At 42.4% G+C, this 288,358-nt stretch overlaps 3 protein-coding genes across 9 annotated transcripts; 1 reads left to right on the forward strand and 2 right to left on the reverse strand.

Moving 5' to 3' along the window:
- Positions 1-15,096: 15,096 nt before the first annotated feature.
- On the reverse strand, positions 15,097-140,023 carry TAF4B (TATA-box binding protein associated factor 4b). The gene is made up of 15 exons (XM_073331341.2): positions 139,325-140,023; positions 112,223-112,371; positions 109,082-109,189; positions 105,457-105,624; positions 105,233-105,355; positions 102,486-102,575; positions 93,897-94,406; positions 90,860-90,995; positions 90,073-90,178; positions 86,099-86,268; positions 81,689-81,819; positions 73,314-73,439; positions 72,059-72,115; positions 46,692-46,811; positions 15,097-16,894 (listed from the first exon to the last, which is right to left on the reverse strand). Exons 1-15 carry the CDS (start codon positions 139,746-139,748, stop codon positions 16,727-16,729), a joined length of 2,586 nt encoding a protein of 861 aa, XP_073187442.1. The 5' UTR covers positions 139,749-140,023; the 3' UTR covers positions 15,097-16,726.
- A 5,787-nt stretch (positions 140,024-145,810) lies between these two features.
- PSMA8 (proteasome 20S subunit alpha 8) lies at positions 145,811-160,050 on the reverse strand. 2 transcript variants are annotated; one of them, XM_073331342.2, is made up of 7 exons: positions 159,654-160,046; positions 153,933-154,059; positions 152,057-152,181; positions 151,031-151,153; positions 149,574-149,693; positions 149,411-149,473; positions 145,811-146,250 (listed from the first exon to the last, which is right to left on the reverse strand). In XM_073331342.2, the coding sequence occupies exons 1-7, from the start codon at positions 159,753-159,755 to the stop codon at positions 146,161-146,163; spliced, it is 750 nt and encodes a 249-aa protein (XP_073187443.1). In that variant the 5' UTR covers positions 159,756-160,046; the 3' UTR covers positions 145,811-146,160. The 2 variants fall into 2 exon arrangements, with proteins under 2 accessions (XP_073187443.1, XP_073187444.1); XM_073331343.2 differs by lacking the exon at positions 149,574-149,693 and having other exon boundaries at positions 159,654-160,050.
- Positions 160,051-174,925: 14,875 nt separating this feature from the next.
- Positions 174,926-238,428, forward strand: SS18 (SS18 subunit of BAF chromatin remodeling complex). 6 transcript variants are annotated; one of them, XM_073331344.2, is made up of 11 exons: positions 174,926-175,121; positions 177,137-177,213; positions 181,086-181,170; positions 198,137-198,290; positions 213,065-213,286; positions 226,973-227,143; positions 228,142-228,246; positions 230,566-230,658; positions 231,403-231,525; positions 233,467-233,600; positions 236,717-238,428. In XM_073331344.2, the coding sequence occupies exons 1-11, from the start codon at positions 175,053-175,055 to the stop codon at positions 236,741-236,743; spliced, it is 1,260 nt and encodes a 419-aa protein (XP_073187445.1). In that variant the 5' UTR covers positions 174,926-175,052; the 3' UTR covers positions 236,744-238,428. The 6 variants fall into 6 exon arrangements, with proteins under 6 accessions (XP_073187445.1, XP_073187446.1, XP_073187447.1 ...); XM_073331349.1 differs by lacking the exon at positions 174,926-175,121 and adding an exon at positions 175,144-175,219; XM_073331345.2 differs by lacking the exon at positions 230,566-230,658 and having other exon boundaries at positions 174,927-175,121.
- The last annotated feature ends 49,930 nt before the right edge of the window (positions 238,429-288,358 follow it).

The raw sequence follows: 288,358 nt of genomic DNA on the forward strand, positions 1-288,358 counted from the left end.
CCAGGGTAGGGAGCAAGTGCCCAAAGTTAAAGGCTGCTCATGGAGAATCTCCTCTCTTCCAGCAGCTCCCAGTTTTAATTGTAAGAAATATAAAGCATTATGGCTATAGTTCCTCTGCCCCCGTATCCAGCTTGGAGATTAACAATTAACTCTTGCGATTAACTAAAAAAAGTTAATTGTGATTTAATTGCAGTTTTAATCACACTGGTAAACAGAATACCAATTGAAATTTATTAAATATTTTTGGATGTTTGCCTACATTTTCAAACATATTGATTTCAGTTACAACACCGACTACAGAGTGTCGGGGTGAAAGTAGGCCGATACGGCGTACTGGTACGATGTGGCTGCCGGTACCCGCCCATACGCAGCCGACGTTAAAGCACTGCCACAGCAGTGTTTTAACGTTGCTGCCCCTTCCTCCCCCACCCCCCGTCTCCCCCGTTAGCAGCCCTGCCAGTAGGGACCCTACCAGCAGGGCCACCGACGGGGGGGTGGGGTAAAAGGGGCAGCCGCCCCAGGGCCCAGCGATTTAAGAGGGCCTGGGGCTCCTGGCCACCGCTACTGCAACACTCATGGCGAAAGAAGGACCTGCTGAGACAATCCACCAGCATGTTCCGGACGCTGTGGAGATGCGAAGCTTCCAGGTGTATCACGTGCTGGATACAAAAGTCGGACAGGCGGAGTGCTTCCTGACAGAAAGCCGATGAATGCGCTTCCCTGTGCCTGTTGACATAGAACATTAACGTGGTATTGTCTGTCAACACCTGCACTAATCGACCGGACAATTATGGCAGGAAGACCCGGAAAGCTAGGCAGATGGCCCTATGCTCCCTGATGTTTATATGTATTGCTAGCTCCTCTGTCGATCATGTCCCCTGAGTCCACAGCGTACCGAGATGTGCTCCCCAACCGAAGTTGGAAGTATCCAACAACAGGGAAACCATGGGCCGTGGACCCTCGAACAACACTCCTTCCAGCACCAACCTTGGGTCGGTAAGTACCTTCGGCGGGATCGTGATGATCTTGTCCAGGTGATCCCTGGACAGGGAATAGACTGTCGCTATCCACAATTGGAAGAGCCGCATTCGGAGCCTTACATGGTGGACAACGTAAGTGCACGCTGCCATGTGACCCAATAGTCTGAGGCAGACCCAGGCTGTAGAGAGTGGATGTACAGAGATTCAGGGCAATGTCAGATCTCATTGCCAGAATCTGTCCTGCAGTAAAAATGCCCCGGCTCGGGTAGAGTCGGTACCACTCCGATAAACTCTATTCTTTGGACCAGGATTAACATTGATTTTTGTTCATTTATCAACAGGCCCAGAGCATGACACATGGCTTGCAGCACGGTGACGCTTTGCTAGATTTGGGTCCTGAAGGCCAGTCGTCAAGGTGCGGGTAAATCTGGATACCCTGACATCTGAGGTAAGCCGCTGCTACCGAAATGCACTTGGTAAACACCCTTGGAGCTGTTGCTAGGCCAAAAGGGAGCACTGCAAACTAGTAGTGGGCAGTACTCAAAAATAAAACAGGAAACACCTGGGTCCATGGAATGTTGATATATGAAAGTAAGCATCCTTCAAATCATGGGCTGCGTACCAGCCTCCCAAATCCAGAGAAGGAATGATGGAGGCCAGGGAGACCATGTGAAACTTCAACTTCTTGAGATATCTGTTGAGGCCTCGCATGGGCTGCAGACCCACTTTGGCTTTTGGGATTAAAAAATAGTGGGAGTAAAACGCCTTGCTCCTTACATGCAGCGGGACTTCTTCCACAGCTCCCACCTGCAGAAGGCATTGCACCTCCTGTGCTACCAGATGCTCGTGAGAAGGGTCCCTGAAGAGGGACAGGGAGGGGGAATAGAAATAAACTGGTGGGTATATCCCCCTGCTACTGTGCTGAAGACCCACCAGTCTGATGTTATAGAGGCCCAGGCAGGAAGGAAGGGGGACAGCCAGTTGGAAAATAACAGGGGAGCAGGATCCAGGCTGGAAGGTTGCCCTCAAGGACCTCCTAAGAATGCCCGCTTACCACCCTGTTGGCTATGGATGGAGCTGGAATGAGCAGAGGATGCCGGCTGGTGACCTTGCCGGTGCTTATACCTCTTGCCCTTCTTATGGAAGGGTTCCGACCAAGGTTGGCTTCCAAACCTCTGGGTCTGTTGCGGCTTAAATCGCTTCCTCGCTGACCCTGGGGTGTACAGGCCCAGGGTGCACAGGGTTGCCCTGGAGTCTTTCAGATCATGCAGTTTTGTGTCTGTTTGCTCAGAAAACAGCACCAGGCCATCAAATGGGAGGCCCTGGATGGACTGCTGAACCTCCGTTGAAAGGCCCGACGACTGTAACCAAGACGCCAGCCTCATGGAGATGGCAAAGACCACAGTTCGGGCCGCAGAGTCCACTGCATCTGAGGCCGCTTGGAGGGCTGCCCTTGCCACCACTTTGCTCTCCTCAAGAATAGCCAGGAATTCTTTCCTGGGCTCCTCTGGCAGCGAGTCTGAGAACTTGGCCATGGACTGCCAGATGTTAACATCATAGCGGTCAAGCAAGGCCTGGTGGTTGGCCGCTCGCAGTTGGAGGCTGGAAGCTGAATAAACTTTACTTCCAAAGAGAGGAAGCCTCTTTGTTTTTGTGTGTCGCACCACAAAACTTGGGGCAGGATACACGTACAAATATTCGTGCCCCTTAGCGGGGACATAGTATTTACACTTTGCCCACTTGAAGATGGGGGGCAGCGATGAAGGCATCTGCCACAGAGTTTTTGTGATCTTTGCCACCCCCTTGTGTACCAGCAATGCCTCCCTGGCTGGGGCTGCTGAGCTTAAAACGTCAAAGAGGGAGTCCGAGGGGTCCTCCAACTCCTCAGCCTTCAGCCCCAGGTTTGAGGCAACCCTCTTTAAGAGCTCTTGGTAAGCCTTGGCATCATCCTGGGGGACTGGATGAGAGGACCCCCGTTATCGCTTCATCAGGCAAAAATGATGATGAGGTAGGTATCAGCGGGTCTGTCACCTCTGCTGCCTTCACTATGGTAGCCTCAGCTGAGGCTGGGGGACCCCGAGGAGCCTGCTGTACTCCTGCAACCGATTCAGGGGGTGGGCAGGAAGCCATCGCTGACCACTTGCTGGATGCTTCCAAGGCTGACCTATGTCCTTGTGATGATCAGGGAAACACCCAGGGGTTCCAGAGATGCCATGCAGCTAGCCAACAGCCCTGAGCCATGCTACCCCCTATGGTCCTGCAGGCAATGCCAGTGCCCCTGGCCCATGGGCAGACTTTGCTCCTTGCTGTCAGAGCCTGAGGAGGGGGATACATGTCTGGGGGACCAGGCTGGTGTTGAGACCTTCTGCCCACCCCGGTTGCTCCATGCATCAAGGCTGTGGGGACAGTGCCGTTCTTCTGCGGGTCTGCACCCACTCACTGGTGATCGCCACCTCGAGCCTAGGGACTGTTGCCTGGAGTCTGGGAACTGATACTGGGAACTCTGGCTGGTAGGCCGATCCGTGTCCAGGGTCTGGTAGGTCTGGGCAGGAGAGCGCTGTTAGGATACTCCCTGAGGTGAGGAGTGGTGCTCTAATGATGGTGACCATTGGAAGGGTCCCAAGGCAGGTTTACCCCTGGATCAGGGAACCTCCATAGCTGGCGTGGGCGGTACTGGTAAAGACAAAATATCCTTTGTGGCCTGAAAGGCCGCCGGTGTGGACAGCATCATCAGCTGTTGGGTGCCTCTGCCATTTCCCAGGGTGGTGGGCAGGTCTTGGAGTGGGCTAGCCCACTCAACAGGAGCTGGGGCCTGACCTCTGTCCGGAGGGGAAGAGCTGACCCTCAAGGGTCTTTGCTCTCCTCCAGTCCTCTTCTGCACTTTGTGGGATGTAGGAGAACATCCCCTCCCGGCCTTTCTTTGCTTTCCAGCTGGGATGGGAATAGATGCCGGACCGAGGCCAGTGCTGGTGGCACACACCACACCGAGGCCATGGCGCTGGGGACAGCTGATCTGGACAGCTCTGGGGCTGATGTAAGTGCCAACTCCATAAGGAGCACTCGGAGGCGAATGTCCCACTCCTTTTTTGGTTCGCAGTTTGAAACTTTTACAGATGCAACACAAGTTGCTAATGTGGGTTTCCTCCAAGCACTTTAAGCAGCTACTGTGGGGGTCACTGACTGGCATGGGCTTCTTGCAACAGACACAAAGTTTGAAGCCTGGGGATCAGGGCATGCCCCATTCCTAGGCTAAGTCCCATCCGGGACTACCACTAATACTAAACTACACTAAGGGAACTGAAGAACTAACAACTATGAACAGCGAAGTTTGCAATTAACAGTTGAGAAGAGTAAGCTTGCCGAGGCAAGGAGATGTTCCAGCACCGTCACTGAGGTAAGAAGGAACTGAGGGTGGGGGGGACCAGCAGTGCCCCTTATACCGTGGCATACACACACCACTCCAGAGGCTGCCAGAGCTGGTCCCCTACAGATACCACTGTGGGAAAAACTTCAGGCACCAGTCCATGGGACGAGCACACACACCTACAATGGAATGGACACGAGCAAGCACTCGAAGAACCACCTCTCCTTCCGCACATAGTCCCCATGACTTCTGTTGTCCCACAACTCCTCTGATTTGCCCCATGCCAGTCAGACTGCCAGGAGAACTGAATGGGTTCTGCTTTAGCTGGGGGTTCTGGTCTGTTCTCATTGCTCCTCTGCATTTGGGGAAAGAGGCAGATCTAAACCACGTAGGTATTTTTGGTCAACAGCAATATCTTAAATGTTATGTAGAAGTCCAATGAGCAAGCAGTGCAGATGTGCTTCCTGGGGGAAATAATACTTAATAAGCAACATGCTATCTTCTGCACTTGCTGAACTTCTCAAGGGGCATCTCAGCCTAGACTATGTTACTGCAATTTAACTTTCAGGCGTCAAAGCTAGGATAGTCATAGCAATGGGCACATGGTACAGCCTACTCTAGTTGTATTTCCCCTCTCCTTGCAAATTACAAATCTGTGCACTCCTCCAACCATTCTCCTTTGCACGTGCCTTGAGTGTAGTGCTAAAACCAGTTGTCCCTCATTCCAAATCCCAAAAGGTTAGAAAGGAGAACTGGAACTGGAAGTGAATCTTCCAGTTGTGTGAGCATTTTGTCACAGAGCCACCCACTCGCACACCATTTGGCTGAGTTGGATGGTGGCTACAAAGGAGGAGCAAAAGTTTTCAGATACAGAATTTTACAGTTTTGTTGCAGAATATAGTGGTCAAGTTTGTACAATAAGTCTTCCCTGATTAGCAGAGCCTAGCTAAAATGATTGGAGAGAAAGCCATGTCGCTACCAGTTGAGGTGGTGTGTGGGAGAGCTAAGTTTTTTCCAGTGTTCCCATCTACCACAAAGTAAACTGAAATTAAAATGTACTCCTAAGTTTTTTACACTCGCACACAGAATCATTAACTTTGTGTAGTTAAAGACTAGAGGGATGGAGTAAAGGTTTGTTTTGGTTTTGGCCACTGGCAAAATTTCCACCATTAGCTAATGAATGTTCAGAAAGCACATTGCATATATAGTACCTTTTATCAAAGGAGCTCAAAGTATTACATTATATTATCTGCAGGGCCTCAGGCTGGTGCACACACAGTACTAGACCTGTAAAGTTTAATGGGGGGGGGGGTGTCCAGGAAGCTGCTGCTGCTGGCAGTTGTTCTGTGCCACGTGGTGCTGATTAATGGAGGGGCAGCAATAGAGAACACTTAGTCATGAGAATCTGTTCGAGATGAAAGATTGGCTACAAGGATCAGGTGCAACATGCTTATACCTTGCCATGGGGTGGCAGTTTCCTGTTCCATTTTGTGGTACAACCAGCTACTAGTGCTGGCAGAAAGAGGTTGGCGGGAGGATTGGTAGCAGAGAACTAAAGAGGGGCCTGAGAAGGCCCAGAGCTAGTCCTGCACTGGTGCCTGGAGGTGGTAGCTGTCCCTTTGCTATATGGAAGCAGGAGGCAATGCACATCCAAAGCTGTAGCAGCTGTGGTGAATCCTCTGTGTCAAAGCCAAAAAAGCTGGGTGTGGGCTCGGCTGATGATGCAAACTATCCCTTAACAATGGCTTGTTACGGGTGTTGGCAAAGCCTCCGAGGTTCGCCATGGAAAAAATGTGTGGGCACCTATGCTACAGCTGACCAGGTGGTGCAGACACGCTGCTGCATGCAGGAACTTGCAGCAGAGAAAGCAGGGCCTTGGGGACAGGGCCGGCTCTAGGCACCAGCAAAGCAAGCACGTGCTTGGGGTGGCACAGGGGCAACATTCTGGTCACCCCCCCACCACCCCTTTTCTTTTTGCTTGGGCCGTTGTGCTCGCGGAGCTTGGGGAGGCAAATTTTTTGCTTGGGGTGGCAAAAAACGTAGAGCTGGCCCTGCTTGGGGAGCGTGTTACAGTCGGAGGGAAGCCACTTTCCCACAGTAGAATAAGGGCTCCTGGTAAAATGACTGAAGCCCTAGCAGCAAATGCTCCTGCATGAAGGGCCAGGGTGCAAAACCACCCATGACTGAATGCTATAGTAGGCAGGGGGAGTTGCTTTCCTGGCCCTTTCCTGTGGAGCAAAGGAGGCATCAGAAAGTAGGTGGCAAATGCAACTTCCACCAGGGAAAGGCCTGGGCAGACACTGCCACCTAAAAGTATCCTGCCAGTTGGTGCAAACTCACAACGCCCTGAAGAGCTTGCTGGAGTGCTCAGCAGGGAAGACAATGCTCTTGCCACTGATGGAACACAACGCAGGTGCTGTGAGTAGCCCAACACTGCTTTTCAAAGGGGCTTAGGTAAATATGGAGGTTGCCAAGTGGCTTGAGGCGGGTGGGGGTAACAGCTGGCCCCACCCTACACAGGCAACTGCAGGAAAGCTCAAGTAGTGCCAAACCTATTGCAGAAACGGACAGCTATGAGTCAGCTGCTACAACCCTGGAAACGGCTAAGCCTTGTATAAGGGTGAGGTACTGCAGGTACCTTGTTTTGCATGTTCTTAGCAAGCATGAGGCCAGTACGATGACCAACCAAAGCTGTGACCACATCAGCCTTGTTGATTCAGCCCATCATGTTGATTCAGCCTCAACAAGTGCTGCAGGCGCGGGCTGTGCTGTGGAAATGCCCCATTAGTTATCGCTAGGGTGACCAGATGTCCCAATTTTATAGGGACAGCCCCAATATTGGGGCCTTTGTCTCATATAGGCTATTACCCCTGACACCCTGTCCTGATTTTTTCACACTTGCTGTCTGGTCACCCTAGTCACTGCCACAGCCAGAGCGTTCTACACGTGGCCAAAAGTGCCTCTTTAACCCTACATAGACTGTATAGCCCCTGCTGGCTAATAGTCGAGAGAAGGGAGCAGAGTCTTGTGCCTAAGCTCCTGCATGGGGCGGGTGCAGAGCTGGTTTTAATTCCTGGCTCTGGCACAGCCATTCTGTGTGACTGTGGGTAAGAGATTTAATCTTGCTGTGAACCTTGAGGATGAGTAATGTGCTTCCCATCCCCAGCAGGTAGGGGTGGTTTGAGAACAAGGATGGAGGAATGAGACTCAAAGGGTTCTTTTGGGGTGGGGCACTGCCTGCCAACATCTCCGGGCGAGGAGCTGCTGGCTGAGGACTCTGGCTGCAGTAGTTGTGTTGGGCAATGTGGTCTCACCTCATCCCTTCGGCTGCCTCAGTGCTACAGAATGTTAGTCTTCTGCTCTTTAATAGCAAAGCTAAATAGTTTCTTATGTATGGTTTTGCAAATGAGACTGGCTTCCCCTTCAAGCCCTCCCCTCCTTTCGGCAGAGGCAAGCAGGCATGTTTATGGGCTACTGCTGCCTCTGGCTGTGGGCGTATGTAATTACTTAGGTTACATCAAAGAGGCCAACTATTTACTTACAGGCCTGGTTGATGCTTGCTCCCTGAGGCCAGGCGATACCCACACCCATTTTTTATTGCAAAGGAGTAGGTGTTTAATGTCAGTCTGCCACTAACACCTCCTACCTGGAACAGCAGTGCATCAGTCACCCATATCAGCAGAGAGCCCCCATAACACAACAATCGTGTATACTTGCAGAGCCAAGGAGCCCTGCTCATGGCTCAGCATCTCCTGAGCCTGGTGCTGTACAAACACAATACAAAAGCCAGTCACTGCCCCCTAAACCTCACACTCTAAATAAAAGCCAAGTCTGGGCTACAGCCACTCTGATTGGCGTGTACAAGCAGCTGCAGCCTTTCCTCTGACCACCAAGTACTCCTTTTCCTTTTACAGAAGTTATAATGTGCCTCAGCTAGACTTGACATGGACATACTCACAGGACTAGAAGGAAGCTCATCTAGTCCAGTCCCTTGCACTCGTGGCAGGACTAAGTATCTAGCATCAGACCATTCCTGACAGGTGTTTGTCTAACCTGCTCTTAAAAAATCTCTCTGATGGAGATTCCACCACCTCCCTGGGCAATTTATTCCAGGGCTTAACCACCCTGACAGTTAGGAAGTTTTTCCTAATGGCCAACCTAAATCAAAGCCCACTGCCTCTTATTCTCCTTAACTTCTGGGTATAGGACAATTTTTCTCCCTACTCCTTGGAACAACCTTTTATATACTTGAAAACTGTTATGCCCCCCCCCGCCCCCCCCTTCTCTTTGCCGGATAAAACAAACCCAAACTTCCCCCATAGGTCATGTTTTCTAGACCATTAATCATTTTTGTTGCGCTTCCCAGGCCTCTCTTCAGTTTGTCCACATTTGTCCTGCAATGTGGCACCCAGACCTGGACACAATACTCCAGCTGAGGACTAATCAGCATGGAATAAAGCAGAATTACTACTTCTCATGTCTTGTTTCCTACACAACTGCTAATACATCCCAAAATGTTGCTTGCTTTTTTATGCAACACTGTTGACTCATGTTTAGTTTATGATCCCCTCCCCCACAATCCATTTCTGCAATACTCCTGCCCAGGCATGCATCTCCCATTTTGCATTTGTGTACCTGATTGGGTATATCTACACTGCAACAACAACAGTGAGGCTCAAATCTTGGGGCTTGTGGGGCTCACTATAGATGTTTGAGCTTGGGCTGGTGCCTGGGCTCTGAACTCCCATGAGGGGTCAGGGGCTCAGAGCCCATAATCCAGCCCAAACAGCTGCACTGCTAGTTTTAGCCCTGCATCCTTTGCCCCATCAGCAGAAGCCTCTTGAGCCAACACTCTTAAGATGGCGTGCCCGGGATTTTTTATTATTTCAGTATAGGTATAGCCACCAAGCTCTGCCCAGTCTTAGTCTCCCAGTGCAGCCTGACCAACACACACTTGAGCCTGAGTGGCTGCAAGGGCAGTCATGCTGCAGACAGACATCAGTCTCACCCCTTGCTCCACCTGGCTGCTGGCAACATAGCTCTGAGTATGGGGCTGGGGTGTGACCTGTATTTTTTTCCCCCCTGCAGAAGGATGGTATAAATGCATTGATCCAAGAACAGCTGCTGGTGCTGATCTTCCTCTTGCTTTAGCCTAGTGCATGCCAGGAGGTTTTTCCAATTCTACATCTGCCTTTTCCTCATTAGGTGCTGGCTCCACTCCCCACAGTTGAGTTATCAACATTGCAGGTCTCACTGCAGGCTTGTCGGAACAGGAGCTTACTGGCTTCCTCTTTTAGGAGGAGGAGGGGGGGGAATTAAGGGACCATTCCAACATGGGGCTGAGAGTGTTTGCATACCTTACTCTCTTACTCCATACTCTCCCTGTGGGTGAATGGGGACACTGAGAGGAGATCTACCTGTGTCAGGTAATTTGCCTATAGCTGTTAAATGCCCACAGCTGTAGAGTCTGGGGTTGCTCTTTATTCCATATGGACAATAACTGCATGTATATGCAAGGGGGTGAGCAACTGGGGATGTTACACACTGCAGAAAGTGGGTCATGCTCATCAAGAAAGCAGTGGGGCACTAGTCAGCAATTGAGAGGAGTTCAGAAGAATTTCTTATAGCATTACCGGGGGGGGAGGAGAAGAGTACAGGGCTGCCTTTTGGAGGCCTCACCCTTGGAGAAGAGGGATTTTTTTGGAATCCTCGCGTATGGACAGGGACAGTTCCCATGAAGCACCTTAACCTGTACTCAAGCTACAATAGGTGCTCCTGGGGTGGCAGGGTAGCACCACTGCTCCCATGCCCTTATCACCTTCAGGCCCAGGGATTAGAGCACTCACATTTCCACCCCCTCTGCAGGGAGAGAAGAGAGGATTTGAACAGATCTTCCATCTGGTCAGAGTGCTTAACCCCTAACCTCTGGGACAGTGCGAAGTAGAGCTTCTCCTCTTGAAGCTGGTCCATGTTGTACGAGCAACTGGCCCAGGTGCACTGAGCTCCAGCTGTCCCACCTCCCCCAGGCATGCAGATCCATGTCCTACTCACTCAACTACAGCATCACAAGAGAGCACCCAGCATAAATATTTAAGTAGTCAGGCTGTAGTGAAAAGGAGTGAGACCTCGCGCTTGTAACCTTTAGCCCAGGGGCTAGAGCATGCCCCTGTGGTATCAGAGATCTGGGTTTCACCTTTCTTCAGTCAGGGTCCTGGCCCCTCTCACTCTTCACTTAGGGCTGTTCCACTATATATAAATTATTAATGCATGCAGGGTCTCTCACCTCCTAGGGGAGGGCTCTCACCCACTAGCCCACTCCCTCTTTAGTTGTCTATACAGAATGGACAAACTGCAACCCTACTCCATTGCTCCACCCTGACAGCATTTAAGGTCCTGCTCTTCATTAGGCAAAGAGGGGACTTGAGCCCCCTAAACCATTCCCCACCCTCCTTGAAGCAGCCCACTTGAGATCAGGCCAGGTGGGTCTTCTCCTCCCTTAGAGTGCAGAGGAAAGGGAGACAAGTTTTAAGCCATTCAGCTAGGAATAAATCAGCTGCATACAGGCCTGGATGTAGTATTGTCAAACCCACATTTGATTGAGTAACATGATTTTTAACTCCTGCTATAACCACTCTCACCCTGGAGAAGCTATAACCCTCACATGAATTTCAGCCCTGCCTAGGGGAACACCCAGCTGTCTGCTCTTCCCTAAGAAGTGGGGAAGGCAGCCAGTCAATCAGGGCTGCTGCAGGAAGCAAGCAGCACTCCCTCATGCCTCGAGCAGAAAGGAGAGGAGGAAAGAGCCCAGCACTGCTGCTGTTGCTGCCACCTCACCCTGCAACCCCAGGCCTGGGAAAAGGGGGGTGGGGTGGAGCTTCCGTCTGCACTAGGCCAGGGAAGGGGCAAGGAAACTGGTGTAGCTGTCCTCTCAGGCCTGGGAGAGGCATGAAGATTGCCCAGGGCTGCAGTGGAGAAGAGGTGGGGTTAGAGGTGGCACAGAAATAGTTAATCAGAATTTTGGGAGTGGGGAAGAAGCAGGCAGCATTTTACACAAATCTACTCTGCTCACATTTAGATTCCAGCCAGAGCCCCTGCTGCAAGAGCCAAAGTTATCTTACTCCATAAACTCAGGAGAGTTGGCCACACCAATTGACAGGCAGGGATGCAAAAGGGAAATTTAAAAATAAAATAAAAAAACTTACCCCACACTGGAGTCTTTAAAAAAACTCATGCATACTGGGACATGGTTTTTTGGGGTTAGGCTTTTTGAACATTTGGGGTTGGTAACACTGCAGTTCAGGGGTCTCCCTCTATCCTCCCAAAAGCCAAAATGTCCTTTCAACCCTTTCACAGCTGCTAGGTAACAGGGCCATCCTTACACATCAAAAGCAAAGTTAGGCAAGAGTATCTTAACTGGCCCCAGTAGGTACCCCTTGACAGAGAACTCCCACTGCCCTTATCCCAGCCTCTGGAGTGTTGCCATCAACCAGGAGTTCTAATGACTGACAGATCTCCGAGCTGGAGGTTATGAATCTGAAACACCAGTCATGCCATGAGCAGATATAGATAAGCAGTTTCCAAGTCAGTGGAAACCAGAAAGTGTCCTTATCACTGGCTGCTACAGGAAATGGCACTATCAGTTTTCGATGCGATACTATATGACTGGGTCAGCCAGTTTAGACCTACACAAGACCGTAGCTCCCTTCCTTGCTTTCTCAGTGGGAACAGTAGTGTCCAACCCTTTCAGTTGAAGGACCGAATATATTTTTTTCAGAAAGGAGATGGGGCTAGATGCTACGGTCAGGGTAGAGGCTGTGCTCTGCTTGCCCATTTGCACCACTCAGATGACACAAAGGAAGGGGAAACCTGCTGCACATCCCCAATGAGCCTTCACCTACCTATGCCCAGGGCATTTTCTCTGCTTTGGAAAGGGTTGCAAAACTCAAACTGGCCCTGCAGCTATTTTAGGCTAATTACATCCTACTCATACTGGGTATCCTGGTTTCATACAAGGACCTGAGTGGCTGGAGAAAAATTAGAAATTCTGATTGGACTTCAGCAGCTGCAAAAATGCTCTGGAGTGGACTGGTCAAACACTCAAGAAGATTCCTTTCAGAACATCCTCCCCAACTCCTCCCCTCTACAGAGCAGGGGTTTACACTGCTTTTAGGTTAGTATACAACTAAAGTTCAAAGGAAGCTAAATATGGACATGTTGCAGCTACAGATCTTCTGCCTACCCTCCTTCCTCTGCATTAGAGAGCTATAGTCACTCTGCCTGGATCAAACACTGAGCCACAGGAAAAAAAGAAAAAAAAAGGGGATGGGGGAAGGAGAGCTCAGCCTTGCTCCTGACACTGAAAACACAGGAGAACCTCAGAGTTATGAACACCTGAGGAATGGAGGTTGTTCGTAACTCTGAACAAAACATTATGGTGGTTCTTTCAAAAGTTGACAGCTGAACATTGGCTTAATACAGCTTGGAAACTTTACTATGCAGAAGAAAAATGCTGCTTTTAACCATCTCAATTTAAACGAAACAAGCACAAAAAGTTTCCTGACCTTGTCAAATCTTTTATTTAAACTTTCCCTTTTTTTTTTAGTAGATTACATTTAATACAGTATTGTGCTGTATTTGCTGCTTTTTTTTTTTGGTCTCTGCTGCTGCCTGATTGTGTTCTGGTTCCAAATGAGATGTATGGCTGACTGGTCAGTTCGTAATTGAGGTTCTACTGCTAATTTCAACTGATGCACTGGGACATGGAAGAGTGTCACCAAGATGCAGCCCAAGCAGATTCACACTTTTGGTGTTCCTCAGGCACTAATTTAGGATGGGACAAAGGAGAGGGTGAAGAACAACAGGTTTTTCAAAACATTAAAGAATCATGTAGGAAAGATCTGAGGTGGACAAAGTGAAGTTTTCATACATTTCTTCCTCTGATGGACAATTAAATTGAGTCTGTTCAATTAAACACCTAACCTGCAAATTAGCCTGAAAGAATTCTAGAAGACGCATAGTGGTGCGAGAATGCAAGAGAACATACTTCAATAAAATCAAAGTGACTTAAGACAGAGCAAAGAGCAGCTCTAGCGAACTATTTTCCTTCCTTAGAATTATGCCTTTACTTTTACTATTGTCCTTCTTGACAATTCCAAAATGATCAACTGTTTTTCAAAAGAATCTCTTCCCTGCACAATTCAGCACACTGTGTAGAAGTAACAACTCAGCTGAATTGCTTTTATAAGTTACCCCATCCCCAACCAATCACTATTCACAAGATGTCAAAAGATTTAATGTATTAAAACACAATCTCACACAGCTCTACGGGAATTCCTCCCCTTTCTCTATCTTCTCCCTATTCTTATTGGCAAGATTATTAGTTTCCACACTTGGGAATGGCTATAATTCAGTAATTGCACCAGAGATTTTTCTTTTCAAAAGGTACTCACTCCACATTATTCAGGTCTGAGCCGTCTCTCTCTCTCTCGCGCGCGCACACACACACAGTATCTATTCATTTATAAAATACACAGCCCTTTCCAACTTGTGGGAGTACAAGTAAGGAACCTATACAAACAACTTTAATTATTAAAGCTGTCACACCAAACAACTCAAAACATAACTGACAGATTTTGGAAGTAAACCAATATGAATTGGCTTTCAAGTTACTGAGAAACAGATGAGGTGTCAGATTCACTCCAAACAGATTTAACTATTGTGTAAGTCAATGTGCAAGAACTGTAACTGTGTAGGAACTTAACTGTTTAGAGAAGTACGTGAACAGTTTGTAACGTACATCTTTGTAGGTGACGAATCTAAGTACTAGAAATGAATGGCACTGTACTCTGTAAGTGTTGCAATCATACCATGACCTGGACAATGTTTAAGGGGTCCATTATATGGACATACAATTCACTTAAAGATATTATAACCTATGCATATTCTAGACAATTATATTGTCGTCGTATGTTCCCAGCATTAAGTTAGTAAACTGGTCATCCATAAGTATCAACATCCTTCATAATAATAAACTGCCAAAGATTAGAGAAAATTACCCTGAGTTGCATCTCTTTCAGATATAAAAGGAAGTCTTAAAAATCAAAGTAAAGGTTACTGATATAGGCCAAGGTAAGGATGTTGAGCTCCCTGGCCCAAAATGCATATATTTAAATCATTTAAGGCCCTATCTAAAACCAACTGAAGACAATGGAGAGAGACCCATTGACTCCAATGGGTTTTATATCAGGACCTTAAGCTCCCATGTGTTCTACTTTATGAAGGAAATATACAGACACACCAACAATAAAAAAATTAAAGCCTGTTCAGATTTAAAAAAAGCTTTTGCTCTTGATTAAATACTACATTAACCTAGCACAGCTATGGGTTTATATTCTGAAGGTCAACAAATATTTTACATTTCAATTGTAATATTTTGGGCTATTTCTATTAAGGAGTTCCTTGCTGATTTTGTTCTTAATTTTTGTATAAATACAGACTTCAATGGGCATGTGTTTAACCAATCAAAATATTTAAAATAAAGCAAACCACAGCTTCCTGTACATATAACTCTGGTGTGATTACCATGATTAAGAGATAACTGCATCTCTTCTCATTCATTTCTGAAGCATCAATTTTCAAAAACACTGAAGATTGCGTATTTCCTAGCATGAGATGGAGTAAAGTTACCCACTATTATTTTTAATAAAATAATTGCTTTAATGCAGTATTTAAAATAATTTTAAACATCTGGTCAATAAGATACAGTACACAAATATGGAAAAATGCTGCACTTTACGTAAAAAGTAAAGCTAAGCATTTAATTATACAAAACAATTTTGCCTGATGCCACCAATATCTTGCAAACTACAGCTTCATTGTCAAAAGTACTGCTTTTTATATATACGCTATATGTACACAAATAATTTACAGCAATTTACTAACTGTTTACTATTGTCCCAACACAAAAACATGACTGATTCGAAACATACTGTATTTGGTAAGGGTCTGCAGTGGTCCTAGTGATCGAGCATATGGTTAAGTGTCATTTTTTTTCACTTGAGCATGCCAAATAACTGTAGGAAGCCTTTTCCTTAAATTTCAGCAGGAAGGCATTCAATACACAGCCCCTGCCTTCCCTGCTAGTTGTGTCAGACAGCCATGCTATACAGTGCTGTGTCATGGGGTATGTGATGCAGTAGGAGGAAGGGATTTTCCCTTCTCCAACAAGGCAGCTTTCACTGGATCATCAAATGCAGAAAAGAAACTATTCCAACAGTACTAAGAAACTGGAGTCACCTTCACTGAATGGGAATTACACAACCGGTTAAACCATTTAGTTTACATTTTTGAGACAATCCCCTGATCACTAATATATTCTGCACATCTTTGCTGTAGCATCTGCACATCAGTTAAATTTACATTCTCAATAAAGCAATGAAAGCGTTGCACCTTGCAGATGCTACCCTCCCTCTTAAAAAAGGAACTATTTTCTGACTGTATAGTCTAAGAATATTTAACATTTTAAATAGCCTTTTCTGCAGAAAGCCAGTGCAGGCTGCTTTTGACTGTTCAATTTTTCTGTTCAAGGTTTAATTGAACTTACTGCTAGTTTAGATGACTAGCCAAGGAAAATCTACCAGATCTAGTTTCCCCATTCCTTTTTAGGCTCCTTTTCTCATTCTGGTCTTTCACTAGCTAGGTCCAGGTTTCCTCCACACTGAAGCTCACACTATCCAAACCATAGGCTGTGAACCTCGTGGCAGGAGCTTGTGCATTTATACTCACATTCCTCTTGGCTGAGTCTTCCTTTGGAGGCAATAAGGAAAAGTGAGCTTGCTTCATACATCCCTTTGCTTGCTCCGTCATTCCTTGAAAACTGGCTTTTAGAAATAGTTACAGCAACTAATTCCAAAACTAGGAAATGTAAAGAGATGCCGAGTCAGGTAGGCGATACACTAGTATGTTGATTGATTGCTGGCTCATGATTAGATACATTCACCAGGCTATGTAGTGCCTTGAAATTTGTTTTCCTAAATAAGGGTGGATTGGAGGAAGGCTTTGGAGTACTGAAGCAAGTGACGTAGATAACTTGGTATACATCTTAAGTCTTTAGTCTGCAAGAGTTAAATGCATGCAGGTGGGCTGAGTACTTGTGTGCTCGGTGTCTTCACTGTTTTACAGATTGGTTTAACTCGAATTTGATTAATTTTTAAAAAACCCTCCAGGTGCTAAATTAGGTATTTAATACAAATGTGTATCTGTAAACAAAAGATATCCTTATAACGGATTATTTCCCACAAATTGAATTTCAGGACAGTGCAACAATGCTTCAGTGTTTTCTTTGGCAGTAGACAGCAAGAAATGAAATGCAAGATTTGAATCATCACTTGAGAAGAGCACGGTACAAGGCTAGAGAACGCTTCATCTCCCTCTCTTGTTCCATGCAGAATATCAAGTCCCTGAGACAGACACGTGTTATTCTTGGACGAAACAACTGTTTTGTAAGACTAACACCAGATGATCCAGAAGCAACTGCACTGCCATTCAAGCCCTAAACAGGGTTGGGGAGAAGAGAGAAAAGAGAAAGTTAAAATGAATTATTTTTCAAAATACATGTCACTTTATTCTGAATGGGCTAGACTGCTGAAGTCATGTAAAGGCAGACAAAATCTAGCATGTTGATATTCAGCTTTATGTATGTTTTTGTAAGCGAGAAACCTGCAATCCATAAATCCCATTTCTACATAACCTATGACAATTTATCTTTTGCAATTTAATTACTGTCTGCCATTTTAATTGGCTATTTCAACAATTGGAAGAAAATATATCACTCTAAACACTACGATTAATTGCATTTTCACTACAGATACAGATCAGTGAGTGCTTTTACAGACAAAAACCATGCTGAAAGCCACCTAATTACACAATAGCAGAGTTGAGGAAAACTCTGAAATTTTGGTTTGCAAGAAACTGACATTTTAAAATTTGGTTTTGGTCTAATCAGGACCAAAACTAAGTTTCTTTAACATCTGCTATAAACCAAACATTCCAAATTTCTTTTATTTTGGACAAGCTGAAACATGGTGTTTCCAAAAACAAGACCCCCACCCACCCATCCACACAGTTCCTTGACAGCTGGAGTGAAATTAAGATGTTTGTCAGTTTCACGGTTGATCACCACTGAATAGCAGCTGATTTCCAGGGCAGGGAACAACAGGTCCCCTTAAGCTTCAGGCTCCCCCAATCTATCAGCATAACTGGCCTGCCAAAGACCATGGAAGCCCAGGCTTCCTAGCATCCCTGCCAGCCAGAGTTCTGTCAGAATGAACCTTGCCTGTGATTCAACAAAATTCCACAACCTGAACCATGTTTGCAAAACATTTTGGGTTCACTGAACCAACATTTTCTGTTTTGTCAGAAAATTTCCAAGCTGCTGTACACAAAAGAATGGGTATGTATGGCAGAGAATACCATAGGAATACACTATTTTGGGTAAAGACACAGTGAAGCCCTCATTCCCACCCACAACCACTCTTCTGCTTCAGATTTGGTCTTCTCACAAAGACAGCTGTGTCTGAGAATGGACTCAAGTATTAACACATGGTAAACACAGCAAAGAGGAACTGGAACAGTATAACCATTCATGTACAGTCATTTGTCAAAAAGTGTTTAAAATAATCCCGGAGATCCTATCATTCAAGACACAAAAAACCACACAGCCAGAGTATCTAAATGCTGGGAAGACATTCCTTGAATATGCAGTCTATCCATCTCCCAATCAGCAGGTTTATCTGGATATGAAAATCAAATTAAGAGGGGAAATTATGATTAGCTGTCGTACATTCAGGATGTTAGCAAGAACATATGTACGCAGCCAGCCCCCATTTTGAAACGAACAGAGATTAATTAATAGAAAAAAAAAGGAAGATTACTATGAGCTACACAATTGACTGGCTACTTATCTTGGAGCCAATCTATACTATACAGCCAGTCTCTTATCACTACTGCAGGCTTCTTGGTAATGAATGCAATTTGTACAAATACAAGTGCTCAGACTTTAACTTCAACCAGGCGATGCCCACCAGCATCAATTCCACTTGGAGGTGGTGTTACTTGGATGCAATCTTAAGTATTGTCAATCCTTATCCTAACAGTCTCTGTGAAACTTCCCCAAAATGGGGCTTTATCACCTTGGCTTAAAAATAACTGATTAAAAACAAGCCAGTGAAGGACAGTCCACAGCAATGAATTAGATATTTATGCCATAAGGAGAGACTTTACATTAAAGAACATTTAAATTTATAAGCTAAAATACATTAAAAGGTACTTTCACTAGATATTAGACAATGATTTGCAGAAAATTAAGCAGTATTTCTTACTAGCAACATGCACAGAATTAAGCATGGTTTCATTTGTTTTACAGTCATTACTATTAAAAACTATGAAATGCCATCATTTGAAACTGTCACGTTGTTAAATGGCTTGGAACAAACGTGTGTGTGGGGAAGACTGCTGGCCACGTAGCATAAAGAGGGCATTGCTGGCCTGGTAAGACACAAAAGGGTCACAGTTCAAGTTTGTCATATGACAACCCTGAAGGATCCAGGGAAAAGATAGCTCTGCAGTGCAGCTGCCAGCACAGAGTTGAAAAGGAGGTCAATCCAACAGGATGCAGCAGAAGGCTCAAGGCAATGTTATAAATGAAACAAACCCCCGGGGATTTTCAGTAACCCAACAGCAATGTCCTTTATAATTCAAAGAACTTCATGGAGGTGAAAACATTCTCTCTAGATGTGAAGTCTTACCTTTAAAAAATAAACACATACATCCTCTCTATCTTATTCATTCCCTTGGAAAAACGGGGCATACATCTCAAATCGCCAACCTCTGTTTGAGAGCTGTCAATATTGCAAGCTGTTATAAGGAAGCGGGAGAGCTAACCTGTCTGGGTTCAAGGAGTTTTGTTTTTCATCTTTTTGAAAAGAGTTATAAATTTAGTTTATTCTTAAAGTCTGGAGTCCTTGGAAATCATATCTAGTGCACCCTGCAACTGGGAAATTGCATTACAAAAGAATGTAATCAGACAAAAACAAGCTCATAATAGACTGTAGTCTATTAAGACAGTAAATTCACACTTCCAACTTCATAAGACAGCTGTCATCTATTATACAAATCTTTATCAATAAGCTACTTGAGTACAAAATTCTTGTGGCCTTTCAAATGGCTACTGAACATATCCAAAGGAACAGCCACTAGGTTCCCCAAATTCACTTCCAGGAAAGTTCAGGCCACTGCATGTTTATTTGAAAAGAAACAGATCAAAGCCCAGATTTTTAAAAGGTAATTAGGCATTGCTGCACTCAACACTGCAGCGCTTAACTGATTTAGGAGCCTAAATCTCATTTTCAAATGGGATTTAGGCACTTAGTTTAAATTATGTTGATTGCCAATGAGATTTTGGGTCTTAAGAGATTAAATACCTTTACAAATATGGGCTTAAGTCATATTTAGTCTGTTACTGTGCTTTAACAGGCAATTTGGGTCAGGCCACTCACATCTCTGAAGAGGTAACTGTTGGTTCTGCAAAAGGAATGAATCTGTTTGGAATGACACCTACCATGGAATGCGGTGTTGCTTTGAGGCTACAGCAGATAGAAACCTCCTTTAAAGTACAAGTTAGCTGCAGAGCACATACTAGCAAAACCTCAGATACGCAGCACTCCAGTTCCCTCTTGGTTTGCCCTTCCCCACCCGCAGCAACTTTTTGTGCTTTCATATTTTGATTTAAACCGGGGAGCAAGTGAGGAAAAAAGGGAAGTGTCTGTACTGACACTTTTTACCTCTAAGAGTATTGCTTTCAAAGCAAAACATCTGTGTTTTTGGTACCTCAGAAAAACTGGTATTCTGCGCCTACAAGTTCGTGCTCAAATTGTGCACCGAGAATAGCTAATTGCAGCAATGTGTCTGCATCTGTCAAGAACAAAAGAAAACTGGCACAATTCACTGCTAATGCCAAAGACCTGGAGTCAAGACTACGTGGATTTTTGATACTTAGAGCCATATCTGTAGGTGACACTCTACAGAAAGTGCTCTCTGCAGAGTAACTGCCAGAAGAATCCTCTACTGCTGCTCTGTGAGGGAGAAGATTAAGATGCCTCTTGTCAGGATTGGTGCGAGCCCTATTTGGACATTGGCTGGCAGTTACTGACCCACCCTCCTTCCTGGTCTTTCCCCTCCCAACCCTAGATGCCTGCACACCTGCTCCCGCCTCTGCTTTGCAGAGCTTACCTGCAAACAGGTAAGACATATCAGCCCTGCAGGCACCAGCCTGAACTCTGTCTTGGAGTCTGCATTAGTGGTAGTTTTCAAACAGGAAGGATGTGTCCTCTTCCATCTCGTACTTCCTCCACTCACTCTAGAAATGGTATGTATGCCATGCTAAGAAACTTAACCAAACAGAACAGTTTAAAAAGAGGATATAAATCCCTTCTATAGGGAATTCCCACCTATCTTCTGTCTTACAGCAACAGATCTAACTAAGATCAGGGCGCCATTCTACTAGGCCCCAAACATGGACCGTGGAAGACTAACCTCTCCGGGGTGGGGTCTATGACAACAACAAGGTGGGAGAGGAAGCAGAGGTATGTACAAGTGAAATGACTGCCCAAAGTCAAAGCAGGTCAGTGGCAGAATACGTAACAGAACCCAAGATTTCTGACTCCCAGGCCAGTGCCCTAACCAGCGAACCCAGCCTCTCTCTTTTCTGAGAAAATGTTTAAGATGACATGTTATTGGAAGAATTATATCAATGCAAATCAAAAATGGCTCAGCAGTATCCACAGAGGAGACCGAACTCCCCTGGATGGTGGGAAATACAAGCACCTTTCCCTTCAAAAGAGCTTTTAATCAATGCAAATGTGATTTCATAAAAAATATAAAGCGATATGTACCCACTGCATATGGACAAGTTTTTGAACAATTACGATTTCACCTAAATCTATTGACAATTTCTCTCCTCAACATAGTAAAAAGGTGGGATGCTTAAAGTGAATGAGAGTCACAAGCAAGGCCAGCTGAATAACTGCCCTTCCCTCCCACTCCAAGTATTTGCATTTTTACCAATGCGAAGCACAAATGGAGAGTTATCTAGTCAAAGGTGTAATCTCAAGTGAAGAGAGGTTTGAGACAGAATGACGAAGCACCAGGCAGTTTGAACAGATGAGGAAGTCGGCTTTGAAATCAGTTAGTGGAATAGTTAAGAAACCCCATTAAATGAATTTTTCTTAAAAAAGCGCAAAACAAACTCACTCCCTCCTCTAACTTGAAGATCGAGCCTAACAGAGTAAGATCCCTGCTGTGGGCAGCAGCAGATCTATTGAGGGTAAAGGATAACCAGTTCCTTATACAGACGGCCTGATCGCCAGACAGGCCAGAGTCATTTTCTCAAAGCCCCAAACCTCTCTCTCACCTCCACTCCTGTGGTGGAATTAACACTTGAAGAAATAGCTGGTAGACTGCAACTATGGAGAACTTGCTAACACAGAGACACATTCTGGCTTTTCCCATAGCTGCTCCCTGATGTTCTCTACACTGGGGTGGCAGAGGGGGAAAGGGGCCCAGGGCTGTCCAGCTTCATAGCTTTTGAAGATTTCACAAGAATCTGGAAATCCTCAAGCTACTGCCTTAGGGCAGCTTTGATGTCACCTTACAGGAACTCTCCAATTGCTAATCTGAAAATTGCAGGAGAGGGAGACACCCCCCATCAAAATACCTACTGGGGTACGCAAAGGACAGACATGTGGCCATATCCATATGTTGGGAACAATTATAGCATGAGGTATTGAAACCAGAGGAAGATAGACATAAGCTAGCAGATCCAAGAGAGTGTGCATTAGTCTCCACAAGGCAGTTATAATTAGAGAATTACCACACTACATCTACTACCATATCCTATATGTAATAGTTTGTTAAAGAATTATGACTCTTTACGGAATTTATCTGAAATGAAAACTGGAGCAGCACTGCTTGTATCCAGATAGAAGGAAACCACACAGTCAGTGACCAGCTGAGTCTTTGTGACTATAGTCACAGAGAATTGTAGGACTGAAAGGGACCACAATAGGTCATATAGTCCAGTCCTCTGCATTCAAGACAGGACTAAGTAATAACTAGCCCATTACTGAAGGTGTTTGTCTAACCTGTTCTTAAAACCCTTCAGTGACGGAGATTTCACAACTTCCCTAGGCAATTTGTTCTAGTGCTTAACTACCCTGACAGTTGGGAAGTTTTTCCTAACATTAACTTAAATCTCCTTTGCTGCAATTTTAAGCCATTGCTTCTTGTCCTATCCTCAGAGGCTGAGTACAATTTTTCACCCTCCTCCTCCCTGTAACAACCTTTTATGTACTTGAAAACTTATGGCCCCCCTCAGTCTTCTGATCTCCAGACCAAACAAACCCATTTTTTTCAATCTTTCCTCATAAGTCATGTTTTCTAAATTTTTAATAATTTTTGTTGCTCCTCTTGACTTTCTCCAATTTGTCCACATCTTTCCTGAAATACGGTGCTCAGAACTAGACAATACTCCAATTGAGGCCTTACCACCACAGAGTGGAAGAATTACTTCTTGTGTCTTGCTGACCACACTCCTCCTGATACATCCCAGAATGATTTTTGCTTTTTTGGCAACACTGAGACACTGGTGACTCATTTAGCTTGTGATCCACTATAACCCCCATATCCCTTTCTGCAGTACTCCTTCCTAGACAGTCATTTCCTATTTTGTATGTGTTCCATTGATTATTCCTTTCTAAGTAGAATAATTTGCATTTACTTCAGACTATTTCTCCAGATCATTTTGAATTTTAATCCTATCTTCCAAAGCGCTTGCAATCCTTCCAGCTCTGTATCATCTGCAAATTATCTAAAATTATTTGTGAAGATATTGAACAGAACGGGACCCAGGACCAATCTCTGCAGGAACCCACTTGATTATGCACTTTCAGTTTGACAGTGAACCACTGATAACTACTCTCTGGGAACGTTTTTCCAACCAGTTATGCACACACCTTCTAGTGGAGCCATCTAGATTATACTTCCCTAGTTTATGAGAAGGTCATGTGAGACCATATCAAAAGCCTTAATAAATCAAAGATACACCACATCTACCGCTCCCCCTATCCACAAGGCTAGATACCCTCTCAAAGAAGGATATAAGGTTGGTTTGACATGATTTATTCTTGACAAACCCAGGCTGTTGCTTATCTTCTAGGTGTTTGCAAATTGATTGCTCGATTATTTGCTCCATTATCCTTCCGGGTATTGAAGTTAAGATGACTGGTCTGTAATTCCCTGGGTTGTCCTTATTCCCCTTTTTCTAGATGGGTACTATATTTGCCCTTTTCCAGTCCTCTGGAATCTCTCCTATCTTCCATAAATCTGGCTGCAGGCACCGGCTGAAAGTTTTATATTTAAGGTATCAAGTAGACAACCCTTCATCTTGCCTTCTTTCTGTAAGAATAAGAATCCTTTATGTACCAGTGAACTTATCGTAAGACACCATGTGATAAGTCAGAAAGCATATAATTACTACTGCCAGGATGATTTTGGTACAGAGTGAAGAGAACAAACTGTTCCATAAGATTTTAGGGTTCCAAATAAAAACTTTTACTGACCTATAAATCAGTCACATCTACCACTCGTTAGATTTTTCTTAAGAACTATTGGTTTGAAAGTCTCCAGTGAACCCAGAGCTTTCTCTGGCATTTGTTATGAGCCAACAGTTCAGTACTTGAATTGTACCTCAAAAGGCATGAGTGAAGAGTTTGACACTACAGTGGTGGCGATTATGAAGTAAGAATACCAAAGTTTGTACTGTAATTATCTCCATTTTAAGCGATTCAGTCTCCAAGATCTTAAGTGAAAGTAAGTGTAACCAATTTAAATGGTAAGACTACAGACTTCTGGAATATGTGGCTCCAAAGTACTGTTAATAGTGTTAGTGTTCAGAGCTACCTGCTCAGGACCTGATCAAACGCTCACTTACCTCAGTGACCCTTTCCACACAGAATTCCAGCTCAGGTTTAAAAATAACTAGTTGATAAGATTTAAAAATTTAACCATTCGTAGCTATTTATGTATGTGCAGGTTTCAAAAGATTCTTTAGAACTTTTCTATATGTTCACAGTAACTCTACTGTGTAGGAGCAGCAGAGACATAAGACAGTTAAGTTACAAGAGCTACACAAATACAGATCTGATATAGCTGCTGTTCATAATACATCCTATATAGATAGTTAGGATAGGGCACTGGACTGGGATTTCAATCTGGGTGCAATTCCCAGTACAGTCACAGACTTCATATGTGACCACAGGCAAGTCATTTATAATGGACACTGTGTCTAAGATCCCTATCTGTAAAATGCAGATAGCACTTCTCTAACCTGCCAGGCTGTTGAGAGGATACAATCCATTAATGATTGTTAGGTGCTCAGATACTACAGGGATGAAGGCCATATAAAAAGACAGGTTGGTTGAACTGTTGGTTAAATAGTTCATTATCTAAATGTAAAGGAGAAACACTACCAAAAGTCAGCCACTTTTACATTAAAAAAATAATCAAATAAAGCTTGCACAATCTAGCCCATTGTAAGTCATTGGGACTATTCCTGCCAGTCCTCTCCAAAATGACAAAGGATCACAGTGTAGCCCATAGAAAGTGAAACAAATCCATGCTTCTCAGTGACACCAAAGTCAATTACAGCAATTCTGCTTCATTGTGCCCTACTCTGATAAATCTTGGTTTGCTAATAGTCCTTGTGTCCACAAAACTGGCTAGAATGCTCTCTCAAACTGTATTTAATGTATTAAAAACTGATTTTTTTAAAATATAAACTTGTTTAAAAAGGAGACAGTTATAGACCTTGAGTGTAGATCAAGTTGAAGTCAAGCTTAGATCTCTATTTCCAGGCTGTTTCTCATGCAGCTAAAAACAACCATGTATATTTATGATGTTATCTTTTGTTTAAAAAGGAGCTTCACTACACTGTCAAAGATCTACAGAACAGAACAAAATATTGAGCTACATTTTCCCTCTCAGATTTCATTGTGACACTTTTACAAGTCCTTTCAAGTACAGGCAACAACATGTTTTACATATTGAAACAAAATTACTGCAAATGTAATGTCAGTTTATTCACTGTTATGCTCAAGATTCATGTACGCATGTCCCTTTCTATGGCTACATCAGATGCCTAATCTGTACCTGGAGGTAATGAATACTGTACAAATGTGTCATGTTAGTTAATAGACAATTATTAAGATGAAGTTTTCTGGCTCTTTGCCACATCATTTTAAGCAATATATTGTCAACTACATTATAAATCTCTTGACCCGTCACATGTCATCAACATTTATGTGTTACCAATAAGTTCAGCCTAAAGCTACAGTGCAATTAGTCATTTAAATTGCAGATATATTTCACACATAAGAAAAGAATTAAGTTAATCTCTATACACAGAGAACACACTATGGGCCAATGAGCTGCATTCCTTAAATATATAAATGGCAGCCTCGAATATCTTTGTCTACTTGCATGGTAAAATATTATGTCAAGAGTATGGCCTAAACTGACAACTGTTAGGAAATTCAGAGCTGAAACTGAAACTACAGTCTTAACTGACAGCGGTGTGCTTGGGTCTTGCAGCAAAGTATAATATTCTTTGTTTCACGGTCTCCTTTTTATGACTGCAATATACTGCACCTCAGCTGGACAGGTGAGTTAAGACTAGGGCATGAAATCTTGAGTTGTCTGGTGGTTTTAAGGGTCTGTATATGCGAAATGCATGTGTGTTAAAAAACCATTCAAGTTTAAAGGACAACAGTAGTTAGAGTTTACAGCTACTGACGTTTAAGACCAGCTCATCTAGTCTGACCCCCGGCACAACTCAGGCCACCAACACCACCTAGCACCTGCATGCTAAACGCAAAAACTAAAATCAGTCACAAGTATTACATCCCGCATTAGACCAATTACTGTGTGCCACAGGTAGAGAATAGGTGGGACCGAGGTGCACGAGTGCTCAACACCCCTGCAATGTCAGGGAAATGATTAAGTGAGATAGTTCCAGATAAACCTGGCAAATGACTTCTGCCCACATACTGCAGAGGAGGGCAACACCTTCCCCTCCACCCCTCAATCTCTGCTAATTCGACCTCGAAGAAAATTCCTTCCCAAGCTCACATACGGAAATCAGTTAGACTCTGAGCAGGAGAGCCCCAACCAGCCAAGAACAAGAGAGAATGCTCAGTGCCGCCTCAGCACACTGGCCCACCCCTCCCGATGTCCCATCTCCATGCATGGCCCATTTCTGATGCTTTAGAGGAAGGAGATGAAACTTTCCTAGAATACGTCATGAGGGGGAATCCCTTCCTGACCTCTGCAGGTGGCCAACTGAAAACCTGAAGCATGAGTTTTGGGGAACATCAGATATAATCCATAATACAAGGAAGCGGAGAAACACCCTTAACATGCACTTCTGTAATAACAGTATCTGCATACTGGCTCAGTTCTCCAGAACATCTACTTGCACGTGTTAGAAGTCCACACCCAACTTAAAGTGACCGCTTTCAAAGTCACATGCTCAGCAGTTTTTAAGAAACTGTTTCAGCTGCATTAATGTGTACTAATGAATGGCATCAAGCAGCTGGCAGACTGATAGCTTGGAAACTGGGTACATCACATGATATACAAAGCAGCAGCAACCCAGTTCTCATCTCCTATTAAACCAGTGATCTGAATTTAGTTCAGATTTAAATATAGTTGCATCTTAATCCAATATTTGAGTTGATGAACTATGTATACCCACACAAGAATACTTCACTAAGAGCTTGTCTAAACTACCAAGTTTTGTTGACAAAACTTATGTCGACACCCAAAAGTCGACAAAACAAAAATTGCCAAAGGGTGAACACACTTGCTCCCTCTGTCCACAGATCATGTCCACATTGGGGACACCATCATCGACAGGATGAGCAATGCATCGTGGGTATGTAGCCCACAGTGCCGCATTGTGGGAAGGAAGAGCTGATCCCTGTGCATCTTGGATTCTCTCAGAGTTCTCCCACAGCCCCCGCAGCTGCAGAGAGCCGCATCATGAGCAGCTCTGTGAGCTCTCCTTGCTGGGGAACAGCAAAGCAGCACAGCCGTCTGTCCTCCTCCCCCTGCAGCGGCCATCTGCCTGCTGCCCTGCACTAGGAACAGCAGCAGAGCAGGAGCCTTCCAATTATTTGCTCTGTTTGTTCTCCAAAGGGAGCAGCAGACAGATACTTCCTGGAGCTTTGAAAGGGGAGGGACGCATGCCTGCAGGGCAGCAGAGAACACTGAGCAGAGCAATCAGGACAGGCATTGTGGGATACTGGCAGAAGCCAGTTCTGTCGACAAAATAATCAGCAGTGTCTACACTGGCTCTGTCGACAATAAAGGGAGGAAAAAAGACAAAAGTCTCTCATAGGGGTGGAAGTTTTTTGTCGCCAAAACTGGGCGTTTTTCATGACAAAAGTCCCATTGCATTGTGTACGCTCTTGCTGTTTCGTCACCAAAAGGCAGTTTTGGCGACAAAACTTGCCAGTGTAGACAAGCCCTAAGGGAAAATTAAGACTGAAAAGGTTCTTACACCTACTACAGCTAACACCCAAACATTAAAAAACCTATGATACACATTAAACTCTGAAAAATAGGAAGTCCTACTTAATTATTTCCCTTCTATGCTAGGCCATTTCCACGATCACCTCCCTAAGGGGTAGGGGTCTCTTTTGGCAGTGATGTGGGGCAGGAAAGACTTGTTGCTCAGGTGCTTATCCCTGCTCCTTCCAGTGCCCCTATGTGAGCACTTCCAAAGCTGTAGATACATTTGAATATTTAGTACTGCTGATAGTTGTATCAAATTAAAATGCTGCTAGAAATCCTGTCAAAAATGGTGCTCGTAAGATAGACAGGAGAACTCACTCAATCAGCCTGATCAGACTAGAAGGGATTCCAGTTCTAGAACAGAAAAATATCTGGTAACCATTTACCTTCCTAGATCCTGACTTTGCCCTCAATTTGTGACAAATGGGACAGTATGCAGTATGGAGAAATGAAATACACTCCCCCCACCTACCTGTACTTGGAAGGAACTGCTGGCTTATTTAGGGACCATTCTGTTCCGTACTTTGTCCAAAGGATTCATCTCTGGGGGAACAAGATCTAGCTTACAGTGTTTTATAAACATCTAAACGGATAACTGAGTTGAAGCCCTGCATACATCTGTGGTGACCAATGCCATTTCTACTCAAGAAGGTGCCACAGAACAGGCTTTGTGAACCCTGATTCTTTCTGGTACAGGGATTTTGAATTAGATAAACAAAGATCTTAATCCATCCATCTGTATGTTTCAGGTTTTGTCTCCTCACCCTCTAATGTTGTGGGTCTGGGTGCTGGTGTTGAAAAAGCAGCCGCTCACAGGGATTTGAATATGAGGGGAAGATCTTCCAAGGACTTAGAGGTATCTGCAGAGATGATATTTAGGGTCTAGACCACGCTGGAGAAAGTCCAGCAGTTTGGGAATACTGGATTTTTGGTATGGATTCTTCACTCTTTAGAAATGAAGGAGACTCATGCCCATAATTTAGCATGAGCTGGATAATGGAAGCCATGTGATTTATTACAAGTGCTGTTGTTACCTTGGATCCTAAATCCCTTCCTGTGTCTCATCTTGCTTACTAGCCATGTTGTCAAACTTCTATGGGCTGGAGTTGGGGTCCTGCAGAAGTCAAGGTATTTGCAAGGCTGTGCACTATGATCTCACCACACAAGCTACAGCATTTGTTATTTACAAAGCACCATCAGAGTGCTCTGTGCTATACAAATCATGGAGGAGATAAATGGAAATATCTGAAAAAGATCAAAGTGCCATTTAACAAAGTGATTTAGACACCTAGGCTCTTAAGTCTCATTTAAAATCAGTGGAATTTAGGTCCCAAGACACTTGAAAACAGAACACTGCCTTGGAGTGAGAATTTTTTGGCAGAGATTTTGGGTAACGTTTTGCAAAGCACTTAAGTCCCATTTTCAAAAAGTGTCTTGACCTAAATTCCATTGACTTTCAATGAGACAGACCCTAAAATACCTAAAATTATTTTTGAGAATAGGTCTTAAGTGTTTTTCAAAGTGTTATCCAGAATCTCTGCCAAAGAATTCTCAATCTAAGACAGACAACAGATCAGGAAACACTGAATAGCCAGAATATCATTTTACCTCAGTGGTGCTGCATCTTTTAAAATTGAATAGCCATCCAGTGTAGGGTAGAGACAAGAATATCCAAGGGGTGAAAGACAGGGAGCAGTCAATTTAGTTTTTGGCTTCAGTAATGCAACCACAAGCACTGATGATGCAATATACTATATAGGGGCTCACAGAATGAGATACATTTAGCATGTAGTGCAAGCACACATAAAATAGACAGTAGACATACCGCTTCCATGTTAACGCCGATGTTCCACTTCTGCACATGCAGACTTAAGAAATACTCAGCTTTCCTAGAGCAGAGTATCTACGCAGCTAAGTTAGTGGATCTGCGTGACTGTCAAGAACCTATCTACAGACAATACTGGTGGGAGTCTACATTTCCAGTTTTACTGTAAGCCAAGGCACCTGTTATTTACTACTAAAACGGTACACTACTACTGCAGACAGAACAACTATTCTCCAAGCCATACCTAGAATCCTGGTGTTTCTTCAATCCATTGCAAAAGCCAAGAACTATTAACAAAAACTTGATACTACAATGAGAACAGCAAGTCAGTCAATACAAATGTCACTAACATAAAAGCAAGTGTATGAAAAGATAACACCTACAGCACTCCTGGGCTAGCATATGTGGCTTTATTTCTAAATTGCTAATGTAGTAATGTGGGTCAGAAAGTAAGAATGGTTAGACATATCAATTTTATTTCTTACGTTCCCCAAAACTACATTAATGTAAATTTCTGATCAATCTTTCCTGCACATAGTACAATAGTCTGAAATTCTCTTCAGAAGTTGAAGACTAAGAAATTGCTATGAATGCATATTTAGTTTCAAATGTAATGCACACATTATATTCCAAATTTTTATATTATACTGCATATAGGTACGGTGCTATTAATTTCTAAAACTGCAATAGGTTTCAGAGTAGCAGCCATGTTAGTCTGTATTCGCAAAAAGAAAAGGAGTACTAGTGGCACCTTAGAGACAAACCAATTTGAGCATAAGCTTTCGTGAGCTACAGCTCACTTCATCAGATGCATCCAATGAAGTGAGCTGTAGCTCACGCAAGCTTATGCTCAAATAAATTGGTTAGTCTCTAAGGTGCCACTAGTCCTCCTTTTCTTTTTGTAAAACTGCAATAGATTTGCAAGAGCTAGAATTTTGTACAATGGAAACAAATTTTATAAGCACTTATTTAGAAGCTGTGGTTTTGTACTTCTCTGCATTTGATTTGGGAACTTTTAAGAACTATGTTTTGAAAAAGGATACTTTTCACTACAACTGTTTCACCCCCATATGAGAGCGCCTCCATTTTAGATGATGGTGACACTTGAGTGTGTCATCATAGGTAACAGTTTATATGGCTCATCATGCAGCAATACAAAACCATGATACATAATCAGAAGAATTAGGGAGAGAATTTGTGGCTCAAAGTGTTCTTCCTCACAAAAGTTAGCATTCTCTCCTTTTAGCGAGAATTTCAAAAACATCCTTGTCAAATACATTTTTTAAAGTGTCCCCATCTTACAATTCTTTAACATTTGTCCCCCCTTTTTTTGGAAATGCAGCAAAAAAAAATCTACAGAATTAAAGTCTCAAGGCCTCCCCTGCACAATGTCCATGCAAAGTGTACTGAGTGACTAGACTCTACAGAAATTAATGAAGATATAAAAGCGTACAACTGAAAAGAATTTCTGATGATCCTTGGAATGCAACTTGCAACTGGCATGTATTATCATAACCAGATTCTTTTACAAAGGCTTAAACCCAAATTCATTTTGAATGCTGATGTTTGATCCTGGTAAAGAGAATATAACAAGCGTCTCAAACAAGAACAAAAGATAATTCTTCTTTATATTGACATCTATGTAGATGCTAGACCTGGAAATGTTAGCCTTAACAGTCAGCTTGACAATCTCCATTGATTTTTCCATAGCCATAACCCTGTGAAAAGTAGTGGCATGTATCCATCATCAATAGCCATTATAGCACGCAGTTTACTGTATACTGTGGCACAGATGTCCATGGTGCTTTAGAGAACAAAGGAAGGGGTATGTCGTTGCCTAGAGGAGTTTACAATTTAATTCAGACATAAAAGCTGGGGATGACAAAGGGTAATGGGGCTTTAACAGAGACAAAGGTTCTAACAGTAGATCATATATACTTGTGTCAGTATCTTAGTCCCCAGCTGATTTGTCCAATTTTGTTCCCTGAAATTTTAATATTTCTTTAAAATAATTCACAATATTATTTTGTCTTTAAAATATTTAGAGCGCAAAACTGACCAGCACACAGGAGTGAGTAACTAGTACTGGAATGAGAGTCTTGAGGAGGAATCAGATGAGAGATTATCGGCATAGAGGATGAGGAAGAATATTCTCAGGTGAGGAGCCATCATGATCAAAGGTGCAGACCCACTTGTGGGAAGCAGAGTAAGGAAGGGACACACTGCACACGTTATAAGATAGATTTTAGCCTTTCACTTATTGTGATTTTGGAGGAGTGACTGGAACCGTTACAGTCTATTGTGTTAAGTTGCCCTCTGCCAGTGCTTGTTAGGTTTCTTTGGCCAGTGAAGGTAGATTTGAATGAAAAACATTAATTTATGTACGTGAAACATTTCACTTCAACACATTTGAAAACTAATAATTTCTCTCCTCCTTCCCTAAATACCCTGGAGCTTTAGTTTACATTACTGACTAATGGCCTGAAACACTTCCATTTATTTTTTAAATACTGAATTATAATATGAGGAACCAGAAAAATTAAACATACCAACATCTCATTCTCTTATTTTAAGCTATGCTGGAGCACAGCTGAATGCCCCAAATGTTGTGTACAAAATGTTACCTGATGCAACTTGAACATTCATGGTAAAAGTGACTTTAAAGAAAACCTAACACTACAATTAACACTATATATCTAACTGAATTGCACAAAGGGTAACTAGAATGCAAGAAAAATCCTTCCATCACACAACTCAGGTATTGAAAATGGATACAGGAGTATTGGGGACAGACTTATTTCTAGCTGCTATAAACCAGGAAATTCTGGCATTTAAGATGGACTATAACACTTCCTATATTTGCAATACAAAATGAATAATTATACTATATGAGTTTAAATTAAATTACTCGGACAAGTTGCCCAAAAAGATGATTTTAAAGATGCCAAATGTGTATGGGCCTAAAGCCACATTTGTACTTGCTTTCATCAATTTGAATTCATTGCACAATTTCATCACCAGCGTGTGCTCATTCCATGATGGCATGCTAAGTATATAGTGCTAGAAAATGGTGCTTCAGAGCCTCCCTGCCACAAATGGTGTTAAACAGGGCTGTGTTCGCATCTACACTATTTACTATTCTCTTTGAGATTATGCTGCTAGAGATTCTTTCAGAGACTGAGTGGGGGTATTTATATGCAATTCTATACAGCATCTTCAATCTCCATCTTCATGCTCATACTAAGCTGATTGATTTGCTCATTACGGAGTTCCTCTTGGCTGATGACTGTGCACTCGTACCGCATATCTGTGAAGATGCAATATCTAATCGACTGCTTTTCTAGATCAGCCAAGCGATTTGAACACTATCCGCCTCAAGGAAACCAAAGTGCTTTACTAGCCTGCTCCAGAAAAAAAAAGAAAAATATTCTGTCCCCGAAATCACAATTGATGACAATGCTTAAAGCAGTAGAAAAATATAGCTATCTTGGCAGCACTTGATCTAATAATGCCGTGATCAATGATGAAATCACAGTGCATTTCTAAATGCCTTTGGTTGACTTCACACCAAAATCAGCGTCTATTGAGCAACGTATTCAGCACTCTTTTCTACAGCTGTGAAACATGGACACTATCACATGCACTTGATAGAACTAGAGCGTTTTCAAATGCCCTGTCTGCATCTCATCTGTACCACCAAGTGGTCGGACAGGAGACCAAAACATGGAAGTCCTGGAGTGGTGCTGAATGACTAATGGTGAATCCCTAGTCATACAGGCTGGGTGGTCATCTCTTATGTATGGATGGTTCACAACTTCCCAAAGCATATTTTATGGACTGTTGAAAATGAGAGCATGTATGCTGGGAGGCTGACAAAAACGACATTAGGACACTCTCAAAGCTCACCTAAAAGCTGGCCAAGTCTAACTGAATACATGGGAAGTTGCTGCCGCGATAGATCGGGATGGAGGCAGACCTGTTGGTCTGCGGTTAAGACATTGAGAATAACAGAACAGAAAAAGCTGAAGAGAAGTGTGAGCGAAGAAATCAGGCTGTGGCAAAAACACGTGGCCATATCTGCCCTTCGGGCGGACACATCTGTGGATTCCTCATTGGTTTACAGTTGCACAAGATGCACTGAAACAAGCTGACTCATATGTCGACTATGATTGAGACTCCAGTGACAACAGCCTCTGAAGAAAGGCTATTTATTGCTTAGCATGTTTTGTCACGTTATCAATGAATTATGGGTATTCTACTTCTAGCAATATTAAATGGGACTCAGACCAATTTTTAATTTTTTCAATACCAAATATTACATTCTATACAGTCACTAAATTTTGTTCAGACATCTTAGAAAAAACGGTTACTAACCTCTCGTAACTGTTGTTCTTCAAGATGTGTTGCTCATGTCCATTCCAATAGGTGCGTGCACTGCAGTTGCCGGAAGCTTTTCCCTAGCGGTACCTGTCGGGTTGGCCGCGGAGACCCCTAGAGTGGTGCCTTCATGGCGGTGTATATATGTCCCTGCCGACATGCTGCCTGCTCAGTTCCTTCTTGCCGGAATACTCCGACAGTGGGAAGGCGGGTGGGATTTGGAATGGACATGAGCAACACATCTCGAAGAGCCACAGTTGCAAGAGGTATGTAACCATTTTTTTTCTTCAAGTGATTGCTCATGTGCATTCCAATAGGTGACTTCCAAGCAGTTACCCTGGGGGAGGGCTCGGAGTTCACCTAACTGCTGAGTGCAGGACTGCCCTGCCAAACCCAGCATCATCCCTCGCCTGCCAGGTAATTGCATAGTGGGAAATGAAGGTGTGGACTGAAGACCAGGTTGCCACTTTGCAGATGTCCTGAATAGGGACCTGCGCCAGGAAAGCTGCGGATGCCGCCTGCGCTCTGGTAGAGTGCGCCGTTATCGGCGGGGCTGGAACTTTCACCAGGTCATAGCAAGTCCTGATGCAGGACGTGATACATGACTAGATGTGCTGTGATGAGATCGGGAGCCCCCTCATTCTTTCTGCAATAGCGTGTTGTGGTGACTTACGAAACGGCTGTGTGTTTTCAATGTAAACTGCTAAGGCCCGTCTAACGTCCAATGAACAGAACATGCGCTCCCTGTAAGTGGCATGGGGTTTAGGGAAGAACACAGGTAAAAATATGTCCTCGTTCGCATGAAACGGAGACAATCTTAGGCAGGAACGCAGGGTGGGGGCGTAGCTGCACCTTGTCTTTACAAAATACTGTGTGAGGTGGTTCAAAGGTCAGTGTTCTGAGTTCGCATACCCTTCTAGCGGAGGTTATAGCCACCAGGAAAGCCACCTTCTAGGAAACGTAGGAGAGGGGGCAGATAGCCATGGGTTCAAAGGGGGGCCCCATGACTGAGGACAGGACCAGGCTGAGGTCCCGGGGGGGATGGGCCGACATATTGGAGGATAAAGCCTGTCGAGGCCCTTAAGAAACCTGCTCACCATGGGATTATCAAACACTGATCCCCTCGCTGTTCCCGGGTGAAAGGCCGAAATGGCTGCGAAGTGTACCCTTAGGGATGATATTGCTAACGCTTGGTGCTTGAGATCTAAAAGATAGTCCAAAATAAGGGGAATTGGGGCTGATTGTGGCTCAGTTCCCTTTTGTCTAGGCCAAATGGAGAAATGCTTTCACTTAGCCAGGTATGTGGCTCAAGTGGAGGTTTCCTACTCCCCAACAGGACCTCCCTAACCGAACGGGAGCACTGAAGCTCAAGAGGATTCAGCCATGGAGCTTCCACGCCATGAGGTGGAATGACTCCAGGTCGGGTGCAATAGATGGCTGTGGTTCTGTGAGATTAGGGTTGCACAGAGAGGAAGCGCTATTGGTCTGTCCACTGAGAGGTTCAGTAACATGGTGAACCAGTGCTGGCGGGGCCATGCTGGTGCTATGAGGATTAAGGAAGCCCTGTCTTGAAGAGTCTTGAGGAGCACCCTGTGTATGAGGGGGAATGGCGGGAACGCGTACAGCAGGTGACCCGTCCATGACAGGTGAAAGGTGTCCATGGTGGAGCCTGGGCTGTGGTTCAGGAAGGAGCAGAATCCCTAACACTTCCTGTTGCTCCGCGTCACAAACAGGTCCATGTGGGGAGAGCCCCACCTCTGGAAAATTGAGTGAGCGATGTCCAGTCTGAGGGACCACTCATGTCCATGGAACGAGCGACTGAGGCGGTCTGCCAGCTCGTTCTGTACCCCCGGAAGGTGCGATGCCTGCAGGTGTATGGAGTGGGCAATACAAAAGTCCCACAGAGTGAGAGCTTCCCGACAGAGGGGAGAGGAATGAGCACTACCCTGTTTGTTTATATAGAACATTGCTGAAGTATTGTCTGTGAGCACTGTTATGCACATGCCCTGAAGACAGGCCTGAAACGCTTGGCATGCCAGGCGAACCACCCTCAGTTCCCTCAAGTTGATGAGCAGCGATAGCTCTGCATGGGACCAGAGGCCCTGCGTTCTGACATTGTCCAGATGTGCTCCCCAACCGAGCACCAAGGCGTCTGAGACAAGGGAAAGCGTGGGTTGGGATTTTGCGAAGGGTACTCCCGCACAAACCAGCTGTGGTTGCAGCCACCATTGGAGAGAGTGGAGAATTTGAGGTGGGAGGGTCACTATTGAGTCCAATGGGTCCCTACCTGGTCTGTACATCTGTGCTAACCACATCTGGAGGGACTGAAGGTGCAGCCTGGCATGCTGTACCATGTATGTACAGGCCACGATGTGCCCCAGTAGTCTCATACAATTCCTGTCCGTAGTTGTGGGGAAGCGGAGGAGGGTCTGGATAATGTCCGTGAGCGCTCTGAAATGCAGTTCCGGAAGGAATGCCCTCGTGTGCTTGGAGTCCAAGAGAGTGCCGACGTACTCTATTCTTTGTGTGGGGGTCAATGTGGACTTGAGCTCATTCAATACAAGTCCCAACCTGTGAAACGTAGCCGGGGCCAGGAATACATGCTTCACCACCTCTGCTTGGGACTCTGCCTTGATGAGCCAATCCTGTAAATATGGGAACACCTGCACCTGGTGCCTGTGGAGGAAGGCTGCTACTACTGGCATACACTTGGTGAACTCCCGTGAGGCCGCTGAAAGGCCAAATGGGAGCACCCTGAACTGGTAGTGCTGGCCACTGACCACAAATCTGCGAAAGTGTCTGTGGGTTGGAATAATAGCAATGTGAAAGTATGCGTCCTTCAAGTCGAGGGTGGCGTACCAGTCTCCCGGATCCAGGGAGGCAATGATGGCAGCCAGAGAGACCATGCGAAGCTTCACCTTTTTTATATGTGTTGAGGTCTCATAGGTCCAGGATAGGCCAAAGCCGGCCCTTGGCCTTGGGGATGAGGAAATAGCAGGAGTAGAACTTCTTGCCCCTGAATTCTTGAGGAACCTCCTCTCTTGCCCCTAAAGCTAGGAGTGATTGTACCTCTTGTAAAAGGAGTTGCTCGTGAGAGGGGTCTCTGAAGAGGTACGGGGAAGGGGAGTGGGAGGGTGGGAGGGAACAGAACTGGATAGAATATCCCGCCTCCACCGTGCAGAGGACCCAGAGGTCTGACATGATCTGAGACCAAGCACAGTAGAAGTGGGAGAGCTGATTCACAAAGGGGGACGGGGGGGGAGGATCCAAGAAGGTGACTGGTGTACTGTCCTCATGTGCATCTTCAAAAGTTGGGTTTGGGGCCGGGGTGCTATTTGGTTTCCTTGGCCCGAGGAGGATTGTGGTGGGCGCCTCCTGTTATTTCTGCCTCTCCTCCTAGGTGGATCCCGCCTCGGGGGCCCCGGGTAAAAACAGGACAGGGGCTGAGGTATAAAGGGATTTCTTTGAGGCACTGGGGTGTGCAGCCGAGAGACTTCAGAGTTGCCTGCGAGTCCTTCAGGCTATGCAGGCGCGTGTTCGTATTTCGAGTAAACAGGCCCTCACAGTCAAAGGGGAGATCCTGTATTGTGTTTTGGACCTCAGGTGGGATTCTCAAAATCTGAAGCTACGCACTGCACCTCATAGCGATGGCGGTGACCATGGTTCTAGCCGCAGAGTCCGCTGTGTCCAGGGCTGCCTGGAGGGTGGTCCTAGAGACAATTCTGCCCTCCTCAAGGAGAGCGCCAAACTCCCTGCAAGAATCAGCCACGATTAATTTCTGGAATTTAGCCAACGAGCTCCAGGAATTAAAAGCGTATCGGCTAAGCACTGCCTGCTGATTCGCTACCCGAAGCTGGAGCCCCCCAGTCGAATAGACTTTACGGCCAAAGAGATCCAGCTTCTTGGCGTCAGGTGACTTAGGTGCGGGGCCTGGTTCACCCTGCCGCTCCTTGTGTTTTGCCGCATCAACCACCAGAGTCCCCAGTTGGGGGTGGGTAAACAGGTGCTCATAGCCCTTTTGCAGCACAAAGTAGCGTCTCTCGACCCCTTTAGCCATTGGTGATATAGAGGCTGGGGTTTGCCAGAGCACCTTTGTGGTGTGCCGAATTGTCCTTATGAGGGGCAAAGCTACTCTGGAAGGACCCTCGGGGGTGAGGATGTCCACCATCGGATCTGAGTCCTCCATAACCTCCTCTGCCTGGAGGTTGAGGGTAACTGCTACCCTCATAAGCAGGTCCTGGTGGCCTTTGATATCCACTGGTGGTAGAGTGGTGGAGGTGCCTGCCACCGCCTCGTCTGGCGAAGAGGTCCCCGGGACAAGGTCTTTCTGCCCCTCGGGTTCTTGGAAGGCCAGGTCAGGTACCTTGGAGCACCCCGAGACCAGAGTTTCAGGTGCTACCGACGTCAGCGGAGGAGGAGCCGTGCTGGTCTGCAGCCACTCAACAGCCCTGTCCCATAAAGGATCCTCAGGGGCCCTAGGGGCGTAGTGTGCCATCAACGTCGCCGATGTAGGTGCACCAGGGGCCGATACCACCGATACCAGCCTAGATCCCTGATCTTGAGCCTGGTGATAGGCCTAGGGGGTCCAAAAAGGCCATTGCACTGGGCCCTGCCACTGGGGTGGCCAAGTGGCGACTGGTGCCGGTTGTCCCGCTGGCCTACGGTGCCGGGATCGGTGCTGGAACCGGTAGTGGTTGCGTCGGGACACAGACTATTCTGTGACTGACTGACTAGTATTCTGTACCTGACCATGGGGGAGCGGAGCCCAATGGTGCCGGGGAGCAGTACTGGGGAGACTGAGACCGGCGCCACAACATCATGGGCTTCCCCTGATGACGAATCAATGGCACTGCCGCCATTGGAGCCAGCGCTGCTGCCATCAGCGTCGTGACTGGTGTCGTAATCGCCGTGGGCACAACATCACAGTCAGTGCCATCACCAGCGCGTGAGTTTGCGAAGCTGGGTACTGTGCCATCATATCAATGAGGTCTCGAGCTGCCTCATATGTGTTTGGAGTGGAGGGGAGGTCAAGCTCTTCCTCCAAATTTTCACGGGTAGGAGAGTCCGTTCTTGCTGGACTCAATGGCTCTGCGCCTGGGGCAGGAGTCAACGGCGCCAGTTCTTGGGGACCAGACCGAGGGTGTCCCACCGGAGGACGCACCCCACTGGAATCCCCACTCGGCTTCCTGACAGGGGAATATCTCCTCTCTGGTTTCTTGTTCTTATGCAGTACCAGGGACTGTGAACTGGCCTTGCGGGCCGGGAAGTGGTGCCAGTGCTCCCTGGCAGAGTCCTTCCTCAGTGCTGGGACATCCCATACTGAGGATGCTGGTGTCGGCTCAGACTGTGGCTGAAGGGCCAACTCCATCAAGAGGAGCTTCAGGCAATAGTCCCACACCCTCTTAGTCCTGGGTCTGAAGCTCCTGCAAATAGCGCACTTATCTGTCTGGTGGCCCTCCCCGAGGCACTTGAGACAGGTGGCTAGCGGATCACTTGTTGGCATAGGTTTTGCACACCTTTTGCACACTTTAAACCCCTGTGACCAAGGCATGCCCCGGCGCCGGGGAGAGCAGAACAGGGGGGAAACCCCCCAAAGTAAGCTAAACTAATCTACAACTATTTACACAGAAACAAGGGAACCACTAGGTAAGGCACTTGCAAAAGCAAGAGACTAAGCTGTTCCAACGACCGTCACAGGCGGTAAGAAGGAACCGAGCAGGTGGCAAGTCGGCAGGGACATATATACACCGCCATGAAGGCGCCATTCTAGGGGTCTCCACAGCTGACCCGATGGGTATCGCTAGGGAAAAGCTTCCAGCGATCGTGCATGCGACGTGCGTACACACCTACTGGAATGCTCATGAGAAATCACTTGAAGAACATCGGTTCAGAAGTTCCCAGAGAAAAACAAAGAAGAGGTTACATTCACAACATATCTACTGTGAAATGGAACAAAGCATCAAAAAAGGTTTTACAAAGAATTAGGTATTCTTAGACAACTCCTCTGTTCCCAAGACAACAACAATACCACACATGGAAATGCAGAGTTGCATTCAAGAACTTTTTTACATGTGAAATTACCTTCATGACATCCTTTACTAATCAGCATGCTAGGATTTAGATGCTGGTCCAACTAGAGATGACCTGAGATCAATACAACACACACCAAAAGTTAAATTTATGAATGTGCATTTCCAATGGAACTTACGATAAATGCTACCAGGTTTGTGTCAGTTTAAGTTCACAGCCAAACTCCTTTTTTAAAAAGTACTACACACTGCAATATCACACTATTCTCTGCTGTACTTATTTGCCACAGAGCTACAGAATTTTTAATAAAGGAAATAATGGACATGCCACAGAATGAGTGACAGCTGAAGTATGTAACAGGAAGCCATTACACAGCCTCTTATGCCAAAAGAGGGTTAGCAACTGCAGTCTTGTGTTATATATCCTTTCCTTATCAAAGGCACTGTTAAAAAAACAAGAATGATTAACCAAAAAAAGCTTGGTGGGAAGGGAAGGAGAGATGAGGAAAGTTATTCTAATGCCAGGCTCATGTTTTCAAGTTTTCCAGTGTTGTTACATAAAAACGGCAGATAACAAGCTCATTTCTACATGCAGAATAAAGGTCCCTATTGATGTATTGAAGATTCCAAGGAACATAAAATGTACCCACTCAAAAGGATGATAGTTCTTAATACATATCCTGTGGCCAGGTTGAGTTGGGTTCCTCCACCTCACTTGCTCTGAGGGGCAGTATGGCAAACGAGGATCATAGAGGAGTCTCCTATTTGCTAGGTCTCCCTCCTTTGCTTCTCCAATTTGATTCTTTCTGACCTAGGAGACTGTTCACCTGCTTTACTTCCCCAAGGACAGTCTCTTGTCAAAAGCTGGACTAAGAAAGGCCTAAGGGATGGGAGTCGCCACAGCACTGACCCAGCTGCAGAAATTAGGCCGGTAAGTGGAAAGATATAGGCTCTTTCCATGTATGTCTCAGTTTGGAATCACAGAATTGTAGGAAGGGAAGGGACTTCAATAGGTCATCTAGTCCCGTCCCCTGCACTCAGGGCAGAAATATGTAATAACCAGACCATTCCTGACATGTTAGTCTAACCTATTCTTAAAAATCTCCAGTGAGATTCCACAACCTCCTAGGCAACTTGTTTCACTGCTTAACTATCCTGACAGTTAGGAAGTTTTTCCTAATGTCCAACCTAAACCTCCCTGCTGCAATTTAAGCTCATTGATTCTTGTCCTATGCTCAGAGGCTGAGTAGAATTTTTCACCCTCCTCCTCGTGACAACCTTTTATGTACTTGAAAACTCATGTTCCCCCTCAGTGTTCTCGTCTCTAGACTAAACAAACCCATTTTTTTCAATCTTTCCTCATAAGTCATGTTTTCTAGACCTTTAATCATTTTTGTGCTGTCCTATTGACTCTCTCTAGTTTGTTCACATCTTTCCTGCAATGTGGCTCCCAAAACTGGACACAATACTCCGGTTGAGGCCTTATCAGCACAGAGCAGAGTGGAAGAATTACTTCTGTCTTGCTTACCACACTCTTGCTAACGCATCCCAGAATGAGGTTTGCTTTTTTGTGCAACAGTGTTACACTGTTGACTCATATGTAGCTTGTAATCCATATAAGCCCCAGATCCCTTTCTGTACTGCAAATCCACAGATATTTACTTTATATCCCCATCCATGGATGTAGATATCTGCAAACCATTTTTGTGGATCATAGCTCAGATGCAGATACAAATTTTGTATCCACACAGGGCTCTGCAACACACTCACCGGAATGAAGTGACTGTTACCCAGGCTTCAGCTCCGCTCTCTGAATCAAGCAGCAGCAGCTTGCTGGGCATTCTGGGAGTTGTAGTCCGCAGCTTGCTCAGATAGTGAAGGTAAATTGCAACTCCCAGAAGAGTGTGTGACTCTGTGCTCCTATGCAGTGAGCCAAATGCAGCATGTTTTAGAACCACTGCAGCTGCGTAGGAGTGTCCGAGCCCCCACATTGGGGGGGCGGTGCTGCACACGAGGACCCAGGATGTAGCCTCCACCCAGAGAGGGGAAGGAAGTATGATGGGGGCAGAGCGGGTTATGGGAGGTCTCTGGGGAGAAGTGGGAGGCAGTTGGGGGTTTGGCACAGCCCTGCGTCACTGGTGTGAGGTGACCTGTGGAGGTGTTAGCCGAGCCCTGCAAATCCATTGATATCTGCAGATATCAGAGGACAATTTATGCAGATCAGATGTGGATAAAAAGTTTTGTATCTGCAGAATGCTTTACTTGCAACCCTTCCCAGCTTGGTATCGTCTGCAAAATTTATAAGTGTACTCTCTATACCGGGGTAGTCAATAGGCAGACCATGGGCCAAATCTGGACTGCTAGACACTTTTGAACAGCCCCCGAAATCTTTTTATTTATTTATCTATCTATCATCATTGTTATTTTTTACTTTCTTCTTCTCTGGAGTCTGGACCTTGAGTATACATTGACTGAAAAATTGGGACCTTGACAAAAAAGAATTTCCTATGCTCTAACATTCTACTCAAAGGTTTGTCTGCAGATGTCTGCATGTTCAACCAATGTTGGGGCCTAGTGAGCAAGTGCAAGGAATTCCAAGTGACATATTTGCAAATTTCATCTGATGGTTCTTCCCATGTCCAGACTAAGAGGTGGCCACATCTCTAGTGTAGTGGCTTTAAGTCTTCCTGGAGAGAAGTTTGGCAGCCTCGTAAGTCTTAGATATCCAACACAATTCATATGGCCAGGGTGCATCCTGCCACCTTGAGCTCTTTCCCTGAACTGTGGAAGAGAATGAAAAAAGGAATCTCTTCTGCTCAATGTTTCTAATCCAAGAGCACCTCAAAGGTCCTGTGAGATGACAGGTGTTACAGGAAGGAAAAACTTGAACAAGACTGGAGTAGAAGCTTGGATGGGGGGGAGGGAAGGGTAGAATATCATGGTTAGGAAAGGAGTGGGATGTCAGGATTTTTGATAAAAACTAGGACAGAAGCCAAGGATCATGTTATTATGGGAAAGTCAACAACACAAGACTATAGGACCACTCACACACTACTCTCTTTGCCAAAGAGATAGCTACTCAAGCCACCTCAGGGAGAGGAACAGACGGTGTGTTAAAGAGAGACTCATACTAGGTACATCTAAACTGCAGCTGGGAGCTAGCCTTGTTTGTGCTAGCGGGTCTTGAGCAATCACGCTAAAAATCGCAGCAGGGACTGAGAGGCTTTGGGTGGAGCTTTAGCTCTCAAGCCTCGGGGTTAGGAGGGGTGAAAGCCTGAGCCGTAAGCGCCACACTGATATTTTTAGTGTCATAGCTTGAGCCCCACTGGCGTGAGTCTGACTACCTGTTCTGGGAGACTCGCTCCCACTGAGATTTATACAAGCCATGTTCCGACTCCCTTTGAAGACACTGTGGAACTCAGGGCAGAGGAAGTGGCTTTAGATAACGTGACACTGCGGAGAGGATCCCACGTTGTCTCACCCCTCTACTAGGCAACCAAGGGCTCTAGTGCAGAGATTAGGCTTTTGATGAAAGCCAGCTGCTCGAAGTTTAAGAAAGCAGATTCTGGTGTAGCTGAAAGAATCTCTATGCCCTATGTAAGGGGAACAATCCACACTCTAAAACAAAAGTATTCCTCTTTCAAGGGGTTAGCATGGTCAAGACCACCTTACTGGAGATTCTAGACTCCTTCAGGAGCACCCTGCCACAAACCATGTTAAAGGACTAAAGGGGAAGAGATGGCCAGCCCTCTGTGGAGATAGAGGTGGTTAGGGACTATTTAGAAAAGCTGGACGTGCACAAGTCCATGGGGCCGGATGAGCTGCATCCGAGAGTGCTGAAGGAATTGGCGGCTGTGATTGCAGAGCCATTGGCCATTATCTTTGAAAACTCGTGGCGAACCGGGGAAGTCCCGGATGACTGGAAAAAGGCTAATGTAGTGCCAATCTTTAAAAAAGGGAAGAAGGAGGATCATGGGAACTACAGGCCAGTCAGCCTCACTTCAGTCCCTGGAAAAATCATGGAGCAGGTCCTCAAAGAATCAATCCTGAAGCACTTGCATGAGAGGAAAGTGATCAGGAACAGCCAGCATGGATTCACCAAGGGAAGATCATGCCTGACTAATCTAATCGCCTTTTATGATGAGATTACTGGTTCTGTGGATGAAGGGAAAGCAGTGGATGCATTGTTTCTTGACTTTAGCAAAGCTTTTGACACGGTCTCCCACAGTATTCTTGTCAGCAAGTTAAGGAAGTATGGGCTGGATGAATGCACTACAAGGTGGGTAGAAAGCTGGCTAGATTGTCGGGCTCAACGGGTAGTGATCAATGGCTCCATATCTAGTTGGCAGCCGGTATCAAGTGGAGTGCCCCAAGGGTCGGTCCTGGGGCCGGTTTTGTTCAATATCTTCATAAATGATCTGGAGGATGGTGTGGATTGCACTCTCAGCAAATTTGAGGATGATACTAAACTGGGAGGAGTGGTAGATACGCTGGAGGGGAGGGATAGGATACAGAAGGACCTAGACAAATTGGAGGATTGGGCCGAAAGAAATCTGATGAGGTTCAATAAGGATAAGTGCAGGGTCCTGCACTTAGGATGGAAGAACCCAATGCACAGCTACAGACTAGGGACCGAATGGCTAGGCAGCAGTTCTGCAGAAAAGGACCTAGGGGTGACAGTGGACGAGAAGCTGGATATGAGTCAGCAGTGTGCCCTTGTTGCCAAGAAGGCCAATGGCATTTTGGGATGTATAAGTAGGGGCATAGCGAGCAGATCGAGGGACGTGATCGTTCCCCTCTATTCGACATTGGTGAGGCCTCATCTGGAGTACTGTGTCCAGTTTTGGGCCCCACACTTCAAGAAGGATGTGGATAAATTGGAGAGAGTCCAGCGAAGGGCAACAAAAATGATTAGGGGACTGGAACACGAGTTATGAGGAGAGGCTGAGGGAGCTGGGATTGTTTAGCCTGCAGAAGAGAAGAATGAGGGGGGATTTGATAGCTGCTTTCAACTACCTGAAAGGGGGTTCCAAAGAGGATGGCTCTAGACTGTTCTCAATGGTAGCAGATGACAGAACGAGGAGTAATGGTCTCAAGTTGCAGTGGGGGAGGTTTAGATTGGATATTAGGAAAAACTTTTTCACTAAGAGGGTGGTGAAACACTGGAATGCGTTACCTAGGGAGGTGGTAGAATCTCCTTCCTTAGAGGTTTTTAAGGTCAGGCTTGACAAAGCCCTGGCTGGGATGATTTAACTGGGAATTGGTCCTGCTTTGAGCAGGGGGTTGGACTAGATGACCTTCTGGGGTCCCTTCCAACCCTGATATTCTATGATTCTATGACTTTGGCCTGGTCTACACAGATTTTGTATAGGTATAACTACATTGGTATGGGGTGTGATTTTGTAATGAAACAGTTAGCAGTACAACACCTAGTATGGATGCAGATGCCTTATACGGGTTTTGCTTAACCCCCTTTCTGTACTTCTGTGAGAGTTAAAGTGGTACAACTTGTGTGTTTAGACAAGGGCACCTGGGTCAGGAGGACATTACTTGAACCCTCTGTCCTGACCCACTGGGGAGCATAGCTTGCGTACCAAGGACCCTCGGTTATTCTAGGACAACTAGGATTAAAAGTAGATGCCTCAACTACTTTTTGTGGGCAGTGGAGGCTAGTTTTGTCTTCCAAAGACCACCTCAACAGCTGTTTATCCCTCTGGGTCAGATTCTCTTCCCCTTTAGGGAAGCTAGGCAACTAGTCGTCTGTCTCAGCCACAGAAACAGTTACGCTGCTGTAACACACCACTGAGGTTGTGGAGGTTTCCTCTCAAAGATTAAGTAGAGACTTTCATCATTCTTTTGATTATGTCTTGTAAATACAGCACTCCTTTTATACAGCATGCTCATCAATAGGGCTCTGTGTCGGTCACGGAAGTCACGGATTCCGTGACTTCTGCAGCAGCCAGTGTGGCTGACCCCAGGGCTGCCCAAGGAGCTGGCCCCGGCCCGTGGCCCCCGGCTGGCCGTCTGGAGCCGCCGCTGGCCATGGCCCCCGGTTGTGCCTCCCCCAGCAGCGCACCCCGTATTTGCCCACCCCCCCTTAAGATTTATACTAAAAATACCTGTGATTAAGTCATGGACAGGTCACGGGCCGTGAATTTTTGTTTATTGCCTGTGACCTGTCCATGGCTTTTACTAAAAATACCCATGACTAAATCATAGCATCACTCATCAATACACATTATTAGTAACCAGATTCAACTAATTTCAGTTCACCAAAACTAAAGCTTTTAGTATTTCTTTAGTCATTAAATATTTGTTTTCCCTACAATATTCAACAAGCCTCAGGGAGGGCTTCCCTCCTTTTGTTCCAAAAGGTAAAGAAGATAATTCAATATTAAAATGGAACAAACGCATGCAAGACAATTCAATACCTCAAGCCCAGATCCAAGGTTTGGTGAATCCAGTGGTCTTTTCTTCCTTGGCCCAATCGCTGCCAAAGCTGTGAGATTGGCTTCTCTTTGTTGCATCTGTGCCAGCTCCAACTGTTGCATCTAATTTAAAAAACAAAAGCATATGATATATGGTATACTGAAGGGCCAGTTCTGTTCATTCAGCTTCAATCATCTGATCTTGTCTTTTACGTAGATTATAAAATCTGCATCATACAAGAGACTATGGCTTTTCAGAACTTACAATTCCGGTAGTTAGGCCCACCGCCACATTAGTCATTTTAGGAGCCCAGCAAATGCTAACCCCACCACATATGCCATGGCATTGTCCTTAGGTTCATGTGTTTTGGGAAGACAGCACCTAGGATCAACAATACTACCAGAGATATCTCTGTTGATCTTCAACTTTAGTGAATTTTGCTATTTATTGATTAGTGAGACAAGAAAAGTTTTGGCTCAGAACCAGTTTAAATGGCGAAAAATTAAAATTTTGAGAGTTGAAGGTTCTCGATATTGAGAACTGGTCACACTGTACTCAGTTTCACAGGTTGTTTCCATTTAGGGTGACCAGATGTCCTGATTTTATAGGGACAGTCCCGATATTCAGGGTTTTTTTTGTTTTGTTTTTTGTTTTCCTCCCCTTCATATAAGCACCTAATACCCCACACCCTCTGTCCTGATTTTTTACACTTGCTATCTGGTCATCCTATTTCCATATGAACAAGTGAGAAATTCTGAAACATGATCTGTATTTGACTATATTCATCTTGACGTCAATTATCTGAAGCTTAATTTTGTGAACCAAGGCCTTGTGCCCTGACTACTCTGAATGTCATGGGGACAGAATACTTGGATCACAGGAATTTTCAGGCTACTGAGGTTTAATAGCATGCAGGTAGCACTTCAATTCTCTATTAGTTAACTTTTTTAAAAATGTCTGGGGTTTTTTAGAATTTGTATTTGAGACGTCTAACACTCCAGATACTTATTTTCAGTTGTTCATTAAGAAAAGAATTCCTTCAAAATAAGTCAAGACTTAGAGAACTGATTCCATGATTAGCTGGTTGGATTAGTTTAGTCAAAATGAGGACTAATAAGGTTTTTAAATACACTGTCATGCTACCACTAAAAATCACCAGCAGTTTCTAAAAATAAAACAAAGTTTCATACAGCAGGGCAACTACAGCTGCTTTCCAAGTATGTTGAAATATTCTTATGTTGTCTATAGGATGGTGGAATGACTCAAGAAAACAGAGGGGGAGTCTGTAAGTATCCCCCACACCCTTGGCGAAGGAATACCGTTTATAGCAAAAAGGCAAAGCAGAAAGGAAATTATTCTCCATCTCAGTGTTCAAAATGTTCCCTGAATGTGAAGCCCATGCATTTGATGTTCTAGTCATCAGCTACAGCTACAGTTTTTTATATTAAAATGGTAACACTTTCTTTCAAAGCATAAGAAATTTTCAGCCGAAGTTGAATTCCTCACAGAATTTTTGACGGCTCAGTTCAACCACAGCATGCAAGGAAAGCAGCTACACTTTTTCCTCATCTCACAAAATTTCACTGAAACTTTTTGCAGTCTGCTCACATTTTGCTGTCTAACTACAAAAAGAGCATTTATTGCGCTTGCAGCACAGTTGAACACTTTTGCTTTCTCCCACTTCTTTAACTTTAATATCTTGTTAAAAAGAAGGAGGCTCCTTAAAATGGGAGCTTAGTATGCCAGCAAAAACTCTGACATCTGAATTGGCAGCAAAATTCTGCTCTCTTATTGGTCATTTAGTCCTACTTGAAAGGTATGAAGTGATCTGCAACGAAATAAAAAGGAAATATTACTCACCCTGTGCAGTAACTGTAGTTCCAGCTGTGCTCCCTTATGGGTATGCCATTTCAAGGGCTCACGAGGTGCACATGATTAGAGATTTCTAGCTAGCAGTACCTGTTTGATCTGCGCCTGCACCTTATGCCTCCTCATGGCAGACAGTGAGGCGATATTGGGGTGCACGGACAAACTGCCCTCAGTTCCTTCTCTACTCAGTCATTCCCTAAGGAACATCTGAAGCAGAAAGGAAGAAGGGTGGGTAGTGGAGCACCCATAGGAACACACATCTTACAGAACTACAGATGCTGCACAGGGTAAGTAACATTTCCTTCATCTTTGAATAGTGTCCCTTTGGGGTGCTCCACTTCAGATGACTTCCAAGCAGTATCCCAAGGAGAAGGGAGCTTCGGATCAGGGTCCAGAATTGAAGACAATACTGCAGAGCCAAGTGCCACAGCAGATCTGATGGAATGACGCAGGGCATAATGCTTTGAAAACGTATGGACTGAAGTGGCGCTATGTATCTCCGATATGGGAACATCCTTCAAAAATGCCCTAGATGTTGCCTGCAAACTGGCTGAATGCGCTTTCACATCTGGGGAGGTGGCAGGGGAAAAGGAGGGCTGAGCACCCACAGACTTCTAACAGGTAGAGAGACTTTCAAAAGGATATCAGGTGTCTTTGAGCAGAAATAGGAGCCCATTTGATCTATCTGCGAAAGATATGAAGTGTAGGCGATTTCCTAAACCACTTAGTCCTATCCAGATAGAAGGGCTTTGACTTTCTAACACCCAGGTTACGGAAATAGGATTCCAACTGAGAACTATTAGGTTGTGGAAAAATATACTGGTAGATACCTTGGATTTTCATCTTGCTCCTCTTGCTGATTTAAAAACATGCCGGACATGATGTCCGATATGACCCTGATCGTTCTGTCCTGATGGAGGGCAGCGTTCCTAATGGCCCTGTGCTCCAAAAAGTTGATTTGGAGATAGCTTTCATGGACTGTCCATCTGCCCTGAACCAGGGGGTGTCAAAGTGGGCTCCCTACCCTAATAGGGTTGGGGTGGGTTGGCAGAAAAGGATGCCTGCAGAGACATGGAGTTGCTCCTTCCACCAGTTTAGGGAGTTATTCACGTGCAAGCGGACCATCACCTATCCAAGGTGGTCTGGTCAGAGAATAGGCAGTTCTCAACCAACCTTGGAAGCAGTGGAAGCGTAGCCTTACATGATGGGTCACAAAGGTGCACACTATCATCTGGCCAAGGAGTTGAAGACAGTTGCTTACTGAGGTCCAAAGGCTGCCCTGAATTGTTCCTACCATTCTTGACAGGATCACAAATCTGTCTAAAGGGAGATATGCTCTGGCTGTCACAGAGTCCAAGTATGCCCCTATAAAACGTTATCCTTTGCACCAATACTAACATGGATTTCTTTGATTTCAGCTGTAGGCCCAACTCTTGGAACACACCAACGGCCTTCTGAGTGGGTGATAACCCTGCCTCAAAAGAGCACCCTTGGAGCAGCCAGAGGTCAAGGTACAGGAAGACAAGAATCACTGCCTGTCAAAGGTAAGTCACCATCTACTGCTAGAACCTTCAAAAACACCTTTGGAGCTGAAGACAGGCTGAAGGGAAGCACTTGATACTGGAAGTAATCTTGGACTATAGTGAATCATAGGTATTTCCTGTACAATAGGTGTATAGTTATATGGAAGTAGGTATTGTGTAGGTCAAGGGATGAAATCCAATCCCCTTCCTGTGGCAAAGGAATTATAGTTGCTAGAGTCACCATCCTAAACTTTTGACGTTTCACCAACTTGTTCAGCGGTCTTAGATTTAAGATCAGTCTCCAATCTTCATCCTCCTTTGGTACTAGGAAAAGTAGAACTACTTCCCTACTAGGAAGGGACAGATTGTATTACTCCTAGCTGGAGAAGAGAGTCCCCCTCTTGCCTTAGTAGATGCTCATGAGGCACAGGGCAGGGGAGTGGTTTATGAGATGCCTGGGTGGCCATGGAGGGTGGCTGGGCCACCTTCTTCCTCTGAAACCTGTCTCTTTCGGGGGGAGGAGGGAGGGAGGGAGGGAGGGAGAGGTTCTCCATGGATCTGCAATACCCCAAGAACTGAACAGGGTGTGACCTCTGGGCAGTCTCTGACCTACTGAAACATTTCATGTGCATGCCTATGGAACATAGGGCAGTCCTGTAGTCCTTCAGCATATGCAGGGAGTCATTCATGGTCCCAGATAAAAGCTTACGACCATCAAAGGGGAATCCGCTATAGGATTCTGAACCTCTCAGAAACTCCGAAAGTTGGAGCCAAAACACTCTGCACATAGCTACCACTGTGGAGATCCATCTGGCAGCAATGTCCACAGCATCTACGGATGCTTGAAGAGCTGTTCAGGCCAATAGCTGAGCCTCCACAACAGTGGACCAGAACTGCTTCCTGCAGTCATGTGGCAGCTGTTCAATAAAGGCCATGAGCTTGTTATAATTAGTCAAGTTGTATTTGGCCATGATTGCCTGACAGTTCACAATCCAGAACTGCATGGTCACAGACAATAGGACTTTTCAAAAAGACCCAGTTGCTTTTGGTGTTTGTCATCAGGGTAGGTCTCAAAATGTGGCTTACACCATTCGTTCACTGCATCCACCACTAGGGAGTTAGGTGGAGACGAGAAAATAAGTAGTCAGAATCCTTAGAAGGCATGTACTAATACTTATCCACCCTTTTGCATGTTGGTGGTCACTGGCAGAAGACAGGCTACTGGGCTAGATGGAGCTTTAGTCTGACCCAGTATTGCCATTCTTACGTTCTTAGTGGCCAGTATCTGCCATATCATCTTAGCCGGATCCAGAAGAGCCTCATTAATAGATGGCAACACCTTCCAGAGGGATGCTAACTACAAAACATCCAGGAGCTTGTGCTGCTGATCTTTGACCTCCTCCAGAGGGATCTGCAGAGCATCAGCTACTCTTCTAATGAGGCCCTGGAACAGCATGAAGTTGTTGGCAATGGAAAGTGGGGGAGGCATAACAGCCTCATCCAGCAACTACGATGAAATTGTGGTCTCATGGGTGACTTCCTCATCTGCCCTAGCCTCCTGCTCCTCAAATGCCTCCTCCTGTCATGCAAGGGGAGAGAGAAACCCTGGCCTCCTGGAGGGACAGTACCAGTAGTCCGTTGAATTGTTGCCAACAGGCAGCCCATGTGTCTCAATATGGGTATTGTGTGTGTGTGTGTATGGGGCGGGAACAAGGTTGGTTCCACCATCCTTGGTGAGCTGCAAAGTCCTCCCTGAGCGAGGGTGGGTTCCTGAAGGGGTATGTAGGAGAACATCCCCCCCCCCCCCGCAAGACACTCAAGGAGACCAATTGGAAGTCCTCTTCTTCCTCTACATCTTCCCATAAGGAGGCAGTCATTGAGGATGGATGAGAGTTGTGTTCCATGGAGTGGCCACTCAGAGACCAAGGTCTCTGCACTGAGACATGCTTGGTACCTGGACAGCAATGGAAACTCCAGTTCATCCAACACCGAGAGGTCCCTCGAGTATCAGAACTCCTGCAGTAACAGAAAGGACCCCAGTAGTTTCACCATAGCTGAGATTGCCATGGCTGGACACAACTGTACCCATGATGATAAGCATACTTCAGGTGTTATATATGTCAGACACTGAGGACAGTTCACATATGCACCCCTGTATAGACTCAGTGTCTGCCATGAGGAAGCAGAGGGTGCTTGCTCAGGGCACAGGCACTGCTAGCTAGAAATCACCATCAAGGGCTTGAGAGGTGCATAAGCACTGGAAGTGGAGCACGCATAGAGAGACACTACTCAAAGAAGAAATTAGGCTTATGGTTCTTTATGTACAAAGGCAGAAAGCTGTGTTTAAAATGCAATCCCTGGTTGGTTGGAGTTTTTGTTTTTGTTTTTTTAAATACATTAAAAAACTTAAATTTTGTTTACCCTAAAAGCCTTTGGCAGCTTATCACTTTCATTTTGAAAAAAGTGATGTGTCACAAATTCAATGTTCCTGCCCTAGCACTTAAGGCGGAAGATCAATATGCTTAGACCCCTTTTCCCCAGCAAAACACAGACTTGACATTCCTAATGTTACTAAGGTTACAGTTTAAAACCCCAAGTCATTCACACAATGTACGAAGAGACTAATCCAAATTTTAAAAAGATTTTTTGCAGCTCACCTTATCTGCTCAGAGAAGTTAAACAATGTTTCTACAGCATTAGCTACCATTATCACACTTACATATTTTTTATTTCTATTTTCTTGTTAAATGTAATAGTTTGTTCTTCAGAACTTGCATTTTGCATGCTTTGTTTCCATTTTTTAGTAGTGTAGACTAACTTTTCAAGTGTTTAAGGAAGTGGGTAACCTATGTTAGCAGCAAAGTTTTTCAATTTCTTAAGTTACCTACAGCTGCCTTATATAAAAACTTAATATTTGTGATGTGTGTTTTGGAAAGAACAATTTTTAAAAATAAAGAGGTAGATGTAGAAAATACTTTCTGAAGTCAAGAATAACTTACTCTAAGCTGGAGAGGAAAAAAACAATTTAGATCAAAGTAACTAAATTGGACCTTCACTTAGAAGTTCAGCCAAACCTCAAGGTTTAAAAATATTCAATAATTTTCATTTTTATTTGAAGTTTAACCACTTCCTGGATTCATTAGAAGCAATTAAAAGCCAAGGTTCTTTGACAGTCAGCTGTTGGATTTTCAAGCCCAAGTTTCTAGACCTAGGGTGTTCCAAAAACATCCAAATTTGTGGGCAATAATCTGAGCTGAATTTCACAGAATTGTATATCCCTTGTTTTAACCACATTCCTATCAATACATTTTTGTACCAGTGTTTTTCATACCGAGGTGCCACACTGTACTTCACAAACTCCAAGAGCATGGTTTTTAGTTTTATGGCTGTTACAATACAGCAAAAAGACAGGTAAGTGCAGATAGACCAGTATATAGTTGCTTTCATCAACAGATAGCCAGTTAAAAGCAATGGACCTTATTTCCAAAGATGGTGCCTAAAGTCAGGGAGTCCAAGATGCTGATCCTAATTGAGATTTGTGTGGGTGCACCTCTGCACAGCTCATTGCAGGATCAAAGCCTTAGTTTATAGTTCGGCCCTCCAATAAGTGGCCAGATTTTCAAAGGTGTTTCTGTTTTAAAGTCAAATAATAGTGGACATAAGCTGATGACCACAAGACAAGCAGGAACTGAGTCTCACAGCAACAGAAAAATGTATTGACCCTTCTCACAGATTTAAAATTATTAAATTTGGACAAAATAAGTGGGCTGCCAACTTTTACCTTGATAGGCAGCCATGGTAATGATAAAACAAGAGCCAGTGACACAAAGTATGACTGAAACTGATACTGATTTAACTGAGAGCCAGTCAAAGGTGATGTGATCACCCAACTGGCTACTGGTGAAAACAGAGGCTGCTGAATTCTGTACAGTGCATTAACTCTTTAGTGGAATTTACTCCATGGAGTTGAGAAGAGACATTTATCAATTATCCCAAGAGACAGATACACCTTTTGCCAGCTTGGCCGATAGTCACACCTCCCTACACCAGCTAATCTCCCTTCACTTTGGCTGGAGGGATTGGGAATTCCCTGAGAGGGAGGGCAGGTGCTGCTATTATTGCCCCGTTACTGTTGGGAAAGCAGGTTCAGCAGAAGGTGAATTTCTTTAACATGGTGAATTGATGCATCCTTGGCTACCCAACCTCTCCCAGCACCACTTTCTAAAGCCAATTGTTGCGGGGCCCACCCATATATGAAAAGGGGAGTTGAGATGCTTTCTGCCACTTCATCCATCTACACTCGGTCCACAACACATCTTCCACCATGGGACCAACAAAACCAGGCCAGGATTTGAAGAACAAGTCTCATTCTGGCTATTTTCTGGAAGTGACAAAGTTGTGTTCTAGTACAAAGAAACACCAATTGTGAAATACAATGCCAAATGTGAACTTCCAGTATAAACACCCATAATCCTTGTAAGGGACTGAAGGAAATATTAATGAAGAGCACCATGCTAGCAGCCCAGCTTAACATACTGGTGAGTCAATTAAAAAGATCTGATTGAAATGTATTTAGTTTTTATAAATGTACAATACTTGTGACAGCAGTGAAAGCAGAATGGGAACAGGAGGTCTCATGAGACATTAGGCAGGAAGATGGTATCGAGACATGCCAGTGAACAATCGCTAGTTTATTATTCCTGTGATACAGTGGTCAGGAACAATGTCAGAAAAACATCTGAGTTAGATTTTTCTTTTCAAACAGATATTTTTGTAGTATATCCTTGAGTTATCAGAAAAGTGAAGGAAGGGGAGAAATGGAACAGGGTTTACAGTGCAGCATAAAGCAGAGTAAGAACTCCTCTTGGGTAGTGAAGACTCAGAAGTAGTGTATGTGGAAGCTACAGAAGGAGCTGGTGCTTGGCTGAAGGATTTCTTAGACTACCAGACTTTCACAAGGAATGGTTAGAAGTCAACAGCTCTGAATGAGGAAGAGGCAGTGTCTCAACTAACCCACTCCTCCCAAATCCACTTCTTAAGAGATGCCCTCTAATCTCATTCTCCACTACCTTCCCTGTCCTCCTGCCTCTTCTAAATACATCCCAGACCCCTCTCAAAATACAGACATCATGCCATGCTAATCTTTTGAAGTGTCTTTAAATCTTTTAAAAGGCAGGAAGTTGCATTTAGTATTTCAAATATTTTCCACGGACCCTCTATTTTTCTATCAATAGAACCTCTTCCTATCCCATTTAAATTAAAATGAGGGCTTGTGCCCTTACTCAGTGCCACACCCTGAACACTTATACATTGTTTTCTAGGCTATGGAGGATATGAACTCCTTTCAAATTATCTCTTCATCTTGTTGTATCCCATTACCAGGAAATGGATAATGCACCACCACAATAATGTCCACAACAGCCACCAAAACTAGCAAGCTCCCTCTCCTATCCTGACCTACGCTTCAGCCACTGACATAGAAGATGCTGCTGCCATTATGCCACTCCACGAAGAATGAGGATTTTGTAAATGCTACTCAAAATTTATGTCTCAAAACAGCATAAAGGGAGCAGCCTTTGGACCAGAAGCAAACCACAGCGTTCATGCACATTTTCCTCCCTTGGAGCTTTACTTTCACTCTAAGAATTACAGTACAAAGATTTCTAAAATCCTGTACACAAAGATCAAATTGCTGTGAAAGCATCTCACAAGTTGCAAAATAGTCTTTGTTGCTGCTGGCCTTTTTAATAATAAAACTGGGTTTTAAAGTCTGGTCTTGCAGCAGTCAGGAACTTCTAGGGTGACAATAACCATTTTAGTTAATCTGACCTGCAGCACAAATAAAAAAAGGTACTTTTTTTAGTCCTTCCTTATAGTGAAATGGCATTTGCAGTATAGCTGTAATCACATAAAATGAAAGCTTTTAAAATTGACCTCTCTCTTCTCCACTCAGTTTCTCTACTAATAAAAATATTACCTTTCCAGCTCATGGAAATTATTTTTCTCACTCTTGTGAAGTCTTATTCTCCACTTTTCAGTAAAATATGCAAAACCTCTATCCAATATTAAACTGACTACATTTCTATTGACAATACCTTTTAAAAATAAAGTTTAACGTATGAAAAGACCAGCAATATTTCAGCTATGAGACTCCAGACTGGTGAAAAAGCAATTTAGGTTGCTAAGCAAAGCATTCCCAAGATTGAGATCTTTGGTCACAGTGGTGATTAGAGCAGGTTGCTTACCAGTGGTCTCCCATCAGTCCTAGATCTGCTAGCCACAGTTAGATGCCTGACCAAGGAGACAATTTTTTCTCTTTGTTATTACCCAACAGGTTGGTTTGTTGGTTTTGGCAATTACAGAAAGCAAAAAGGAAATATATTACTCATCTCATAAGCAAAAAAGCAGGGCCATTGGTTTCCAGAGGCAGATACCATCATTGTCCCATTGGGCAGGATAACCAGAGTAGTATGAAGTCATTTCCTTAAACCTGACAAAAGGAAATGGCTCTTCATGAAGCTTCCAGCCTGCACCCACTAAACAGAACTCAGTAACTGCTTCAAGTCACACTGCCTTCCAAGCAACATATCCAGGGTCTTATGAGCATGAGTTTAATTGTTTAATAATTCAGACAAGATGGTCTGAGGTGAACAGTTGCCTTTGAAGTACTTCATAATGGGACTAATCAGAGCCCTATTTCACACTGGGTGAACGTGGATAGTTATGTGCTAAGGAAAAACAGTTTGTTGTAGTGTTCATGAAAATCTATCTGGGAAACTGGAAGGGAAAGAAACTCCGTGTACTGTTAGTGGACTGTACTTTTAACTAACTCACAGATTGGTGTGTCATGTCTCTAGTACGTGATTTATTTTATTGAACTAGGTCATGTTGCCTCAACTGTATAAGAAAAGGAGCTATTTAACTCAATATTTATTGTGTTTACAATTACTTTGGTAGGAAGAGAACTTGCATTTTGATAATACACACACAGGTGTGACGTTATCTTGGGAAAGTGACAGGGGAAGAGGAAGACGATGTGTTTTGAGGATCCAGAGAGCAATTTTACTTTTCTCAGGAGCCCGGTTTTTCCTATGCTATCCAACATTTAGGACAGTTTTGCAGAAGAGGCAAAGTATATAAGAGGAGCAGGTGGGAAGAGCATAGGGTAGACCAGGGATTCTCAACCTTTTTTCTTTCTGAGGGCCCCCCAACCAACATGCTATAAAACATCACAGCCCACCTGTGCCACAACTGGTTTTCTACATACAAATGACAGGGCCGGAGTTAAGGGGTACGAAGCATGGCAATTGCCTGGTGCCCCATGACACAGATGCCCCCGCAAAACTACGTTGGTCAGGCTTCATGTGGTGGGGCTCTGGCTTTCTGCTCTGGGCCCAGCAAGTCTAATGCTGGCCCTGCTTGACGACCCTCTGAAACCTGCTCGTGGCCCCCCAGGGGCCCCAGATCCCTGGTTGAGAACCACTGGGGTAGACAGCAGGGTAGCAAATAGGCTTCGGTTATGGGAAGAAAAGAGGCAGCACTTTGGCAGATGGCAGGTATCCTAGCAGAAAGGTCAATCCAAATGCTCAACTCTGCATGAGTACAGCATGACAAAGTACATACAGAAAATGTGACACCCACATACCATGAAAAATACCCTTATACACAACTATGGAAGAAGAAATAGAAATGGAAAAATCAAGTGCTAAGGAACACTATGGCCACGTCTACACTACCCACCGTATCGGCAGGTCGTGATCGATCTATCGGGGATCGATTTATCTCATCTAGAGTAGACCAGATAAATCGATCCACGATCGGTCTGCTGTCGACTCCGGAACTCCACCAGGGTGAGAGGCGGAAGCGGAGTCGACGAGGGAGCGGCGGCCGTCGATCCTGCGCCGCGAGGACGCGAAGTAACTGATTCTAAGTCGATCTAAGATACGTCGACTTCAGCTACGCTATTCTCGTAGCTGAAGTTGCATATCTTAGATCGATCCCCCCCATAGTGTAGACCATGCCTATGATGTGGACTGAATAGAAGGAGCAATATAAAGAAATTAAATCTTTGAGACTAGGTAGTAAGGAGTATGCAACTGTTTGGATGCAAACAGAACAGTATGGAAAGGAAGCTATACAAGGAACAACTCTGGGCTTGGTTTGGAGTGATTTAAGAAAAATGACTGGAAATGTACAGGTGTGGGATCGACCAAGAGTGGCCCTTACATAGATGGGTTTAGTAATTAGCAAAAGAGGGATAACTTCAGCACACCAAGTTTAGAAGAACATGGGGAAAAGATAAGCTATATCAAACGATTTAAAGCATCAGAGGGAAACTGGCAGCAAAGGAAACTGGGGAGGGCTGAAAGACAAGTTAATGTATGCCCAAGGGTTATGCATGCTATTCAGCAATAAAAATACGTTCAGAGTAATAAAAGCAGTAACGTGGATGAACAAAAATACGTAGAAGGCTTGAGGAAAAAGGAGATGGCAGACAAAGGCATATGAAAGAGACAGAACAAGGTGGAGAGGACTGTTTCAGTTTACAGAATAAAGAGAAATTATAACAAAACAGGTAATCACAAAAGAGTTTACTTAAAAGATCATTTAGTTTTTCTACTAATTTAAAAAGGATTCAGTTCTCCTTTTAAGTCTTTTCCATCGCTGTACATTGGCTGTACATCTTGAAATTCTAAATTTTAACTGTCATTTTTTTTAACCTGTACTGTTTATTCTAGATACTGAAATTACTTGCATCTCTCTTTCTCTCATTCTCATTTCTTTTTATCTATATATTCTAACTTGCTTCACATAAAAGCTGAGGGATGTAAGGTGTTTAATCTCCTTTTACCTTTCATGCATCAAGTTTTCAGAAGCTTTTTACCCCTTCTCTTGAATGCTCTTCTTTATTGCCTTCTGCTCTAAGATATCTACCTACCTTCTCCATTCCCTTTTGCTGCATACCAAGCATGTTCCTATTTTAAATTTTCGTTTTACTCTGCCTCCTCATGACCTTACACCAGCTCTCAGCAAACCTAACCCATTGAGCATTGGAGTCTTTACATTTCGTTTGTTTTATAGGCAGTTTTCTGACCTGCAGGGTGAATGCCATATTTTTTCCAGCAGGAGAGGTGGAATTTTAAGATTTTGAGACTAATGTATTTGCCTATGATGCAATTTCTCCCTCTACCCCCTTACATCCTTTCTAACTGAAAGCTTTAATTAGCCATACAATTTGTTTCTACTGGCTTTTAAAATGTATTTTAAAGTTAAATACAAGAGAGCAGGCAGTATAGGGTCTGAAGAGGCTTGGTGTGTAGCTCTTTAAAAAACTATTACATAAAGTTGCATTAGATTATATTGTGGATTTTAAAAAAAAATATTTCACAGGCATAGGTTCAGTGGCAAAGAAGTCTAAAGTAAATACTATCTAAGATTTGCCCTACCAGGCCACATGTCTAATCCACTATCCTGACAGTGGCTATAACCAGATGTTTCAAAACAAAGTGTGAGACAGTTACACAAAAACCTGTACAGAGGGATTTTCTTGCCAAATCAGTGGTTGGCTTATGCCCCAACGTCTGAGGATTTAGATCCCTTACAGAAAAGAACTTGTCTAATCCTTTTCTGAATCCTACTAAACTCTTGGCCTCAAATATCTTTTTGTATTGAGTTCCACAGGTTGATTAGGTGTTGTGCATAAGAGTATTTCTTTATCAACTTTAATGTTGTATTTCAAAGTTACGGATGTGCCATTGTTTCCGAGTGTAAATCGGAGCACATAATTTACCTTTGCCATACTATTCATACTGTAAACTTCTATCATGTCATCGCTATACAATTTGTCGGTGTCTTCTCACACAAGTTTCTCACTAGCTATTTGTAGCATCCATCCCTGAACTCTTATTTGTGCTATACATTTTGAGAGACGGGTGGCCAGACTGAAAACTGCATTCCATATGATGGCGTATTATAGAATGCCATAATATATTCAATACTTCTCATTCTTTTTACATTGAATATTGTTTGCTTTTGACTGCTGTTGAGTAGTCAGCAGTAGCTTGCGTTTAGCTGCCTGCAAGCCTGCAATAATGGGGAGGTCCTGTTCTTGAGAGTCTAGTTAACTTAAAAGCCAGCAATGAGTATCAGTAGTTCCTTCCAATGTGCATTACACCTTGTATGATTTTCATCTGCCATCATGCTGCCCAGTTACTTACCCTGGTTAAGTCCCTCAAGTCTTATCACATCTTGAGATAGCTAAACTGTGCTCTGCAAGTTTTGCCATCTCACTTTTTACTTCCTTTCACCAATTAAATACATTAAACATTGGTCCTAATATAGAATTTTGGGTATTTCCATTTTTAAACCTTTTGCTATGTTGAAATCTATCTATTCTTACTAATTTCTCACTCTTCACAAGTTTATAATCTACAGCAGTACACTTTACCTCCTAGCCTGTAATTACTTAGGGTATAGCTACAATGCAACAACACGCTTGTGGATGACTTGGGCTCAGGCTAAGGGGCTGTTTAATTGTGGTGTAGACATTTGGGTTCAGGCCCAAGCCCAAGGATACTCCCCCCTTATGGAGTCCCAGAACCCAGACTCCAAACTGATCCCAAACATCTACACTGCAATTAAACGGCCCCGAGCCTGCATCAGCTGACATGGGTCAATCGTGGGTGTTTAATTGCAGTGTAGACATGCCCAGAAGAGCCTGTTAAGGAAACTAAGGGTGACTTCTTGATAACCCAAAAAGACCCTAAACGATTCCCCTTCAGGCTTTTAAAAAAGGTAGGTACAACATTTGCTACCTTTCAGTCCTTCAGGAGAGCTGATTTTCATACGGTATTCCACATAGTGGCTCAGCAGCTTCATTCCTAAGCTGCTGCAGAACACTAGGATGTACACCCCCCATGTGGTTATCACTCTGTGCCAGCACCTCAGTATTTTACTGTACCTCGTCTTTATTACCTGAAATAATAGCTCTCCAACATCCTCTGTCGTACGTGCCCTGCACTGCCCTCTTATAAGAGCTTTCATTTGTTTCAAAATTAAAGTGTGAGCACTTTAATTTTTGTTTAACAGTCAAATTTGCTTCAACACGCAGATATCCGACTTCTTGGGGGGGTGGAAGAAATGCTGAAGTCCAGATCACATAACCAAATGACTAAAGCAATGGTTCAAATGACTAATGCCATAGACCAGCTGCTACTGGAAGATCAGACAGCTGGTTGACGACACAAGGAAGAAAGGAGAGCAGCAGAATACGGACCCTGGACTTCAGAAAAGCAGACTTTGAAAACCTCAGGGAAATGATGGGCAGGATCCCCTGGGAGAACAATATGAGGGGGAAAGGAGTCCAGGAGAGATGGCTGTATTTTAAAGAATCCTTATTGAGGTTACAGGGACAAACCATCCTGATGTGTAGAAAGAACAGTAAATATGGCAGGCAACCAGCTTGGCTTAACAGTGAAATCTTGTGGATCTTAAACACAAAAAAGAAGCTTACAAGAAGTGGAAGATTGGACAAATGACCATGAAGGAGTATAAAAATATTGCTCAGGGATGCTGGAGTGAAATCAGGAAGGCCAAATCACACTTGGAGTTGCAGCTAGCAAGAGATGTTAAGAGTAAAAAGAAGGGTTTCTTCAGGTATGTTAGCTACAAGAAGAAAGTCAAGGAAAGCGTGGGCCCCTTACTGAATGAGGGAGGCAACCTAGTGACAGAGGATGTGGAAAAAGCTAATGTACTCAATGATTTTTTTGCCTTTGTCTTCACGAACAAGGGCACTCCCAGACTACTGCACTGGGCAGCACAGCATGGGAAGGAGGTGACCAACCCTCTGTGGAGAAAGAAGTGGTTCGGGACTATTTAGAAAAGCTGGACATGCACAAGCCCACGGGGCCGGATGCACTGCGCCCGAGAGTGCTAAAGGAGTTGGCGGATGTGATTGCAGAGCCATTGGCTATCACCTTTGAAAACTCATGCCGATTGGGGGAGGTCCCAGATGACTGGAAAAAGGCTAATGTAGTGCCAATCTTTAAAAAAGGGAAGGAGGAGGATCTGGAGAACTACAGGCCAGTCAGCCTCACCTCAGTCCCTGAAAAAATCATGGAGCAGGTCCTCAAGCAATCAATTCTGAAGGACTTGGAGGAGAGGAAAGTGATCAGGAACAGTCAGCATGGATTCACCAAAGGCAAGTCATGTCTGACTAATCTAATTGCCTTCTATGAAGAGATAAATGGCTTTGTGGATGAGGGGAAAGCAGTGAACGTGTTGTTCCTTGACTTTAGCAAAGCTTTTGACATGGTCTCCCACAGTATTCTTGCCAGCAAGTTAAAGAAGTATGGGCTGGATGAATGGACTATAAGGTGGATAGAAAGCTGGCTAGATCATTGGGCTGAACGGGTGGTGATCAATGGCTCCATGCCTAGTTGGCAGTTGGTATCAAGCGGAGTGCCCCAAGGGTCAGTCCTGGGGCCAGTTTTGTTCAGCATCTTCCTTAATGTTCTGGAGGATGGTGTGGATTGCACCTTCGGCAAGTCTGCAGATGACACTAAACTGGAGGAGAGGTAGATATGCTGGAGGGTAGGGATAGGATACAGAGGGACCTAGACAAATTAGAGGATTGGGCCAAAAGAAATCTAATGAGGTTCAACAAGGACAAGTGCAGAGTCCTGCACTTAGGACGGAAGAATCCCATGCACGCTACAGACTAGGGACCGAATGGCTAGGCAGCAGTTCTGCAGAAAAGGACCTTGGGGTTACAGTGGATGAGAAGCTGGATAGGAGTCAACAGTGTGCAGCTGTTGCCAAGAAGGCCAATGGCATTTTGGGATATATAAGTAGGGGCACTGCCAGCAGATCGAGGGACGTGATGGTTCCCCTCTATTTCAGATTGGTGAGGCCTCATCTGGAGTACTGTGTCTAGTTTTGGGCCCCACATTACAAGAAGGATGTGGAAAAACTGGAAAATGTCCAGGGGAAGGCAACAAAAATGATTAGGGGACTGGAACACATGACTTATGAGGAGAGGCTGAGGGAACTGGGATTGTTTAGTCTGCAGAAGAGAAGAATGAGGCGGGATTTGATAGCTGCTTTCAACTACCTGAAAGGGGGTTCCAAAGAGGATGGCTCTAGACTGTTCTCAGTGGTAGCAGATGACAGAACGAGGAGTAATGGTCTCAAGTTGCAGTGGGGGAGGTTTTGGTTGGATATTAAGAAAGATTTTCACTAGGAGGGTGGTGAAGCACTGGAATGCATTACCTAGGGAGGTGGTGGAATCTCCTTCTTTGAGGTTTTTAAGGTCAGGCTTGACAAAGCCCTGGGTGGGATGATTTAGTTGGGGATTGGTCCTGCTTTGAGCAGGGGGTGGGACTAGGTGACCTCCTGACGTCCCTTCCAACTCTGATATTCTATGATTGTGATGTCTTCAACTTGTTTCCAGCTCCTATCTGCCTCTTCCACAGGTTACTACTACATAAGAGGTGGCAGTGAAGAGGAAATATGAGCTACCTTGAGGACTAGAGTCACCACTGGGAAAAGGAATGCATGGAAGAACAGAGAACTAAAAAACAGGGCAATACGTGCATGGGAAGAGGAAAACCATGGAGCAGGGAAGATAATCAGGAAACTGGGAAACCTTTTTTTTAAATGGGAGGAATGAATCTGTAGAAGGGGAACAGATAACCAGAGTATCTGTAGAGCAAGGGGTGGGGTGAGGATAAAAGGAACAGAGCTCCAGAAGGGAAGTGGAAATACAGTGAGACTAGTTTTGAAACTATGACACATGCAAATATTAGTAACTGCTAAAATAAATTAGATCTTCTCCTACCACCATTTCTCTGAAAAAGGTGCAGTAGCTGCCACAGTGATTTTAGGTTGAACCAAACAGGGTGAGGAGACAGTCCATGCAAACACAAATGCCGGAGAGATGGCCCCCGAGACACTAAAATGTGGGACATACTATTAAAAGCAGAACCCCTGAATTAAAAAAATACAGTTTCCAAGGTCCCATGGCGCACACACAAGATTTCAGAAAAGAGGTGAGAGAAAGGGAAGCTTGAAAGATGCTATTTTAGATTCAGATGCACAATGAGCACCACATACGACAAATCCGCTGGAATTTTCCGTTCACGTGCAGCTCATGCTTGCTCATCCCATATTATATTCCTACTCCTAGTACATCTATTTAAGTCATACTGGAATAGAAGGCGTTAGCGGACTAGAGACAAGTCAGCACACTGATATTTAAGAACATACGCTATCTGGGGAAGATACAAAGTTACTTGCACATAAACTTTTTTCCCCCCCCTAAAGTGAAAACTAAATAGTTAAACTAAAAAATTAAACTAGAATAGAATGGGGAGTGCCAGAAAATAACTAGAATGTTAAGGTTCAAAGAACAAGCATCACAGATTCACAAAAAGGAGGTTTATATCCCATAAGCCTGAAATAACAGATGAGAGGGAAAGCCATGAACAATTTACCCAAGCTTTGGGAATGCTATTACACAAAATACTAACATAGAAGGTTAGTAAGTATAGTAGAAAGCACAAAATTCTTGAATGGATAAAGGAATAGCTTGAGGCGTGCCCAATAGCAGTCTAGAAAGGAATGCGTACTTTCTGTAGGTGATAATTTGCTGACAGATTTGAGTGAAGCAGGGAAGTAAATAAAGATTCAAATTTAGTGTGGACTAGGTAGACAGAACAGGGGCAAATAGGTGGCTGTTAATGTACAGAAGATTGAGGAGTGAGGTTAGACCGAAAAGATCAGGGAAATTATTTATAATCTCTTTACAAAAGCATATGTCCATTGCCCAAGTCTCTGGATGCACTTACAATAAAACAGTTTTACAAAAATGTTGCAGCCAGCTGTTGGATGAGCGCTAACCCTGAATTTATATGTCTTGTGACAGGGTCGGGCCGCTTGGCTACAGGAGAGTAATAGAAGGCAGATATATTAGCCCCAGGCTAAGTAGGTCCCTTTTCCCTGTGTAAGGTAACAGGGAAGGTTCAAGAACAAACAGGAACTTTCTGGAGATGATTAAGACAGACAGGCTGATTAGAACACCTGCAGCAAATCAAGAAGCTGCTAGAATCAATTAAGGCAGGCTAATCACGGCACCTGGGTTTAAAAAGTTTGTGGTGCACGTGTAAAGAGCTGGGAGCAAGCGGTGCTAGGAGCTCAGAGTGAGAACGCATATTGTTGGAGGACTGAAGAGTCCAAGCATTATCAGACACCAGGAGGAAGGTCCTATGATGAGGATAAAGAAGGTGTTGGGAGGAGGCCATGGGGAAGTAGCCCAGGGAGTTGTAGCTGTCGCACAGCTGTTCCAGGAGGCACTCTAGACAGCCGCATTCCACAGGGTCCTGGGCTGGAACCCGGAGTAGAGGGCGGGCCCGGGATCCCCCAAACCTCCCAACTCCTGGTCAGACACTGGGTTGACGAAAATGGCCAAACTGAGGGCTGCCATGAAGCTCTAAGGTGAGCAAATCCGCCAATAAGTGCAAGACCACTGTGACAAAAAAGTTAAGACACACCCCCTCCCTCCACAATTAGCAATCCCTAGAATAATGGGCAGATGGCAGGTATAAGTTTACAGAAAGGCAGCAGGTTGGTATTATATAAAACAAAGAGGAGGCTGCAATGCAACTGTCTAGAAGGGGAGGACAGAATTGAGGGTGGTAAGAGGAGAAAAAATGGGAGGGGTAGCGTTTAATGAATGAAGAGTGCAAAGCAGAAGTATGATACATTGTTAGGGCTCTGTGATGTGTGGCTGACCCAGGGCCACCCAAGCAGCTGGCCCCGGGGACAACCACACCAACCGCTACTGGAGTGGCCGCCAGAGCAGCACCCCTCCACCCCAGCTAAGATTTAGTCAGGGGTATATAGTACAAGTCATGGACTGGTCACAGGGCCATAAATTTGTTTATGGCCCATGACCCGTCCATGACTTACTAAAAATACCCATCACTAAACTGTAGACTTATACATTGTTTATAACAGGAGACATGTCATTTATGAAATACAGACACTGTGGCCAAGATGGTCAAAAGTGACTAGCTATTTTGGAAAAAGAAAAGGAGTACTTGTGACACCTTAGAGACTAACCAATTTATTTGAGCATAAGCTTTCGTGAGCTACAGCTTACTTCATCGGATGCATAAAGTGGAAAATACAGTGAGGAGATTTATATACACAGACCACGAAAAAATGGGTGTTTATCATACACACTGTAAGGAGAGTGATCACTTAAGATAAGCTATTACCAGCAGGAAAGTGGGGTGGGGGGAGAGAAAACCTTTTGAAGTGATAATCAAGGTGGGCCATTTCTAGCATATTTCCAGGAGTTAACAAGAACGTCTGAGGAACGGGAGGTGGGGGTGGAGGGGGGGGGATATGATCCTCTGATAGTGTGGCTGGTGTGATTAGGCCTTATGATGGTGTCCCCTGAATAGATATATGTGGGCACAGCTGGCAAAACGGCTTTGTTGCAAGGATAGGTTCCTGGGTTAGTGGTTCTGTTGTGTGGCTGCTGGTGAGTATTTGCTTCAGGTTGGGGGGCTGTCTGTAGGCAAGGACTGGCCTGTCTCCCAAGATTTGAGAGAGCGATGGGCCGTCCTTCAGGATAGGTTGTAGATCCTTGCTAATGCGTTGGAGAGATTTTAGTTGGGCGCTGAAGGTGACGGCTAGTGGCATTCTGCTATTTTCTTTGTTGGGCCTGTCCTGTAGTAGGTGACTTCTGGGTACTCTTCTGGCTCTGTCAATCTGTTTCTTCACTTCAGCAGGTGGGTATTGTAGTTGTAAGAATGCTTGATAGAGATCTTGTAGGTGTTTGTCTCTGTCTGAGGGGTTGGAGCAAATGCATTTGTATCGTAGAGCTTGGCTGTAGACAATGGATCGTGTGGTGTGGTCAGGGTGAAAGCTGGAGGCATGTAGGTAGGAATAGCGGTCAGTAGGTTTCCGATATAGAGTGGTGTTTATGTGACCATCGCTTATTAGCACAATAGTGTCCAGGAAGTGGTCTCTTGTGTGGACTGGTCCAGGCTGAGGTTGATGGTGGGATGGAAATTGTTGAAATCATGGTGGAATTCCTCAAGGGCTTCTTTTCCATGGGTCCAAATGATGAAGATGTCATCAATATAGCGCAAGTAGAGTAGGGGCATTAGAGGACGAGAGCTGAGGAAGCGTTGTTCTAAGTCAGCCATAAAAATGTTGGCATACTGTGGGGCCATGCCATGCCCACATATCTATTCAGGGGACAGCCTCACAGGGCCTAATAACATCAGCCACACTATCAGAGGCTCGTTCACCTGCACATCTACCAATGTGATATATGCCATCGTGTGCCAGCAATGCCCCTCTGCCATGTACATTGGTCAAACTGGACAGTCTCTACGTAAAAGAATAAATGGACACAAATCAGATGTCAAGAATTATAACATTTATAAACCAGTCGGAGAACACTTCAATCTCTCTGGTCACTCGATTTCTGATCTAAAAGTGACTATTCTTCAACAAAAAAACTTTGAAAACAGACTCCAACGAGAGACTGCTAAATTGGAATTAATTTGTAAATTGGATACAATTAACTTAGGCTTGAATAGAGACTGGGAGTGGTTGAGTCATTATACAAAGTAAAACTATTTCCCCTTGTTTATTCCTCTTTCCCTCCCCCTTTCCTCAGACATTCTTGTTAACTCCTGGAAACGTGCTGGAAATGGCCCACCTTGATTATCACTTCAAAAGGTTTTCTCTCCCCCCACCCCACTCTCCTGCTGGTAATAGCTCATCTTAAGTGATCACTCTCCTTACAGTGTGTATGATAAACACTCATTTTTTCATGGTCTGTGTGTATATAAATCTCCTCACTGTATTTTCCACTTTATGCATCCGATGAAGTGAGCTGTAGCTCACGAAACCTTATGCTCAAATAAATTGGTTACTCTCTAAGGTGCCACAAGTACTCCTTTTCTTTTTGCGAATACAGACTAACACGGCTGCTACTCTGAAACCTAGCTATTTTGGGTACCCAACTTCTGTCACATTAAAAAGAGTGTGATTTTTCAGTTGGACTGGTGCTGAGTACTTCCTTAAAAAAATAGGGCTCCTTAAGGTGCCTCAAGTTAAGCATCAAAAACTGAAGTACCCAAAGTGACTGGCCATTTTGAAAGTCTTGGCCCATGTGTCTAAATTGTTTGACAAAGTCTTTTATTATGTCTCCATTTCTAAGGCTTCCAAAATCAAAGTTCTTAAGTCCAGTCCTCTACAAATGGTTTACCAACCTTTGGGAAAACTGAACCCCCCTTCAGGATGGGTTGCATGGCTAGTCTCATTTTCAAATCCCTCGTGTGTTAGAGGCTTACCACCCACGGTTTAGACCTTTAATGGAAGGAAATTGAGCTGTATTTTTTACGCCCTTCCATTTTTATTTTGTAGCTCTTCATGGTTTGATCCTTCCTCCTTTCTTCCATGCTTGGATGAGCAGTAAATAGTTAAAACACTTGACATTTAAAGAATCACTGACATCCAAGTTAGCATTCCCCTTTGAAATTTAGGGCAGTACACATCTCAGTGCTACTGTTTCAGGTTCTCTGGAAACATTGGCAAGAGCTCCCAATTTAAAAGATGTCTCTGCCTCCACAACAGTTTAAAAAAAAAAAAGGTGCCCTAACTGAAAGCTGAAACTCTGGAGAACAATTGAAAGGTCTGTCTGTTCCCTGCCCCTCCTCACCCTGCTGGTCTTTTGCACCCCACTCTTCAGGAAACACTGCTTAAAAGGTTTCAGAGTAGCAGCTGTGTTAGCCTGTATCCGCAAAAAGAAAAGGAGTACTTGTGGCACCTTAGAGACTAACAAATTTATCTGAGCATAAGCTTTCGTGGGCTACAGCCCACTTCATCGGATGCATAGAATGGCACATATAGTAAGAAGATATATATATACACACACACACACAGAGAATATGAAAAGGTGGAGTAAGAGGCTAATTAAGATAAGCTATTATCAGCAGGAGAAAAAACTTTTGTAGTGATAATCAAGATGGCCCATTTAGACAGCTGAGAAGGTGGTGTGAGGATACTTAACATGGGGAAATAGTTTCAAACCCAAGTTAATGGTATCTAGTTTGTATATGAATTCAAGCTCAGAAGTTTCTCATTGGAGTCTGTTTCTGAAGCTTTTCTGTTGCAAAATTGCCACCTTTAAATCTTTTACTGAGTGGCCAGAGAGGTTGAAGTGTTCTCCTAATGGTTTTTGAGTGTTATAATTCCTGATGTCAGATTTGTGTCCATTTATTCTTTTGCATACAGACTGTCTGGTTTGGCCAATGTACATGGCAGAGGGGCATTGCTCTTCTTACTGCTTAAAAGGAATGTTGAAGGCTTCCAATGCTGCAGGGTTTTTTCCTGCAGGACACCTTCTATTACAAACTTCAGCTTTTTAATGGTTATCTGTGATCCAGAGACCTAGGAATTGCTCCTGCTGTGAACAGTTCTGGGTAGCCACCATGACTTCTCCTTATTGGAAAGACTGACCTGGAAACAACAGTATCCTTGCCCACAGCCCCACAGATGCTCATGTGTTTGGGGTCAGGCTTCACTCAGGGTTTGACAGGCAAAAAGGCTGTCTTGGAGATAATGAGCCTTTTCAAATTTTAATCCTGAATTACCACAAAAAAAACCTGTCAGTACCATAGGATATTTGTTGATTTCTCCCTGCTCTTAGATTCCATTTGTGTTTGCATAAAAAAAAAAAATATATATGCAAACATTCAGCCCTCTTCAAGCTTTCAGTGAAGAAGTGTCAGAACGGACCAGTTGGATTTGGGCTCAATGCAACTCTCAGCCCCAGAATGGAACTGTTAAGAGAAAAATATCCTACCTCATTAGGTTGCATTAGCAAGCTACATTTGGAATCTTATGAAGCTCTACTTAACTCATTCTTTAAAAGGACATTGAAATGATAGAGCAGCAGGCAAAGAGAATCACATACTGATGCAAAGATCTCTATTATTCAAAGGCAAACCTATCCCTGGATTCTTTTGATGGAGAGGTAATTAGAAGGAGCATTCAGTGGGGTGTACAAATTTGATGGAAATATGGGACAGATGGTACAAAGGCTGTTTAAACTAATACAAAGGAGAGGTCTAAAGGACATGAACTCAAATTAAGGAAGGGCTGAACACTAAATTCAGGTGGAGTGTCTTCTCCACCAACGTGCCTTCTTGCTGGTTTACTGATCAGTTCTCTCTCTAAAATGACTTAACAAAATATTTAGGACTAATAATGCAATCTAATTTCTTAGATTCCAATTTCCTATTGTAGTTTAGGATTTACAGGTTCTTGTACAACATTGTTTGAAGGAAAGGAGGCCAGGAACTATATAAATTTCTTACATACAGGGTACTTTAGGTTGCAATGCTGCATTAAAGTCTCCCTAAAAACCAATAAAGCACTATGTGCTAGAAGTTATCTACAAAAGATAGATAATGGAAATCAGGATGCAACCACACAAACATTTGAAGAGGTACATTTGCTGCAATCTCAGTGACATGAGAATCAATTTGGAGAGAGTATTTAGGCAACACTCCCACTTGCAAATTGTAAGCTTGACAATATTTTTAGCACAAGATGAAAAAAACCCACATAATAAAAGCAAGTTCTCCCTTCTGCCCTTCCTCCCTTCTCTCATTTTATATATTTCTCTTTCTACTTTGGTGGAAATCCAGAACATTGATTTTAGGACTATTTTACTGGATTTCCATTTGTTTTGCCTCAGCTCCTACATGAATCCAAACAATAAGGACCTTTAAAGCGTTCATAAATAACCTGCTAGTGCTGCTGGCACCTAGGAGCCAAGTGCAGCAATGTTAAGCAACAACAAATTTCATAGTTCAAAAGGCACAGTTAAAGAAAAAGGTTGCTCAGAAAAATCACTCTCATTTAGCACAAAGATCCTTAAAAATTGCATGAAATCAGTCATGTAACTATAGAAACCAATTTCTTCAGCTCTGTATCACACGTCTCACACCTCAATTGTCTTTATTATCATCTGCTGTCAGATCCTTAATCAGAAATGTGAACAGGCTTGATGATTTATTCAGCAGGGAAAAGAATCTGTAGGTCAAGTGAAAAATTTCACACACACACACACACACACACACACGCTCCCTCCCCTCCCCCCAACCTTAGGTACTTTCATTTCATTCTGTTCCCAGTAGCTCTGGGGGCAACTCCAGTGAGATCCAATATTAAGGCTCAATTAAAATAAGCTCCAATTAGTGGAGCTTTTTTCTCTCAGGCTAGAAGAGTCAGGAAATGGATATTGGGAAATGTAAAAAGTCAGCTACTGAGAGGAGGCTGCAGACATAAATGAACTTATTTGTTGATTTCTACAGTTGCTATGCAGAGGCCTCTGGGAGTAAAAGCTTAACCAGTCTAAGCTATAAACTAAAACCCCTGCAGCGAAACATGAACTGTGTGAAACAAGGGCTCCATTCCAGAACAGAAAACTGCTGGGCCCAGAAAATTAAAAGCCAGAGGCGTTTTCCATTTAAAACTAAATCCCAGTACCGCCTCCCAGCCAAAGAATTATAAGCAGTATCAGATTTACAAAACGAACAATTACCCTGGAAAAATGTAGCCTATTGTACAGTCCCAGATGCTAAATCTCAAAGTTTCTTTTTTTTCCCCCTCTAATCCCACATTATATTCCTACTAAGTGTATGGCTGTAGTTTACAAAGAACCATTTCTAGACAGGCCTAAACTATGAAAATTAAATGGTAAAAAGAGCTCATAATTCATTGACCTCATTTAAAGTACTGCCCTTGCCTGCAGCAGTTCCTGTCCTTCCCCAAGGCCCCTGCAAATGCTATGCAACAGCAAAATAAACCCTGACCTAATTGCCAGGGGAGGGCTGCCAACCTTTCCTCAAAACACAAAGGCAAACATGGTAACTTGAAAGTCCTACCTCTTTAGCTTTCTGCTTTAATCGCAGCTGTTCTGGATCTTCTTTATTGGAACGACTCTATTAAAGGAAGAGAAAAATTTAACAAATTACTAGCATCTAAACACCGCAGCATCCGTTAAATATTTAATAAGTGACAATTTTCTCTTGTGATTGAATGTCTTAGCTCCAGGGGTGAACGCCTCAATCCAGATTGGCTTCTCCCTCCTCCCCCAAGCCTCCCTCCTCTTCATCTGGGCCTGGCTGCCTCTGTTCTAGCCTGGAGGAAGCTTAAACTGAAAATGATGCTAACGCTGTCAGTCAGGTCCAGTCTAGGCATGATGTTGTTCATGTCAGCAGCAGACACTTAAAAGGACAGGAAGTAGAGAAGAAGCAATTGTTCTTGTTTAAGTACAGTGAGATCCTTGTAAATCAAGATTCCATACCCACCCAAGTGATTCTAGAATATGGGCCCCAGACTTTTATCAGTTCTTAAAAAACAAACACACACACTTAATCAAACTGAGCCAAGACCATACAGTCACACTCAGTAGTGCAGCATTTACATGTTTTGTTTATGCTCAGCCAACAATTTTAACCAATAGAGCAGAGGCCAGAAGTGGGTCACATATTGGACTGACTGGATTGCAACACACACAGCTTGCCAAGCATCACACCTCTAGAGCACCAGCAGAAACAGTGGGGACAAACATTTTGACGAGGCACCATGTAGAATATTGACAAAGGCAAGCAAATTGGATCCAGAAACAAAGACAGAAGGTCAGATTAAGAATACAGAATAAATATGGTTTTATGTTTACCAGCAGGACTGAATGCACCAAAACATGGCCTTTAAGTAACAAGCTTTCAACTTTAAGGAATAAAGATTTATTTTTATTTCTGTATCAACAATCATCATACTATGTTTGATGAGCATATTTTGGTTTTGCATTTATTTCTGGAAGATTAGGACTCCTCACTTTTAGCGCCAAAAAAACAAATGGAGACCTAGTGGACTGGACAGTAGATATGCAGGGAGATGGCAACAGAGATTTACCCCATGGCTTGCACGTGAGCTAAACATCCATCTCTAAGAGAAGCAAAAACCCAATAAGAACACCTTTTCTGCATGGCATAGGCCATGCTAACATATACTTACATGTTATAATAGCAAAATCAGAGATTGAGAAGTTTAATATAATGAGACAGGCATCACTGAATGTCTGGTGTTCAAAAGACAGTTATTTTTTTGGGTGGCCAACAATAAGATGTTTCTTACCTTGGCTGCTCGTAAAAGCATTTCTCGTTCCTCTTCATCCTTTCTCTGTTTTTCCATGTGATCCAGTTTCTCAAGAAATCTAAGTTGTGCTCTGGTGTCACTAGATATGATATATTTATTACTCTCCTGCAAAGAAATTATTAGAGGTGGTCAAGTTTTTATACATTGCTAAAAACCTATCCTAGGTCAAATAAAAACTTATTGGAAAGAAGCTGCATTGTACAAAATTCTCTTTTTCAAAGCTGATCATTGTAAGTACTTTCCATACAATTCTGCTTACAAGAGAATCTATTTGCATGTCTCCTCTCCAATTATAGTATCTTCCTTGAGGTCTGTCTATTCATCTACTTAACAGCCATCTGCCATTAGCATCCAGTACCTCCATTTGACTCCCTATTCACTGTCTGACAAACTTAGGTTTTAGATATATGTGATTTGAAACTGCCAGTTTACACCTAAGGGGGAAAAACCACACATACAAAACATTTTCTTACTGAGCAAACTTTTTTTTTAAAAAAAGTCAAAATGTTATACAACTAGGATACATGAGATCCATTTTTACCACCTACTTAAGAAAACCATCATAGAAATAGGAACTATATTTCACGCTGCTGGCAAAATATAATAATTTAAATGTTGCAGCATTGTTTCAGCTAGTCATTCCAGAATGTGAATTAAGCCTTACTGGTATTTCCAAAGGGGATGGAAGAGGGGACTAAATTTTTTCCAGAACCAGCTAAAAGATACTTAGATTGAGAATGAGTGCACATTAGCACTGTTCATTATAGTTTTAGGAATATATTTTCACCTTGGTGGATTAACAGTTCCCATTAATGCGAACGGTAACTAGGGTACATTTGTGCGTGAAAGGGAGTATAGGTAGAGTCTGCAAATACATGGATATCTGCTTTATATCCATATGTATCTTCACAGGCAGATATCTGCAGATCATTTTTGTGGATTGCGGCTAGGATGTGGATACAAATTTCTATCCGCGCAGGGCTCTAAGTAAGGGACCTTAGTGACAGGTTTCAGAGTAGCAGCCGTGTTAGTCACAAGTACTCCTTTTCTTTTTGAGGACCCTTAGTGTACACTAATGGTAAACACCATCATTGCTCCTCTCCTTGAGTTCTTTGAATGGAACATACTTTTATCCTTTCTAGATATAAAAAGGTAAAACCTAATTTAAATATGCAGGGTATGGAAGGCTATTTTCATTATATTTTTGCTCTAATTCTTTAAATTTTATATTTAATATGCCATGTACGATCCAGAAAATATGTAGACAAGACCAAAGTGGACTTTTTCATTTGTTCTAGGTAAGTTACTTGAGTGTCTCCTCTTACTGGTGGTACACTTTTTCCTCTTATCTCAGAGAAACTGAAACCTTGGGACCTATGTCATCCTTTTCTCCTCCCTCACCACTTTAAGTTGCCACTAGCCCAGCCCAGCCCAACCCATTCCCATGTTCTTTTTTTAAAAATACTCCTACTACAGATCTGTTCTTGTCTTTTTGTCCTTTTCTCACATGGTTCCTGGAACATTCACCCCTTCTTTCCGCAGGCTGCCCCTGCCCCTAATGTTATCCCCTGTGGTGTGTTTATGATGTAGTCTTGTTAGGCAAATATTTTGGGATTGGCTTTGTATTTTAATCATCATTGTTGAGCTACAAAATCACTTGGGGCAGGATGAAGCTATACCACCATACCACATTCTTTTGTATATGGTGTCTTTCAAAAGAGTACCCCCAAATACTTTACAGCATACACAATAAGTTTATGGGGCAAGGATAAACTCAAACATGTGAGCAGTAACTGGTTTAAGTTCCATCTTTAGCATTTTAGTTTACACATTCCACAGAAAGAATCCAGTGCCAAACAACAACTTAAAATGGAAAAAGTATAGAACTAGTGGGCACAAAGATATCTTAAAATCTGCATGACTCAACCCTCTACTAATGCAGAATTCTTAACCAATAGTTTTCTCTTCCCCTTATATGCAGCTTGAGCCCCCTTCTAAGAGTTCTTTATATTATGGTATTGCCCCAGGAGCCCAATCAGAGACCAGGCTCCCACTGTGTGAGGCATCCTAGAAACACAAGGTAACAGTTCCTGCCCCCCAAAGAGCTTGCAATCAAAGTCAGAAATCCTAAGGTACACCCTTGAATCCCTTTCTCCTCTGCCCTATTCAGTTTTGCTATGGTTCTAGGTCTTGTACCATTCCCCACAGGACGTGCACTATCCTGAAAGTAAGTATTGGTATATTAGTAGAATTTGTTTTGAAGTAGCAACCTAGAATCCACCATGTTGCAGTATTGCTTTGAATGGCAGGTAAAGAGGCTGTGTGAAGTTAAAATACTTAAGACCTTTTACCAGTCTGGAATGTCAGACATGCAATCTGAAGTTCCCAAATGCAAGATTTAAAGCGTTAGTGGTGCAGGGAATAGAGATTTCTTACACCACTTCAATAGGTAACAGCATCATCCTCAACTTTCACAGAGGAAACAGGACTCCAAAATTAGGTCTTTGAAGTAAGGCAGGAACTATTTTTTCAATTGTTTAGTTTTAAATTTCAGTTAAATATGGAATATGTAAAAACTGAACATGTTAACTCAACAGATCTGCTCCCTGTGAACATTTGGCATCATATACACTTGTTTTACAGTGATAAAACTATATATTTTACTCCTGTTCATACTGCAGAACCAATACCGCTACGTGAGAGCAAGATTCTGTTCACAGTCATGGGCTAACATAATTGTTAAATTTCCAATACAGGATTAAACTGTGCCCTGAGCTACACCTGTGCAATTCCAGCAAAGACACTGAGATGCACAGGTGTAACTGAGGGTACAATCTGGTCTGCATAATCTATTATTGCATATCATAAGACAGAAAGCTGGATTCATATGTCAGGTTGAGTTTGCATGGCTGGCAGTTCAAAAAAATGTCCTTTTGTTTTAAAACTGAGCATGTTTGCCCTGGAAGTAATTGAAAGGCAAACACAGAATCCCCCCAAGTGACACTCCAAGAATGTTTTCAGACTAGAACTGCACTTTAGAATTTAAGCTTACATACATGGGATTTTTACAGTTCATCCCCCAACTGAAACCATCAATTCCCTTCCCACTTTTTTTTTTTGGCAATGCATGAAGTCTTAAAAGGGCATTGGTGCACATTAGTCTAATATGTTGGCTAAAGTGTATATAACTCTGTAAATATTTTACCTTAATTTTACATGTATCCGTATACATAAAGTTATTTCCACATACTCTAATGAAGTGTCTCTGCAGCAGCTAGATTATAGAGGATTATGAGGCATGTCTTCAGTGGGAAAATACCTGGCAGCAAGTTCAAAAGCAAGTATGACTTCCTGTTTTCTTACTCAATTACCGTGCTGTTATGAATGAATGGGAACTCTGACTAAAGCAGGTGTGGTTTAGTATGCCAACTCCTACCAAGAATTCCCCCCAAATCGGGGGAACAAAGAAAAAATAGAGACCTCTTGAGGAGTAGATAGTTCTTTCTAGCTCAGTCCAAAAACACACCAAAAAAAAGGGATCACTAAGTGGAGGGAGCATTGAACTGCACATAATAAGGGCCACCCCTGTCATTTAGGCAGAGCAGGCTGCAGAATGTTCTAATGGTTATTAGTTAAAGCCCCCTTTGAAAATGGCCACCATCTCTCCTTGTTCTCAACAGGACTAAAGCTACTGTTGCTCAGGAAAGATGGTGGCCCCATATGCCATCAAACAGCAGGGACACTCAGTCTGGTTGAGATGCTGGCCACTTTGAAAGAGCACCTCTCCATGGAATTCCCTGTAGTACACCACTGCATCCTTCTGCCTCTGCAGAGAGGCAGAGGGAAAACTGATCACTAATCCTAAACAAATACTCAAATGTAGAACATGAACAAAATTTCAGTGAGTTTTAACTGTATGGGAAGTTTGAAGAGCGTGTTCAATTACTGAGATTATTGGGCACAAAAAAGGCTGATAGTAGGTACTAAATAGCTTAAAGGACCTACTTAGTTTTAACTCCCGAACAGATTAGGAAACTTGCTGAGTACATAATGAAATTTTCTGAGAAGTTACAAGTCAGCACAGTAGTTTGGGGGAGGATACATAGAAAAAGGGTTGAACCCTTGGTTTATGCAGAAACATTCAACTTTACGGAGTTGCTAGATATGCCTCCACAATGCAGCCTAACATCTCATTTGCTTTGACTGGTGTTCCACAGTGATCCATCCATAATGACACCTAGAAGTCTCTCCCTTACACAAAGCCCATCAACATGTAGGAAAAATTTGAACCACTCTTATGTTTCAATGCAGAAAAGCACAAGAATATTTTGTCACTGTGTTGAAGAATATTTTGTCACTGTGTTGTCTAATTGCTTAAGACCATTGGGACTCTTGAAATACCTTACAATCCTTTAGCTTTGGCCAACCCGAAATCGTGTCATCTGCCTCACTATTCACAACTTCTTCCATCTCATTCAATACACTGAAAACTTTTCTTTGAAGACATAGCTTAGATACTTTACTATTAACCTCTTTCCATGTAGAAACTGACCATTTATTCCTTCTCTTGTATACCTTGACTACATGAATACCTACAACAAGAAGCTTTTGTGGCAACTATCAAAGGCTTTTTGAAATGCAGTCATATCTACTGCTCTCCTTGAGCTATTTTGTTGACTCCCTCAAAGAACTAATAACGATGGACAGGCAGGTCTACTTTTTCAGAACTTAAAGTCCATTCCAATTTCTATCAGGATGCAGAATTTGGATGGAGAGGGCCAGGAACATGCCCATACCAAAATTAAACACACACTTTGCCTAGCAATAGGCTTATTTGGGGACACAAACTCCTCTCATACAGAGTTCTTTTATTGTTTCATTCTTGTGGTCTTCCTATTGCTACAATCCATTATAAAACTGCATCATCAAATAACATCAACACCCAAGAAGATAGCTGCCAAGATTGACTCACTCCTCCTCCTTTATTGATCTGCATTAACTACCAGTTATAACAGCTGAAACAACTTCGTAACTTCATAGCGTAACTAGACTTATCTATGATTCACATGTGTTGTAATGACTACGCACAACAGAGCTAAAGTTAAAGAGGTTACGGAAGCTTCAACATCAGTTTCCTTACTTTTGAGAATATGAGAACAATAGAGCACATTTTAAGTCAGTTACTTTAATAAAAGATGCATTGAAAAAGTTGCATTAGTGACTAGCTGACAAGATGCAGAATTTCATAGTGGACTCAAATGCAGATTTTACTGTATAGACTGTTTCTTTAGAAGGACTAGAACAAAAACACTATGCATGTTGCTCTTTGTAGTATTTACTTCTCTATCCAGCAAGGGGAAGAATTACTTGCTTTTGGCCTGACTCAACTCCCAAGAGGATTTTCCCCCCATTTTCACCACTCCTATTGTACAGTATGGGTGGAAGTTATTTTACTTAAAGTGTAATCCTTGAAGAGTTACCTGGTGTATCTCATATCCTGCTGTAGATACACAGATTTGAAATCTAGCTCTTTTGCACATGCAAGCCTGAATTTGTGAATGCTCACCTGGCTGGTGGAACACATGCAAAATAGGAATGAATTCCCATGTTGCAAATTAATACCTAGCCCTAGATATCCGGCCCTAGGGGAGAAGAAGGGAAGGAGAATTACACTGGGGCCACATAAACCTACACTGTTCTTTACTTTTTATGTTTGTGATGTAAATTTATCACACTTAAAAAAAACGTATATTCCTAGTTACATTATGAAAAGCCCCAATTTTTTTTTTTTTTTTTTATAGACACACGTTACAGAGGAAGTTCATACAAGAAAAACACTACCTATGCAAAAACAGGTGTCTAAAAGTCTTATTTTTCAGGGCCTGCATTTTTGCTTAAGACTATACACATGATTGTGAATTGCTACAGCCGTTTTGAGGAAATGGGACATCTGATGAAATATTATAATCTTTCTATTTTAGGGCTTGGCTACACTTACATTTTAAAGCGCTCTAACTTGCTAGCTCAGGGGTGAGAAAGGCATCCCCTTCAGCGCAGCTGTGCTCTCAGCACTCAGAGCTAATCCCCCTGGGGAGGTGGATTACCAGGAGCGCTGGGAAAGCTCTCTCCCAGCGCTCACGCGCGACCACACTCACGCTTCAAAGTGCTGCTGCAAGAGCGCTCCTGCGAAAGCGCTTTGAAGTTTCCAGTGTAGCCATGCCCTTAGCTTCTGGCAGCGATTTGACAAATCTATTGGTTCCCATTCCATTATGACAAAGGCAGTCAGAAGTCTATGTGCCACATTAAGACCGTTGTTCAGAAATTGCCCTTTGCTGTCTTTTGTCTTTACAGGATGCTAAAGGCATAGCTTTCCAATGTTTCTGCAAGCTTTCAGCATCTGCTTCACTTCATTTGTGCAAGAAAGGCTTCTAATTTCCAAGTCTTTGGTTGGGATACAGAGATGTCAAACTTTGCTGACTTCCAGAGGCTCTTCTCATTGGGAGTTGGTACACTATTTTCAGATCGGATTTCGTTCCATGTCATCTTTCTGGGTTGGAGCTGCACGTCCCAGTTGCTTCAGACACTATTACGCAGACACTGCCAGGTACTGCATTTCCCATTCTCTGATATTGCCTCTTCCATGTTTAATTTTTAAATACATTTTATAGATTAGTAAAAAGCTCCTTGTGACAGTGTGAGCTCTTGTGAGCACCTGCTGTCAGATGGGAGCAATCCTGCACTCTTTCCTTTCTTTGCTGACAGCATCCCCTGTTGGCTGTGGCCCTCAGGCAGGTTTTCAGTGGCTCAGCCCTCTAGCTAAGTCACTCAGGTAATAGTTGGATGGATGGATGAATCCATTCTGGGGTAAGAGGTCTAACAGGGGCTGTCCCTGTGCCCTTATTAATGTCTTTAGTCCTGCCTCTGGGCCCAGTTCTCAGTCCCTTCTGGGCTAGCTTTAGTCTGTGTCTGCTCTGGTATAGAGCAGTGCCCCCAGGTCACAGGGAGTGCCCTGGTACACAGCAGTCTCCCTGGAGACTCTTTGCCTTTATCAGTTCTTATTGCCCCAGCTCTGAAGCCCCATCACTCCTTCAAGTTCAGTCCCCTTCGGGGTACCAAAGTCCAACAAATGGTTGGCTCTCTGCAGGGTCTTCAGCCCTGTCCCTGAGCCTGGGCTCAAGCTTCTAAACTAAACTTGTCTCCTTCTCATGGCTTTGGGGAGCATGGTGGGAGGGGGACGGACTCATCCACTACTCTGGATCCCAAACCAGGACCTGTATAAATAGCAGCCATGTGCTGTTTCCTTTAATAGCTGCGACTGCTGCTGCATTCCCTGGGTCTGTAACCACGTAGCCCCTTCCTCTTTACCCTTACCTCAGGGCTGAAGTTCTCAACCCTTCTGCTTCCTCACTGAATGCCAATGCCACCAACCACCAGCCAGGAGCACCCCTCCTTACTCCTCTGGTACCAGCCAAGAACTGATTAGCTCAAACCCCGCAGTTCCTTTCAGCTGAGCTTGCTGTGCTCTGATTGGGTGCTTCCCTGCAGCCTTTCTAGCCAAGCCTAGAGGACACACCTTTACTGCTCCTTTCCTGGGGCAGGGTATAGCGCCTCAAAGGAAGGGGTCTAAAAGGCCTGGTATACCCTGTCACAGTCCTGTTAGTTAATAACTAGCGAAACTTTCTTCCCACATGCAGCTTCATTCGTAAACCATTCTATCAATTTGGCAACCACATAAATGGCAGGATCCTAGCACTGCAAGGGTGTTTTCAGTGGTTTTAATCTAAAATGTGTACTGGAGGATCCATGTTTGTGGTCTTTCAATTACTTCCTTATGAAGTAAGTCCAATTTACAAGCAACTGCCAGCCCTTCAAACAAGCAGAGATCAGAAAGCCAAGCTCCGTTCTTTCAAGCTCACGCATCACAACCAGTAATGAAAGTTCTTCTGGCCAATCCAACCCTGCTTGACGGCTTTGCAAGCGTTAGCGCCACTGAAGTCAATGCAGACCAAGTAGCCATGTGAAAAGCATTTCGTTTTTGGAAACAGTACAATGGTCAAGTGCCATGAGAAAGGCACTGGCATTAAAATTACCATTTCCATGAAACGTTTGAACCAGGGTTTTTTTGTTTAACCATATTTTAACTTTTAGTGCACATAGCAAAGATGTCAAACGGGAAACATCAGGATTAACTGTAAGCCACCATTAACAGTAGCAAACCTGGAAAATAGTCTTGGGCCAGATTAAAAATTTACATACAGCATGTGCGTGTTTATACAGAGAGAAAGTTTACCTTTAAGGCTGCAGAAGAGAACAAACTTTAATGCAAATAATTATTGCTTAATAATTCCTTTTACCTTATAGGTTGTCATTCGATGCTGAGCAATTACAGTCAGCTTTTCTAGGAGCCCTCGTAATCTCTCCTGTGTAGCATGGGAGATCAAGTTCACAACATCAGAGTTAGGTTCCATAATGTCATGCCTTTTACCTGTGGAAGCAGAGAAAATCCATTACGTGTTTTCGGAGTAGCTGATAATTGAAATAATTAGCACAGCAGGTATTCTGTTCCCCCTGGAAGTCATACCCATTACGAATAAAGGTTTGGAGATTATGATTTTCCTGGTAAAGTCACAACTTCAAAGATCTTAGACATTACATTAATAAAACTTAGCCTGGAGCTTCAGAAAATATAGACATTGTTTCACTTAGCCTCTAGAATCATTCTCCTTGCAAGGTCATTTATAGGACAAAGTTAATAAGAACACAAATCAAGCCGTATGTTCGGGGGGGGAGAAAGGGTAGCTGTAGAAATTAGTGCCATATTCTGTTAATTTCAGTAATTAAAAAAATAGAGGATTGCATTTTGCCCTGTTAGACACTGCTTGTTAACAACTCATGACATTTATTTCAATGATTTTTTTTGCAATGTACTCCAGGCATAAGAGCCTCCTCTCATCTACCTCTGACCAAACAGTATATACCAAATTAACCTAGGACTCCCTAGGTAGTAACTTGAGAAATATATATATATCTCGTCCAATTGGGGTCATAATGCCATCGCCTCTGACCTGTTCTCTCAAACTGCCACTCCTCTCCCGGTTCCCTTATGAGCCCTACTGCCTCTCTCCATATTTCAACAGCCGCTATCAAAAAGGGAGACAGCTTTGAGCAAAGCTGCTTGGGCTGTACACCCGAGGCTAAGTGTCACCTCTGCAACCTTCTCACAGTTGCAGATAGCCAAAGAGAAGTATTCCTGTGGTTGACACAATCAACATGTCAATTCATCTACAGGTAGGTACCTGGACAACCCAACTTCTTTTTAAATAGACAGCACAGTTTAGCTACTGATAACCAATGCTGGTATCAGTGTCAAGACAAAGTTTTAATTTTCTTGCCCTCTCCCTGCACAGACTAGTATTCATTTAAAATGTAATATGGTATTACTCACTAAAAAGTGAAGTGCTAAGAATGTAGCATATACTCTGAAATAATCACCTGTTTTGCATGCCTTTATTTATTGTCATTTAATGGTAGCACCCAGATAATATAGGTCCTTATTGTTTATGTACTCACAAAGGGCCTATGATGATGTTATATGTAAGATCAAACTGCATGAACATTTTTGATCATAAGTTAGTAAGTACTAGGAGCCCAGTTTTAGACAGTAGCTTATTTTGGGACAACATTATTTTAGTTCAGACAGCTTTCAAAAGCTAGCCCACTGAAGGAGGAGGTGAAAAATATATACTGAAATACTTGAAATTACAAGCCACTTGAAACAATTATTCTTTAGCTTTCTATTTACTTTTTAAACTAGTCCAATTACCAGTGCTTGCTATATTTCCCTTGCCCTCCCAACCTAAATTGTGTAATACGAACTAGAAGATACACTCCATAAAGTAAAGCTATCATGTTAAAATTACATGGTTAAACACTCAAGTCAGGAAATACCAAAGTTTTACACCTTCAGCCTTAACTGTGCCCCTTTGTTTACATCTTGCATAATAAAACTGACTTTTAACACATTAACGTACTATGTTTCAAATAAGAAAAAAGTTTCCTTCCAGTTTTACTGCCCCATTATGACAATATCTCATTATTGACTCATAGGAGCATTGCTTCCAAGATACTTATTAAATTGTCACTACCTATGTATTACATATTTTCTTTTTAATTAGCAGCATTGCTTTCCTTACATACATTTCAGGGATGAGACAAGTTAAAAACTAGACTTTATAGTTAACAGCTAGATTTTCTATTTTCTTTTGTAAACAGAATTTCCACACTAAGTATACTTTACACAGAACACTTGCACGAATTCTGGCTAACCATATCACATAGTATCAGAAGAAGGTATTACACAGATGACTAAGGGTACAGAAATGTTGTCTGATTACATTGAGAAATAGTATAACCATGTAATTGGATTTCTGTAACACATGAGAGTTATGGACACACATAAAATGTTATTGCCTGACAGTGTTTACTGTAAAACCTTAAAAAGAAAAGGAGTACTTGTGGCACCTTAGAGACTAACCAATTTATTTGAGCATGAGCTTTCGTGAGCTACAGCTCACTTCATCAGATGTTTACCGTGGAAACTGCAGCAGACTTTATATACACACAGAAATCATGAAACAATACCTCCTCCCACCCCACTGTCCTGCTGGTAATAGCTTATCTAAAGTGATCAACAGGTGGGCCATTTCCAGCACAAATCCAGGTTTTCTCACCCTCCACCCCCCCACACAAATTCACTCTCCTGCTGGTGCTAGCCCATCCAAAGTGACAACTCTTTACATAATCAAGTCGGGCTATTTCCTGCATAGATCAAGGTTTTCTCACATCCCCCCCACCCCCATACACACACAAACTCACTCTCCTGCTGGTAATAGCTCATCTAAACTGACCATTCTCCAGGTTTAAATCCAAGTTAAACCAAGTTTCTGGTTTAACTTGGATTTAAACCTGGAGAATGGTCAGTTTAGATGAGCTATTACCAGCAGGAGAGTGAGTTTGTGTGTGTGTATGGGGGTGGGGGGGATGTGAGAAAACCTTGATCTATGCAGGAAATAGCCCGACTTGATTATGTAAAGAGTTGTCACTTTGGATGGGCTAGCACCAGCAGGAGAGTGAATTTGTGTGGGGGGGTGGAGGGTGAGAAAACCTGGATTTGTGCTGGAAATGGCCCACCTGTTGATCACTTTAGATAAGCTATTACCAGCAGGACAGTGGGGTGGGAGGAGGTATTGTTTCATGATTTCTGTGTGTATATAAAGTCTGCTGCAGTTTCCACGGTAAACATCTGATGAAGTGAGCTGTAGCTCACGAAAGCTCATGCTCAAATAAATTGGTTAGTCTCTAAGGTGCCACAAGTACTCCTTTTCTTTTTGCGAATACAGACTAACACGGCTGTTCCTCTGAAACCTGTAAAACCTTAGTGTTCGATTAAGGCAACCCAAGCAGGTAGAGACTAAGCAGCGAAAAAGGAACAAGGAAACCACTTTTTTAAATAAAAAAATCTATCTTATCAATTTATAAGAGCATCCAATAGTGATGATCATGATTAGGACCTCATTCTGCTAGGTGCTGTACACATGTGTGTTTGCTGTAGAGAGCAGAGAGCGATCTAACACTTAGGCTACGTCTACACTACCTATGCTACGCAACTCCAGCTACGTGAATAACGTAGCTGGAGTTGACGTACCTTAGGTCGAGTTACTGTGGGGTCTACACCACGGGGGGGTAGAGGGGTGGTGTCGACAGGAGAAACTCTCCCGTCGACTTACCTTACTCTTCTCATCAGGGTAGAAGTATAGGGGTCAACTGGAGAGCAATCCACTGTCAATTTGGAGGGTCTTCACTAGACCCACTAAACTGACCGCCTGAGGTTGGGGGAGAGATACAATCAAGTTTTTAAATATGTGCATTCTTGGTATATGCTCCCAATATTATTCATAAATACATAAATAAAAATACATAGTTTTGCCCCATCTGCCCTCAGCCCAGCTCTTTAAAATGTGAGCTGAGTTCTTGCAGGCATTGAAACAAAAATGGTCTGAAAAATAGGTCTCAAGGGAAAGCAGTAGTTTTGAGCATCAACGCATGCCAACAAGATTGCTACTCCTGAAACAGCTTTCAAGATTATCAGGAGCCCTGAAGACACTGAAAAAGGAATATGTTGGAATGTCACCTTCTTACTAAACAGATTGTTTCCTGTGTATAGGCTGGCCTGGGTTTACTTCTGATCATATGAGCAGAATCTGTAACACTTGTGTAAGAAGTGCATATTTAATAGTGAGATTTCAGAGCTTGAGAGCTGCCACTGGGTTGGGGGAAGGAAGGCAATTATTCTACTATTATTATACTTCCCTATGTTATGGGTTGCATCGGTAGAAAGCTGACTAACCAACACCCTGTTCCAATACGCCTGTGGGTAATTGATACTGTGCAGTACCTATTACAGGTCACAAACATAATTAAAAAGGTTCACAGCTTCTGTTCATGTCTTTGTTGCTGTTGGAGCATCTTTTCTTTGGGTTATCTTACAAAGTTTTATTTTTAAGACACTCAAAAATGTTTAGGACTGATTTCCTGATTGGAAGTTCAAATAAAGAAGTATAGCTGTCTTGTTTTCCAGACTAAATAGAGATTTATGAACTCAGTAAGAGATTACAGTACATTCTAATTTCATTTTTTAAAAGAGTGAAAATTGTTCGATGCAATCATTGAGTCCAGAATATCATTTACGGATGCTTTGATCTCACCTATGTCTAAGATCTTCTTTTGCAAAGCCTCTGAAGAGAGAAATGGTTCATCTGCACAAGATCGGATCAGTGTACCGACCACTTCAGAATTTGTTGCCAATATGCATGCATTCTCTTCACTCAGGTTGACCCCAGCCATAGAAGTCACATCATTGATGTCATCTTCGTCTCTACCAAAAAGAAAGCCAATTGTTATTCTGTTCTTTCCATCACATCCTGAAAGAGACTTTTGTATTGCTGACCAGTTTTATACACAAGTGTAAACTACCTGTATATAATCATCCCTATTCATCAGTGGGCAAACAGTCTACTACAGCAGAACCTAAGAGTTATGAACACCTTTGGAATGGAGGTTGTTTGTAACTCTGAAATGTTTGTAACTCTGGACAAAACACTGATTGTTCTTTCAAAAGTTTGCAACTGAACATTGACTTAATACAGCTTTGAAACTTTACTTTGCAGAAGAAAAATGCTGCTTTTAACTATCAAAATTTAAATGAAACAAGCACAGAAACAAAAAGAAAAGGAGTACTTGTGGCACCTTAGAGACTAACAAATTTGAGCATAAGCTTTCATGAGCTACAGCTCACTTCGTCGGATTCACGAAAGGTTATGCTCAAATAAATTTGTTAGTCTCTAAGGTGCCACAAGTACTCCTTTTCTTTTTGCAGATACAGACTAACACGGCTGCTACTCTGAGCACAGAAACAGTTTCCTTACCTTGCCAAAAATTTTTTTTAAACTTCCCCTTTTTTTAAATTTACATTTAACACGGTACTGGATTGTATTTGCTTTTTTTGTCTCTGCTGCTGCCTGATTGCATACTTTGGATTCCAAATGAGGTCTGTAGCTGACTGGTCAGTTCATAAATCTGAAGTTCTACTGTATCTTCAGTATTCAGGGCAGTTTCTGTCCCTTTTCATTTGTCTACTTTTCCAGCTAGGCAGTTTCTATATAGTATGTTGAGGGAAAAGGAAGCTAACAGATACTCAAACCCATTTAATTTATTCTTAAGTGGCTGACAGACTTGTACTCCAATTCAATGTACTAAGACAAGGGCTAAAGCCCACGATTATCAGAACAGTTAGTGACCAGTAATGATTTAAAACTAGTCACCACTGATGTTTCCTGCCTCTACTCCCCAGTAGCTGTTGAGCAATTTCAAGAGTGTATTCATAATGTATTAGCAGAATAGAATTCTTAATCTTTCAGGAAGTGTGCAAATTAGGCCTTCAATGCCTGGTAATTGAGTGCTAATTGATCTTCACAAGTACACTCCAATTCCCCTCTTCCTAATGACCACAGAATCTTTGGCTGCTGTGATCCCACTGTGGTATAATTACATCTACTACCATGGATCAGCCTGTAAAGGGGGATATGTAGTCAGTGTACCTATTAATACAACGTATACACTAAGCCACCAGAGGACTTAACAGAAGTTCATGCTGAAATTTGATGCTTAGATCCTTCAAGGATGAGTTCTAAGGAAAAACGTGCATCTCCAGTATCATTTCATACTACTTAGTCCAAATGACTCTCTCACCTAACTTGTAGTTTAGTGCTCAAGTAAGGAACTGACAGAATATGTGGCTAAATTATAACATGCTTTTCCTCATGTAGTGTAGCTCTACTAATGTATTGATTTCAACCTGCAAAAATCCATTTCTCTAAATAGCCCTAACAATTACTAGTTTCTATGATACATTCAATTAATTTATTTCAAGTAGGGCACTATGTAATGAACTCCAGTTGAAAGTTAAAGGCACTCACACAATATTGCTAACAGAAGTTAGATTCTGGCTATCACCCTGAAGAATTTTCAAGTTATTCCATGTAGTGGTTATACTGAAAGACTTGCATGACAACATCTATATATAAAACAACAATACTTTTCCACAGTAATTTCTCTTAACACTTTTATACTAGGTATTGTGTTGAATCCCTGCGAAAAAGCCCTTTTACCAGTCAGCAGTACATGGCTAAAGATATCAGTCTACAAGTTCATGGGGGCAGAGGAATGAACATACACCTTGTTCTCTGCTTATCTCTACTTGAAGCTGAGATTCTCACAACATTTGTTAAATGGGAATGAAAGTCATGTAACATAGATGTACTTCACTATGTGAATATGAATATATAGTATCAGATGAAAAGTGAGTCTCTGGCACCCTCTGGTGTTTGACTGTTTTATTCAGTCTTTTATTTACTCCATTTTACTGAAGGGAGAAGAGAAGGCTAGAAAGGAACACTTAAATCTATCCTATATTATATTGACCCTGGGCTACTAATCGGAATAAACGTATGGCCTTTAAATTCTATCAAGGTGAGACTGATAAGCTTGGTATAGAGAAGGAAGCAACCTGAAGAGTGAGAAAGAATTCTACCAGCACTCAGACATCAGAGTGAGACCACCAACAGATGCAACAGCTGTCAGCAATGCGTTCTGTGAATACCCCTCAACAGTGGTTTCTTGCTCCTACCCTTTGTCTGATAGGGCCCAAATTTGTTAGTCTTTCAGACAAGTGGCAAGGCCCATCTTTTCACTTAAGTATTTGGGGAGGACTGTATTTCTGCAGTGGTCTATGGTTAATATAGTTATAAATACCTGAAGAGCCATTTGTATTATATATATTTTTCAATTCTGTAAGAGCTTTTTAGTGGCCGGGATGATCAATAGGAAACAAAGAAAAGGGAAGTGCCAACATTAGAACTGGAGATTATTTCAACTGGTAAAGAAATATTTCTCAGGTGTTTTCTTGAAAAATGTGTGCAGTAGTTCCAAGGCACTCAATTGTTCCATGGCATCTATTGTAAAAACAGGGGCCATGGGCATATACTGTATACTCACAATTTTCTGAAATCCTATTATCTAAACCTCCTCATTAACTGAATCCCAGCATGCGGAACAAGGAAGGTATTCGGATAATAGAGCAGAGACTCTCGGCCACGGGGGAGGCCACCCTGACATTGAATGGCTCTCATGGCAGCGTGGCAAGCCCCCTGCAGACCTGCTGTCATGGGAGGGAGGGAGCAAGGCTGTCCCTGCACTGCCACCAGGCTGGCGACATCTGATCCCTGCAGACACAAGATGCAGTCAAGGCTGTGGTCCCCGCAGGGCAGAGGAGAGTCCTAGCCATGAGAGACCAGTCAGCTTCCCCCCGGCACCTTGCACCTACAATAATCGAATGGGCAGGAATGGCAGCATAAGAAGCCTCCTGCAGCCCCTCTTGAAGCCAAGGTTCAAGTCTGATTTAAGTTGGAAGTCGAACTGCTTTTGGTAGTCTCCATCTCTGTTCCAACACTCACTTTTCAAGAGGAAAAATGATTTTGAAGTTCTGAAATTTAATGAGTTACTGGGACTAAAATCTTTAAGAATTCTAGTGATCTAAAGGGCTGGTATTTTGCTGGCCACCACAGTCAGAGCTTTAGCCGGAGACTTTTACCTCTACCTAAAAGGAGCAAATAGCTAAGAGGAGGTAATAAAAGATTCCTTAAAAGCTCCCAGCTGTATTAGAAGGTTCCAGTACAGCCCAAATTACAGTTCAGCGGCATCTGGCTGTTTGGACTGAGCAGAGGTCATTTTTAGTTTAACCCCAACTAGGGTTTCTGATAAAAAAGATAACAGTGCGACAAGCTACTTAATGCTGATCTCATAGGGCAAAGCATTGACATGCCTCCTCACTATAAAAGCATCATCATTAATACACAAAGTTATGAGGTCAACACTATGGTAAACAGAATGCTGATAAAACCCCAGACCCAACAGTACAATTCCCATACAATTAATCCAAGTCTCTCAATTTTCAGGTCAATGTTTTTAGGTTCTTCCCCCCACCGCATCATTAAGAGATCCATCAGAAGTCTCTAAATTATTTATTGAGGCATCATTCTCCATATCTATACTGCTGTCTGTTCCTTTTGTTGAAGTCCTGTTTCCTACAGCCACACAAACTTCCGACTTTGTTTATTTTTACCTGAAGGATGTTGTTCCATTCTCTTTTATTTTATTTTTCTGAACAGGAGATGCTTGAAGCGACAGAATTTTGTTTCCTGGCAGTGTAATTTGTTTCAGAAAGGAACCTAAAAAAACATCAACATGCCACAACGAAAAACAAAACCCAAGATAGATGACTGCTTATTCTGTACATATTCTAAACAAAAGTCTTTGTTGCAGGCTGAAGAACCAATTATATCCATTTGGAAACCAGACACTCAAAAGTACTACATTCTACATATTTTGCAAGGCTAACAAATTAATATATTTTTTTTCCTCTTAATGAAATAGTTTCACTATCTTATTGCTAACCTACGCAGGTCACATATCCCACTACAGGAATGAGTTAGCTGAGACAAACGAAAATGTACTGAATTATACGTTAAATTAACTTGTACCAGTAGACGTCTCACTTAATATCATGAAGTGCCAAAAAGAGAACTTAAGGAAACAATCAATTTGCTGGAATGAGCATACTTAGAGTACTCAAAATAGTAAAACTATTTATCTTTTAAGTTAAATGTTTTCTCAGCAGGCAAGGTGATGGACAGAGTACTCCCAAGGCTCTGAGAGTATACAGTTCCAAGCAACTTCCAAAGACACCCATATAATTTTACCTTAACTGACTGGTTTGAATACATTATTCCCCTTGTCCCTTCAGTGTCATTCTGCCACAATATCTAATGCTACAATGAAGCATTTTCCCATCTCCCTGTTTAAAACAAAACAAAACAACAAACCCCCAAAATACAGAAGTCCAGCCCTACCTGCAGGAAACTGATTAGTCTGAATTAGTGCGTTTAATGGCATCCTTTTTTCGCCAGGTTTCTGGAGAGTCAGTGTTGCTGTTTGTGGAAGTGTGGCCACTTGTTTAACAATGCCTCCTGATGGCTGCTGGACTACCTGGAAACAGTATATCCAATATCAAACATGGAAAGAGCTAAATATAGAGAGACATGAATCCTATCAACATGCTCATTCAACCAAAACTGCTGGGGGACATGCATGCATGTCTAGTTTTCACTTTAAGAAATACATCATGCTCATGAAACTTCAAATATACTTTTTGTCTTGACAGGACAAGTAAACCTACCAGTTGTTCACATTTGTACTTAGCAACACTGACTTGTTTGGAGTGTTAAAATGGTTTGGACAACAGACATTTCACCCCTAGCCATGTTGCCTATTTCCAATTGCTGTATCAGAACAGTTTCCTAATACCATATAATTCACTGCACTAAAGGCTTTAACTCTTTGATAAATGAAACTGGCATTAAGGGCTATCAATAGAAGATTGAACTTGTTGCTATATGGATTCAAACTATCACACTCTACTCAAAAGAAAGCCAGCATTTTTTAATTCGCAGACAATGGGTTTCATAACTAGTTCTTAAATTGTCTTTATACAGAGACAGCTGAAGACTATATGCATCTACGAAAGTGTTAGTAAAGATGAAATCTGAAAACAATGCTTTTTTCCCTGAATAACCTGATTTTTAATACATATTTTTTGTACATTAGAGGGCCCCTCAAGTCCATACTTCTGCTGTGACTGACAAGTACTATCCAGCAACACTTGCACTGAATGCATTGGAGTTTATACAAGATAAAGAGCAAAAATCATAAGCACCTCTTGTGAGTGCTGCAGCAATAATGGTAAAGGAGAGTTGTGCTGTATTAAATTGGTCTGACCCAGTATGGCAATTCTTATGTTCAAATAGATTGTATTGGTCTTCGTTTCAGGGGAGTTTTTGTTAGACAGGTATTTAAATAAAGCCCAATTAGCGTGATTTTGATGCTACTTTAACAGCACATTCATGAGACTTGACTTTTCAGAGCCACATACAAATGTTTTCCAGACGCATCACTTTGTTTCCTCTCACTCAGAGCAGTTGATGAAGTTTGACATAAGTAAGCAAAAGTTTTATTAGTTACTCTGTGAATGTAGCTTTCGTTGTCAATGAAATCTGGCTTGCAACTTCTAATCCAGATCTTTGCAGATGATATGGAGAAGTGATATTAAAACCCCCCCCACAAATAAGACCAAGTACAAACTAAGATTTTTCCACGGTACGTCTACACTGCAGCTGGGAGTGAATGTCCCAGCACAGGAAGATTGACTCATGTTAGCAAGGCCCAAACCAGCACACTAAAAATAGCAAGGTGGACATTGACGCTCAGACGGAAGAGCCCTCCCAACCTGGCACATAAGGAGTGGTGGATAGTAGGACAAAAAAGGGGGTAAAAAAAGCCTTTCCTTCAGAAAAAGCCTGTTAATCAGAAGGGTAGTGTTGCATCTAAAAGAGCTGATGTAAACAGCAGGATATGGCAGAAGAACCAGAAGAGAATGGATCAATTGACCAGAAATAGGGGTCTAAGAACAGTGAGGGGGCCAGGAGGCCATGGTTCTCCCACTTTTTACTGGGCAAACAATGTGGGGAGGGAGCAGAGAGGAGCAAGCATATGGGTGTTATGATAACTTAATGAATGAATGAAGAGAGAATGAATAATGCCTATACACTGGTTAAGGCACTCACCTGGGAAGTAGGACACCCAAATTCAACCCCTTGATCCAATAAATATTTAGTGTGTAAGAAGTGGAACAATTTCAACAGGAGAGATTGAGACAGTCCCCGGCCCTTCCAAATACATTGTAGCCACCTGGTTAGGACTTTCACCAGGAAGGGAGGGAGACAAGTTCAAATCCCTGTGCCACATCAAGTAGAGGAAGGAACTGAACCTGGGTGTCTTATATCACAGGTGAGTGCCCTAAACAATTAGCTAAATTGGCCTCAAAATGCCCCTGTATTTAGGGTACCTGTGACACATTTTTCTTAGGCTTCTCTTTAGTTAAGATTCTTGAGAAAAAGTTAATATTGGGAGCTTCTCCTTAAAGGATATCACACTGGATAGTTTACGTACATTGCTATAAAAACAACCAAAAAGCCCAACATGCACTGTTGAAGACCCAGAGCAGGACAAGAAACTCAGAGATAAAGAGAAACTCTCTCTTTAAATATTATTCTTTGGTCATTTTAATAATTAGTTGAGTTTCTTTTATAATATAAAAAACCTTAGGAGACAGGAGCTTACTAAAATAGTTTAGCCACTTAGTGCTGAAAACCACCATGCACTTCTACATGAGTTAGTTTGCAGATTTCAGTTCAATTCCCAGTGAACAGGAATCCACACTACAATCCACAGTATCAATACTCCTAGGAAAAACCCAGGACAGAAGCTTTAACATTATGGAGACAGGACTCCCTCACCTCTAGACTGTGTCTCTGCCTCAGGATTGAGATCTTCAGCAGAACACCTATTAGGGCGTTCAGCTATACCTACACTTGGCTTTTCCCCCCCTCACCTACTAAAGAAAAAATTCTCCCTCTTTTTGCTGTGGAATAACCCTGACAGCATTAGAAGTCAGGAGCTGAGATCCCCTCAAATCCAGTTGGGGCAATTAGCATACCTTGCAAGATCAGATACGGAAAAACACTCAGCTCAGAATAAAATTCATGTTCACAACTACTCAACAACAGCCAGATTTATGAACTAGAACATTAATTAGAAGTAGGGTGTCTTCATCACTACACTTGCTCTCCCTTACATGTTAAAACAGCTGCAAACCATTATACTCAGAGGCAATATATTTAATTTATCAAGCATAACAGAACAATGTCTTAGGGAAACCTGAAGTAGCCCATTAACTCATGGCGGAATACACTTATCTAAACATTTATACAACTTTAGATCAAAAAGCACAATCTTAGATCTGAAGATAAAGGCAGAGAAGTTTAATCTTACCAGCTGTTTCACTCTAACTGTCTGTTGAGCATGAACTGACTGTGCCACAATAGAGTTCGGCTGGGTAATTTTAATACTGATAGGTGTCCCAATGACTGATTTCACAGGCTGAAGAGGGGTTGTCGTTGTGGTCGCCACTGCAGATGCAAAGACAGGTTTCACAGCCTGGAGAGAGGTTGTTGCCACTGCAGATGTGGGGACTGGATTTGCAGGATGAAGAGGGGCTGTCACCGGTTTCACAGTCTGGAGGGAAGCTGCTGCTGCTGTCACCAATGTGGAGGGGACGGGTTTTACAGTCTGAGAGCCTGTGACCACTGCAGAAACAGGGACTGGTTTTATGGGCTGAAGAGAAGTTGTTGCCAGAGCTGAGGTGGTCACTACTGTGGAGGAAGTTGGTGCTGCAGAGATACAGGTAGAAACAGCTGCTTGTGTTGTAGCCTGCTGCTGAATACACTGCTGGATAAAACTCTGGGCATTGGGCATTAGCTGCCGTAAGGCAAGCATACTTTTCTAGAAAAAGAGAAAGACAGCAGCAATCATAATACTGTGAATACCTTTTGCACATTTAAGAATTACATTACTTTTCAACTGATTTTTTGAAGTTAATCTTGTTTCATGAGGAAGACAATGAGTTTGTTATACAGAATTACATACAACTGCTGTCAAAACAAAACAAAACAGCATGCATAATGCAATAGTTACTAGGATATAATGTGCAATAGTCCGAAGTTATCCACTGCTTCCCTCCATGGAATAAAGCTCATCTGATATTCAACTAAAGTTTCCTTTTAACTAGTTACCTTTCATTTAGTAACTAGGTTGCAGTCCACGCTTCACAATGAGAATAATATAATTACACTGCTTTTGATCTTTGTTTCAAAAAACAGCAGTTTATTTATGGCATTGTGTTTATTCCATTAAATATCTTATATAGAAGCAAAATTCTCTGACAAAGTCTAAGAATCACCTGGAGATTCACTCATATTCACTTTTACACTTCCTGTAGTGAAATATGCCCATTCAGTCCAATTCTGATATTGTTCATATATGAAGTGACATTTATAGCACATTTTAATCATTTATAAAATTTTGGGGTCCAATAAAGTTAACTTCATCCTGGAAGGGAATAGCCCTACTATTCTTTATTCCCCAAAATTAGCAGACAAAAAAATTTACCTTACTTATTACTAGAGTTACACATTTAATTTTTAGTCTGAATAATGCATTATCTGCTTTGTTGGCTGGTGTATTTGGTTCAGATTTCATAAATTAGATTCTGATAAATCTTCTTAGTAAATTTCTCAAACTTTTAATGAGAACTTCAAAGAAAGCAGCCAGTGGAAGTTTCTCTTTCTAAGGGATCACCTAATTATACAAATTTTAATATATGCTTCCACTCTCTCACATAAGCGAGCTTCATCATTTAGTTAAAAAAGTATTCAAGCTTTTGCTCTATTCTACTCACAAATAATTTTTCCTGTAAAAAAAAAAAAAAAAAAAAAAAACAGTTGTAAAGCATTCACTTAAGTGGCGTGTGCAACTAGAATACAAAGGTACATTACTATTATTTGTTAGAATGATTACCATATAATAAGGTTTAATATTTCAGTATGATTTCTGTCTTCATCTAGTAGATTTAGCACCTTAAGTTTATTTGCTTTGCCTCCCATCATAAGGCATAGACTCTCACAATGAGCAAGGCTAAGGCCTGGTCTACACTTAAATCTTATTGACATTACTTAGGTTAGTTAAGGGTTTGATTTTTTGTTACACTGGCAAAAGCACTAGTGTAAATGAAATTGCATCTGTATAAAGGTGCCTTATATGTTATAGCTTTTTTCAGTTGAGGGGGGCTATAGAGGTATAAGCACTATTGTACAACTGCACCCACACTAGAGGAGGTTGCTGCTTTAATTATGATCGTATATTGTAAGCATAGTGTAGGGTAATTTGCAAATTAAGTACAGATAAACCCTAACTGTAACAAGAGGATTACGCTAACAAATTGAGATGTCTGGCTACTTTTCACCTTTTGGTGGCTACAATCAGACTCATAGAACTGGAAGGGACCTCGAGGGGTCATTTAGTCCAGTCCCCTGCACTCAAGGCAGGACTAAGTATTATTGAGACCATTCCTGACAGGTGTTTGTCCAACCTGCTCTTAAAAATCCCCCGTGATGGAGATTCCACAACCTCCCTCGGCAATTTATTCCAGTGCTTAACCACTCTGACAGTTAGGAAGTTTTTCCTAATGTCCAACCTGAATCACCCTTGCTGCAATTTAAGCCCATTGCTTCTTGTCCTAGCCTCAGAGATTAAGAACAATTTTTCTCCCTCCTCCTTGTAACAACCTTTTTATGTACTTGAAAACTTGTCTTCTCTTCTCCAGACTAAACAACCCCAATTTTTTCAATCTTCCCTCATAGGTTACGTTTTCTAGACCTGATTTTTGTTGCTCTTCTCTGCTTGAGGTTTCAGTGGCTAGGAAAATAGAAAGGAGCAAAAACTCTGTCAAATGAAGTGTAAAAATGTAATTAGGAAGGCCAAAAAAGAATTTGAAGTAAAGCTAGCCAAGGACTCAAAAAAAATTTTTTTTTGCTATTACTTTTTAAGTACCTCAGAAGCAGGAAGCCTGCTAAACAACCAGTTGGGCCACTGGATGATTAGGATGCTAAAGGAGCACTCAAGGATGATAAGGCCATTGTGGAGAAACTAAATGAATTCTTTGCATTGGTTTTCACGGTTGAGAATGCGAGGGAAATTGCCAAACCTGAATTTTTTTTTAGGTGACAAATCTGAGGAACTGAACCAGATTGAGGTGTCATAAGAGGTTTTGGAACAAACTGATAAAATAAAACAGTAATAAGTCACCAGGACCAGATGGTATTCACCCAAGAGTTCTGAAGGAACTCAAATGTGAAATTGCAGGACTACTAACTGTAGTATGTAACCTATCATTTAAATCAGCGTCTGTACCAAATGACTGGAGGATAGCTAACGTGACGCCAATTTTTAAAAAGGGCTCCAGAGGCGACCCGGGCAATTACAGGCTAGTAAGTCTGAATTCAGTACTGGGCCAACTGCTTGAAACTATAGTAAAGAACAAAACTGGCAGACACATAGATGAACATAATTTGTTGGGGAATAGTCAACATGGTTTTTGTAAAGGGAAATCATGCCTCACCAATCTACTAGAATTCTTTGAGGGGTCAACAAGCATGTGAATGAGGGAGATCCAGTGGATATAGTGTATTTATATTTTCATAAAGCCTTTGACAAGGTCCCTCATCAAAGGCTCTTAAACAATGTAAGCAGTCATGGGATAAGGGGGAAGGTCCTCTCATGGATCGGTAACAGGTTAAAAGATAGGAAACTAAAGGTAGGAATAAATGGTCAGTTTTCACAGTGGAAAGAGGTAAATAGTGGTGTCCCCAGGAGTCTGTACTGGGACAAGTCCTATTCAATATATTCAAAAACGATCTGGAAAAAGGGGTAAACAGTGAGGTGGCAAAATTTGCAGATGATACAAAATTGCAATAGTTAAGGCCCAGGCAGATCGCAAAGAGCTACAAAAGGATTTCTCAAAACTGGGTGACTGGGCAACAAAATGGCAGATGAAATTCAAATTTGATAAATGCAAAGTAATGCACATTGGAAAACAATCCCAACTATACATATAAAATGATGGGGTCTAAATTATCTGTTACCACTCAAGAAAGATCTTGGAGTCATTGTGGATAGTTCTCTGAAAACATCCACTCAACGTGCAGTGGCAGTCAAAAAAGCAAACAATGTTGGGAATCATTAAGGAAGGGATAGATAAGACAGAAAATATCATATTGCCTCTATATAAATCCATGCTATGCCCACATCTTGAATACTGTGTGCAGATGTGGTTGCCCCATCTCAAAAAATATTTATATATTGGAATTGGAAAAGGTTCAGAAAAGAGCAACAAAAATTATTAGCGGGATGGAACGGCTGCCATATTAGGAGAGATTAAGAAGACTGGGACTTTTCAGCTTGGAAAATAGATGACTAAGGGGGGGATAATGATAGAGGTTTATAAAATCATGACAGGTGTGGAGAAAGTAAATAAGGAAGTGTTATTTACTCCTTCTCATAACCCAAGAACTAGGGGCCACCAAATGAAATAGACAGCAGGTTTAAAACAAACAAAAGGAAGTATTTTTCCCACACAACACAGAGTCACCCTGTGGAACTCTTTGCCAGAGGACGTTGTGAAGGCCAAGACTATAACAGGGTTCAAAAAAGAATTAGATAAATTCATGGAACATAGGTCCATCAATGGCTATTAACGAGGATGTGCAGGGATGGTGTCTCTAGCCTCTGTTTGCCAGAAGCTGGGAAGGGGAGACAGGGGATGGATCACTTGATTACCTGTTCTGTTCATTCCCTCTGGGTCATCTGGCATTGCCACTGTTGGAAGACAAGATACTGGGCTAGATGGACCTTTGGTCTGACCCAATATGGCCATTCTTATGTTATGATCCAAAAGACCTATACAGTTTTCTTCATTGATTACTTAAACCCCGCCATAGACTCACTTTTTTTAAGAGTTAATATTAATAGCTACAAAAAGACACTCCCACCTTTCAGTCCATATAGTTTTTAAAAACTATGTAAAACTTGTAGAAGTTAAAGTTACATTATACTGGGATTTAGAGACACTACAGCTGTGGACTTCCTGAAGACCTGAGCTGAGAAAATGTAGTTAGCTCATATGCCAGATGCACTGTGGGTGGATAAAGTTAGAGTTGTTTGGATAATTAGTTTTAACACCTCTTTCTTTTAAAGTCAAGAATGTTCTGACTTTCCAACATACGTGTTTAACATACAACATTTAAAAAAAAAAATCCTGTGTTTTCCCATGCTTGAGACCACATCCGTAGGCAAAAGTTTATGCAGCAACGCCCATCCACCAGGATTGATTTGAGAATCAACCATTGTCCTAGCCCCGAACAATAAAACAGGTTAGCAATGAAGATTTTTTGTACGTTACTCATTTAAGAGTGATGGCATACTTTACACTTTTTTGTGATCTCTTTCTACACTAACTTAAAAGCTTATATTTGTATCTAAAAACCACAAAAAAGGTAACAGTTGAAATAAATGAGATAAGAAACTGGAAACAGCTCAAATCTACACAAAAGTTTACTGTGTTTGAACATGAATGTTAAGAACTGCTTTAGATTATGCCAGTTCACATTCTGCTGAGTACTTGTCACCAAATCAAGTTTTATTCAGCATTGTGTTAGCTCAGAGATGGGCAAACTATGACCCGCAGGACAGTCCTGCCCAGCCCCGAGCTTCTGGCCCAGGGGGCTGTCCCCTGGTCCCTACCCTCCCCAGCAGCCACACCACCGCACAGCGCAATGCTCCGGGCAGCAGGGCTGTAGAGCCCGGCTGGCCCGATGCTCTGTGCTGCGCAACTGCCTCTCCTGGTGCAGCCGCGCTGCCAGCCACCAGTGCTCCAGGCAGCGCAGGGAGTGGGTTGGACAGAGGGCAGGGGAGTTCGGGGGGTGGTCTGGGGCAGGGATAAGGGTCAGAGGGCAGGGAATGGGGGTTTAATGGGGGCAGGGGTCCAGGGAGGGCAGTCAGGAAGGAGAGGAGGGGCTGAATGGGGTGGTGGTGGGCAGTTAGGGGCAGAGGGTCTGGGGGCAGTCTAGGAGAAGAGGTGATTGGATGGGGCAGCGGAGGGCAGGCAGGGGGCCGTCAGGGGGTGAGAAGCGGGGGTGTCGGATAGGGGGCGGGGGCCAGGCCATGCCTGGCTATTTGGGGAGGCACAGCCTCCCCTAACCAGCCCTCTATACAATTTCAGAAACCCGATGCGGCCCTCAGGCCAAAAAGTTTGCCCACTTCTGTGTTAGCTAGTCGTAATGAAGTCCTCAGGGTTTCATCTACATCATTAAGCCTGGACTGCGCTGGTTGCAAAGTCATGGTTGGCAAGTCAGCTAACTCACTTCTTGACAGCGTTCAACAAAGAAAAGTTTTGTAGCATAGACCAGCCTATATGCAATGAACAATGAAGTGCACATTCTAGTTATTATGCTACATTCGTTTTATAAGCTGTGAAGTGAGAATTTATATACAGCAGAACCTCAGTTACTAACTGACCAGTCAACCACATGCCTCATATAGAACCAGAAGTACTCAATCAGGCAGCAGCAAGACCAAAAAAAGCAAATACAGTACAGTACTAACTATGTTAAACATAAACTATTAAAAAAAATAAAGGGAAAGGAGCATTTTTCTTCTGCATACTAAAGTTTCAAAGCTGTATTAAGTCAATGCTCAGTTGTAAACTTTTGAAAGAACCATCATGTTTTGTTCAGCATTACAAACAACCTTCATTCCTGAGATGTTCATAACTCTGAGGTTCTACTATAAGAGGAAACTGTTCTAAAAAGAGTAATAGAGATGAAGTAATAGCATATTTTACTGTAATGGACAAGTTACAACCCCACTGTAAATTCACTGCAGAAAGCCTTTATTCTGCCTAAATGCCTTTGCAAAAGTTACAAAAAACAAGAAAAAATGGGAATGACAGATTATATTTCTGAGAGCTCACAAATGCCAAGTTTTGCATTAAGCACTGTAGAGTACAGTGATACTGACGGACTCCAGGCTGAAATAGGCAAGCTTACTGACAAGGAGTTCGAGGGTTGCCACTGAAAGATATGTATTAGCTCAATATTTGACAAATTACCAGCAGCCAAAGTAGTACAATATGCAGGACAAACAGATGGCAATTCTCACATTCTCTCTAACCCAGTTCTGCCACTTCGCTATTTTCCCCTAGGTTTTGAGGTCTTTGCTCTGTACTATGTCTATACTAGGTAGGCAGGTACATTTCTGTGAAGTCTCATGCACACAGTAGATTTGGACCCGAGTGCCTCAGTGTACAGCTGTACACAGATACACACAAATGCTTTCATGAGTGGTGCAGATGTTTAAGTACTGGATTCAGTCCTTAAATCAGATCTTTGCTTTATAACAGAATGAACCCTTTGGGAGAACGATTCACTGCTAATAAAAAATTAGCAATTGGGCTTTCGATCAAATTGGCTGAATGGGGTTAGAGTTGTCATGGACCTTTTTTTCCTAGGTTGTAGTATGCTGGTTGGGCAGTTCCTGGTGCAATTTTTTTAAAAACTGGTTTTTACTTATAGTTTAACTGTGGATAGCACCTAAAGCTAAGCAATACTTATTTCATTATATTATGATAGTATCTTTATGCTTTTTCCATCAGAAATAATTAAATACACAGCTTTATTCAGCTCTACAACGAACCGATTACAACTTTCACTACATTTGACTGGGTATTAAGTTTAGAACAGATGCAATAAGGTTCTCTGAAAATTCGTGCCAAGTATAACAACAGATTCAAGAATTCTATCACTGAAAACACATTCTGGGAAGACCTAAGTTATTTCTGTAAGAAGAGGGCATGTTTTATATAGGTTAGCTTTCTTGGCTATAAGTATTTTTGTCGCACTCCCTGGAAACTGGATCTGCAAGCACTCTGAGAAGTGAACTGAAAGGCTGTATACTTCCGTTGTGGCTTCTTTAGTACAAAACCCGCGTCCTCCACTGAAATTCGATTCTGCAACTTCTTTACTTTACTGATACTCATTTATAACAGAGATCCCTCTACCTGTCAGCAGTAAGATAGTGGGAGTTGTGCGCAGGGACAAAAGTAGCTTACTCTTTCTATAGCAGCGAAGTCACAACTATTTCATAAGAAGACTGTCAAGCACTAGCCCCTACACAAGATGACAGGTTTCAGAGTAACAGCCGTGTTAGTCTGAATTCGCAAAAAGAAAAGGAGTACTTGTGGCACCTTAGAGACTAACCAATTTATTTGAGCATGAGCTTTCGTGAGCTACAGCTCACTTCATCGGACCAAATAAATTGGTTAGTCTCTAAGGTGCCACAAGTACTCCTTTTCTTTCTACACAAGATGGCAGCTTTAAAAATGTTTTATAAACAAAATTGCTCTATCGTCATCATCACTTTAGATTAACAGTGAAAATTTTACAAATCCATCTGATTTGTAACTATTTGTCCTCAGGTTTTTTTGTGTTTCTCTCTGCTCAGACAATGAAGCAAACAGAAGTAATTGACTTCATTTCACTATCAGGTTCTTAGCACTGCAATGGATTTCGAGCCCTACAGCTGAATATTAGACAACTAACTTTTTATTAGAACTGTTTTTTAATTTTTGAAAGCTCTCTATTGATCTTAGATTTTATAAAACAAAAATAAAAACACTAAGCACAAAGTGTAAGTTTTGGACCAAACACTAAAAGTTGGTTGGGTCACTGGAGGAAAAAGATAGTTTACAGTTTGTGATGTTGGAAGTGAGATGTAACAACCAAAAGAAAGGGATTAGTAAGCAAGTGGTTGACAGTGACAATATTGTGGCATATTTCCTGCTATCTTTTTCTAAAGTTTGATTTACTAGTGTTTTGCAACGTGGGTTTGAAATTAGCTCCTAATGTTGAATGACAAACCTATTTTAAAAAAGGTGTATACTATAAACTTCAGAACAGCACACAAACTTACCTTGAGGAAAGGAACTAGATATGGTTGCGGAGAAGACTTGAGTTCAACATACAGCTTTTTTGTAAATTCTTCTGGTTCAATTTTTGCTTCCTAAAGTGAAGAAAAGCTTTTTACATGAAGTTGATCCAATCATAAATGGGAGTAATTTCAAATTCTACCTAAAAAGGCAAGAAAAGCATCCCGATTCATGGGAATTCCAAGGAGCATGGAGTTATTGAATTCCCAAATGCTTTTATTCATGTGATGTTTTTAAACCTAACTGATGTTATAGTATTATACATTAAATACTGTATTACAGAATTAATTTCCTTTATGTCAGCTCTGAACAGTTATATAACAGCAATAACTGCTCAAGCATCATTACAAGCAGGCAGCAAGTGCTTTCTAAGAGAAATGTTACTTACAGATATGTTGACCCCTCTGAGTACCATCAGTGTTGTGAAAAATACTGTTTAATACACTTATTTTCTGTAAAATAAAGGTAATTTATCTACACACAGATCAAGATGGACTCAACTTCTAAGGTCTTAAAAAGCACAATTAAAAAGATAATTCAATAATTATATGTAATTCTCCTGTAAAACATACAGTGTATGAAAGTAGAGTACTTAGAGACGCTTTATAAAACATAATATAAAAAATAAACCTCATAATGCTCAGTTATATATTCTGCTGAAGCTAATGGTATCTGAAAGTGGACAGGCCAACTAACCAAATGACAGTATTAGTATTTAGATCTTTTTATTCCATTCTGTTGCTTGTTTTGTCTCACTGAGCTTGGGCATAGATAGGGCCCTACTAAATTCACGGCCATGAAACACACATCATGGACCGTGAAATCTGGTCTTTTGTGTGTTTTTACCCTATACTATATAGATTTCACAGGGGTAGACCAGCATTTCTCAAACTGAGGGTCCTGACCCAAAAGGGAGTTGCAGGGGGATCGCCAGGTTATTTTAGGGGGAGTCGCAGTATTGCCACCCTTACTTCTGTGCTGCTGCAGGTGGCCGTGCTGCCTTCAGAGCTAGGCAGCTGGAGAGCAGTGGTTGTTGGCTGGGCGCCCAGCTCTGAAGGCATAGCCGCTGCCAGCAGCAGCACAGAAGTACGGGTGGTAATACCATACCATGCCACCCTTACCTCTGCACTGCTGCCTTCAGCGCTGGTGGCCGGAGAGAAGTGGCTGCTGACTCATAGCCCACCTCTGCAGGCAGCAGCCCAGAAGCAAGGGTGACAATAGCATACCACGCCTTACTTCTGCCCTGCTGATGGCGGCTCTGACTTCAGAGCTGAGCTTCTGGGCAGCAGCCGCCACTCTCCAGCTGCTCAGCTCTGAAGGTAGCGCTGCCGCCAGCAGCAGGGCAGAAGTAAGGGTAGCAATAGTGCAACTCCCCCTACAATAACCTTGTAGCGACTTCCTCACAACTCCTTTTCGGGTCAGGACCCTCTACAATTACACCACCATAAAATTTCAGATTTAAAGAGCTGAAATCTTGAAATTTACGATTTTTAAAATCCTATGACCATGAAATTGACAAAAACGGACCGGGAACTTAGTAGGGCCCTAGGCATAGATCAATGAAAACCAGGACAGGTACTGCCTACGCTAGACCAGTTACTGATATATATGCTGCATGTTTAGAATGATGTACCAGTACTTCAAACACACTACTGCAAGTGCTGTCTTAAGCACCATTTTATCTCAAAGATACAATAGTTAAAAAAAAAAAAGAAAAGAAATAAAGAAAAGCTAAGAATAGGTTAAAAAGTTAAGGTTAGTATAAAATTTTTTATTCTTTTCCTCCACTTGTTTTACAACATTTACCTAAGCCTTGTTTGTGTCCCCAAACAAACGTAACCAGCGTCAGAACAGCAGCAATTTTTTAAGCAATACTGCAAAAAAAGTCTGAAGACACAAACGTGGAGAGGTGATAAAAAAAATCTTAAGCACATATTAACGAGTGTACAAGATGCCACTGAAGAGCAGAATTATCCCAGTCTATCCCAGCCTGGAAGCAGGCCTTGTAGTCCAATAAGAAAGCTGGGGTAGAGAAAGAAGAGGGTAGGTGGATAAAGTTGCAGTATCTCACATCTGCCTTCATATTTACAAGGCTGTAGGCTCAATAAAACAGTATCAAAAGCTAGATTTCTCTGCTTCTATGACACTCAGTTAAGTTGCAATGGTATGTAAACCAGATGTACATTGCCACCAACTGAGGCATGCAGTCTCTAAAGTGGGATCACAAGAGAAGAGCAGAAGTGAGCAACTGCAAATAAAAAAAAAATCACAGAAGATGAGAAAATAAAAGAAAATGCAACTGAGAACAGAACAAGAGGACTCAGGGGAGGAGCTATCCATCCACAAGTCAATTGCAAGGAGACTTCTACCAGGAGAAACCAAGACCAATTAAGTTCGACCCTCAATCCCACATACTAGCATGTCAGATTACTTTGTGCACTGAATAGGACAAAGGTTCTGTGTAGAAAAAATAGCATGTGATCATGTAATTGAAGCCTGAATCATAATGCATATACACGAAGGGGCTAAATTAAGGTTGCCAGAATTCAGGTTTCCCATATATTTCTTAGCTTTAGAGTGCTTGACAACCTAAGTAATATTTATGAATTTTTAATGCATAATTAGAAAAAACAACTACACTAGAATAAGCTAACTTTGCAAAGAGCTTTGCATATAATGCCTTAAGTATTAAATATTGATAGAAGAAGATTTTGAATAAAAAGAGTCTTACCAATAAATGTTGTACCAGATTCTTCACATTCTGTCCCATTTCTGGGGCTTGAGGTCCACTAGATGCCAGCTTTATTAACGTTGCAAGAAAATTCTTGCATTTCTTCACATTCTCTAGCATTTCCTGGTTGTGGAAGTCAAGGAAAGACTTAGTTAGACACTGCACTGACTTTGAACCTCAGCGGCTTAGAGAAAGTGATATTTTAAATTACTTGTTTGCCTTACTGTGGAAGTGTTGGGCTGTGCTACTGTTGTGCCCTCTGCTTTGACAGAGATTGCCTTTTGGGAGACAGACGGTGCAGGAGGTCCTGTGACTGGAAGCTTTACAGGTGTTCCAGTACCTGGAGGTTTAACAGCAGTAACTGTTGTAACACTGTTAGTTGCAGCTGCTGGCTGAAAAGAGATATGAACACTTGTTTTACTGATACCTTCTCAACTTCGCAAACATATGCCATATACTCCTAAAGCGTAAGCAGTATTTTTCCCTAAGTCACCAAGTCAAACCATATCAGGACATAAATATGCATCAACACATCTGCCTCAGACACTAAACTTGCAACGATAATCATTAAATGTTATGTGCTTCATGTAACTGCAAATTAATCTTATTTAGTCAAAACAGAGAAGAAAAACCCCAGCCCTGTTTCTCCAATCAATATTGGAGAAGGTCAGTCTTCGCTTGTGAGCTCTCCAGACTAAAAAATAAGTGAGGGTAATCAACAATTTTTTTTTTTGAGCAAGCTGATGGTGCGATTGTATAAAGCTTACATTACACAGTCTAGGATACAACAGTCTAGGACTGTGTTGGGGGAGCGGGATGCCATTCTGAAAGACTGACTAGCAAAAACTAAAACAATACATTTGCCAGCTTTTACTTAAGATCTTAGAACTTAACACTTGCTGCTATGTTAAGATGATTAGAATTCAGCTCACTCACCCACAGTTGTCTTTGCTCTAAAATGGCACACAGGAGTATAGTAGTAAAAACTAATCTTTCAGTGAAGTAAGCAGGTATGACTGGAACCATACCAAGTACAGATCGGTTGAGTAAGGAGGTGCTATATTGGCTCTGTTTTAAGAGGACACTTTTCAGAATCAAAAAGCACTAACATTTAAATTTATGACAAATGTGATCATTCTTTCAATCCCTCTTCTCATTTCTTTGTTGCAAGTGGGCATGTCTCCAGGTAGCTGCCAACCATCACAAGCTGATCCATCTGATATGGAAGAAGCAAGCAGTTTCAAGAAAGCATGCCAGCTTAGCTTCCTGCTGCTAGTACACTTTAACAGCTCTCTGCAGGATCTTTGCCACCGCTGTCTCTTCCAAGGATGTAGCTCAACAGATCTATGGCCATAGGGAGGCCAACTGGGCAAGAGAATCCCAGAAACAGATGGACGGGAAGATAGGAACAGAGTACAGAACTGTCAAGTTGCTATGTTTTGGGTTTAAAAAAAAGTTGCTTGTGCATCTTGTGCGTTCTGATACATTTATAGGTCAAGACAAGATCAGAGTTCTAGAAGCTGAAGAGAGGGGGTCAGGAAGTCTACCTTTCCCCTCCCCAGAAACACTGATATATGGGAATAAGAGTCTATCGCCTGCCTCTCAACCTTCTCCACTACTCTGACATGATGCTCATTCTCAGTCCAAGTAATGGAGAAATTCACATAAATGATAGATCTTGTATTAGTGGCATTTATCCTGCATATTTGCAAAAGGTTTGTATGCGGAGCAGTTGCTGTCTTGAAATGACAGTACACCAGCATGATGCTAATTAGATAGTCAACTTTGTGGTCCCTTCTGGGATGAGACAAACAGCCTGCACAATCTGAGATGGGGAGGGGGTGCACGGGATTTGAGGTTTTTAGGAACAAGAAGAGCTGGAACATCAAAGAACAAGAACAATACCTCTGCAGACTGGACAGAATACTGAGCTGGTAATATTTATTGCAGCATATGTTGTGCCAATAGCTTTACACACTATTTACTACAGTAGTTTTAGTACAGGAAAAAGCTAAACCAAACTAGCTGAGCATTGTCTCTCTCCCTATTAACTTTTTTTGTTGTTGTTGTTGTTTTTTAAACACTTCCTGACTATGGTCTTCTGATGCTGTCGATACTATTGCTAGCAAGCTGATTTTCGGGGGGGTTGGCTAGTTGATACAACATAGCTACAGAACAAGCCTCTTGGGCTCCCTTCCTTCCTTCCTCAAAGACAGTTCAAGGCAAGCTTAGAAGCCCCACTGGCTGCCCCATGGCCAGGAGCAGAAGGGGGGGAAATGCTCCTGTGATGGCCGAACCCCTCTATACTACACTAATCTATTCAGGATTTCTGAGAGACGGCAGGCTGATTTTCCTTTTAGCGCAGTGGTGTTTAGACTTTGGTCCTTTAGAAAACTGGAAGTCTGTAAGGCTGCTTTTGTATCAGACACAGCACCTATTCTTCAGACAGTGATCTTTCTTGTCTAGTCACAGGACGACCAGGAGTTTTGGGTTTTGGTTTTTTTTTTAAACCAAATACCTCTAAGCACCCCTTTGTAAAAGACAGTTATGTGTCCATCTTGGTATTTCTTATAAAAAATGTGGCCAGTTAAGGTTTTAAATGGGCTGATGACACAAACTGAACAGAAGAGAGATGCAAACTGCAAAAGGATGGCAGAATTAAAACAGTGTGTGCAAACAAAGGGAGATTTGTTACCAAATATACAGCTACAGAATTAAATATGGGATGGAGGATTGGGCTGTAAGGACTAAAATGAGCAGCTTCACCCATAAGATTACACAGATTTATCTTCACATCATCTCCCTAGTGCTAGCCTAAACTGAAGAACAAACCCACATCTGTTCTTGATGAATGCAAGATTTACATTGTTCCCTATGTGTATAAATAAAATAGGAAATTTTAAAGTAAAGTGGTTGCCATATCTCTCTCCCCACCCCCTTGCTTCCTCCTCATTGCAGGGGGGTGAAGACTCTCCCCTATACCCTCTCTTTATGTTATAAGCAGATCTGTTGCCAATATACGTGGGCATCTGAAGTCAGCAGGATAGCTTTAGAAGTCAGCTTGTTAATTACTGCTGTAGGCTAGGAAGTCCCTTTCCTAATGACCAGCCAAGTGAAGAACTGACCACCGGTGGGGAGGGAGCGCCCCTGCTCAGGACTCTGAGCCACCTGACACAGCCAAGTCCCTTTATGCTGTCTTTTCATGATGGGAAAGAGAACATGGTTAACATGTCAGACTTCCCCCAGGCTTCTTTGCCACCAATCTTTTTTAGTACAGAAAGGATTAGTTTGCTAGTATTATACAATGTTTATCCAGTATTTTGCTCCCTAAGAACAGACAGGTAGCCCTGTACAGAAAGCAAGACTAGGATGTACATGGGATTCTTTTAAAAAAGAAAGCATGCCCAGAGACAATACTGCTGTGGATAGTGAAACACTACACTGACACAGCTGTCTCTATCCCAATATCTAGATGGAAGTGTATTAAAAAAAAACACATAGCTATGGAATTTAAAGTCAGATCGTACATACAAGCAATTGCCAATCCGTATACAATCATATAGTATTATTGTAGCCACGTTGGTCCCAGGATATTAGAGAGACAAAGGTGGGTGAAGGAATATCTTACTGGATCAACTGCTGTTGGTAAGAGACACAAGCTTTCAAGGTTACACAAAGCTCTGATATTAAATCTCCCATCTTGTCTCTCTAACCTAGATGATTGGCTCTCCTGAGCTGTTTTGAGCAACCCATAAAATTATACATTTTAAACATTATATAATCTTCATTTTTATCTGAAAAATATTAAAGAACTCAATGCCATCTTTAAAAAAAAAGGTAAAGACATACCTGTACTATAGCAGTTCTTTGATCAGTAGATGCAACTGAATTTGTTGCTTGAGATACTGTTTTCAGAGGAGGAGTTACTACTTTTTTTACTAAATGGGTGCCAGTGTTCTTTAAAATAGAAAGAGAACATTTAAGATACAGGAGGCATAGAATAGTAGTTAGGCTAATTAATAAAGGTACAAACATTTACCTAAACTAGTACTTACTCTTGCCCAATGCAAAACATTTTTAAAAAGGCATTAATTTAATCCAACAATTTTAAAATGAATTTGGGGAGGAGTGTGCAGGTGTAAATAAACCTATTTAACTACCAATGTTATAACAAGGTAAGCAGATACAGTACAGTAAACAAAATAGTTTGGGCATGTTTGCTGATTAGTACAGAACTAGTCAAACAGTGACCATGTCACGAAGAGACATCACTCAGGTTACTCTTCATTTTGACATGTCCATATTTGTGTGGTTCATACATTAAGGCTAAAATTCTATGTATTTTCAGATCTACACAGAATCACAGAAATGTAGCACTGGGCGGGGTCAATTAGTCCAGCCCTATGTGCTGAGGCAGGATGAAGTATATCTAGACCATCAATGATAGCAGTTTGTCTAACCTGTTCCTAAAAACCTCCAGTGATATGGGTGCAAAATCCACCCTTGGAAGCCTATACCAGTGCTTAATTCATTATCCTTATAGTTAAAAAGCTTTTCCTAATATCTAACCTAAACCTTCCTTGCTGAAGATTAAACCCATTACTTCTTGTCCCACCTTCAATGGACATGGAGAACAACTGACCACAGTCCCCTTTATAACAGCCTTATCAGATCCTCGGTCTTCTTAAGACTAAACATGCCCAGTTTTTTAAACCTTTCCTCATAGGTCAGGTTTTTGACACCTTCTTTCATTTTTGTGGCTCTCCTCTGAACTCTCTCCAGTTTGTCCACATTTTTCTTGAAGTGCAGCACCCAAAGCTGTACACAGTACTCCAGCTGAAGCATCACTAGTACCAAACAGAGCGGGACAGTTACCTCCCATGTCTTACATAACACTGTTGTTGACACATCCCAAAATATCAGCCTTTCACAATTGCATCATGTTGTTTCATATATGCAATTTGTGATCCACTATAATTCCCAGAACTTTTTAGCAGTACTACCACCTACCTAGTTATTTCCCCATTTTGTACTTGTGCATTGGATTTTTCCTTCCTAAATGTAGTCCTTTTCACTTGTCTTTATTGAATTTCACCCTGTTGGTCTCAGATCAGTTCTCCAGTTTGTCAAGGTCATTTTGAATTCTAATCCCATCCTCCACAGTGCTTGCAACCCCTCCTAGTTAGGTGTCATCTGCAAGTTTCATAAGCACATTCTCCACTACATCATTCAAGTCATTAAAGAAAATATTGATTAGTACCTGACACAGAATAGACCCTACTCTGTACACCCCCCACTTAGAGTAGCTATCAGTGGTTTGCTGTCAGAGTCTAGGGTCTTTCAAACAGTTGCGTACACTCCATATAGTAATTTCATCTAGTCCCCACTTCCCTAGGTTGCATAGAAGAATGTCACGTGGGACTGTGTCCAACATCTTCCTAAAATCAAGATATACCACATCCAAAGCTTCCCCCCTTAACCACTAAACTAATAACTCGGTCCAAGGAAGGTGCCTAAAGATCAGCCTCCAAGTTCAGCACTTCTGAAATTCAGGGCACCTACCTAGGTGCTTAAATATGGAGTTTAAGTCTTAGAAAAACTTAGTTTTATCAACTAATCAAGTATTTTTTTTTAAAAAAAAACCACATGCAAACCTTGTATCATTTACTTTTTTATTTTATTAATTTTAGATAGCGAATGGTGAGTCTTCTCCAATTTGAAGGTACTGCCACAGTAACTTAGCTGCAAACACTGCAAGGGATGTTAAAATCAAAATATAACTACTTAGCATGTATATAGTGCTTCCAGAAGCAAGTGCTTCACAAACATTAAAAGGGTTTCCTTTCTCTTTTTTAAATTCCAGGGTTGGGTTTTTGTTGTTTTGAAGACATAGTAAGTGTGCCTAGAATACACAGCAATGCCCCTCTGTTTGTATTGCAGAAACACCTACAAGCGCCATTGTGCTAGGCACTGTACACACACAACAAGATGGCCCTCTGCCAGAGAGTTTATAAGCTAAATAGGAGGAACAAGCAGCAGATCAGGGAGGAGCATATAAACTAGTAACTGCACAATTAACAATTTCAAAACAGTTTTGTTTTCAAAACCAGCATTCGAGCTAATTACAGAGGCCATTACACTGGTTAAGAAGGACAATGTGTGAGAACAGCAAGACTGAAATCCACTGTTGGAGACTATTTGCTAGCTATGCTATAAAAATTATAACCCTAGGAGGTTTTACAGAATTTCATTGGAAGAGTTTTCACATTCAATACTAATTTAAGTAATATGTCTATTGAAAGGAAAAGGAAACCAGTATCAATGCTAGTTTAGTTACAATTAAACATTAAATTGTTTTAAAATTTTGTTATAAAAGTCTTCTCATCACGTGAGCTATGCAATCCAGAGCAAAGTAGCAGAGTAAGTTTTAAATAGGCTTTGCACAACCAGATTTTTATTTTTAATTTCAACTAATAGATATTTTTAAAATTTTTCATTCATCAATTTAAATTTTCACAGTTGCAGGAAGTTATGGGGTAGAGAAGTCAGGTAATAAGGGGTCAGGAAGTTATTTAATGACAGACACATATTCCAAAATGGAAAACTTTATAAACCATTAAGACATAGTCATCACCACATCAAAATATACAAAATAAATATTCTTAAATCAAACTCTAAAATGAGAACAGAATTTTTTTTTACTTTGCCTATCTGTAAATTCTGATGATTATTGATAGAAATATTTTAGTCAGTTTGTTCGTGTAAGGGGAAACTGACGTTTACTGATAAAAATCTAAATTGGCCAAGCCTAGTTTTTAAAGTATGAAAGCAAAATACACAGGGACATTCGTTCTTATGAAAAACTGACTTTCAAACCATGTTTAATGAATCTTCTACAAGTCTTGCAAATACTACATTATAAATACATCACATTAAGAAACATAATACGGTACAGCTATTGCAAAATCAAGCTGCTTGAAGAAGTTTTACCTGTACAGTACATATTCTGACTGAGGGTGTGCTGGTAGGTATTGATGGTCTTGCACCTGTGTTATTTTGTGACTGGCTCTGTGCTCGAGCTATTGCTTGTTGAGATACTAACATTAATTGACCACTGTTACTTCTGATAAGAACTGTACCTGTTGGCAAGAAAAAGGAACAGACTGTTAAGAGGAATTACTGCACTGAAGAGTACCCAAGGAATTTTTAAAAATTATATTACATGCAAAGAACTGAGCTAATGTGATATCAATATCCCCACAAAGTGTGTCAGAATAAGGAAATGCAAGGGCTAAGGTTCAAAGAGCAGTCTTAACTTGACTGTCTTGCACTTTATGTATGTTTCTTGACAGCAATATTATTTAATTATTAGAGTCACAGCAACATTCAACAAATAGCAATACTGAGCTACACATTTAATACACCACATATTACATTTTGATTTTAATTACACAAAATTGGATTTTTTTGCTTTTCCAATGATAATTGGTTTTGTTTGCTTGTTTTTTTTAAAGAAATATGAAGAAAATCCAGAGCGGGTTGGTTGGCAGCACTTGCTTGTGCAACTATCTGACTTGGAGAGCTTAAGAGCTCTTCTAGATTTGTTTGCACTTAATTCCCTGAACCAACAAGTGTACCATTAAACATAATGAACATAAGTGTGCCCTTACAGATTAGAGGAAGTTTGCAATAGAAACTGAAATATGTAGGCAAACTGATATTTATTAGAAAGCAATTGTCGCTTCCAATAAGAGCCAGCCATTGGCCGAAGACCTCTTCAAAATGGGTTTAAAATTTTTTTAAACAGAAACAGATTTTATTTAGACATTCAGGAAAAAGACATCCTACTTTCTTTGCCCCTTTCCTGTCTCTGAGTTGTCTTTTTACCTATACATTTCTTTCCCTGTAGCAACTCCCAATATCCAAAACCTTTTCTTAAAAAGAACATTAAAATTTTACTCAAGGTATCTTTAATAATGAAGTCTTTCCCAGAGCTTTCCATAGTAGTGAAAGATCAGTAAGCATATGAAACAACTCAACCAAGCATGCGGCGAGTCTACATTTGTTACATAATACAAACCAGAACCGCTCAACATGATACTTTTTGCTTGAGGTACTTCACACTCTCTAGCCCCTGTACTTTTAAACAAGATTGTAGTTCAAGTCTGCTACATTATAGTTGTATTTCTCCAGCACCTATTCCACGCTCAAGGCATCTTCCAATCTAGTATTAGTTCTCAGGATGTGCAAAACCACAAAACGAACCCAGTCAGGGTCTACGGTTTCTTCAACTGACAGCTATTGCACATACAAGGGGAAGTCTACACAACAGCTGGGAGATGTAATTTCCAACACAGGTAGATGTGTGTTAGTGCCTAAATACAGCAGTGTGGCTGTGACAACTTGGATGGTGACTCAGGTTAGCCAACCAAGTATAATCCTGCCAGACCCCGACATATGTACTCAGGAGGTATAATTCCTAGCATGGGTAGTCATATGTATGGTAGCTCTCCTTGAGCTAGCACTTGAAAATAAGTGCGCCCGCTGCATCTCAGGCTAGCCACCTACCTGCTTACCCAACATATCCATATTGAGCCATGGTTTGCAATACTAACAGACTATTATCTTTTGGCAGACTGGAGCCGGTTGATCTTCCAGGCCCTGCTCCTTCAAACACTTATGCACATGCCTAACATCACTTATATGACCAGTCCCATTGACTTCAATTGGACTACTCACATGAGTAATGCTAAGCAAATGCATAAGTGTTTGCAGGATTGGGGCCCAAATGTGATGTTCACTAAAGCCTATTTCATCATTAGTGAAGTTATTTATACACAAGTTTCCATGAGAAGGAAAAATATCCGATAAGCAGTCAATTACAGTTAATCATTCTGCTGGTATTAAAGATGTCCGAGTAGATAGAGGAAATTCACTGTTGCTGCATATATTCACTTTGGTATATTTACATTTGGAAGACATTAAAGGGACACAGTCAGATCAGTTTTGGCCCAGACTTAAAACTCCATATTACAAAATCTAAAGACATTTTGAGATGGATATTTTTTTCCTTCTAACATACTTTTAACATTCCAAAGGAAAGAAGGATTTTGGTTTCTTCAAACAAAATATTTGGTTATCGTGTCTGCAACCTTAACTTTGGGCTTGTCTTCACTACTGGGGTAAGTTGACCTAAGTTACGTTACCTCAGCTACGTGAATAACTTAGCTGGAGTCTACATAGCTTAGGTCGACTTATCCCAGTGTCTTCACTGCCCTGAGCTGATGGGAGACTGTCTCTGGTCAATTTCCCTTACTCTTCTCAAAGAGCTGGAGTAACGGGGTTGATCGGAGAGTGCTCTGCCATCGATTTAGCAGCTCTTCACTAGACCTGCTAAATAGACCCCTGTTGCATGGATTGAGCAGCGCTGTTCTCCCTGTAGTGGAGACTAGCCCTTTGTGCAATGCCAAAGAGAATGAGAAGTGACGTATGTCCACACTAGCACTTTTGTCAGTATAAATTATGATGCTCTGAAGGGTGTTTTTTCACACCCGAGTGACTTAAGTTACACCGACAGAAGCACCGGTGTGCACAGCGCTATGTCAGCAGGAAACATTCTCCTGCCGACATAGCTACCGCTGCTCATGGAGGTGGTTTTATTATGCTGATGGGAGAGCTCTCTCCTGTCAATACAGAGCCGCTATACAAGCGATCTTACAGCATCACAGATGTATTGGTACAGCTGTGCCATTATAAGCTTGCTAGTGTAGACATGGCCTTAGTCTCATACACTTCTCTCAGGATGGACAACTTAAGATAAACAGTCAAAATTTTAAAGTGCTTAAGTTTAATAAATTTGGGTATTCTGTCACATAATTTTTAAAATATGCGCTTTAATCTAACTCTCAGAAATTGCCAGAAATAACTTAGCTCAGTTTATTACAGATTTTTGTCAATACTTTTAGTCTTGATTACATTAAGACCTGCTAAAACTCAAACACAGTGTCTGGAAGAGTCCACTCTATCACCAAGTTACCTAAATTCACCACTGGGCTGTTTAGTTCGACTTGGCTTAAGTGACAGCAATTTCCACCAAAAGCGCACAACCAAGGGAAGTTCTTAAAGTGCAATCCATAAACATATCTTTCTTTAAAACGCAAAGCTGGTAAAAAACATTATATATTGGACCATGACACCCCAGTATCACCATCTGTGAGGAAGATTAAAATATTGAATGCCTTTCTATACAGTAAAAGAAAAGGTCTTGTCTACATGGTGCACTCGGGAAAGTTAAGCACCTTTAATTAATTCATCTTAAGTGCATTAGTTAAAGCACATTGAGAGCATCTACACAGGGAATTTTTTTTCAGAAGTAAATTGGCCTTAGCTCACTATCACTTAATCCAAGAATCTGCACAGGGGTTTAAATGCACTTAACTTCACACTTTTAGGCCATGTCTACACTATCAAGCTTACAGCAGCACAGCTGTACTGATACAGGTGTGCCTCTAAGATCGCTCATGTAGCCACTCTATGCTGATGAGAGAGAGCTCTCCCATCAACATAATAAAACCACCTAAATGAGTGGCAAAAACTATGATGGCAGAAGAACATCTGCCGACAATAGTGCTGTGCACATGAGCACTAATGCCAGTCAAACTTATGCTGCTCAGGGGTGTTTTTTCCCCAGCTCCCTGAGCAATGTGAGTTTTGCTGACATAAGTGGAAGTGTAGACGTGGCCTTACTCTTAACTTTCCTGAAGTTATGTCTACGCCACAGATGCTACAGCAAACAGGCGTGCTGCTTTAATGCCCTAGCAAAGAAGCTTTCTGCATCAATAGAAGGCGTTTTCCATTGATGGGATTAGTTCACCTCACTGTGAAGCGGTTGCTAGGTCAATAGAAGAATTCTTCTGTCAGCCTAGCTGTGTCTACATGTGGGCTTAGGTCAACCTAACCACAGCGCGCAGGGCAGGAAATTTTTCACAGGCCTGACTGACATAGCTAGGTCGATCTAACTTTTACGTACAATACAGGCCTGAGTGTCCCTGTGTATCTTAGTTATCACATTTACACTTGTCAAGGAAAACAGTCACTCTTTGGATATTTTGAATACTGACTATTTAAACAAAATGATTTCTTTAAAAACACTTTTCCTTGCCACAAGAGCCTAAGTCCCAATACTTAGAAAATGAAAAAGCAGTCTGCTACAAAATAAATCATTCAGAATTTCTTCAGTGAAGTGTGAATTCAACCCAACTGTCCTAATAGAACAGGAATTACTGCAGCTTAACTTTCAAAGCAAGACCATTTAAATTTATTCCAATAGAAGACCTGCATTTTTGTTAGTTAAAAGTTTGTTGCCAACTCTATTAATATTCACTTTCCAATCAAATTCATCTGATTGAAATGCGGAAGAAGGCAGAGAGATTTTTAAAAAGACTTTCATATCTCAGACCAATAAGTGAATGTGTCTACACATAATAGCAAATACACTTATATTTTAAAACATTAAAGTCACTCTCTTCCTCCTTCACTTACATAATCTTACCAAGATTTGGATTTTGCGCATCTCTTGTGATACGTGCTACAATAGAGTGGGGAACATTTCTGAGTAAAATAGAACTGATTTCCATAGAATGATGAAGACAACATATAAGAAAACAGCTACTTGTTTACCCTCATTGAAAGAATGAGTTGGGTAGGAGAAATGTGGGATGGAATTTTCAGAGACGCCTAAGAAAGTTAGGGGCTCAAATACAATTGAAAGTCAATAGGGTTTGGGCCCCTAACTCCTTTGAAAATCCCAGCTATCATTATTTTCTCGGAGTCCTCAGGCTGTAAACACTCAAATGAGTAAGGAATCGCTTAAGGCATTACAAACAGCGTATTAATATGTTGAAAGTTAGCAAAAACAAAGATAGGACAATTTCCCTGATATTTAGCCTACAAATACTGAAGCCTCTTCAGCTATGAAAAAAGGTTAAAAGTAAACAAAAGCCCTGATCACTTATACTGTTTAAAACTGTACTGGATAAAGGCAGGACATGCTAAGGTATCTTAAAGGGAAAGGAAATTAACTCAAAAGCTGCAAATTACATCTGAAAGAGACCTAACGTTTATATGACTTGAATAAAAGTTTTGAAGCTATGGGCTGTATGATTTCCTACACAACACAGGTTAAGGTTTATATTTTGTCTTATAAGGACACTGCTGACTAAGTAAAATACATTAATCAGGGCTTGAACAGATGCTTACTATGGATGCTGATACCAAAGATGGGAAGGGATATCACAGCAAGCCCCAAACCAACATATTAGGGAGAAGCTCAATAGGGGATGCTGCTATTCAGACTGCACTATCTCTGTACCCTAGTCAGGTACCAGAATGGTGCCAAATACAGAAAAAGTAAATAAATGTAAAACTTCCAAGGAAGAGCCCATTTCTCTACTCACACTATGACCTAACTTTGGGGAACGGAGTTCTCAATTACTCTCCTCCCCGATAGCCCTTTTTAGGGGTCCTCCCCACTTGTGAATAGCTCCTGTGTTTGCATCTGCTATTGCTTAGTTTTACTCTGCTGCTTAGGAAAACTAACAATTTCCCTACAACCCAGCTGAGAAATGGACCTATCTTGTTCATTTCACTAGCAGCAGTGGCCAGATTATGAGGAGAGACAGGGGGGCAACCAGGATTAGGCCTGATCTACATTGGAGATCAGTCCCAATTATAGCCATTAGTTTAGCTGCCCTAGCGTAGCTGCCTAGCAAAACTGCTACAGACAGTGAGGTACATCTATGCAGCTTATCAGTTTCCAGTAGGGGTAAAATGCACCGATGAAAATTATTGCTTATACTAGCTTTGACTGTCTACACTAGGGTTCTGAACCCGAGCTGGCCAGACTGACTGACTATCCGGCATAGGCAGAGACAAGATGAGGGGGTGGATAAGGGAGGTCCTCAAGGTAGGGTACAGGAAGTCAACCAAGCTTATTTTATACTTTAGAACACCTTGCAGTAACGGACGTATGTTAAGGATTAACAACGTCTCATGCACAGATCCTCTTTTTAGGCACATACTAAGTGCTAAAGCTGTTAATGTTTGGACAGCAAGATAGGTTTCATGTACTGCCTTTTCTAGCAAGTTTCAAAGAAACAAGTGAGGCCAAAAGCACATCAGTGGAAACAATCATCATACTTAGAGGTGCCCAAGATTGTGGTGTACTATTCAATGTGAGTACGGCTACCAGAATTAGGCCCTTAAACAACAGTGTGTTGGTATAGATTTTTCATCTGAGTATTACATTTTCACTTTTCTTATGAAGTGATAGTAGTTTGCCTAATCGTCATATGAAAGTTATTTTCATTAGGTTACTATTTAGAGGCATGTTTATACCCAAATTTCACAGAAGTCTTACATTTCTTATCAGAAAAGATGGTAATTGTTCAAGTTTTAAGCAACACTAACTTAGTGAGGAACAGTCTTTGGTCATAACCAATAAAGTAACTGTTTTACCTTAGAAACAAAGAATATTGTGGCTCACAGCCTATCATTTAAAATCCAACAAGAATCAATGTAATTGGTGTTACCATTCAAACCTTAACTGATGGCATTGTGTTTCCATTGACATTTGAAATTTACTAAGCCACAATTTAATATGAAAATTTGTCTTGAGGAAAATGACTACGCTTTGGTTCACATTTGCCTGTTCTATATTACAGAAAGGTGAAGGGTGTTTGGGCCTAACTTTTCACGTCTCTCTGGGCAGAGACTGTATTTGAAGAGTGCCACAGAACCTATTTTGCTCTGCTTTGGAGCCAAGCCTTTGAATAGCTCAGACAGCTTTTTGTCAGCACTTCTGCATCCCAACTCTTGTAGAGCCTTGATAGATTTGCTGGCTTGAAAGCTGAATAATTGAAGTCTCAAGTAATACTGTCTGGACCATTTCTCCTCAGTCAATTGTGAGAGATTTATTCACCTGAGCCCAAGTACTCCTGGGACCTTAGTTGCTGCTGAGGGAGTCAGACTCCTTGAACTGCTGTTAGATTACTATTGGCTGAGCTGGCTGCTAGTAAGTAAAGTTGCCACATCTTCAATTTCAAAGAAACTGCTGCTCCATGAAGCATGTAATTCACACGCCACACCCCGTTCTTCTTTCTGCTGTGTATTACTCGGTATAGTTTATATCCGCTTTAATCTAATTGCTTTGAATAGCAAGTCAACTGTGTGGCACATTCACACAGCACTATATATAGCTACACTACAATATAGATACTGTAATGCTCCCCTTAGCCCCAGGACAGATCTTTTCTATTTGTACAGCTTGGACATTTCAATGGATAGAACAAAGAAAGTGACTCAAAGTTTTTGAAGATGTGTCAGGAGAGGGACTCTATTCTCCCCAGCACACTATACAGTTTTAGATAGTTACGTAGCTCTAGTTAGCATCTTTAAAGACACCAGACAAGATAAAGCAATTGTACTGTAGCATATGCTAAGAGCTTTGTCAAGTGAAAACCTAAGGGAGCCCACATGCTAGTAGACAACTGCTTTGTCTTGACCAGGATTTTTGAAGATGCTAACTAGATTGAGCTAGGTGACTCAATCTAACATTATGCTTTTAAATCCTAGTCTAGACAAAGCTTAAGGGCTTCTCTTCCTGGGAAAATTGTTCCAGAATGAAGTGTTATTTGCATTGAATGCCCAATTGGGAGCTATTGTGAAATAGCTTATTCCAGTCATTTTCCCCATGTAGATAAGCCCCTATATAGAGCACTGACTGGGGCTTAATTTGGGCTAATAAAATGTTAGAGGTGTTTATAAATTCTGAACGCTAAACAGTGAATTAGGTTTCGGGTTATTTTTTAAACAGAGCCCTTGGTTTTACTCAGTTACTTGGCAAACACTAAAATCCGTTCATTCTAAAGTTGAAAGTTTATTGATTAAACACAAGAAATTAAAACAAGCCTTTTAACTGAAACTATGGTTGAGAGATTATGCAAAACAAACCTAAATCAAAACCTTTGAAGATTATCTCCTTTTGGGAGCAAAATATTAGTGTCATTTCCAAATCAACCTTTTCATCCATTCAGCCCTGATGCATAAAGGGTATTTATTTCTCCTGTTTCTAATAAACATGGTGGAGGAAATATGGCTTTTACCGATGTCTTTGGAACACTGGATGGTAGGCTGGTCACAAATGGATGCTTTGGCTGGCAAATTGATCGTGGCACCTGTTGCTTGGACCCTGGACCACTTTTCCAATCAGGGACATCTGATTGGGTCTTTTCTTATTAGAGAGGGCAAAGTCACACTATGCTGATGCAATGCAACTGATTTTAGGGTTTGGAGAAAATCCAAGAGGATTGGAAGAAAAATAGTGGGGAAGAAAGTAACATGAAAGGGAGGCAAAACAGGATCTTATGTGCCTCCTCAATGCTAGCAACTAGGTATCTCCACAGATGGGCTGAGGACAGGGTGTCATGATGATATTCAGCACTCAGAGGTAACAGCTTCTTAAACAAGAGCAAGGCCAGCTGGGTGGCCTTCCTCCTGGAAGATGGTCTCAGTCTGGTCTCCTCCTTCTAGCTTTGGGTTAGGGAAGATGAGATGAGACAAGGTGGGATGGTGGGGGTGGGAGAGGAAAAGACAATTTTCCCAAAGTCTCTCTAAGAAATCACCGGGGGAGAGGGGAGGAGAATGGGCAGGGCTGGAGCACTGACAGAAAAAAAACTAGCAGGTGCTTAGCACCCACCAGCAGCCATGCTCCCCCCAGCACCTCCTGCCCACCAGTGGCTGCCGATCAACTCCTCCACCTCCTCCCAGCACCTCCTGCCCACTGCGATCAGCTGTTCTGCAGCATGTACTGGTGCTGAGGGGGTAGGGGGAGGAGCGGGGCAGGGCACGCTTGGGGGAGGGGATGGAAAGAGGCAGGTCGGGGATGGGATAAGTGGGGGCAGGAACCTGGGCTGAGCGGAGGTTGAGCACCCCCTGGAACAATTGGAAGCTGGCGCCTGTGCAAAACTATAACCCTAGTTGAACCCAAAAAGTAAAGGTTAGTCAGTGGAGACTATGGGGTATCTGATATAATTATTTCTAATTAACTAAATGGCAGGTGCCATTTAGCATCAGTTTAATTCTCCATGGACTTCAGGTGAAGTGCTAAGTAAAGTACATTGGATGACAGACTCACTAGTTATCTAGTCCCAAGGTCAGAGAAGGATTATTTCAAACAGGAAAGTCAACCTCCTGACCAAGTGCAATTCAGGTATGTCTACCCTGCAATGCAAATCCAAGGTTAGTAGAACTCGGGTTAGCAGAGCCTGGGTTTGTTAATCTAGAGGGCTTGAGCATTTATACTCATCTGTAACCCCAGTTTAGGAATGCTGAATTTGTGGTCCCAACCTGGGGCTACATTATGTGGGCCTAAGTGCAACTACCCATATCCCAGACATCCTAGTGCTCTCCCAAAAGGAGGCTACTCCAGTCCTTTGTTCATGGTGCAATGTGGGAAAATTTGACTGCCCACCAAACTTGACTGTCCAGAGGGCAAAGAAAGTCATCCCATGGGACTGTGGAATACTTTTGGCGGATTCCAGAGCACAAGCCCAGTGAGGCTGTGACTACACTGCAAAACAATAGGGCTTGAACCCTGGGTCCTGGCTTGTTTCAGGCTTGGACCCTCCAAACTGTGAGGTCCTGAGATCCTGGGTCCAAATCCAGGATTAGCACAATTTGTGTGTGTAGATTGAAGGGTGATTAGGCTTGAGCCTCAATTCAAACCCTGGGTTTACACTGCACTGTGAACATAGCACTTCTCTATTTTTACTATTTTTTTAAATCTGAACGTCCAGAGTCCGAGGCCAGGAGGGACACCATTGTGATCTAGTCTGGTCTCTTGTATAGCACAGGCCATAGAACTTCCCCAAAATTGTTCTGAAAATGCTCTGGGAAATAAACATCCAATCTAGATGTAAAAATCACCCGTGATAGAGAATCCACCATGATTCTTGCTAAATTGTTCCAATAACTAACCTCAAGGTCTAAAATTTTAGACCTTATTTCCAGTCTGAGTTTACCTATCTTTGACTTTCAGCTACTGGATCACATTATACCTTTCCCTGCTAGACTGAAGAGCACACTATCAAACATTAGCTACTTACAGATTGTAATCAAATTGGGAATAGTGTCACCCCTTAATCTTCTCTAAAATAAAAAAGTGAACTCGAGTCCATAAGGCATGTTTTCTAATCCTTTAATCATTCTCATGACTCTCCTCTGAACTCTCTCCAATTTATCAATATTCTTCTTGAATTGTGGACATCAGTATTGGACACAGGATTCCAACTGCACCCATTCTAATATGCTATTCCTATTCCAGAGTCCCTTTTTTATGCATTCAAGGATTATAATAGCCCTTTTGGCCAGTGTCTCCACGCAAGCTCATGTTCAGCTGATTCTCCACTGTGACGCCCAATTTTTTCCCCCCAGAATCACTGACTCCCAAGATAGAGAAACACACACACCCCTCCCCCTCCCCCCCACATCCTGCAAGCATGACCTACATTCTTTGTTCTTAGGTGTATAAATGTGCATTTAACTATATTAAAACGCATGTATTGTTTGCTTGCGCCTACCTGCTCAAGGGATCCAGACTGCACTGTATTAGTGACCTTCATTTTTTTTTTTTACCACTCCACCAATATCTGGGTCATCTCCAAGCTTTATCAGTGATGATTTTATATTTTCTTCCAGGTTCATTGGTAAAAAGTGTTAAATAGCCTAGGGCGCAGAACCAGTCCCTGTGAGATTCCACAGGAAAAACACCTGTTCAATAATAATTCCCTGTCCTGTCAGTTTTCAATCCACTTAAATGTGTGCCATGTTAGTTTTATATCATTCTAGTTTGTTTCTAAATCAAAATATCATGCAGTACCAAGTCAAACACCTTACAGAAGTCCAAGTATATTACATCAACACTATTACCTTAACCAACCAAACTTGTAATCAAAAGAGATATCAAGAAGTCTGACAGGATCTTTTTTTCCCTAAACCCATATTGATTGACATTAATTATATTACCCCCTTAATTCTTGAATAATGAGTCCTGTATCAGCTGCTCCATTATTTTGCCCTGGATCTGTATCAGACTGACAGACCTATGACAACTTGGATCATTCCATTTACCCTCTTTAAATACATGGCACAAAAATCAGCTTTCTTCCAGTCTTCTGGAACTTCCAGACATACTGAAGACATACTGAAAATCAACATTAGTAGTCCAACAAGCTCCTCAGATAGCTCTTGTAAAACTCTTGGATGCAGGTTATCCAGACTTGCTGTTTTAAATTTGTCTAGCTTTAGCAGTTGCTGTTTAACATCCAGAAGCAGCCAATAGCTTTTTGGGGATGATCATATCAATTCCTTCCATCCCAAAGGTGCTTATGAGCTCTACATGTCACACATCCCATGCCTGCCACCCACCCCCGCACCCCACACTCACACGCCAGCCTTTCTGTATGCAGTGTTGTTGTAGCTGTGTCAGTTCCAGGATAGAGACAAGGTGGGTAAGGTAATTTCCTCTCCCCCCTCACCCTCTGCAGAGCCTTCCCCTACTGAAGGGGTGTTAATGGGCCACTTCACTTTGAATGGTCCCTTGGAACCTGTGTGAACTACTTATGCTAAACAATCATGTTGTATTTAGCTGTGACCCTCTGATTAAGTTTCCCAGATCTGAAGAGCTCTGTGTAAGCTCTCTTTCACCAACAGAAGTTGGTCAAATAAAAGATATCCCACCCACTTTGCCTCACTAAGGCCATGTCTACACTACAGAGTTAAGTAGACTTAAGTTTTGTTGATAGTCATAAGCCGCTTTAACAACATTAGTGGAGCACAGCCACACAAAGCTCCTTGTGTCAGCTGAGTGCATCTACAGTTGTTGCTCTTGCATCAACAAAGTGCTGCACTATGGGTAGCTATCCCACTGTGCAACTCATCACCCTCTGCTGCTAGGAGCTCTGGGAACGGATCGCAGCGCATGCTTGCCGTCCCATGATGCAGTTCTTTCTGTCCTATCATTCCATGGGCTTCCTACTCAATTTTGAACCTTTTTCAACAGCCCTTGTAAACTGTGCACCCGCCATCTCTGCATGATAGCATGGATCCTGAGCTGCTGATCATTGTGGTGGTGAACATTATGAATACAATGCAGCTGGTACTGCAGTATTTCATGAGCTGCGAAACAGAGTGAATTGGTGATGCCTGCCCCGCTGTATGCCATGGAAACAAATAATTCAAGACTGCTGCTGGCATTCACAGACCAGTTTGCCATGGTGGACCATCGGTACTGGACTCGGGAAACAAGCACTGAGTGCTGGGATCACATTGTGATGCAGGTCTGGGATGATGAGCAGTAGCTGCAGAATTTCTGGATGTACAAAGCCACCTTCCTGGAACTGTGTGCAGAGCTCTCCCCAGTACTGTGGTGCAAGGATATCGGAATGAGAGCTGCCTTTACTGTGGAAAAACAAGCAGTGATGCTGTGTGGAAGCTGGCAATGCCAGACTGCTACCAGTCAGTCGTAAATCAGTTTGGAGCTGGAAAGTCCACCACGGTGATGCAAGCGTGCAGGGCCATTAATCGCCTCCTGCTATGATGGAGTGACTCGTGGTAATGTCTATGAAATAAATTGATGGCTTTGAGGCAATGGGATTCCCTGCCTGTGGTAGGGCGATGGATGGAACACACAACCCAACTGTGGACACAGACCATCTTGTGCCGGAGTACATCAACCGAAAGGGCTACTTCTCCATAGTCTTGCAGGTGCCGGTGGATGACCGTGGCTGTTTCACTGATATCAATGCAAAGTGGTCAGGAAAGGTACATGATGCATGCATCTTTCGGAACACTGGACCGTACAGAAAGCTGCATGCTTGGACTTCCCAGACCAGAATATTCCAGTGGGGGATGTGCAAATGCCCATAGTGATACTTTGAGACCCCGCCTACCGCAGCTCATGAAGCCTTACACCAGGAACCTAGACAGCAGCCAGGAGCGCTTCAACAGGCTCAGCAGGTGCCAAATGACTGCTGAATGCCTTTTGGCTGATTAAAAGGTCTCTGGTGCTGTCTTTTTGGCCAGTTAGACCTCAATGAGGAAAATATTCAAATGGTCATTGTGGGCTGCTGTGCGCTCCATAATATGTGCAAATCAAAGGGGGAAAGTTTCTCCAGGGGTGGGCTGCTGACTGGCTGCCTGCTGATTTTGAGCAGTCAGATACAAGGGCAATTAGAGGAGTGCAGAGGGAGGCTATTTGAATCAAGGAGGCTTTGAAGGAACATTTTGACAATGATTCCCAGTAACGTGTTTGTATGTGATGAATTTGGCCAGGCAATGTTTACTTGCCGCCATGAATTACTCCTGTAGTGCTTGCTTCTTGAGCATTAATTGCAAGGAGCAAATATTCCTACCTATAGCCACTGTGTTTCAACGTTAGCACTGAGCGACATAGGTATGTCACAAATAAAGACTCATTATTTCAAAGACTCAGGTTTAATAACGGGATAAAACAAACTTTTGGACAAACAGGGAACATAAAAGTGAGGAACAGTCTCGCAGATAGGGCTCTCACAGCTGGGTGTAATTCCATCTTTCATTGGAAAACCAGTCTCTAGGCGTGGAGCGCACAGGGTACTGTGAGGGACCAGGACCATGCAACGAATTTGGTAGGGGAGTTTGGGAAAGGCATGGACCAGAGTTCTACTGTCGCAGGAAGGGGAGTCAGGCACAGATTTGCTCTAATTGCAGGCTAATGAGGGACTTCAACATCTCTATATGGTCCTCCAGGAGCTTTATCTTCCACTCCTGCCCATGTCCTTTCCCAGCTATCCAGCCTCAGTCTTTCATTTGTCGTCTCTCTCCATGCTCATTTCACTATGTGATGCATCTGTTCACTGCAGCACTTCAAGAAACATATCTTCTTTACTGGGTCACTGCCTTATCTGATGGAGGTGCATCACTGGTGTGGAGGAGTGTGTTCTCAAGGGCACATCTGCAGAAGGCAAAGCAGCAATCAAGAGATGGTATTGAGTGCCCTCACAGCTGTGAATCAGAAAAGTTACATACACCTCTTTCTCACTGTCCCTTGGCTAGCACAGGTCACCATGAGTCCCATTTATGGTGACTTCACATGGTGGGGGTGGGCAAAGGGGAAAAGGCAAGACAGGACAAAGGCTGGTTTGCAAAGGGGGTTACTATAAGTGGCTAGGGAGCCTATTCTGAAAACTGGTACCCTTCCCTTTTCCATAGGATAGGGTAATCGAACCAGATCTCACTCCTACAGGTAACCCAGGATGCAAGGGAGCATCTCCTGCATGTGTGTGGCTTCAGACCAGCTCTGTAGGCTGATCGCCTGTGTGCCGCTTTGGTCCCTGCAGAGCTAATTGCTGGGTAGTGCAGCGAAGTTTCCTATAGCGGTGGGGAGAAACAAGGCAGCTCTCCGAAGGAACCTTCAGCAGAGGATGGCAGAATTCCTAGAAGACAGTATCCTAGAGATCACTATGGAGGATTCCAGAGACATCCCTGTGTACATTAACATATTTTTTGCCGTGGCCCCACTGCGCAGATGGATAGGCTTTATTAATTTCAGTCCCTTATCCCTCCTCTACCATACAACAAAATACATGAGAGCTCAATCTCCTCTCACTGTGCAGTATCAAAGCAAAATGAGCACTTACCAGTGCTCCCCTCTCCTGCATCCTGCAAGCCAGAGCTGGAATGCTGGGACCGGCTAGACTCCTCCTGAGTGGAAGAGAGGTCCTGACTTGCCACGCATCTGGACGACTTTGCCTTATGCTCCACATGATCCTCCAGTTCCACCTCCTCGTCCACCAATTCCTCATCGGGGTTGAGTCCTCTGACTGCTGCTTCCAGTCCCCCAAAGTATCCACAGGACTCTTGGTGGAGGTGGGGTCGCCACCAAGGATAGCGGGCCGCTCTGTATAGAAGCAGCATGTCTTTGGTGTGGCTCCAGAGCGATGGTTGGCCTCCCTTCCCTTCTGGTATGCCTGCCTCAGCTCCTTGATTTTACCATGACACAGCTGCATGTGCCTTTCATGCAATCAGCCTGTAGTATTGGATTTTCTACAGCTGGTGCAAAGCTGCGATTGCACAGCCTCCTCTCCCCATATACTCAGTAGATCAGACAGCTCTGGTGTGCTCCACACGGAAGCACGTCTGCTGTGTGAAGCCAACACGGTCAACTGGGAAGATGCTGTGTGAACTGTGCACCATGAGCAAACAGGAAGAGAAATTTCAAAAATTCCCTGGCTTCTAAACAGGGGAGGGGCGCATACCTGTGTATCTTCGGGGCAGCAGAGTTCTAACTGCTAACCAGAGCAGTCATGATGGGTATTGTGGGACACCTCCTGGAGGCCACTTAAGGTGACATAACTAAGTGAGGTCGCTCTGTCGCAAAAAGCTCTATGCTGCTCGTTGAGGTGGTTTTATTATGTCAGCGTAGCAAGGGAGTTACATCGGCGAGAGGAGCATTTCAGTGTGTACAGTGTGTTTTGTCTATGAAAACTGATTTGTTGACAAAACTGTGTAGTGTAGACAAGGCCTAAGCTTTCTGAACAGTTATCCACAATCAGCTTGTACAGACCTTAGGTGGCAGTGAACTTGCCAGCAACAAGTAAAACAGTTCTTTGTAGAGGACCCAGATGAAAAGAGAAACGGACTAAATTCCCATAATCTTAGTCACTTGCTTTCTGCAGCAAGTAGAAAAGCATGTTATGCTCAGTAGGGCCCTGCCTATACTAGGGCTGTTTTTCAAAGCATACCTATCCACGGTTGCTAACACACCTGTTCAGCTCCATGGGAGTGAGCAATTTTAGCACGCCTAGTGTAAACAAGCTGCTGCTACTGGTTTAAGCATCATCTAACCCTGCTCACAGGACACATATCTAACAAACTAGTAGCTGGCAGCCCTAGTACACTACAACATTGCTAACACCAGTACAGCTAGAGCAGATTTCGTAACAATGGTAAGCTTTTGAAGAGTATCCCTAATGTAAGCATATCATAAAGTAATAAAGGTGAATTCATCAGTATCTAGGCAAATTTCACACTTCACTGCCCTGCCCTTCCATAAGGGAAGCAGACCTGTTTGGCTGCTGGTGACCCTTCAAAAATGGCCTTTAAAACATCCCCCAGACAAACGGAGTAAGGATGAGAAGTAGAAGATAGACAACTGAAAAGATGAACAGTGACAGAAAGGGCAAAAAAGAATATAAGGAGATCCAAGAACAGGGATGGGGAAAAGGAAGATAGAGTACTGAAATTACGATTGCTGCTGTTCTTTTTGCTCTATGTCATTTCTCTCTTCCATAAATGTGTTGGACCCCAGAATGTGAGGTCAGTTACCAGAGTTTTTTTTGGTTTTTATTTTTGTAGCCCTTTAGACTCATGTGCTAAGACCATGAGTAAGCTTGTCCACACTACTAGCCATTTTGGAAGATAAGAGCTATATCAAAAATATTAACAGGAACCTTATCCTCAACCCAGCCTTCAACTATTTCCATCACTGACACCTGCACAGCATTTATCACCACTACTTTTCTAACAGTAAATTGAAATGAGTGGTCAGTCCACTCCACAGCAAACAGATTGTCTTGTGTGTCATGGACTCTCTCACAATCTGAACCACCATTAGCAATATCAGCATAGGCCAAGGACCGAATGAACACAGATCAGGACAATGGCATATTTGCACAGCTGGGAAGTAAATACTGCACGTGCTGTTCGTGTTCTGTATGCAGACTGCATTGACTGTAAAGTTCTCTCAAAAACGTTCACTTTTTTTTAAAGAGAAGGCAGAGCAGGAAGAGTCTCATATGAAAGATGAAAACCCTACCATCAACCTCAGCCTGGACCAGTCCACACAAGAGATCCACTTCCTGGACACTACAGTGCTAATAAGCGATGGTCACATAAACACTGCCCTATACTGGAAACCTACTGACCGCTATACTTACCTACATGCCTCCAGCTTTCATCTAGACCACACCACACGATCCATTGTCTACAGCCAGGCTCTACGATACAACCGCATTTGCTCCAACTCCTCAGAGACAAACATCTACAAGATCTCTATCAAGCATTCTTACAACTACAATACCCACCTGCTGAAGTGAAGAAACAGATGGACAGAGCCAGAAGAGTACCCAAAAGTCACCTACTACAGGACAGGTCCAGCAAAGAAAATAACAGAACGCCACTAGCCGTCACTTTCAGCCCCCAACTAAAGCCTCTCCAACGCATTATCAAGGATCTACAACCTATCCTGAAGGACGAGCCATCACTCTCACAAATCTTGGGAGACAGGCCAGTCCTTGCCTACAGACAGCCCCCCAACCTGAAGCAAATACTCACCAGCAACCACACACTACACAACAGAACCACTAACCCAGGAACCTATCCTTGCAACAAAGCCCATTGCCAACTGTGTCCACATATCTATTCAAGGGACACCAACATAGGCCCTAATCACATCAGCCACATTATCAGAGCCTCGTTCACCTGCACATCTACCAATGTGATATATGCCATCATGTGCCGGCAATGCCCCTCTGCCATGTACATTGGTCAAACTGGACAGTCTCTACGTAAAAGAATAAATGGACATAAATCAGATGTCAAGAATTATAACATTCAAAAACCAGTCGGAGAACAATTCACTCTCTGGTCACTCGATTACAGACCTAAAAGTCGCAATATTACAACAAAAAAACTTTGAAAACAGACTCCAACGAGAGACTGCTGAATTGGAATTAATTTGCAAACTGGACACCATTAAATTAGGCTTGAATAAAGACTGGGAGTGGATGTGTCATTACACAAAGTAGAACTATTTCCCCATGTCTATTTTCCCCCCCTACTGTTCGTCACACATTCTTGTGAACTGCTGGAAATGGCCCATCTTGATCATCACTACAAAAGGTTTTTTCCCCCTCTTCTGCTGGTAATAGTTCACCTTAACTAATCACTCTCCTTATAGTGTGAATGGTAACACCCACTGTTTTATGTTCTCTGTGCATATAAAATCTCCCCACTGTATTTTCCACTGCATGCATCCGATGAAGTGGGCTGTAGCCCATGAAAGCTTATGCTCAAATAAAACTGTTAGTCTCTAAGGCGCCACAAGTATTCCTGTTCTTTTTACCTTTAAGGAAGCAATTTGTTCAGTCTGAGTGTTTACCATATTTCAAGATGAAGGGGCCAAAATACACACTCTGGAGCAGGTTTCTCTGCCCAGTTCTGGTTCAGGTGACACAAAAGGAACCTGCTAGTCCCCTACCTGCAAGTGCCTGCTAGGGACCCCCCTCTTGTACAGTACCTCCTCCAGTGGCTGTAAAACTAACAACAGCCCATACACCTCCAGCACAGGGGGGAGTGGCTTGAGTGCACAGTGCTCTGGCTATCTGTTAGATCAGGGTGGCCAACCTGAGCCTGAGAAGGAGCCATCAGCCCCACCCCCCGCTCCCAGCGCCTCCCGCCCACCAGCAGCCCCGCAGATCAGCACCTCCCCCTCCCTCCCAATCAGTTGCTTCGTGGCATGCAGGAGGCTCAGGCGGGTGGGGGGGAGCAAAGCCATGGCAGCCTCAGGGGAAGGGTGGGAGGGGGCAGGGTGGAAGAGCCAGGGGTTGAGCAGTGAGCACCCCCGGCACACTGGAAAGCTGGCACCTGTAGGCCCCAGCCCTGGAGTCGGTGCGTATACAAGGAGCTGCATATTAACTTTAGAAGAGCCACAGGTTGGCCACCCCTGAGCTAGAAGGTCCTTAGCAGAGTTTGCGCCAGCTGGTACAAGGCTGACTAACCTGTCCCAGGCCAGAGAGTCAGTGACCTGTAACTGTTTTTCCTCTTCCCCTGGGCTTCCCACAATGGCTGTTTAGGGGAAAGGAAACATCTTTTCTAGATGCTCCACTAGACTCTGGCAGAGCCAGGCAAGCTCCTATCCTGCTCCCTCGCGACTCCCACAGCCCAGTGCAACTCTCTCCTCCCACTTTGCTCACAAAGCAGCAGCCAGCCAGCAAGAGAGCTAATCAGCAGCTGCAACAGGGAAAGGGCAGCTGCTACTAAAGAGCGCACCCAGTTCACACTGCAAGTGCTTTAAAACAAACAGTGATAAGTGGAAAGAGAAAAGGAGTACTTGTGGCACCTTAGAGACTAACCAATTTATTTGAGCATGAGCTTTCGTGAGCTACAGCTCACTTCATCGGATGCATACCGTGGAAACTACAGCAGACTTTATATATACTCAGAGAATATGAAACAATACCTCCTCCCACCCCACTGTCCTGCTGGTAATAGCTTATCTAAAGTGATCATCAGGTGGGCCATTTCCAGCACTGGCCCACCTGATGATCACTTTAGATAAGCTATTACCAGCAGGACAGTGGGGTGGGAGGAAGTATTGTTTCATATTCTCTGTGTATATAATAAGATCTTCTACACTTTCCACAGTATGCATCCGATGAAGTGAGCTGTAGCTCACGAAAGCTCATGCTCAAATAAATTGGTTCGTCTCTAAGGTGCCACAAGTCCTCCTTTTCTTTTTGCGAATACAGACTAACACGGCTGTTACTCTGAAACCAGTGATAAGTGGTGCTCCCTACTTCTCCCCATAGCAAAAGGGCCAATTCAAACACTTCCAGAATCACAGGGAACATGCTTTTAATTAATAATTAAATGCATATTTTCCTCAATAGTTGCTCTCAAGGGCCACAGATTGAACACCACTATTTTGAAAGCTAATTGCATTCTCTTACCTACCACTTTTCATTTCTGCCTGTTGCTTGATTTTGTAGCTATTTATTTCCAAATATAAGCGTTGACACTCCATGGTTAAGTCAACCATTTGTTTGAGGCATTCGTATGAACACTTACCTAGTTGTAATGCTACAATTCAGCATTAGAACTTCCTGCCTGAATTATCTTTTTTGGCTAATTATTAAGAATGAAATCCATAAGACAGAAAACATGTAAATAGAATAAAGCCCTCTCAAGTGTAAGAGTCTCTTTTTAAAGGATCAAAATAATCAAAGTGCATCATCCAGTGATGTTTCTACATTTGAATTTTAACTAACTTTGTACACTGGTAGCACAGAAGAAATCTCTTAAAAAGCAAATGGAGTTAAGTTGCAACATTTTAAAATATTAAAACCTCTAAACTCCAATCTGAAACCTAGCTCAGCTTCACCCTTTCCTATCCCAGGCTCAAACAGAAGATGCAATGTAATGCTGCATTTGTGACATCTGCCTCGTTCCATAGATACCATATTCAGCACTATTTTCTCACTTAAGTAGGAAAGAAAGCAGATAGGAAAAAATCCTTTTATAAAACTACTTCTTCAATACAGATTATACACAAGTTATGAAAAAACACATGGAAGGTGAATAGATTTAAACTCATATGAAAGTTCCCAAACTATGATAATGCTAGTGAGCATGCACTTCAGTTTTTTTTCCTTAAACCCATCTTCATGTCAAAAGTCAGTATGTTGTAAAAGGACCTTATTAGAGGCCAAAACTTAGAGTTTTTTTATAAATGAATTCACAAAACCTAACACTCACACTTCTGCAATGTTTCATTTCAATGGAAAGCTGGATATGATTTAAATATGTCCTCACAACCCGGACACCACATCATTGTGCTACAGCAGGGGTTCTCATCCTGGGGATCGGGACCCCTCTGGGGGTCTCGAGGTTATTACATTGGGGGGGGGGGGGTTGCGAGCTGTCAGCCTCCATCCCAACCCCGCTTTGCCTCCTGCATTTATAATAATGTTAAATATATTAAAATGTGCATTTAACATACAAGGAGGGTCACACTCAGAAGCTTGCTATATGAAAGGAGTCACCAGTACAAAAGTTTGAGAACCACAGTGCTAGAGTCTGAGAACCAGAAAGTGAAACTGACTAATGAAAATAGGCTAGTTTTTAAAAACTTGATAGGGGTCCATACAGAAATTTTGTGAAGTATACTTTAATACAAAAGAATACATAAAGTGCACTTCAGGATATTGAATTTGTTCTGAAAATCGGGGATATGTAATAAGAATATAGGAATTACCATATTGGATCAGACCAGTGGCCCATCTAATCCAGTATCCTGTCTGACTGTTAGTAACAAATGCTTTTAATACAGGAATTTTCCTGGTGGTAGACAACCATGGAAATACAATTTTTTTTCACTACAATTGGGGTATGAACTTTCAGGGCATAAGTTAACCTCCAACAGAAGTATGATGGTTTTTTTTCCCTTATAATGTTAAGAACTTCATCTAATCTAGATCAGTGTTCATCAGTTCTTGAATCCCACTAAACCCTTGCAGGCTCGATATATAGTGGCAGTGAATTCCAGTGAATAGATGGTTAAAAAAAAGCTTTTTGTGAATCAGACTCAAAGAAACGTTGGGATGGAAGGGACCATAAGGGATCATCTAATCCAGAGCCTTGCGATGAGGCAGGCAGAACAGCAAGTTTAGAACCGATAAGAGGAATAACCCATTGTTTGCAATATTACGAGGAACGGTGAGTGGAGCACCTGATTAATCTTCTGTATATCATATCACCACTTCACCTGCCCCTTAAGTTGCATGTTCCAAACCTTTCAATCTCTTTTCATTAAGACTTTCTACACTTCCGGTCATTTTTGGTATACGTTTCTGAATCCCGTCTATTTCTGCTAAATGCTTTTTAGGAGAGGGTGGCTAGAACCAAACAACATTTCAGGACTAAATTCTGTCATCTGACAATATCACCACCTGGCTGCTCACCACCTTTTTGCACATTGAACTGTAGATTAAAAGCTGATCAACCTAGATGTTCCTCTTCTCCCCTCCACCACCAGTATCTATCCAAGCAGATAGATTTTATCTGCACAACACCTCTATGAGGTAGGGAACTAACCTTATTTTACAAGAAACTTTAGGCAGAGCAATTAAGTATAAGTAACTTGACTAAGATCACAAAGGATGTCTACAGGACAGCTAGGAATTTAACCTACATCTCCTGATTTCTAGTTCAATGCCTTAACCACAAGTCTATCTTTCTTCATCCAGTACAGAACTTTGTGGAGCCCTACATTGTTAAGCTTTTGTCACGCTGTGAGCTGACCATTTATGCCTACTTAATTTGTACTTTAGTCAATGTCTGATCCAAAACAGTACTTTTCCCCTCACTAAACGTTAGAGGAAACTAAGTCACAAGGTGAGAGATACTTTGACAAAGAATTTGAGAATCCAAATAAAGGTCAGCCAATTCTCCTTCACCCACTATTTGTTGATATGCCTAAAGAACCCTAAAGAGGCTAGAAACAAGTTTGCCTTTATGAAAGCCATGCTGATTTGTTCCTTTCACATCACTTTTATTTAGGTATTTCATAATTCTATTTTTAATGATAGTTTAAATTAATTCCCTGGTGCTGACATAAAGCTTACTAGTCTTCAATTCCCAGAATCACTCCAATGCTTGTTTTAAAAGGCAACTATAACATAATGGGGGATTCAATCGTTAGAAACATAGATAGCTGGGTTTGTGATATCGGGAGAACCACATGGTGAATTGACTGCCGGATGCAAGGGTTGCAGATGTTTTGAGACATCAAGAGAGTGCAGTGCTCGGGAGTAGCCAGTGGTCGTGGTACTTGTAGGTACTGCTGACTAGGGAAAGGTATAGGGGTCTTGGAGACCAAATTTAAGCTTCTAAGTAAGAGACTGAAGTCCAGAACCTCCATGGTAGCATTCTCTGAAATGCTTCCAATTCCACAAGCAGGATCAGTTAGACAGGCATGGATGCATGGATGAGACAACGGGGGAGGAGAAGTTTAGCTTTATTAGGAACCTTTTTGGAAAGCAGGAGCCTGTACAGGAAGGATCCACTCCACCTAAACCAAAACAGAATCAGATTGCTGGCATGTAAAATTAAAAAGGCTGTAGTGGAGTTTTTTAAAAAGGGACCAGGGGAAAGGCAACAGGTGTGGAGGATCACATAATTCAGACAGAGACGTCCCTTGGGGAGGATCTGTTAACAAGGATTCTCTATATCTTAGTCAGGAGGAGAGGATAGAAGTTGATACAGTACAGATAGGAACTGAAGAGAAACAGTCAAACAAAAAAGTCTCATTCAATTACATCACATGAAGGCACACAACCAAATACTGACAAATTTTGTAAGTGCTTGTATACAAATGCTAGAAATCTAAATACTAAGAGGAATGAACTTGAGCACCTGGTATTAAAATGAGGATATTGATACAATAGGCATTACAGAAACTTGGTGGAATTATGATAATCAGTGAGGCACGGTAATACCAGGGTACAAACTATATAGGAATGACAGAGTAGGTCGTGTTGATGAGGTGGTGACATAAAATGTCAAAGAAAAACACAGTAAAAATCTTAAATGAATCAAACTGTACCAGAGAACCTCCATGGTTAGTAATTCCATGCTTGAGTAATAAAAATATAGCAGTAGGAATACACTACTGAGCACCTGACCAGGATGGTGATGTTATGGTGACTGTGAAATGCTCCAGGAGATTAGAGGCTATAAATATAGAAAACTCAACAATAATGGGGGACTGCGTACATGTCACCTCAGAATGGGATGAAGAGAAAGTTTCTTGACATCATAAGTGAATGCTTCTTGGAGCAGCTAGTCCTGGAACCCAAAAGGGAAAAGGCAATTCTTGATTTAGTCCTAAATGGACCATACAAACTTGTCCAAGAGAGGACTATATCTAAACTGCCTGGTAATAGCGACCATAATATAACTAAATTTAACATCCCATGGGGCAGGGGAACACCAAAAAAGCCCACCACAATAGCACTGAACTTCAGAAAGGGGAACTACAGAAAAATGAGAAAGCTAATTAAACGGAAATCAAAAAGTCGTCACAAAAAAGTGAAATGCCTGCAAGCTGCATGGAAACTTTTTTAAAAATGCCATAATAGAGTCTCAAATTAAATCTATAGCCCAAATTAAAAAATATAGTAAGAGGACCAAAAGAGTTTTACCATGGCTAACCAACAAAGTAAAAGAAATGGTTAGAAGCAAAGAGGCTTTCTTTAAGAAGTGGAAGTAAAATCCTACTGAGGAAAACCAAGATGAGTATAAACTCTGGCAAGAGTAAAAACATAATTAGGCAGGCCAAAAAAGAATTTGAAGAGCAAGCAAAGACAAACCAGCAGCAAAAAAATTTAAGTGCATCAGAAACAGGAAGCCTGCCAAACAATGCCAAACAATCAGTGGGGCCATTGGAAAATAGAGGTGCTAAAGAAGCACTCAAGGAAGATAAGACCATTGCAGACAAGCTAATGAATTCTTTACTGCAGAAGATGTGAAGGAGATCTGAGGAACTGTCCCAGTTTGAGGAATCAATAGAGGAAGTACTGGAAGAAATTGATAAATTCAACACTAATAAGTCACCAGGACCAAATGGTATTCACCCAAGAGTTCTGAAGAAATTCAAATATAAAATTGCAGAACTACCTGTGGTATGTAACTTATTTAAATCTGCTTCTATACCAGATAACTGGAGCACAGCTAACGTGACACCAATTTTTAGAAAAGGCTCCAGACAGGATCCTGGTAATTAAAGGATGGTAAGCCTAACTTCAGTACCAGGCAATTTGGTTGAAACTGTAGTAAAGAACAGAATTATCAGACACACAGATGAACACACTGGGGAAGAGTCAACATGGCTTTTGTTCAGGGAAATCACACTTCACCAATCTATTAGAATTCTTTGAGAGGGATCAACAAACATGTGGATACGGGTGATCCAGTGCATATAGTGTACTTGGACTTCCAGAAAGTCTTTGACAAGGTACCTCACACAAGGCTCTTAATCAAAGTAAGCAGTCATGGGATAAGAGGGGAGGGTCCTCTCATGAATCAGTAACTAGTTAAAAGACAGAGTAGGAAACAAAGAAGGAGGAAATGGTCTGTTTTCAGAATGGAGAGGCAAACAGGGATGTCCCACATGGATCTGTTCTGAGACCAGTGCTATTCAACATATTCATACATGAGCTGAAAAAAGGGGTAAACTGTGAGGTAGCAAAAGTCTGCAGACAATGCAAAATTACTCAAGATAGTTAAGTCCAAAGATGACTGTGAAGACCTAATAAAACTGGGTGATTAAGCAACAAAATGGCAGATGAAATTCAGTGCTGATAAATGAAAGCTAGTGCACATTGGAAAACAATCCCAACCATACACACAAAATGATGGGATCTAAATTAGCTGTTACCACTCAAAGAGACCTTGGAGTCATTGTGGATAGTTTTCTGAAAACATCTGCTCAACTTGCAGCAGTAGTCAAAAATGCTAACAGAATGTTAGGAACCATTAGGAAAGTGATAGATGATAAAGCAGAAAATACCACAATGCCACTATATAAATCCACGGTATCCCCACACCTGGAATGCTGGTCACACCATCTGAAAAAACTGGAAAAAATACAGAAAAGGGCAACAAAACTATTAAAGGTATGGAACATATATATGAGGAGAGATTAAGACTCTTACTTTTCAGTTTTGAAAAGAGAGGACTAAAGATGGAGATGACAGAGGTAGATAAAATCATGAATGGTGTGGAGAAAGTGAAGAAGGAAGCATTATTTACCCCTACACATCACAAGTTCCAGAGGTGTCACCCAATGAAATTAATGGGCAGCGGTTAAAAAAATGTAACAAGGAAAGTACTTTTTCACACAACACAGAGTCAACCTGTGTAACTCGCTGCCAGTGAAAGCTATGAAGGACAAAACTGTAAAAGAGTTCAAAAAAGAACTAGGTAAGTTCATGGAAGATAGGTCCATCAATGATTATTAGCCAGGATGATCAGGGATGCAAGCCCATGCTCTGGGTGTCCTTAGCCTCTGATTGCTAGAAGCTGAGAGTAGACAACAGAGGGATGGATCAGTCAATGATTGCCTATTCTGTTCATTCTCTCTGAAGCACCTGGCATGGACCTGCGCGGATACAAAATGTATATCCGTAGATGTAGATAGCTGTGGATCTCCATGGAGTTGTAGGGCTCTAGCAACAATGAGAGAGACCAGCAGGGCTTTGGCCAGTAGCCAGGCCAGAAACCGCAGCAGCACCTAGCCTAGAGAAGCTCCTCCAGCATGGCTGTACCACCCCCACCTACCCACTGGACTGGGCCCCAGGCTTACCAGCAGCTGTCCCTTATATGCTATTGTGTGCAAATGGCTTGCATTCTCCTGGACGGGAGTCCCTTCCAAGCAGCGGCGTGCATCTCCTGTCTGGAAGTGCGCAAGCCACTTGCACACACTAGCGCAGTAGTTCTCAACCTATTTACCATTGTGGGCCACATCCAATACTACCTGTATGGCCCTGAGGATGCCACATGAGCCGCAGCTCTGTGCAGATTGGGCAGCAAGCAGCCCACAGGCTGCAGGTTGAGAACCACTAGCATGATCAGAGCTTAGCATGATCAGGGACAGCTGCCGGTGAGCCTGGTGCCCGCCCCAGCGGGTAGGGATTGGGGCAATAAAACCACACCGGAGGAGCTGCCAGGGTTGGGCGCTGGCTCCTGCGAGTAGTGGCCTGACATGCTGCTGCAGCTTTTGCCGCTACAGTTCCTGGCCTGGTCGCTGGCCAGGGCCCTGCTGGTCTCGCTCATTGTTGCTAGAGCTCTACAACTCCAGAAATATCTGCTTTATATCCACAGATATAAATTTTGTATCCATACAGGGCTCTAACTGTCAGCAGACAGGATACTGGGCTAGAGGGACTATTGGTCTGACCCAGTATGGCATTTTTAAGTGACTACATGAGAACATATAAACAGAGAGAGAGAGAGGGTCCTGATTATTTCCTCCTACTTGAGAGCTTACAGAAGGACCCATAACAGTACTTCAGGCTCGAAGTGGAGCACTTTGCATTATGCCTGTCCTCAGCTTCCCAGAGAAGTTTCACACAGCACCGAGCTCTCCTAGCCCAGAAGCGGTCCCTTCGCAGTGCGATGCCTTTCAGGGGGTGTAGAAGAGAAAAGCAGGTGACTCACCTGGTGGGATCTGGAAGTTTGCAGGCAGTTGTATTGTAGTGGTCTGGGGGGCTTTGGGAGCCACGGTCTGCGGAGCAGCCAGCCTAGGCCCCCCAGAGTTCTTGGGTGGCTGCTGGGCAGCGGTGACAGTGGCCACTTTAGCCACCAGCGTCCCCACGGGGGCAGTCACCACCCGTGACTGCTGGGAAACGGCAGGCACCAGGCTGATGGGAACCTTAGTCACTGCGTGGCTCAAGGCAACTGCTTGGGCCCCCGCGGGAGCGCCAGCTGCGGAGACAGAGGCAGGGGGCACCGTGCTCTGAGAGCAGAGCAGGGCAGGTGCCGGCTGAGCCCCACCGGCCCCGCTCGCTGCAGGAGCCGCCACTGCCTGCTCAGGGTGCCCGGCGGGCATCACCCGCACCGGGGCTGCCGCAGAGGTGCTCATGGAGGAGGAGGAGGAGGAGAGCGGGACCAAGGCGGGGAGGGTTGGAGTTTCCCGGGGCGTCCGCGTTATCCCACAGCATAGCAGCCGGGAAGGGGGGAGGCTGGTCTCTCCGCGGCGCGGCAGGATCCGGGGCTCACACGCCGCCGCGGCGCGCGGGCTGCTCCGGGGGGCTCCCGCTGCCACACCGGCGAAAACACATGGTCATCCGTCCCCGGCCGGCTGCGCACACGTGGGGCGAGCTAGGCCTCCCCCCAGCGGCGGCGGCCGGGTACAGGGAGCCGGCTCACGCTACTGCTACTGCGCCGGCGCCCTGGGCTCCCGCTGCCCGGCACTTGGACCCGCCCCCGCGCGGCGGGCCCCAGCCATGTTTATAGAGCCACGCGGAGCCCCCCGCGCACGCGCTCCAGGCGCGCGGGGCCGCAGCCGGGCTTCCCCCGGGCACTCTGCCTGCGGATTGGCGGCGCCCAACGAGCCTATGGGGCGGAGCTTTGTGGCGTCGAAGGGGCCGCGTTCCAAACAGCCGGGAGGCCGGTGTGGGAGCTCCCACCGGGGGAAGCTGCTGCGCGGGGTCAGGCCGAAGCTTTGGGGCTCGCTTGGCATTTTTTCTTGCAAACCCTCAAAGCCAGAGAAGCGTTTCAGGGCGTTTTAAGCATTACAATTTGGCGGGATTTAAACATCCTCCTAGACTCATTTCAGAGTAACAGCCGTGTTAGTCTGTCTTCGCAAAAAGAAAAGGAGGACTTGTGGCACCTGAGAGACTAACCAATTTATTTGAGCATAAGCTTTCGTGAGCTACAGCTCACTTCATCGGATGCATATCGTGGAAACTGCAGCAGACATTATATACACACAGAGACCATGAAACAATACCCCCTCCCACCCCACTGTCCTGCTGGTAGTAGCTTATCTAAAGTGATCATCAAGTTGGGCCATTTCCAGCACAAATCCAGGTTTTCTCACCCCCCCCCCAATTCACTCTCCTGCTGGTGATAGCCCATCCAAAGTGACAACTCTCTACACAATGTGCATGATAATCAAGTTGGGCCATTTCCTGCACAAATCCAGGTTCTCTCACCCCCCTCCCAAAAACCACACACACAAACTCACTCTCCTGCTGGTAATAGCTCATCCAAAGTGAGAGTGTATTGTAGGGAGAGTGGTCACTTTGGATGAGCTATTACCAGCAGGAGAGTGAGTTTGTGTGTGTATGGGGGTGGGGGGGTGAGAAAACCTGAATTTGTGCTGGAAATGGCCCACCTTGATTATCATGCACATTGTAGGGAGAGTGGTCACTTTGGATGAGCTATTACCAGCAGGAGAGTGAGTTTGTGTGTGTGGTTTTTGGAGGGGGGTGAGGGGGTGAGAGAACCTGGATTTGTGCAGGAAATGGCCCAACTTGATTATCATGCACATTGTGAAGAGAGTGGTCACTTTGGATGGGCTATCACCAGCAGGAGAGTGAATTTGGGGGGGGGGGGGGGCGGGAGGGTGGAGGGTGAGAAAACCTGGATTTGTGCTGGAAATGGCCCAACTTGATTGATCACTTTAGACAAGCTATTACCAGCAGGACAGTGGGGTGGGAGGAGGTATTGTTTCATATTCTCTGCGTGTATATAAAGTCTGCTGCAGTTTCCACGGTATGCATCCGATGAAGTGAGCTGTAGCTCACGAAAGCTCATGCTCAAATAAATTGGTTAGTCTCTAAGGTGCCACAAATACTCCTTTTCTCCTAGACTCAGAGCATCTTCAACCAATATCGCGTTCTGGCACAGATTCCACGGGTGTCTTTGGGCAAGTCACATAGGATGAAAAAAACCCTGCAAGGTAGTGAGCGCCTCTCTGCTCCTGCCAAAGTAAATGGGAACTAGGTTTTACAGTTGTTACCACTACAGAACCAACAAAGATAAAAGGGAATGAACTGGATTATATTTCTTCTAAGGCACCCTCAGTCGTGTATGCCTGTGCAAATGCTGTAAAAGCAATTGAAGTGTCATTGAGGGGACAATTTAAAAACAATAGTTGCAGAGGTGTAACCACAGGTGCTGGAAGTGTGGGTGCTAACCATATACAGGGTTTACAGTTTGGTTCAATGGCTTTCAGCACCCCCACGATACAAATTGTTCCAGAACACCTGGGTGTAACTAAGGTCTTGATGCCACAATGATTGCCTGGGTTGACCTCATTACAGGACTAATGTTTAAGATTAAAATGTGGCCTATTTTTGGTGAATGAGAAGGAAAGAACCCAGCTTGACTTTCAGATCCCAGGTTGAATTTACAGAAAAAAAATGAAAACATTGTCCCATGTAAACTAAGCATATTTTATTATGGAAGTCAATAGGAGACAAAATGTAATTTTTCAGAGTGGAATGCCTCTTCTGTCTCTACCTCAGTTTCCATTGCCTGTTTAATAGGAATAACAATACTTTACTACTGTGAGTAGTTCCATCACTGTGGTAAATTGAAGCTGACAAATGAAATTGTTGCAGGATTAGGGCCATAGTCCCAATCCTGTGAATGTTTATGCATATGCAGGTTTCAGAGTAGCAGCCGTGTTAGTTTGTATTCACAAAAAGAAAAGGCGTACTTGTGGCACCTTAGAGACTAACCAATGTATTTGTGCATAAAGTGAGCTGTAGATAAATTTGTTAGTCTCTAAGGTGCCACAAGTACGCCTTTTCTTTATGCATATGATCATCTTTAAGCAAGCAGTTAGTGCCATGGAAGTCATGCATATAAAGTTAAGTGCAAATATAAGTGATTGCAGAATCAAGGCTTACTTTCCAGAACAGTGAAATTGATCATATGTAAAGTGTTATCAAATGCACAACGTAAACAATTTATTAAAATGCTTTTCATTGACTTCTGTCCTGGTGATGGTAGGTGTTTCCTTTAACTATAGTAGGTGCAATATTTTCAAACAGAAATGTATGATTTCCATGTTGAGACTCTCTCATTTTTGTAAAGATCTTGAAAATGAAATGAAAAGTATTACTTTAATCGGGGCATGAAAAATCTTGAACACAGCAAGTAGGCACTTGCCTGGAAAAGCTTCTATTAGCATCCACAGAATCTAAGTTTTCATTAAAACAAATGCTAGTCTTGATTGATACAAAAACCATGCAAAACATGAACGGAGTGTAAAAGGATGCAGTATTGTTTTCCCAACATGGAGATGGACAGCTCCATGCTGACACTGATAGTTTTCACCTTGCAGCAGGTTGGCAAACCTAACTACAATCTTTGCAACTTTTACCATTTCTGTTCAGAGCTTTGGACAATTTCACTCTATTGCTGATTGAAAAAGCTTTGAACAGCACATGAGGTTGGCACTGGCGCTAATCACTGGAGAGGAGTCGTCTAAAAGAGAGGTTGAGTGAGGGAAAGAGTAGCAGAGACACTTCCATCACATGAGCCAGGGGAGAGGTAGAGTAGCGTGAGACCGTCCACATCCCAATGGCAAAATGATTCTGTGGTGGGACGGGAACAGAGAAGGAATTCTCTTCTGCCTTCCTGCAATGAGAAGATTTGTGGGGCATAAATATTTATCAGTGACCTGAGACTAGCTAGAGATAGATACAAAAAGTAGACCATCAGGTAGTGTCCATGGGTAACATCTACTTTTCCAGCAATTTAGGTGCGCAGTGGAGCAGGCTTGTCACTTAGACATTGCCTCTGTACCTTAGGGTCAACCTACCATTCTTTGGCTAGAAGGATTAATCCTCCATTAAATGTTTGAAATTTTACCAAAGACCCATATCTGAATGGACCAGAATGAAGTAGGTGGATATGGATGGGTGAAGCGGAGAGATGAATATGAGAGAGAGTTTTTGAAAGGAGAAAAAAAGGAAATAGAGAACACAATGAAGTATGAGAGAGAGAAAAATACCTGATGATAGTGAAAGTAATGGAGGAAGTGACACTGATGACAATATAGCATGATTGGGACTGGAGACAGTGAGAGAACTCCAAAAGGGAAAAAAAAAAGATTTAGGAAGTTTTTTTTTTTAATGTAACGAGAGAGTTAACAATCTGTGAAGAGTACACAATTGGATTATTCCATTAAATTGCAAGGGGAGTAGGGGAACAGTTTTTCACCTTGGCTAGTCATTTAATCCTTGGGTTTATGGATAATATTTCAGTTATAACAAACAATAGTTTAATTAGCCAATCTCCACTGACCAAGCTGAAAGAAATGCAAAAGTAATCCAGAATAGTAAGGAGTATGGAATCTAGATTCTTAAAATTATTTCAGTAATAATCTAAGGGGTTATAACGCTGGTAAGGAAATGATTTTAAGTAAGATTTTTAATCTGACAGTGACCCTTTGAAAACAAAGTTACATTTTATAATTTTAATTGAACACAGGAATTCTTTGTCAGAGTGAGAAACTTTGAATACTTGCCTTAAAATTCATCTCAAATGAGGGAGACTTGCTGACCATTTTATTCATTCACATAATTGCAACAATTGGAAATGAATTTGAGGAATCAATCTCACTAGTTAAATTCAAATTATATTCTCATGGAAAGAATTAAATGATTGTGACTAGATTTATCAGCATTCCAAATGCATTAAACTGGCAGCATAACTTCACACCAGAGAACTTGAGCTCTTCAGGATGAATTGCCAAAAGAGACAGCAAGCAAAGCAGTAAGAGTCAGGAAGGAAAAGGAGGTGCTATATAAACAGAGAAAAAAAACTAGGACTATTTAGTCTGGAAAGGAGAAGAGTGAGAGAAGAGATTAAGCAATGAAGATGCAGTTACAACTGTAACTGCAAATCATGTATTTACTGATGCAAATGGCCAATTGGGTGCATAACTGGCTATTCGTGCACAACCTCAGTAATCACACTAGCATATTAGGTGTGCAGTTGTAGATGCATTTTTGAAATTCACACCTGATGTCACAAATACCCCCTCACCTGCATCTCCTCCTCTGTCCTCTTGTGCTAGCTGACCTTTTATATGGGTGGACCTCTCTTCTGAGCATTCAGGCTTGTAGACATCAAACAATATTTTAAATTTACATATTATCTTCATAAATATCAGAATAAAAGAACAGCATAATACAATGAAACTTTACATTAATATAAAATGTCTAAAAATACAACAAGAATGCATGGTAAAAAGTATATTCTAAAGAGCTTGCTAGAAAATATTTAGTTACCAATAATAATCATCAGGAGCTTGATTTAGTCATGAGGTAAGATAGATGTATCTCAGGGCAGCTTGCTCTTACCAGCAGAAAGCCTCCCTGGAGGTATATCTGCAATTCTTGCTGCACCAGAGACCCATAACCAGCTAATACAGCCCCTAAAGTGGCCCGGTGAGGTGGCAAGGTCATGGGAACCTAACTGGTTGGAGTTAGAGTGCAGGAGAAGAATGAGAATAGGATTGTTGGAGTAAGACAGGGGAGTAAGTAAAGAGAGAAACTGAGGGAGAGATAAGATAAAGGAAGGAAGAGAGAGGAAGAAAAATAATAATGGGTAGGGAGAGAGAAACTAGGCAACTGAAAGGCTGCAAGGGTAGGAGAGATTCAATTAAAAAATACCCCTGAGAAGGGGTGCACTGCACTAAAATGTTTAACTGTGGGACAAATATATTTAGTGGAGTACTAACATGATAGGCTTTGTATGCAGTACAATTGTAGCCATATCAGTCCTAGGATATTAGGCAGACAAGATGGGTGTGGTAATATCTTTTATTGGACCAACTTCTGTTGGAGAACAGAAGTTGGTCCAATAAATGATAGGCTTTGTCAGTTAAAATTTTGAAAGCTGAATATAATACAAACACATTAAGAAAAATACCATGCACTATCTTGTACAATCCACTAATAGGAGAAAGGTGTTTCTATCATTCAAACAGTGGTGCAATTCAATGTGTTGTGCCATCTACAATAGAGAAAGACTAGCAGTGCAACATGCTTTGGAAAATGCAACACAATAAATTAAACAGTCGAAACATAAATCAGAACTTTATTGAATTCTTAATTTGCATTCCATATGTAACAGTAATACTATGTAAACACAAACTTATCAAACTTGCAAAAAGTTACATAAGAAAAAATTGAACACTTGGAAACCTTTTATATCTTGTACAGAGATTCACCTATAGTTTGGAGATAATTTGCTTACAGGAAGTTTGACAATGCCTTTTAATGCTGAATATGTAAACAATAAATAAATAGAGGAATGGTAAGGTGCAAATACCTGCCTGTTTGCACACAATAGTAAATACAAGCACATTAGGACCAGCACATTTGTAATTGTGACAGGATTCAGAAAACTAGAGTATTTGGTAATGAAAGAGACAAGTTTATTCAGCAGCTGTAAATATTGTGGTCAGCTAGTATTTGTTAAAACTTCAGAAACATTTTAATAAACAGCCATCAGCATTTATCTGGGATTTAAATACTTTTCTTCTTTTTCTTTTCAGAGTCTTCTTTTTCCTTCTCTATTTCTGCAACTTGTGATTCAATGTCCTTTGCACTAAAAATCTGAAATGGAACATAGGACAAAGAATTGTATAAAGTGTAACTAATATGGATTCCATCTACACTTTTTTAATCCACAGATTCAATTACATTTCACAGCTCCAAAACTTACTCCTGAAGTGTTGAAAAAAAAAGTTTCAAAAGCTCCCATCTGAGACACAAATTGAGAGAACCAAACCTGTGTTAATTTTTTGAAGTCAAGGTGTGTGTTTATACAGATTTGCATTTATAAACCTGGCAGATTAAGAGACTGCCAGGGATGATTATTTTCCTTATAAGTTAATTCACAGGCCAGATATTATGAGATAGCTGTACCATGAGCTACTCTAGTAACAACTTTAATGGCAGAAGGCAATTTAGTGACTATACTGGCATGAACCTAGGCTTCTTCAGTACAGACTGGCAATTCTGTCAAATTGTGTGTTGGCAATTCTGTCAAATTGTGTGTTGGCAATTCTGTCAAATTGTGTGTGAGGATTTCATTTTATTGGGCTGTCCACTAGCAATTTAAATGAGTTTTGTGGACACTCACTCAGACCTCCAGCTGGAACCAAATCCTAATAGACTCTTACCAGAAATTAAAGGCAAATGGTTTATCGAATAACCCTCTTAGTTCTTTATAAATATGTTGTTACCCAAACCTTCAGATTGGTTACAAGTGTTAGAAATCCATATAATATCACTGAAAGAAAATAGCGAATATAAGAATTAAAGCCATGTTTATGGACTGGGGGAAAAAATGTCTATGCGAGGGTGCCTCTACCACCCTCATAACAGACGGAAGAATACTAAGGGCCACTTTTATCTATGACAGAGATGGCCAGACTTACTGACCCTCCCAGCCACATATGACAATCTTCAGAAGTTCGAGAGCCGGGGAGCAACTGCTGGGGCTCAGGGCTTTAGTCCTGCATGAGGCACCTGATGGGGCTCGGGGCTTCAGCCTTGCTCCTGCTGAAGCCCCGAGCCATGGCAGGTACGCTTCACAGGGCTGAAGCCCCAAGACCCCCAGCTGGGGAGAAGCCCATAATCCATCACCCCATAGGTGGAGAATGGGGGGACTTAGGGGGCTCCGCGAGCTGCACTTTAACTGTAAAAGAGTCGCACATGGCTCATGAGCCACAGTTTGGCTGCCCCTGATCTATGAAGTACATGCCCTGCTCTTTCAAAGGGTTAGGCAGTGTCCTCATTTCCCCTGCATTCCCAGAAGTAAGTGTCCTGGGGAGCTCCTGCTGAGTTGATGCACTTTCTCGTCTCCCATGTTTAAGAAGGATGAATTCAAACTGGAACAGGTACAGAGAAGGGCTACTAGCATGATCCGAGGAATGGAAGACCTGTCTTATGAAAGGAGACAAAGAGCTTGGCTTGTTTAGCCTAACCAAAAGAAGGCTGAGAGGAGATATGATTGCTCTCTATAAATATATCAGAGGGATAAATACCATGGAGGGAGAATTATTTAAGCTCAGTACCAATGTGGACACAACAACAAATGGATATAAACTGGCCATCAGGAAGTTTAGACTTGAAATCAGACAAAGGTTTCTAACCATCAGAGGAGTGAAGTTCTGGAACAGCCTTCCAAGGGAAGCAGTGGAGGCAAAAGACATATCTGGCTTCAAGACTTAAGCTTGATAAGTTTATGGAGGGGATGATATGACGGAATAGCCTAATTTTGGCAATTAATTGATCTTCAACTATTAGCAGTAGATATGCCCAATGTCCTGTGATGGGATGTTAGATGGGGTGGGATCTGAGTTACTACAGAGAATTCTTTCCTGGGTGTCTGTCTGGTGAGTCTTGCCCACATGCTCAGGGTTTAGCTGATCACCATATTTGGGGTTGGGAAGGAATTTTCCACCAGGGCAGATTGGAAGAGGCCCTGGGGGGGTTTTCCCTTCCTCTGCAGCATGGGGCACCGGTCACTTGCTGGAGGATTCTCTGCACCTTGAAGTCCTTAAACCACGAATTGAGGACTTCAGTAGTTCAGACGTAAGTTAGGGGTTTGTTACAGGAGTGGATGAGTGAGATTCTGTGGCCTGCATTGTGCAGGAGGTCAGACTAGACGATCATAATGGTCCCTTCTGACCTTAAATTCTATGATTCTATCACCTCCACCTCTCCAGGGCTTCACAGAAATAAACCTATCCTAACAGGGTGTCTTTCCTATCACTCTATCTTCGATAAAGCACATATGTAATTTTGGCTAAAATTCTAGCCAGCTATCTTCAATTGACAATTCATCATTCGATTCACCCTGTGCATACAGAATTCACGACAGCAATGTATGGACGTAAAGGTTTACTGAACTTGAGTCTACAGGATGTGGGTGTTACTGCAGGAAGTGGTGATACACTGCTAAGGGTGTAATGATGAATGCAGTTTGTAGAAGATGTGTTTATTCTAAGAGTGTGTATACCACCATTTATCTTTAAAAGTCAAAATCTTTTGACAATCTTGCCAAGAATTTATTCTAGAACTGGACTTCTTTCAGATGCAGCAGAAATAATGAAGTGTTACAATATTCCAAAGAAATTCTGTCATTTGGGACTAAGTACTAAATATCACATCTTACTAAAATTCCAGACAACTCAAACAGTTAAAATTGCTTAAAGAGATTATATACTCTTATCTATTATGCGGGTAATATATGAAGAAGAATGGAGTTGTTTATTCCAAAAGAAGGGAAATACTCTATGGAAATCTTATTTTTTAATTGTCATGCCTGGTGTCTGTCTTTTCCACTGTAATAGCAGCTACAAAAAGGGTCACAAAATGTTTGCCAGAAATATTAAATTGCAAAAATGCTTCTTTAGAACTGTACAATATCAAAATTTACTATGAGTCTCGCCATGTAAGCTACGTGATAATGTCTCCCACACAAAAACCAGAAAAGTATGTTTTTATATTTTCCCTGAACAGTTTCCTGCACTGAATGTTCCCAACACAGCTTCTTATAGTACAATATAAATTATCAGCAGTTACTACATAGCTCACAGAATCAATCTACAGAGAAACAACAGAAGTCACATAATATTGTTTTACCAGATGTTAGGGACACTTTATACATCCAGTTGAAATGCACAGATGTAAACTGGAATAATTTTTGTCAGAAGATTCTGTATAGAAATCATCATTTTATTTCTATGTAATCAATAACTCATACCTGCAGTGGTTGGTTTCTCCTTATTATTGCAAGTTCAATGTTTTTTCCACCAGATTGGACAACCTAGTATACAACAAAAACATCATTACAAGTACGTTACAAAACGAAGAAAAACAAGCTTTTCTGAAAGCATTTATTGTATGCATTCTACTGGATTACATACTTCTAGCAAAGCTCTTATTGCTAATTTGATAGCTTCTTTGTCAGTTGCTATAGCTTCTTCTGTGTAATTCTTCTCCAAAAATTCACGCACAGTTTTAGCATTGCGACCAATTACATTTGCCTGTAGAAGACACACAGTTATGTATCTCACCATGATGTACATTAATTTGTTTTACCAAATCAAACTCATTTGGTCTCCACACATTTCTCACACGATACTGATTTGGCAATTCCCCCACTATCGTTATGTAACATGTGATTTGGGTTTTGCAATATTGGCAGAAAAGACTTTATTTCACTGTTTCCATGTGGAATACAACAACATTTTCAAGATTTCCAGGCCTTTATGTTTTTAAGGAAAGACGACAAAACAGCATAATAAACTTTGTTAATTTGAAGCACTTTGAAAATATCGTTAGTGGTCCTAGGTCTTGTAACACCTGAGGACATGAAAATATTAGAACAATGGTTCTCAAGCTTTTTCACGCCAGAACCCCCTTTTCCATAAATTGACCATGCTAGGACTTCCTTGCTATAACAGGGTGGTCTCCCCATTTAAGGGCTTGGGGCCAGCAGTCCTGTGCAATTATCAGACCCAGCTAAGAAGGGGCTAGGTGATGCCTATAAATGGAAATAGAAAGGTTGAAAGAGTAGTAACAAGCTGTTTTTGAGCAAAAGGGAGACAAATAAAATTTAAAGTAAGGTAGTTTTTAAATGACCCGTAACTCATAAGGTTGGACCCACTGTCTTTAAATATCTCTCCTGTATGCTCTTTTGCTCTCAGAGTAGATATGGTAATTTTCAGGCCATGCCTCCGTTTTCCCATGGGAAAGTTTAAAAGGAGAGGGGGAGTTTGAAATAGGGCTTTATAATGGAATCTGGTTTCAACATTCACTGTGGAGAGGTTCTCTCTTCATAATCGATGACACCGAACACACAATCACCATGCAATATGTTTGCTGTTGTATATATTTTAAATTTATTTTCTTATTTTTGCTGTGGATTCACTAATTCTTTAACTATAAGGCTAAGGCTACATCTATACAGTAATTCAACACCCACAGCCAGCCCAGTTCGTCTGCCTTGGGCCGTGGGGCTATGCAGATGTTTGGGCTTGGGATGGAGACCAAGCTCTGGGACCCTGCGAGGAGGGAGGGGCCCAGAGTTCTGGCTCCAGCCTGAGCCTGAACATGTACACAGCAATTTTTAGCCCTGCAACAAGTCAGCTGACCTGGGTCAACCATGACTGGGCTGTGGGTCTTTTATTCCAGTGTAAACGTACCCACAATTAGCTTTGGTGCTCAAACAACTGTAACTAGCATTCTGAAAGCATGGAACAGATTCTTTGTTTATGTGAATCCATAGTACAACATGCAACATCAGACTTCATTGAGATACACTGCCTATGCAAATATTTGCACTAAGATAATACAATTTATGAATTAAGTTGGAGCTTACCTTCCAAGAATGATATGTACCAGATGGGTCTGTCTGATACAATCTGGGACTACCATCATCATCAAAGCCCACAATCAAGGCAGAAATACCAAAAGGTCTACGTCCATTGCTCTGTGTATAGCGCTATGAACAAGATGTAAAGTTTTAACATTTTTACCTTCATGGAATGTTATCAGTCTAGTACATATGAAACAGCATAAAACTGAAAAGACTCTACACAGCAATTTAACCTACAACTGATTATTAATAACAACATACCACTGGGAGAATGCAATTCCTAAATATTCTGGGATTAAATTCTGCTCTGTGTTATACTGGCACAACCCTAGTGAAGTTTGCACAGGAGTAACTGACGGCAGAATTTGGCTTTTAGTGAGACACGAAGTACACTATTCTCAACAAGGTCTAAACTAATTGTAGGAATTTAAAAATAAACATATTGCTTAAATATTTTTACATATGAAGCTATTGCAAACAGGGTGCAGGGTACTGTTATTAGCAGATTTCAACAATCATCTCCCCATAGACATATGATTGATTAGACTATTCCTAACTGTTCCACTAATATGAAGAAAGAAGGACATTCTGAGATTAAGGATCTGCATTAAATTTAGCACTTCACACTATCTAGTACTGATCTGAAAAAAGCTTTTTTAAATTTGTTTTATCTTAACTTTTGTTATACAATAATATATTTTCATTTCCAAATAAGGTAGGAAATGTATGAAAGGGACTACAGCACATGAGAGTAGAGCAGGAGCAATATTTGCAGGTGGTCCGCCAAACAGAAAAGCTAATTATGGAAACTATTTTCTTGTGGAAAATACTAGTACTACTTCTTTCAAACACTATTTGCATTCTTAAAAGTCCAGTGATAGAAAATTTAACCAGGCTCCCATTTTTACTGGCAAACTCACACCTGGCTTCTATTTCTACTGCTGTGAAATAGAAGCAGCTTGTTTGTTTTTAAATAGTGTTATCTAAAGGTCCCTACAGAAAACTAACAACACTAAGTAAGATACTTACTTGCTTTAAAGATGCTATATAGCGTGTTATATATTCTACTGTGACTGGATCCTCAACAGTAAGTTTATGGCTTTGACACTCCACACGGGCTCTGTTAATTATTATTCTAGCATCAGCAGTCAGACCTACATAATCATAATTATCAAATATGTTACAACACAGTGAATATTCTTTCTTTATGAAACAATACATGTATCATTTAAGAAGAATTACTTTTTTTTCTCCCTCTTGCCTTGTGCAAGTCATTTTCCTCTTTCTGAGACTGACTACAGAAGGCAAACTGACCATTCACAAAGTATGGTCAATTGCACAAAAGCAAACAAACTGAGAAGGAAAGAAAAAAATAAAGATAAAAAAATATTGTTCTCTACTTTCTTTAGTTATAATAATCTTCCATGTTGCCTGTAACAGTAGTAGGCAAGACATTTTGAGACAGAAGCTAAATTTAAATTGACAGTGTATCTTTAAATTATCAAGTGGGTCAAGTGACAACCAAAACTTGTTACACCTTCTTCTAGAATAAAATACACCCTTATGTCCTCTTCAAAATGTCTTTCCACTCTAATCTCTCAGACCTCAATCCTGCAAACACAGTCAATGAGGGCACTTGTGTGCTTAATATTAAACACATGCACAAGTGTTTCAGGACCTAATTACATTACACTTCTTCTTTTCTCATACAAAAAATGGTGCAGCAAGGTGGGCACTAAAGAGCTATTGAGGCAAATGGACATCTTAAGGAGTTCTTGCTGAATCTTCCATAAAAACCCTAGCAGTTTTATTCATTTATCACTTTTTATAACAGTAAGGGCTAGGATGTGTAAATGACTAATTATGCTCTGTGTATGTACATGCATGCGCGTGCATGTGTTTTGAAATTTTAAGGACCCCTAACTAATCCTTTCCTTTTCCTTCTATTCTGCAGGCAGAAGTCTCACCCCTGTTCAGGCAGATTCATACATAATCAGCAGAGGCACTCAGGCCTAGCAGGAGCAGGCTATAGAAGCTACAGTAGCCCTAAAATAAACAAGGGAAGGGAGAGCTGAAAGGAGCACCACCACAGCCTAAAAAGAGGGGTTCCAGGGTCTCTCTGTGGTCCCCTCTCTTTTCTCTCCCTGTAAGCAATAATAGGGAGGGAATGGGAAGCTGCAAACATGTAAACAAACCGCTGAGTTCTTCTTCCCCCAACCTTTTCTGAAGGGGGATGTTTGTCTAAATGTCCCCCAAGCTAGTCCTTGGTGGAGTGGGGGGGGGGCGGGCAACAGGTGTTCACACGTGCACCTTCCCCCCCGTTGCTGTCTCATGCATGGGAGGGTATTTCTCTCCCTACCCTCAGAAAGTGATCACTGTGTCTGCCCCTGGAAAGAAGAATGGGATAGGTGTGCTTTTCCAGTCCCATAATGTCTCCCCCATATTGATGGGGTTTTCCCCAATATTAACCCAATTTCTTTTTCTGGGGATGGAGTCACAGGTACAGTGTTCTCTTCTCCCTTGGTCTGTTTAAGGCTAGTGCAGCCAGCCTACAGGCAGCTTGCTGCTCCAACTGGCCACATCACTGCTAACGATCTACATATCTACCTGAACAAGAGGGGAAAAAAAGGAAAGCGTCAATCAAAAATCCCTAAATGTTCAGAATTTTCTAAAGACCAAATTATTTCCCACCAGCCACTGAAAAAAAAACTTCATTAGGCAGTGATTTCTGTTCACTACATTCAAACCTATGATGTAAAAGCAAAAGCCTTACCAGTCTCCTGAACTATCCTGACCACCTCAGTAATATTTTTTCTTAAATCCAGGAACAGGTCTTTAAAGGCCTCTTGCACAACATATATCTGCAATAAGATGCTCCACAGAGCAATAACTCTATAACCAATACCTGCAAAAGCCATGCAGACATGATCATCAAGTGCACAAATCTTTCTCACAGTTCTTTCTTCCTGAAGTTTGGCAACAGACTTTCTCTCTACCCCCAATACAACTATGTCCAGCCCTCGAATTCCAACCTGTTAAGTCATCATAAAAAAATAATTAACCTTAGAAACATTTTTCATCATTAACAATATAATGAAGATATTATGATACTTAGGGTAAGAATGACACTTTACGTTTAAGCCCCAAAGCTATGAGAATGAAATTATGTATATGCCTAATTCTTTGCTGAATAAGAGCACCCATGTCCGCCCACGCACGCCCGACAGACCTCACCGAGATCTGCCAGGAGCACCCATGTCTGCCCAGGCACCCCAACTGACCTGACCAAGGCCGGCCAGAGCACCCAGGAGATGATGAGGATGGCTATGAGTCGTACTGCACTATCTCCTGCCACAAGGCAATGAGCTGCTGCTGGGTAGCAATGCAGTCCCACGTCTGCCAACACCCAGGAGACATACGGTGAGCTGAGCGAGCTCCATGCTTGCCGTGGTATGGTGTCTGCACGGGTAACCCATTAAAAAAGGCGCAAAACGATTGTCTGCCGTTGCTTTCACGGAGGGAGAGAGGGAATGGGGGCCTGACGCCATGTACCCAGAACCACCCGCGACAATGTTTTTTGCTTCATCAGGCATTGGAATCTCAACCCAGAATTCCAATGGGCGGCAGAGACTGCGGGAACTGTGGGATAGCTACCCACAGTGCAACACTCCAGAAGTCGACGCTAGCCTTGGTACTGTGGACGCACTCCGCTGACTTAATGGTTTTAAGTGGGGACACACACAATCAACTGTATAAAATCTCTTTCTAAAAATTCGACTTCTATAAATTCGACCTAATTTCATAGTGTGGACATACCCTTAGACTGTTACAGTCTCCACAGCGATGGTACTCAATAAGTAAAAAACAGTAATATTTGACTCTCTGTTAGAAATGAAGATGGTACGGTGGGTATGCTGCCATACTAAGAAACTGTGGATGTCTTATTTATTATTTGTATTGCAGTTGCACCCAAGAGTCCCAGTTACAGACCAGCATTTCACTGTAGTAGGTGCTGTACAATCACAGAACAAAAAGACAATCACTGTCCAAAGAATTTACAATCTAAGTATAAGTTACAAGAGGTGAACACCGTGAGACAGACAGAGGAGCAGAAGGAACCAATGAGACAATATTGGGCAGCATGACAACCTGTAGTATCAGCACACCAGCTGCCTAACTGATGTCAAGATTGTTTTGTAGGCATCAAGGCAAAAGAGAGTTTTAAGGAGGGGTTTTTAAAAGGATAAAGATATTCTTTGTGGATGTTCACAGGAAGCTCCAACCATGCATAAAGGGCAGAATGGGAGAGATGGGCAACAAAGGCTGACATTATTGTAATAGCGGAGACAATTTTCAATATCTCTGTATCGAGTGAGAGCTTTGTTTCTATCTTTCTTTTATTTATTACTGGGTATTTTCTCCCCATTCTAATCAGAACTTATTCCCTGGATGACTGAATCACTGTCAGAATTCCAAGTGCTCTAAATACTCCAGAGGGCATTCTGTGCCAAAAAATTAAAAATTCTGCACGCAATACTGTAAAATTCTGCAAGTTTTATTTGTTGATAAATAAATGCAGAGGCTCCAGCATGGCAGGTGGGAGCACAGGCCACTGACTGCATGAAGGTGAGAAATCAGCCTTCAGTTTCCCCACTCCCAGGACTCAGGCTGCACCTGAATCTGACACAGCACAAGGCTGGGCCTGCCCCAGAAATACCCTAGGGGCCTGTCCCTTTGCACCAGGCATGGGGCAGGCAGGTTCAACCAGGCAGGATCCAAGTGTGCAGGGGCTCAGTGTGAGGGGATCCAGGTGTGGAGTGAGAGGATTCTCTGTGGGATAATCTGGGTACAGGCAGTTCAGTGGGGGATCTAGGTGTGGGGGGATCTGGATGCACAGAGGTTCGTTAGGGCGGTTCCAGGTGCAGGGGCAATGGGACTCTGCAGGGGCTTCCAGGTGAAAGTGGTTGGGGCTCAGCAGAAGGGTCTGGGTGTGGGGATCTCAGCAGGGGAATCCCAGTGCTGGGGGAGTGAGGCTTGGTGGGGTCTGGGTGCATCTAGTTGGGGGTCGGTGGGGTGACGGTCTGGATGTGGGGGCTCAGGGTGGTGCAGGGAGGTGGGGCTCCTCAGAGTGGGGTTTGAGTGCAGGGAGCTCAGTGGGGGGTGGTCTGGGTGCAGGGATGGGGGGTCCAGAAGCAGTGGGGTTTGGGTACGGGGGATCCGGGTGCAGGGGTTGAGGTTCAATGAGGTGGGGTTTGGGTATGGAGGGCTGGGGGGTTCTGGGTGTATGGGGTGAGGCTTGGTGGGAGTGTCTGGGTATGGGAGGTCTGGATGCATGGGGCTTGGGCAGATGGGGGAGCAGCTCCCTGTACAGTGACCCCTCCACACACAGCTGAGGAGCAATGGGGGCAGGAAGCAGGGGAGGATGCTGAACTTCCTGCAGCTGGGGGAGGCTTCTGGGGGTAGGTCTGATGCAGCCCTAGCGACTTCTTGCAGGGGAAGAGGAAATCCCGTTCTCTACTGCCTCCAGCCCAGCCAGGATTAGAAGCTGGGGTGTCTCCAGACCTGTGATGATTTACCGCTTCACTGGCTTTTCCGGGTACCTGAAATGATGTACCTGCAAAGCTAGGGAGTGGTGCATGATTGCTCTTGCAGCTTCCCTTTGCTTCCCTGTCAGAAAATCACTTTTCTGCGAGAAAGCAAAGATATCTGCGGGGAAATGAATTCTGCACACGTGCAGTGGTGCAGAATTCCCCCAGGAGTATCTAAAGGTGAACATGAATTAAAGACAGAGTAGGGTGTGCAGAGGAACAGAGTTTAGGAGCTGCTAGGTCCCAAGATAGAGTCAAAGAGCTCAAAGACATCACTCCTCCAAGACAGAGCTTCCAAAAACCAGTACCACTCCCCCAGCAGGGGAGGACAAACAAACAGAAGAAATATGCTCTCCTTTCTTTTTTTTGGAGGAGGTGGGGTGGGGAAAGGCAAGCAGAAATCATGGAGATGCCTCAATCCCAGAAGCTCCCTTCTCCCACTGGCACCCAAGAAAAGCAGCTCAGAGTGCAAAGTGCCCCCAAACCTCATGTCCCTTACATTACACAACTCAGTAGTGACAAGCATTTCAATATCATCCCATCACCTTCCCAAAACTAAACCTTTGCTGCATTCTAACCAATGACAAGCTTCTCCTGACATTTTGTGTCACCCTTAGACACAAATATAGCTCAATTTCACATGAGGTAAAAGGTCACAATAACAAACGTAGGAAGCATTACAAAAATATGAAGGTATAAGCTGGAGTTTTAGAATGTTGAGGAAAGATATACTCAGTGGTCTCATACCTTCACTGCATCTTAAAAATACACACTGTAAAATGCCTATCCTTTAAAAAGTGACAGTATGTCCATCAATTCTATTTGTTGCAGCTTCCCAAGACATTTTAATTAGTTGAGAGTTTTCTATAGATGATTTCTTATGACATTTCCATCTTCTCATTACACCTTTTATTCTTGATTTAAAGATCCAAGTCCTTCAAATTGTTCTATGCAAGCAGACCCCTGCATCCATGTCAGTGAGATCTACTTGTGCACAACTTGTTCGAGGATTAAGGACTTCGTGTGTGTGTGCGCACACACGTGTGCATGCACAAACACAATTTTCTAAACACTGGGTGATAAAAAGAATTTTATTTTGATATAGATGTTATTTGGGTCACAAAAAGGTTTTTCCCTACAAATCGAAAAAATTATTACAGTGCAGTTATGGTAAAAAAAAATGATTACGTTAAAGGTCGTCTTCTTCCTCAGTTATATCTATTTACATTACTGATAAAAATACTACTTTTTTTACTCCTGCTAGTACAGCTGAGTTACTATAGGTGTGCAAGTAACTTGAGCATGATCCTACCTTGCCATCCACATGAACAAAATAACTAATCAAGCTCTAATTGCAGAATTTTTAAACTGGTGATAATACGATATCCAGAAAGAACCCAACTTGACTTTCAGACTAAGCTTCCAGAGCTGGCAATAAGAAAAATAATTGTTTTACTTGTAAGTTCAGCAAATACTAGATAGAAGTGCATGAGAGACAGACAATTACAGAACGTCACAATGGTAGTTTTACAGAATAATTGTTCAGAGTAGAGCCATACTTTAAATTTTCTTACAGAATGGATCTAAACATGGGGGCTAGCAGAAAAAAACTGCAGTTTCTTTAAACAAAGAAAACACTAAAATGTTTTATTTTTTTCCACATTTTTTAACTAACTCTTTTTGCATGGTGGTTAAAATGTGTGTCACATGATTCTACAACGTAGACTTAATACACATGTGCAACCTGAAAACTACAAGTTCTAACATGCAATTTTCTATCTTGATGCAAGTGGCAACAGGTTAGATTGTAGTGAAGTTCTATTTGTGAGTACACTATAGGATGTCTGTCTCTTTTAGAGCTTGATATCTCTGTGACTTTTCTGCATGATCACATCTAGCCCTGTAAGTGTGTAAGCAGTTCCTTCTAGGCAGTCATGAACTAGGCAAGGAGTCACCTATTCTGCGAGTGGGATACCTGAATCAACATTTTCTTGTCATTACCTAAGCCTGGATCTCCCGTATGTCTATATACTCAATGCCACGACACAAATCAAGCCAGAGGATAGCATGCTAAAACCAATCAACCCTGCAGGCCACACCTCTGCATATTACAGACAACCTGGCTGTCTGCTCTGTTTTATGCATATTTGGGGTGCCACTTGGGCTCCTGGCAAATTGCCCACATGGGTCCCACAGCTAAACAGTTTGGGCATCTCCTAGTTTACTACATCCGTAGAGGCACCTTCCTTCATTTTTAGTGGGGGTCAGTGCCGTGAAGTTACTGGCTTCTATTAAAAAACTCTCCCTTTCTGCAGCAAACCAACCAGAGCTGGCATCACGAGCTCTGAGGAAAACTGGATGGAGAGAGGCCTTTGTTGATTTGTTTTTTAAATGGCACAAGGCTCCTAAAGGTAAATGTCACTTTGAAACACACCCCAACAACATCCTCCATCCCAAGCAGCGACAGTGAGACTCAAAACCTGATGCCAGGAGGGAGCCTCCAGCTCCTTTCTCCTTATAGTTTGGGGCAGTCTCTTGGTATGTACTGGGGGCAGCCGGTCACACCACCAATGTGTGTCGTGTTGCTCCAATGGGCGTACAAAACCATAACTCTCCCTGACAAGGGAGTCTCTCTCTAGCCCAGCCCCACCCCGGGGGAGTCTCTCCCTCTCTGTCCACCCCCCACCCTAGGGAGTCGCTCCCTCTGCTGGCCCCTGGAAGAGTCTCCTCTATCACAGCCCCCTATGGGGGAGTCTCTCCCTCTCCAGCCTCCCCCGTGGGGGAGTCTCTCCGTACCCCAGCTCCACCGTGGGGGAGTCTCTCTCTTCTGGCCCCCTCCCCAGAGGAGGAGAGTTTCTCTTTTCTCCAGCTCCTCCCCATAGGGGTCTCTGGGGAGCCTCCTTTCCTTCCCCACCCTCACTCTGGGGGCAGGTCAGTTGCCACGGGGCTCTCTCTTCCCCGCTGGCAGCCCAGCGAGAAGGCGCCGGGGAGGCAGGGCGGGCGCTGCCGCGGGGACCGGCTGCCCAGGGCGCACTCACAGCCGTGGAGCCCTTCTTCACGGCCTCCTGGGCGTACTCCACTTGGAAGAGGTGCCCGTCCGGGGAGAACACGGTGATGGCGCGGTCATAGCGGGCAGCCATGCTCCTCCTGCGGCGTGCTGGGGACGCCCCGGCCGCCGCTCCCGCTCCGGCTCCGCGCACCTGCTGCTCCGGGCTGGCTGGCTGCTGTTGTGGGGCCGGCCGGCAGGCGGCTGCCTAGGGAGCGCGCCAGCGGCCGGGAGAGGCGCTCTGGGCGCTGGCCGGGCGCGGGGGGCGCAGGCAGGCTCACTGCTGGAGCCAGCCCTCACGCTTAGACGGCCTGACTCTGCCAGGGCCGCAGTTTGTCTTCAGGGGGAGGGCACAGGCCCCGGCTCTTTGGAAAGTAAACGAGCCTTTCCCTCCTCAGAGCTCTCTCCTCGCCCACAGGCCTGGAGAGCCGAGAGCCCCCAGGCATTCGGGACTGCACAAACCAGCAAAGGAAACACTGGGGGGGAGACTGGAAACTAGTGTCACTTCATTACAAGTGGACCCGTGTAGTCATAGGACAAAAGCTGCAGGGTTGTTAGAGCAGGGCTGGCCCCAGGAGATCAGAGAGACAGGGAATAGCTGTGATTGGTCACCCCAGGAAGAGCCCTGGGCAGCCTGAAGGCTTGGCTTGCTCTCCAGCCAAAGGGCCAATGATGAAAGCTATCACCTGACCAACTTTGGCTCCTCATTAGAGTGATATTCAGCAGCCGTTCTGTTCCTTTTTAACTCTAGAGTCTCCCTCCCCATTAAAAAAGTTGTCTATTCCTCCGTAGTCCCATGCATTTGAATGAAGTTAAGAAATGTATCCCAAATTCCCCACTGCAATGCTCCTGTCTGTAGCTTTCCCAGATGCACAAGTACCATATACAAGGAAACACCTCCTCCTACGATTCCCGAAACCTACTGGCACTACCCTAGTCCTCCAGCTGGAACTGCAGAGTCTGAGCCCCGTGCCCATAGGGAGCCCTGTTTTTCCAGTTGTAGGATTGAGGCCAATTTCTGCATTGACACTTTGATAGTGTTACTTGAAAATCTGCAAACAAGGGCACCAGACTGGGATTTAGGAGACCTTGGTTCAATTCCTGGTTCTGCCACTGACCTGCTTGGTGACCTTGGGCAAGTCACTTCACTTCTCTGTGTCTCAATTTCTCCACCTGTGAAATGGGGATAATGGTACTGACCTATCTTGTAAAGCACTTTGAGATCTAAAGATAAAAAGTACTACATTATTATTTTAAAGAAGACATTGCTTGAAAAGAAAAAATATTTAAACTTGTTTTTGTGTGGCATCTTTTAGAAAGCCCACCATTTCACCTGCTTGCCTATTAGAAGTATTTGTGCAGTCCAGGCTGGAAACTTGGGCCAGAGAAAGGAAAAGAGAATTTTGTAAACATTCTAGCTATTTTTACTAACTTTGGCCCTGATCCTGCAAACACTTATGCATGAGCTTAACTTCACTACCACTGAAAACAGGACTACAGCTAGCAGTAAAGTTAAGCACAGGCACAAGTGTTTGCATTTTCAGAATCTTTGACTTCAATCCTTCAGTGAATCCTATGCCCTGGTGGAGTCCCATTGACTTAAATGACTTCATCCTCATACCATCTCATCACTTGCTGGGACTAAATGGGTGGGTTATCACAGGCTAGGTCAAGGACAAGGGGCACAGCACTGATTTTGATGGGATATGATTATCCTATGTAAGTCTTTTGTGGTTCCTTTTTAAAGCTTGTTACATGTTAATATATTGCACTTCTAGATTCAGGTTGAGAGTGAACCTCTGGATATTGTGTATAGGGAGGGCTGAGAAGGAAAGGATCCCTGTTATAATCCTTCATAAATTCCTCTATTTTCAGTCACTTATAACTAATGATAACATTTTATACTCTAATTGTGCAATTTTATCCATCTTTGCAGATCTGGTTGCAGGATCAGGTTCATAATAATTAATACTGAGAATTTTGTATAAATAATGAAAATGGGAAATAAAGTGATCTACAGACTTCTAAAATGGAAAATAATAAATGTACATTCAGCATTTCAAGATTTTAGTTACAGAGCAGGATTTTCCAAACTGCTTTCAAGAACAGTAATACTCAGAGCATATCTGCAGAATTATTAATATATTGTTTCTTTTCTGTGCTTTTTTGTCACCAAGGCACTATATAAGAGAAATGGCACCAATGATTATTAATGCTGATAAAATCAACTCTGCAATCTATTTTTGGTCAAACATAGCTATGTATTCCTTGTTTTTGTGTTTCATTGTACCATTTATTACTGGTCATTTATTATCAAATGACATAGATTTCTTGAAGATCCTCTCCAAAAAATAATATATGGTGATTCTTAGATTGTAGTATATAAATAAAGTTCCATAACCAAAGAGCACAGTGTGAAAATACCCAAAATACTATACAGCTCTGATTATCCTTCTGAGATTAAAATAGAAGTAATATAAAGAGAATATAAATAATAAAGTGGATTGAAGAGTAGAAAACCAAAAGGTCAAACAAATAGGATAGAGTTAAACCATGAAAGCAGCCTCATATTGGGAGGCAAGTGGGCGCTCATGCTCTATCCAGTCATCACCACTACCATTTATAGAGCTCACGGGTGTGGGGGACAATATTTTTTTCCTCGGATAAGGGGGTTAGAAGTGTCACTGCAGCTGCTTCAAGTTGTGACGCTTTGGTTCTTCAAAGGTAGGCCTCATACATTGCCCTCCTGTCATTTGCTACCTCTAATGTTTGAATCTGATATGCTAACATGCTATGCATTATGGGGCATCTCAGATCATGCCTCATAATGCATAACACAATAACATGCTAAATTCAAACTCAAGAAACAACAGAGGGTGGACAGAACCACCAAAGGTGCCTACACCTCCTGTGCCTCCTGGTCCCATGCTTCTCCAGTGGTCATGCTCCTCCCCCAGGATACATCTTTGGATCCAAGTTCTGTTGGATCTGAACCCCCGACAGTAAAAACTCAGACTCCTAGATCAATGGGATGTGTTTTTATCTCCCAGTTAATGGATGGGTTTTGGGGTCTCTAAGTCCTGAGGCTTCCTGGGAGATTTCCCTGTAAGACAGTACAAACCGGCATAAAAGCTTTGTGAATTTTTAATTTTTACCAATACTCATAAGATCACAAGAAATGGGCTGTGCTCCCTTTCTCAATCTTAATCATAGCGTTTTTGGGGATGGTGATACTCAGTTTTAGTGGGAGTTACAGATGCTCTGCATTCAGGATCAGGCCCTCTGACAGAAAACTTGTATCTGGTATCATTCTGACTCCATCTTGCTGTTGCATATTGCTGATGAGTGTTGGCAAAGCAGGAATCACGTCCTGTGGTAATTTAAAGTTTGTTCCTCTCTGGTTAATGGTGATGATTCTTCAGAAGGCCAATGATAGCTCATAAAGGGGAAAGGGTGCCTGAGGCCATCTCTGCAGAAAAGGCTTCTCCGTGACAGCGTTATTGTTTTTCAAAGGAGGAAGCAAGTCACCAAGACCTTGCTACAGCAGTACTTGGTAGCAGATGCCATCCCATGTGTACCTGTTCTGATCTGCTGTATTGACACACAGAAGTGAAAAAGTCACTGCACTGTAATACTTTGCCTTACTTGTCCTGAAAGAAACTGTTAACCTTTAGGAAGTTTTATAGAACTTTCAGCTCTAAGGGGAGTTAGATTAGACAGTGTTATTTTTTTTTTTTTTATTTATAGCATACATTCCTACTAGCAGGAGATTCCCCTTTGAAGAATAAAATCAAGGCTCTGAAAGATTTTCTCACAGTTGCAGCCCTGCTTGTTCCCATTTGTGCTGACTGTTGAACATGACATGCATTTCTTATTCTAAGTATTTATATTTGCAAACTAACATGTCAGATACTAGAATCAAAATTTAGCATCACAATGATTTTCTCTGGTTTTGTTACTGTCTCTCTGGAAGATGGTGTAGACACCAATATCTTTGTAATGTGCAATATTGTTTGCGTAGTTCATTTTATATCAGGACATAGACGCTCATATTTCAAGTGTTACTCTTTATTAATATGCCACACAATGGCCGATGCACGGCATAAATGTCAAAATTGAAAGAACCAGGCAAGAAGTAACAAGTCAATAAATAGAACAAGTTCAAAACAACTTTCCCCTCTTGATAGAATTTCTTTTATGAAGTAAAAAGCACCATAAGAGTCAAACCACATCACAGTTGAAGGCATTCCCCCAGCCAATGTAGTGCTCGGTAACGGGGTAGCTAGCCCCTTAAATGAAATTGGGCCCAGCGCTCCTGTTCCAGTCCAAGTCCTCTCTAGTTTTATGGAATAAGGAGGATGGGTCTGCCCCTAAGAGTTATAAATGAGAGAGAACAGGATGACTATAGAGTGCAGAACTAGAGTTCAGGGAGCAAGCTGGGGTTTTTTAGAGAAGTACAGTGTGCTTAGCAGAAGACATGGGCTGAGAGCTGCAGGGAGGGGATATACCTGAAGGAGGGAGCACTGAATGTTTCCCTAGTTGGGCAGCAGAGCCAGATCAGGCTGGTGAAGGCAGGCAGGTGGTGGCAAGTGGGGTGGGTGTCACCTACAAACTTTCCTGACCTGACAGCCATTTTCTAGAGAGGGCTGAGAGCTGCAGAGGGGGATCTCTGAGGCAAGGGTGAAAGTAATATTAAATTCTTACCGGTATGGGGGCCGGCTCTGGCCCTCAGAAGGGGCGGGGCCTCAGGCAGAAGGGGCGGGTCTGGGAGGTCAGCCTTCCCCAGCCAGCCCATCCGTGCTGTCTGGTCCCCGCTGCCCGGGCTCCGGCAGTGATTTAAAAGGGCCTGGCGCTCCGGCTGCTGCTGTGGTAGTGATGGCGGCAGCCGGCACCTCGGGGCCATTTTAAATCGCCGGCCCCGGGGCAGCTGCCCCTTTTGCCTCTCCCCCAGTGTTGATGGCTGGGGAGGGGGCGGCAAAAGGGGCAATGATGTTAAAGTGCTGCCTCCTCTATCAGGGCCGCTGATAGAGGAGGCAAAGTGGGCAGCAATGTGAAAGCGCTGCCGTGGCAGCGCTTTAACGTGGGCTGCGTATGGGCCGGTACCGACTTCTTACCAGTACACCTCACCGGCCCACTTTCACCCCTGGTCTGAGCTGAAGCAGAGAGAGCTGAAGTCTGGGGAGGGATGAGCCTGCCCAAGTCTCTGGGTCACTAGAACCAAATGTGAGAATGTAACAGGATGGAGAATTGCCCCAGCTGGAGGGCTTGGAGTGACACATCGTGAGATGTCCCAGGGAGTCGAAAGAGAGAGTTGTATTTAATGTGTTGATGGATTGTGCAGACTTTAAAGATTGAATGTACTACCTGGTCTGTGTTGGAGAATTCTGAATTATAGTTATTGTGTATGTGCACAGGGCTTTTTTTTTATTTTATTTTTATTTTTTGTAATGAACCCTATGGGCTATTTATACTTGCAGTGTTTGAATAGAATTACTGGGGCCACTGAAAGAGAAAAACAGACCTGGAGATACGTGGGTGGCAGCCTGTCCTACAGCACAATATATATGTTTAACAAAGGAAAGTTTTTAATTAAAGAAACAGAACTTGACTTATGTTTAAAATTCAACTGTTCAAGTAAGCAAAAGTCAAAAAGCAGGCCCTATAAGAATGGCCATACTGGCTCAGACCAATGGTCCATCTAGCCCACTATCATGCCTTCTGACAGTGGCCAATGGTAGGTACTTCAGAGGGAATGAACAGAACAGGGCATTTATCAAATGATCCATACCCTGTCATCCAATCCCATCTTTTGGCAGTCAGCGGCTAGGAATACCTAGAGCATGGGGATGCATCCCTGACAACCCTGGCTAATACCCATTGATGGACCTATTCTCTATGAACTTATCTAATTCTTTTTTGAATCCGGTTATCATTTTGGCCTTCACAACATCCTTTGGCAGTGAGTTCCACAGGTGGACTGTGTTTTGTGTGCAAAAGTACTTCTTTTTATTTGTCTTAAACCTGCTACCTATTAACTTCATTGGGTGACCTCTGGTTCTTGTGTTATGTGAAGGAGTAAATAACATTTCCTTATTCACTTTCTCCACACCATTTGTTATTTTACTACCATCTACTACTTTACAACTGGATTCACTAGCATGGACCTATCCACCTGTGAGGAACCCCAGTGAGTTCACTGCATCAGCAGATCTAGTTGCAGGTGTGACGTTGCACTCCATATGTTTATGGAAATATGCTTATAAGTGTAAATATGATGTAACTGGAATATGCTTTATGCAAAAGGTGTCTTGTAAGGTATCATTACAAAGCTTATAATCTGGTATTTTTCCATTTAGAAGGAGGGGTGAGTGTGACTGTTCTTAATGTTTCCTTTGAATAGTGTGGGGGTGCCTCAGTTTCCCCTGTGCAGTTCTTAAGTATCTAGGTGGTGGGGTAAGGGTGTATGATCATTGCAGAGCCCTAGAGGGCAGGTGTGTGCAGGGGTCTGGACACAGAGAAAGGCTGACACCCTGTTTCCTGGCAACTGATGGCCTGGGCCCTTCCCCCCTGCAAGGTGAGAGCTAAAGGGTTGGAGAACAAAGGAATCAGGTGACCTCCTGGCCCGGGAAAGGGGAAAGCCTAGAGGAGGAGGGGCTGGAGGGAGTTTCAGTTTGGGGCTGGCTGGGACATGGAGTGAAGGGCAGATGTGGTTGTCTGGCTCACTGCCCCCCAAAATGGACCCAGCTGAGGGGTCCTGTTCTCTGCACCTGCAAGCTCTGTTTTAGACAATGTTCCTGTCGTCTAATAAACCTCTGTTTTCCTGGCTGGCTGAGAGTCACATCTGACTGCGGAGTTGGGGTGCAGGACCCTCTGGCTTCCCCAAGACGCCGCCTGGGTGGACTCGCTGGGGGAAGTGCACGGAGGGGCAGAGGATGCTGAATGCTCCGAGGTCAGACCCAGGAAGGTGGAAGCTGTGTGAGCTGTGTGTCCTGAAGACAGGCTGCTCACAGAGAGGAGACTCCCCAGAGTCCTGACAGGCTTCATGGGGAGCAGTTCCAGAGCATCGCCCAGGGACTCCGTGACAACTGGTGGTAGCGGTGGGATCTACTGCACCCCATGGATGGCACTTCCTGCAGTAAGTGACTGGGGAGCAGTAAAACGAAGGGGGATTGACGAGGACCAGGCGTGCTGAAGGCTCAGAGAGGAGTGGTGTCGGGAGGCGGTTAACCCCTGGGAGTGTGTGACCAGAGTGAAGGACTTTTGCAGTAACAGGGTCCCCCAGGGGATTGCAGCGAGCGGTCTCAGGGGCGGAGGAGTCTGCAGCTCGACCCTGGCAAAGAGGTGGTGACCTCGAGAAGGGCTGGCACACTAGGGATTCTCCCTGGAAACTGTGGGGAGCTGAAAGCACACAGGCCTGTGAATCCACAACAACTTGGGAAGAGCGGAGTGATGGCCTGTCACCGTCTCCTTAAGAAGGACATTGTAACCCTGTGCAGAAAGGAAGGGTTGAGCATTGGAAAGTTCACCAAAGCACAGTTAATCGTGCAGCTGGAGGAGGAGGACGACCACTCTAAGGAACAGATTTCTGACCCCAAATGGGGCTATAGCAGGATCTGGGAGCAGCTGGAGTGGTAGCCAGACATCGCCAAGACTCCTGTCCCAGACCAGATGAGGGTCTTCATGATTGGGTTCCCCATCCGGGGATCAGAGATGGATGGGATTGGAGCTGAGTCCGAGAGAGCAAGAGGACTGTGAGAGACGGCGAGAGCCCGAGAAAGAGCTGCAGAAGCAGCAGCTGCATGAACTGGCGATGGTGGAGCGGAGAGGCATAGGGGACCTCCCAGGGGTGAGTGGGGATAGACCCCGGGATGCCAGTTCTGCAGGGAACCTCGAGACTAAATTGCTGCCCTTGGTTAAGGAGGAGGATAACCTTAACTTTGGTTAAGGTGGATGCCCACCTCACTGCCTTTGAGCAGGCTGGCGATTTGAACCAGGGGGACCCTGTGGAAAAGCCCCGGTGTCTAGCTCCCTTGCTGGGTCCCAAGGCCACAGACTCCATCAGCCAGATGGGTGGGGAGGTGGACAGGCTCCCACTCCTGGTCCTAACCTATATGTCTGTGTGGAGTTTCCTGGGGTCAGGCCCCTCGGACCTCCAGTGGGAGCGGAAGGTGATGGTCAATGGGGAGACATTCCTGGGGTGGCGAGAACCTGGGACAGAGAGGACTGTTGTCAGGCCCTGGGTGTTGCAGCCTCAGAGGCTGAGGGGCTGTGTGAGCTGGGTGAGGGTCCCAGGAACGAAGCCCCCCGCCCTGCCTACGGCCCAGATCCTTGTGCAGTCACAGGAGGGGTTGGGCTAGCTGGTCGTTGTGGTGCTCCAGGATACCAGCTGCGAGACCCTGTTGTGAGTTGACTTTGTCTCTTTGGGACAGGATCCAGGCCCTGCTCCAGTAACTGCCAAGGGTTTGAATATGAATCCAGGGAACCAATCAGTGGAGAGGGAAATGGTCAGTGAAAATGCAGATGACCTGGCTGGCAGCAGGGAGGAGCTGCTAGGCTCAGGGTACCTCCCTGCCTGTAACCAGACCCCTGAGGCTCCCTGCCCCCATGCACACCGGAGAGGGGGCTCAGGCTGGCTCTGATGCAGTGAGGAAAGCAGCGAGCTCGCTGCCTACCCCCACTGGGACAGCAAGGGCAGCGCTGAGCACAGTGGGAGCTGAGACCCCAGCTGAGTGGGGGGAGACACAGGCAGGGCAGGGTATCTGTTGGGAGTGGCAAGATGCTTGGTAAGGAAAGTTTGGATGAGCCTAGGCAGCCTTGTGAACTGATGGCTTTGTCTAGTCAGCAGTGTGGGAAGGCGAGGAGAGTGGAAGATGAGTGTCCCTGTACCTTACCTATTACCTGGGTGGAGAAGTGTGACAATGAAGGAAATGTGCCTGTGTCTGTCAGGGGTATTGACTTGCCTGTGGAGGGAGCTACCCTGATCTCTAAGCAGTTGTCTGTGACCAGCCTTGTGTGCTGGGACAAGGGGAATGAGATCCCAAGCTGTGTGTCTGGGAAAGGAGAAAGTGTGTCCGGCTCTTCTTTGTCTGTGGAGCAGACAGAAGGGGCCTTTCAACCTGTGATGGTTGAGGGTAGTGCAGTTGTCTCAGAGTTTGTTCTGGATTCAGCTAAAGCCCAGGAAGGGAACAGGCGGATTCGTTGGGGGAAGCCAGAGGGTCCTGCACCCCAACTCCGCAGTCAGACGTGACTCTCAGCCAGCCAGTAAAACAGAAGTTTATTAGACGACAGGAACATGGTCTAAAACAGAGCTTGCAGGTGCAGAGAACAGGACCCCTCAGCTGAGTCCATTTTGGGGGGGCAGTGAGCCAGACAACCACGTCTGCCCTTCACTCCATGTCCCAGCCAGCCCCAAACTGAAACTCCCTCCAGCCCCTCCTCCTCTAGGCTTTCCCCTTTCCCGGGCCAGGAGGTCACCTGATTCCTTTGTTCTCCAACCCTTTAGCTCTCACCTTGTAGGGGGGAAGGGCCCAGGCCATCAGTTGCCAGGAAACAGGGTGTCGGCCATTCTCTGTGTCCAGACCCCTGCACACACCTGCCCTCTAGGGCTCTGCATTGATCATACACCCTTATCCCACCACCTAGATACTTAAGAACTGCATAGGGGAAATTGAGGCACCCCCACACTTTTCAGAGGAAACATTAAGAACAGTCCCACTTTGTCATAGTGAGGTCCAGAGAGACAAACGATTCCCGCCTTGTGCCAAAGCTATAAAAGGGGGTGGAACAGAACAAAGGGGCTGCCAGTCATGAGAAATCCCCTAGTTAGCACCTGAGCTGGAACTAACAAGGACTGTACCAGGGGAAAGGATTGGGCCCAGACTAGGAAGGAGTCTAGTCTGTGAAAGAAGCTTAACGGAACATCTCTGAAGGTGAGATTTTACCTGTAAACAGTTTCTTAATGTATTAGGCTTAAGCTTGTGTGTTTTTTCTTTATTTTGCTTGGTGACTTACTTTGTTCTGTCTGTTATTACTTGAAACCACTTAAATCCTACTTTTTATACTTAATAAAATCACTTTTGTTTATTAATTAACCCAGAGTGATTAATACCTGGGGGAGCAAACAGCTGTGCATATCTCTCTATCAGTGTTCTAGAGGGCAGATAATTCATTAGTTTACCCTGTGTTAGCTTTATACAGAGTAAAACGGATTTATTTGGGGTTTGGATCCCATTGGGAACTGGGTATCTGGGTGCTGGAGATAGGTAACCTGCTGAGTGGTTTTTAGTTAAAGCCTGCAGGTTTGGGGGCGTGGTTCAGACCCTAGGGTTGTGTTGCAGCAGGCTAGCATGTCTGGGTCAACAAGGCAGGGTACTGGAGCCCCAACCTAGCAGGGAAAATTGGCTCAGAGGTAATTCCAGCATGTCCAGTGACAGTCCCAAGAGGGGTATCTGTGACTGAACCCATCACAGCAGGATCACAGCCTAACCCAGTTAGACTGGGGAAACACTAAAGATCTTTCTGTATTTTTCTTTTTCTTTCACAGTTACCAAAACTTGCTGCTTAATTTATATCACTCCCTTAGAATTTGCAGCTGTTGTTCTGTGGTATTATTGTGTGTTTTAAAATCTTTCTTAATGGGATGAGAAAATAGTCTCACCTGAAGAAGGCCTCAAACACAACCTCTTGCTCTATTAGAAAGATCTAAATGACCCAAGTTACCAAAACAAAATCTAGAGAACAAACCCCTAATTACCTATTTCCGGCCCATCCAGTTATGTCAAAGTAGACACAAGCTGGTGGAATCACCTTGAAATTCTCTTTGGCTAACTCTGATTGTCAGCCTGATAACCTTGAAAATGAGGGTGTTACAATGACCAACCAGCTTTATGTTTGCCTTAATATGAAAGAGAATTTTTCCTGGTCCCTTTTCTAGTCTGGCTCCTCTTTTGTTCTGGGTAAGCTCTTGAAATAGAGCTAATACAGAGGGCAGGATATTGCAGTCCTTTTTTTCAGGAGAATCCTTGGCAGGCACTATTGTTGTTGGGAGACTGGACTCATTGCCGGAATCAGCATAGATTATAGGTTTCTGTTTCTCCAAAAGTAAAATGAATCAATTACAATGTAATGAGGTGTTTGGGTGCAATCATGAAGGGGCTAATCATTCCTGACCTACTGTTGACTTCATCTCAATAAGAAGCTTTCTCTTTGTTGTCCTTGAGACTTGCCTCCAGAGAACAGCCTCTCTCCTCCAGGCTCTGGGAAGAGGAGTGAAAGACAGGGAGCAAAGTACCTTATAATAAGTGGTCCATCTCCTTCACCCAAAATATGTAAAACCTCAAAATCCTCTTAACAATAAAGGGAATAAACTCTCAAAAGTGGAGCTGGAAGAGAGGTGGTGGAAAGAGCAGGATCAAATGTTTGTTTGCTGTTTGAAACACTTGGTGGTGATCTAGACTTATGTATCAAAATTACAATTAAATAATGTTAAGGTTGTGACTAATTCGCAAAAGCAAAGAAATGCACAATTAAGGAGAAAATGTACCATATGTCCTCCAAAACCAAGGCATATTGCAGCACATTAAGAAAGACATAAAGGAGACCCCCTGTTGTGGTTATGTGTTCTGAGACATGTTGTATACTTCCATTGTAGCTGTTTCCTTGCCTGTGTGAGCTTGTGCCATTATTTAAATATAGTTGGTGTGTAATATTTCTCCATGTTAAAATGGTGTTTTCCATAAACTTACTGTTGGATCAGATGCAATTGTTGTTAATGAATGAGGAAACCCTTCAGCAACCTTGACATTAACATTGTGAATGTAAAACTATCCTAGAGAAAGGGGTACAGATAGTTTTATTGTAAAACTGTCAGCAGTGGGGGACAAAGTGTTTGCTGGTTGCATGAACTCTTATTCATGGACCTCTCTGCACTGAAATGGTTCCAATACTTTATTTTGGACCAGTCTCAGAGGTTTGTGATGAGCAACTACTTGCATCTTGGGTCTTCACTTGAGGAATTCCTTAAGGCTCAGTCCCCTCCCCCACATCTTCTTCATAACTTATATCAAAGCATGGGAGGATAGGAGGTGACAGCATACGTTCAAAGTGACCAGTATGTGGATGGTATCTACCTTGGCACTTCAACATCAAACATTGTCACAGGGTGGCTGGCCCTTTTAAAAGAAGCAGGTCTAGGCCCCACTGCTAGAACAAGAACTCCCAGTTTGGCCAATTAAGAGGGCAGGGCAGCACCTAGGGCTATAAAAGTCAGCAGTCAATAAGGAAGAGGGAGCAAAAGCAGTAGGAAGTTCCCTGGGAGAGGTTGCTAGAGTCCTGGGTAGGCCAGAGGGAACTTGCTGAAGAAAAAGTGTTTCTAGGTAGAAAGCCCTGGGAGGTGGTGCTCAGTTAAAAAGGCACAGAAGAATCTTGCAGTAGGCCCTGAAGCAGGTTATGGGTGCGGGTAGAAGAAAGCACTTTGAATACTTGTCAGTGTCTATAACATCTGTCAAGGGCCTCGGCACTTCAATTGTCAGGATAGCCTGCTGACTTGGGATCCTCCTGAATGCCTTATTATTATTTTTTAGTCCCAAATAACTGCAGCTGCTTTAAAAAACAAAACTTTTCCATTTACAGCTGGCTAGGTGACTGCACCCTCTTCTTTCAGAATCTGATTTGGCCACTGTGCTCTATGCACTCATGACCTTTAGAGTTTTTCAGGTATGGACTCTCTAAACCAGTGATACTCAGATTGAGGCTCCAGAGCCATAAGTGGCTCTTTAATGCATCTCCTGTGGCTCTTTTCAGCATGTGATATTAAAATACTGTGTGTTTGGTTAATGTGTGTTTTGGTTAATTTTGGTTATTAATTAACCAATTAGATACTTTTACTATGTTATTAACCAATTGTAGTTGATAAAATAATACTTGGTCAGTCATTTTGCTGTGAGAATTTTATTTTTATATATAAATATTTCCCCAGTCATACTGTTTACATATGAATATATAATATTATAGTAAATGAAACAAAAAGTTCACACTGCTGTGGTTCTTTTGGGTAATGTTGATTGCTAATTTGGCTCCTGAACCACTGAGGTATCACTACTCTAAACCTGAAGTCAATCTGGGCATTGCACTATCTTGGCAGTTATCCCATAAGTGTAGAACTCACTCCCAGAATACATCAGTATAATTATCGCTCTTACCACCTTCAGAACAAAATGTCAAAAGAGGGAGGTTGTCTTCTGATTTTTGCTTTCCCACAATAATAATAAAACTGAGCGGGAGAGGGGGAAGGAAACTAAAAAGATACCATGGAGCTGAGTGACACACAAAAACATAGATATGTAATGAAGCTGCTGAATCATTAATAGGCACTACTCTCCCTCCTTAGGATGACCTGGAGTGAAAGGACTGAGCCAAAGGTTTTTCTGGAAAGGGCAGCAAGCCAGATCAGTATCAAGTCAATAGAAGGCACTGTATAAGCTGAAAAGAGAATCCCTTTCTGATGGGAGCAGAGAGAATCAGGCACAGTGAGAGAGATGGTGGGGTGGTAAGGAAATGTGATAGACTGATGCCTGTAAGCTGCTGGGAACTGGCTGTGGAGGAAAAAAATAGGGAAAAGGACCTGATGGGTAGTTACAGTTAAATCCTGCGAAAACAGAAGCTGAGGAAAGAGGCCAACCCAGAGTAGGACTGAGAAGGTGAGAATAGGTTGGTAGGCGGTAAACAGCACGCCTGCATGATGGCCAGGCTGCTCCTGAGAATCAGTGGGGATAGTGCTTGAGGAGAGTGGTCTGAGCAGTGAGCCAAGGATCTGAGCCAGCAACCAGCTGAAGGAGAGCAATAATCAATGTCTGGGAGCAGACTTGCTTGTACTTCTTGGTGTGCTATTGTGTATTGTCACCCATCAAAGGACACAGACCAAAACCATACTAAAGAAACCATGTGACGAGCTCCCAACACAACACCACAATGCAATAGGTAAGGAAGAACAGGCCTGTGAGAATGACAGTCTAAGGCTATGTCTGCACTAAAATGTGTGACTATTCTACCCCCCCCCCGAGCAACATAAGTTATACTAACATGAGTTTGTGTGTACAGCTCTCTTGCTGACGTAGCTTATGCCACTCATGGAGGTGGGTTTTTTATGCTGACGAGAGAGCTCTCTCCTGCCAGCATCGAGCATCTTCACCATACACACTGCAGCGGTGTAGCTGTACTGGTGCAGCTGTGTATAGATATGGCCTAAGACTATCTCCTCCCCAAACAGCAGTGGACTTAAAAAGAAACTATTTCTTAAATTTGTAGGTTGGAAATTCTCTTCTCTCATTTGCAACTAGCATCTTATACTTGTGCCTACAATCTTTGCATCCTTTCTTTCCTGGTAATCTAGAAAAGAATCATCTTACTTTATAGATTGGTTTATTTTGGGGGACTTTCAAACATAGGTATTATTGCAGAACCAGGGCTAAGAGTTTTAATTAGTAATTTTTTTCTGCAGCGCATTAAACTAAACTAGTTTTAGCAAGTGTTGGTCCTGCTTCAGCAGTAAAGCAGCACTGGGTGGTAGTGCACTTGGCTAAGCTAACAGGTAAAGAAACAAAACCAAGCTGTTTCATTTGAGGCAGCCCAAGGTGTTCTGAGGGATTTGGCAATGTAATCTAATTCCATTTCGGGTTGTTCCTTGACACGTTTTGTGTATCGGTTCTGGCAAGTCAGTTCCAGAATAAAGCCATCTGTGTCCCTGCACATGTTGAAGTGTCACAGCTGCAGCTTCCCAGCCGGGTTCTTTAAAGCGGCCTTGACCCCGCAGCAGCGGAGTCGCCGGACCTCTCCCCGGGGGCTGAACGAGAGGCGGAGCAGATGCGAAAGGCAGGATCACGCGCCTCCCAAGACTCCTCCCCCTCGCTGTCCCGGCCGGGAGCGCAATGAGTGGGCGCAACCAAGGCTGGGGGCAGGGTGGGACTCGCCGCTTTCCCCTGTAAAGTGAGCACTTCCCCCTGCTCCCAGCCACACCACTTACAGCCTGTCTCAGGCTGAGAGCTCTGGGTAGGAATGTACCATATTCGCTCAAGGGGGGGGGAACGGAATGTGTAACGAAGAGGACGCGTTTAAAGCAGCCAAGAGGGCGCTCCCTGTCAGTGGAGCAGCTTCTCGTTAAGCGGAGCGATGGGGTCCCAGTGTTGCTGGGGCTGCCACCCGCGGTCGGAGGAAGGGGGGGCAGTGGCAGGGAGGCTTATCTCCCCCTCTTCGCGACCGGGATGGGATGGCCCCACGAGCCGTCACGCCCCGTCCCCCTCGCGGTGGTGGATGTTCTTCTCGGATCGCTGCCTCCTCCCGCCGCTGCTTCGTCCGCGGCCAGGGCTCTGGAGCCTCCTACGCGCAGGGACCCGACATGTCGGTGGCATTCGCGGCCCCGAGGCAGCGGGGGAAGGGCGAGATCACGCCGGCCGCCATCCAGAAGGTGAGGGAGGGGCCAGGCCGGACTCGGGGCTGCTTCCGGCCCGGCCGGGGGGCGGCGACTGGCCGGGGCTGGGGACGCGCTGGGCTTGCGGGCAGAGGGTAAAGGGCAAGGCTGTGGCGCTGGGGGCGAGAGCGTGTGGGGATGAGGGGGGACTGTGGAGGGGCCCGTGGGGGGTGGGACTGTGGAGGGGCTGGGGGTGCAGGAGTGGGGGGTGGAAGTACCTTTCCCAGATGTGAAAAAGAGCTCTCTATGCCTTGAAAGCTTGTCTCTCTCACCAGGAGAAGTTGGTCCAATAAAATATATCCCTTCCTCTCTCCCGCCCCCCCACCCCCCCAATACCACGTTTCTCTAATTGGGGTAATATGTTAGACAGCTAACTCTATACATGAGACGTATTCATTAGTTAATTGTCATACTTCACCTTTTTGGATAAGTAATCTTTTATAACTTTGGTCTTTGTCTAGTGTTTATTGATGAGATAAGTCAAAACTGCAGCTTCCAAATCTAGTTTTATTAATTTTTTAAAAAAATCTTGCACATTAACGAAGTGGGATTATGGTTTGAGTAGAGGCTTGGGACTCGGGGTGTTTCTCTAGGTACTGTTTTAGGCACTGCCCCTACCTTGGTATGTGCTTGTGTAAGTAAACAAGAGTTGGGGGGGAGTAAGATACGTATATTTAAGGTTATGGCCGTACTAGCACTTTTGTCGGTAAAACTTTTGTCGATTGGGGTGTAAAAAACCATCATAAGTTTCACCGACAAAAACGCTGATGTGGACAGCACTGTGTTGGCAGGAGACACTCTCTTCTCATGCCTACATAGCTACTGCTGCTCGTGGGAGATGGTTTAATTATACAGTCAGGAGAGAGCTCTCCCATCGGCATAGAGCCACTACATGGGAGATCTTACAGCAGCGCAGATGGAGCGGTACAGCTGTGTCACTGTAAGATCTGTCCTGTAGACATGGCCTCAGTATATCTTGTATCTGCAAAATAGTTTGTGTATAAATACAGAATTCTAACACTGGCACGGTTAAGGTTGCACATGCAATTTTAACGGTCATTCCTTGACTTTTATTTGCTTAATTGTACAAGTTCAATATTCTTTACATAGGAAATGTTTCAAAAATCTATTTTAGGGTCTTATAGTACTACCCATCACTAGTATCTGAGCACCTTTCACGTAAAATCGATAATCGCTAAGTCCTTAATGGTATCAATGGAATCTCTGGCAGTGGCTTTTCTCTGGTTTTGGGATAAACATCTATTTGCCTGTAGATACCTCCAAAAATGATGTCTTGGACACGGTAAGAAGTTTACGAGAAACCCATTTTGTGGAAAATTAGGAAGTGTGCCTCTTTCATTTTTGTGACTAAATTTTTTTTTTTTTTTTTTTTTACTAAAAAGTAAGTTAGCTACACATGTATTCACAAATTGAATACTTCTAAAATGTGATAGAGAAGAGTTGATACAATTTTTCTATACTCACAGAGTGCAAGTGTGCTAAAAGCTCATACATTAATCAAGTCTAATTTTAAAAGGCAGTGAGGTCTGTTTCAAAGTAAAGTTCCATTTTCTGCCCATAGCTATTGATATTCTTTTCAGATCACTAGCATTTCATAGTAGGGGAGGGGAAACTTTTTTGTTTAAGCTATTTAAAACAAATTTCTGTGCAGAGACCAAACTTGGAAAATGAAACTTTTGGAAACTTGTAGGAAATTGTGGCAAGGGAAGAATAGGAATTAGAAAGAAAATGTTTTTGCAGTGTTAACTATAGCAGTGACTTAAATCCAAAACCCTAAACTAAAAGCCATAAAACAAATAGAGAATTAAAATAGGAGGAGGAGGTAAAAGTTCTACAAATGACGTCTGTTCAAAACAAAATAAGAAAAAAGTTTTTTAAAAGCACTTTTTCAATGGTGATGTGATGTGGATGGCAGAGATTGGTCTCCCTTTTAGTTCACTTACATCAAAAGGGTATGAAACTTATTCCTGACTTCTGTTTTATTATTTCAGATGTTGGATGAAAATAACCATCTTATTCAGTGTATAATGGACTATCAGAACAAAGGAAAGACCTCAGAATGCTCGCAGTAAGATTTTAATCTAAATGTATTTTGTACCTGGTGATATCAGTAATTTAACTGGAAACCCAAACTGTTTAGATCGGCTCATTGGAGAATTGTGCTAGCGAACATACAAAAACACTGCTAATAATAGTGCACCTTTGACTTTAAAGGAGTATATGAACATCATTAAAATTTCCTTCTCTAGAAATATTGGAAGGCTGGTTCTAATTAATTAGTATACACTCGCAGTAATGTAGGGTAAAAATTAAGGGATTTAATAATAAAAATGTATAGACTTTTCTGTTGTGTGTCAGTGCTTTGATTACTTTGGGGAGGAGTTAGATTACATGCTTCAAGCCTTCCTTAGTAATTCAGAGTAGTAGGGAGAGGAGCTGATACTACTTTGAAGGCTCTGTTTGCGGACATATCCAAGAACTTCGTACTCCTCCACCTATCCCAAATCTCTTCTGAAAGGCCATGTATCATGACAAGTCTGATGTTTGGTGAGGAAGGGTTGGATGCATCATCCTCTAGAGTGAGCCAATGCTGATCTTTCAATTAGAAGCATTCCAACACAAATCTGAATGCATTAACATAATGGTACTTGCAAGCATGGCTAGGCCATGAGTGAAGGGCATAGTGTGGTCATGATCCGGTTCCTGCGAGTAGGCCAGCTCCCTTTCCTGTCTGGATTGCTCCACATCCCCAGGTGAGCACCTTCCCAAAAAAGGATTATGCCTGTACCTCTACATGTAAACTTTAAGTGTGAAATTTACTTCTGATTTTCACTCTGTCTTCTTGACTACTGGGGAAACACTCCGTACAAGAAGAAAAGGAGTACTTGTGGCACCTCAGAGACTAACCAATTTATTTGAGCATAAGCTTTCGTGAGCTACAGCTCACTTCATCGGATGCATACTGTGGAAAGTGTAGAAGATCTTATTATATACACACAAAGCATGAAAAAATACCTCCTCCCACCCCACTCTCCTGTTGGTAATAGCTTATCCAAAGTGACTACTCTCCTTACATTGTGTATGATAATCAAGGTGGGCAATTTCCAGCACAAATCCAGGGTTTAACAAGAACGTCTGGGGAGGGAGGAGGGGGGGTAGGCTACCTTGCATAATGACTAACCCACTCCCAGTCTCTATTCAAGCCTAAGTTAATTGTATCCAATTTGCAAATGAATTCCAATTCAGCAGTTTCTCGGTGGAGTCTGGATTTGAAGATTTTTTGTTGTAAAATAGCGACTTTCATGTCTGTAATCGCGTGACCAGAGAGATTGAAGTGTTCTCCGACTGGTTGATGAATGTTATAATTCTTGACCTCTGATTTGTGTCCATTTACTCTTTTTTACGTAGAGACTGTCCAGTTTGACCAATGTACATGGCAGAGGGGCATTGCTGGCACATGATGGCATATATCACATTGGTAGATATGCAGGTGAACGAGCCTCTGATAGTGTGGCTGATGTTATTAGGCCCTGTGATGGTGTCCCCTGAATAGATATGTGGGCACAGTTGGCAACGGGCTTTGTTGCAAGGATAGGTTCCTGGGTTAGTGGTTCTGTTGTGTGGTATGTGGTTGCTGGTGAGTATTCACTTCAGGTTGGGGGGCTGTCTGTAGGCAAGGACTAGCCTGTCTCCCAAGATTTGTGAGAGTGTTGGGTCATCCTTCAGGATAGGTTGTAGATCCTTGATAATGCGTTGGAGGGGTTTTAGTTGGGGGCTGAAGGTGATGGCTAGTGGCGTTCTGTTATTTTCTTTGTTAGGCCTGTCCTGTAGTAGGTGACTTCTGGGAACTCTTCTGGCTCTATCAATCCGTTTCTTCACTTCCGCAGGTGGGTATTGTAGTTGTAAGAATGCTTGATAGAGATCTTGTAGGTGTCTGTCTCTGTCTGAGGGGGTGGAGCAAAGGCGGTTGTATCGCAGAGCTTGGCTGTAGACGATGGATCGTGTGGTGTGGTCAGGGTGAAAGCTGGAGGCATGTAGGAAGGAATAGCGGTCAGTAGGTTTCCGGTATAGGGTGGTGTTTATGTGACCATCATTTATTAGCACTGTAGTGTCCAGGAAGTGGATCTCTTGTGTGGACAGGACCAGGCTGAGGTTAATGATGGGATGGAAATTGTTGAAATCACGGTGGAATTCCTCAAGGACTTCTTTTCCATGGGTCCAGATGATGAAGATGTCATCAATATAGCGCAAGTAGAGTAGGGGCGTTAGGGGACGAGAGCTGAGGAAGCTTTGTTCTAAATCAGCCATAAAAATGTTGGCATACTGTGTGGCCATGCGGGTACCCATAGCATTGCTGCTGATCTGAAGGTATACGTCGTTCACCTGCACATCCACCAATGTGATATATGCCATCATGTGCCAGCAATGCCCCTCTGCCATGTACATTGGTCAAACTGGACAGTCTCTCCGTAAAAGAATAAATGGACACAAATCAGATGTCAAGAATTATAACATTCATCAACCAGTCGGAGAACACTTCAATCTTTCTGGTTGCGCGATTACAGACATGAAAGTCATATTTTACAACAAAAAAACTTCAAATCCAGACTCCAGCGAGAAACTGCTGAATTGGAATTCATTTGCAAATTGGATACAATTAACTTAGGCTTGATTATAGACTGGGAGTGGCTTAGTCATTATGCAAGGTAGCCTATCTCCCCTTGTTTTTTCCTACCTCCCCCTTTTCCCCCCCTCGACGTTCTTGTTAAACCCTGGATTTGTGCTGGAAATTGCCCACCTTGATTATCATACACATTGTAAGGAGAGTGATCACTTTAGATAAGCTATTACCAGCAGGAGTGTGGGGTGGGAGGAGGTATTTTTTCATGCTTTGTGTGTATATAATATCTTCTACACTTTCCACAGTATGCATCCGATGAAGTGAGCTGTAGCTCACGAAAGCTTATGCTCAAATAAACTGGTTGGTCTCTAAGGTGCCACAAGTACTCCTTTTCTTTTTGCGAATATAGACTAACACAGCTGTTACTCTGAACTCTGTACAAGGCTTCTGTGCTCTGTGTCACAATGGGCTAAATTCTGTCTCAATGTTAATTTATTGTATCACCATTAAATACACTTCATTCTTATTCCTCTTGAACAATGAATTCTGCAGCAAAATGCTAAATTCTGTGGTATCTTGGAAAATTGCCAAATTCCAGGGTCTTTTAGCCATGGGGTCCTGAGTGAGATGACTGAGGTTGTCCACCTCTACGAGCCATCTTTGAGGGTTTTTTGCAGACTCCAGCAGATATTGGCTTATAACCTTGAAAGCATGACCAGATTATTTTTGTAACCAAGATTAGAAATGTAATTTTCCTTTAAGAAAAGGAAGTTAAGATACTAGAGCACTATTCTGCAGCAAGGATTGAATTCTGTGGTAAATTTTGCAATTGTGGAATACATGGGGCCCTGATTATATGCTGCTTATTCTGATTATATGATTGCTATATAGGTATGATCTTTTGCCGCTGGGTGCATGAGAAGGAGAGAGAAATGAGCTGTCTGTCACTAATACCTGCTTCAGGCAGCATCAAATAGTCATGTAGGGGCTCATACACAACACATTTCCCAGGTCACTCAACTGGAGCAGGACATGAAACAGACAAGAACAGGGTCACTCTGTTGCTGCTTCTGTCATAGTTACTAGGAGAATGTGCCTGAGTGGTTCCAGTACTTTTGCAAGGGAATTGCCAAAACATGGCGGGAAGGAAAATGTGGACAGTTTGGGATTGCTATAACTATCCCCATAATTTCTTGATGTACTGAAATCAGAGTTCACTGTGCCTATGTATGTAAATTAAAAGGAGGTGAATTTAAATATTGTGTCCTTAGCTTTTTTTTTTTTTTTTTGGACTTGTCTTGCTCTGTTCATTTTGATAGGTATCAGCAGATGTTGCATACAAACTTGGTCTACCTAGCTACTATAGCAGACTCCAATCAAAACATGCAGTCTCTACTACCAGCAGTAAGTACCTTTGTAAAACACTATAAACTGAGGCAGTTGTTTTCATGTGGGCTCTTGATACTGTGAGAAGGTAATTGGAGATGGCCCAAAGATTTGAACAGTTGAGTTCAGTACCCCCTGGCTGGGAAGATTAAAGTCTTTTCACATAGCTCCTTGGGACCAATACCTAACGCTGCTGGTGTCCCTTTGCTCACACTTTATGCTAGCTAAAGAAAGATTGGTGTTGTGATAAAAATAGCACCCAGATGCCCCTTGTGTAACTCAGTGGAAAGCCCCTGTATCTCCTCAAGTCAGGATTCCTGAAGTAGGAGAGTAGTTATCCAGCTAATGTAGCTGGTTCTTACACCAGTGGTCCTCCAGCCTTTTTTTTGTGGAAGTGGGGGAATGTTCATTTCTAGAGTGTGTTGCTCTCTGCAATCTCGGCTGTTGTAAGTTGTCAGCCCCCAGCTGGCTCTATCCTACTCCAGGACTGAAGCTGGGGCAGACTGGCAACCTGATGCCTTTTTGGGCCAGTATGTGATTATGTAACTAGACCATATCATGGCAACACACAGGAGTCAACGAAGATTGCCTAGGCTACTTTAACTTTGCCATTTCCTGGATGTTCAGTGCTTCAGTTTCTAACTCTGTTAATTGAACATCATTTTTATATTGTTTTAACTCCTGTGAGTATATACACTTGCAACTTTTTTCAGTTGAAGTGTTAACTCTTCTTGTCTGCTCTTCAGTCTAGCCATGATTAACTGACCTGACTTCTGCCATAGTAAGGGAAAGGAGAAGAATGTTGATGATAATAATATAGTAGCCTGCTACCTCTTAACTTTCCATGCCAGGCTTCCACATAACATAGCCCCAATCAAAAAGTCTTATTAAGTCATTGTGAATACTGCAGGGGGTTCACTGCATTTCTGGTAATGTAACTGTTTGAAATTAATATACAGTTGAAGCTTTTTCCAGTATGTTTTTTTACTTCTGTAACACAAAGGTAAACACACATCCCTTGCCAGATACAGTTTTAGTTGGTGAAAATATATAAACTATTATTTCTTCAGGCTCTGGGGAAGTGTGCTCCCATAGAGAAGCATCCCTATAATTGAGTACCTAAAGGGTTGAGTTGTGTTCAACTCAAACCAGTGCCTCTCTAGGCTTTTTTTTGTAAAGCTACCCTTGTAATACCCTATTGGAAAGGTAAAATTTTAGCCTGACTAGAGCCACTCTAATTATGAGGTCTGTGTGTAGGAGAAGATTAATGCGTTAACCCCCTTCATTTCTGGAGACCTATTGTAGATTGGTAACTTGGTTCTGGTCACAAGTGGAAATGAGTTTGACCTAATCCTGGTCCCTAGTGGACACTTCCCTGTTTGCACAACTGGATGTGGTGGTGGTGTGCACTCAAGAAAGAGGACTGAGATAAGAGGGGGTTTGCAGGTCAGGACTGAGGTTCATTTCTAATGATGTGTGTGGAAGCTTCCACAATGTGCCAATTTCTAGCTAATGGTTTTTTTCTTTTTATGACTGCTACACTTAGGGGAAAAAAACAACTTCTTGGTTGCCATTTTTAAAAAACTGTCTATATTTAATTTGATTCTGTAAAAACAAATGTAAGTTCATTCTCCAATAAGTAGATTTAAGTTTTCAGCCAAATCTTCAAGGGTTTGGTTTGCTGTGTGGTAACTTGACCAGATAATGGAAAAGAGTTCACTCAATATTTAAAATTAAAGTTTTTACAAATATGTCTGATGCTGAATAAGGTGGTTGTTTTTAGGACTGATTAGTTGCAGTTAACTCACATGATTAACACAATTAATTACGATTAAAAATATTAATCATAGGTTAATCTCACTGTTAAACAATAGAATACAAATTGAAATTTTATTAAATACTTTTGGACTTTTTCTACGTTTTCAAATATATTGATTTCAATTAAAACACAGAATACAAAGTGTATGCTGCTCACTTTATATTTTTTATTACAAATATTTGCACTGTAAAAATGATAAACAAAAGAAACAGTATTTTTCAGTTCACCTCGTACAAGCACTGTAGTGCAATCTCTTTATCGTGAAAGTGCAAATTACAAGTATGGATTTTTTTGTTGTTACATAACTGCACTTAAAAACAAAACAATGCAAAACTTTAGCGCCTACAAGTCCACTCAGTCCCACTTCTCGTTCAGCCAATCGCTAAGACAAACAAGTTTGTTACAGGAGATAATGCTGCCCACTTGTTATTTACAATGTCACCAGAAAGTGAGAACAGGCATTTGCATGGCACTTGTGTAGCCGGCATTGCAAGGTATTTACATACCAGATATGCTAAACATTTGTATGCCTCTTCATGCTTTGGCCACCATTCCAGAGACGTGCTTCCGTGCTGATGATGCTCGTTAAAAAAATAATGCATTAATTAAATTTGTGACTGAACTCATTTACCTGCATTCTGCCATATATTTCATGTTATAGTAGTCTGAGATGATGACTCAGCACATGTGGTTCATTTTAAGAACATTTTTGCTGCAGATCTGACAAAACACAAAGAAGATTTTTAAAGATAGCTACAGCTCTCGACCTAAGGTTTAAGAATCTGAAGTGCCTTCCAAAATATGAGAGGGACGAGGTGTGGTGCATGCTTTCAGATGTCTTAAAAGAGCATCTTAAAAGATGCAGAAACTACAGAACCTGAACCACCAAAAAAAGAAAATCAGCCTTCTGCTGGTGGCATCTGACTCAGATGCTGAAAATGAACATGCGTCGGTCTGCACTGCTTTGGATTGTTATCAAGCAGAATTCATCATGTCTTCTGGAATGGTGGTTGAAGCATGAAGGGACATATGAATTTTAGCGCATATGGCATGTAAATATCTTGTGATGCCAGCTACAACAGTGCTATGCAAATACTTGTTCTCACTTTCAAGTGACATTGCGAACAAGAAACGGGCAGCATTATCTCCTGCAAATGTAAACAAACTTGACTGGATGAACAAGAAATAGGACTGAGTGGACTTGCAGGCTCTAAAGTTTTAAATTGTTTTATTTTTGAATGGTTATTTTTTGTACATAATTCTACATTTGTAAGTTCAACTTTCATGATAAAGAGATTCACTACAGTACTTGTATTAGGTGAATTGAAAAATACTATTTTGTTTTTTACAGTGCAAAGATTTGTAATCCAAAAATAAGTCTAAAAGTGAGCAGTGTACACTTTGTATTCTGTTATAATTGAAATCAGTATATTTGAAAATGTGGAAAATATCCAAAAATAATTAAATGGTATTCCATTATTGTTTAACAGTGCGATTAATCACGATTAACTTTTTTAATTGCTTGAGAGCCCTGGTTGGTTTTTTTTTAATTTTTAAGAACTAAATAGTCCCAAATTGAAAAGGGGAGGCAATAACTTTAGCCAGAAAAGCTGGGAAGGCTTTCAAAGAATCAAGCAGCTGTAGTTTGACACAAGACATGTATTTCACACTTTTTTATTTATTTTTTAAAAAATTTTTCTTGGTCTCCCATCCAGGAACAGACTCTGGTGTAGGTGTGGATCTACCACCCTTATCTCTTAGGAGAGTGTGGTGAAGGAGTGGTGCTCCTGGAATGGGGGAGGAACTTCTACTAAGGGGAGCAAAGGGGGTGAAGTAACACTTTTTTGCTGGCTGTGGATCAGGAGGTGCAGATACAGAGGTCAGGGGAAGTGGTGGTGACCTATCAAGGCCCCTAGCATCTTTGCAAACATCATAAAATGCTGAATTATTAAATGACAATGATATCAGTGGCATGAAACTTCCATTGCTCACAACAGCAAGGCAGAAGTAGGAAAGGAAACCCCTCATGTGGAACCCACTCTTCTCTCCCCTCGCCCCCACCCCAGCCCCTTGATCTGATGGAGGAAGGAGTAGCAATGCTTCTAAGTGTGGGGCCACTCTTGGATATCCCTTCCACTTGACTTTGGGGTCATCAAGCATGGTACAGTTGACCTCTGGACTCTGCTGCCTTTCGCCTGGACACTTAAAGGGATCCTCCTCTATTTCCTGGACAGTGGTGGACAGTAATATGGCTGTGTAGTCCAGCACCACATGGGGTGTGGGAGGCATGTGTAAAGAGTGGGATGGGGTCTTACATTGGAATGTGGATCTATGAACAGAGGCCCAAGATTGCGATTTCCTTCCCAAGATAGGAAGAAGGGCAGGTGGAAAGCTGAGTGACAAGCAATGATGAGGTAACCCAGCTTGGCTGTAGGAGATAAGTGAGTGGGGGACAGAGAGATACTGAAATGATCCCTAGCTGCATCTCTTAAAAACATAATAAGAGTGAGAGCATTGGTCACCAACTGTCAATCGTGATCAACTGGTTGATCCTAGAAGATCTCCCAGTTGATTGCGATCTCTGGCGGTGCTAAGATAGATTTCCTGCCTACCCCAGCCCCACACTGCTCCCAGAAGCTGACATTGTGGCCCTGGGTCAGGGGTCTCCCTCTGTACGCTGCCCCTGCCTGCAAGCACTGCCCCCATAGCTCCCATTGGCCAGGAGAGCTGCAGGGGCGGTGCTTGCAGAGCGGGACAGTGTGCAGAGCAACATACCCCCTGCACAGGGGCACACTGGCCCCTTCCAGTAGCAGTGTGGGCCAGTGTATGCAGGGAGTCTGCCTTAGCCTCGCTGTGCCCGCTGCCGACCGGGAGCCACCAGAGGTAAGTGCTGCTCGGTGGGAGGCTGCACCACAGCCCTGAGCCCCCTCCCAGAGCCAGCACCCCATATCCCCTCCTGCACCCCAACACTCTGCTCGACCCAAACTCCCTCCTAGAGCAGAGCTTGCACCCCTCACCTGCACCCCTGCCCCAGGCTCAGCCCAGAGCCCACTCCTAGACTGCAAACCTCTCAGCCCCAGTCCAGAGCCTGCACCCCCTCCCAACTCACTACCCCAGTCCGGTGAAAGTGAGTGAGGATGGGGGAGAACAAGCAACAGAGCGGGAGGGCGGGAATGGAGTAAGTGCGGCGGGGCTTTGAGGAATCGGTGGGGCCTTGGGGAAGGGGTGGGGTAGATCCTGGGTTGCCCTTAGATTCAAAGTGATCTTGGGCATGTCAAAGTTGGAGACCACGGGGGTAGAGAGTTTACAAAAAAACAAACTTCTTGTCTTTGTCAAAATCTGACTGTTCAGCTCCTTGAAAAAAATTAATGGAACTCTTCTTCTGCTCCTTCTTTTTTCTCAAACTTTTAGGTGCAGCCCTTTCCCTAATTGTTTGTAGACAATCTGGAAAGTAGAACACAGAGCCAGAGTTCCTAGCACACGTAGTCATTGCCCCTTTCCTCTTCTATTCAGGGAATTTCACTTCATTGCATACTTACCAAAGCAGCGTGCACCTGCCCAGTTTTAAAACTGCCATAACATCAGTCCCTTTAATGAAGTAGAAGATAAACTATATATTCTGCATTTGGAGTGACACCTTTCCTCAAATAGAAGGTATTTGAATTTCTAAAGTGGCAAGAAATGGATTTTAGTTAGTTTCAAGGTTTTTATCTTCCTCATCCCATATCACATGGTGGAAAGAGCTTTAATAAAACCCTAAGAAAAAGATGTGTGTTGTGGAAGCATGAGTAACTTGACTCCTGAAGCTAACACATTTTTGGAGGATGTGATGTGTAATCATTTCATGCATGAAACTTAATCAAATATGGAATTCTGCTTATGAAAGAACAGCAGTACAGAATCACTGCTGTTATATAAGTGCAAAAGGCTTTTTGAATGTAGAGTGGTGGTTTTCTTTGTCCAAAAATCTAGACCGCAACAGCAGTCACTGAAATACCAGTTGCTTCTAACATAACTTCTTCAAGAGGAGAAACTACTAAGGTTACAAATAGCACCTCTATAAACTGTTAAAGTTTCTCAGCTCAAATTAATGATTGTTATATTGGATAAAAAGCTGTGGCAGTCAGATATGTATGTAGTCCTTTCATAGGCAAGAATGCTTTGGTTCTAAAAGCAAGTGTTAATATAATGCAATCTTATATTCATATAGTTCTTCTTCAGGCAGAAGGATCTCAGGCATCTCTAGGAGGTGCTTCATCTGAAATTTAAATATACCAACTTTTTGCATAAAATGTATCCATACATAGCAGGACTCCAACATTTTAGGACAGAATGGGAAGAATAAAATTCTGCTCACTGAAAATTCTGTATTTAAATTGAATGTGGAAATTGTTTAACTTGCACATACTAGTCAAGTTGTAGTTTTAAGACTACTGCTTTATAAAGAGCATGTTAGGATTCTGAAAAGAAGACTACAGTTAGTAAACTATTAGATTCTAATAATTGTATTGAGTTGTAAAGATCTAATCAGTTAAGGAACAAAACCTGAAATATAGTTTTAAAAACGCAACCTTAAATAAGCAATAACCAGATCTGACCCTACCTAGCTAGTAAGGTCTGATAATATTCTAGGTAGTATAGCATAAATTTCATTGGGTTTGTGTCTGTGCTGTGACTAGCAGTCTTGATTATAGGAGGGTAGATGTTGATATGTATGGTTTAAAAACAGAAATGGATAAGGTATGTTAGCTTCTGCCAAAACAACACTATACCAGAGGCTATCAGCTTTTTATAAAATACTTTAAGAAGTCATAAAATTCACTGGTTCTACCCCGTTCATTCAGCTTACAAATAGCTGAGAACAAAGGGGGTAATGGTGTGGTTCATGGCTTCTCTCCCTGGGTATTCACTGTTGAGTCAGAAGACAGGCCACAATTTCCAATAGGTGTTTTTATTAACTCTCTCTGTCTCTGTTAGAAAGCTTTTCTAAGAGCAGTGTAAATAACCTTTTACACTTTTAAAAAAAATTTACTAGAGGGAATGCAATAACTCAGTAGGAAGAACGCTGGATAATAAAATGAAACAAATGATATATAACAGTAACATTCATAAAATATAACCTGCACAAAACATGAGGTCGTATTATGAAAAAGTAAGGAAAGGGGTTTCAATGTACCTATGTATTACTATGATGGATGGTGGTGGGTGAATGTACTTGCATCAGTACAAAGTCCAAGGAGCAGTTCTTAAACATAGAAGTACCAATACTGTGTAAATGCTTTAAAAACCCACAGTGCCAAGTTAGATGCTGCTATTTAGCAACAGATGGTGTTAAAAAAGGAGAATGGGCAAAATATCAGGATAGCTCCAAACAAAGTAGTGTTCCTGATGTATTCTGAACAAGCAAGTGAGGGAGCAGCCTTTCTTGGAGGATATTTCAGTAATCAAGCATCATGTTGTATATCTGTTGATGCTGTATAATTATCCATATAATGCTAATTAAGAAGTCAGTTAGCTTTCCCTGAGACCTGAGGAAGGATTAAACCATGTATGATGCTCAGATTCTTCACTCAAAGCTCCCAGTGAGCAGGGAAACTTAGGGGTAAGCCTCTTTATACAGACTATCTCTTCTTAGCAGTCAAATTTATCTTGATAAGGTAGAGGATGATAATTCTGGCACATTCAAGGTGCTGCTGTAGTAATGCAAGCATTTTGTAAGAGCAGAGACTGAATTTGAATTCCCCATGTGTTTAGAAGGGATCTCATCAAGAGCACTTGTATTTATTTTGCACAGCATGATAGCCAGGATCTCTCCAGGTGGATTACCACATTTCAAGTCTTTTGTTTATGACACACAATTGCTCATTGTTAATACTGACTTGTGTCTAGATACGACTGGAACTGCTAGCTATATCCTTTAATCATCAGAGCAGCAGCCTATGGTCCAATTGTATTAAATCCTGGTGAGGGACCAGTGTGTTTGCAATGGCTAGCTGATCCTGGTCTAAAAGCAGCAGGAGATAACCTTTAGTAATTTTTCCATATATTTCATGTTTCTGATGCTGTATGACTTATTTACACTCTTTGTAGGGTCAAAAACTATAGTTAAATATGACTTCATATTTAAGTGTATGATTTGGGTATGTTTTCCAAAAGAGCACTATTCCATTACAAACAGATGGTCAGATTCCTTTGGCTGAATGCGGAGGGAGAATACTTCAGCTGTTAATCCCAGCAAACAGCAAAACTTCTGTCATGTCAAGACAAAAAATGAATCTATGAGCAGTAAAGGACTTTTGAAAGACTTTAAAAAACAAAAACAGGAAGCCTCTAGGCAAGATTAAAGATTCCTATAAAGCAGTGGTCACCAACCGGTAGACTGAGATCGTCACATGCTCCATAGTCAACCAGTCAATCGCGTAGAGTTGCTAACCCTCCTGCAGTCAAACTGGGAGATTGGCTGTTAACAGTGTGGCGGCAGAGCAGGGCTAAGGCAGGCTCCCTGCCTGCCCCGGCCCCGCACCGCTCCTGGAAGTGGCTGGCATGTCCCCCTGTGGCTCGGGGGGAGAAGGGGGCAGGGTGTCTCTGCGTGCTGCCCTTGCCTTCAGGCACTACCTTCACAGCTCCCATTGGCCGAAAACAGGGAACCTTGGTCAATGGAGCTGTAGGGACGGTGCCTGCAGACGGGAGCAGCACCCAGAGCCGCCTGCCCCTCACTCCCCCAGGAGCCGCTGCTGGATGTACCGGATGCTTCTGGGAGCAGCGTGGGGCCCGGGCAGGCAGGGAGCTACCTTAGCCCCACTGTGTCGCCGCCCGGGAGGTGCCTGAGGTAAGCGGTGCCCAGCCAGAACCCGTACCCGGAACCCTCCTGCACCGCAACCCCCTGTCCCAGCCCTGAGCCCCCTCCCAGAGCCTCCACCCTAACCCCCTCCCCAGTCCTGAGCCCCCTCCTGCACCCAAACTCTCTCCCAGAGCCTGCACCCTGAACCCCCTCTTGCACCTGAACCCCTCAGCCCTATCCCAGAGCCCGCACCCCAACCCCCTGCACCAGAATGGTGAAAGTGAGTGAGAGTGGGGGAGAGCAAGTGACAGAGGGAGAGGGATGGAGGGAGCAAAGCAGAGCCTGAGAATGGGTGGGACAAGGGTGTTTGGGTTTGTGTGATTATGGTTATTTCTACATTTTCTTTGAGGTAGATCCTGGGTTGCACTTAAATTCAAAAAGTGATCTTATTCTTAAAGCTGGAGACCACTGCTGTAAACTGAGTTTAGTGGGCCCCTCATTTTACCATTTCGTGCCTGATTATCTGCTGTGCTATACCAGTTTTATGCTGGTATGTCTCTTTTGGTACTAGTGTAGTTACACTGGTATAAAGTGGAGAATTGGGCCTGCTGTGTTTCTAAAAACTCAAACCTTCATCATCCAGCCTATGAGTTAGCTCAGGAGTACCGTGGACACCCAGTATTCACCAGTTTGTCCATTCTGCTTCAGAGACCCTTGTTTTCTCTAATCACTAAGATTCTAAACCACTCTCTTAAATCTTGTCTTCGTGCTCTGGCCTATGTGATGTCAAATTCTTCATTAGTAATCACGGAGTCCTGCACAATACCATCAAAACATTTCTATAATAAATCTATTTCTGCGGCTATCTTAGACCTTATGTACGCTATAAGAGGTATGCCAGTATATCTACACAAGCAAACCCTCCCAGGGGAGTAGCATCATACACTAGTGAAAGAACATTTTTTGTTATAGCTTATGCCAGTTCCCTCAAAGAAATGAGTTGTACTGGCTCAACAGCTTCTTTGCTGGTATAACTGCCTCTACAGTAGGACTTTTAGTGGCAAAGCTGCTTTGGTTAGGGATGGGATTTGATTTTTTTTTTTTTTTTTGAACATCCACATGCTTTCCCCCCAAACAACTGACCATCAGCCCCATGCTGAACAAAACATGCATAGACCAGGCCTTAACCTGAGCAATAGTCTCCTTGATACCCCAAGAAGAAGGAACTACACAGTTGGAGAGCAGAAGGTACCTGTTTTAAGGTTACATGGGTCTTGAAGAAAGCCTTTTTAAAAACAGGTTTATTCTAGGTGGACAAGATCAGTTTTTTAAAAAGAAAGTGATCCACCCATTTTTCACAGTACCCTATATACCCATCCAGCTCTGAATCTCAAGTGTGCCTTAAGTTCACTTATTGTCTGTAGCAATAGAATTGTCTTAAAGGAAGTTTAAATATCCTGTATACATTTTATTCATAAGAGCTGCATCTAACAGCAGATTAGCGCTTAAAATATAATCATAAACCAGTTGTTATCCTGATTTCGTATTGTTTTTTACAGCAGAACTGGTTGCGCTACAAACATTAAAAGTATTCTAATACAGTTCTTCTGGTTGGTCAGCTGATTTTAATGATGAAATATTTTACTGTGTACATGTTGAACATTCTATCCAAATATTTAAATCAAAGTTCTCTTTTAATATTAAAAGTATTAATATAAAATCAGGCTGGAAAGTGGTAGTCATTCCTTTGGACTTACTTGCCACTAATATCGCATTTCAGTAAGATTATCAGCAGCAGTGTGATGATAAATTACACTTGTAATTAAACTTTATTTTCGCAGCTACATGTGGTCACACATACTTTTTTATATGGGGAAAAAAAAACCACATTCTGAAAAAATGGATGCTGTTTTTTTTCCTAACACTTCCGCTGTTTTTCTTTGAAAGTAGCAGAATAAACATAACTATATTTACATTTTTCACATTTTTGCTTATTCAAATCTCAGAAGTTCAGCCCTTTTGTTATCTTATTTCCCACTCTCTCACCTCAGTAAGTGCTCTGCAGATGCCATTGCCACCTATCAATAGAATAGACAGAGGCTGCGATATTAGCAATAGACTGCAGGTTAGGGTAGTTCATAGGATGGGAAATCTTATATTACAGAGAATTGTGCTTCAGAGACCTGAACACACATTATTAAATCCTGATTTAGTTCCATTTCTCTTCTGCCCATAGGAGGGTGGGGGAACATTTGTTTACATTGCATATCAAACAATAATAATAAACCCTAAAATGATTACAGGAAAAACAAGGTTTCCAAAGCATACTTTAAAATATGCTTTTGCATTCCCTACCGATTAGCAGTAAAGTGTTTTAGCAGGATTTACCAATGCTTACTTCCTCTCCTACATGTTTTAACGCTTCCAGAGTTTCTGCTATACTTGGTCTTATATCTCAGTCCTGTTTAACTTTGTCAATACTCTGCAAACAAGTATTTTGTCCTTTACTGACAGCAGGAAGGCTATAGTAATTTTGATTGATATGAGTCAGGGTTGTAGTAGAAAATTCCAGACTTGCATTTGTTTGCTGCTTTGCTTCTGTCCTGTATTAAAACCCTGAAGAAAACCTCACTACAACTTTGAAAAGTGCTGCATGACTGTTGGCGTGAGTGCACAGCTCAGAATGACTTTTGGCTTCCCTAATTTACTGTTGTTATATAATTTAATAGATTCCAGTTTCTAACTGGAAAAAAAATCAACATGGACTCTAATTCCCTTCTGCATTTAATCCTGAAAAAATCCTTCCATGCCAACCAGCCTTCATCCTTATTCTCTCCAGATCTGATCTTCTACACTAAGTATTAGATTGACTGGGCATCACATTGGGGCCAGTCTGCTTTTCAAAGAAAAAATTTAACTTGGAAGATGTTTAATGTTTTAGCCTTTCAGTAATATGAAGTCAGTTTGTATTTAAGTTCTTTCTGTTTGGTGTTTTAGTGTCTCTTACTCGAAGTGGTCATGATGCTTATGGTTGATCTAATTTATGAAAGAAATATTGAGGTCATTGATCTAGATTTCATCTGGTTTTAAAAAACAGAACGTTATAGCTTAATATTAAGCAAAAAGGTTTAATACTTAATAGAAGGAAGGAACAGTCAGTTGCACACATACAAAAATAAATGACTTTCTAGGAAGGAGTACTGCAGAAAGAGATCCGGGGGTCATAGTGGATGACAAGCTAAATATGAGTCAGTAGTAAACAATGTTGCAACAAGAGCAAACATCATTCTGAGATGTATTAGCAGGAGTATTGGAAGACAAGAGAAGTAATTCTTCTGCTCTACTCCATGCTGATTACACCTCAGCTGGAGTATTGTGTCCAGTTCTGGGTACCACATTTCAGGAAAGAGGTGGAGAAATTCCAGAGAAGAGCAAAAAAAATTATTAAAGGTCTAGAAAACGTGACCTATGAGGGAAGATTGAAAAAACTGGGTTTGTTTAGTCTGGAGAAGAGAAGACAAAGAGAACATGATAACAGTTTTCAAGTACATAAAGGTTATTACAAGGAGGAGGGAGAAAAATTATTCTCCTTAACTTCTGAGGCTAGGACAAGAAGCTATGGGCTTAAATTGCAGAAAGGGCCACTTAGGTTGGCCATTAGGAAAAAATTCCTAACTGTCAGGGTGGTTATGCACTGGAATAAATTGCTCAGTGATGTTGTGGAATCTCCACTGGAGATTTTAAAGAGCAGGTTAGACAAACACCTCTCTCAGGGATGGTCTCTAGATAATACTTAGTTCTGCCATGAATGCATGGGACTGGACTATATGATCTTTTGAGGTCCCTTCCAGTCCAACAATTCTATAATTCTATTAATCTGTTGGCTGGTTAAATTATTACTGAAGCAGGCTGGAAAGTGATGGGCTACCTGTTGAATAAGGTCCCACTATTTGTAGTATCACGTATAGGAACGTGGAGTTTGCTATATTAGGTCAAACCAGTAGTCCATCTAATTCAGTATCCTTCCTCTGATAGTGGCCAGTGCCAGATGCTCCAGTGGAAGGTGCTAGAAACACCATAGTGGATAATTATATATGTAGGGGGAATTTCTTTCTAATCCCCATCAATGAGTGGTTGACTTATGCCCTGCAGTATGAGGGTTTATATCCCGTCTAATGTAACTGTGTGTTATCATTGTCCATATACATATGTAATTATTTGAATCCTACTTACATCTTGTTCCTAAAACTTTGTCAGTGAATTCCTTGGTCAGTTTGTGTGTTGTATAAAAAGGAATTTCCTCTTATCAGTTATATATTTGTTTCCATTCGGTTTCATTGAAAGTCCCCTTGTTTTTTGCTGTGAAAGGGTAAATTGGAGTTCCTAATTTAACTGCTCTATACCATTCATGAGGTTGTATTGCTATCATATTCCCGTGTTAATTTTTGAGAGGAGACAAATACAGTATCAGTCTTTTCAACCTCTTATATGAAAGACTGTCCAGGTCTCTAATCATCTGATGCCTGTCTCTGAAGTGCTTCTGTTTCTCTTTTATCTTTTTGGGATGGGGTGACCAAAACTGAACATGGTACTGAACTGATCATTTATAAATATAATGGCATTATATTTTCTTATCCCATTCTTCATACACTGAGCATTTTTCTTTTCTTGTTTTATGATTGCCTCTGCATTTTGAGCTTTTTCAATGTGCTATCTACAGTGATATCCAGGTCTTTTTTGTTAGTAGTTACAGGAAAGTTAGAACCCTGCAATATTTATGAGTTGTTCAAATCATTCCTTCCAATGTACGTTTATCTTATTTTTATCAATATTGAACTTAATCTGCCATCATATTGCTTATTCCTTTCTCACAGTCCTCTCTGGAGTTGAATAATGTAAATATTTTGTATCATCTGCAAATTGTCAGCTATGTGCCCACTTTTTCAGTACATTAATAAATATATGAAACACCAGTTCTTCTACAGAACCTTGGTGCATCACATTAGTAGCCTTTTTCCATGTTTAAATTTATTAAATATTTCTGTTCTCTTAACCAACTTCTGATCCATGACAGCATGCACATCAGCACTACTTAGTTTCCTCAGTAGACCCTTATGAGGGACATTGCGAAGGCTTTTTGAAATTCTAAATAAGCTGAGTCAGTTAGTTCTCCTTTATTCACTTTTTTTATTGACACATTCAGAGATTTCTAATAGATTAGATAGACATGATTTCCCTCTTTAGAAGCTGTACTAATTTGTCCTTATCCTGTGTCCATCTCGGTGTTTTATAATTCAGTTTTTAATTATTTCAGTCAGTTTACCTGATATTATATATAAAGCTCACTGGTCTGTAATTCCTAGATCAGCTACACTGCCTTTTTTGAGGATAGGCATAACATTTGTTACCCTTCAGTCCTCTGACAGAGTAGTTTACTGTAATGAGAGGTTGCTTATGTTAACAACTTTGACACTTTATTCTTAACTGTCTTCGGAACTGTTGGATGAGTGTCATCTAGTTCTGGTATTGCACTTTAATTTAGCAATTTTTCTCTAGCACCTCCTCCTGGCAACTCCGTTTCTGACAGTATCTTATTGTTTTCTTTTGAAAATAATGGGCCTGAGGTGCATTTTCCCCAGTGTCTTTTATGATAGAGACTTTGCAAAGAAATCAGTTTGCAGAGAAGCCATGTCTTTATTTTCCTTAATTGATCCCTTAACTTCCTGGTAACTCTCAGTGGACCCACTAATTCACAGTTAGTCCTGTTTCAAATATAATTTACGTTTTTGTGTCCTTGATTATTTGCTCAAATTCTCTCCTAACCATTCTAGTTTATATCTTACATTTTAAGCTGTCTGTGTTTATGATCTTTTCTGTTAGCTTCACTAAAGTAGGATTTCCATTTTCTGGAGTATTGTCCCTGTTTGGCTCAGATAGCCTTGGGAACTGTGTGATTTAGCCATATTTTTTCCCCCTTGACTTCCTGTTAGTTTTTTTTCTTGCTTAGGGGTATGCAAACCTCTTTGGCTATTGTTGTATTTTAGCTTTATTGCAAATACCGCCACAAGGATTTCACCACTTCACTCTTAATTACAGCTGAAACTTGATGATCATCTTCATCGTGAAAGTGCTGTGTAAACATTAACCTTTTCTCAATCTTTCTAAATCCAACTGTAAATCATTAGCAAAGTTAATCTTTATCTGGGAAAGTGTTAACAAGAAAAAAAATGACACAGATTGTTAGTTCTTCCCAACTTGTGTGGTTCTTTGGCCTCTGCCCTGAGAGAATTCTGCCTGTATTATGATATGCCATTGACCCTATATTGGTACTCCACATATTCCAAAAAAGCAATCCACCTAAAATAAAATGAGAAATAAAATCTTGAGTTTTCTTAGCTTGTGTCTATTTACAGATATTTTTGAGCTAGTTTGCTCAATTCAAAAAGAGTCCCACAACCCTAGTGAGGAAGGATCAGCCTCTTGAAGTAGAAGGAAGCAAGAGTTGGACCTCCTCCCTCTTCTTTAACAGAGGAGGAAGATCAAGTACAGTAGAACCTCAGCGTTACAAACAGCTCGGGAATGGAGATTGTTCATAACTCTAAAATGTTCGTAACTCAGAACAAAACATTATGGTTGTTCTTTCAAAAGTTTACAACTGAACATTGACTTAATACAGCTTGGAAACTTTACTATGCAGAAGAAAAATGCTGCTTTCCCTTTTGATTTTAATAGTATACATTTAACTGTGCTGTACTTGCTTTTTTTGGTTGCTGCTGCTGCCTGATTGTGTTCTTCCAGTTCCAAATGAGGTGTGTGGTTGACTGGTCAGTTTGTAACTCTAGTATTTGTAACCCTGAGGTTCTGCTGTAGAATGGTAGCTGCCTTCCACTCTTTACCCCCTCCATTTCCTGCTGTTTTTGCTGCAGTGAGAGATAAGTTCTTTGTCATGATAGAGGATGGAGAAGGGTTTTAGTAGGGAAGCCATCTCCTTCACTGCTTTTTTCTTCCTCTTGCTTACTGGAAGTACATTGGTGCTGGCCACCAAGGGGGTAGAGACAGCTGACCAGAAAGAAGAATTTTAGCAGACTTCCTAAAGAAATTGTCAAGAAACTAAATGCCCTCTCCTCTGAAAAATGAGGGGTGGCTACTTACATCCATTTTTTTAAGACAGTGGTCACTTCCAGCTTTATCTTCTTCTGAACCCCCAATGAATAGACATAGTGAAGGGAAGGACAGGGCTGCAGGGGAATTAACCCACAGGAGGTCACCCATTGGTCATCTTATCTTTTTCTGTAAAAGGGAATCTGGCAAAATAACCACATATCTGTGTCACAGGAGAGGATGCTCCGGAGCATGGTCACCTGCATGGGGTATCGTGGTGGTTGTCTGAGGAGCCCCAGATGAGAGAATCTTAGCTCTCTCATAGTAGAGAGCATTTTTATCCCACAGAAAGCATTTGGCTGAGGTGTGCAAAGGGGCTAGTATTGTCTCCTGAGGGTTGCATGGGACAGTGAAGCTAGCTAGCAGCAGTTTCTGTACCCCCATACATCCTTCTGAGTAGAAATCCAGTGGTAAATTCCTGCTCATGTATATTGTTTTTCTTGCTTTCCCTCTTTGAACTCTCAAGGTTATTCAGCTATTTTCCTCACAATTTCATTAGGAAATTTGCCATAAACATCCTTTCTAGGCAGCTGTCTCTGGACCTTTGGAGAGCAGCACTAATGTGCTTCCAGCCTGTAGGGGGTGTTCAGCACAAAATTATGAACCTTCAGGGGGATAGAAAAGAAGGGATCTCAGACCTTCTAACAGTCACAGTTCTCCTCTGTAATAGTGCAGATTTTTGGCATGCTTTCAGCATTTAGGGGTTCTTTCTTTTTGTAACTACTTTTTTACTGGTGCAAAGACTGTTAGCAGCAGTGGATGCACCAGGAACTGTTGGTGAGAGAAGATCATAGAATGTTTATTTTTATACCACACAAATGTTGCTTTGAAAGAGCAGATATAAAGGGGTGGTTCTTTAAAATGCTCTTTTTTGGGGTGGATGGGTAGGGGGTTAATTTTTTTTTTAAGCAATCTTAAACTGTTCTGATATAATTTTTTTAATGAAGCATTGATTTGTATTTTATTTAATAGCCATGCTGAAAGATGCTGTGTGTCTAATACATTATGCAAAATTAATGTAATACATTATGTAAAATATTAAATGTTTTACTAAAATTAATATTAAGAGGAGTTAAATGTATCAGAAGAGACAAGAAATGCTTTTCACAATGCTTTCCTTCATACCCCACTTAACAATATAGGCAACTGTTGTACCATATGTACATATAATATTTTTGTCAGACTAAATGCTTCTCTTGTTTGACTAAACTGTCTCCTTTCAGCCACCCACACAGAATATGCCTATGGGTCCAGGAGGGATGAGTCAGAGTGGCCCTCCCCCACCTCCACGTTCTCACAACATGTCTTCAGATGGTATGGTAGGTGGGGGCCCTCCTGCACCACACATGCAGAGCCAGATGAACGGCCAGATGCCTGGTAAGTTTTTCTCCTCTAAGACATTAACACCAGTGTTGCTTAGCAACTGAAACGACATGGGGGCTCAAGGGATACTAGATTGTTGATGACAAAACTGCTTTGAATGCCCCCGAGTACAAGCTCTCTTAGAGTTTGTTAGCTACAGAGCTACGTGACCTGTATTCAGTGTTTATCAGGCTGCCCTTGGGCTTTGATGTAGCTGACATACAGCATTCCTCTGATGAACAGAACTGGCTAAATTTAGTCTGTCTGAAACCGTGCCCTACAGTTGGCTTTAGAAGGCTTATTGGGGAAAGCTATTGGCCTGTGGCTGAAGAAATACAAATCCTTCCATAAAGGAGAGACTCTAAAATCATCACAGCTAAATAACGAGAGAGTAATAAAGTAAATATAACTTAGAGAGAATGCTTCAAACTGGGGTAAGCTTTACAAATAGAGCACTTTATAGAAAATAATCTAATTTCCACTAATTTTCTATATTCCATTTATTATTGAAGACACTGAATATTAAGGAATTTGTGAAGAAATTCCTTGAAGATTATTGTTTCAGATGTGAATTTAAAGTCATTTAATTGCAAAAAAAACCCCAAACAAACAAAAAGTCTGTACTCAAGAAGTAGAAAAACAAAGCAATGAAATAAGATGGTAAAATTCCAGACTGCCCTGGTCCTGGCTACAGAGATAAGTGCTCCTGTTAGCAGTAAGATCAGAATGGAGAGAGTTGTGGAAAAGCTTACTTCTTAATAGGGAATCAGCGTCCCAGAATTTAGTCTCATAAAGTCTTAGTGCCTGTTTCTCATAGTTTAGCTTTTAACTTAAAAACTACATTCCCAGGATTTCTTTTGTTCAGTTCTCCCCACAGTGGGTACAAGTGAGCTCTTCAGACCAAAGCTCTAAGATGATGATCCTTCCAGAGAAAGGAAGCTGCTGTCAAAGGTTCCCTGTAGACTCACCCCTCTCAAACAAGCACATGGATAAACTCTACAGATATATAAATAAATTGAATAGAATTTAAAACATGAGGGTAAAAATCTTGTGATTGCTCCAGCTCCTATCAGACTAACAAGTCCCTAGCTTCCCCTCAACTCTAGGTTTCAAATGATCGGATAGTGATTAGATTTCTTTTTGAGAAAAGTGGCTGGCTAGCCTCTAGAGAGGGAGAAGCAGTCCTTTAGTGGCGTGTCATATGGGTGGAGCAGAATTTAGTTAAATCATCTATTTGTAGCACAGGCTGCATTTGGCGGAAGAGATCTCTTTTGCTTCGTCAAAAATGATGATGTTCACTTCCTACATGGAACCAAGGGATTCTCAGTGGGGAGTTTCCTGCCTCTCCTAGCTTCCATCTGCTCACATTGAAAATGGCATTGTCCTTCACAATTCTGTCTCTTGAGCCTCTAGTAAAGTCATAATATTGTGTTTATGATAGTAATCTGTTTCCTTGGAAAAGATCATTGTCACAATGTGAGCATTGACACTTCACTGCAGAACGAAGGGGGAGAAAGTTAATGTGCTTAAAAAGGTACATCTTTTGTCAGTTAGGTAGACTACAAAAAGAGTTCTTATGAAAATATGTGAAAGGTAAATAAATTTTGTTTGGGTATTCTCCAAATGGAGAGAATATTTAAATATGGTTACTAACCAAGTTTAATTTACCCTCTACCACAACGTATTCTTTTTTTAAAATATACATCTATCTGCTCCTTCTCCTCTCTGTTTAAGATTGAGAATGTGAAGGTAAACAGAGACAGTTTACGATGGGTCATTTTCTGATATTGGGGTTGACACTGAATCCATTGTATATCTTTTCCTACACCTTGGAGAAAGAAGGGGAAAAAATCATATTAAATGTACAACTTTGAAATGTAGCAAATTTCATTTTTTTGAAAGACTCTGGAAGGTTCCCTATATTCAGACCTTTAGTAATTGAAATATATGCTTGCAGTCAGTTATTTTATTTTGTGTATGTGTTTATATATTTAGATATCTCAGAATAAGTACCTGTAATGAGGTCACACTCACCTTTCATGAGCTCCCCTGTCTCGGTACTAATGCCTGCACTGTTTGTGGTGGGTCTTCAGTGACTCAGACCTCTGGCCAAGTCACATTGTCTTTATGTGAGATTATAAAAAAAAAAAACAACAAAACCCAAAACACAGTAACAACAAAACACAAAGAACAAAACACCCAAACCCCTTCTGGGATAGAAGTCCAACAGGGGCCTATCTCAGTGCCCTCTGTAAGGTCCCTCGATCTGCAGCCCTATCTCAGGTCTCGCTCCTCAATCAGTCCAGCAGAGCCTATCGCAGTACCCTGGTTTGAACTGTCACAGATCCCAATAAACACTTTGTAATAGAAGCCAAAACCAAAATTTTAAAAATATAAGAAGACATAATTAGTCCAAATACAGTACACATTTAATAACATGCAAAACCAAGGGAGCTGTGGGGAAAATGATCAAGAATAGACCTACCTGAAGTAAATAGAATTAATGCCCTTAAAACACCAACTTATGGATTCAGGAAGGCCTACTATTGGAAAGGTCTTCCACAGCCAGGGTCCTGTGTTAGAAAAAGACCTGCCCAACGATGGTCAGTGCTGAACAAACCAAAGGGCTTCCTGTAGACCAATTCCCTGATTATCATAACTGCTGACCAAGGAAATCAGGCAAAAGATGATTGCTCAGAAACTTGTGACCTAGATAACAAAAGGCTTTATTTACTATAGAGGCCCTTAATTGTATTATTTGACAAACTGGCACTGTTGTCCTGTGATCACAGAAGGCGGTCATAACCAACTTTCTCTGGATCCAGTCTCATGGAAGACCAGTTTGAAGAAGTTACACGAGTTGAGCCTGTATCTCACAAAAGCATGGATGACCATGTTACGGTCTGAGAAAATTTGGCAGACTGTATTGATAAGCAACAGGTGATAATGATCATATTGACCAGTCTTGCAAATGGGCCTTCCTGTTTATAAAGATGCCCTTTTGTCACTAATCACCTCTTTTTATTCTACTGTTTAGCCAAGGTGGCATTTTTTTTGGCCCTCTTACTGGGTTTTTTTATTTGGGGTATACATATTGTTTGAACCTTTGTTTAGGTGTTTTAAGTAGTTTCCATGCAGCTTGCAAGCATTTCATTCTTGTGACTGTTCCTTTTAATTTCCGTTTAACTAGCCTCCCCATTTTTATATAGATTACATTTTTGAAATTAAATGCTACTGTGGTGGGTTTCTTTGGTATCCAGCGCCCCAAGGATGTTAAATTTAGTTACATTATGTTCACTATTACTAAGCGGTTGAGCTATATTCACCTCTTGGACCAGATCCTGTGTGCCACTTAGGACCAGGGTGGATTTGATTTAAATTGATTTAAATCATGATTTAAATCACTAGTCAGGAAGACTCGATTTAATCATGGATTTCTACATAAAAGTGCATTCTTGTTGGTTGTTATAAGGTTAATACATATTCTTCACAACTCAGAGATGGATGTAGGTTTCATTTTTAGAAGGTACACACTATACATTTTTAAAGTGATTTATTTTGAAAAGTTTTCAGATTAGTTTTATAGCTATATCAGAAAATGAATGATTGTTTGGTTATTTCATTTACCAAAGGTAATTGAAGCAGATATTTATGAAGTCATTGGGCAGTGAACTATCTCCAATTGAACAGGTTAATCATTAATATTTGGAGGATTTTCTTGCCATGCTGTATCAGGAGGAGAACATCACCAGACAGACATTTAAATTGTTTTATTTAAGTAAAACAACGTTATGTATTTTGGATTTTTTTCTTCAACAGCAAACATATTTTAACAAAACAAGCATATGAATTTTTGAATTTAGTTAAACATTCAAGTTTTTTAATATCAGGTTTGTTTTTGTTAAAATTGTTTTTAACTAAAATAGTTAAATGAAATATTAAAAAAAAAAATTAAATCGACTGTGTCAGCCAGGTCAACATGAGAAACTTAAAATATTGGCTTCTGCAGCTAATTCAGTCGTCTTCACCTTCATATTCCTGTTTGTTCATAATTTGGAAAAGAAAAACAAGTTTTCCTGCTTTTTCAGGTCCCAAACAGTTTCTCAATTTGGAATGAATTAGTTCAAAGGAAGAAAATATTCTTTCTATACCGACAGAAGAAGCTCCTGCTGATATAAAGTGAGATTATCACTTCAGCAGTCTCTGAATCCAAGTGCTTAAGTGACTTGCACCAGTTCACTGGTGTGACTTTCTTTGAAACATCATCAGCAAACATATATTTCTTGAATGGTTCACCCTTAGCTCTGAAGTTTATTATGGTTGGCATTATGGAGGGATGATGGCTGGATGTCCTTGTCATAGCCAACTCCTTTTCTTCAGCAGTTAAGGTTTGACCCTGGTACTGAGTATTGAGAATATATGCAAGAAAATGATCTGGAGACGGTGCTTGTCCCATTCATTTTTTAAATGCTTGTAATTTAACTCTCTCATTGCATATTTCTCTTTTTAAGATCTCACTGAGTTCCTTCCAAATTTCAACAGCGTCAGCAATAAAACAGCTATTTCCCTGCATTTTGTTCAAGGCTACAGAAATAGGCTTTAGGGTACTCAGCATGTGTTCAACATTTCTGTTAAGCCCAATGTTAAGAACTTTGACTGTGACAGTGCCATCTGTTTTTTCACAATTTTGTTCACAAACTCTCATCAGATTAGGCCAGTTCTTGATGTAGTGCTCAAAACAGTCCACTACTGAGTTCCATCGCATGTCTTGTGGGAGAGTTTACTTGGTTCCTCCCACTTTTTTCAGAGCAGCTGCTGCAAAGTGGTGGTTATGGAAGTATTTTGCAATTTCAACAGTATTAGCCTTTGTTTCTGGAACACTGAAGTCTTTGCCTAGGAAGTGCATCAAATGAGTACTGCAACCGTATGTTATTAGCGTGGGACTCTCTTCTAAATTTCTTCTCATCTTGGATACGTTTGCAGCATAGTCTGTGACCAAGCTGTGTACTATACATTTGAATTTTTTTTCACAGTTTGTTATAGCTTTTACTACTACTACTTGTAAGTATTCTGCTGTGTGTGCATTCCTGATGTATCAATTGTGAAGACATTCCTCTCTTCTGTTGTCACACAAGCACATACACCAGGATCATTGTGGACATTGCTCCACACATCAAGATTCAGGTTAACAATTTCACCCTCTAGACCTTTTGCACACTGCTCAATTTCTCTTTCATACACTTTATCCAGCAGTTTGCCTGCGACATCTGCTCTGTTGGGTGGATTGTATCTGGGTCTTAATGACTGAACCATGTTAATGAAGTGTGGGTTCTCAATCATATGGAAAAGGAGAGTTTGTTTCATAAACAAACGGCAATTTTTTCATCAATTACCTCTTTTTGTAATCTGCAGATTCTTATCACAAACATATCTATGGTTGTTTCTGGATGATGGCGGTTTTTTTTCTTCTTTTTGCCACAGGTGATAGCCACAGTATATCTATGTGACATATATGATGTGACTGAAACACTATCATTGGCAGATAACTTTGAAACTATAGAAAATGATGGTGATCTTGAAGGTGGATAGTCTTCAGAATCCCGTATGTTGAGGATGGATTCTCCTAAACAAAATAAGTCAATGCAGTTATTTAATTATTATTACCATACTCTCATTTAGCATTCTCCTTGCATTCACTGACACTCAGTACTACTTTAAAGGTGAAATTGTAAAAAGATCTACCTATTTCAGCTATTTATTTTTTATCACAACTGCATCTTAAATCATAGTACCATAGAGTAACAACTATATTTTTTGCTCAAATATGAAAATTCAAGAATAGTCCAGAAGGAAGACAGGCACTCCTTAAGAAAGAAGTATGAAATAAAGAAGTTTACCAACCTGAAGATCCTGCATGTTCAGACATGTTCCTTTCATCACGTTGAATGCAGCTTCTCTTGTTGTTGTTTCATTCGGGTGACCAGGCCTTGCATTTCTTTGTTGCACTGTTTGCATTTTGCACACATGCCTGTTTTACCCACAGGTAGAGGAACTTCATTAAAATATTCCCAAACTGGGTCTCTTTCACGGCCTGCTGCTATTATAGGTTTTCCCTTCCAGTGAGAGAATGGTTCGGTAGATCTCAAATCAATGAAGGTTACACTCAGAAAGACCTCAAGACTTCTGGAATATGCTGCTCAAGCAGTTTCACTTCTGTTTCTACTGCCTGTCCCTCCCTTCTCACATTTATCTCCAGACTTCTTCTCCTTGTCCAGATCTGTTCCGCCCCCAACAATCTGCTAGTCATTGAACTTTTTGAAACTTTTTGTACTTTTAGAGAGAGGTAAGGGTTTGATTCTGTGTACACAAATTTGCAGAGGAACAATAGGATTGAGGTCTGTTATTTCTCTCCTCTGTATATTATTTATATATTTAAAAACATTTTTGCTGTTAACAAGCATGTTATCTTTGGAGACACAAATCCACAGTTTGAGAACTGCAAAATTGAACATCTCTGATGATATCTTCTAGACTGAGCACTGAGTCCCATTGGGTAGATAGAAAGATTAACCTAAATAATCTATACAGAAGCCCCTGGAACCCCATAAGATTGGGTCTCTAATCCATGAACTATTGGAACTCATTTACAAAACTTTTTTTAAACATTACATGACTATATTGTCTCATATTATAGAATTAGAATGTATAATTCCTATTCCATGATGAGATATCTTTGAGCTATAATGTATCTTAATGAAAACTACTGTGACTGGATCGGGCCAGATGGCTACAGGAGAGTAATAGAAGGCAGATATATTAGCCCCAGGTTAAGTAGGTCCCTTTTCCCTGGGTAAGGTAACAGGGAAGGTTCCAGAACAATCAGGAACGTTCTGGAGACAATTAAGACAGGCTGATTAGAACACCTGCAGCCAATCAAGAAGCTGCTAGAATCAATTAAGGCAGGCTAATCAGGGCACCTGGGTTTTAAAAAGGAGCTCACTTCAGTTTGTGGTGTGTGTGTGAGGAGCTGGGAGCAAGAGGCACTAGGAGCTGAGAGTGAGAACATGGACTGTTGGAGGACTGAGGTGTACAAGCATTATCAGACACCAAGAGGAAGGTCCTATGTTGGGAGGAGGCCATGGAGAAGTAGCCCAGGGAGTTGTAGCTGTGACACAGCTGTTCCAGGAGGCACTCTAGACAGCTGCATTCCACAGGGCCCTGGGCTGGAACCCGGAATAGAGGGCGGGCCCGGGTTACCCCCAAATCCTCCCAACTCCTGGTCAGACATAGGAGGAGTCAACCTGGACTGTGGGTTCAGAAAAACTGCTAAGCTGAGGGCTGCTGTGAAGCTCCAAGGTGAGCAAATCTGCCAATAAGCGCAAGACCCACCAAGGTAGAGGAGGAACTTTGTCACACTACCTTTTAGATAGGTTTTTTCCTCAAAAAGCATTTTATCAAAAAAATCCAATTTAAATTAAAAAAAAATCTGATTCTTTTGCAATTTTTAAAAAAAAATCATTGATTTGGTATCCACCCTGTTTAGGACTAAATCAAGACTTGCCTCTCCCTTTGTGGGTTCCCGGGCTAGCTTCTCCAAGAAGCAGTCATTAATGGTGTCTAGAAATTTTATCTTTGCATCCAGTCCTCAGGTGACATGTACCCAGTTAATATGGGGATAGTTAAATCCCCCATGATTATTGGGTTTTTTATTTTTATAGCCTCTCCACTCTCCCTAAGTATTTCACAAGCAGTGACACCATCCTGGTCAGGTGATCAGTAGTATATTCCTACTCTATACTCTCATTTTCAAGCATGGAATTTCAATCCAAAGAGATTCTGTGGTACTGTTTGGTTCATTTAAGATATTTTTCCAATATTGATTTGTGCTTTCTTTCACATATTGTGCCACTCCTTCACTAGCATGACCTATTCTGTCATTCCTATATGTTTTGTACCCTTGTGTTGATTATCATTGTTCCACCATGTTGCTGTGATGCCTGTTATATCAGTATCCTCATTTAATATTAGACTCTCAAGTTCACCCATCTTAGTAATTAGACTTCTAGCATTTGTATACAAGCACTTATAAAATTTGTCAGTATTTAGTTCTCTTCTTTCCTATGATGTAATTGAATGGGACTCTCCTTTGTTTGACTGTTTTTCTTCAGTTCCTACATGTACTTTATCACCTTCTATCCTCCCCTCTTTACTAGGATACAGAGTGTATCCACTTTAATAAATCCTCCCCCATGGGATGTGTCTGTCTGAACTGTGTTGTCCTCTGTGGCTGTCGGCTTTCTCCTAGCCTTTAGTTTAAAACTCCTCCATGACCTTTTCATTTTACCAGCTAGCACTATGGTTTTGTTTTAAGTGGAGCCCATCCTTCCTTAATATCATTCTTTGTTCCAAAAAGATGCCCCAGTTCCTATGTCCCTCCCCACAACACCATGTCTCATCCATACATTGAGACCCTGCAGTTCTGCCTGTCTAACTGGCCCTGTGCGTGGAACTGGTGCATTTCAAAGAATGCTACCATGGAAATCCTGGACTTTAATGTCTTTCCTAGCAGTCTAAATTTGGTCTCCAGGACCTCTTTCCTACTTTCCCCTATGTCTTTGGTACCTATATGTATCACAACCACCTGGTCTTTCCCAGCACTGCACACAAATCTGTATAGAGGTCTCAAGAGGTCTTCAGCCTTCGCACTTGTCAGGTAATTTACCGTGTGGTTCTCCCAGTGATCACAAACCCAGCTATCAATATTTCTAATAATTAAATCCCCCATTACTATTACCTGTCTCTTCCAAAAAACGGATTCCCTCCTCTGGAGAGGTAGCCTCTGTGCAATAGGATATCATGACTCCATCTGGAAGGAGGGTCCCAACTATAGGTTTGTTTCCCTCTGCTCCAGCTTGATGCTCTCCTTTGTTGAGAATTTCATCCTTCTCAACAGCACAGAGGCTGTCAGAGTGGGGGTGGGATCACACTACCTTGTCCCAGAAAGTTTTGGCTATATACCTTTCTGTCTCCCGTAGCTCCTCCAATTCAGCCACTGTGATCTCAAGGTCTTGTATTTCGTGTCTGAGGACCATGAGTTACTTGCACTGCGTGCACACATATACCCCCTGCCCACAAGGCAGGTAATTATACATGCTGCATTCAGTGCAGTAAACAGAATAGCCTCTACTTTGCTGCTGGACATCTGTCTGCATTATTTTTACTCTTGCAGAGGTTTTTGTTTGGTTGGTTTTTGTTTTTTTGAGGGGGACGTTTATTGGCTTAAGTTTAGAGAATGGTCATTAAGTGTATCTGGCTCTCATGCTCCCTCTCTAAACTCCCCTGTTTGCTAGCTCCTCTGGTCATATAGGAGCTGGCTTTTTAAACTCCTGTTCTCCCTCAGTTATCCCTGGCCCCCTTGTCAAGGGATCCTTAAGGGATTAGGGATCAAAGGAGAGCAGGCTAGAGCTTTGTTAGGAAGCTTTCAGCCTTGCCTAGGCTAGCAGGCCGCTTGGCTCAGCACAGAGCTCCCCCAAACAGAACACACTATAAAACTTCAATCAAGCAGGCACATGGCAATCAAGCAAGCACACAAAAACCCCCAACCAACCAGGCAACAAGCTCACCTCAAGGATGAGTTTTCTTCCCGTTTGGCTTTTTTGTTTGTGTATGATTCTTGACCTTCATTTTTTTCTAATACAACTTGTTGTTTGCAAATCCTCCAATAACTGCCTCTGTAAGCTGTGTATAACAGTGGCTATCAAACTTTCTTTTTCGCGGACCACTTGAAAATTGCTGAGGGTCTCGGCGGACCACTTAATGATCTTTCCAAATGTTATTTGTACCGTTAGCTAACTATAGTAAAGCGCTTTGGATAAAAGCGCTATATAGAAAAAACCTTACTAATAGTTAACTTTTTTTGTTCTACAAATAAAAGGACACAACTCATATCATTAGTCTTATCTTTCTAACGCAATGGATGTGTCCTCTCTTCCCCCACTGTGGCAGCCCCCAAGCTGGTGCTGGGAAGGAGCAGGGCGGGGTCTCTCCCCCTCTCCCCTGCTGCAGCAGCCCCCGAGCTGGAGCTGGGAAGGAGGGGGGTATCTTCCCCCGCCACAGAGCTGAGGCTGGGAAGGAAGGCCATCTTTCCCCAGCAGCCGCAGCCCTAGAACTGGGGAGAGTCACCTTTTTCTCTGACCGCCGCAGCCCTGCACATCCCAAATTCCCCCCACTCCCTCTTCTCACCCCACTGCCCCCTCCCACCTATCCCCTGTTCCCCCCACGGCCACCACCTCACCTTACATGTTCATCTTCTCCAGGGCCCAGGCACCTAATTAGTGGAGCCACGCCTGCATGGCTTCACTAATTGGGTGAGTGGCTGTTCATTCTCTTGTATGCAGCCGCCCAGGTGCGCTCCTTAGATGGATTTATCCTCCATGAACTTACCTAATTCTTTTTGGAGCCCATAGAATCATAGAATCATAGAATATCAGGGTTGGAAGGGACCCCAGAAGGTCATCTAGTCCAACCCCCTGCTCAAAGCAGGACCAATTCCCAGTTAAATCATCCCAGCCAGGGCTTTGTCAAGCCTGACCTTAAAAACCTCTAAGGAAGGAGATTCTACCACCTCCCTAGGTAACGCATTCCAGTGTTTCACCACCCTCTTAGTGAAAAAGTTTTTCCTAATATCCAATCTAAACCTCCCCCACTGCAACTTGAGACCATTACTCCTCGTTCTGTCATCTGCTACCATTGAGAACAGTCTAGAGCCATCCTCTTTGGAACCCCCTTTCAGGTAGTTGAAAGCAGCTATCAAATCCCCCCTCATTCTTCTCTTCTGCAGGCTAAACAATCCCAGCTCCCTCAGCCTCTCCTCATAACTCATGTGTTCCAGTCCCCTAATAATTTTTGTTGCCCTTCGCTGGACTCTCTCCAATTTATCCACATCCTTCTTGAAGTGTGGGGCCCAAAACTGGACACAGTACTCCAGATGAGGCCTCACCAATGTCGAATAGAGGGGAACGATCACGTCCCTCGATCTGCTCGCTATGCCCCTACTTATACATCCCAAAATGCCATTGGCCTTCTTGGCAACAAGGGCACACTGCTGACTCATATCCAGCTTCTCGTCCACTGTCACCCCTAGGTCCTTTTCTGCAGAACTGCTGCCTAGCCATTCGGTCCCTAGTCTGTAGCTGTGCATTGGGTTCTTCCGTCCTAAGTGCAGGACCCTGCACTTATCCTTATTGAACCTCATCAGATTCCTTTTGGCCCAATCTTCCAATTGGTCTAGGTCCTTCTGTATCCTATCCCTCCCCTCCAGCGTATCTACCACTCCTCCCACATATACTTTTGGCCTTCAGAACATCCTCTGGCATTGAGTTCCACGTGTGTTGGGTGAAAAAGTACTTCCTTATATTTGTTTTAAATCTTCTGTCTATTAATTTCATTGGATGACCCTCATCCTTGTGTTATTTGAAGGGGGGTAAATAACACTTCCTCCTCCATTTTCTCCATGCCATTCATGATTTTATAGACCTCACTCATTTCCTCCCTTAGTTGTCTCTTTTCTAAGCTGAACGATTCCAGTCTTTTAAATATATCCTCATATTCAAGCTGTTCCATACCTTTCATCATGTTTGTTGTCCTTTTCTGTGCTTTTCCCAATTCTAATTATATCTTTTTCGAGATGGGGTGACCAGAACTGCGTGCAGTATTCAAGGTGTGGGTGTACCATGGATTTATAAGTCGCCACAGCCCTACATGTCCTAAATTTCCCCCTCTTCTTACCCCACTGCCCCCTCACACCTATCCCCCATTCCCCCCAAGGCCACCACCTCACCTTACATGTGTGTCTTCTCCAGGGTCCAGGCACCTAATTAGTGGACCAAGGCCTGCACGGCTTCACTAATTAGGTGGGTGGCCCTTCATTTTCTTGTGTGCAGCCGCCCAGGCGTGCACCTTAGAGGGAACTATCCGCAGACCACCTGAATGGAGGCTTGCAGACTACTGGTGGTCCACGGACCACAGTTTGAGAACCTCTGGTGTATACCACTGCCTCATCTAAAATCCTTATCTATGCCTTAATTTCTTCTGACTTTGAATATTGCAGCTGTTTTTCCTTGGCCAAGACCTGGCTCTCCAGACATATAGAATGCTGATATGATTCTTTTCAAACCTACAGAAAAATACAACCAAATTGCTTTGTCCTCATACTGCTCCACTAGTTCCATGTTTCTTTTAGGATCCATTTCAGAATTGCCTTCTGTTTTATATCATTTATGCAGCCTATTTCACAATGAAAGCTTTACGCCTACTTAGCCATGATGTAGCCTATTAATAGACCTATCATTTCTACACTCCCCACTCAGCTTGTGTAGTGTTGGCCTCTTTGCCCCATCACATAATTTTGCTACTGGTAGTATGATAGACTTCCTTCCTGTGACAAGTTCCTTGCAACTGTAGGACTGCTGTGCCCCCTAAACTCTCCAGCCTGGGCTGTCTCTCACAATGCTTTGCTAGTGACAAGCAGCAAACCCCTCCAGCTGCCGTTATCACTCAGCCACCAGCATGCAGAGGCACGTCAAGCCAATTTGAGTGCTCTCCAAACCACTCATGATCTATATGCATGGAAACACCAGCTAGTCTCTTAAGCCCCCAGCCTTGCACCCCAGAAATATACTGTCTTGCACTGCTCAAGACCTCCTTTTGAACAGTGTAAACTTATTAATTAATTTGCCACTTCATCAAAGGAAAATGGACATGCCACCAGCCTTTGTAACCTGAACAGATTCCCCAAGCACTTTAGACAAGCTCCCTAGTAAGGATAAAACATTAAAATAAGTTTATTAACTACAGAAAGATAGATTTTAAGTGATTATAAATGGTAGGCATAAAAGTAAGAGAGAGTTACCTTAAGAAAATAAAAAGTAAACATGCAGCCTAAAGCCTCTTTTAGGCTAAACCAGAGGTGAATCAAACAGCTTTTCTCACCCTACTGGATGTTGCAGGTAGGTTATAGTTCTTAATACACAGGCTGACTTTCCTTCTCAGCCTGGGACCAGTCTCTTCAGTTCAAGTCTTTGTCTTCCCAGCATTGTTGCCTTCAGCGTAGGTGGGGGAGGAGAGAGGTAATTGCATGATGCCACTGCCCCTTATCTTATACTCTGTCCATGTGCCTGAAAAATACTGGCCTAAATGTCCTGGTGGGCCTTGCTGAGTCACAGAGTTGAGCAGTTCACCTGGTGTGGTCTTGTGCAACTGAGTCATAGAGTTGAGCAATTCCCATTGTGTAGTGCTTATGCACCTCTGTTACAGAATTGTAAATGTCTTGTTTACAACTCCTCTGCTGATCAATGGTTGTTTAACGCTTTTCTGTGTGTGGATCACCTCCTTTGCTATCACTGGAGAGCTAGCAATGGGCGACTTCCAAACTCAAAACATATTTCAATAACAACCATAAAGAAAAATCTCATAATATCACACACATTAACAATATACATATTTTGACAGAAGAGTGGGTTTCAGCAGATCATGACCTTTCATATGGTGTCTTACATGGCATGCTTTGTATGAAATATCACAACCATACACAAATGATGAATATGAGGGTTACAGGGGGTACTTTGAGGTACCGCATGTCATATAGTACTTCCCTCTTAGGATGTCTGTCATTTACATAAGCCTTCCTGATTTCACTACCTTCTCGACCCTCATATCTGATCAGAAAATTTTCTCCCTTGCCTGATTTTCTCTCTCTGCTTTTATTTTTTCATTTTAACTTTATAACTATATTATTTAATACTGTGTAAAGTTTTTGGGGATAAAGCCTATATGAAAAAAGCTGTACAAAATAAAATTGTATTCCACTGCCACCATAGAGAGGCAAAAAAAAAAATTCCTTTTATAGAAGCAATTTCCAGTTACAAAAAAATAAATATTTAGTATGTGAACAGCTGATATTCATATTGACGGAAAAGGGGCTTCAATTCACATCTCCCAGCTAAAAGAATAGATAGTTTATCAAGCAGTCATGCTTATACTCTTTTTTTAAAATATCCATTGAGAGTGGGTATAATCAAGAGATCAATCAAACTCCAACCTGTCTTGCCAGGAAGGGAGGAGTAAAGGGTGAAGAGGTATAACTGGCCATATGGGTGTGTGACCAGGTTGTTCATCCTTTGGGTCTTCACTGGGAGCAATGGTGAGAGGTTAACTGTTTTTTTCTGTAATCTGTAAATATATTTGTAAGCTTTTGGCTGTAGTTGATGTTAGAACCTAATGTTAAATATGGTTATAATTATGTGTGTGGGGGGGGTGTGTTTCTTTGCACTGTCTGAAGTTCAGTACTTGTTATTATTTCCCAAGTATTAAATACCAGTTTCAAAAGAATATCTAGGTTGACTAGTATGAATACATTAAAATCTGTAGAGCCAGGCTCTTGAACCTACTGTTGCACTGATAAATAAGGGGGGTGTTGAAATCTAGGTGTATGTGAGCTAAGTGCTAAAAGGCAAGCTTTGTACAGAGTATGGATTTAAGAAAGGCTGAATGATGGTTTGCAACTTTTATTTTAAAAGTTTCAGCTACTCTATAAGAGATAATGTAAAGTCATAATGGAACTAAACTTAATGACAATTGCAAACTCTGTTTTATGATTTAATCCGGTCAAGAAATCATAAGCCAACCCCCTGATTTAATAAAAGTACATAATATAATTAGTGTTGTGACTGAGTGTGACTGCTGTTGATTGTTTAATGGTACTTAACGTAACATGTTTTTTCTTTCCAAAGGACCTAACCATATGCCTATGCAAGGACCTGGGCCTAATCAACTCAGTATGACAAACAGTTCCATGAACATGTCTTCAAGTAGCCATGGGTCCATGGGCGGTTATAATCACTCAGTGCCATCTTCACAAAGCATGCCAGTGCAGAATCAGATGACTCTGAGCCAAGGACAGCCCATGAGCAACTATGGCCCCAGACCAAATATAAACATGCAACCAAACCAAGGTAAATGAAATTTAATTCCTATTAAGTGGGAGTCACCTAGAAAACGAGGCCTCTTACGTAAGCCTTTAAAGGTGGAAAAAAGCCTTTATTCCAAGTTAAAGTGTTTCCTTCTCTAAATATATTTATCTTTCTGTCCCTAAGGATCTTTGGGTGGGATCCATGAGGGGACTTAGGTGTAGCAATGCTGAGCACCACAGCACCTAACTTTTAGGCACCTAGAAAATCATTAGAACCACTGGGGTCCACAAAGGTTGAGTTAGGCACAAAGACTACCTAAACAATGAATGGGGAGAAGTAGGCACCTAAGAACATGATCCACAAAAGCCAGCACGCTAGCTGGGGAACTGCCTAAGGTAGCCCATGGGAGATGCTGACCAGAGCGGTGTATGCTAAGCCCCTTTCCTTTCTTGGAGATAGGCGCCTGAGGAGGAGAAGTAATTTGAACTGGGTCGATCATCTATCAGTTGAGTGCCCTAACCGATAGGCTGTGGAAATGGTCTGATATGGGTGTCCCTCAATTTCTCCTGTTGAAGTTGGTCCACTTCAATGAAACATTGAATAGTTAAATATTAATTGAGCCAGAGATAGAGTTAGAATGATTCTGTATCCTAGTGGTTAGAGTACTCACTTGAGAGGTGGCCAGTCCCTGTTTGAATTCCTTCACCCCTTCATGAGGACGGGGTCTTGAACTGGGGGTTCTCCCACATCTTGGGTGAATACCCTGTCCACTTGGCTAAAGGTTATAAGGGAGGTCCTCCTTTTCTTTCTCTTCCCCTTTCCCCTAGGCTATATTGTGTAAACTAGCCTGAGGGGGCTGATCCAGTAGATGTGCTCAGATGCTACCTAATGAATAGGGCCCCTTCTTTAAGCTTAGATGGCTGAACGCCTGTCTTTCTGGTTTGTGAATTATTCTCACTCTTAGGTGGGAGATAGGCATCTGGTTGCCTAGAGTGGGCAGTTGTGGAGGAGATAGGTGCTCAGGAGTGAGGCTCCAGTTCTCATGTCCAGAGGCAAAAGCTTAGGTGCCAAGTGAGTTTAAGCACTTATGAAGTTAGACAGCAGCGGAGCTGGAGTTTTCTGGATCGCAATGGTCCTAAAAATGGGCATGAGGCACCTAAGTACCTTTGTGGATCCCACCCTTTGTCTCTTCTCCTGCCTTTTAGTCACTTAATTGTTTTCAGTCATTGGGCCACATTCAGACATAGTGTGAACCACTGGAAATATCTGCTTTTGTCAGATCTGAAGGGAACCTATGTCTTTTTTGTAGTGTTATTTATGTAACATTCTGCATTTAGTGAAGATCGTGATATAAGAGAGTTACTACATTGCTGTGTGTATCTCCTGTAGAAATTTACTGTGGTAAAACAATACATTTTTCTTTTTAAGTATTGATACACAAATCACTCTTCAATCTCATGGATTAATTGAGTAATTAAGATTAGATAGTCCCAGTAAACATATATAGGAGACTATCTAATATTATGTATACATATGTATCTCTGTTCTCTATCACACATATGTTTTTAATTTGGAATACCTGTTTCTTTTGTATTAGGAATAGAATTTCAGTCCCAGACAAAATCTGTTTCTACATAGTATTTTCTGATGATGTCTTTATGCATAAAGTAACAATTCAGAATTAATTCTGTATCGAAGATATTTATCCAGAATAAACAGCAGAGATGCTCTATCCTGTTGGCGGTGTGGTCCTTGTGTTAGTGCCAAATACACTGCAGTATAAAAATATCATACTACCACAATGGACAAAACTATTAACTTGTCTCTATGCTATGTATTCACACACATGCTCTTAACAGACAGGGCAGAACACCGCTTGCTGGTTGTAAAGTCTTACTGCATTTGATTTGAATACACTGTCCTCTAAAAGCCAAACTATGGAATCCAAAATGTAAATGCAGTAATTAAAACATGTTTGTTATCTATCTATCTGGATTGTATGTCAAACAAGTCAACTAAAGAATATGTGTGGGGCTCCCTTTACTTCATCTGCTGTGAGAGAAAATGTTTTTTATTTTGGCAGAGTTTCTCTTTGGTTACTAATATACATAATACTGTAGTGTGAATTGAGATTGAGTTTTTCTTTCCAATATTGTCTTTTGTTCCATGTTTTGTTGCACATCTGTCTGTCTGTCCGTGAAGGAATCCTTTTTATTTTTATTAGGTCAGCTAGAGGTTCAAATCAACAGGAAGATCCAGTCAGTGTTAGTACAGAAGACAGTCCAACCACGAGTTTGGTTACTGTTAGCAAAAGCAAGAAAACTGATGATTCTGAGATTAACCACAGTTGTAGTTACACAGCTCTAAGAAATCTGGTAGTTAAGAAAAAGTACATGGCTGTGATTGCAAATCGGAGCAAATATACCTTTGGCTGTAAGTTGTTAAATTTTGTGTGTTTGTTAGGCAGTGGGTCTGGGAGCATTTTTTTTATAACATTTGTGAATCATTTTAGAAAAGTATTGGGCATACTGCAGCTGAAATACCTTAATTATGAAGACTTGACTCTTAATAAGGAAAGTAAATGATGTAGGTAGAAGTAAATACAGGGAAAGAATTAAACTAAATGTCTGCAAAAATCGGTGTATTTTGTAAGTAACCGATCAACTTCAGAGTAGAGTGGGGCGTCTCGTTAGGGGACGAGACGCCCCTACTCTACTTGCGCTACACTGATGACATCTTCATCATCTGGACCCATGGAAAAAAGCCCTTGAGGAATTCCACCATGATTTCAACAATTTCCATCTCACCATTAACCTCAGCCTGGACCAGTCCACACAAGAGATCCACTTTCTGGACACTACAGTGCTAATAGGCGATGGTCACATAAACACCACCCTATACTGGAAACCTACTGACCGCTATACTTACCTACATGCCTCCAGCTTTCATCCAGACCACACCACACGATCCATTGTCTACAGCCAAGCTCTAAGATACAACCGCCTTTGCTCCAACCCCTCAGACAGAGACAAACATCTACAAGATCTCTATCAAGCATTCTTACAACTACAATACCCACCTGCTGAAGTGAAGAAACAGATTGACAGAGCCAGAAGAGTTCCCAGAAGTCACCTACTACAGGACAGGCCCAACAAAGAAAATAACAGAACACCACTAGCCATCACCTTCAGCCCCCAACTAAAACCTCACAAGCACATCATCAAAGATCTACAACCTATCCTGGGGACGATCCCTCACTCTCACAGATCTTGGGAGACAGGCCAGTCCTCACTTGCAGACAGCCCCCCAACCTGAAGCAAATACTCGCCAGCAACCGCACAACAAAAACACTAACCCAGGAACCTATCCTTGCAACAAAGCCCGTTGCCAACTGTGTCCACATATCTATTCAAGGGACACCATCATAGGACCTAATCACATCAGCCACACTATCACAGCCTCGTTCACCTGCACATCTGCCAATGTGATATATGCCATCATGTGCCAGCAATGCCCCCTGCCATGTAGATTGGCTAAACCGTACAGTCTTTACATAAAAGAATAAATGGACACAAATCAGATGTCAAGAATTATAACATTCAAAAACCAGTTGGAGAACACTTCAGCCTCCCTGGACACTCAATTACAGACCTAAATGTCGCAATTCTCCAACAAAAAAACTTCAGAAACAGACTCCAACAAGAAACAGCAGAACTGGAATTAATCTGCAAACTGGACATCATTAAATTAGCCTTGAATAAAGACTGGGAGTGGATGAGTCATTACACTCACTAAAAACTATTTCCCCATGCTACTTTTCCCCTTACTGTTACTCACACCTGTCAACTCTTTGAAATGGGCCATCCTGATTATCACTACAAAAGTTTTTTTTTTCTCCAGCTGATAATAGCCCACCTTAATTGATTAGTCTCGTTACAGTTGGAATGGCAACACCCATTTTTTCATGTTCTCTGTGTATGTGTATGTTCCTACTGTATTTTCCACTGCAAGTATCCGATGAAGTGCGTTTTAGCCCACGAAAGCTTATGCCCAGATAAATTTGTTAGTCTCTAAGGTGCCACGAGTACTCCTCATTTTTTTTGTTGTTAGTACTTTAATGGATTTTCAAAGAGAGGATGGAGCAGCATCTAAAGAAATCATTACTTTGCTTCACTGTGGAGCAGGAACTGTTGCTGAGACAATTATACTGGTGGAGCTGGTAACACTGCTAGTATCACACAGCTGGCCATGGAACTCTCTAGACAGTTAATGTTGATTTTGGTTAACTCTTGGAAAATTGGGGAATTTACAGAAGATGAAGAAAGCAAATGTTGAAACAATATTGAAAAAGGGTAAATGGGATGACTTTGGTTAATTATAGGCCTGTCACTCTGACATTGATCCCAGGCAGCATAACGAAACAGCTAATATGGGATTAGATTAATAAAGAATTAAAAGAGGGAAATATAATTAATGCAAATCAACATGGTTTTATGGAAAATAGATCCTCTCCAATTAACTTGGTATCTTTTTTTGATGAGATTACAAGTTTGATTCATAAGGATAAATGTATTGATGTAATATACTTAGATTTTGACTTCATACCACATAATGTTTTGATTAAAAAACTAGAAATGATCAACAGGTCACACATTAAATGGATTTTAAACTGTCTGTCTGACAGTTCTCAAAATGTAATTGTAAACAGGGAATCATCAAGCATGTGTGTTTCTAGAGGAGTCCTTCAGGGAGCGATTCGGGGCCTACGCTGTTTAACATTTTATCAGTGACCTTGAAGAAAACACAAAATCATCACTGATGAAGTTTTGTAGATGACACAAAGATTTGGGGGAATGGTAAAAAAATGAAGAGGACATGCCACTGATCCAAAGCAATCTGGATTGTGTGTTAAGCTGGGAACAAGTAAACCATATATGCTTTTTAATATGGCCAAATGTAAAGTTGTACATCTAGGAAAAAAGAAGGTAGGCCATACTTACAGGATGGAGGCTCTGTCAGCTGGACAGGGACTCCCAGTGCAATGCTGTGATCAAAAGAGCTAATTCAATTTCTGAAGTAGGATTACGGAGGTTATATTACCTCTGTATTTCACATCAGCGCAACTGCTACTGGAATACTGTGTTCATTTCTGATGTCCACAGTTCAAGAAGGATATTGATAAATTGGAGCGGGTTCAGAGAAGAGCCATAAGAATGAATAAAGGATTAGAAAACATGCCTTATAAACTTAAGGCACTCAATCTATTAACAGACAGAAGGTTAAGGAGTGACTTGATCACATTTGATACCTACATGGGGGGGAAAAATTTTGATAACTGGTTCTTCAGTCTAGCAGACAAAGTTATAACAAGATCCAGTGTCTGGAAGTTGAAGGTACACAAATTCAGACCGGAAATAAGGCACACATTTTTAAGAGTGAGGATAAAAAACTATTGGAACAACTTACCAAGGGTTGTGGTGGATTCTTTATTACTGGCAACTTTAAGATCAAGATTGGATGCTTTTCAAAAGATAAGCACTAGTTCAAACAAGCATTAAATCGGGAGTTCTGTGGCTTGTGTTATGTTGGAGGTCAGACTAGATTATCACAATGGTCCCTTCTGGCTGTGGAATCTATGAAATAGAGCACCCAAAATTAGTGGATATTTTTGACTTTAATCACTCCATGCCTCTGTCCCCTAGTATCTGCAAAATTGAGATAATAATACCATCTCACCTCAGGGATGTTGTGAAAATAAACTCATTAATGTTTGTGAAAGGGTCAGATACTATATAAGTAATGTGTTCCATAGAAAAACTCATGAAGAAATTAATAATTCAGTCTTCAGGGCAGGGTTTGAATAATGTGGTGGAAATAAGGCATGAGCCACACACTGAACTATGATGATAAAATATTATGGCTGGGGTGGCCACCCTGAACCTGAGAAGGAGCCAGAATTTACCAATGTACATTGCCAAAGAGCCACAGTAATATGTCAGCAGCCCCCCATTAGCTCCCCCTGCTCCCAGCGCCTCCCACCCACTGGCAGCCCTGTTGATCAGCGCCTCCCTCTCCCTCCCTGCACCTCCCAATCAGCTGTTTTGTGGTGTGCTGGGGAGAGGGGGAGGAACGAGGGCAGGGCAGGCTCAGGGGAGGGGGCAGGAAGGGGTGGGTGGGGGCAGGGCCTGTGGCTGAGCCAGGGGTTGAGCAGTGAGCACCCCCCGGCACATTGGAAGGTTGGCACCTATAGCTCCAGCCCCAGAGTCGGTGCCTATACAAGGAGCCGCATATTAACTTCGAAGAGCTGCATGTGGCTCTGGAGCCACACGTTGGCCACCCTTGTATTATGGTATAGCTGCTTGTTCAGTGAGTACTGTCCATCCTGTGCACTGAATGAGGAAGTGGTCTTGTGGAAAAATGCATGTGATCATGTAATTAAAAGGGGATGCATATGCTCAGGGGCTAAATTAAGGCTGCATATAGGTAACCTTTAATTATGGCACTTGCTAACTTTTGAGTGCTGAATCTGCAACATTAATATTTTTTTTAACACTTTTTCTGTGTACGCAGTTACTAGTATGAAGTCATACAGAAGTTATCATTTGAGTGATGGTATTAGTAGGATAGGAATGAAAAAACTTTTTAGTATGGCAACAAGTCCAGTAATGTGATTTGTTATCAGTATCCACTGTATTAATCATTGACTTGCACTAATTTATAAGACACCTGCTGAAGGAATGCCTTGCATGAAAATCTAGTGCCTTCACAAGATTATTTTACAAGGTCAGTCCTGTTACAACTGAAAATTTTAGTCGTCTTGGGTTTTGGAAAATGAGTGTTAATAAGTTCCACAGGTGACTCTCATATTGAAGCTGTTGTACCACTCTGAGAAAACAGCAAGGAATATTAGCCAACCTTTATGAAGAATATGGGAATGTAAAGTGGCTGAGCGAATGTGGAACAAAAACCCTTTGTCTCCCCCCTCCCCCTTTTTTTTTTTTGGTATAAAATCCTACAAGTTTATTGGTACAGTATATCGAATAAGATATTTTGCCAATTTTAACAAGACATTTTTGCTATCTGGAGACTGCTGTAAGCAGAATTTTTCAACAAACCGAAGTCTCTAGTTACTTAGAAACGACTTCCTTATGTAGATTGAACAGAATTGACCTTCCTGCATTATGGTGACAAACTATCGAACTCAAGTACTTTGATTTAATTGGGGATCGGTCCTGCTCTGAGCAGGGGGTTGGACTAGATGACCTCCTGAGGTCCCTTCCAACCCTGATATTCTATGATTCTATGTTTTAACAAAAAAGGACAAAATAAATAACACAGCCTTCTCAGGAATCCTGTTTTTCATGTCCCTCTGCAGACCACTTTGGTAGACCCCATTCCCCTGCCCAAGCTGAGATGTGAGCCAAGTATCTCTGACTCACTAGTCTCCATATACTAAACGTTAGACACATGTTGTCTACCCAGTTAAACAGCCGAAGTATAGCTCTGGATGTCATGTTTGCCTTTCCAGTTGTTGAGGGCTCATTGCAGGACTGTTTGCTGAACCTGATGGTAAGATTTTAAAGACATTTTTATTTATTTAAATATATAAAATATCCTTCCAGACTTCTGGCCACTGTACAGTAGTTACAAACAAATATGTAAGAGATCACAAACACCACTAACTCCAGTGAAGCAAACTTCTCCTTTTCCGTATACTCCAAAATCCTAAACAGCAGTCTCCTACCCAGTCAGTAAAAGACTGGAAAGATAAATTTCAGAGTAACAGCCGTGTTAGTCTGTATTCGCAAAAAGAAAAGGAGTACTTGTGGCACATTGTAAGGAGAGTGATCACTTTAGATAAGCTATTACCAACAGGAGAGTGGATTTGTGGGGTGGGGGAGAAAACCTGGATTTGTGCTGGAAATGGCCCAACTTGATTATCATACACATTGTAAGGAGAGAGATCACTTTAGATAAGCTATTACCAGCAGGAGAGTGGGGTGGGGGGAGAGAAAACCTTTTGTAGTGGTAAACACCCATTTTTTTCATGCTTTGTGTGTATATAAAGATCTTCTATACTTTCCACAGTATGCATCCGATAAAGTGAGCTGTAGCTCACGAAAGCTTATGCTCAAATAAATTGGTTAGTCTCTAAGGTGCCACAAGTACTCCTTTTCTTTTTGGAAAGATAAATGAGCCTAACATAGGGTGCTGATTGTCACACAGTTCAGGCACTAGGGAAGAAGTGATTTCAGTTGTTGAGGACCCTTCACTCTGAATGCCCTGCTACCAGCCCCTTCCCATTTAAACAGAGGGCTGTTAGTTTGAACACCTGTGCTGATTGCTATTGCCATGGTGGAACACACAAGGCAAGACAGTCTCAAATATAACCAAGACCCAACCATTTGGAATTCATAAGTAAAAAAAAAAAACGCAACATCTTAAACTTATGCATTTCATTTTATACTGACTTCAATTTCAGATGGTTTTAAAGGGTAGTTACCTATAGGAATTATACCTTGACGAAATAAAGGCATGGCTGATTGTGAACAGAGTCTGCTTTCAACAGATGCCACGTCTTACTTGTCAAATGCAAAGGTTTAAATAGTTGAACTGCTTTGAATTAGAAATATTAGGTGTTTTGCCCATCTGGCAAATTATTATTTTAGTTTCTTAAATGTCCTCTCAAAAATGAGGAGGCCTAGAAACTTCAAATCTAGTTTGCAAGGTGAAGGCCTTGTAAAGCGTCAGTTCCTTCTGCTATTTTTCAATTAGTGATACATATTGGAAAGATATTTCTGGTTTATTAGGAATAACAGATTGCTCCCTTGGCATATTAAAGGGTTAGAGATCCTGCTGAAGAATCTTTTAAGTTTTCCCTGTAACATGAGCAAGGCTTGCAAAAGGTATGAAGTTTTGTCTGTTTATCATTTGTCTGGGCTTCCAGTCACCTGTGGAGTTTCTAAGCTGCCAAGATCCTAGAAGACATTAGCAGTTAAATGTTGTATGCTTCATTGGGGTTCCTAAATGCTGCAGCAGCTCCTGCAGAGCTCCTGTGTTATAGGAATTCTTCTCACCAGTTATCAGCCCATCATAGCTAGCTGTCAGTTCCAGCTTTGTGACCAAGTACTCTTTATTTTAAAGGAGTACTTGTGGCACCTTAGAGATTAACTAATTTATTTGAGCTTAAGCTTTCGTGAGCTACAGCTCACTTCATCGGATGCATGCAGTGGAAAATACAGTGGGAAGATTGTATATACACAGAGGACATGAAACAATGGGTGTTACCGTACACACTGTAACGAGAGTGATCAGGTAAGGTGAGCTATTACTAGCAGGAGAGAAAAAAAACCTCTTGTAATGATAATCAAGGTGGGCCATGTCCAGCAGTTGACAAGAATGTGTGAGGAACGGTAGGGGGGGAAATAAACATGGGGAAATAGTTTTACTTTATGTAATGACACATTCACTCCCAGTCTGTATTCAAGCCTAATTTAATGGTGTCCAGTTTGCAAATTAATTCCAAGTCAGCAGTCTCTCGTTGGAGTCTGTTTTTGAAGTTTTTTTGTTGAAGAATTGTGACTTTTAGGTCTTTAATCGAGTGACCAGAGAGATTGATGTGTTCTCCGACTGGTTTTTGAATGTTATAATTCTTGACATCTGATTTGTGTCCATTTATTCTTTTACGTAGAGACTGTCCGGTTTGCCCAATGTACATGGCAGAGGGGCATTGCTGGCACATGATGGCATATATCACATTGGTAGCTGTGCAGGTGAACGAGGCTGTGATAGTGTGGCTGATGTGATTAGGCCCTATGATGGTGTCCCTGAATAGATATGTGGACAGAGTTGGCAACGGGCTTTGTTGCAAGGATAGTTCCTGGGTTAGTGTTTTTGTTGTGTGGTTGCCGATGAGTATTTGCTTCAGGTTGGGGGGCTGTCTGTAAGCAAGGACTGGCCTGTCTCCCAAGATCTGTGAGAGTGATGGGTCGTCCTTCAGGATAGGTTGTAGATCCTTGATGATGCTCTGGAGAGGTTTTAGTTGGGGGCTGAAGGTGACGGCTAGTGGCGTTCTGTTATTTTCTTTGTTGGGCCAGTCCTGTAGTAGGTAACTTCGGGGTACTCTTCTGGCTCTGTCACTGGAGTATAAACTGCAGAATATTTACCCTGTTTTCCACTCAGATAATAATATTTGTTAAAGCTACCCTGGACTCAATAAAAGCCATGTCTTTCCCTCCAGGGGAAAGATTTGTGGACATTTGCGAAGACATACTTTTCCTGAAAGTGAGCCCGCAAAGATAAGCGTGATTTGCTTTACACAGAGGAATCTTGTGGCCTCTTCCATGATGTAACCTCTTATCTGCAACTATAGATGAGACCATTTCAGCATTGGGTGGCAGTAAACTTCAGCATGACTGCATCTTTAACTATTCCTTCAAAAATTCTCAAGTTTTCCTATAGTTGAGAATTAACGTATAACATACTAATGGAACTCTCCTGCAATCTTCTTCCTCTGTCAGCAGTAGTCCTCACAGACATTCCCATTCTGGGCCTCTCTTCCAAAATGAACAATTCACAGTCATTGGAATATGTTCTAGAGCAGCAAACCATCAGATGGGCTGTAAATAAATCATTAATAACAATAACAACAACAAACCAGATCAAAAAGGGAGTCCTGTCATCTAATATTTTAGTTTGTTTTTTGCAGAGTGGGGGTTGTTTTTTTGTTATAGTCTTATTCAGTTTTGTATTCTAAGTATGAAACTAAATATGGCATAAAACTGTAACCGAAAAACAAACAAAAAAAAAACCACTACTGGACCCCACCCTCCAACCCTTCTAAAAAACAAACAAAAACTACACCTCCCCAACCTGCTGCATGAAATGGTTCCATTCTGGAAACTGATAGAACTCATGGTTCATCTTCTTGGTGCCATCCTTATAAAGGAGACTTGGATCAAACTGGAAAGAAGCCAAGTGCTTTGTTATTAACATAATACACAGTTAGGCTGATGCAGAGTAGTGGATTCTCATTGTGGCTTTACAAAGCATTAATGAAGTTCTAATTTAAAAAGCAAATAGGAAACCTCTACATTGCACCATGGGGAGCCAACACATTTTATCACATTGTATTGTGACTAATATTAATATTGTTAATTAACAAGCTTTCCTGAGATCTAGGAATGTTATGGCAACTAGTTTTTATTTCTTTAAGACTGTTCTTGTTCTCAGTACTTTCAGACAGAGCTGTAGTCAAGTGGAATGGTCTGAATTGTCCAATTGTTTGGAAAATCCAGAATATGAAATACAATTTCAGTTAAGTGAAAAATAATTTCAGCATCTTCATTTTAACACTTTTATTCAGTACTTTAAAATTGGAACATAGAAATTGTCATACTAGAGAACAGAAGCAGGATTTTTAATTCTGTGGTCTTAATTAATGGCCTATATTATCTTCAAAAGAAAATGTGGAACATCTGTTTTCTCCTTAATGCTGCTTTTTTGCCTCCTCTTGTTGAGAACTTTTTGGCTACCTCCCCCACTAACACACTTAGAACAGCCTCCCTCTTACTGTGCTCTTAATTAATTTAATTACAATTTGTTTAAACTAAACTGAAGTCTGTCCACTTCTGAATGAGAGCGTGCATACAGAGGTTTAATGCACTTTACAATCACACCTTCAGTTAATTTGATTTAACTTTCTTGAATGTTACCATGTAATATTCCTCTTATAAGTCTATCCTCAAAATTGGCTGCTTTTAGCTAGTTTTCTGCCATTAAATTTCTGCTATGATACTTTCTGCTCCTAGTTTAGCACCTGACCATTTAAAAAAAAGAAAAGAAAAAATTATTTTTAATAGTTTAAGTTTTGATTTGTTATGCTGTTTTAAAGGATTTTAATACAGATCAGGATTTAGAAAAGAAACAGACATACAAACAATTTAGCACCTTGTTGGACTTTTCTTGCCCTAATGATCTTAATAGTGGAATAACGTAGACTCTTCACATTTTACCTCTTGTTAAGATTTAGTGAAATCTGATACCTTAACCTCCCTGTGATGACACCATGAAGGGAGAAGGGATTCTAATATTTCTTTAAAAAGTAGTTTAATCTAATCTATAATCACATCATATGGTTGTCAGTACAGGGCAGAGTTAAGGTTGTTTGAATGCTGTTATAAATTTAGCCTTGTCTCTGAATTTTCTGAGTTTATAATGCTTTTGTTTTAGGATAATTAAACTTTTTATTATTTATTTGTATTGTGGTAGTGCCTTGGTGGCCCAGTCATGGACTAGAACCCCATTGGGCTAGACATGTAACGAAAATACTATCCTGGCTCTAGACAGCTTTTAATCTAAGTAACATACATTTAAAAAAATATATGTAATTACTGATGTGTACTTCCAATCTTAACTGCAGTGTAGTTTTAATCTGAGAATATTGTAGTAGGAACAAAGTGACCTCTGTAGTTACAGTTGCATGAGAATTATGCATTTCTTGCAGATTAAATTCAGTGGTGATAAATGCAAAGTAATGCACGTTAGAAAACATCCCAATTATACATACAGTATGATGGGGTCTAAATTAGCTGTTACCACTCAAGAAAGAGATCTTGGAGTCATTGTGGATAGTTCTCTGAAAACATCTGCTCAGTGTGCAGTGGCAGTCAAAAATGCTAACAGAATGTTAGGAAGCATTAGGAATGGGATAGATAATAAGACAGAAAATATTATGCCACTATATAAATCCATGGTACACCCACCCCTTGAGTCCTCTGTGCAGTTCTGGTTGCCCCAATCTAAAAAAAAGGTACATTAGAAATGGAAAAGGTGCAGAGAAGGGCAGCAAAAAGGATTAAGGGTATGGAACAGCTTCCATATAAGGAAAGATTAAAAAGACTTGGACTATTCAGCTTGGAAAAGAGACAACTAAGGGGGAGATATGATAGAGATTTATAAAATCATGAATGGTGTGGAGAAAGTGAATAAGGAAATGTATTTACCTCTTCACTTCATACAAGAACCAGAGGTCACCCGATGAAATTAATAGGCAGCAAGTTTAAAACAAACAAAAGGAAGTATTTCATACAATGCACAGTCAACCTGTGGAATTTGTTGCCAAGGGTTGTTATGAAGGCCAGAGCTATAATTGGATTAAAAAGACTTAAATAATTTCATGAAGGGTAGGTCCATGAATTTCAATGATGCCTCCCCATGCTCTGGGTTTCCCTAGCCTCTGACTGCCAGTTGCTGGGACTGGATTATGGGATGGATCACTTGATGATTTCGCTGTTCTATTCATTCCCTTTCAAGCATCTGGCATTGGCCAGTGTCTGAAGACAAGATTTTGGCTAGATGGACCTTTGGTCTGATCCAGAATGGAAATGGAGTGGAAATGGTTCCATTAACTTTGAGCATGAGGAAAATAGGAATGAAAAATACAACATGCCCATTGTTTTGTTTTGTTTTTAAAAAGCTGTAACACCTTCTTGCAACCATCTTCATCCTTTTGGAGAAGTTCTGTTCTGTAAATTCGTGACTGAATTAATTACCTCAGCTTGCATAACTCCAGAATTAAGCAATGCTAGATGGTACTGCTTTTGACATATATGTGTGGATTTGGTTATTAATAGTTTAAGATTTGATTTGTTACGTTGTTTTAAAGTATTTTAATACAGATCACGATTTAGAAAAGACATTATAGTTGCTTTTTTCCCCCCTCTACAGGTCCAATGATGCACCAGCAGCCACCTCCTTCCCAGCAATATAGTATGCCACAGGGAGGTGGGCAACATTACCAGGGCCAGCAGCCACCAATGGGAATGATGGGCCAAGTTAACCAAGGAAATCACATGATGAGTCAGAGACAGATTCCTCCGTATAGGCCACCACAGCAAGGTAAGACTCTACATTGAACTTCTCAGATTAGTTTAAATAACGATCTTGGCAATTTTTGTAAATAGTTTTTTGTCTACATCATATTTGAACGAAATTGCTATGTGCACAATTTCAGGTTTCTTTGTCTCCAGTATATTTTTTCCTCCTTCTTAAACGTAGCTCTTGCAGCAGAAAAGCTACTAGTTTGGACATGAATTTTGAAATTTATATCTCTTTTGTTTCAAGCTCATTTCTGAATAAAAAGAGTGTCCAAAGAGTTTACACCCCAGAGAACCTGCTGTATGAAGAAGTAGAATTCAGTTTGTTGTCACAAAAGTTTGATATGTTTGGAAAATAATTAAATAACCCATTTGGTTCTAAAATTGCTCAACCACTAGAGGAAAGTGAGAGAAAATATAATTATATTCCACAGTCTTGTAATTTTTTTCTTAACTGCAGTCCTCTTTAAAAGATAGTCTGTATTTTTCTTGATGCATAGCTTAGTGCTGTTGCTGTTTTACATGTGTTCTTAAAATGAACTCTGAGCTAGAGTCACATACAGTAGAACCTCAGAGTTACGAACTGACCAGTCAATCACACAGGTCAATTAGAACCAGAAGTACACAATCAGATAGCAGCAGAGCCAAATACGGTACACTACTGTGTTAAACATTAAACTACTAAAAAATAAAGGGAAAGCAGCATTTTTCTTCTGCATAGTAAAGTTTCAAAGCTGTATTAAGTCAATGTTCAGTTGTAAACGTTTGAAAGAACCATAATGTTTTGTTCAGAGTTACGAACAACCTCCATTCTTGAGGTGTTCGTAACTCTGAGGTTCTACTGTATATGCTATGGAGTCTAGTGCAGCCAAGCAAGTAGATGAAATATGTTGTCTGAAATGCAACAGCGTGGGTGGGGAGTACATTTGAGAAACATTTCTCATACTAAAACCAGAAATTAGCAAGCTTGTTAACAGAAAAAACAAGATACTTATGTATTGACTGGTTGTGGTTTTTCAGGCCCACCACAGCAGTACTCAGGCCAGGAAGACTATTATGGGGACCAATACAGTCATGGTGGACAAGGTCCTCCAGAAGGCATGAACCAGCAATATTACCCTGATGGTAATCTCTCATAATGTTAACTTTCCCATTTTCTATACCTGCCCAATATCAATGTAGACAGCTACTCAAAAACTATAGAATGGGGTGAAAATAGTTAGTAACTGATCACCATAACAGATCTTGTATTTATAAAAGCTTCTAAATTCAGAATTGTTACTATAATTTAAGATGCTAAAGAGAACTAATTTTACAGCTTGCTCAAAGTACATCATTTGTAATACTTTTATTTTGACACCCTAATATTGGCTTTCATATTCTATAATGAGAATCCTCTCATTTAGCTACAAGTATGGAGGGTTCTTCTGTGTATGTATAATAACTGATCTGAATTAAAGCAGTCATGTTATACATCTGCTTTATGATACTGTATGTGTACAAAGAGACAGAGTATATATTTTTATAGCTAGAATACAGAAATAAAAAAACTTGCTTATAAGCATAATGTTTTGTTTTTTTATGATCTTATCCTATAACATAATTTATTTTTGATTTTAAGAACAAATTGCACAAATGTTTTGTTGCTGCTGTGGTGTGGGCCTTAAGCATACATACTGCTTGATAAAGGCATAAGATAGTCCCAGCCCTGAGGAGCTTGTTTGTTGAAAGGCATGGTCCTGTGGAATTCCCTCAATGCCTTCAGATCAGACTCTACATTAACATTACACAAATCAGTCCTTTTTCCTCTTTGAAGTAAGAGATCTGTATATAGTGTATTTGAACAAGGGGAATCAGGATTATACTGTAAGTTAGAAGATGGGGTTCCTTTTTTAATTTGTTTTGGTTTTGCTTAGGGAGAGGTTGGGTGAACAAACTGTATTTGTGGAAAAATACTGGCTGACTCATAGCTATTGTGATAGCCTGCTTGCCACTTAATGGTGTGTTTTGCGAAGTCCAAGGAACATGGTAATAGTAACAATTTTAAAAACATTCATAGCTCAATAAACCTCAAATCCTATCAGCTTTTCAGAGCAAAATTTGTAAACACTTATTGAAATGAATTATTTATTTGAATTTAAAGTTTTAATTTTTAAAAATCAATATTTTAGCCAGGGCTAAAGCTATTGTATATAGGCGTGGGCATCTGATTTTCATTTGTGTACATTCAAAGATATTTCACAAGCTATGTTAAATCATATCATACAGTCTTAGTTCTGGAACTTATATTGTGTTATACACATGATCTCATTTACTCTGTCCAAAAAAGAGTTAGCTGCATAACTTTCAAATAGTTAAAGGTAATTCATGCATTTAATGCATTTAATGCATTCAGTTGAACATTATCAGTACAGATGAATTTACAAGGATCCACCATATTCTGTTAACTTCAGCAAGTATTATTGTTAAACAGCAGTGGATATGTTAAAATAATAATCTATAAAAATGTATACTAATAATGATGTAGGAGCGTCAGAGTCAGTTTTTAAGACGTTTGTGTTTAGTTCTTCATTTGTACCAAAGACCATTTATTTTTAGAACTTCTTGCTCTCTGCCTTATTTAGGCACTTTGATAAAATTTGTGCTAAAATTTTAACAAAATGAAAGCTTGTTCTCATGACTTGAGTTTCGCAAGAGGACACTATGATGGTAGTACATTTTAGTAATCTGCAGGAGAAATATATTGGGTCTTAAAACAACAAACAGGTAGGGTATTTTTCTCATGTTTTGGTTCCTAAGCCAGAGGGACCCATAGCCTCTGAAATTGAAGCTTCTTTTTTAATGATTGTGCTGATGAATGAGATTCTCCAGGGAAAATGTCGTCTTAAGATTGCTAGGAATGATGTTTGTGGGGGAAAAAATCAGCCTTGAGAAGTTTTTCTTTTGACACTTCTGAGCAAAATTTGCTATAAAAATATGTGATTCATAACTTCATTGAGCTTTGTTATATTTCACACTACTTTTAGCATATGCTTTTGAATTGGAGATCAGCCAAACAGGTGTTAGACAAAGTATGATAATTGCGTCCTTTGTTCATTCTAATTTAATTCAGGTTATTTACATGTGAAAGGCCTAAATGCTTTCATTTTTTTAAAATAAAAGATAAAGTACTTTTTCCCACCAACAAAGATTATCAGAAGGTTAAGACCATCCCTGCCTATGATGTTGCTAAAACTAGTGCATTAAGCTTTTGTTCCCTGTCACATGTTAATTCAATATGAAAGGAAATCATATTGGTAAATCTTTGGCTAATACAATTGAAAAATCTTTTTTATGTATTTCCAGTTGACTTTTTTTTTGATTTTTCTGAAAGATGAAATATTTTTAGGGTTTTCACTCAGAGGCCATTAACGTTTCTTCCTGTCTCTTGTCGAATTGATGTAGGTCATAATGATTACGGTTATCAGCAACCGTCGTATCCTGAACAAGGCTACGATAGGCCTTATGAGGATTCCTCACAACATTACTACGAAGGAGGTATCTATATACCTTCACACACATACGCACATACATTCCCTTCCCTCCCCCACCACCTATGGGAACGAAAATTCGTGCACAAAACAATTTATACCCATGCAAAGCTCTTGTAGAATACTAGTTGCTGGCTGTCTTGAAAATTGCAGGGAACTTGAAGCATTCAAAATAATTTCTTGCAAACATCTAAAATATATAACCATAATTTGCCATTTCTAACAACAGTAAAATGACTAAAACACTGTTAGAGAACTTTTTTTTCCAATGGAAATTTTTTATTTAAACATAAATCCATTGGTTCACTTGTGTATATATATTTTTTTTTGTGTGTGTGTGTGTGTGTATATGTATATATATATGTATATATATATAAATATAGTGCCATTAGGAAACAGCTTGCTGATCTTGTGTAGCTAGTCTGTGCTCTCGTAGATGTCTTTAATTTTGTCTTTTTTTATTTTATTTAGCATAGTCATGATCTTATGACTGTGATGTTCCAGTAAATATACTGGTTGTTTGGCAGAGATGCTGAAAAAGCTGCAGTTCAACCTTGCAAACTTGGCTTTAACTGCAGTTTGTTTGGCCGAATTCCTTCTTTTTGGTTTGAGTTTTCTTTGTTTTATTAAGTTTTTGAAATCAAGATTGCATTTTCATTTTGTTCATGTGTTGTTGGCTGTCCATCTTAGAGAGAAATAGAAGTGTAGTAAACATCTTTAATTGTTTTTTTTTCTTGCAACCGTTTTGCAGGAAACTCGCAGTATGGTCAGCAGCAAGATGCATATCAAGGACCTCCTCAGCAGCAGGGTTACCCTCCACAACAGCAGCAGTACACAGGCCAGCAAGGTTATCCAGGACAACAGCAGGGTTATGGTAAGTAGCTGACAACAAGCTAGTTCTCACAAGGAAGACTATGAGTGAGATCCTCATCTCTGCTTAAGCCCCTTTATGGTGGGTGAAATGGCTGGACCAATATAAAGGGGCCCTAAAATCCCTGTATTCAGCTGGGGGAGGAGTCCCCCAGCACAGAAATTGCAGAATACAGCTTCCTGAGGGGGTGGAGCTGTGGCCAGGAGGGGGATATTGGGGCAGCACATAGCACTGCAGAGGTTCTAGACTGTGTTGCGGCCCATAGGAGAGGTATATGTAACTTAGGCCGGTCCCAGAGCTAAGTTATACTGAGGGCCTTTCCAGTCCATACAGGAGCCTAGGATCAGGAGAGCACAAAAATAGCTATCTTAACCCCATAAAGCCGTCTTAATTCCCTGTGCTGCTGGGCTTCCAGTTCTGTGTTGCACCTCTTAGACACTCAGCATAGACTCTCACCTAACATTTATGTACTAGAGTTGAGCTTGGATCATTAAGTTCTTGCTTTCTCTGATGATATTTGTACCACTACTGTAACAAAAAATACTTGCACAGCTGTAGTCTTAAGAGATAATTTTGTGCTAGTACTAAGAATTTCCCCACACTAATGTATGGTAGCATTGGAAAACCACATTATTATTGTTAGGACTGTTAACCGCTTGGATTCATAACAAGGAGCACAGAGTGCATGTGTTTTTTTTCTGCAGATTTTGAATCAGAACAGAGCATACTACACATTTTAAATTGTCCTTGCTTTCGTACTGTAAAAAGTTACACATTCATCTTAAAATAAACATCCTCTCAAAAATTGACCGTGAAAACCAGTTCCATAATTTGTATGTGAGATTGTGTATGCAGTCATGATTGTGCGTGTAAATACTAGTTTCAGATCTGACCTAGTTGGGTTCGTGGTAGTGCTTTGTAAAGGATCTAGTTAGATTTGGGAGAGTTTCTTTTTGAAGTTGGGACTGGAGTGTTATAGTTTTGAAATATTCTCGTGTGTACCCAGAGCATTAAAAAAGCAAATAAATAAAATCTGACAAATTTGACTCATTTTTTCCATACACTCATTTTGAAAATCTGGGGTTCAGAATAAAAACATTAGAAGAAAGAGGTGAAACAAATATGATAGAACTGCTTATCCACACACACACCATGATTTGCACACCCAAACTAGCTCACTTTTCGATTAGTTTCTTAAGTAGATAATGACGTCTTAAATTAATATATTTAATTCTTTTTTACAAAATCTCTTATGAACATTTACTAGTAAACTGTAAAGAATTATCATAAATAAAACTGAACTACGTTTGTGAGATGAACAAAGTACATTTTGGGATGTAGTATCCGTGCTTTACTTAATATTTATCTGCTTACTCATTAATTCGCAAAAAATCAATTATTTGCAGTCAGCGTCCCAGTAATTATTATGAATCCTCAAGGCTCTGTCCCACACCAGGAGAAGCACAGAGAACTGAGGCAGCATAGTTCAGGTGGATGTGATGCCTGAAGAGAATGGTAATGGAATATGGAGATTTTATCCTCTAGATCATCACTTTGAACCTCTCACAGATCCAAAGTTACCAAATTTGTTACCATCTGATGGCTGCTCAGTGATTAGGTAAAATGTGCACTTGTCAGCACTGAATCAAATTGCTGTCTACGCAAGTCACATTTTGCTCCAGAAACAGATCTGCCTGTTTGTGTAAGAGCAAGCACCCCTTCACCAGTTGTAGAACTTTATGGCTCTGTCTGGTCTTCAGGGGATCCAGTGGCAGGCACCAAAGAATGTAACTCTCTGTATTTGCCGTATGTATGTGGTTACCTACTTTAAGCTTGTTAAGTAATGGTGGTATTTCCTTGGTGTGTTCCTAGTTGCACAATGCAATATTTTTACCATTCTTTTCTTCACCCCTCCCTTTTTTTATTTGTCTTAATGATTTGCAGGTCCTTCACAGAGTGGTCCAGGACCTCAGTATCCTAACTATCCACAAGGGCAAGGCCAGCAGTATGCAGCTTATAGGCCCACACAGCCTGGACCACCACAGCCACCACAACAGAGGCCTTATGGATATGACCAGGTACAACTTTGTTTAGTAAAATCTACTAATTCTTGTGTGTTAATTTTACTGTTTTATTAATGAATGTTGGGGTATTGTCTCCCCTGGATGGATATATGTAACTCTCATTGCTTTTTATTTCCATTGGAATTATTCACATGCAGCTGGGAGAGTTGATTAGTCTATATCATTCTTTTCTGATTTGGCCAGACAATACTAAACTTTGCAAAGCTACTGTGTTATAAACAGCTCACCACTGTATCAAAATTAATGTGAATCATTTTAGCCTAGTGATGAGAGTGACTTCAGTGGAAGTTGAGGGTACTAAGCATCTTGCAGGGTCACATTTTATTATTGCTCTATATTGAACGTGGCTGAATGCCTTTTTTTTCTTTTCTTTTTTTTTTTTTTTAAAGCATTCCCTTAGGGGCAAATCCAGCCACCCTTCTTGGCAGCTACAAAGGGCAACTAGCCTGCCCAAGCAGTGTAATTTTGCTGCGTAGTTGTTGGGAGGGACCCATGCAGACTGGAATCCTCAGTTTGTACTGGTTCCCGGCATGGCAGTGTACGGGGAGGGCAGAGCCTGAGGATCCCCAGGAAACTGAGTAAGAGCCTGTAGAGGCTATTCCAGCCATTGGACCAGAGTGGCTCAGCAGCTGTTTAATGGCCATGGAGAAGGGAGAATTGATTTCTTCCTCTCTGTTCCTTGTACATGTGCCTAGTTATTAAGATTAGACATAGAGCAGAGGATTTTCTCCTTTATGTGTTACAAGCTACAAAACAGCAAATGTTGCCTAGTATCTCTCTGAATGTTATATTGTAAACTTTATTAAAATAGAGGCCTTTACTCTCCTGGGCATAAGGAAGCTGGACATTATGAGTGAATATATATTACTACACAGCTAGGATTTTTTAACAATAAAATCTTAATAATTTGTCCACAAGCAACTTTGAACAAGACTATTTAGACTTTGAACAAGAAAAACATATTTCCCATGAGTAACTGTGGTTAGAGTACCTTCAGGGAGAACAGATTTCTCTCTGTACACACATATGTTAAAAGGGGGCGGGGGAAAGCAACAAAACCTTGTTAAACTCGAGAAGTGCAACAACTTTTTAGCCCCGAGTCTTAAAAAATAGTTTAGTGTACGAAGGGCCATAGTTCCAAATGCAAGAAGTAGGCGTAGAAAAATGCTTTGAGAGAGTGAGGGGGAACAGAGGGGAAAAGAAGTTTTTATTTGCTGAATTTCTTACAAATCATTCTGGTGTGGGCCAGGGATAACTTCTCTCCCTCTGCAAAGGTTCTAGTCCTCCAGTTTCTTGAATAATCCAAGTTCCAAGGGGAATCCATTTGTGGAAGACTTTCCCTGTTCTCCCCAGTAGCACTGCTCCCCTAGGAACTGTGCTATTTTTGGCAGCTGCCCTGAAAACCACCTCCTGTGGGTGAGCAGTGCTTTATGGTGAGAGAAACAATCTAAGGTAATGCTGGCATTATCAGAAGTGTTTTATGCTGCATTACCTTGGTGGGATTGAGGGGTGACTGTGCTGTGTAGAGTGGTCATTCCCAAACATGCCCCCTTGTTTTCTGCAAATCCTGAACCCCATTGTGTACCTGCAGCGAGCCTATGTATGATCATGAGAAGCATGTACTGATGTCTCTGCTCCAACCTTTGCCGTTCACCCCAGATATATCAGAAAAGATCAGAGGAATTGGAGGAGAGTAATGAGGCCAGTATTTCTATGCATCATATGCATCAAATCTGTGGATTAAGTATGTATTAGCAGGGCTGTTATAAGCAAGACACAAGAAATAATTTTTCCACTCTACTCCATGCTGATTAGGCCTCAACTGGAGTATTATGTCCAGTTCTGGGCACCACATTGCAGGAAAGATGTGGACAAATTCAAAAAAGTCCAGAGAAGAGCAACAAAAATGATTAAAGGTCTAGAAAACATGACCTATGAGGGAAGATTGAAAAATATTGGGTTTATTTAGTCTGGAGAAGAGAAGACTGAGGGCAGGTCTACGCTACCGCTTAAGTTGATGTAATTTATATTGTTCCGGGGTGTGAAAAAAACACCCCCCTCGAGTGACTCAGGTTACAGCGAACTAAGCGCTGTCCACTCTAGCACTGTGTCAGTGGGAGATGTTCTCCTGCTGACGTAGATTCCACCTCTCGTGCAGGTGGAGTAATTATGCTGATGGGAGAGTGCTCTCCTGTTGGCATAGAGTGTCTTCCCACAGCGCCAGTGTAGTGCTTCTGGTGTAGACCTGCCTTGAGAGGGGACATAAGTTTTCAAGTACATAAAAGGGTGTTACAAGGAGGAGGGAGAAAAATTGTTCTCCTTAACCTCTGAGGGTAGGACAAGAAGCAATGAGCTTAAACTGCAGCAAGGGCAGTTTAGGTTGGACATTAGGAAAAACTTCCTAACTCTCAGGGTGCTTAAGCACTGGAATAAATTGCCCAGGGAGGTTGTGGAATCTCCATCATTGGTGATTTTTAAAAGCAGGTTAGACAAATACCTGTCAGGGATGGTCTAGATAAAACCTAGTCCTGCAATTCTATGATTCCCATAGGACAAGTTGGCCATCTACATCTTAATGGTTGCCTAGATGTGCCTTGGATCACACAGATTTTTGAACTACATGTGTTAGTCTATTCTATGGTGCTCTGAAAATATGTGGACAGTACTTATGAGTTAAAGGCTGAGTGGATACCTTAACTTTGAATTTCTGTGCTTTTGTATGTAATTTAATTCTTTCAGTGCTGCTCAAATTCCAGTTTAGTATTCAACCGTTCTATTGTATTCTTTGTTAGAGACAGTTTTACCATAATCTGTTTTAAATTTTTAATCTCTTTTATTTAATCTTTTATTAATTACCAATACCAATTCAAGAAAAATTGTTCAGACAGAATTAAACTCCAGGCCATAAACATATAATCAGCAGTGTAATTTACAGACTAATTTAGAGAACTTCTGAGATGAAACACTGTCCCATGTATATGAATAAAAATGAATGTTTTCAAGTGTGTTGGATTCTTAGTGGCATGACTTTTTTGGATACTGCCTTGTTTCAACTTTTACTATATATAAAAAAATCATTATCTAATCATATTTTTAAATTTATCTTTTAGGGGCAATATGGAAACTATCAGCAGTGAAAAAGTACTTACATTCCAGTATCTATTAGCAGCCATATTGTCTCCTCAGCACTGTGGACATCTCCCTGTGAAGAGAATCTCCCATTCCATCTAGCTTTTGGAAAAATATTGTGGATAAATGGCTGTTTTACAATATCCAGTCTTTATGGGCTAGTTATAAAAGGCTGTAGCCTCTCAAAAACTCTGATTTCACATCTATACTCTAGATGGCAATATTGGACAGAAAATGCATTGACATAACCAGTTTTCATTGAGTTCGGAACTGTGCATCAAACAGACTGTTACAGACTGAAAGGCGTGAAAAGCTTTGTATGTTTATGAAGGTTATGGGAATTTAATATTTTTTCCACAGATTCTTTTGTAAGGGGAAGGGGGAAATGTACACTTTTTACAGCAGCAATATTTTGTATATTACGTTTTTCATGTGATGAATATGCAAGACAGTACACTACTCACTGGGCAGGATCAAAAATCTGCTATTAATATGGATGGGGGCATGGTAAATGCTTGATTGTGTTGGTCTCAAAATGGTGTATAATAAAGGTGAATAAAGACATAGTATACTGTACATTACCGATAGGCTCGTGTACAAAGAATTGAATCCCAGTTACCTAAACAGGAAGGTAATCAAGAACAGTATGATATAGTCTTGTGCAAAGAATTAATTTTTTAAGCTTTCCAATTTTTCTGAGTGAAGCATTTTTGTAAAGATGGTTTCTAACGTAGTTTGACAATTTTTTGCAACATGGTTTAGCACCCAGAAAAATTGTTGAAACTGTAGGTTGTTTTGTCACAGCTTAACATAAACCAAGCTGTAATCCCTTTCTAATTGCAGTAACAAAGAACATGACAATGTTAATTTTACCTGGTTTGAATATGCAAAGAATTAAAAAAACTAATACTGAAGACAGGTCAAACTGTATTTGTGTAGTGTATTTTAACCTTTAGTTGGATAATTTGTATGTAACAAACTAGCATAGAAGAATTTGTAAACCTCTATCTAAACTTTCTTAACTGGGAATTAATACCTTTAGAAAGGGGGCATTTTTTGTGTGTATCCATTTTTCTTACTAGTTAATATGAGACCAAGGTATGTTTTAGATTATCACATATAAACCTGCTGGTGAGGTAAATGCCAAATTTTGTTGTGAACTGCATTGATGCTTATAATGTTGCATGTGAGATAGAGCAGCCCGCTGATCAATAGCGTAGTAGGCAAATTGGTTTTGAGACCATCCTGTGACTGTAGTTCAGATATGTGAAGGGATATTCTGTTGTGCAAGAATACATGCATTCAGGACTTCTTGGCAACCTTTATGAAGGACGTAACTTAAAAATAAAATTAGCCCAGGGATAAAATAATATTTTTTTCACAGTTGGCCATGATGTTTTAACAGGGAGAAAGCAATTGTAATACATAGTATTTGAATGAGCAAAACATACACGAAAATCAAAATTTTCAATTTGTCCATTGTTTTTAAAGGGAGAACTTTTTTTTTTTTTAAGCTTAAAGTTGATCAGTAGAAAATGCACATCAAGGTTTGAACAGATAACGCATGAGGAGCATTATTATGAATGAAATGCTTGTAGGTTCTGTGCCAATTTTCCACCACTGTGTACTTCATTGCTATTTAAAACTGTACTCCATCAACTCTAAAGGAAGAATAAATTATTTGTGATTTTAATTTGCTCATTTGTTTCTTTAAATTAGATTTCTATCACTCTGATGTCTCATCTGGAGACTTTGCTGTGAGTTTTTATTTTATAGACGTTGGTCCGGGATAACCAAAATATATTTGCATTCTAGGACTTTATCAAAATTCTCTTGCCATAGCCAAGTTAATTAGAATTAACTGTTCAGTAATCAGCATGTTGTGTAGGCTGTTTGTTACAAAATTCTTCCTCTGAAAATGAAGGTCCATGAGGCTATAATCAAGATGACTGAATTAGATAAATGAGTTGAAGAGACAAAAAATGTGCTGAACCCAACCTGGTAAAGATACGTTATCTCATTTGAAATAAGCTCAACTGACATTAAGAAATAATTTGTCTTGCCAACCCATCTTCTGTTGTCTTATTCTCCTTTTTAATGGAAACTAAAATTGCAATTTTAATAAGCAGAATTTCCTCCAGGGTTTCCCTCCTAGAGACTAGTGCATTTGCAAGGTTTAATTGTTTTATAACGGTCCTGTTTCGTAAAAGTTTTTAATTGGTGGTGACAAAAATTACTTTATTCCTCTGGTACCACATTAGAAGAACAACTTGAGAGGAGGTAGTTTCCCGTAAAAGTTAGTATTCCCATTTAAATTATACCTATACATTATTCACATCCCCCTAAACCAAAAAAGAAGCAGACATGCCAGGTATAGGGCGGAGAGGGGGAAGGAGACAAAATGGCAAGGTGCAAGAGCAAGAGGTTATTTGAACCAGGTATCCTTCAGTAAATGGAAATCCAACCCATGTAAAGCCAACAGAAAGGATCTTAAGCTTGGATGTAGAATGGATTGTTGAAAATATGAGGGCTGATAAGGAATATGAACATCCACTTGAAAAATAAAAATCATGAATTTATCAGATGCAGGAAGCCTGTGAAAGAATATGTCCTGAGAGTAAAGAGGACAATTAATGAGGTTAAAAGCAGTTTTGGATACCACATTAGTCCATGGACAGTTTCTGTGATTGATTGATTTGAACAACCATTTTCCTCTTCTTTTTTTTTTTTTAAATGGTTTTCTCTCCCCTGTTGCTGTGTGAGAGACTCTCAAAAACAGACAATTGACTAATTGTTTGGGAGAAAAATGGTGAAACTGACCATATACAAAGTTATGTCAAATAAACAAAGGAAACAAACTGAAAAAATAGAGAAATATATATTTTTGCTCTTAAGGCTTTCAGTTAAAGTAATTTCAGATATTACTTGTAATAAAAAGAAAAGGAGTACTAGTGGCACTTTAGAGACTAACTAATTACAGACTAACATGGCTGCTACTCTGAAACTTACTTGTAGTAAAAGTTCATTAAATCATGTAGATGTGACTTCTAAATAGATGATGCTCCTGTAAAGAGGGTTAAGGACACGGATGCAAAAAAATATCCTTTAGCTTCTCTACAGTTTTCACCACAGAAGATGTTGAGGAATTACCCACTACTTTCAGGTGATCTTCAGGGTGAGGCAATACTAGACGTTGAGGTGTTTAAAAAAAAAAAAAAAAAAAAAAAAAGCTGTTGGAATAAACTAGATGAATTAAAGAGTAACAAGTGACCGGGACCACATGGAATTCATTCAATAGTTCAGAAGGAACTTGAGAATAAAGTGTCTGTGAGCTGCTTTTTATATGCTCTCTCATTAACATCAGCAACTGTGCCAGAAGACTGGAGGCCTGATCTTGTGAAATACAAACCAATAAACCTTACTATAGTACCAGGCAAATTGGCTGAAGTAGTAATTTAAAAATAGAATTATACAATACTTGGATGAATATGATATGCTAAGCAAGTGTGTTTTCTGTAAAGGAAAATTGTGCCTCCCTCCCTAGAATTCTTTGAATGTTTCAGCAATGTAGTGGATAAATAACTAATTGATATTTATTATGACTACCCATACATAACATTGGATTCTAAATTAACTGCTCAGGAGAAAGACCTAGACCTCTTTGGGTATATCTACCCAGCAAAGAAAAACCTGTGGCAGGCCTGTGCCAGCTGACTCAGGGTTGTGAGGCTTGGGCTGCGGGGCAGTGTGGACCTTTGGGCTCAGGCTGGAGCCTGAGTTCTGGGACCCTTCCACCTTGCAGGGTCTTAGAGCCTGGGCTCCAGCCCGTACCCAGAAGTCTATACAGCAGTGAAACAGCCCCGCAGCCCAAGCCCCGCAACCCCAAGTCAGCTGGCATAGGCAGCTGTCGGTGTCTAGTTGCTGTGTAGGTATACCCTTTGTGCACAGTTCAATGAAAACCTTTTCAATATGCAGCCAGGGTCAAAAAGCAAACAAAATGTCAAGAAGGGGATTGCCATTATATTAAATTTTCTGTCTTTACCTGGAATGCTGTGTCAGTTCTGATCACCAAAAAAGGGATAGTAGAAATAGGAGGGGGTCCAGACGTGAGCAACAAGTGATTAGCGGTATGGAAAAAACTTCAATATAAGGAGATATTGAAAAGAGTGGGACTGTTTTAGTTCAGAGGGGAAAAGCATATGATAGAGGTATTTAAAATTATAAATAGAATAGAGAAAGTAAATTGATCATTCCTAGTCATTTTTTTCTGATAATGCAAGAACGAGAGGAATAGTCAATGGAACTGAAAAGCAATGGAACTGAAAGGCAACTCATTTAAAACTGATAATAGGAAATGCATAACTGCACAATCCACAATATATCACTGAGGCCAGAGGCTTAGTAGGTTTAAAAAAAAATTAGATTTTTATATGGATCAGAACATCCCCAGTTACATTAGATCAGATGAAACAGTTTATTTAGAAGGATATACAGCCTCATGTTCTGTAGTAAGAAGCCAACAACTAACCCACTAGGGTTAAGAAGAAACTTCCCTCATTGTCCATTGTGGGTTTGGGTTACTTTTTATTTTTTCTTCATCTTCTTTTGACATGTCTGGTACATCTTCTGTATTTTCCACAGTATGCATCTGATGAAGTGAGCTGTAGCTCATGAAAGCTTATGCTCAAATAAATTGGTTAGTCTCTAAAGTGCCACAAGTCCTCCTTTTCTTTTTGCGAATACAGACTAACACGTCTGTTACTCTGAAACCTGAACCAGTATGGCAATTCTTATCCATTTCTGAACATGAAATCCTTACATCATTTTGTGGCTTTTATGATAAAGTACAGATCTGAGGTAAATCTATAAAAGCGAAATCTGTAATGTGGATGTGGGTATGTGTATAAACATGTAAGTTTATATTTGATTCAAACTTTACAAAAACTCATTAGTTTTGTATGATAAATTTAAGTATTTCTTAAGTATATGATTACCCTTCCAACTCTAGCATTTTGGAGAAGCATGCTAAAAATGTATAGATTGTCTTTACTTTGCTTAATTTCAATCTCTGATCATTGCGGGCCCTGGAAACTGCAGCTTTTTGTGGGTGGGAGGTTTTGTTTTGTTTTTTAGGTGGTGGGCAGTAGATTACTGAGGATTCATGTTGCTGTTTGCCAAGGCCACTGTGGGGGCACACATGCTAGTTTAGGGCTTCATCCAATGCTCACTGTAGTCAGTGAAAATACCCCTATTGATTTTAGTTGCTGTTGGATCGGGCTGTTTGGAGGAGTAACATGCCACCTACAGCAGCCACTATCTCAGCTTTTGCTCTTCAGAACTCACAATGCAGTGATCACATAGAGAGGCTTCCATGGTTGGAGTTGGTGTTGGTCCTGCTCTGAGCAGGGGGTTGGACTAGATGACCTCCTGAGGTCCCTTCCAACCCTGATATTCTATGATTCCATTCTATGGTCTCTCACAGAGAGAGGCACGTACTGCCAGAGCTACTTCCTTCCCCCTCTCCTCTATGGCCCACATAGGACTCCAGTCTTCAAGGTGCCCAGCATGCTGGCCCCAGACCAGCAAGCCTTCGAATAGTTCCATTAACTTCAACTTCATGTGATTAAAGTGTCAGGGTGCACAGCACCTTGCAGGAATTGAGCCTGTAAGGATGGGGATGAGAAGGGAGGGGTGTGTAGCCGGGAAGAGTTTCCAGCTCCTGATTGGGACCATTTAAATGCAAACAAAACATCTACTTTTAATTTAATCAGGAAGAGAGGAAAAGCTCTAATCCAGGGGTCGGCAACCTTTCGGAAGTGGTGTGCCGAGTCTTCATTTATTCACTCTAATTTAAGGTTTCACGTGCCAGTAATACATGTTAACGTTTCTGGAAGGTCTCTTTCTATAAGTCTATAATATATAACTAAACTATTGTTGTATGTAAAGTAAATAAGGTTTTCAAAATGTTTAAGAAGATTAATTTAAAATTAAATTAAAATGCAGAGCCCCCCGGACTGGTGGCCAGGACCCGGGCAGTGTGAGTGCCACTGAAAATCAGCTTGCGTGCCTCAGGTTGCCTACCCGTGTTCTACTCCATGTTTGGTGCCGCTTTCTTTTGACCACAGACAAACTTCCCTGAAAAAAGAGAAAAAATATCCTTTTACAAGAAAAATATTAGATTATTTTAACAGAATGTGTGATTTACACATGGCTGGGATTTAATCATTTTTAAGTAGGTCTTTTCTTTTTCAGTGCCCAGCAAATAAAAAACAAAACAACCCAAACCTTTTTCTAAGCTGCTGATACTGCTTTACCGTTTGTTCATCAGAAATGAAGAATGTCAGCAGCTTCATAAAATATTATAGAAACATATTAGCTCACTCTTTTGTTAGTTTAACCAAAGCTATTACAGTTTGTGAAATCTTCAGAACAGTGCATCGTGTTTGCTTGACTTGGCGTTTTTTGTTTAAAGCAATCAGTGTAGGTGAAGCACACTATGGGGCCTTTTTAAAAAATAGTTTCTTTTTTATCATTTTTACTTCAGCTAAAAGTTAATTTTACACTGCATAACTTCTAATTTCCTACTTCAGGAGGGTGTTGCCAGGACTAGAACACTGGCAACTCTGAATAGGCCCATTGGAGATATTTAATAGAAAAAGATAATTTGTTGGGGCGGGTTAAGTAGTGGAAGTACCCGTTTTATTTTTATGAGATTGCGGTACATTAGGGTTCACCAGCTCCTTGTTGTTTTCAGCTAATTTTAAGTCCAGAGAAAAATGTAGATATGCAATTGTATAGGTTGCTCTTTTGATCGCTGATTCTCAGCACACAGTCTTCAGATTGTTGCTGTGCTCCTTTTCATGAAGTACAGTATAACCAAGTGCCACCGCGTCTTACAGTATCTTTCTAAACACTGGTTACGGCCCTACTTTTTGAGATACCTTCTTGTCAAATCGCTATGTGGATCAGATGTCAATCTCCAAGGTGTTCAACTCTGATCTGTGTGTCTGGGTTTTTTGTTCTTCCCGCCCCTTCCCGGCTCCCCTTATTGATGTAGATCCTTTGAGAGCTAGCTCTTTTTATTGGAGAGCCTAGGTAACTGCCCTTATCTGTTTGCTCCCAAGGCCATTTCCTCAGCTCAGATGAAATATTTGTCTTGCCATGAGATAGCATATAAAAAAATAATGAATGTTCATGGAGAGGGATATCAGCTGTAAATACTTCTCACAAGGTTTTCTTACCTTCTCTGTACCAGAGGACTAGTTCATCCAAGTGTAGCAAATTACTAACCAGCTTGGCAGTAATTTGCACTTTTGTCCTCTCCTCTCAGACATCCATGTACTCCCAGGACCAAGTAATGTAAAGGCAGAGCAAAAAATGTGGCAACGTTGGACGCCTTTGCTACGTCCTTTGTGGTTTTGACTGCTGGTAGATGGCTGTTTTCAGGCCTGCAAATGGATTCCCAACAGGGAACTGGAAATCTTTAATCAGTCTTAGCAATCACATATCTCCACTGACAAGTCAAACGTTGCCTTATATTCACAGGAGCACATGTACAATGGCAGATGTGAATGTCATCATTACTTTGTCATGGAGAAGGACTGTTCTGGTGAATCTGACAGTCTTGAAAAATTCCATTGTTGCTCCATATGGCCTCAAAAGTCCCAATTCTGCACAATGTCATATAGTTAGGATGACCAGATCTCCTGTTTTTAAAGGGACAGTCCCATACTTAAGCCCTCCTGCAGGTCAGGGGCGGCTCTACCAATTTTGCCACCCAAAGCAGGAGCCGCTGCCGAATTGCCGCCGCGCCAAGAGCAGCGGAGTTGCAACCATGGACTGCCAAACAAGGACTGCCGCCCCATTCTAGTTGCCACCCCAAGCACCTGCCTGGAAAGCTGGTGCCTGGAGCTGGCCCTGCTGCGGGTGTCCTGGATTTTTCTTTAGAATGGGCAAATTTTCCCATATTTTCTATCTCCCTCCCATCAATACTGGCAGGTCCTGCTACTGGCCAGATCCCTGCTCGCCAGCCGCACTCCCCCAAGTGCGGGGGTGGGGTCTAGTGGCTGATGTTGGGGGGTGTGTGCAAGGCTGGTGGCAGGGCGAAGATGCAGTGCATGGGGCTGGCTGCTCCTCTGCTGGTCAGTCAGCCTAGCCCCTGCTACGGGCCGGCTCTTGGCCAGCAGGGCTCTGCCCCCTGTCTCGCTTCGGGCTGGCGCTGGCTGCGTGCTTTCAGCTGCAGTGGCTGGTGAGTGCAGGCGGGCGCCAGGCAGCGGCCAGTTACATGTGGCCTCTGCTGCGCACTCATCTTCCCTTTACGTGCTCCCCTCTTGCTGTCCTCTCCCTGCTTTGCCCCTTCGCCTCCCCAGCCCCGCTGCTCCCCCATATCCCCACTGTGCGGAGAACCAGCCCCTGACAGCCTGGCCGGCGGGCTCCTTCCTTCCCCCACTGCCTCTGGCTGGGCCAGTGCCATGGCAAAGCCCAAGACCCTCCAGCCCGGGGCTCTGGCCAGGAGGAGCTGAGCCCTGCATGTGCTAAAGCCCCACACAGCGCGGGCATGGGACAGCCTCTCCATCCCTCAGCTAAGCTCTGGAGTGGCGGGGGTCGGGGGGAACGATTTCCAGCCTGTTCATGCCTTGAATCTGCAGGCTCCACAGCAGCCCCCAGGGCAAGGGCTCAGCAATCTCTTCAGTGCCCAGCCCCCTGCCCTAGGTCCTGGCCCCAGGGAGCTGCTCCGTCCCCTAGGCACCCTCCTCTGTGAAGCCACCTCTCTGGCAGGGTTCGCTGAAGCCCCTGTAGTCAGGTTCCCTGGGCCCTAGTGGACAATGCATCCTTCAACTTAACCCCTTCCTGTCTGCGCTGTAGTTGGACGAGTGGGTGTGGGAAACAGGAGGCAGCTGGGCTACGTGGGTGGCCAGCAGCAGCCTGGAGGTGTTAGCAGCCTTTCAACACTGTGCGAGCAGGACGTAACAAGCTGCTTCCACCCACGGAGGGAAGGGAGGAGTGGGGAGGAAAAGAAGAGATGAGCTCTGTAAAGACACAGGCCAGGTCATCCCTTCCCCCCATCCTCCCCTGCGACTGGAAGCAGCTCCCATCCCTTCCCTCCCACACTGTGCTGAAAGGCTACTGCTGGCCACATTCTGGTGTGAACCCTGGCAGAAATCGGGGGGGAGGGGGGACCCTGCTTGTCCCCTCTCATCCCCCTTGTGTTGCCTCAGGAAGACATGATACCAGGGTACCAGAAGAGGGAGGTCCATCCTGAGGGCGCAGCGAGGCATGGAAGACGGAGAGCACTGGGCAGGGAGGGTAGAGTTGGTTGGTTGATCACACCCTCTGTGTGAGAGAGGTGTACAGGAGTGTGTGTGTGTGTGTGTCACCCCTCCCTGTGTGAACCCAACAGCTTTAAAGATAAGAAGGTAAATAAAAAGAATCGAACTACGCAGTATTTCTTTTTAAAAGGGGCTCAGTCAATTTGATGTTAAGTTGAATGTTTGTACTGCGTACTTCTGATTGATTGCTGTTGAACTCACTTGAATACAAGTAATTTTAACAGGTGTCCCGTATTCATCATAGGGAAATACGATCACCCTGCATATAGTACCTTACCATTCATTTTGCATCCCTTTCAAGGAGAATGTATTCTAGTTTATGCAATTTTCTCCTTATTGTCTTAACGTATAGCTTGTTTTAATTCTACTTTTTGTGTGTGTTTTGTCCAGCTTGTGCTGTATCTTTTGCATCGGTCGACAGTTCATTTTGGTATCATTTTCCTTCTGGCATGATTTAAAGAGTGAACTTCTCTACGGACATCGCCGATGTTCTTGTTTTGTCAGAAGATACAACAAAATGGTTTTCGTTGTTCACTTTCCTCAGAGAAGCCTGCTCATGTGAAATTAACTTTCCTATGTGACATAGTCAATCAAGGTTGTTTGGTTTCCAGTGGTTAGAAGTTGGCATAATTAGTTTCTCACTTACAGATCATTTATTTATTTTAGTTTATAAGTTAAACACAGATCTCTGGATCAAGGTACTTTTATTCATTTTAAGGTAACCAATAAAACATAAAATTCACAATACGTATCATATGAACTGGGCTAACCACATGATCCACAATAATGCTTGCCCAATATAACAACAAATCCCATATATGACTGATATAGGGTGACTGGCTCCTTTATGAGGGAGCTGGGACTAGTGCACCTGTGAATAATTACCTGCTGCCCAACTGGGCTTAAGGGAAGGCACCTAGGCCCTATAAAGAGGGGGAGACAGCATCAGGGGAAAGGCTGCTAGTTGTGCACCTCTCTGTCCAGGGAGGTAAGGAAAAATATTACATAGAGAGCTGATGAAAATGTTCCTGAAGGAAAAAGTTGGGGAAACTGCTGCTGAAAGCCCAGAAACACAGGCCCCAAGAAAGGAGTGCTGTGTAACCTGAGGGGAGGCTACCTGCCAGGTAGGCATTGAAGGATTATTTTGAATCTGGGTGGAAGAGATTTTATTTCAACTTAATTTAGACTTTATAAAGGAGAACTCCCAAAAAGGGATTTTGTCTTATACCTTTGGACTGTGTGGAGTTGTTAAGGGGCCCTGAAAGAAGGAGAAATTGAGGCAGAGTGCTGCAGAGCTATATTTGGCAAAAAGGGTGCTAGAGGGCAGGTAGGCCTTTTGCCAGACTACCTCTTGCCTTCAGTCCTCTCCCTCCACCAAATATCCCTGAAATTCCAGCTAAGAGTACAGGTGTGGGCATGGGGCAGAGTAAATTTCAGTGTGGATACTCCCTCACAAAAAACATCCTGCCAACCACCCCTTTCCATTGAAATGTGGGGCAGGGGAGGATAAAGCTGGGGGATGTAGGTGCATTCCTTGCTCATGACAGTACCAGGCTCCTGCCACGATTTAGCTGAAATGTTCTATTTTTAACCCTTCCGAAGCCACTCTATAATTAATTTCTTGATTTGTTCCAGGATGATGTTGCACATGATTTTCCCAGGCACCAATTCCTCTCCAATTTTTGCAGTTGGTGAAGTCAACTTTCTTTGGCAATTTTACTGTCAGGCCTCTCTTCCACTAGGTTAGGTTTTTTCTTCATTCCATAGTCTATCCAAAAACACAGGGAAAGTCTGGAGGACTCTTTCATCATTTGCTTTAAGCATCTCTCCAGTAATGTTATCCTTTTTTGAGTTTACTGATAGCTTTTCTAACTTCTTCCATTGTAATAACTACTACATCAGTCTCAAGATCTAGTGATAGGTCTTCATCATGTACTTCTAGTAGTTTGGTTGGGCTTGGTCTATTTAAAACAGCCTGAAAATGTTCTACCCATCTTTTCCTTTGTTCTTCTTCTGTACTAAGAGTCTTTCTTTTTGCATCTTTAATACTGCCAGAGTTTCCAGTTATCTGTTTTATTGTCTAATACAAAGCTATAAGGTCACCTCTTTGGCTGGCATATTTAGCCTCTTGACATTTTCTATCAACATATGTCCTTTTATCTCTAGCCCTTCTTTTTACCTCTCTGTCTTGAGCTCATACTTGCTTGTCTCTTCACATGTCCTAGCATTCATGAGTTTTGCTTTACGCATCTTCTCTATTCCATGGCTTCCCAGGTAGCACCGCTAATCCGTTCTTCCATTTTAGATTTCTTTGTTATAAGAACTGTCTTTGCCCTTTCTAGATAGCACTCTCTGGTATTTTCCCACGGAATATCAATGTCTTGGATTTCTTCAGTTAACTCCATTAGAACACCAAACCTGTTCTTCAGTTTAAGCTGAAAAGCACTTTTTGTGTTTGGGAGTTTTAATTGTGCACTATTGATGCATGGTCTTTTTAGCTTTCTTCATCCTCTTTAACTTAATCTTCAATTTGGCTATACAAAGGTTATGGTCACTGGCCACATCTGCTCTCCTGTACAAACATACATCTGCCAGCAAGCTGAGAAGCATTCTTGTAATGCAGAAAAGATCTATCTGGCTCTTCTACCATCTGGGGAGTTCCATTTCACTTTATGAGAAAATATTGTTCCACCTATCACTAGATTGTTCACACTTCAAATTCTACTAATTGTTCACCATTTTGGTTCATTTCCAACCCCCTGATGCACTTGCCCATAACTTTATCCAGCCCATCATTCTTACTGCCTGCCTTTGTGTTAAAATCACTCATAGTCCCGATATTGTGTTTTGGGACCTTGGTTAATGCATCCTTTTATAAATCATAAAAATAATTTTTCCTCATTGATCTTTTCGATGGTTCATGCATAGTATGGTATGACTGTTAGTTTGAAGACTCTAATCTGAAAGCAAATTCTAATAATTCTTTGCTTGACTGATTCCAATGCTACACCAGCTTCATGTCTATTATCCACATTCCTGGACTAAATGATGGTCTTATTTGTTTCTCTAAAGTGACAGGTTCAAATGAACTACAATCTACATTCACTGATTCCAAGGACATCAAGATGGTAATTACTTGAGCAGTTTTAGTAGCTTCATACATTATTCTCAAATTCCAAAATCCAATTTTTATTGTTGATCTGGATTTGAGCTAGGGACTTCTCAGGACCTGGGCTTTCTTAGGGGGTTGCCTGTCATTTGTCCCAAAGCTGGTCTCTTGTTCAAGCCTGCTGCATAATGATATGGCTCTGACTATTCATTTCTGTAGTAAGTTTGTTTTATGAGGTAGGATTACCAGCCCCATGCACAATCTTAAATTCATCGCTCCTTCTTCATTATTTGGAGCTGTCCACGTGTGGATGCTCCTCCACCCATCACCCAGGGGATGTGTCTGGTAGCTTTGGATGCCCCAAGACTTACTAAACTGGCCCTTCATAAATACTGAATACTATTGTTATCTTATTTGTTCCTTTTTTATATGGAAAACCTGACACTCATTGAACACTTAGGAACACCCATCTGGTTTGTTTGTTTAACCCAATAATCATTCCAACGTGTACCACTAAAACAGAGCTCTCCAACGCTGTGGCCTCTGATGGTATCCATGTTAAGAAGGGTGGAGCAGGTACTGAGAGAGCACACAGGGCTTGGAGCCATGTAGTCTTCATGGTGGGGGCTGGGGGTGGGACCAATCAAACAGCACAGCAGCTAGTTGAGAAGGAGCTGGGGCGCCTGGGACAGAGATCACTAGGAAGAGGGGCAGCAGCAGCCCCACAAAAAGAAGTAGGGGTGGCAGCAATTAATTTCAGGGAGATTGTGGGGGCTCAGTAAAAGGCTTTAATTGATTTGGGGGGCAGTGCTGGGGAATAGTGGCAGATGGAGGAGGGACTTGAGGGGATAGAGTTATTCCTGAAGAGTGTAACTGAGAAGGGATAGATTTGGAGCTGAGGGTGTGTTTTCCTGGGAACACTGGCAGTATGTGGAGAGAGACAAGGGAGGCAAGGCTGTGGGCTCCAGGGAATGGAAACAGATGTTTCCTTTAGGAATGGGGTCTGTGGAGGATGGCATCACCAGGATTGGACTGGGTAAGAAGGCAGTGATGGGTGTATTTCTGAGGGACAGAGGCACTAAAGGCAGGCACTTCTGTATTCCAAGCACAACTGGTCCTCTGAAACAAGGACTGAGCAGCTCTTAACCTAATGTTTGGTGTTAGGAAGTTGAGTTGAGGTTCCTAGTTCAGTTTGTTATAAACTTTAGGAGATATAAACAGAGGCATGTTTCAGTTCAGAGCAATGCCTTGTTGAGAGTACTTTCTTCAGTGTCTGAATCAGATCACACAGAAGGCTGGGTTTTCCCCATGCCTATACAGTATGGCAATGCACATTGTTCATACCCAAGCAACCACTTTTCCAGTTACGTGTGAGAAAAGAAATATATTCTGAGCATATATTGACGTTGGCTGGACAATAAGCATGCAGACTTGGAAAACAGCATACTGTGAGGTGACACTCTAGGAAAGAATCATAGTAGACAAATGTAGCTGCTTCATGGGACTCCTGAAGGTCACAAAAGCAAAAAACCATGAACCATTTTCTAGCTTCTACCTACCATTCCTCTATGAATACAAGATCCCTAGGGAAAGAGCAGAGCACCAAGGCTGACACCTCCTTCAGTAGCAATGCATTTTCTAGCCATAGAAATCCTACCTCCTGTCCCTTATTTTCAGTATTTCACTCTTTAGCCAGCTCTAGCTCCACAGCAAAGTTAAATACATCAAACCCTACAAGTTAGCTCTTAGTCCTCGTTCCCACATAAACACAACCATTTTGCAAACATGATCTGATATTAATTACCCCCTTGGCTCTAAAAATCAGGATTTTCTGATGCCGCCCACTAATGTAAAATGCGTTCGTGTATACTCTGGCTTCAAGGGGTTAGATTCTCTAAATAAACACACCAAAGTTTTTCTTTATTCACAACTCTCAGGTTATTCTGAGAGACTGATTTATGCAACAAAAAGACTAAACCTAGCCTGGATTTTTAAAAGGTGATAAATGCCTTGTTCTTTTTGCAAGAGGTGAGTGTGAGGTTGTAGATCAATGCAACTTGATTCCTTTTCATGCCTCCAAATGAAATCTGCCCAAGCTCGTTTTTGTGGTCATGTGGTGTGTATCATGATAGTCTTCCAAATATCTTCAATGGAATGAGTTTGGGTATCAGGTGGGATTGGGTATTAAAAGGATTGGTGAGGCCTCATCTGGAGTACTGTGTCCAGTTTTGGGCCCCACACTTCAAGAAGGATGTGGATAAATTGGAGAGAGTCCAGCGAAGGGCAACAAAAATGATTAGGGGACTGGAACACATGAGTTATGAGGAGAGGCTGAGGGAGCTGGGATTGTTTAGCCTGCAGAAGAGAAGAATGAGGGGGGATTTGATAGCTGCTTTCAACTACCTGAAAGGGGGTTCCAAAGAGGATGGCTCTAGACTGTTCTCAATGGTAGCAGATGACAGAACGAGGAGTAATGGTCTCAAGTTGCAGTGGGGGAGGTTTAGATTGGATATTAGGAAAAACTTTTTCACTAAGAAGGTGGTGAAACACTGGAATGCGTTACCTAGGGAGGTGGTAGAATCTCCTTCCTTAGAGGTTTTTAAGGTCAGGCTTGACAAAGCCCTGGCTGGGATGATTTAACTGGGAATTGGTCCTGCTTTGAGCAGGGGGTTGGACTAGATGACCTTCTGGGGTCCCTTCCAACCCTGATATTCTATGATTCTATGATTGCAATTTTCTCTGTTTCATGAATGTTGCACTTTGAGATCAATGGAGGAAAAGAGCTATACAAGAGCTAGGTATTATAATTTTCATGATATCTGTATTTTAATTTCTAAGACACCAAACCAGGATGATTCTTGTTCAATTTAATATGGAGAGAGCCATGGTCCAGTTGCCAGTGCACAGGGTGGGGGAATCAGAATGCTAATCCCAGCTCTGACAGTGGCTTCATGTGTGCTCTCGGACAAGTCACTTAACCTCTTTGCATCAGTTTCCCATCTATAAAATGGGAAGTCAATGTTTCATACCTGGGACCTGCACTCATTGACTTCCATGGGCTGTAGATCAGGCCTTTAGCGACTTTGTAGAGGTTTTGTGAGGATTAATTAGATAATGGTTGTGAAGTGATGCCATCATGATAAGGACTAAGTTGTTCTCTGAGGGCAGAAAATACAATAGCAGGCCCAAATATTGTTTTAGATCAACCTCTGCAAAGCCAAATTATGTTGCCCGCAGGACTCCCTTGGGAATATTATATATATGTTGAGTAGGGCTGTTGATTAATCACAGTTAACTCACGCGATTAACTCAAAAAAATTAACTGCGATTAAAACAATTAATTGCGATTAGTTGCACCCTTAATACCAATTGAAATTTATTAAATATTTTTGGATGTTTTTCTACATTTTCAAATATATTGATTTCTATTACAACACAGAATACAAAGTGTACAGTGCTCACTTTATATTTGTTTTTATTACAAATATTTGCACTGTAAAAATGATAAACAAAAGAAATATTATTTTTCAATTCGCCTCATACAAGTACTGTAGTGCAATCTCTATCATGAAAGTGTAACTTACAAATGTAGATTTTTTTTTGTTACATAACTGTTTTATTTTTGAATGCAATGTAAAACTTTAGAGCCTACAAGTCCATTCAGTCCTACTTCAGCCGATCGCTAAGACAAACAAGTTTGTTTACATTTATGGAAGATACTGCTGCCTGCTTCTTATTTACAAGGTCACCTGAAAGTGAGAATAGGCTTTTGCATGGCATGTGTAGCCGGCATTGCAAGGTATTTACGTGCCAGATATGCTAAACATTCGTATACCCCTTCATGCTTCAGCTACCATTCCAGAAGACATGCTTCCAAGCTGATAATGTTAAAAAAATAGCATGTTACTTAAATTTGACTGAACTCCTTGGGGGAGAATTGTACGTCCCCTGCTCTGTTTTATGCATTCTGCCATATATTTCATGTTATAGAAGTCTCAGATGATGACCCAGCACAGGTTGTTTGATTTACGAACACTGTCATTGCAGATTTGACAAAACACAAAGAAGGCATCAATGTGAGATTTCTAAAGATAGCTACAGCACTCGACCCAAGGTTTAAGAATCTGAAGTGCCTTCCAAAATCTGAGAGGGACGAGGTGTGGAGCATGCTTTCAGAAGTCTTAAAAGAGCAACATTTTGATGCAGAAACTACAGAACCCGAACCACCAAAAAAGAAAACTAACCTTCTGCTGGTGGCATCTGACTCAGATGATGAAAATGAACATGCGTCGGTCCAATCTGCTTTGGATCATTATCGATCAGAACTCGTCATCAGCATGGACGCATGTATTCTGGAATGGTGGTTGAAGCATGAAGGGACATATGAATCTTTAGCCCATATGGCATGCAAATACCTTGCAACGCTGGTTACAACAGTGCCATGCAAACACCTGTTCTCACTTTCAGGTGACATTGTAAACAAGAAGCGGGCAGCATTATCTTCTGCAAATGTAACAAAACCTGTTGTCTGATTGATTTGGCTGAAGTAGGACCAAGTGGACTTGTCAGCTTTAAAGTTTTACATTGTTCTATTTTTGAATGCAGTTTTTTTGTACATAATTCTACATTTGTAAGTTCAACTTTCATGACAAAGAGACTGCACTACAGTACAGTAACTCTTCACTTAACGTTGTAGTTATGTTCCTGAAAAATGCTACTTTAAGCGAAACAATGTTAAGGGAATCCAATTTCCCCATAAAAATTAATGTAAATGAGGGGGGTAAGGTTCCAGGGAAATTTTTTTCACCAGACAAAAGACTATTTTATATATATACTTAAAGGGGCAATGTGTGTCTATTAATAGAGTATTAAATTGTTTAAAACTGATGTAAGCAGTGTCGGGATGAGCTCCACCCTGACATCTGGTGGTGAGGTGTGGCAAGTTGTGGAAAAGAACTTCAGGGGCTGATCTCATTTGCATAGGCACACCCACCACGCCTAGAATGAGACCATAGCTGCCCAAATGGTCACTTTGGCTGCTGTGAGATCCCCAGTGTCTCTGTTATTGGGGCAGGAAGAATAAATTGTTATTACCCTGATTATGGGAACTGTGCTTGGAACTGTACGTGGCCTTTTGTTATGATGGAGGGATTCACCATCAACTAAGTAGCACTCGCTAGGCAAGGGTCATGGGTTCCAAAACTGTGTGAATGGAGAGAGGCTGGGGACAAGTATTAATACTTGGTGGCATGGGCCCCTTGGTGAGGGCCTTACATGCTGATTGCACTTCCTCCTCTCTCCACTGTGGAATATCAGAGCTAATTTTGATTTCATTAGAAGTCTAGTTATAGGCTGCTGAGCTCACTTTGGGCTGACAGTGCACCAGCACTGGGGCTCCCCTACTATAAGCTGAATTCACCTAAGAGCTGAAATCACTGAGTGTTGTGTTAAGTAGTGGGGGAGCCTGAAGATATATTGTGGAGCAGTTTGCGGGACGGCTGGTGAAGCAGTTCGACACGGAGCAGTGTGTGGATGGCAGGAGCTGCTTGTGGGCCGTGGAGCTGAGTGAAGGAGTTCGTGTGGCGGAGCGGAGCGCAGCTGAGCAAAGGAGTTCGTGGGGCGGCTGGCGGAGTGGAGCGCCGCTATGGGGCGGTCAGCTTCAGATCACGTAAGGTGCCTCTTACCCCCGTCCCATTTCCACCCAGGTTGGGAGGTAAAGCTCCGCCGATAAACTTTCGAACTCTGGGGCTGCCCTGACCAGGGACAGAGACTTTTGGGGCATTGGACTTTTGGGACTTTGGGTGATTTGGGGTTGCTGGACTCAAGAACCAAAGGGAAAAGGGCATGCCCCAATTTGCCTGGGGTGGGGTTGTTTTTGCTCCTGGGTTGTGTTATGAATCCTGTTGGTGGTGTTTCCCCAACATAATGCCACATTGTTTCTCTCTGTTATTAAAAGGCTTTTGCTACACTCAGACTATGTGCTTGCGAGAGGGGAAGTATTGCCTCTTGGAGGCGCCCAGCGGGGGTGGTATATATTTGTCCCAGGTCACTGGGTGGGGGCTCGAGCCGGTTTGCATTGTGTTATTGGAATGGAACCCCTAGATATTGAACCCGGCCCTTGTTGCTGCCAACTCTGACGGGCAGAAGGGTTACACTTATACTGTGTGTATGTGTGTGTATATATATATATATATATACACACACATATACACAGTATAAGTTTTAAACAATTTAATACTGTACACAGCAATGATGATTGTGAAGCTTGGTTGAGGTGGTGAAATCAGAGGGTGGAAGAAGGTGGGATATTTCCCAGGGAATGCCTTACTGCTAAATGATCACCTAGCACTTGGCTGAGCCCTCAAGGGTTAACACATTGCTGTTAATGTAGCCTCACACTCTACAAGGCAGCAGGAATGGAGGGAGGGGAGACAGCATGGCAGAGAGAGACAGAGACACACACCCTGTGCATGAGAGAGACACACATTGCCCCTTAAGTACACTGACCCCACTCTAAGTACACTGCCTTTCTAAGTAGATCAGCAAGTTGAGACAGCAGCTGCTGCCAGCAAGCTCCCTCAGTCCTGAGCCCTGTCCCTTCCTGCTCTGGGGAGATAGGGTACAGCAGTGGGGGGCAGGAGCAGGGGGAGGGGACACCTTGACATTAGCACCCCTCTTCCCCCACCCCCTTGCACAGCAAGAAGGGGGTTCCCGGGAGCAGCTCCAAGGCGGAGGGCAGGAGCAGCACAGGGCAGTGTGGGGGAGGTTCAGCTGAACTGCCGGCAATTGATAGCCTGCTGAGTGGCTGCGCACAGGGAACTTAGGGGAGCTGATGGGGGGACTTCCAGTCCACCCGGGTTCCAAGCCCCCACCAGCTAGCTCCAACGGCTGCTCTTTCTGCAAGCAGTGGACAATTCAGGTGGTTACCAAATATGGTTATAAGGAAGCATTGCACAACTTTAAACGAGCATGTTCTCTAACTGATCAGCAACAGAACATTAACCGGGACGACGTTAAGTGAGGAGTTACTGTACTTATATTAGGTGAATTGAAATATACTATTTCTTTTGTTTCTTACAGTGCTAATATTTGTAATAAAAAATAAATATAAAGTGAGCACTGTATGCTTCGTATTCTGTGTTGTAATTGAAATCAGTATATTTGAAACTGTAGAAAACATCCGAAAATATTTAAATAAATGGTATTCTATTCTTGTTTAACAGTGCGATCAATCGCAATTAATTTTTTAAATTGCTTGACAGACCTAATGTTGAGACATCATGCGTTGCTTTCGAAGCACCCCAATTTGTGCTAGGTACTGCACAGAACACAGAGAAGCGCTGGTTCCTGCATTCAAGAGATTACAATCTAAGTGTAAAGAAAACAGAACAAGGAGGACAAATGGCAGAGGTGGGGACAGACGAAGAGAGAATGAGTTATATAGATACTGCATGGTGGCTTACTTAGGCTCTATATGCTTCTTCAGCAGTTACAGGTGAGGGTTTCATGGGTTAACATTAGTTATTTATTGATTTTTTTAAAGCTGAAACACTGGCTATATTATTTGGAAGGCAGCATAGTCCAGTGGACAGGGCACTGGACTGGGACACAGGAGACTTGTTTGTTCAGTACCTCTGCCCTTAACCTGCTGTGATTGTTTCCCCTCACACCCACTCTGCCTCGTCTCTTTAGGTTATAAGCTCTTTGGAGTGAGGACTATTTCTTAATATGTGTTCACACCGTGTCCAGCCCAAAGGGGCGGAGCCTCTAGGAATGATCGTAATATGAATAAATAATAGCAGCGATTCTTCTCACAAATACACCCCCGGTTTTACCACAGAGATTATTATGCAAAGCTTTGTGATACAGGCTCTTTTTCTACGCAGCACAGCCGCTCTTATGCTGTGTACTAATATTACAATCTGCCCACTTCCTAAGGGGCACGGTGCAAGAGAGACTCAGAGAGGAACACACAAGGTAAGAACTCATTACCCAGGTGTACTTTTCCTAGTTGCAATTGGACATGCCAGTGGAAGTAATACAAAGCCCTGTACTGCAAAGTTGCTGTACCCAACAAAGGGAAGGCCGACTTAAAATCTGTGGATGAGATTCTGTGATGGTGCAGCACAACACTTACAGCCTAAGGGGAGACACATCTCCCTTGCCTCGGCTCTACCTATGCAGGGTGCTTGAGGAGGCCCTCAGAAGGCAACCTTCTGTCTGTCTTCTACAGTGCTGTGTTGGGAGAACCCCCACCCGGGGCCAGATCAAGGGCTTTTAGAGCCTTTTAACAACTCCAGTCCTTTAACCTGGCATGAAGGAGCCAAAGTGAGAGTGAGGATCACACCCCATAAGAGTCAGGTACCTTATATAGACATCAAAACAATTCATACTCAACTCTCCTGGCATTTCACACAGCAAGTGAAAATATTTGTGGCAATATGATAAGATCAGGTACCAGTGTAAGCACCCTATCTCCCCATTAATATTGGGAAGTCTGTTTAGTATTGCTCCACCAATGTATCTGAAATGCTCTCCAACAGGTATCATGAAATCTCTCTAGCCATTGGGCTTTTTACATTATTAAAAAAAGCTGTAACATGCAATTGGTTGAAGGCAAATTCGATTACAATCTCAACTGAAGACTTTTTCATCTCAAATGTCTTGATCTTAGATCATTGTTTTTTACCTTCTATCTTTGTATTCTTGATCTGGTCCAGCTATTTGTCAGCTGAGCCATGGCCCATGACATCCATTTTACTTTGGTCTCTCACACTGTTTTGCTGGGAATAAAATGGCATCTTTGATCTCATAGTCCAAAAATTCCTGCTTAATCTGAAGTAAAGTTTGCCTTACAAGTTCTGTGCCAGGGCAGTTCTGAGGGGAAAGGATTCTAACATTCCTAAACTAAATCTCTCTTTTGTACTCTCAGTTTTCAGAATTCACTCTTTGCCGTGAAGGTCTGAAAGGTTAAAAATAACTGTATCTCCAGAGACTTTTCCTTGGGCTGTGTTCTTTCCTGGGATTCTATAAGCTTTTTCCACCCAAACTGGGTCAACCTCAGTGCCTAATTTTAAAATCTCCAGGATTCAATACTTCATAAAAAAATCAATGCGAGCTTCTCCATTATATAATCCCAACAGCCGCATATTATATGTTCTGGTCTCCTTCTGCTGAAGTTGGATTTTATATATTGAATTGCCGCTTCTTAGAAAGTTATGGAAAACTTTTTTCTATGTGTTCAGAACCTTTCCTTAAACTGTCTTTGTTGCTGAGGATATTTTGTATGAAAACAGACACTTTGCTTTTTTAACAGGAGGTACAGCCACAGCCTTCTGTGACATCAGGGCTGCTATGAGAATGAGTGGTGAGCAAATACTGCAAAATTGTTTCTAAAAACTTCCTTTGAGCAAAAATCCTTGCACATTTGCTTTGATTATATTTGTATCCTTTTTCACTTTCTGCAAATATTATTCTAAAAATTGTTAAAGAGTATCAGAAATATTTGTCGGGTTTTTTTTTTTTTTGGCTTGTGAGTTGATGTGAGAAGTGTCTCCATGGCCATTTGGAAAGGTCTTGGGTGCACAAACCAGTACCATGTGATTTAGGTGACCAGTCACATAAGATGAGTAATGAATTATACTCATAGCAATATTTATTTTATTTATTTATATATTTATATAAGCTACCTGTTCTTTTCCACTTCCCCCCCTTAAAAGTCTCCTTTGCCATGAGACCTACAAAAGAACTTGACAGCGGTTAGGCTGCTGGTGTGGTTCTTCTTCTGAGTGTATGCGCAATGTGCCTTAGGCAGAATGCGACCAATATTGTCTCACTGTTTCCTTGTGCTTCCCTGTCTCTCTGTATCCATCTGCTGTCTCTTGCCTTATACTTAGATTGTAAACTCCTTGGTGTAGGAGCTGTCTTCTTGCTCTATGCTGGCACAAGACCTAACACAATGGGGTCCTGGTCCATGGCTAGGACTCCTAGGCACTACCACTGTGCAAATAAATAATAATTTTTCTTTAGATTTATGCAATGATACGAAGGGCTGCCTATTCAGAACTCCAGGAGCCATTGACACAAATTAGAAGAACAAAAGCAAAATTAAATAATAACAAACAGATTGGAAGCAATCTGTAGGCTGAAATATCATGAGAAAGAGTTTGGCAAAGAATGCTGATAATGAACAAAGTTTAAAAAACGGAAGTCCATTCATAGATTGTTTGTTTGTGAAAAGTAAAAAGTAAATTAGTCACATGCACTGTTCAGTGCAAGTTGTTCATCTAGTGAGTTCAGATGGGGGAAAAAGTAGCAACAGGAGAGGAGTTCAACAAAACAAACAGGAATGTATATGTCAATATCCTTGTGAACAGCACTCACAGACAGGAAATACAGCTAATATGATATGGGAGCAAAATTGCTTCTCGGAAGAATATTTTTTCAAGACTTCCCACAGGCAGCAGCGGACCTTTAACAGTGACATATTTTAAGGGTTATATACTGCCCACTAGTGAAGCTGCGTGCATGAAATGAAGCCAGACTAGGTGGATGTAGGAGGGATATTCTGAGGGAACAGGAGCTTCTCTCTCCCAGGCTCTGGCCTGCTGGCTGGGGAAAGGTTAGAGAGACTGCAGTAGGAGGAGAGATTGCCACTGAGGGTACCAACTAACATCTGCTACCACTTCCTTTCCACAATGGTGGTAGATTCTCAAAATCAGGCAAGTCTGGGTTCACACATGCATTTGCTAGCAGCTGGGAGTCTGGTCTTCCCTCTGCTGCCCTAAGCAGTGGCAGAGTATACCATAGTATTTATTTATTTATTGAGTGCCCAAAAGTTTAATTAGGGTTGCCAACTTTCTAATTGCACAAAACCAAACATGCTTGCCCCACCCCTGCCCTGAGGCCCCACCCCTGCTCATTCCATCCCCCCTCCGTCGGTCGCTTGCTCTCCCCTACCCTCAGTCACTTTCACTGGGCTGGGGCAGAGGTTAGGGTGTGGGAGGGGGTGTGGGCTCCAGCTGGGGGGGATGTGGGCTCCATCAGGGGCCGGACATGCCGGCTGCTTCCTGGAGCTGTGCAGAGCCAATATACAATATATTATACACCTGCAGCTTTAAGCTCATCTGAATGAAGTTTTTGTGTGTGTGTGTGTGGGGGGGGGGGAATAGTTCGTGTTTGAATTATGGCAGGGTTGAGCCATCACGGGACTTCATGAAGGGAAGTCAAACAGTGAATGAAAATCGACTTTTTTGACCATTGAATCCTACAACACTTGGCTACATCAAAAAATGTACATTAGTAGGCGCTTAAATCCAGGACCTCAGCTATGGGCAAAGGACATCATTCAACACATAGTCTATTTCCATTATTTTAGAATGTGTTCATTCAGATTGAAAACAGAATGGCCCTAAATCTTGAAACTGGGTCGTGTAAAGTTACACACCTAATTCCATATGTAGGCATCTAAAAAAAGATGGCTTGGTTTTCAGAAGCGCTGAGCGCACACAACTTCCACTGAAGTGAATGTAGTTACATCAGTTGTAAAACCAGTATGTGACGTAATCATTCCTATAGTCATTTGGGTGGGGGTAGGGCTATGCCACATGCTTTTATAAAATCTGGACAAATTTTTAATTACAAATACATTTATGAAATGCCTGTCCTACGGGACTTAGATATGATATCCTCTTACATTGGTTTAAAGAGGCACTCTGAGTTGGAGAGGACCAAAAGTGGAGAGTTAGGAAAACCATTACTTGAGAGATTGATTTCAGTTTGCTAAGGTTATACAAGGCCTCACTCTCAGTACTCTCATTCTCCAGGAGACTAAGTGATTATCTTTAATATCAGGAAGTTTCTCCAGGTGCAGCAGCCAGCTAGGGAATGGTAGGATTCCACTAATGATCTTTAAAAAAAAATCTTTATTCCAGTTTCCCCAAAATTGGTCCACACAGAAGTTAATTGTCCTAGTTTACCACAATTCTATTTGCCAAATCCTATACCAGTATTTTTCCTTCTAGACTAGAATGAATTATTGTATTTTCCTCTACAGACTATTGCCTGCCATCTGCTCTTTAGTTTCTCTCACACCATCTGAATTTACTTTTTGTGAGGACCAATGGGCCTCCGAGTGAAACAAAGCTGAAATAGTGCAGTTCAGCAGAAATCTGGCAATGCCCCTCCCAATCTGAAGGGTAAAGTGCCTTATGTGGTAGTGCCTTATGACTAACCAGAGTTTTGCAGTGAGACTGCAGATAGCTAGGACGGAATTTTGGACACAACAAATGCTGCAGCTTGGCAGAGGGTTAAACTAGATGACCCTTGTGGTCCCTTCTAACCCTGTGGTTCTATGATTCTAATTTTCAGCCTAAGTCACATTGAAGAGGCTGGGTTCCTCAATCACTTTTGAAAATGGCACGTCTTTGAAGGTGTTACTTTAAAAAGGCGGGGTGCTCAATCTCTCCCAGGATCTGGCTGGTTTGCTGGCTTAAATGGGTAGCAGAGGATTCCCACTGACAGAGAGGAGTCCTATGCCACCTGTTTCTCCCCAGGGAAGGAAGGGAAGGGAAGAGAAGGGAAGGGAAGGGAAGAGATGAGGCAACAAATGGCTGCTGCAGCCAGCCTAATTGGTTAGAGAAGCAGGTTATGGTCTCTGGCCAAGATCGGGAACGGGAGGGTGGGTTAGAGTTTAAACTCAGTGCAGGTGAAGCTTCAGCCTTCTGAGTATTCTGGAACAATGTTTGACCTTTTGGACAGCAAGGCCCTGGACCAGTTTCACACTGGCATTGTTTAACTGTCTTCGGTAGAGTTACTACCTGTCCTGCAGCAGAGTCATCTGTTAGAGACTGCTTAAGCAATAAAGCTGTTGAGCAGTACAGGTTTCAGAGTAACAGCCGTGTTAGTCTGTATTCTCAAAAAGAAAAGGAGTACTTGTGGCACCTTAGAGACTAACCAATTTATTTGAGCATAAGCTTTCGTGAGCTACAGCTCACTTCATCGGATGCATACCGTGGAAAATACAGAAGATGTTTGTTTTTATACAAACAAATCATGAAAAAATGGGTGTTTACCACTACAAAAGGTTTTCTCTCCCCCCACCCCACTCTCCTGCTGGTAATAGCTTATGTAAAGTGATCACTCTCCTTACAATGTGTATGATAATCAAGGTGGGCCATTTACACTCTCATTAGAATGTGTATGATATACAAGGTGGGCCATTTCCAGCACAAATCCAGGTTTTCTCCTCCCCCCCCCCCAAAAACCCACTCTCCTGTTGGTAATAGCTTATCTAAAGTGATCACTCTCCTTACAATGTGTATGATAATCAAGGTGGGCCATTTCCAGCACAAATCCAGGGTTTAACAAGAACTTCTGAGGAAGGGTGGGAGGGGCGGTTAGGAAAACAAGGGGAAATAGGTTACCTTGCATAATGACTTAGCCACTCCCAGTCTCTATTCAAGCCTAAGTTAATTGTATCCAATTTGCAAACAAATTCCAATTCATCAGTATCTTGCTGGAATCTGGATCTGAAGTTTTTCTGTTTGTAATCGCATGACCAGAGAGATTGAAGTGTTCTCCGACTGCTTTATGAATGTTATAATTCTTGACATCTGATTTGTGTCCATTTATTCTTTTACGGAGAGACTGTCCAGTTTGACCAATGTACATGGCAGAGGGGCATTGCTGGCACATGATGGCATATATCACATTGGTAGATATGCAGGTGAACGAGCCTCTGATAGTGTGGCTGATGTTATTAGGTCCTGTGATGGTGTTCCCTGAATAGGTATGTGGGCACAGTTGGCAACGGGCTTTGTTGCAAGGATAGGTTCCTGGGTTAGTGGTTCTGTTGTGTGGTATGTGGTTGCTGTTGAGTATTCGCTTCAGGTTAGGAGGCTGTCTGTAGGCAAGGACTGGCCTGTCTCCCAAGATCTGTGAGAGTCTTGGGTCATCCTTCAGGATAGGTTGTAGATCCTTGATAATGTGTTGGAGGGGTTTTAGTTGGGGGCTGAAGGTGACAGCTAGTGGTGTTCTGTTATTTTCTTTTTCTTTTTTCTTTTCTTTTCTACAAGCCGTCAAGAACACTATCCCCGATAATGTCACGGCTAACCTGGTGGCTGAACTTTGTGATTTTGTCCTTACCCATAACTATTTTACATTTGGAGACAATGTATACCTTCAAATCAGCTGCACTGCTATGGGTACCCGCATGGCCCCACAGTATGCCAACATTTTTATGGCTGACTTAGAACAACGCTTCCTCAGCTCTCGTCCCCTAACGCCCCTACTCTACTTGCGCTATATTGATGACATCTTCATCATCTGGACCCATGGAAAAGAAGCTCTTGAGGAATTCCACCATGATTTCAACAATTTCCATCCCACCGTCAACCTCAGCCTGGTCCAGTTCACATAAGAGATCCACTTCCTGGACACTACAGTGCTAATAAACGATGGTCACATAAACACCACCCTATACCGGAAATCTACTGACCGCTATTCCTACCTACATGCCTCCAGCTTTCACCCTGACCACACCACACGATCCATCGTCTACAGCCAAGCTCTGCGATACAACCGCATTTGCTCCAACCCTTCAGACAGAGACAAACATCTACAAGATCTCTATCAAGCATTCTTACAACTACAATACCCACCTGCGGAAGTGAAGAAACAGATTGATAGAGCCAGAAGAGTTCCCAGAAGTCACCTACTACAGGACAGGCCTAACAAAGAAAATAACAGAACGCCACTAGCCGTCACCTTCAGCCCCCAACTAAAACCCCTCCAACGCATCATCAAGGATCTACAACCTATCCTGAAGGATGGCCCATCGCTCTCTCAAATCTTGGGAGACAGGCCAGTCCTTGCCTACAGACAGCCCCCCAACCTGAAGCCAATTCTCACCAGCAACCACATACCACACAACAGAACCACTAACCCAGGAACCTGTCCTTGCAACAAAGCCTGTTGCCAACTGTGCCCACATATCTATTCAGGGGACACCATCGCAGGGCCTAATAACATCAGCCACACTATCAGAGGCTCGTTCACCTGCACATTTACCAATGTGATATATGCCATCATGTGCCAGCAATGCCCCTCTGCCATGTACATTGGTCAAACTGGACAGTCTCTCTGTAAAAGAATAAATGGACACAAATCAGATGTCAAGAATTATAACATTCATAAAGCAGTCGGAGAACACTTCAATCTCTCTGGTCATGTGATTACAGACATGAAAGCTGTGATATTACAACAGAAAAACTTCAGATCCAGATTCCAGCGAGAGACTGCTGAATTGGAATTCGTTTGCAAATTGGATACAATTAACTTAGGCTTGAATAGAGACTGGGAGTGGCTAAGTCATTATGCAAGGTAACCTATTTCCCCTTGTTTTCCTAACCACCCCCCCACCCCTTCCTCAGAAGTTCTTGTTAAACCCTGGATTTGTGCTGGAAATGGCCCACCTTGATTATCATACACATTGTAAGGAGAGTGATCACTTTACATAAGCTATTACCAGCAGAAGAGTGGGGTGGGGGAAGAGAAAACCTTTTGTAGTGATAAACACCCATTTTTTCATGATTTGTGTGTATAAAAACAAACATCTTCTGTATTTTCCACAGTATGCATCCGATGAAGTGAGCTGTAGCTCACGAAAGCTTATGCTCAAATAAATTGGTTAGTCTCTAAGATGCCACAAGTATTCCAATCCTTTAAATGCCATTTATTTCCTGCAGTGAAGTAATCACCAACAGTGGGCAAGGTTCTGGCCCCAGCCATGCCCCCTTGATACCACTCCAGCAGTGACCAGGGCTGTAAAGTGAACAAAGCAGCCAGCAGGGGAATTCCTCCTGCACAGGGGCAACACATGGCTGCTGCTCTAACTTAGCGGGGGCTGCACAAAGGCAGTGTAAAGCCAGCTATGGTCCCTTCTTCCCTGGGTTCTGCTTTTTGTAGTGTGCCGCATGAAAAGTGCAACCCAGAATCTGGCCCAGGTTCCCCACTGCCTCTGCCATTTGAATTCTGTGTTTTTTCATCTTGTGTACTGAATTTGTGTGGCCAAGCTTTGTGGGTCAGGGATGTTGGCCCAGATTTTAAAGGTATTTAGGTATTGTTGTGTTCAGCGTTGCAACACCTAACTGATTTGGGAGCCTAAATTTCATTTTCAAAAGGGATTTTGGCATTTAGGAGCCAAAATTCCATTGACAATTGATGGATTTAGGCTCCTAAGTGCCTAAATCAGTTCTGAAAAATGAGATTTTGGCTCCTAAACCAATCAGGGATTGCAACACTGAGCATAGGAACGCCTAATACCTTTAGAAATCTGGGCCTTTGTCATAATTATAGGTTTTGGGAAGTGCCATGTATACTTACGGTACCCTGTAAACAATCAATAACAGTTAGGGCTTCCAGGCATCCAGTTTTCGACCGGAACGCCTGGTCGAAAAGGGACCATGGTGGCTCCAGTTGGCACTACCGATGGGGCTGTTAAAAGTCTGGTCAGCGGTGCAGCAGGGGCCTGGGGCTAAGGCAGGCTCCCTGCCTTCCCTACCTCCGTGCAGCTCCTGAAAGTGGCTGCCAGGTCCTTGTGGCTCCATGGCACATGGGCAGCCAGCAAGGCTCCGCATGCTGCCTCCGCCCAGAGTGCCAGCTCTGCAGCTCCCATTGGCCAGGAACTGTGACCAATGGGAGCTGTGGGGGTGGCGCCTGTGGGCGCGAGGGCAGTGCACAGAGCCTCCCTGGCCACCCATGCACCTAAGGGCTGCAGGGACCTGGCAGCTGCTGGGACTAAGCACTGCTGGGACCCCGACTCCCCTCTCGCACCCCAATCCCCTGCCTCAGCCCTGAGTCCCCTCCCACACCCAAACTCCCTCCCAGAGCCCGCACCCCATGCCTCCTACACCCCAATCCCCTGCCCTGGCCCTGAGCCAGCTCCTTCACGCCAAATCCCTCATCCATGGCCCCACCCCAGAGCCCACACCCTCAGCTGGAGCCCACACCCCGCACACTCCAACCCACTGCCCCAGTCCAGAGCACTCTCCCGCACCCTGAACCCCTCATTTCTGGCCCCACCCAGAGTCTGCACCCCCAGCCTGGAGCCCAACACCCCTCCCCCGCATCCCAACCTCCTTCCCAGCCCAGAGCCCTCTCCTGCACCCCAAACCCCTCATCTCTGGCCTCACCCCAGAGCCCTCATCCCCAGCTGGAGCCCTTACCCCCTCCTGCACCCAGCCCCCTGCCCCAGCCCAGTGAAAATGAGTGAGGGTGGGGGAGAGAGAGTGATGGAGGGAGGGGAAATGGAGTGAGCAGGGGCGGGGCCTCAGAGAAGGGGCAGAGCAGGGGTGGGGCCTCGGGGAAAGAGCAGGGCAGGGGTGTTTGGTTTTTGAGCCTTTAGAAAGTTGGCATACCTAATAACAGAAACTATTCTTGATGCATGGATAGCTTTTTAAAAAAGCAGATTGGAGACTGCTTTTATTAGGACTGTATAGGCATGCAAGGAATTTTGGAGCATACCGAGCAGAACACTGTCATTCTTTGTGAAGCATGTGTGTGTCATTCTGTTGTACAACCAAAGGGCATGTTTGATAACTACTTCATATTATGCCACCTGAATCCTGCATGACATCCAAGGCCAGAGCTTTCTTGATTTTGGCTCCCAGCTGGTGGAATGCCTTTCCATTCAATCTTCAGATCTGTAATTCTCTTAGTACTTTTAATATTGTTTTCAGTGTTTGGTTTTTTTAGTTGCTAATTTAGAGCTCATTTAAATTTAGTGGGAGTCCTCCAACTGACTTGCATGAACTTTGGATCAGGCCCATTGTTTCCAGTGCTTATGTTTAGTTTATACAAATTTTTGATACAGTTAAAGACACTTTATAAGCCAGTGATTGCTCACCACTCTCTGTTAGCCTTCACAGCAATTGTTTTTTAAGCCATACTATTTGTATTGTATATTGTGCCATCTACTGCTATTTGGGCCCCAATTCAACACACACTTCAGTATGTGCTTACCTTTAGGCATGTGCTTAAATTTCATTATAACATGTGTCTAAAGTTAAGCTTAAGACTTAACTTTTGTTGAGAATATGCTTTCCTGAAGTGGGCCCTCAGGCAAACGCACACACGCTTAACTTTACTACCCTAAGTAATCATGCTACTGATTTCAATGGTTGCTCATAGTTGTTCGTGGGCACATTTGACCAACTGTAAATCACTGTGTACACCTAATAGGATTGTGTAAACAACAAATACTAAAAAGCCACATTAGCTTGAATAAGGATAACTACTGCTATAAAGGAATCTAGCTCAGTGGTTTGAGCATTGGCCTCCTAAACCCAGGGTTGTGAGTTCAATCCTTGAGGGGGCCATTTAGGGATCTGGGGCAAAAATTGGGGATTGGTGCCCCTTCAAGCAGGGGGTTGGACTAGATGACCTACTGAGGTCCCTTCCAACCCTAACTTTCTATGTGAATCAAACTTTCAGTGGCTGTGGGTCTGATTTTACTTACACCAGTGTAAATCAGTACTTAGGAGAGCTGGCTGAAAGTTTTTTGAATAATTTTTTGTTGTAAAATGTCTTTTTTATTTGTCAATATTTTCATTTAAAAATGTTGGTGTACCTCAGAGGAACACACAGCACTCCCACGTTCATCCTTGTAAAATGATTGTGTGGTATCCAATGCAAAGTTTGTCATGTCGGGTGTCTTCAGAAGGCTTATGATGCACTGAGCATTATTGTTACAGTATAGTTATAGTAATGTTATAGGTTGTAATTTCATGTATATAGTTATGAGGCTGAAAATGTATCCTCATGGCTTAAAATAAGTCCAGGCAAAAACTCTCCAAGAGCTGAGACGCAGTTCACACCTCATCAGGGCGTGTATGGGACAAACCCAGCCCAGCCTCACAGGAATAAAGGACGCTGGCCTAGACAGCAACAAAAGAATCTGTTGGACTCTTGAGGGAGTCACCCCCCTTCCTTTGGTCAGTTTGGAACTGCGATGAGGTAATGCTCACCTGACTCTGAAGGATGAGGGGCAAAGCCAAGAGGGAAGAAAGGATATGATAAAAGGGAGAGACATTTGCCATGCTCATCCTCTCTCTTCCACCTAAATCTACAGACACCACACCAAGCGACTGAAGTGCTGATCAAAGGGAGAGCCTGGCTGAAGAGCAACCAGCCAGCCTGTGGTGAGAAGCATCTAAGTTTGTAAAGACACTGAAAGTGTTAAGATCAGCTTAGAATGCGTTTTGCTTTTATTTCATTTGATCAAATCGGATTTGTTTTGTTTTGACTTATAATTACTTAAAATCTATCTTTATGGTTTATAAATCTGTTTGTTTATTCTACCTGAAGCAGTGCATTTGATTTGAAGTGTGTCAGAGACTCTCCTTGGGATAACAAGCCTGGTACATATCAATTTCTTTGTTAAATTGACAAACTCATATAAGTTTATAGCGTCCAGCAGGCATAACTGGACCCTTCAAGACGGAGGTTCCTAGGGTTGTGTCTGGGACCAGAGATATTGGCTAGCATCATTCAGTTGCAAGTAGCTGGGAGCAGCTTACATGCCAGAGGCTGTGTGTGAACAGCCCAGGAGTGGGAGTCCTCACAGCAGAGCAGTCTAAGGCTGGCTCCCAGAGTCAAGGTTTGTAGTGACCTACCAGAGCACAGGTCCGGATAACACCAGAGGGGAAAGTCACAGTTGGTTTTAACAGTGTTGGGCAAAATTTTATTTAAAAAATTATCATTTTTATCAAATTTTCATTTAGCGTATTGTTCATTTTAAAAATTAGAATAAAAAAGTTTCTTGATTTTTAGTTTTTTTTCATCATTTCTTTGCTTATTTTCTAGTTTTGAAATAAGACACTCAAAAATGAATGACTTGTTCTTAATCACATGGTGGTTTTAAAAAAAATGTTAAAATTTTCATTTTTGAAAATTCATTTTGAAAACAGAAAACAATTTTTTGGATAAACATTTAATAGAAAATTATTTAAAAAATCTATACAACATATGAATTTTTTGTGAGTTTTTTTTTTCATTTTTCACCTGAATGGAATTATATCAGTGTCAAACGGGTGGTGGAGCAGATCAAAGTCTATATTACTTACAGAAACAATAAACTAAATATTCTACATGTCTAGCCTAAAGGTTGGACAGTTTGTTTTAAAGTAGAAAAATACTTTTATTTAGACTTTTCTGAAGCTGATCATTATGCATGTCTTTTATCACAATGTTGTGATATTATTTGTTGGGGGGTGTTGTGAATGTATCCGTTGTCATTTCTCTGGCAGGAGATAATTTGCTTTTAAACTGCGTATTTTGGTGGGGGAGGCAGAAGCTTGGGGAATCAGGAAGTAGGTGAGAGAGATCAAGGAAAGGGTATATAAGATGTACAAAGTACACAGAGTGCTCCAAAACGATATTTCAGAGTAACAGCCGTGTTAGTCTGTCTTCGCAAAAAGAAAAGGAGGACTCGTGGCACCTTAGAGACTAACCAATTTATTTGAGCATAAGCTTTCATGAGCTACAGCTTACTTGTAGCTCACGAAAGCTTATGCTCAAATAAATTGGTTGCCACAAGTACGCCTTTTCTTTTTGCAAAACAATATTGTTAATGTTAGACCTTTTTATCTAAATCTTAATTTCTTCCTTAGTTTTACTGATGCAGGAAGTCTGTCTAAATATTATAATTCTGTTTACATTTTCTTTTATACTGACTCCCTAGGAGAGGCTGCACAGAGCTCTGTTTGAGCTTAGCTGCAAAGTTTCCTGCAACAGAAGACTTACCATATGCAAAAGAGGTGATTCTATTGGGACATTTTCAGAGAAACAGAATGATGACTCTAGTAAAAGAAAGTTTCAATGAAATATCTTCCCAAAATCATAATGAGCAACTCAATCAATGCAGTCTCATATTCGTGAATGAAGAGAGAGAGAACTTGTGACAGTACTGAAGAATCATCTGATTCCAAGAACATTGTTGTGACCTGCAAGGTTAACATTTAAGGGCTGAGGTCCAGATCCTCAGAGGTATTTAGGCTCCTAACTTCCTGAACCTAAATTCCTTTGAGGATCTGGGCCTGGATCTTCACTTTTCCTACTCACACTTGTGTAATATGTAGACTTGATGGCGATCTAATGGTTGTAGCACAGGACGGGGCGCCAGATGTGGGTTCTTGTCGTATGGCCTCAGCTAAGCACCTTAACCTCTCGGTTCCCCATGTGTAAAATGGAACTAGTAATGCTTACTCACTTTCATAAAGCACCTTGAAAATGTTGGACCTTTATTTCACAACTGCTCAACAGTTTAATATGTGGGCAAAGGAGGAAGATAATAAATGTGGCACCAAATTCTGCCATTGGGTGTAGTCAACAGGAGATGCACGAACGTCAGATGATAGTTTAAAGAACATTTGACCTGCGAGATCATCTCATATGTTAAAGAAGGATAGCAATGTAATAAAGGAAGTAAAGTGGATCTAAGCCTAAAAGTAAATCCAAACCAGAGATTGGTGTTTTGTGGCTTTTTAAAAACTAGAGCGTCTGCAACATTGGTCTCCACCGTGTTACTGTCCTTGGAACTGTCATGCATGGGGAATTCCTCTCCGTGACAAGAATGAAGTGAATAATCTCTCAAGGATACGTGAGCAAATTCTCACTAAAACTGACAAACTGGAAAGTCTCTACACCTCTGAATGGGAAGGCTGAAGCCATGTTGAAGAAAAACAAGAATTTATACCAGAGAATGAAGGGACTTTTGAGCCATGGATGCAAGCAGAGTAGGAGAAAACAAAAGCTTTCAAACATCACCTCTGAGGCTGTTGCCTGCTGCACCAAAGCTTTAACAGGCTGCTAAGAAAATGGACAGGTCTGGTCCTGTAATATGAGTAACTGGGGATCCAGTGTAGGTCAGGTTTCAGAGTAACAGCCATGTTAGTCTGTATTCGCAAAAAGAAAAGGAGTACTTGTGGCACCTTGGAGACTAACCAATTTATTTGAGCATAAGCTTTCATGAGCTGCAGCTCACTTCATCAGTGGGGAGATTTATTTACACAGAGAACATGAAACAATGGGTGTTACCATACAGACTGTAACGAGAGTGATGAGGTAAGGTGAACTATTACCAGCAGGAGAGCAGGGGGGAAAAAAACTTTTGTAGTATAATCAAGGTGGGCCATTTCCAGAAGTTGACAAGAACGTCTGAGGAACAGTGGGGGGGGGGAAGGGGGAGAATAAACATGAGGAAATAGTTTTATTTTGTGTAATGACCCATCCACTCCCAGTCTTTATTCAAGCCTATGTTAATTGTATCCAGTTTGCAAATTAATTCCAATTCAGCCGTCTCTTATTGGAGTCTGTTTCTGAAGTTATTTTGTTGAAGAATTGCCACTTTTAAGTCTGTAATCGAGTGACCAAAAAGATTGAAGTGTTCGACTGGTTTTTGAATGTTATAATTCTTGACGTCTGATTTGTGTCCATTTATTCTTTTACGTAGAGACTGTCCGGTTTGGCCAATGTACATGGCAGAGGGGCATTGCTGGCACATGATGGCATATATCACATTGATAGATGTGCAGGTGAATGAGCCTCTGACTCCAGAGAGAGACTCCAAGGAGAGACTGCTGAATTGGAATTAATTTGCAAACTGGATACAATTAACTTAGGCTTGAATAAAGACTGGGAGTGGATGGGTCATTACACAAAGTAAAACTATTTCCCTATGTTTATTCCCCCCCCCCCATTCCTCGGACGTTCTTGTCAACTGCTGGAAATGGCCCACCTTGATTATCACTACAAAAGTTCCCCCCCCCCCCCCCCGCTGGTAATAGCTCACCTTACCTGATCACTCTCGTTACAGTGTGTATGGTAACACCCATTGTTTCATGTTCTCTGTGTATATAAATCTCCCCACTGTATTTTCCACTGAATGCATCTGATGAAGTGAGCTGTAGCTCATGAAAGCTTATGCTCAAATAAATTTGTTAGTCTCTAAGAAGCCACAAGTACCCCTGTTCTTTTTGCGGATACAGACTAACACGGTTGCTCCTCTGAAACCTGTCATTATATCTACAGAGTATTTTCTACCAAAACTATTGGGAACAAAAGTAAAACATGATCCACTTTATCTAGAAAAATGTTATTTATTAGGCTTCCCAATGAGTAGTTGTAACACCATTTTACAGACAGGTAAAGTGCAGAGAGCCAAGATCATGCAGTGAATCTGTGGCAGAGCCAACCACAAATTCTAAGAGTCCTGACTCTCAATCCCACACTCTAATAATCAGACACAGTCCCTTCCTGCCAATTTACACATTGTGTACAGATAAAAGAGATCTCTTTTCTGGGAATGTAAATGATAAAATGGTAATATATAACCCACACCAGAGAGCATGGAGGAATTCGAAAGTGTAACTGGCAGCCTTGAACCAGACTTTCTGCACCTCAGTCCATCACGTAGCTAGGTATTTATACTGGGCCTGATTATTCACTTCCCTATACCTTGTATAATCATACACACTTGGGCAAAGTGAGCATAAAACCATACTCTTCTGATATGGCACTATTTTACAGGTGATTTGAACTCACTTTGAACAACTGTCGATGGCACAGAAGGTGTAAGGCTATAGATAATTAGGCCCACTTCACAGATCACTGTGTTAAATCTCTGCATGCTCTTTCCCCCACCACCTTTTGATTCCTATAACCTGTTCCCTCTGACCTCCCACTTTGCCCCGAGATAACTGTACTTTAAGTTGTGATATGAAGCTGGTGCATGTTTGCACAATCCCAGAGTTATTGGCATTGGCCAGCCATTTTACTTAAAGCCCTGGAGCATATATGGGCAAGTGTACAACCCAGACTAGATTGAGACCACTAGGAAATATATTATTAACTAAAATGACGGTTGATTTGTAGTTGTGATCCATACCCCTTTTGACATTCAAGACAGCACAGCCTTGGGCTGCCTTAAAAGCCTCTGCATGTCAATAGTTTTCCTGTTGCTAGGAGGAAGGCTTTTGAAGTGGGAAGAGAAACTGAGATCCTCTTGTCAACAGAAGGATCCTCATGTAAGGGTCAAGAGGGAACAGAATGAAAAGATTAATCTGACCACAGAGCACTATTCCTGATTCACTTAAAATCTTCACTTAATGATATGATTTAAGGCGATATCTGGGAAACGTTCAGAAGCTTTCGCTGATGGTGACACCCCATGTAGGCAGAACCTCTTGAGTTCTGAATGGAGATAGAAAGATGAAAAAAAGTAGCCTTGGAGAAATTTCCTCTGGAATTCAGCTTGTTCGTGTGTTGTTGACTCAAATGATTTATGGACTGAAGATTAGGGAAGTCATAGCAACACAGAAATTGCCTCACGAAAATAAACCATCCTTGTGTACTCATATTGAACACAATCACGGAGGCAGCTGACAAACAGACGCCTTTTTTTTTTCTTGCAGAGAATTTGCAAAGACCCAAAGCAGATCTGGGCCTTTCGAGAATCTCTGAGCGGTGTCTGGCATTCCAATCACTGATGTGATTAATCTACGTTCCCCCCCACCCCCCCCAAAAAATCAGTAGTTTGTATTCTCTCATGCATGGCAGAATATGAGCAACACGTTTTTATTTTCTTTTGAAGTTGAAATGAATATACCCTCTAAGATGAGAGGAAGGGTGGCCTTGTGATTAAGGGACTGAACTGAGACTTAGGAAACATGGGTTCCATCCCTAGCTCTGTTACAGATTCATTGTGTGGTCCTGAGCAACTCACTTAATCTGTTGGTGCCTCCGTTTCCCCTCTGTAAAGTGGGGGAAACAATACTCCCTTTCTGCCACCCTTCATCGGTCTTGTCAATTTAGATGGCAAGGTCTTCAGGACTGAACACAATGGAACAATCTGAATTAGGTCCTCTAGGTGCTACTACTACTACTAAAATAGAGCAAGCTTGAAGTCTGATCTCAGGACCAGTAAGCCAATGAGGTGCATCCTGTAAACTATTGTCTTGTTATGGTGTGTTAATGAGTGGTCTATGACAAAGGCAGCGGATGGTTAAATAAAAAAAATTTGGAATTACTTAGATTAAGATGGAATAATTTATTGGCTTTGCAGTTACAGGACAACTGATAACATCCCCTCCCTGTAAGTCCTACCAGATCAAAACTGATTAAAGCTAGATAATTGGAGGGAAAAAGAGCAATATGGGTAGAAGAGAAACTGGAAGAATAGAAAACTTCATCTACTAGGGCTGCCAAAACGCAGCAGATTGTGAGATCAGGGGAGACACATGTCAGGATTGGGGAGAAGAGCAATTCATTGAAGCAGCAATTCAAGTGCAGAAAGATTAGTCTAACGGCTAAATTGAAAACATACAACATCAATATATAAAGTCTGCTGCAGTTTCCACGGTAAACATCTGATGAAGTGAGCTGTAGCTCACGAAAGCTCATGCTCAAATAAATTGGTTAGTCTCTAAGGTGCCACAAGTACTCCTTTTCTTTTTGCGAATACAGACTAACACGGCTGTTCCTCTGAAACCCATCAATATCTTGTTGACGTTTCAGTACAGAGCTGAGTAAAGGCAGCTCATCTGAAACGAAGAGAGGAAATTCAATACTTTTTGACAAGTCAATGTCTGCAAAGACTTCTTGGAGTCTGCCAAAATAGTGTGTGACTTTTGAGGGACAGAAACATCTTCAAAGTCAAAGCTTCATTTGACAAATGGCCCAGTGTCAGCCAAAACCAAAGCAAAACAAAAACCTTGAAGGAGATACAGGCAGTGGATAAGGTGGAAAATGGTCATATAGCAGGGATGCTGTACTGTTGATATGAAGCAGAGGGGAGTGAATAGACAGGTCTGTGTGACGGTGGGCTACCCCCTTTATCTTAAAGCAGATGAAATCAAAGGTGAAGAAACAGTAATCAGAACAGCTTTTCTTGGCTTTGTAAATCTCCATATGGTCTAGCAGTCTCTCTGATGTGAGGCACTTGTGATAGTGGATTATCCGAGATCTCATCATTCCGTGGTATCTGTAAGACAGTCATTGGTTCCATTAGATACAACACGTCTGACCCTGTTGGAATATTTGCTGGTGAAACTGACTTTTATAAAGAGTATTCGTATCAGTGTTCTATGCAGGGTACTGGGAGTCCATATGCTATCATATATCATTTCCACATAGCGTACTGTGATTGTTTTGGTCTAACTGCATCTCTCTAGATGGAGTTTTGCAAGCACAACTCAGAGAAGTGACATTACCTTTATCCGGTTCTTATTGCAATAAGAAGGACTAAGATCTTTTTCTTTTAACTCAGTGCTGATTCAGTGGAATACATCCAAATCCCTGGAAAAACTGCAAATCTGCACATTTCTCCTGCCCGTTAAAAACTTATACCAAAACAGAGAGCACTGTTGACAAAAAACATCTTTTCCCACAATTTAGGATCCCAACTTACATGTAAAATAAACATTGAATACTGATTTAATTCACTTTTTACATCTTCTGATGGTGTGTAATAGGAGTAACACCTTCTATCTTAAAATAAACTTGAAAGGAGCAGACTTTCATGTACTGAATAAAGATCTCAGCTCACAAGCTTGGCTTCTTGGGCACATAGCGCTAGTTTAGTTCCTAATTTCCTCTCGAGTGACTTAATGGTACTGTATTGCTTAATTATAGCAGTTGCAAACTTCATCCTGTAAGAAATATCACTGGGACCCAAACATCTGCAAGATTTTGAAGGAGGAGGATGCCACATAAAGTACCCATTTTTGTATTATTTTGTGTTTATTAGTCTGTCGTATACAGTACAGCTACTAAACAGGTGGAACAATAAAGTATTTAAATAAAAACCCATGGTAAGCAAATGTAAGATATTAAGTTACACAAATGCCCATTCTTTCTTTTTCCTTAGAAGATTCAGGCTGGAGTATGGGGCATTTTCAAATAACATTAGCCTTTTAGTAAATCACAGGACCCCAAGACGTAATATATTGCTTGGCTTGTTCTAATCTACTGCCCCATGCTCCCACCCAGGCAGAATTGTTCCCTCTTGTATATTTACTGGTATTTTTTATCAAATCTGATTTTAAATGTCCCAAGTGATGAGATTTCTACCATTTCTCCTTGGGAATCTTTCATGACCTATTAGCTCTCAATTTTGGGGAACTTTTTCCTGATATTTCAGCTTAAATTTTCCTTTTTAGAGTTTAATTGTCACTATTCCTAGTTATCACCTTTAATAATTCTCCTTCCTCTAGCTCCTTAACATTGCAAATGAACATTTGCAGGTGGCAGAAGTAGATATCCCCTGTCAGGGTTCCTTCCCCACTCTGAACTCTAGGGTACAGATGGGGGGACCCGCATGAAAGATGCCCTAAGCTTATTCTTACCAGCTTAGGTTAAAAACTTCCCCAAGGTACAAACTTTGCCTTGTCCTTGAACAGTATGCTGCCACCACCAAGCGTTTTAAACAAAGAACAGCGAAAGAGACCACTTGGAGATGTCTTCCCGCAAAATATCCCCCCACGCCTTACACACTCCCTTTCCTGGGGAGGCTTGAGAATAATATCCTAACCAATTGGTTACAAAATCATCAAAGACCCAAACCCCTGGGTCTTGGAACAATGGAAAAATCAGTCAGTTTCTTAAAAGAAGGATTTTATTTAAAAAAAAGAAAGGTAAAAATCATCTCTGTAAAATCCGGATGGAAAATACTTTACAGGGTATTCAGAGTCAAAACACAGAGGATCCCCTTCTGGGCAAAACCTTAAAGTTACAGAAAACAGGAATAAACCGCCCTCTTAACACAGGGAAAATTCACATAAAACAAAAGATAAACTAATCCGCCTTGCCTGGCTTACCTATACTGGCTGTAATATTGGAGACTTGGATTAGGATGGGTTGGAGAAGATGGATTTCTGTCTGGCCTCTCTCAGTCCCAAGAGAGAACAACCACGTAAACAAAGAGCACAAACAAACGCCTTCCCCCGCTTCCAAGATTTGAAAGTATCTTGTCTCCTTATTGGTCCTTTGGGTCAGGTGCCAGCCAGGTTAGCTGAGCTTCTTAACCCTTTACAGGTAACAGGATGTTGCCTCTGGCCAGGAGGGATTTTGTAGCACTGCATACAGAAAGGTGGTTACCCTTCCCTTTATATTTATGACACCCCCATAGAAATGGCCTGAGATGCTTGAAAAGAATGTAGGCTCTCAGTGAACAAGAGAAATTGCAGACAGAGTAGGGTAACTGCTTACAAAGCAGTCTTATATCTGGTCCACTAAATTTCGCTGTAATATTTGCACACTACACATACATTGCAACCTCGCTGCAACACCAGAAACAGCAGCCATCCTTGGCACTGCAAAGAAGTGTTGTTCTAACAATAGTCTAACTGTAACTTGATGTCTTATAGTTCAGAAGCAAGGGATCAAATTCTGTTCTCAGTATGCTGCTGTCAACTACAATCAATGGACTTTGAATTGACAGTGCTGTAAATAAGCAGAATTTGCCTCAGTGTATGAGTAGGGCAGAGAGCTGTCTAAAGGGCATCGAGTTTGTCTGGTATCAATAATTGTAATATTTGCAACCTTAAAATATCATGAGTAGGAAGAAAGTTCAGAATGCTTTAATGGAGTTGCTGTTGCTATAGAAACTATTTCCTGGGCATCTATATGCTCAGTACATTTGTCTCACTTTGTCCCTGGCTATCAGAAAAGTGAATCAGGGTGTGTGTGAAATGAGGGGGAGGGGAACTATTCAAAGGTATTATAAAATAATACATTTTCATATAAAGCTGTCTAGAACAGGTGTTTAAAAAGAGACAGTCATTCAGGGAATACTGGTCTACTATTATGGAAGGGAGAAACTGATGCTTTAAGATACAGAGGACCAAATTCAGCGTGACAGAGCTCCAATTGGCTTCAATGAGTGAACAAATTTATCTTGGGCAGTATGGGAAAAAAATGATCAGTCAGCATGTCTGTCCAGACTTTGTGTAAGGACAAGTGATTCTGTGAACTCTGTTGCAAAAATTTAAGTTTAAAAGAATGCTCCATTTTGCTGAGTGCTATCAATGACTAAATGATTCCTCGGTTTCTCTGAAATTTCCATCTCATTTTTGGAAAAATACTGTTTTCTTTTTAAGTTTACACTAAAAAGCTAACTAAGAAATAATACATGTTGAGCTTGGAAACAAAAACCAGCCTGACACACTCCCTCTCTTTTTGTTCTAGCAAGTTTGTAAAATGTTAAAATTTGACAAGCAGTGATTTTTTTCCCTCCAGAGATCTTCTCCAAACAGTGTTCAAGTGGTCTTATTTTGAAGGGTGACTTTGTATATCTCAGCGGTGGGTCTGCAACTCCGCAACAAGGTCAATGGGAGGTCAGTCAATGCCAATCAAATGGGGGGGCAAACTCATCTCATCTCTCCCCTGGAAAAACTGCCACTATCCCCCCGCCACCCCCCCCTCGCCAATAATACGCGCCTCCCAGCAACAGTGTCTCTTGTGGAAGAGCAGAGTTTGAGTGTGGTACAGGGAAGGGAATTTATGCACACTGCTCTTGTTAATGGTTAGCCTGAGTTGAGGACATGACAGCGCTAAAAATGTAGTATATAACGAGACCCTGTTATTCTCTCTCCTTGTTCAAAATGCAAAAATGAAAACAAATAAATAAATAAATAAACAAACAGAAATAGCTGATGACATTCTAACCCCTGATAGTCTTTTGCTTTTCCAAAAAACTGTCAGCAAGACGTAAGTAGCCTGTTGCGAGCACACTCGCTGCTGGTCTTTCTGCATCTTCTCCTGTCTCCCAAGATTTTCCCAAGTATTGAATAACTGTCTTCCAAAAAACAATCCCAACTCTCTTCCTCCTCGATATACAAAGCACTGAAGCGGGACGCTTAAATACTTCACTCCTCATTTTCTAATGGGGACACCTAAATGTTCTTAACATTATTTAGAATTTTGTTCCTCCTTCAAAAGGAACATAAGAAGATCCTTCCCTCGAGCCCCTCAAGAGAAAACCTGCACCAGTTACTAAGTCAGCTCTTTAACGAGCTATTCCTGGAACTCCACTGCATGGCTCCTGTAGAACACCCTGGATGTTTTTCCTGATCACTCTTGGCTTGGGGGAAAGACTTTTGTTTTACACGCTCCCACTTAAAATGTGACTCTGATGATCAGGTAACAACCCGCACCACAAGCTGATGGCAGGGCTTGAATCCTGGGATGGTTGGTGCTGTAGTGCAAACTTCTACCACTGGAGTGAAAGGCCGTTAGCAGGGAGCAGTAGCAGGTTGCTATCCTCTGTGCATCAGCTGCAGGTGGGGAGGGAGAGAGATGCGTAACTCAACAGTGGGTTACAATGATGTCTGGGTTGTGGTCCCCTTTTTTGCCACTGACTGCCTATGTATATTTGAGCAAGTACCAGAAGTTCTGGGCACTTCGGTTTCCTCATCTGAAAAATGAGGAGGATAATACTTTTCCATGCCACCGGGATTTAAAGGACATTGAGAGCCAGGGGTTAAAAAAATAAAAGCACGATAGGAATGCAAAGTATTATCATCGTTAATATAATTTCAAGTTTAACTTTCAGGTTTTGCTCTACTTCCATCTCATCCACCTCATCTCCACTGACGAACTGCTAGGTCATAGGTTCAGTTAGTTCGTTAACCTACTTTACAGCTGCAGAAATGAACACACTGAAAGAAGAGCTTCAACAAGGTTTCCTTCTGATTTGTTTCCTTTTGAATACTCTAGGCTTAGGCCATGCCCTATCCATCATCATCAGATTTGGTTTGATGTGTCTCAGTTACAAAAATATCAATATTAAATCCATCTTTGAAGTATGCCCAGATGCAAGAAAGAAACCAGGAGAAAACTTACCATCTAGGCCAGAGGTGGGCAAACTACGGCCCGTGGGCCACAACCAGCCCGCGGGACCCTCCTGCCTGGCCCCTGAGCTCCTGGCCCAGGAGGCTAGCCCCCGACCCTTCCCTTGCTGTTCCCCCTCCCCTTCAGCCTCCACCCAAAGCATTGCACCGGCAGTGCAGTGAGCTGAGAGTTCTTGCTGGGCAGCACAGCTGCAGACCGCGACCCGACCCAATGCTCTGTGCTGCGCGGTGGCATGGCTGGCTCCAGCCGGGCGGCGCGGCTGCCTGTCCTGGTGCTCTGGGCGGTGCGGCTGTAGCGCCGGCAGCCACTGATGGTCCAGGCAGCGCGGTAAGGGGGCAGGGAGCAGTGGGGTTGGATAGAGGGCAGGGGAGTCTGGGGTGGTGGTCAGAGGGCGGGGGTGTGGATAGGGGTTGAGGTGGTCAGAGGGTGGGGAACAGGGGGGTTGAATGGGGGCAGAGGTCCCGGGGGGGCCATCAGGAAGGAGAGGGAGGTTTGGATGGGGTGGGGGGGGCAGTTGGGGCAGGGGGTCCGGGGGCGGTCAGGAGACAGGGAGCGGGGTGTGTGTGGATGGGGCAAGGGTCCCGGGAGGGCTGTCACGGGACAAGAAGCGGGGGGGGGGGGGTAGGATAGGGGGCAGGGGTTGGGCCACGCCTGGCTAACCGGCCCTCCATACAATTTCGGAAACCTGGTATGGCCCTCAGGCCAAAAAGTTTGTCCGCCCCTGCTCTAGATGTTAATGTAATACAGAATAAATACTGTTACACGCAAAAAACTACATTAAAAGAAGATTATTAAGTTACAAAGTCAAGCACTCAGAAGTTGAGAAATAAATAGGGTGACCATATTTCCCAAAGAGAAAATGGGACACCATGTGGGGCTAGCCTGAGGCCCCCCCACCCCCGATGCTGGTCTGGCTCCAGCTGCTCACCTGAAACCCCCTGCCACACCTGTGCGGGGCTGTGTCACCACTTGTCCCCACCCTGCACATTTCTCTGCACCCTGCTTTTTGGCAAATGCTCACTTTTGCCAAAAAGTCAGGATGGCCAGGACAGGGCTTAAAAAAGGGACTGTCCTGGCCTGTCTAGGTCACCCTAGAAATAATTTTTTTTTTAATTTGGGCCCCCCGTGCATATGCATTATGGCACAGCTGCCTGGGTGCCAGCAGGGTGATGGGTCATTGAGAGCACGACTCTCTGCTCTACATTCCAGTTCCCAGTCTCACAAATTACAGGGAAAGTCCTACTGAGCTCTCTGTAGCTCTGAGCTGGGGCATACTCAGTTGCTCTGTGAGTTTGGCACATGCTCAGTCTGGTCAGCACTAGGAGCTGTGAGACACTTGAGTAGAATTATAGAATATCAAGGTTGGAAGGGACCTCAGGAGGTCATCTAGTCCAACCCCCTTCTCAAAGCAGGACCAATCCCCAACTAAATTATCCCAGCCAGGGCTTTGTCACGCCTGACCTTAAAAACTTCTAAGGAAGGAGATTCCACCACCTCCCTAGGTAACGCATTCCAGTATTTCACCACCTTCCTAGTGAAAAAGTTTTTCCTAATATCCAACCTAAACCTCCCCCACTGCAACTTGAGACCATTACTCCTCGTTCTGTCATCCGCTACCACTGAGAACAGTCTAGAGCCATCCTCTTTGGAACCCCCTTTCAGATAGTTGAAAGCAGCTATCAAATCCCCCCTCATTCTTCTCTTCCGCAGACTAAACAATCCCAGTTTCCTCAGCCTCTCCTCATAAGTCATGTGTTCCAGTCCCCTAATCATTTTTGTTGCCCTCCGCTGGACATTTTCCAATTTTTCCACATCCTTCTTGTAGTGCGGGGCCCAAAACTGGACACAGTACTCCAGATGAGGCCTCACCAATGTCGAACAGAGGGGAATGATCATGTCCCTCGATCTGCTGGCAATGCCCCTACTTATACAGCTCAAAATGCCATTGGCCTTGTTGGAAACAAGGGCACACTGTTGACTCATATCCAGCTTCTCGTCCACTGTAACCCCTAGGTCCTTTTCCGCAGAACTGCTGCCTAGCCATTCGGTCCCTAGTCTGTAGCTGTGCATTGGGTTCTTCCGTCCTAAGTGCAGGACTCTGCATTTGTCCTTGTTGAACCTCATCAGATTTCTTTTGGCCCGATCCTCTAATTTGTCTAGGTCCCTCTGTATCCTATCCCTACCCTCCAGTGTATCTACCTCTCCTCCCAGTTTAGTGTCATCTGCAAACTTGCTGAGGGTGCAATCCACACCATCCTCCAGATCATAAGGAAGATATTGAACAAAACCGGCCCGAGGACCGACCCTTGGGGCACTCCACTTGATACCGGCTGCCAGCTAGACATGGAGCCATTGATCACTACCCATTGAGCCCGATAATCTAGCCAGTTTTCTATCCACCTTATAGTCCATTCATCCAGCCCATACTTCTTTAACTTACTGGCAAGAAAACTATGGGAGACCATGTCAAAAGCTTTGCTAAAGTCAAGAAACAACACATCCACTGCTTTCCCCTCATCCACAGAGCCAGTTATCTCGTCATAGAAGGCAATTAGATTAGTCAGGCATGACTTGCCCTTGATGAATCCGTGCTAACTGTTCCTGATCACTTTCCTCTCCTCTAAGTGCTTCAGAATTGATTCCTTGAGGAACTGCTCCATGATTTTTCCAGGGACTGAGGTGAGGCTGACTGGCCTGTAGTTCCCAGGATCCTCCTTCTTCCCTTTTTTAAAGATGGGCACTAATTAGCCTTTTTCCAGTTGTCCGGGACCTCCCCCGATCGCCATGAGTTTTCAAAGATAATGGCCAATGGCTCTGCAATCACATCCGCCAACTCCTTTAGCACTCTCGGATGCAGCGCATCCGGCCCCATGGACTTGTGCTCTTCCAGCTTTAATAAATAGTATGCTCAGTGAGGGTGGAATCTTTGGAGATTTTAGCAGCTATGGTCTAGCAAGTCTCTACAGAGCATGTATGAACTGCAATTTTGCAAAGGCTTATAACTTTGCTGCATTTGGGGGATTTTTATGGGGAAGGCAAAATGCGCATCTTTGACACAAAGGTCAAGTCCATGCTCCAAACCACAGAAATGCTGGAACATTTCAAAGAAAAAGTTGCCAATATTTTTTAACATGGGCAAAACATATTTTTCCCTGTCATTCTTGGAACAATGGAACTGTTTTGTTTAAAATAATAATTAATAATTAATAATTCATAATCAGCCAAAGGCAGACACCCATTGTGGAACATTTTAGTCCAAATGGTTAAAGTTTGGCAAAGTTATAAGCAACTGAAAACAGTGTCTTATAATGGGACATGTAGGGTAGTCTTGATAATAAGCAGCTCCTCACCTATAATATGGACCAACATATAATGGAAACACTTTTTTTTTATTTATGAAAGGGGACAGTCAACAGAGACATTGAGCAAATGTCCACCCTTCTCTGTGTGCCATGGACCCAAGCTGCACCCTGGCTGTCTGCACATGACTGTCAAGGGATTTTTCAAGCTGGAATGGAGATATGGCACAAAGCACAGAACGACTAGCTCACAAAAACTGCATGAAGTAGGTGCAAAAGGCTACAAGTTCCACTCCTGCCCATAGCACATAGCTATGGAGCATAGTTGTGCTGGTTCCCTCTTTCCTACTTACAGGTAGGAGGTGAAAGGGACAAACAGGGCCGTCCTTACCCATATGCAAAGTACACAGTTGCATAGGACACCAGAAAATTTGGGGCACCAAATTTCCGGGTGCCCTCCACAGCTGCGTGCTGCTCCAGCCCCTGCTCTGGCTCTTCCCCAGGCCCCCGCCTCTGCTCCACCCCGCCCCGCCTCTTCCCGCCCCTGCTCCACTCCAGCCCCACCCCCACTCCCCTGAGCTCTGCGGCAGGGCTGGGCCTGCACTCACCTGTGGCGGGAAGTGCAGCAACCCGGCTCCAGCCGTGCTGCAGGTGAGTGCTGGGGAGTGGTTCCCCCTTGCGCCCCCAAGCCAGCTCCGCCCCCCCTGCAGAGGCCTGCCCCTCTCCCCCCATGGGGGGGGGCTGCGTAGGGCCCCAGAATAGCTTGGGACAGCCTTGGGGACACAGATTTACTTTGCTTGTGGGACTAGGATTTGGCCCCTTGTGCTCAAGACTGCGGATCCTCAAAGGTGTTTAGGCACCCAACTTCCATGGGAATTAGGCATCTAAATACTTTTGAAGCTGTGGGCCAGAGAGCTTTACGCTTCTGACTCAAGACTGACCAGATTTGCTTTTTTTCTGAACGAGTTGCCATCTGATGGTTGTTTGGTTGCCTTCATCTAGTTCTGTCTTAAAAATGGGGACAAAGAATCGAGCCAACAAAGCATAATTCCTGGCAATGTTGTAGAGCAAGAGACTGTACCATATAGCAATATAAAGCATCAGTGATTAAAAGCAAACTCAACAGAAATCCCTCCTCCTGAAAACAAAACAACCCCCTCTTCCCCAAAAAACCTTTTAACTTCTTTAATTACTGAACCAGGCTGAGAATTCTGAATAAGTAGGAAGCATGTTCCACATAAGAGAGAAATAATTGTAAAAACTCCAGCTCCTACTGCAAAAATATATAAGTATATTTATAGTGTAACATTTTTAGAATTTGAAAAGCATGTGATATTGACAGCCCGAGAACAGTACAGCCCAAGCAGTATAAGTCTCCCCACAATAACGAGGATAGCTAATGTAACACCGATTTTTAAAAAAGGCTCCAGAAGTGATCCTGGCAATTACAGAGTAGTAAGCCTAACTTCAGGAATGGGCAAATTGGTTGAAACTGTAGAAAAGAGACAACTAAGGGGGAATACGATGGACTTGAAATTTGAATTTAAAATTATTATTTAAATTTGCAGATGATGTGGAGAATTATCAGATACATAGATGAACATAATTTGCTGGGGAAGTGTTGACATGGCTTTTGTAAAGGAAAATCATACCTCACTAAACTATTAGAATTCTTTGAGTGTGGGTCTACAGGGGTGGACAAGGACGAGTCAATGCATATAGTGTACTTGGACTTTCAGAAAGCCTTGGACAAGGTCCCTCACCAAACGCTCTTAAGCAAACTAAGCAGTAATGGGATAACGAAGAAGGTCCTCTCCTGGATCAGTTACTAGTTAAAAGACACAAAACAAAGGATAGGAATAAATGGTCAGTTTTCACAATGGAGGGGTAAATAGCGGGGTCCCCCAAGGATCTGCACTAGACTAGTTCTGGTCAACATATTCATCAGTGACCAGGACAAAGGGGTAAACAGTGAGGTGGCAAAGTTTGCAGATGATACAGAATTACTCAGGAGAGTTAAGTCCAAAGCTGACTGTGATAATTTACAAAGGAATCTTACAAAACCGGGTGACTGGGCAACAAAATGGCAGATGAAATTTAATGTTGATAAATGCAAGTATTGCATATTGGAAAATATAATCCCAACTATGCATACAAAATGATGGGGTCAAAATTAGCTGTTACCACACAAAAAAGAGATCTTGGAGTCATTGTGGCTAGTTCTCTGAACACAGCTGCTCAATGTGCAGCAGCAGTCAAAAAAGCTAACAGAATGTCAGGACTCATTAGAATCATAGAATCATAGAATATCAGGGTTGGAAGGGACCCCAGAAGGTCATCTAGTCCAACCCCCTGCTCAAAGCAGGACCAATTCCCAGTTAAATCATCCCAGCCAGGGCTTTGTCAAGCCTGACCTTAAAAACCTCTAAGGAAGGAGATTCTACCACCTCCCTAGGTAACGCATTCCAGTGTTTCACCACCCTCTTAGTGAAAAAGTTTTTCCTAATATCCAATCTAAACCTCCCCCACTGCAACTTGAGACCATTACTCCTCGTTCTGTCATCTGCTACCATTGAGAACAGTCTAGAGCCATCCTCTTTGGAACCCCCTTTCAGGTAGTTGAAAGCAGCTATCAGATCCCCCCTCATTCTTCTCTTCTGCAGGCTAAACAATCCCAGCTCCCTCAGCCTCTCCTCATAACTCATGTGTTCCAGTCCCCTAATCATTTTTGTTGCCCTTCACTGGACTCTCTCCAATTTATCCACATCCTTCTTGAAGTGTGGGGCCCAAAACTGGACACAGTACTCCAGATGAGGCCTCACCAATGTCGAATAGAGGGGAATGATCACGTCCCTCGATCTGCTCGCTATGCCCCTACTTATACATCCCAAAATGCCATTGGCCTTCTTGGCAACAAGGGCACACTGCTGACTCATATCCAGCTTCTCGTCCACTGTCACCCCTAGGTCCTTTTCCGCAGAACTGCTGCCTAGCCATTCGGTCCCTAGTCTGTAGCTGTGCATTGGGTTCTTCCGTCCTAAGTGCAGGACCCTGCACTTATCCTTATTGAACCTCATCAGATTTCTTTTGGCCCAATCCTCCAATTTGTCTAGGTCTTTCTGTATCCTATCCCTCCCCTCCAGCGTATTTACCACTCCTCCCAGTTTATCCCAGCGTATCTACCACTCCTCCTCCATCCGCAAATTTGCTGAGAGTGCAATCCACACCATCCTCCAGATCATTTATGAAGATATTGAACAAAACCGGCCCCAGGACCGACCCTTGGGGTACTCCACTTGATACCGGCTGCCAACTAGATACGGAGCCATTGATCACTACCCGTTGAGCCCGACAATCTAGCCAGCTTTCTACCCACCTTGTAGTGCATTCATCCAGCCCATACTTCCTTAACTTGCTGACAAGAATACTGTGGGAGACCGTGTCAAAAGCTTTGCTAAAGTCAAGAAACAATACATCCACTGCTTTCCCTTCATCCACAGAACCAGTAATCTCATCATAAAAGGCGATTAGATTAGTCAGGCATGACCTTCCCTTGGTGAATCCATGCTGGCTGTTCCTGATCACTTTCCTCTCATGCAAGTGCTTCAGGATTGATTCTTTGAGGACCTGCTCCATGATTTTTCCAGGGACTGAAGTGAGGCTGACTGGCCTGTAGTTCCCAGGATCCTCCTTCTTCCCTTTTTTAAAGATTGGCACTACATTAGGAAAGGGATATATAAGAAAACAGTAAATATCATAATGACACCATATAAATCCATGGTACACCCACACCTTGAGTACTACATGCAGTTCTGGTTGCCCCATTTCAAAAAAGATATATTAGAATTCAAAAAGTACAGAGAAAGGCTACAAAAAATATTAAGGATATGGAACAGTTTCCATATAAGGAGAGTTTAAAAAGACCAGGACTGTTCATCTTAGAAAAGAGACAACTAAGGGGGAATACGATGGACTTGAAATTTGAATTTAAAATTATTATTTAAATTTGCAGATGGTGTGGAGAAAATGAATAAAGGAGTGTTCTTTATCCCTTCAAATAACGCAAGATCCAGGGGTCACCCAATAAAATTAATAGGCAGCAGGTTTAAGACAAACGAAAGGAAGTACTTCTGGTCACAACGCACAGTCAACCTGTGGAATGTGTTGCCAGGGGATGTTGTGATGGCCAAAAGTATAACTGGGTTAAAAAAAGAATTAAATAAGTTCCTGGAGAATAGGTCCATCAATGGCTATTAGGTAAGATGGTCAGAGACGCAACCTCATGCTCTGGGTCCCTAAGCCTCTGACTGCCAGAAGCTGGGAGGGGCCGACAGAGAGTGGATTACTTACTAATTGCCCTGTTCTGTTCATTCCTGCTGAAGCATCTGGCACTGGATACTGTCAGAAGACAGGATACTGGGCTAGATGGAGGATTGGTCTGACCCAGTATGGCCATTCTTATGTTCAATACTCTGGAGATGTACCTCGACTTTGACATGAAGAGACCACTTCTAGCTCCAAAGAAAGCTCATTGTTTAATCCCCTTCAGTCTTTGGCCTCTCTTGCTGTGACCACAAAATGGGGTGGCATTTTAATATATGGACACTCAGGTGTCTCCAGAAGGAACTGGGACCACTGAGACCATCACCTACTCATTTTGTAAAGCTGCTAAACATCTATAAAATAGTTGATATCATTCACTGACTGTCTATGTGGACTGGATGTAACCAGGACCCACCACACAAAATGTTCTATGGGCTTTTACCAAATATCTGAGCCATCTACTCCCCTCCTTGGGTCAACTCAAACTGGACTAGTTTCCATATAATAAAAAAACAAAAGCCCGAATAAGAACTGGAACCTTTGTAGACAGCCTGAGCAGAGAGGCAAAATAATGAATGTCCACAACATTGAGCTACCTTCCTCAAGACAGCCTGTCTGTGTCTGGGTTACTTAAAGCACATCACTCTGAGCCCTGGC

Source organism: Lepidochelys kempii, chromosome 2 (assembly GCF_965140285.1).
Source record: "Lepidochelys kempii isolate rLepKem1 chromosome 2, rLepKem1.hap1, whole genome shotgun sequence".
NCBI classification, from domain to species: Eukaryota; Metazoa; Chordata; order Testudines; family Cheloniidae; genus Lepidochelys; species Lepidochelys kempii.

What these genes read in the sequence shown, in the direction of transcription:
- TAF4B (XM_073331341.2), bottom strand. Translation starts at nt 139,748, where the DNA reads ATGAGCACCTCTGCGGCAGCCCCGGTGCGGGTGATGCCCGCCGGGCAC. An exon ending in AAACTTCCAGATCCCACCAG is followed by an intron (nt 112,372 to 139,324) that starts GTGAGTCACCTG and finishes TCTTGCCAACAG; the next exon opens with GTACAGTTCTTATCAGAAGT. An exon ending in TGCTTTTACGAGCAGCCAAG is followed by an intron (nt 72,116 to 73,313) that starts GTAAGAAACATC and finishes TTCCTTTAATAG; the next exon opens with AGTCGTTCCAATAAAGAAGA.
- PSMA8 (XM_073331342.2), bottom strand. Translation starts at nt 159,755, where the DNA reads ATGGCTGCCCGCTATGACCGCGCCATCACCGTGTTCTCCCCGGACGGG. An exon ending in ATATAGCATCTTTAAAGCAA is followed by an intron (nt 151,154 to 152,056) that starts GTAAGTATCTTA and finishes TCTTGTTCATAG; the next exon opens with CGCTATACACAGAGCAATGG. An exon ending in GGAGAAACCAACCACTGCAG is followed by an intron (nt 146,251 to 149,410) that starts GTATGAGTTATT and finishes GTTCCATTTCAG; the next exon opens with ATTTTTAGTGCAAAGGACAT.
- SS18 (XM_073331344.2), top strand. Translation starts at nt 175,053, where the DNA reads ATGTCGGTGGCATTCGCGGCCCCGAGGCAGCGGGGGAAGGGCGAGATC. An exon ending in AAACATGCAACCAAACCAAG is followed by an intron (nt 213,287 to 226,972) that starts GTAAATGAAATT and finishes CCCCCTCTACAG; the next exon opens with GTCCAATGATGCACCAGCAG. An exon ending in GTATAGGCCACCACAGCAAG is followed by an intron (nt 227,144 to 228,141) that starts GTAAGACTCTAC and finishes GTGGTTTTTCAG; the next exon opens with GCCCACCACAGCAGTACTCA.